Below are 223435 nucleotides of genomic sequence, written 5' to 3' on the forward strand. Positions count from 1 at the left end.
ATTGCTAAGCTGTAGAAAAAGTGTTCTGAGCATTTTTGATAGGCAGAGATCACAACTAAAAAAAGATTCAATATTTAGAAACTTTCATATTTAAGATTTTCCAATGAAAATTTCACCAGTAGGGTAACCCATCTGTCTGTTGGACATTTTAGATATTTTCATGGGACTAAAATTTTTTCATATATTCACGAACTTAAAAGGAGAGAAAATTCTAGGTCTCATTACTAAATATATTAAGCATTAAATGAGTCCTGTAGTATATGACCCTCCCCCATTTGAAAGAGCGGATTAAGAAGTTCTTTGGGGCTGGGTAAACAACTTGATGTGAACTCTAATGATCTAGATCTATGCCTGAGTTTACAATATGTGCTCTCTGAATTCCCAGAGGTGTAATGTAAGCTTCCCAAAGAGGAAGGAACTGGGGCTGTTTCTTAAAAGTTTTGTAAGTTATATATATAGTCACTTTCTAGCCTGTTTAAGCCTTGTGTTTATTTAGATTAGTCATATATAATCATTTCAGAATTCATCCTATAGAATACGCTAGTCTAATATTTACATGTACTTGATAATTTTGCCTTTTAGAATTTCAACATATATATATGTACACTAATACTTTGTCCATCACCTATGTTTTTCTTTTGTTGAAAAACACGATATATATATGTTGTAGGATTTTTATTTTATTTTTTAAGCTAATAGTTTGGAAGCTCTTACCATAAATATTCACTGTACAATCACATTGGCTTTGCCACCTGTTTAGGCAAAGTGGTTGTGCATATTAATAAGTGTTTTACATATTAATGATCTTTCTGAAGTGACTGGATCCCTGCCCTTCATTCCATGCGCTTCTCTGTTCCCACACCTTTCACATGACTAAGGATTAATGAAATCACCTCATCGTAATCGCGACCATAACTTCATCCAACAAGCACTCAGCTTTGGTTTTAGCACTTCATTAATGCTCACACCTTCTCTCTCTCTCCCCTAGTTGTAGCACAGTGAGGATTTCTGAATGTGTGTTACCATCCGAGGTAAGCTTTCATATGGGTTCGGCATATGAAGCTTATGCTGTCATAAGCCACACAGTGCCTGTGGAGTATGGCATGATTTTCACTATGCGATCCGATGAAAACAGGCCATTTAAAACATCTAACTTTGTAGTTTTTATTTGTATCTTAGTACCTTGAAATTAACAACCGGTACTTACTCAGCACAACCATCTCCTGTTGATGTGAATGTGGTAGAGCATGAGGTAAAGCATTTCAGCTGGATGAAAATGCGTGAAACCCAAGCATCCTGAGCTCCTTGCATCAGGGAATGGACATGTACATAAGTGGCATCATTTCTACCAATATGTGACTTGAAACCTTTTTTTAAAAGGAGAATGACTCTTCCAAATTTGCACTAAAGCAGTGTTAAGAATGTTCAAATGGCATGCTGCTTTTGTCTGGACGTGAATTTATTAGCAAGTAGTGAAGTACTTCTCTAAAGGACCATGAATTGTTGTGGTTTCATGGGTTCTCTTGTGAAGGGTGCTTTTATTTTTTAAATATAATTCAGAAATGTGAAAGGTAAGTGTGAACTATTGGCAGGTATTTCTCTGACCTGCAGAAGGTATTGGATGGGTTTTACTGTTTTTAACAAAATATTTCCAATTTGTTCCACTTTTGACAACGTGTAAGAAGCCAAGGTCCCCTTTTTCTCCAATGTGCTTGGGTCAGAGCTCTTTGTGCTTAATTCAAAAGAACGTTAACAGGCGGAAACATTTCCTCCCGCTGATTCATTACATGGCGCACATTTTTTTCTGCCACTTAATCTGTAGCAAATCCCCAAACCTCTCAAAGAGCAACAAGGACTTCCCACCCCGTTGGGAACTTAAACTAAGATTGAATAATAAATAGCAGGGAACAAAGGACTTCCACGGTCTGGCCAGAACTTGCTTTTCCTTCTAGATGTCGAGTGCTTTAAATTCTGAGTGTGCTAACCCCAGGAAAAGGCGTCGGAGTAGGGGCTGAATGAACCTTTGTCACTAACTGGAACGTACTTAGTCGCATTTCCGGGCAGCTAGTCCCCGAGCATTATTTCAGCGATTTTTTCACATAAGCGGTCTTGACTTTGCCTTTCTTCCTCTGCAGGTGGACTCTCCTTCTGCAGGCTCCTCTTGCAGGGGGTGCCTCCTAACATTATCGAGTCCTACATGCGAGACTTGCACTCGAGCAATCCCGAGGGCTGCTGAGGGCCGGGCGCTGCTGCTCGGCGCTCCGCTGCTTTGAAATCTGGTTGCAGTGAGAAAGCATTTTCTGTTTTGACACCAGGCACCCAAGTGTGGCCGTTGTTTTGGGGTTTTTTTCCTTCTAATGTTGAAGAAAGAAAATGTTTGCACGGATTGCTTGATTAAAAATTGTCAACAAAATCTCATTTGAAGTCAGCATTTTCATCATTATTGTCTGTGTTGTCACTGTACTTTACCAAAAAGCAAGCTATACGACAAGCAAAAGCAATTATTTTAGTTTAACTTAATATAAGGCTACAAATGCTTTTTTCCGGAGTGAACACACAGTGCAATACACCACTGTAGAATCTTGAGAACCATCTTTCTCTTGAGCCAAGAGGTTTTCTCAGCAAAGCAGAGCTGTGTGTTTCACTCAGCCCTGAGGAACAGCAGTGGATCGGTGCCTTCCCCCCGCTTGAATTCACTAGCAGACTTCTTAAAGTCAAACAAGTTTTCTCAACAGAAGGGGAAATGCATTCAACAAATGCTACAATAAATCCAAAGTGTTTATGATGAAATGACACAGCACTTGTTTTTGTATTTGGGCCTGTGTGCTCAGACAGAACCGAGGACAACAGGCCGGCAGCCAGCATGCTACCAAGCGCAGCCCTGACCTCCAGCGTGTCTCTGGCTTGGCATCCTGGCCAAACCCACCGGAGCTGCTGCCAGAACAGCCAGGCAAGCGACAGAGAGCTGCTGCAGCCTACAGAGCAGCTACAGATTTCGGGTTTGCTGATAGCATCCATTCAAATTGGTGGACACCTTCTTCAAAATCTAGAAGCTGAGAAACATTTCTGCAAACTCGTAATTTTCCAGCAGCTTCCTTCCCTCTTCTGGGTGTTGTAGAGGAAGTTTCCGTTAAGGGAGTGCAGTGGAAGTGTGAGTAAGGTACCACACCACACCTCACCTTCCCCCCTTTTGGTCTTTTAGCCTTTTGTTCTACAAGCTAAATACATTGTGACCTATAGGTGGGCCCACAACATCCTGGGACAGTATTTTATTTTTAAAAATATTTGTATTGCTTTTTAGAGAGAGGAAAGGAGGGGGGGAGAGAGAGACATTGGTGTGAGAGTGAAACATCGATCAGCTGCCTCCTGCACGCCCCCTACTGGGGACTGAGCCCACAACCTGGGCATGTGCCCTGACCAGGGACTGAACCGGCAACCTTTCTGTGTACGGGCCGATGCCCAACCAACTGATTCACAACGGCCAGGGCCTGGGACAACATTTTAAAATATCTGCTCTGCTTCCTTTCATTATGATAGCTGGGAAGCTATGATGGTTGTCATGCTCCTGGGTGGATGTACAGCTCCTGAAGGGAAGGAGTGGATGACCCAAGTAGTTGTACTGTGTTTGGGAACAGCAAGGGAAAACTCAAGTTCTTGTCCAAACTATGGTGGCCGCCTCATTTCCTGTTCTGATTGGTTGGTGCTCTTGCCTTACTGGTTGTTAAGAATATTGGCTATCACCCCATGCTCTCAGTAACTGAAATAACAATATATATTGCATACATTGTTATCTCTATGCAAAGCCCCATTTTAATCAGAAAATTCATTTCCACATCATCGACTAAGACATTTTACATAAAAGAAGTCTGGCTTATCTATAAAGACATGAAGACTATGCATCTGTATTGCAAACAAATAGACCCTATCTCTATGTGGCCAAACTGATCAGTGTGGCCCCTGTGGCCTGGTTGCTGGGTCAGAGGCCCAGCGCAGCAGCTGAGCTGGTTGCCTAAACACCCATTGACCAATCTCACCAAGTCATAGTCAAGTTTATTAGGCCATTTATAAGCATTGCCTAAAAGTGACTGTAAAGCATCCAGTTGTTACAAATGCTCTCTAGCTATATTTTGTACCAGATAAGGTTATTTTTCTACATGTGATCTCTGTCCTCATATTAAGGATACTTCCATACCACAAAGTCTCTACAAGGAAGAAAACATCTATTTTAAAGGTACAAAGAGCAAAAAATGCCAGAAGCTGTCATTGCTATTAGCTGCCTACAACTTAGTTCTTGTTTTCTTTAATTTCACTCTACTATAGAAAAGTTATACATCATAGGAATTTACCAAAAACTCGTTTGGGGAACTAAAGCTTCATTAAATTTTTGAAAGGATCTCCCTTACTTACTTACTTTAAAATAAAGCTTAATAGGTGTTTTTATGTAAATTAGTACAGAACTGGAGGGGGGGACCGCTAGTTCCAAGAAACACTGGGATAAAGTCATATGTTCTTAACCACTCACTCTTAAGTTGAATTCTGAAACATTCTGTTAAGTTCAGCAAATGAGTTGTTGAATGTCTGATGTGTGCATGTCACTGCGGTGGATTCAGCTAGGAACCCAATGAGGTATAAACCACTTCATGCGTTTAAGGAATTTATAACGCATAAGACTAACACACACAGGGAGAGACGTGAGCAGAGCAGCACGCAGGTGTAAGAGAGCTCTATAAGGCTTCAGAAGCTGAATAGTAAGGTTTATGTGTTATTTTCCATGTATGTATCACACTACAGTGTAGTACAGGACCTGCCACATGACTTTATTTTTGTAAACCAAATTAAATATGACTCTGAGCTCCCCACTAGCCAGGGAAATTGAGAAATTCTCTCTGTCCTGCTTGGAAGGTCCTGTCTCAGGTCCTGTCTCAGGTCCTGGGCCAACTGGAATCTTTCCTGGAGCCTAGAAAATGAAGAGAAGGAAAGCTTCTGCATTTGTCTCCCCTGGTGGCTGCAGAGATGCCTGTGGTCAGCCCAGTACGGTCCACTTCAACATGCTAGACAAGCGTGGGAACACTGGACAGTTCTGCCATTTAGTGCCAGCCCTGGACCTGGGCAAAGGGGACTTATGCAATTTCAAGAGTCTCATTCTGGCCCTTCTCCAGCCTTATCTCCCTGCATGAGGCAGGGAGGCCATACATCCAGGGGATGTGCCAACTTGGAACCCTTCCCACACTGCTCCTTCTCATAGATTGTACCCATTCTCACTGTCACTGCTTTTGTGGGCCTTTTCCCTGGGTTCAAACCCCTAAGAAGAACCATGTGGCCAGTATAGTATCCTGAGGCCCAAGGGGTGGACAGAGGTGCATGTTTGCCAGGAAGTTGGGGTGTGCGGATGTGACCAGAGCTTGTGCATAGGGCTGGGGCCTCTACACATGTGCACCTGAGACTCCGCATGGTGTGCAATGGAAGAAGGACCTGGGATTCTTGAAGACCAGGGAGACAGGAGACAGGCAGTGGACCACAATTTCTGAAGAATCTGGTAATTCTACATTCAAACTGGGTCTTCCAGGTCATTCAGAATACCACAGGATACAATTATTCTCTTAACCACCTGTTAGCTTGATTTATAGCTTCTAAATATTTACGTATATGAGTTAAAAAAAGTTGAAGGTCAGGCAGCCCCCAACCATCTCTGTTCCCATTCTTGAATCCTTTCCTCCCCGCTCCACCATCCCACATCGCTCACACCTCTCCATCACCACCACTTCCTCCGCCCCACTCACCAATCTCACATCTGACCCTTTATCTCCTGCCTCCCTTAAGTTCCCTGGAACAGAAAATTCTAGAAATGTAAGTTTGGCCTTGGAGTAGAATAAGGAATAATAATAATACCAGACAGTATTACCAATTGTCCCTATAATATTCATTGATTCTAAATTGAACTCTACATTTTTTTAATTTTCTTATCTCAGCCAGGCCACTGTATCATCCTTGCACCAAAGATTCAGGTGATTGCTACATGTAGATATTTATAAAATCCTTTGAATAAACTTTGATAACTTAGAATGGACCAGAGAGCCCAGCCAGCGTGGCTCAGAGGTTGAGCGTCGACCTAGGATCCAGGAGATCATGGTTCGATTCCTGGTCAGGGCACATGCCCGGGTTGCGGGCTCGATCCCCAGTGTGGGGTGTGCAGGAGGCAGCCGATCAATGACTCATCATTGATGTTTCTCTCTCTCCCTCTCCCTCCCTCTCTTTGAAATCAATAAAGATATATTAAAAAAAAAAAAAAATGGACCAGAGAAACAAGCCCATCCACGGAACGACCAGTTCTCCTGCTTCTAAGGGCTGTCATCACCCTCTCAAAGACACTTGAGCTCTCTCTGACCCCAAATGCGCTGACCCGCGCAGTCTCTGGCCTACCTCAATGTTTGTCTATCTGGAGTAGGCTACTAGGAAGAAAATACCAGGAAATCAGCAAGACAGTTAAACACTCCCAAAAGGGTCACTCAGAGTGTGGCTTGGGGCAACTGCCTGACTCGAGGCACTGAAAACAAAAACAAACCCAAACACACACACCTTGCACTCTAATGCATAATGGGCCATAACTTCTTTTTCTCCCGAGCAATGGTTTTAGAAAAAGCTTTCTGTTCTTTGTTGATAAGCACTTACAAACTACCCACAGCAAGAGATTCCCTCCATTTATTATTCTACTCTCACCTTCATCCTAGTCTTGGAGCCTAAGAAAACATCTTAAAGGCACTGTACACCAGTTTGGTTTCAATTTTTTTTTTTAAGTTAATGAAAAAAGAGAAAAAGAAAAAAAATAAAGAGGGGTTACCAGCCACAGTGTGGCAAGGAAAGGGACCAGTATTCAGATTTTGTAAGGCATCCCTCTTGGATGATTAGAACAAAGGGTAATTGGAAAGGAGCCATGTTGCAAAATAAATCAAAGCTGTTTTAAAGTCATGTGGTCATTTGGAAAATTCCAGGCACTCCAGAGACAAACAACGGATCCTCTTCAAGCTACGGGATACAATGGCACTGGCCTGTTCATCCCAGACCCCCTCCTGAGTGTCCACTGGAGGGCTATTGTCAAGTCAGCGGCAACCCTGCCCTGGGAGGTGCCACTGAGCTGGAGGCAGGTTGGAGAATAGTGGCGGCTGCCAGGCAGAGGCAGAGCCTCTGCGCGGTGTTATTTTCACGCGCTTCTTAAGGGCTCACAGCTGGGCTCAGTAAATGTTAGCGGCAGAAGTAGGGGCTCATCAGTGAGCTAAGCTGTTCCTGGGTCCTTCTGTGATCATCAAGTCCTTGCGGCAAGCAGGGACTCTGACCCAAAGCTGGCCTATAGTAGCTCCACTCCCTGAAGTTGAGAGAGTGACGGGAAACGGGCATGATGTGGCGGAAGGGGCTCCGTGAAGGCCAAGACCAAGCCGGAGCAGCACTGGCACGATTTTTTGTACCGAGCGAAGGGCAATCAAGAGCAGTGAGACAGAAATGAAGCCAGAAATAGCCTCACCAGACAAGGAACTACCGAAAGAGGAAACAGCAACGAGAGAGTCAACAATAAAAAGAGAACAGCACCTACTTGTGTGTCTTACAGGCTTTATCTCAGTTGCGGTTCCTCAACCCTGCTCACCACCCCTGCACGTCTATTTGCAGAAGAAAGGAAAACTGGGACAGGCGTGAGAGAAGCCTGAAGCCACTGCCACAACCCCTTATTTTTATTAAGATTTACCCACATGTTGTATTCTCCATAATATACAAGTTTATTTAATAGAAAACAATTTTTTCTTCCCAGATCTTCAAAAGGGTGTTGTTCCAAACATATTGTCAGGGAGTTAAAAGTATCCCAGTCTGGGAAGCACAGTAGCATGTTAAAAAAAAAATGTCATCAAGCACCGGTCGGCATGGCTCAGCAGTTGAGCATCAACCTAGGATCCAGGAGATCGCGGTTCGATTCCCGGTCAGGGCACATGCCCGGGTTTCGGGCTTGATCCCCAGTGGGGGGCGTGCAGGAGGCAGCCGATCAATGACTCTCTCATCATTGATGTTTCTCTCTCTCTCTCCCTCTCCCTTCCTCTCTGAAATCAATAAAGACATATTTTAAAAAAGCAAAAAAAACCTTCCTCAACAATGAAGGACAACGTCTTTACCAAGGAACAAGATCTTAATTCCACTGGATTTATTATGTAATCAATGAAAAAATATATATTAAAATACATATAAAATTAAGGTGTAAAAGTAAAATAAATCTTAAACATCTATCATCTATCTATCATCTACCTATCTATCTATCATCTATATCTATCATCTATCTATCATCTGTCTATCTATTTATCTATCTACCATCTGTCTATCTGTCTATCTATCTTATTCTTCATCCTGGAAAGAACAGTCTTAAAGCAAAATGGAGTCAAGCTGGTCTTTGTCATCCCTTAGTTGCCCCGAGTCCTCTCTCTCTTCTTCCCGCCCCCTCCTTTTCCACCTGGGGCTCGTGGGGCTTGCTCCGAGTGGTACCTCCGCCCAAGTCTTCTGTATGCTTGTTCCATGATACTCAAAATGTGGCCTGGTGACCGCCAGCAGTACACGGAGCTTGTCAGAATGGCCCTGCCTTGAAACAGGATCTCCAGGTGCTTCGTGTGCTGGTTCACACAGGAGGGTTGCAGTTCCAGACTTCTCTCTCGTTTCTTGCGTGGATATTTACATGGGGCCATGCTCTCTCAGCTGTCCCAAAGCAAAGACATTCTGTTTTCTTTTCTTTAAAATATATCTTTATTGATTTCAAACAGAGGAGGGGAGAGGGAGAGAGAGACAGAAACATCAATGATGAGAGAGTCATTGATCGGCTGCCTCCTGCACGCCCCCCACAGCAGATAAGAGCCCACAACCTGGGCATGTGCCCTGATGGGGAATCGAACCTTGATCTCCTGGATGACAGGTTGATGCTCAACCACAGAGCCACGCCCGGCCAGGAGGAAAGACATTCTGACAAAAATATCCCTCTAACATGCTTGCCAACACTTGTTATTTCCTGTCTTTTTGATGATGGCCATTTAACAGGTGTGAGGTGATAGCTCATTGTGGTTTTGATTTGCATTTCCCTAATAATTAGTGATGTTGAACATGTTTTCATGTGCCTGTTAGTCATCTGTATGCCTTTCTCAGAAAAGTGTCCATTCAGATCCTCTGCCTATTTTTTAAATCAGGTTGTTTTGTTGTTATTAAATTACATGAGCTCTTTATAAATTTTGGATATTAACCCCTTATTAGATATATCATTTGCAAATGTCTTCTCCCTTCAGGTTGGTTGCCTTTTTCTTTTGTTGATGGTTTCCTTTGGTATGAAGAAGTTTTTTAGTTTGATTTGGAGAGGATGTGAAGAAAAGGGAACCTGGATACACTCTTTGTGGGATTATAAATTGGTGCAGCCACAATGGAAAACAGTATGGAGGACCCTCAAAAAATTGATCCAGAAATTACTTTTCTGGGTATTTATGCAAGGAATATGAAAACACTGATTCAAAAAGATATATGGGCACAGCCGGGCGTGGCTCAGCGGTTGACTGTCGAGACCCAGGATCCAGGCGATCGGGATTCAATTTCCGGTCAGGGCACATGCCCGGGTTGCGGGTTCGACCCCCAGTCAGGTGCGTGCAGGAGGCACCAATGACTCTCTCATCATTGATGTTCCTATCTCTCTCTCCCTCTCCTTTCCTCTCTCTGAAATCAATAAAGATATATTTAAAAAAAAGAAAAGATATATGGGCCCCTACATTCATTGCAGCATTATAGATGTTAGCCAAAATATGGAGACAACCTAAGCATCATCCATCAACAGATGATGGATAAAGAAGATCCATCAACAGATGGTGGCATATATATCAATGGAATACTACTCAGCCATAAAAATGATGAGATATTGCCATTTACAACATGGATGTACCATAAGGGTATTGTGCTAAGTGAAATAAGTCAGACAGAGAAGAACAAAAACCATATGCTTTCACTAATATGTGGAATATAAAGCAAAAAGAAACAAACAAAACAAAACAAAAACTGTAATACAGGGTATAGTTAAATTTATTAACCTAGAAAAGGATTTTTCCTTGGATTATTCGCAGTACTAATAAATTAAAAAGCAGGTATCTCCAAGTTTACTGTCCATAAAACCAGCATAGTTAAAAGCTGGTCTCTGTCATTATGAGTCCTTTCCTGCATTTTTCAGCATCATTTTTCACATTAAAAATTAGCAGATGTATATTCAATGAATGTTTGGCCTGTAGACACCCTCATATGGCCCTAAGGCACGATTAGCCAAACTTTTTTCTGTGAAGGGCCAGACAATAAATACTCTAGGGTTTTGCAGGCCATATGGTCTCTACCACAAATATTTAAACTTCACCCTTGGAGCACAAAAGCAGCCATAAACAATATGTAAGGCATACTCATGGCACTGAAATATGAATTTCACATAATTTTGCATCACAAAAAAACTTTTGATTTTTTTCTCAATCATTTTAAAATGTGAAAACCAGCAACATAGTGCCTATAGCTAACAATATGGTATTGTGCACTTCAAAATTCATTAAGAAGGTAGACCTCAGCCCAGCTGGGTGACTTGCTTGGTTGGAGTGTCGTCCCATACACCAAAAAGATTGCGGGTTCGATTCCCCATCAGGGCACATACCTAAGTTATGGGTTTTGTCCCCGGTCAGGGCATATATGGGAGGCAATAAATGGATGTTTCTCTCTATAAAAAAAAGGTAGATCTCATCTTAGGTGTTCTTAAAACAACCACCATGAAACAAACAAAACAAAGGAAAACAAGGGAAGTTTGAGAGGTGTTGGGTGTGTCTGTTACCTAGACTGTGGTGATGTTATCGTGGATGTTTGCATATGTCGAAACTCATCAAACTGTACACATTAAATATGTGCAATTCTTTATATATTAATTATACCTTAATAAAGCTATTTTTAAAAAAAAAAGTAAAACCAGACTTAGCTTGTGGGCTGTGTGAAAGCAGGTGGTGGGCTGACCTATCTCTGGGGTGCTGTGTTGGATCCTACAGGACAAACTGCATCTGCTGACAGATGCTGCCCAACACAACTGTCTTGAGCTTGTTCTGTGCCTTAGAAAAGTACACACAGATCATACCATGAAGTGAAAAAACAGTCAAGTGGCAGGCTTATCTCAGTATAACCTGTTTGTGACAAGTCTTCCCTGCCTAAATGGGTGCATTGTGAGGTAAGGGCTGTGAACTATCATGTGTGGCAAGTGTGATGCGTCCCACATGCAGTGGGAGGACACTGCCTGGATCCCTGTCTTCTAGTCCCACGCAAGGGTGTGTATAAACCTACCCATTGTTATTGGTATTATGGTCAGGCAGGCATGACCAGAGCAGGACAATAGGCCAGGTAGGGAAGGTCGCCAGGGTGGAAAGCCCCAGGTGCCTAGCAACAGGCAAAACTATGAAAACAAGGACCTCACCCCCAGGGTGACCTTCCTTCCCTAGTATATGGCTGGTCACCCAGTTTAGCCCCCGACCTTTCATATCACTGGCCATGTGGTTTGGAACCCCCCACCCTGACTTTTCCTCCCCTGGCATGTTGCTAGTCATGAGGGTTAGACGCCCTTAGAGGGGGAATGATGGAGGGAGCTGGAGAATAGCCCTTAAGCATTAAGACCCCAGGACAATCAGGTTCTGACTTGAATCAAACACATCTAGGCCTCAGTTGTGTTTCAGCTCCAGGCCCAGGAGAGCAGCAAAACCAGACAAGCGATGCCATGGCTGACCTCAGGACCAGCAACACTGGATAATGACCCCTTGACCTGGCTCCCACCAATCAGTGGAGACCAGATCCCTGAAAGGACACACCTGGAGAGCTGATGAGTATTCTGCTGAGATCTTCCCTGGGACCTCCCCTAAAATCCCCACCCTTAAAAGCCCTTAGGACGGGGGAACCAGCAAGCCCCCTACCAGTGTTACCTTTGCCCTCCTCTCCCCTAGGGTCCAAGTCCCATTCTTTTGCCCACGTAGCTTGTTTCCAGAGCCCATTTCTGCTACTGTTCACTTACTATGCCTCTGTGACTCTCTAAATAAACTTTCTCTTACAGTTTGAGTCTTGGCTCTGAATTCTTTCTCAGCCAGAGCTGGAGCGGAGGTTGCTGAACCCAGGTCTGGTCACACTTCACCGGCCTGACACCTGGTGCCCTCTCACTGCCAAGTGTCACATGCTCTGAGGAACGGGATCGGGTTTCCAGCATTCAGCCCCATCGTTAGCGTTTCCAAGTTGTCATTTTTAGCTCCAACACCTTGGTCTCTGAACCCTGAAACCCCAGAACGGGTTCTCCAGAACGGATACACGGCAGGGACCCCCGTGCTGGGGGTGGGAAGAACCGTGCCTGTGTGTTTATGAAACAGGACCTCTTTTCAGACAGACAGATGGGCAGTCACGCCGGCGGCCCAGGGCCCGAGCTCGGGCTCTCCCAGCCCTGCCCCCGCGCCCCTCGGGCTCTGCAGACAGCGGGGTCCTGCCCCCGCGCCCCTCGGGCTCTGCAGACAGCGGGGTCCTGCCCCCGTGCCCCTCGGGCTCTGCAGGGAGCCGGGTCCTGCCCCCTCGCCCCCTTGGGCTCTGCAGACAGCGGGGTCCTGCCCCCGCGCCCCTCGGGCTCTGCAGACAGCGGGGTCCTGTCCCCTCGCCCCCTTGGGCTCTGCAGACAGCGGGGTCCTGCCCCCGCGCCCCTCGGGCTCTGCAGACAGCGGGGTCCTGCCCCCGCGCCCCCTTGGGCTCTGCAGACAGCGGGGTCCTGCCGCGTGGGGAGCCCAGGCGACAGCGAGTGCGCCCCGGGCATGGCACAGGAGAGGGGCCAGCCTCCCCCCCCCGCCCCGGCCGCAGCCTTCCCCCGGGGACGGGACGGGCCTTCCCGAGGAAGAGCTGGACCTTGAAACACGTGCATCCAGCCCTCGGAAGGCAGGGCCCTCGGCGCGCCAGTTACAAAGTTCCCGTCCGCGGGGCCCCGGGGGGACAAGGTGGCCCGTGGCAGCCGGCCCAACCCTTGCCGACACCCCGCCCGGCGGTCCCGCCCCCCTCCCGGCCCCCACCGGCCCCGCCCCCAGCCTGCTGCCCGGCCGCGGGGGGGCGGGGCGGGGCGGGGCCGGGGACCGGGGGCGGCCGGGCTGACCTCCGCCGCGGCCCCGCGAGCTCCTCCCTCCGCCTCTCCCGCCCTGGCGCCGGGCGCGGGCGCGGGCGCGGGCTGCGCTCGCTCGCAGCGGCGGGGCCCGCAGGCGGCCATGGCGGCGGGCGCCGGGGCCAGGCCGGGGCCGCGCTGGCTGCGGGCGCTGGCGGAGCCGCTGAGCGCGGCGCAGCTGCGGCGGCTGGAGGAGCATCGCTACAGCGCCGCGGGCGTCTCGGTGCTCGAGCCGCCGCTGCAGCTCTACTGGACCTGGCTGCTGCGGTGGATCCCGCTGTGGCTCGCCCCCAACTCCATCACGCTCCTGGGCCTCGCCGTCAACCTGCTCACCACGCTCGTGCTCATCGCCTACTGCCCCACGGCCACCGAGGAGGTAGGGCGCCCCCGCCCCGCCCCCGAAGGAGGGGCCCCGCTGCCGCCCCCAGGAGCCCCGCGTCCCCCGCCGGGCACCGCCCAGGCGTCCCGGGGCCCCGCAGCTCCAGGCGCCGGGGGAGCGGGTGACCCCCGCGTGGCTGAGCCTCCAGGGGCGGGGGAGGGGGCCACCACCACCACCCCGCGCCTCGTCCGCCCCGAGCCTTCCCGGGCGGCGGAGGGGCTGTCGCGCCGCCTCCCCGGGCCCGTGTCCCCCCCGAGCCTCCCGGGCGGCCGAGGGGCTGTCGCGCCGCCTCCCCGGGCCCGTGTCCCCCCCGAGCCTCCCGGGCGGCCGAGGGGCTGTCGCGCCGCCTCCCCGGGCCCGTGTCCCCCCCGAGCCTCCCCGGGCGGCCGAGGGGCCGTCGCGCCGCCTCCCCGGGCCCGTGTCCCCCCCGAGCCTCCCCGGGCGGCCGAGGGGCTGTCGCGCCGCCTCCCCGGGCCCGTGTCCCCCCCGAGCCTCCCCCGGCGGCCGAGGGGCTGTCGCGCCGCCTCCCCGGGCCCGTGTCCCCCCCGAGCCTCCCGGGCGGCCGAGGGGCTGTCGCGCCGCCTCCCCGGGCCCGTGTCCCCCCCGAGCCTCCCCGGGCGGCCGAGGGGCCGTCAAGGTCACCGCGAGCCGGGGGCCTGCCGCCTGGCAGCCGCGCCCCCCGATGCCGCGCGTGGGCCCCGCGAGCTGTGGGTCGCGCTACGCCCACCGGGGACTGAACCCCCCGTCCGCGCCGTGCCTGGCGCCGGGGCGTGCGGTCAGGTGGGGCGAGCCCGAGGTCCCCTTTGGACACTGAGCCGTCCGTTTCTCAAGGTTGTGCCAGTGAAAGTACCGGTAGCGCTGATCAGAGAGAAGTTACTCTTTGTAGAGGGAACAACTTCCTCTTCGCTTCATTGACTTTTTCGTGAAACACAGACTGAGGCGTCGGCCAGGTGACAATCCTTATCATCAGGACGCAGGAGTCCTGAAAGCCCATAGATTTTATTAGCTGTGAGCCTTTGACCTGTGTCCCAAAGAAGGAGAGTAAATAGTGTGGGCTCTGGACAGCTGCGCCTCGGAAGCACCCCTGGGCTGAGTGCGGAGGGCTTGGGAGGCGGAGGCGGTTCCCTCCTACCTGTCGCTTACCTGTCGCTTTTTAGATGGCCCGGGGGAGGCCACGCTGCACATTCTGTGGCACTGCTTTCTTGTCTTTGCCCTCCACATAGTGAACTCCCTTTATAATCATATTTGAATGCAGGTCCTAATGCGATTTGAGGTTGGATAATAAGAATACAGTGGAAATATCTCATGTCCTCCATATATCCGTTCATTTAAAAAATAATAATAATTGATGGAGCCTACATTTTAAACAGATCTTGCTGACTAATGGTTATGTTTATTATAGATGATTTCTTGGCAGACATTCCCGTTGTTATTCATTTCCACATTGTTTGAAAAAAGTAAGTTGCTTTAGTTTTTGGCTAGAATGGAAAGAGCCCTGGATTTGAAGAGGAAGACTTGGGTTCTGCTGTGGCTCTGCCAGGCCATGGAGAGAACGGCCGGTCTGTTTCCCAGGTGTGAAACGGAAAATCCCACCTGCCAAACCAATTTCACAAGGCCGCAGTGAGGACCAAATGATATATCACATGCAGATAAACATGAACAGTTGTAACTTGCTCAACAAATTAAAAATATTACTGTTATTTAAAAGGTCCTGAAAATATATAATAAAATTATGTTTTCTTGGGCCTGGATTTGGCTAACAGTATTTGTATGTTTCTGATATATTTGCCAGTTAGGTTGTGAGCTTTTCAATATTATTATTAATTTAAGAACCATTTGTTGGGCACTTAGAAAGAGCAGGGCATACAAACAAGTCCGAGAGAGTCTGTTTAGGGATATAAGGCGGTAGGGGAGTGAAGGAAGAGGTCAGAGTATAATTTATTAATTTTTAGGCTCAGCCTCATTTTAAAAAGGGAGGCACTTAAAAAAAAAACCAACCCAGGACGATCCAAAAAGGGAGGTAAGAATTAAGGTAAAGCCAAGAAGAGTTTCTAAAATGTGTGTCATTAGATCCTGCACGTTTCTTGGTGCTGAAGCAGTGACGAGAAACATCCTTACAGGACTCACTTTGCCTGTTTGAGGATTCTAGCAGCAGCGTGAAAGAAACATGCTGTTTTGCTTTCAGGTCACACAGCTAGGAAATGACAGGACCAGGCAGGATTCAGATCTAAGTCGGTCTGACACCGAAGCTTATATATTTTTTACATATACTACATACTACCATCTTCTTGTCTGGAGTTCCTCCTCCCTTTTTCTATATGGTGTATAGGAAAAAAACCTTTGTATCTTATACAATATTTATCATGTATGTAAAGTGCTTCCATACCCATTGTTGCATTTGTCAACCCAAGGAGATTGGCAAGTTTTTTCCTTCCTAGAATAGCCTTTCCACCATATTAGTACTCCTTCTGTCCATTCACCTTGAAGCAAGAGTAGGACTATGTATTTTCATTAAGAGGAAATTGAGGCCCAGAGGGTTGAGTGACTTTAACTTGGCTTGGAACCCGTTTTCTGATTCTTAGACTTTAAGAATTCTTTGTGCTTTTTCAGACTTGACAGGTTGCTTCCATAAAGGGTCAGCAAAAATACATAAGGCTTTTGGATTTAGAGGCTTAGGCTTATCTATCCATATAGAATATAATCCTACCCATAGAGGGTTACATGTATGTAATGCATACTACATATCTAAATTAATAAAATTTGCTCTGTTTCTTAACTACCGTGTTAATTTCTAGGACATGACTGGGGTATGAAGGGAAACGAATAGAAAAAAGTTAAATGATTGATATTAAGTTTCTACAGCAGTGCTCTGAATTGCATTTCACACCACCATTTCTGTTCCCGAACTTTCCACTCCGGCCAAATGGAACTACTTACTCTATAGGAGAGATTTCTCTCTTTCCTGTCCCTCTCTTTTCTCTTCCCCCTTCCTTTCTCCTGTCCCACTTCCATCTTTTAAAGCACAGCTCTAACACTGCCTCCCGATGAAACAATTTCTTCCCTCTCCAGAGTCAAATCAATCACTGGACCCTCTAAACACCAATAACAATAATAACTGATGTTTACCAGGCGTTGACTGTGTACCTGGCATTATTTTAAACTGCTTTTGTCTATTACCTCATTTATTCCTCTCAAGGACTTCTGAAAAGGTACTATTCTCCCATTTTACAGATGAGGAGACTGAAGGGCAGTTAACCTCTTCCAGGGTACATGGCTTTAAGTGGAGACCAGGATTCCACGCGGGGCTTTGCAGTCCTCCTGTAGAACCTCTGCATTTCGGTTACGTGTGTCTTTACGGAGCAGGACAACCTGCCAGATTTTAAACTCAGACAGCGAGTGCTCATTTGTACATCTGCACAGCACAGCGCCTTGCATAAAGCAGGGGCTTAGCGCACATACGTGCTGGGTTATCGGCCGCACGAATGCAGCAACAGAATGTAACTGGGAGCTCCTGCTTGCCCACCCTTACCCAGTTTTAGCGGGTCTTAAATACCTACCGGCTCTTTGGCCCCTGTAATTTTAACAAGCAAGAGTTGGGGTGAAGAGAGAGCACGAACTGCCTCCTCCACTTTGGTGAAGCCCTTCTGTCTGAACCCTGCTCTGTCCTTGGCCGCCATCCCTGGGCCGCCTGCCCCAAAGTAGAGTCACAGACTCCTGCGGTTCGAGGGACTTTGGGGCTTATTTAATGTGCTTCCTACATCTGCCTATGAGGAAACTCAGTGATTCGAAGGACTTAGCATCTTCTTCAAGCTCCAGCCTGGTAGTGTTTATCTGCCACCAAACCCTCATACACCTGTTCTTGACCGCTGCAAACTGGCTCCATTGTTTAAGTTGATTTGAGTAAATGTTTTTGCTTCATCTTTCCGGTCTGTGCATATAAATCCATGTCAGTGTCTCTCCTAAGAGTATGTTTAGAGCAGCCAGGTGCCTCGCATAGGGCTGGGTCAAAGGGCACTGAATAATTTCTTTCGTTTATGATAGAAAGTTGAACCAAAAAGCGAGTAAGTCAGAAAGACCTTAAGAAATGTTTTACTCCATCTTAATAATTCAGGTGATAGTTGCCTTTGTGCCATAAAGAGTTATTTGGTGGGGAAATAATAAGAAAAGACAATAACCTGTAGATTCCTATTCAGTTTTTGTGTAGGTTTGGTTTCTTTGAAATCTAGTGTATTTCCTTTTTTATCACCTACCTTCCTCTCTCTCTCTCTCGCTCTCTCTCTCTTTTTAACCAGCTCAATAACTTATCAAGCATCATTTATTAAGGGATTGGCCTCTTCTTCTAAAGCAAAATATAAACTCCAGCTTTCAGGAGATGGAAGTTCTAGAAGCAGGGCAGGGACTTGAGGGAGGCAAGCAGGCACGCAGGCCTCAGAGTTAAGCAGGCAGGTGCACCGCCCGAGAATAAACTGGTGCCACGCCCTGGTCCCAGCCCCGCGCAGGAGGAGCTTCTGCAGGTACCGTGGAAGCAGCTTTGATGGGAGGCCTGCCCCTTCCATCCCTGGGGCTTTCCTGTCCTTGATCCCCAAGGACTGAGCTGCTGCTCCTTTAGATTCTGGTTCACGTGTGGGTAAAAAGTGGCACTGTAGTGTCTGGAAAGAGCTTTAAATCACACTCCCTGTGTATCTGGCCTGGGCGGAAGGCTCTGGCCACTTGGGGTTTGTGAGGTTAAAAACCAGAACAGATGTTAGAGCACCCACTACCGTTGACATTGGTGGTAGGTCTGGCGGGGAGGGGGGATCCTCTTCACTCCCCTCTCCCTTCCCGGTGCCCTTAGCACGATGGGAGCCTGGCATTTTGAACAGCAGCTCTAGTAATTTCTAGAGGAAGGATATAAAAAAAGAACTATTCACACAAAATATAAAAAGCAGCCTACCTTCCAAAGTACAGACTTCTAATGTCATGAGAGAGCCCCCGGAGCCCTGAACGCAGCTTAGCCGGCACTGCTGGGCTGGCTTCCTCCCCCAGCTTGGACCCTGCCTGATTTCCTGAAAATGGGTGTGCTCTTCTCAAACGCTGGCCCCGAACCAGCGCTGAGGCCAAAGGTCCCTTCTGGAACCAGTGAGCCTGCGGGGCCTTCCTGAGAACGGCGGTCCCTCCCTGACACCCAGGGCCTCTGGGGCCTCCCTCTGTAAACAAGGACGCGCCCCACGCGGCGCAGGTGAACTTAGCGCTGTCACAGGCGCAGGCACGATATGGGTTCGACCAGGGTCAGGTTAGCAGCCTGTTAGCAACTGAATTTTCTCTTTAAAAAATCGCTGCACTAGGTACAAAGTCCTCCTTTTGACACAACACCAACATTACTTTTTTTTCTCTCACATATGCGAGATCTGTCTTAAGAGTTTTCTTCCTTCCTACCCGTTATAAGTGCACTTTCTATTTTTATGGAGAGTAGTCAGTTGACGGTTGGATCATTGAAATGTCCGTTACCAGCTGACCCAGTAGTTACTGGTTATGCAATATCTTTTGCATGTCTGTCAACTCATACCCAAGGTTATTTAAAGCCAAGAGGCCTCTATTAAGTGTAAAAATTCATATAAATGAGCATTGTATAGTTCTAGTATTTCTTAAATTTTAATTTTGGAAGATTCTGTTGTTGTTGTGTGTTACCTATACTGTTTCTTATTTACTACTTTTCTTTCATCAACTTTCAACCTACTCTTTTTTAAAGATGTTGATTCATTCTAAGTCTTTTAATAGCCATATTAAAATTTTCCAAAACACACTAAAATAAAGACATAAATATTAAAATGAAAAGTTTACCCACGAAGCACCTAAAATTGTCTTCTGTTACCAGATAGGGGACCTGGCCGTGAGCGGGTCTGCCTAGGGCCAGCTGGTAGTGGGTTCTTGACTTCCAGGAAGGACTTCACAGCATGAGTCGAGGTGACTATGAGGGTGTGTGTATTAAAGCTGCGGACAGTGAAACAAGGAAGGGCTTAGTATAGAAAAAGCAACAGGAGAGCCCAGGCGGGGCTGCTTTGGCTCACTGAGAAGCCAGAGAAAAGGGGGCCCTGCATACAGTTTCAGGGGGTTAGCCCGGGACAAGCTGCTGCTGCCCATTGCTCCCCCGGTTGCAAGTCACCTGGGGACCCTTAGAGTTCAGGAGATGCTCGCTGGAGAGGGAAGAAAGGTGTGGGCATGCTCCACAGAGGGAGAGCTGGAGTTGGATTCTTTCTTTTGAGGGCTTTATTCTCGTTTGCAGGCAGGACTCTTAGGAAAGGGAGGTCTCAGGGGAGGTTTTGGCAGAATATTCATCAGTTTTCCAGATGTACTCTTTCAGGGTAGCGATTTTTGCCGATTGGCCAGCACCAGGGCAGGGGGTCATTGGTCACTGCAGCTGGTCCTGGCTTTGCCTACCTGGTTTTGCTGCTTTTCTGGGCCTGGAGCTGAAATACAACTGGCTGCTATCTCTAGGGAGATGACCTTCTGTATCTGCTGTAAATTGCTCGACTGGTTTGCTCAGCTGTCTGTCTCGGTTTCCCCGTTCCACTTGCCAAGGAATTTTCCTAACTTCTTACTATCTTGCCTCACTTCTGTATGCCAGGTACTTTTCTAAGCCCCTTATATGTAATCACCTAAGCACCCCCTCTTCTCCCATGCTGTGCCCCACAAATTCAAGCTGCCCCGACCTTCCTGAACTATATGCTCTGTTTCTCCTCAACACAGCAAGATCACAGGGCACTGTCCAGGTTCCCCATTTCTGTACTGTGGTCTAGAAACTGCCTCTAGGCAATGAGCTGGAGCAGTCATAGGTTCACCTCGTTTGTTTCCCTTCTGCGGGGGTCACGTCCTGTATTTCCTGCAATGTCTGAAGACTGCTGTTCCATTTATTTTATTGCTTTTCTAGTTTTATAAGGTGGGAGAGGAAATCTAGTCCCCTGATACTCCATCGTGGATGAAGCAGGGTCTGTAACCTGTCTTTGTTTCTTAGAGCGAAGACTTACTTAATAATGTCAAATCCAGTGCCATATATGAATAGCATTGGACTAAGAATCAAAATCAGGTCCTAACCCTTGCTCAGCCATTTAACTTTGTGCTCCTCACAATATCGACTTCTGAGCCCCTCTACCCAGATGACTTAGAGCAGTTCATTTGATTTCTCAGTTTAATTTACATTTGTAGAAGGAAGATTAGGAATCTTCTTTATAACACACTGAGGTGATATAAACTGTGGACACAAGAAAATGCGTCGATTGGCTTCGATTGAGCCTTTTTCAAACAAGCTACCTTATTGTCTCTCATTGTTATTTCTTGGAACAAGCCTTTCTCACTTACACTCATTTTTAGGCACCATACTGGACATACCTGTTGTGTGCCCTTGGACTCTTTGCCTACCAGTCACTGGATGCCGTCGATGGGAAACAGGCCCGAAGGACAAACTCTTGCTCTCCTTTAGGGGAACTTTTTGACCATGGTTGTGACTCTCTTTCCACAGGTAAGTTAACTGTAGATGTGTTTGTTTTTTTAAAATAATAACAAACACTAAATGAAAGGAGCTACTGAATGGTTAATTTCTTTAGATAGGTGTACATATGGGAGCAATTTTGCACAGTGCATTTTAAAAGCATCTTCAATAATTTATTTTGTTTAGTGTACCTCACTATTATTATTATTATTTTAAATGTCTTTATTGATTTCAGGGAGAGTAAGGGAGAGGGAGAAAGAGAGATAGAAACATCAATGATGAGAGAGTCATTGATCGGCTGCCTCCTGCACGCCCCCAACTGGGGATTGAGCCCGCAACCCGGGCCTGTGCCCTGACCGGGAATCGAGCTGCGATCTGGATCCTAGGTCGGTGCTCAACCGCTGAGCCACGCCGGCCGGGCAAGGATACCTTATTTTAATGCCAAGATTATGTACCTTAAAACTCTGCAATGCTGAATAGTACATGGCAATTTTTTTCATTAATTATTTCTAATTCTTAATGGTTCTTAAACCTGTTTCTTTCAGTATTGATGGCCATCGGAGCTTCAATTGCTGTGCGTCTAGGAACTCATCCAGACTGGTTGTTTTTCTGCTCTTTTATTGGCATGTTCTTATTTTACTGTGCTCATTGGCAGACTTACGTTTCCGGGGTGTTGAGGTTTGGAAAGTAAGTATATATTTTGAGTTGTACATTTAAAAATGTAACCGAATCTATTTTCACAATCTGTTCTATAGGTCACTTATGTATAATAATGAGAACAAAGCTTCAGTCAGGAACTTAAATTATATTTTAATTTATTGGAGCATCCGTAAGTGTTATACCTGAATTTAAATCTTTGAGGTATTCTGCAGGTTATACATAGTTACATATTTGATAATAACTTTATTTTTTTCACCCCCTTCTCCAACTCACTAGCCCGAACTTATATTAGACAGGAGAAAGAGAAATAAGGGACCTGAATAACATGAAACAGGACTCATGATAGATGCTCAGTGAAAGTTAGTACCTTTCCCCCTTCTCTCCACAAAGCACCCTATATTGTGTTATTATGTTTTCCTTTTCCAGCTAACGTGGCTCTGTCTCCATGCAGCCTGGAGGCCACTGATCTTACTAATAGTGGATGCCATTGTTCATGTTTTCCTTTTATTTGTGGGTTAATGTTGCGTTCCTCCTAACTGCCCCCACCCACCCCGCCAATAGCTCAGGTGGGAAGTGTTTTCTTCCGTATCTGATTTTATTTTATCATCTAATCCCTGCATCCCCTTATATGTGCAGAGGAATTAGTATTCCTCTAGCATCTAAAGACTCCCGGGCATCCAGGGGGAGATGTAAAGTCGGTACAGATACAAAAATATGGAGCTCAGAGAAGATGTGGATTCATAGGTCACTAGCATATAGGTGATAGTCTTAAGCATAGACAGAATTGTTCAGAGTCTAAAAGGAGAAGAGAGGGAATTCTGGAAGCAGCGGCGCTTAAGATGTGGAGGAAGCAGCCGTCCAGGAAGGAGCCTGAGAACAGCTTCCAGCAGGTTAGGAGAATCAGGAAAGAGAATGGGAGAAATAAAACCATAGCAGAGCATTTAAGTAATGTAGAGAAGTTTTATGCAAGATAATCACTGAAACGTATCCTTTCGCTTCAGCAAATCGAAAGTCACTGTTGACCTTAAATAATTTTAGTAGAATGGGGCCGGAAATCAGATTAGAGTGGAGTAAGCAGCAGATAGGAAGACAGGAGGAAATTAGAAATGTAGACGACCTTTCAGTTAGCCTGTTTACGGAGCGAAGAAGAGAGGAGCCCATAGCTTCAGGGGATGCCAACGAGAGACTTGTAGTGGCGGGTTTCGTGGGTTTTTTGAAAGAAATTTAAGCATGTTTATATGTTAGGAGGAAAATATCTGTTCAAACAAACAAACAAAAAAACTATAGGGACTGTTTGTTAGTAACTTAATAGGAAAAACTGTTGAAATTTTCCCTGCTTCTTATGTTAAATTGACTTGAGAGGGTTTAAGAATTTGTCTTAAATTATCTGGTTGTTTTTATATAATTTTTTTCTGATTATGAGAGTAATGCATGATTGTTATAATTTAAACTTTACAGAAGTACTTAACGTAGAAAGTAAAAAGCCTTCTGCAATCTCAGTGGCAATTGCTGTTAGCAATTTTACATATGCTATACAAGGTTTTCTCCCTGCCCATGCACTAATGCCTGCCTTTATGGGAGCACATGTTGTTCTACAGGTTTTTTAACTTGTTAAGTGTAGTCAGCTGATAATTCAGTGATGGAACTAAAGGCAAAAATAAACTAAGCCTGCAGAGATTTTTACATCTTTGATATTTAATATATGGCTAACTAGCCTTTACATTCAGGAATTTTATCCACAAACATCTTTTCTATTCTTTGTTCTCCCCCTAGAGTGGATGTAAATGAAATTCAAGTGGGTTTAATGGCCGTCTTTGTGTTGTCTACATTTGGAGGAGCAGCAATGTGGGACTATACGGTAAAACGGAATGTTTAAATTTATAAAGTACTTTTAAAAAAATAAATTAAATAAATAAATTTATAAAGTACTTTTTAAATATTTAGGAAAAATAGTGCATCATTAATTTTCTTCAGAAATCCTTGGCATTGCATTTAATATTCACTCCGTTTCTTAACCTTCTCCCTTTGTTTTATAATTTTGTCCTCCTACGTACCTTAGAACATTTTTCCCTGTGCACGAATATACTACCACATGGCAGAAAACAACCCGTTTCCCTAATACAAAATCAAACACTAGTTGAATGACCTTTTCCAGGCCAAAATTCATCTCATAGAATAGATGTTTAGAAAAGTAAATTCAAGAAAATATTTTACATTTGAAACGTGTTCCTCAATATTAGGAAAGGAATGCTGCTAATTTGCATTTTTTATAATCTATTATGAGGTGAAGTTTCCCATATGAAGGAGTGTTTTTTGTTTTCTGCTTGGTCGGTAACCTCAGTATGTTGACCGAAGCTGACCCAGGAAGCCGCTGTCATAAATGCGTGCTTTGCATAGGAAGAAACTGGAAAGACGAACTATTCTGTCTCCACACCCCAAGTCCGCAACACTGGCGGATTCACCGCCTCATTCCCACAGCATTAAGAAGAAAAAGAAAGGTGATACCAGCAGCCAACAGCCAGCATTTATTCAACACTTACTATGTTCCTAAACATTCTACTATCATTGTTTCACCTGATCCTCAGACCAATCCTATAAAATAGAGATTAATCTGTTTTATAAATAAGTTTTAGAATGATCACGTAATTTGCCCAAGAACACATAGCTAGTGAGTACTGGAGCTAGGAATTAAGTAGACTGGTCCCAGACTCTATGTTTTTAGTCACGAAGCTATATTATACGTTCAGTGAAAATAGCATGAGATACAAAACTGAGCATACTCTTACCACAAGATCTCTTAGTATGTATTTAAATAAGTTGAAAACTTATATCCATAAGCTGTTTATAGCAGCTTTATTCATAATTGCCAACATTTGGAAGCAGCCAAGATGTCCTTCAGTAGGTGAATGGATACACTATGGAATATTAGTCAGTGTTGAAAAGAAAGAGCTATCAAGCTCTGAAAAGACATGGAGGAACCTTAAATGGATATTACTTAGTGGAAGAAGCCAGTCTGAAAAGGCTACATACTATATGATTCCAACTATGACATTCATGAAAAGGCAGAAGGACGGAAATAGTGAAAAGGTTAGTGGTTGTGAGAGGTTGGGGGAAGGAGGGATAAATAGGCAAAGCGCAGAGAATTTTTAGGGCAGTAAAACTCTTCTGTGTGATAGTGTGATGCTGGACACCTGTCACGCATTTGTCCAAACGCGTAGAATGTCCACCACCAAGAGTGAGCCCTGATGTAAACTGGGCTTTGAGTGATAACAATGTGTCAGTGGAGGTCCCTTGACTGTGACAAATGCACCACTCTAGTGGGGATGTTGATAATAAGGGGGATTGGAGGGGGGAGAGGGGCCTTTGGGGACTCTGTGTACTTTCTGTACAATTTTCTGTGAACCTAAAATTGCTCTGAAAAGTAATTCTATTAAAAATAGTAACAGGACATTTTTCTGTGGCATATAGTTTCAGAATTGCCAAGCACAGTTCATTTCCCTAGGCTCAGAAGTAGACTTTGAGCATATTTTATTTTCAAGTAGAGCTACATTCCCTGAGACACTCATGTTCCTTCTTACCATGTAAGAATAAATAACAGAATCAGGTATATGCTACTCTAGGCCTCTGGAGTATCCTAGAGGGATGCGGTGTGCCCTAGGTAGTGGCTGCTCTACTAGTACCCGTAAGCTGTGAACGCGGACCTAGAGGCAGGCATCTCTGGTCGTTAAGTCAGATGCGGTTGTCTTAAATTTGGAATTCTGATTTAGTGTTTTGTTTTTTAATCCTCATCTGAGGATATTTCTTCCATTGCTTTTCAGAGAGAGTGGAAGGGAGAGAGAGAGTTAGAGAGAGGGACACCAATGTGAGAGAGACATCGCTTGGCTGCCTCCCGCCCGGGGCCAGGGATCGAGCCTGCAGCCCAGGCGCGCACTCCTGGCCGAAATCGAACCTGGGACCCTTCAATCTGCAGGCCTGCGCTCTAGCCACTGAGCCAAACTGGCCAGGGCCTGATTTAGTTTTAATGGGGGAGAATTTAACTTCATCTTCAAACCATTTCATTCAATGTTTTGACAATACCATAGGAAGCAAGCACATCTGCTTGTTTTCACCAATGCGAATACTTTAGATGTAGATTTTCTAAATTTAGTCGTTAATCTGTAGTTTACACAAATTTTGGTACAGTATTTCAAAGTCTTATTTTCAAAACACAGTAGCCTACAGCTTTTGGCAATTTATTGTTACTGTTTTTTAAATCCTTTGCTGCCTTTGGAAGTTTTCTTGAACAGCAGTTGACCAACAGGTAAATATACTGCTAGAGATTTAATCCTGGATATTAACTACACAAAATTTTTGCATGCACACACACCATGATTGTCACATTCATGATGCAGATCACGGTGTCCCACTTTCGTGGGATGCTGCCTTCTAGAAGGACTATGTCCAAGTGACTTATCCTTTTTCATTCCTTTGGGTCAGATGAAGGTTTGTGAGATTGAATCTCATCACAATTATCTAAGTAGACTGAGCTGACTTTGGTGGATTCCCTTTTCACTTAATGAATAAAACCACTGAAAGAAAAGTTACCACTTCAGGCTACATTCTGGAAGTTAGGGTTTGATTATGAGAAAAACAATAACTTACTGTACAGGACCATATCATAATGTTTCTTTGCTTTTTAATAGAAAAAACATTGTGTTTTCTTAATGATGTTTCTTTCCTCTACCCCTGAAGATACCCATTCTAGAAGTAAAATTGAAGATCTTCCCAGTTCTTGGAGTTGTAGGTGGAGCAATATATTCCTGTTCAAATTATTTCCATGTCATCCTCCACGGTGGAGTTGGCAAGAACGGATCCACTATAGCAGTAAGACATTAATTTCATCATTTAGTTTTAATTTTATGCTAAATTTACTTATCACCAGCTACAGAGATACTAAAAATATGCTGAGGTTCAAGAATGGGGAAGGGAACTACATATCTTAAAGGATTCTTTTTAGGTACATAATACAAAAGCATTTCAAAAACAGTTTAGACTGATAATAAAGCATCTTTCCTCTGTCCACAACCTTTCTAAACAGACTTTTCTGGCATTTCATTTACTCACCCACTGTTCCATTACTGTACATAATTAAGAGTTGCCATTTGTGAAATTTCTTGTATTTTGTGCCTTACACTAATACGGAGAGGAGAGAAGGTGCAGAATGAGTTCCTGATCGAATGGCTAGAAAGCTGCCAGGGGTCACGGTTTCACATATGGGGTATTTATTACTAGAAAAATAAATTTTATTAAAATATATTTTTTAATACTATTTTATTTTAAAAGGTAAAATTTTTTAACAATTCTTTTTTTTAAAATATATCTTTATTGATTTCACAGAGAGGAAAGGAGAGGGAGAGAGAGAGAGATAGAAACATCAATGATGAGAGAGTCACTGATTGGCTGCAGCCCGAAACCCGGGCATGTGCCCCGACCGGGAATCGAACCCTGATCGCCTGGATCCTAGGTCAATGCTTAACCACTGAGCCACGCCCCACCGGGCTTTAACCTTAATTCTTAAAGTAGTTTTTTGTTTGTTTGTTTGTTTTTAACATATCTTTATTGATTTCAGAGAGAGGAAAGGAGGGCGAAGAGAGAGATAGAAACATCAATGCTGAGAGAGACATCGATCGGCTGCCTAGCCCGCAACCCGGGCATGTGCCCTGACTGGGAATTGAACCCCGATGTCCTGGATCCTAGGTCAATGCTCAACCGCTGAGCCCCGCCCAGCCGGGCTAACCTTAATTCTTAAATTGAGGGCATAGACCTTGTGCTTTGTGTTCTTTACACTTTGCTCATGCTGGAATACTTTTGTATTTATTCATATTTGTTTTTTAGAACTTCTTTAACACTTTATGTGGGAGTCAGAATTTCCTGCCAAATTTTTAAACTAATATAACACAATATCTATGTCTTTTAAAAAACATACTGTCGCCCGGCCGGGCGTGGCTCAGCAGTTGAGCGTCGACCTAGGATCCAGGTGATCGGGGTTCGATTCCTGGTCAGGGCACATGCCCGGGTTGTGGGCTCGATCAATGACTCTCTCATCATTGATGTTTCTATTTCCCTCTCTCCCTCTCCTTTCTTCTCTCTGAAATCAATATATTTTTAAAAAACCCCAAAAAACAAAAAAACGTACTGTCATCTTCAAGGTAGTTGAACATAAGGATATAAATACTCATTCCAGTGATACCATCTCTTATCGGAATGTTTCTGGACTGTCTTTTTAGAATTGCTTTAGGTTTGGCTCATTCTCTTTCATTTCTTTGGTGCTATAGTTCAAGTTTTCTGCCCCTTAAAGGGGGATTTTATTTTGAAAAAAGTCACTTGGAGCTAGGTCTAATAAGTAAGAGGAGTAATAAACATGAAATACAGCATATTTAGTTAAAAAAATTCTCATCCTCTTAAATGACTTATAAATTGGCTCTCAAGACAATTTCAAAGGAATCCACAAAATTCATAAATTATCAATCTTTATGAATACATTTTATATATGTAATTCAAAAGCAAAGTATAAAACTCGTTTAGATACAGGAGTTCTGATATATTTGGAAAAATTAATTTGTTGGTTTCTGAGGTGTTTTGTCTGTTGACCTCAGTACAGCTCTGCGCACAAGGTGCTTAGGAAGACTAGTTGCTTGACCACAGGTGATAAAATACAGAACCACCTGGAACACGAGTCCCACTAAAGAAAATATGATTTAGTAAGGCTCAGTGTCCACTTTAGAGAATATTTTACTAAGAAATAATGGGTGAATTGTTTGAAGGAAGACAAGAAATCAAATACTATGGCTAAAAGAAGTTGATTTAGAACTCTTAAACTGGTGGTTTTCCAACTTTTTTAGCAGCAGATTTTCTTGAAAAAAAATATACAGAGCCGTAATACAGATAAAAGCACTATTAGTCTAAATTTAGTATGATTTAATATTTATGATTTTTATAGTATTATTACTGTAATTTTATAGTAAGTTATAATTTATAACATGTAAATTTAAACAAGAATAAGCCTCTTTTAATGAACACATTTAAATTGGTGGTTATAGACTTAGTAAGTCTCAATACCAAATTTATTTCAGTATTTTGTTTAGGATAAGCAGTGCTGAAAGAATCTTGATTCACAAAGATAAAAATGTAACGGGTTGGATTTTATAATGTTACATCAGAGTGCATGTGCAGTCTAAATACGAAAAAAGGGGGGACAGTGTTGGTACTGAGAGACCAAGGCAGATATAGCTGGACAAAAATATGTTAACTTGGCAGTCCAGGTGTTAATGGCCTTTAGCATAAAGTAAAAGTTGGTATAGAATAAATTATATTGTTATTTTTTAGTGGTTAATTTAAAATCTATATGTACGTAAAATTGGAATCAAACATCTATAGCACTGAATCCTTGCAACCCTGGAGTTCTGTGAAAGTTCGAAAGGCACCGCTGAGGCCTTTCTACTCCTTTAGGCCATACAATACATCATACTGTTTTTTAGGTCTCTAGTTCCTGAAACAAAATAGATGTTCAGAAAATGCCAGGTAATACATACAACGTTAAAATGTGACACCGATTTCTGCTTTCTCCATTAGGGCACCAGTGTCCTGTCACCTGGACTCCACATAGGAATAATTATTATACCTGCAATAATGATCTATAAAAAGTCAGCAACTAATGTGTTTGAAAAGCATCCCTGTCTTTATACCCTAATGTTTGGATGTGTCTTTGCTAAAGTCTCACACAAATTGGTGGTAAGAAATTATTTTATGATTCCTCAAACACAGAGCTGGAAACGATTTCATACAGTGGGTGGGGGGTTGTTGTGTGGTGTTATCACAGTATTTAGTTACCTATTTGTGAATGAGTTAATGTTATATTCAGGGAGACAGACTCTTTACTGTATGGTAAGTCCATTTAATTTATTTGTTTAGCTATAATTATCAATTATAACTTTCTGACATCAAGAAATTTAAATATTGGAAACTGGAATAAGCTGCCCAATCAGTCATGAATTTGAGAAGTTTTAGATTCAGTATTTCCACATAAAATGTGAAATTAAATGGTCTCTCTATCCTTATTTAATTCTTAATGAATTAAAGTTATAATCAGTTCTGAAAGTAAAAGCTAAAACGTTTAAAATTTAATAGTGAAATTATTTTGTTTACTTTTTTATAGATAGCTCACATGACTAAAAGTGAACTGTATCTTCAAGACACTGCCTTTTTCGGCCCCGGTCTTTTATTTTTAGACCAGTACTTTAATAATTTTGTAGATGAATATGTTGTTCTGTGGATAGCAATGGTAAGTTCTTTTCTGCTAAGATTTTATTTTTAACAGATGTCAGATAACACTGCCTAAGAGTCAGTTCAGTGAAATATCAGGTAGTCTCACTATTAGTCTATACCATAAATGTTTCTGTAAAATTACTTCTCTTAAGCTGTGAATTGTTTTTTCACTGAGTGTAGAAATGGCCTACATATCTGGAGGTCTTGCTTCCAACAGCCCAAATCTTTAAAAATACAGCTGTGTACCTAAAAATAACTACACCTTTCTCCTCCCCCAAAATAGTACAAAGATGTCAAAAATCACTTCACTCTGCCAAAGGACTACAACACTTATTAGTGTCTGACTTTTACTTAATCAAGCTTGTTAGAATTATTCCAAACTTATAGCAGGTAACAGGTAGATTAGATGGAGTTAGTGTTAGCAAAGGTGAGTGCTTAGTGCATCAAGAACTGTGAGCTAATGTTGAGGAAATGAAACAGAACTAGACAGTATTACCAAGTATGGGATTCTGGGGCCGTTTTCTGGTAGAAGCAGCAAGCAACCCTATATATCGGTGTGGCCCTCAAGGATAGTGCATAATTTATATTCATGATGATGACTCTCATCAAGCAAAGGTGGTATTCTCATTGATTACATCCTGCTTAAGAAAGTGATATGGATAATACATATGTTCAAAATATTATTCAAAATGATTATATAGAATTATGGTACTTAAGAGAGAAGCTTTAGCCATCAAGGGAAAGAAAATCATTGCTGGTAACACCTTAATCACAAAAGTGGATAAAAGAAGAATTACTCATTTTTTTATTTTATTGAGACATCTTTATGGTGGTTTCAAACAATTCTGCTATATTTTCCCCTGCCTCTGGACTTCACTTGCCTTCACCAAATTTTTAGTGATATATAAACACATATTGAAGTGTGCTGAAAGAAACCCTGCAGTGAATCTTTTGATAGTTTGAATAAACTCACCCTATTTGTTAGACTTATGAAGTAGAAAAACTCTTATCTATTCTGTGCGGGGTACCGCTGGGGTACATCTCTGATCATCTTTTGTACTGGGTTCTGGAATAAATTAATAGTATCCATTCATGGTATGTTCAAAAGTTTTCCATTCTTCAAATGGTGGTAAGATCCCTGAAAAATTTTCAGGCAGTATTCTAAAAAGTGTTTGCAAATCAGACTTCTAATTTCCTTTAATTTGCTGTCTACTTTAAATACTTTTAGAGCTCTAAAACAGTACAAATTTAAGAAACGAGGTGATTATTCAAAATATCTGAAAACTCAATGTAGGGTTTCCTATAGTGAACTTAAATACCAAATGGAATTGTTTAACATAATTAAAATATCAGGTGTTAAAAACTCAAGTACCTATTTTGTAATGAGTGAGTTGGCCTGGTTACACTGATGGTGATTATGGTAAGGAAGTCAAATTCAGTTTTTCTTTTAAAAGTGTTTTGTTTGATGTGAACCAAACAAAACACTTGTTCCCTTTGGCATCCTTAGGGGAAAGGTTCTTGCTTCTGAGAGAAAAAGGTTACATGGAGCTTTTCAAGTGAATGATAGGGAGATTTTCCCCTCATGGGTAAGAATTCCCTCCACCAACAGAGCTGTGAGGCTCCTTTTTCTGAAAGGAAGCATTTGCCCTGGGTCTCTGAAAGTTTTTAAATAGTGTGCTTTCCTCAGTTTTTTATACAATACAGTTTTATATATGCCTCCCCTCAACTATGCTCTTTTCCAGGCCTTTTTGTCCCCTTTGGTCCTGCAGAACTTATATTTGAGGGATCCATACAAGGGACATCCACCTCACTTTCATAGGCCTTTCCTTTCTTACAACTAATCTCAAATAAGAAATGTATATGATAGAATGGTTTCATTATGACTGATAGCACCTTCTGGTAGAAATTTGTGGCTTAGTTGCATAGCAGATAATTGAAAGAATGTGTAGTCAAGACTTACATTCTGTTACTTTCCAGCTTTTGTATTTTAGTCTAGGCTTTTAACACTGTGTTTCAGATTCTATAATTGTGAAATACCTTGCATGTTCCAGAGGACTATATGAGGTCCAAATATGAAATATATTAAAGTACTCTAAAATGTAATATTTTCGGTGAAGATTTGAGATTGGGGAGGGGGGCAGGCAGAAAAATAACTGCTACTTCAGAAAAGATAGACTATAATCCATTTATATTTTCTTTTTTGCTTCTAAAGGTCATTTCTTCATTTGATATGATTATGTACTTTAGTGCTTTGTGCCTGCAAATTTCAAGACACCTTCATCTAAATATCTTCAAGATTTCATGTCATCAAGCACCTGAACAGGTTCACAAGCATATTGACTAATAGCCCAAGGAAAAAAGGAGAAGCAGTTAGGGGAACCTAGGAGTGAAGGAAATCCCCTTTTGCAGGAGGCTAGTATACTATCAAATAAGGTTATATTTGAATATAAAACATTAAGTCCTATAGATTCCATTATGTCTATTTCAGTTGTGAAGTCCTCATTGTGTATCAACATTTTTGACCACAGATATTACCAGAGTAATATAATCTATAAGTTAGAAATAAAACCAATTTTATTTTGAAATTTCCATTTTCTGGAGACAAGAAAGTGAACTACTGTAGTTTAAATAGCAGTCTCTTTGTCTCAGAAATTCTTACAGACACTCAGGATTTTCATTGCCAAATGATTACATAAAAATTCAGGACTTTTTTTTAAAGAATTTTAGCTATGTTGAGGATGCTTACTTTGATTGCTAAAAATTGACGAGTTCATAGTGCTGCATAAGTGCATGGATTGTAATACTCTGTCGAATGATGTATTATTTTTTATTAGACATTTTCAAAAGAGGCATGTTAATTGCTATCGTATAAAATGAAATACTTCCTTTAGTATACCAACTGGAATCTAAAAGGGCTACTGGAATTTTCTATAATTTGTATTAAGTAAAAGCAGTTTGTCTTACTAGTTCAGGAAAACAAATGAATCTTTACAGTGAGGGTAACTTGTTTCTAGATATTCTGAAATTGTCACAAAAATGTGGACATTAAACATCCCCTTTTATGAAAAATAAAATAGTACTTAAAGCACTGTTGACATATGAAAATTAGTAATTTATGAAAACACGGCAAAAATATCTTCCCTTTAGAATGTCATCTGAAGTTACTACAACTACACATTTCATTTGAGGTAAAAAGGGGATAAAATAAGTATCAGTTATTCAAAGACTAAGTACATTATGTATTGATTCTTATCTTTCTACTCTCACTTAAAAGTATTTATAGTGTTCATTATGAATACGAGAATTATCACAAAGCTCTTTGGTGATCCAAATCCTCAGATTCCCCTCTTCCCCTATTTTTAATTTTATCTCACAGTTCTAGACCATAAGCCATATGATGAAATTAAAAAATGGAGTAATGAACATGTACTATATGTTAAGCAAGAAAAAGACAATGAAAAAAGTTGATATTCCTTAAAAGGAAAAAATATATACTTATGTGAATTAAGGACACAGAAAACACTCCAGGGTACTTATTTTGTCTCTCTATCAATTGGTAAACTCAAATAAGGACCTTCTTAGACATTTGAATAGTACCTAAGATTTATATTTCAACATATACTTTGGCTTAAAAGGGAACTCCTCTACAAAATGCAAAAATTTAGGAAGTAAATTGTCCCCCTAATGTCAGGTATTTGTTAATAGTGGACTAAATTCTTCCTATATAAATTATCATAGTTAGAAAAGAGAATCACTATGGATTTGTTTTCGAAAACCTTAAAACTAAGATAAAAGTGAGTTATGGGGAGGAGGGGAGTTGTCGAATTTAAAATGTGGAAAAACAGGAGAAAAATCACTCCTCATAGTGGGCATATTTTGGAGGGAAGGGGACATATTTTTTTGTTTTGAATGATTCAATGAAAGGAATTAGAGCAAAAAATAGTAAGTTTAACTGACTTATTTAAAACAGATGCTGAAACAATTTGTCTCTATTAAATCAAGCGTTTCATATATTATTTTGTTTTTAAAATGCACATTTTAAAAGACAAGGTATAAGAACTGTTCAAGTTTGGAAATGAATGTAAATCAAGCTTCCATACATTTACTGAATATTGAAACTGAAAAAAAAATTAGGTAATTTATCCTTGAAGACAAATTTAAGTACTTAAAGCATTTGTAATTAGGTATGTTAATGATATACTTCTAATCAGTACCATAAGCATGTGCCAATGCTTATGGTACCGAATTTTGGACCAAGCCCAATTAAATGGCATTTTGATGTCTTTGTGGAAATGACATTCACAAGTCCATATTTTAAAATGGATTTATTATATTTTGTTCAATTATCTTAATGGTTTTTAGCAGTTTTATTCCACAACACAAATTTAAGTTGCTTTTAATAAATTTTATAAGTCAGTAGATTTTCTTTTGAAATCTTATCAGAATTGGCTGTGTAACTTAATGACTACATACAAAAAGATGTACATATAAAAATATATTTTATATTTTTTTCTTAAAGAACAATGTAACCTCCTATACTTGTGCTTTCTTCTTTTTGGGACTGATACAGATGCACTAAAGCCAAAATGTGAAGTTAAATAATCTTTATTGCTAAGTTAATTAACAAGTGTTAGAAAAATTCACTATTACTATTAAAAGGCAGAAAACTTGGTACATACAATTTAGGAATTGCTGCTACTCACAAAACTGTTTAAATTTTATTTGGAGGTTAACAGAAAGAGGAGGCTTGTGCTTAAGTTAATGATTAACATGGTGTAATATTGTAACCTAGAATTTTTAAACCATTCTAAAGACTTATATTCCTCTTAGCTAATGTTATAATTGTATCATATTACTTAGGTTCAAGTTCTTCCTTCAAAGAGTCATCAGAATAACATGGATTGAAGAGACTTTCGAACATTTGCCATCTCCTGCTGCTGCTGTTCATGAAAGAAGATACTTAACATTAGATAAGTGTAATACATATTTCAACAAATAAAATATTTCAGTGCTTATATTAATCCTTATTTTTCCAGTTTTAGTATAACTTACAGTGTCCATCATAATTTGTTTTTGCAACATAGCCATTTCTTTTTTAAGTTCATTTTGTGCACCAGTAAGTAGAGTATCATGATTCTTCTCCAAGTCCTCCATACTCTAAAACACAAAAGGCTAGTTCAGTTACAAACCACCACTTTTCATCTCAGGTTCTAAACTTGTACAATTAATTTTCAAAAGTAGGAACTTTAAAAAATTCAAATAGTGTACATTATTTATTGTGAATAAAAATATTCTAAGTAATACATCAAAATCTGAATACCCACTAAAGGATTAAAAAGTGTCAGACATGAATCAAAGAGTAGTATAGGAGGTACAACAGTAGTGTGCTTTGCTTGAAACAATGGATTAATGAACTGTTAAGGTTCCAATATCAAACATATTCAAAAAAAGACTGGAAGTTTACCTAGAATGATTTATGAACTTTCTATTTTCAGTTGAACTGAGAACTGTCACTAGTGCTAATATTATGTACGAATCTTATGCATAATATGTACATTTTTTGGTAAAATTCCCAATTTACCATTTTCTATTTTGAATAATTTCCACAAAAACATTAGAATCTGAAAGCAGAATACACTTAGTACTTAAATCAAAAACAATTCAAAATGAAAATTAGTTAAGAATTTTAAATGCATAAGCAAAATGTTTTTCCTTTAACTTGGGAAAAATTTATCTTCTACTTCCAACATAAATTCTTTTCTAAGAATATACTGTTACCAAATACAACAGACCTTTATGAACTGCTCATATAACTGTTTAATTGTTTTCAGTCTCTGGCTCTGAACAACTCTAGATTGTTGAAAAACCTTTTGTTGCTGTCGAAACAAATTCTACAAATGTAAAAGAAAAAATTATGTGATAACAATTTGAGTAAAATTTAGCAAAAAAATAAGCCTAAAGAGAATAGTTTTAAAATCAATACTCCAAAAATTTTTTTACTATTATAACAAAATTTAGATAATCTGTGTTCACCATAAATATACAACATAATAATCCTACACCGACTAGGAAATCTTTTTTCTTCCCAATTCTCACCCAAGGATAGTTTTTCCATTGCTTTTCAGAGAGAGTGGAAGGCAGAGAGACAGAAAAACATCAATGTAAGAGAGACAAATTGATTGGTTGCCTCCAGCACATGCCCCTCCCGCGTACTGGGGATTGAGCCCTTGGCCAGAATCAAATCCGGGACCCTTCAGTCCATGGGCCAACGCTCTAACTACTGAACAAAATCAACTAGGACTAGGAAATCTTAACAATACTCAGAATGTCTTAATTGTTGGTGCTTTCAATATCAACACAGATGGTCCTTTCAGTAATGTGGTCTTTCAGTTCCTTGGCCTACTCTCTACCAGTGATTTTGCCCTCCACCCTACGTTAGCCATTCTCTTGCATACTCACACCCTAGATTTTGTCATTACCAGTAACTCTACCTCTGTGGAGTATGAATAACAGCATACTACTCTGAACTCTTTTAAATAAACTTACCATATATGAAATATGAAATTTAATCCTCGAAGCAACTCTATGAGGTAGGTATTCTTGTTATCCCTTTCATAAATGAGGAAACTGGGGAAAAGAAAAATAATTTCTCCATAGTTCACAGCTAGCATTTGGTCAAACCAGAATGTGATTGTAAACAGTATGTTTCTAGAATCCAGGCTCTAACCATTACTCATAGTGTTTCTCCATATATCCCACTATTCAACCACTTCCTCTTTACTGTTCTAGCTCACTCTCTTTAGTATTACAGATTTAGTATTACAATAATCTATCAAAACCTAGAATCTTTTCACCCTACCTACTTTTCACTGTCCCCTACTCCAATGTCCTCTTTCCCAGTGTAAATTCTATGGTCAATCATAATAATTACTCCTTTGCATCTATACCCTGCTCCCTTCTCACTCTGTCACACTTATTTGGCTAAACCCCAACCCTGGAAAACACAACTCTAGCCACTCTGCCTACATTCCTGCAGATGGTCATAGTTGGAGAAAACCCCACAGTTACACTAACAGGTCTCACTTTAAACCATGATAACTAGCCTAAATTGGACCCTTAGTGCAGCTTGGCAGTTAGGTATCCTTAGTCTTTTCACTGGCCCACTCTCAGGAAAATATTTTAAACCTCCTCATCTGACCTCAAAAGGCAGCATATTTTCCACCCTCTGATGACCTTAATTATTTCACTAAAGAAATAGAAGCAATCCAAAGAGAACTTTCAGTCTCCCATCACCGTCTCTACCCACCCACCTTCATTTCTTAGTGCTCATATACTCTACCTTCTCTCCTGTTTTTAAGGATGAACTATTCCTACTAAGGCTAACTTCTTCACATGTACTACCCATTCTCAAGAATTTACCAACTGTCTGCCCTCTTCCCATTGTTTTTTATTTTTTCCGGAAGATTATTTCTATCAGCACACAAACATGTTGGTCTTTCATCATTCTTTTAAAAAAAAACCACGCCCTGGCTAGTGTAACTCAGTGGTTAGAGTGTTGGCCTGTGTACCAAAGGATTGAGGGTTCAATTCCCAGTCAAGGGCATGTACCTCAGTTGTAGGTTCGATCCCCAGCAGTGGTCCGGGCTCATGTGGGGGGGCAACCAATCTATGTGTCTCTCTCACATCAGTGCTCCTCTCTCTTCCCTTCCCTCTCTCCTTTCCTCTCTCTCTAAAAATCAGTGGAAAAAACATCCCCTGGAGAGGATTAACAAAACAATAAAACCCCACAACACTATTCTTTTTCTACTCAGGCTACCACCCCATTTTCCCCCAGTTTTATAGTCATTCCAGTTGGGTTTTTGCACCATTATTCCATCAAAATCACTGTTCAAGACTGATCAAAACCATTCTGATCCACACCAATGACCTTCACATTGCCAAATCTACCTTATTTGGCCTATAAGCAGCATATGAAATGGTTAATCCTGTTCTCTCCTTAAAAGGCTTTCTTCACTTTGTTTAGTGGTTTTCTTTCTATTAGGCCACTCATTCTCATTGTCTTAAACTCTAAACATCGAAGTCTACAGGCCCAGTTCTTAGACTTCTCTTTTACATTTATAATCACGCCCTTGTTGATTTCATCCAACCTCATGGCTTAAATGCTATCTTTATGTTGAGAATTCCCAACTTTGTATGTTCAACCCATATCTCTTTCCGGAACTTGACTCATACCAATGGCTTACCCTTGGTATGTTTCATATGCACCTTAAATTTAGCATTTCCAGAACTGAGCTGATCAATCCTTAAAATTATTTGATATAAATAACACCTTAGCTCTTAGATAAGAAATGTGTAATAATTTTATAAACAATGAAAGGATGAAATAAAAGGATAATGTAGTTATATATGTGGAGCTGATTTCCATCTCTCATAGAAATAGGCAGGTAACACAAGAGTAAACCATGTTTTGACCATAATGACTGGTTCAGTAATGGGCAAATGATCCAGATTGATCAGTGATGTTCCTCCAGAGGACTTTTCTGCCAGAGTTACTAGGGAAGACTCTCTTAGTCCTCTGGGGTTACTAAACTTGTCCTTAAGTCTGGGATTGCAAGACGCTATCTTGCTTACCACATTGAGAGAGCCTACTAAGCACTAGAGACAGAGCCAAGATGATGCTACGTGAGCCATCCTTGTCCACCCCATCCATCTATGCCAGAAGCTAAACTACCCCTGGACATTTTTTTATATAAACAAATAATCCTTTTTTACTTTGACAAATGTTTGTTACTTGGAACTGGAAGAATCCCAACCAATACAGGAAGCAAAGACCATTAGCTTTTATGAGTATGATATATGCCTATACTTTTCTGGTTTACCATTCAGCAGGACCAAAACACATAGCCAGCAATGGATAATGGAACCTGACCAAATTCTGTAAGTCTCCTACAAGGCTAGGCTCTCCATTCCTATTTGACACTTGGTTAAGTAGATTAGTTATAAAGCTAAACAGGATACTAACAGCTAGTTTTTCTTCTTGTTCCTCAGCTTTCTGCACATCTATCTCCCACTGCTGAAACAAAGTCAGAAACTGCTGAGAATATTCCTGGTTAAGCTTCTGCCTGTAAAACATAATAATGAATATTGTCATATTTCCTACCAGTATGAAAAAAACATTCAAAACAAAATTGACTTTACGTAATTTATACTATAATAAAATAAGGAAATAAAAGCACCTAACATTTCAGATATGAAACCAGTAAGTAAAATTATGATTCCAGAAGTATTTATTCTCCTAACCCCAACAGAAAAGTCCTCTCAACATGCTTTAGCTCTTGAAGACTAAGGAAATCTTATTGTATACATAAAACTTCCAGAAAACCCCATTTTACTGCCAAGAAGTTTATTTTTTATTTTCTCCTACTGAATATGGGTTCTGATATGATAGATTCAATGAAGTTATATTTTATCATATAAGATTTCCAAATAGACATATTTCACTTAATTTTTGCCCATTTTGGTACAATGATTTTATACAAAATAAGTTAACTTCAGCTTAAATATACAAATTATTTACAATATAAGATTGGTCTTTTTCTACACTGTTAAACAGTTGACCATCACAAGATTAGTGGTTTATATGACATTTTATTTAGCTAGTATATTTCTATAACATAGAAATTACCTTTAGAGCAAAGAAACCTCAACTTTTATTTAAAAAGGATTGATAAAGGTAATCTTTATTGATTTCTAGGAAATGTATTTCAAGTCTATGAGAGTGAAGCTATAGGACTAAAGAACGTAGAGAAAAATCAAGCCAAATATATTTTTTACTGGAGACTCCAATAAATATAGCATTTTTAAAATAATTTACATTAATGAATACTATGAAATGATAAAAATATTGTGTCAGTGAAAGAACCAACAGCCATACCTTTGATCTTGTTGGGTTTTCCAAATATGTTCAATTTTCTGGTTACTGGTTTTGAGAGAAGCCTTGGTATACATTGCTAGTCTTTTTCTCTTTGCAAGAAGAGCGTTGTTAATGTCAGCTATATGGAAAATACATATTCATTAAAATGTAATATTGAAGAATATTACATATTGTGTTCCCACACATTGAAATAAATAAATATGGGTAAAGTTGGTTCAACAGTTTCAGAAAGACATTTAAAATTAAATTTTAAAATAGGCATAATATCCAAAAGCAAGGTTATTTGCTTTTTTCTGAGAAACTTTTAGTTATTAGTATCCCAGTTCTGCTTTTCCTAGCTAGAGATTTTTTAACTTTATAGATGATTAAAAAGAGCTAATAAAAGGAAAAAATGGGTCTCAACGACAGGCTTTAATTTCCTCATGAAAAAACACAAAGGCAAAATTTTTCTAAATTTATTTTTACTCACCCCAACTGAAACAACACATTTAGATGAATTATTGTTAGAACTCATTATATGAAACACAAAAAACTATTTTTTAATCCAAAAAGGATAAAGATAGTTAAAGAATAAGGAAATTACTATTTTTTTAATCTTCACCCAAGGACACACTTAAAGAGAGGGAGAGAGAGAGGGGAGAGGGGAGGGGAGGGGAGGGGAGGGGAGGGGAGGGGAGGGGAGGGGAGGGGAGGGGAGGGGAGGGGAGGGGAGGGGAGGGGAGGGGAGGGGAGGGAGAGAGAGAGAGAGAGAGAGACAGAGAGAGAGAGAGAGAGAGAGACAGAGAGAGACAGAGACAGAGAGAGACAGAGAGAGACAGAGAGAGACAGAGAGAGACAGAAACATAATGTGTGAAACATCGATTGGTTGCCTTTCACATGCCCCCCAACCAGGGATCAAACCTGCAATCCAGGTATGTGCCCTGACCAGGAATCAAACCAGCAACCTATGGGTGCACAGGATGATGCTTAACCAATTTAGCCACTCTGGCCAGCAAGAAAATTATTTTTTTTAAAAATATAGTCAGTGATCATTTTAAGCATATAATTTACTAAGTCAGACAAAAACCAAGCATAGAAATATAACTTAAGTAAATATCTAGATAAATTCATTCAAGAACCTTTTGAATACTTTCATGAGCTCTTTATAGCACATTTTTATCCATAAGTACTGTATTTCAAAAAAATTTTTAATGTTTTTATTGATTTTAGAGAGAGGGAACGTGAAACATTGATGTGAGAGAGAAACATGGATTGGTTGCCTCCCATAAACACCCCAACCAGGGACAGAACCTGCAACCTGGGCATGTGCCCTGACTGGGAATTAAACTGGCAACCTTTTGGTGTGCAGGACAATGCTCAATCAACTAAGCCACACCAACCAGGGCTCAAAAAAATACTTTAAGTAATGCTTTTCTAAAAACATGCATATGGATTTACCATCAATAGTTATTTTTCAGTTATCATGATGGAGCTGATTATATAAATATTTTATATGTTCAATATCCAACAATAAATACATATAATCACAAATCAAGCATTTTGCCACCACCAAACAGAGCAGAGCTTTAAAAAAAGACTTAATGCCCGGCCGGGTATGGCTCAGCAGTTGAGCATTGACCTAGGATCTGGGCGATTGGGGTTCGATTCCCGGTCACGACCCCCAGCAGGGGGCATGCACGAGGCAGCCGATCAATGACTCTCTCATCATTGATGTTTCTCCCTCTCCTTTCCTCTGCAATTAATAAAGACATATTTAAATAAAAATAAAATAAAAATAAAGACTTAATTCTATGATGAATAAATCATATAAAGACAAATATTGACTTTTTGAATACTATGTCCCCTAACACAGTTAATATAATTGATATTTGACATACTATTTGAAGTTTATGAACTTTTTATCTGATTATACATCTCTTACTAGCTAGCAAAGCTGTTTTTAATTCTCAACTACATAGTTTACTAATATAAAAATAACAATAAAAAGTTATTTCAAAGGCTTCCGTTTACACTAACCCTGCTGAAGAAAAGAACTAAACAATGTCATAGAAAACTAAATTGAGAAAATGGAAAACTGACATACATACAGGTGTATGTGCATGTGTGTAGTCTGTGGAAGTCTGCAAAAGTCCAAAGAGAGGTAGAAAATTTTCCCATCCACTTTGTCCTAAAATTCCAATCCATTAAATTCACACATGCATAAAATAAAAGCACCATTCCAGTACTCATCATTGTTAGTACCATTTGCACTCTTCTCATCAACAACTGGAAAAGGTTAAGGAAAACTATGAAGCTGAATCAAACAAGAACAAGGCAGTAAATGACAGTTTTGAGTACACTGATTATTATACACGTTATTTGGTTTTAAACAATTTTCTTTAAATACAAGTATCTCCTAAAACGTACCTCCAAATTTTTCCAGCATATTTTGTACTTCACCCCTGTGAAGAAATTACATTTAAAAATTTTTCATTAAGGATCCATAAAATATCATGCTTGTTTTGGAAGAAATATCAGCCCCCCCCTCCAGTATTTTACATATAATACTCATTGGACAACCAAAGTAGACTTAAAGTACTTATCTAACAGGCAAAACTTATGTTGAGCACATTACCCCACATCTTCAACTACTGCAGAAGTCCTTTTCTTCCCAAGCTTATCAATTGCTGGAATCTTTGCTGCATTGACAATAAAAAATAAAAATATTTTTGAAATTAAGTATGCTATTTGGGTAATTTTTAATGAAGTAATATCTTAATCTTGAAGTCTTTTAGGCTTTTTGCAACATGAATTTTTAAAGCAGATATATAAACGTAATACTTTCTCTGCAGGTCAGGTGAAATTAAGTCAAGATCCAGGACTTTTTTTTTTTTTTGGTAAATATATCTTTATTGATTTCAGGGAGAGGAAAGGAGAGGGAGAGACAGAAACATCAACAATGAGGGAGTCACTGATCTGCTGCCTCATGCACCACTCCCCACCCCCACCCCCCCACACACACCCCAGGGATCCAGCCGGCAACCTGGGCATGTGCCCAGGAATAGAACTTTGATCTCCTGGATCCTAGGTCTATGCTCAACCTCTTAGCCACGCTGGCTGGGCCTTTTTTTTTTTTTTTAATTTAATTGTCATCTGAGGGTATGTTTTAATTGATTTGAGAGAGAAAGAAATATCGATGAGAGAGAAACACCAATCAGTTGCCTCCCCTACTCCCCAAGACTGGGGAATTGAACCCTCAACCTGTGGATATACCCAGACGGGGAATCAAACTGACCACCTTCTGGTGTATGGGAAGAAGCTCCAACCAACCCAGCCGCACCCGCCAGGACTCCAGGACCATTTTCAAGAAACAATTGTGCAAGTTTTCCTGTGTTAATGTCATAGTAAGCCATGTACTATTTATCAGACATTATGGGAATAATGACTGCAAAGGCTAGATATGCTATATAAGCTCCTCTAACTCCAAATGAGAAACATGAAGTACATTAAAATGCTTGACAAAGTATTACTATCATTTAAAATGCAGTAGGTTCAAAATAAATGAACCGTAGGCCATGGTCACTGCACAGTGTTAGATATACTGTACCGTCGGTAGCATCCTCCTCTGAACCACTCAGATCTTTCTTATCTTCTTTCTCAAAGTCATAGGCTCTTACAGCCTGATCCTCCATGGACGTCTTCCTATCCTCCAGCAATGTCTTCCTACCCTCCATTGACGTCTTCCCAGATTTCCCCATATGTTTTCTTCCAGAGGGCACCATATTTAGATGTTCTCTGACCTGTAAAAAATAAATCTCAAACGTGAATCCAAAGATACCATTTAAATAAACCGGTAAATTTCAAAATTAGAAATATCTTTGTTTGTTAATCCTCACACGAGGATATTTTTTTCATTGCTTTTTTAGAGAGAGTGGGAGGCAGGGAGGGCGCGGGGAGAGGGAAGCACCTTGTGAGAGTCTCGCCGAGTGGTCGGCTCCCTCCGGCGCCCCACCGGCCGGAATCTAACCTACAGCCGGGGTGCCTGCCCTTGGCCGGGAATCAACCCCACGACCCCTCGGGCGCGGCCAACGCTCTAACCACGGGGCTCGCCGGCCAGGGCAGAAACATCAGATTCTCTTCGTTAATAATATTTCCACGTTTTCCTTATTTTGATAAGATGAGAGCATCCACCTGGCTTGCAGGCGCGCTGCTGTGGAGTTCACAGCTGAGGGCTGGCAGAGCGGGCCTTTAGCCCGGCCTCTCCCATGGTCTGGCTAAACTGGGCAAACCTAGCTTTTGCACGTCAGAGAGAGAAACCACGGTCCACAGGATCCACCGGAGCGCGCCGTCAGGCCCGGCCCGGCCCAGCCCCCGCTTTCCGCGCGCCACGCCCGCGCCACCGCCCAGCTCCGTGGGTCGCTCCGCCCCAGTCGTCCCTTCGCGCCCAGTCGCCCCCTCGGCCCCAGTCTCCCCCTCAGCCCCGGTCTCCCCCTCGGCCCCAGTCACCCCCTCAGCCCCGGTCTCCCCCTCGGCCCCAGTCGCCCCCCTCGGCCCCAGTCTCCCCCTCGGCCCCAGTCGCCCTCCTAGCCCCTCAGCCCCGGTCTCCCCCTCGGCCCCAGTCGCCCTCTTGGCCCCTCAGTCCCGGTCTCCCCCTCGGCCCAGGTCGCCCCCTGAGTCATGGACGACCCCTCGGTCCCCGGGGCCTGGTCGTCCTCACACCCCCTCGGCCCCTGGGCTCCTGGTCGCCCCCTCGGTCCCGGTCACCCCCTCGGCCCCGGTCTTCCCCCCATTCAGTCCCTTGGCCCCAGTCGCGCCCTCGCCCTCTCAAGGCCTTGCTCTCATTTTCCTGTCAAAGGCCCCAGGTGGTCCCACTGAGAATGATTTACCTCAGATCAAGAGTAACCTCTGACTCAACTACGGCCCAGGACAAACTCCTACCCTCCTCACGCCTGAAAAACAACACCCCCACTGGCTCAGGGCCACAACTGCAGGTTTCTGACAGGTGTCCCCCGCACTCCAGCCTCCCCACCCCCAGCTCCTCACCTGAGGCGCCCGCTTCGATACCCCGACGCTCCTCTGAGGCAACTCAGAATTCGCGCGGGAGAAAAGCCGGCCTCCCCTTGCCCGCCAAGCAGCGTCGCTGATTGGCCGGCCGCGCGCGCATGCGTAGGGGGCCACGGGCTCCGCAGCCAGGTGTGGCGGATCCAACACCCTCTGCCGACCCAGAGCACCTTGCGGGCGCGGCCTGTGGCTGCCGTGCCCGAGGCCTGCTGCCGTCCAGGTTCTTTCTTCTTAAAAAAAATGTAGATGTTAAAATGTTATAACATTTGAAATATGCAAAAGCATATGAAAGTTATAAAACGTAATGAACCCAAAACCTGATTTGTGAAGTAAAATTTTACCAGAACCCAAGGAATCTCCTCAGGAAGCCCTTTCCCTCACATCCCCCGCTTTTCCGTCCAGAGACAGTTTTAAATTACCCTGGGTTTTGTGTAAACATTCGCCTCTCCCGTTTTGTAAGTTTTGTTGCCACACGTGTCCTTCACCGATCCTGCTCAGTTGGCTTTATTTTGGGGAGGTACCGAAAATTGTACCATAGTCTCTGTAGTATCCTGCCACTCACTTTTGTGCTTAAAATTGTGTCACAGAAAACCTGTATTATTACGTGTAGCTATGGCTTTTCCTTTTCCCTGCTGCATAATACTCCGCTGCGGCCCTCTTCTCGTCGCCGCGCCTGTGCGCGGGCGGGCGGGCGGGCGGGCGGCGGTTCCGGGGCTGCCGCCGCCGCGGGCCGTGCCCGGCGGGTCGGAGCCCTAACGCGTTACAGTCCCGGGGGGCCGCCGGGGCCCAGGTTTCCAATTTCTAACACACCCCCCCCCCCCAGCCGGGGGTCCCCTGGTTCAACATACTCGCCCTCTGGTGCGGTCAGATCTCTTCATTTTGCCATTCTAGCAGGAACAAGACATCGTGGGCCTTCTTTTCTATTTCTCCGGGCGCTGGTAAGCTTAAGACCTTGCTGTGCTCCTCAGGCACCTGCATTTCCCGTTCACTGAAACAGCTAGCTTGGCGTCTGCTGATTTTTTCGATGGGGCGGCTGGGTCCCAGTGATGTGCAGGCCTTTGCAGGTGCTGGCTGTTAACCCCCCGCCCCGAACCCGCCCACAGACAGGCAGCTTTACCCCGGGGCCGTCACAGGCAAAGGCCTTGAGGTTTTGTTTCTCACGGTCAGTCTCTGATCTTCGGTAACTAATAGGGAAAGTCTCACACTCCCCCCCCCCCAGGAGTATCCTGTGCATTCTTGAACTTTTGCTTTTCAAGTAAATTGTATTTATTTAAGATTTTAAATTGATTTTCAGAGAGAGAGGAAGGAGAGAGAGACGTGGATGCCAGCGTGAAGCATCGGTTGGCTGCCCCCGGCACCCCCCACCGGGGATTGAACCCCCAACCCGGGCATGTGCCCCGACTGGGGATGGAACCCACCACCGCCCAGTGCACACGATGACGCCCAGCACGGAGCCACACCGCTCAAGGCATCCAGTGAACTTTAGAATCCGTCGTCCGCGTTCCACGAACGAAACTCTGCTGCATTTTTTTATTGGAATTGCCTTGAATCGATAACTCAGTTCGGAGAGAACAAAGGTGGATTTTTGAATGGAAAATATAACAATTCTTCCGTATGTGAGAGTTACACCAAATATATATAAAATATTACAGGCATCCTGAGTCGTTAAGGAAGCGTCAAAAAAGACGTAAGAGATCAGCAGCTATGCAGTGAGAAGGAAAACTGCTCGCGCAGACCGGTTCAGGGCCCTGTGGACGCCGCTGCTCTCGGTCTCCAGGCCAGTCTCTCGCGTGTTGTCCCGTCTAAGTTTGCCCGTAACCGGCAAATGACGTTGATTTTATTAAAAATATAGTGAGGTGACGACTTTGCACATCAAACGTTTGTTTGTTCTCAACTTCCAAACAGGCCTTTAAATGGGGTGGGGGGGCTCTTTCCCTCCAAGTCCCCACGGGGGAGCCTAATAGCAGCTGCCAGTTCTCCCACACGGCCCCTCTTACCTGCTGGCCTCCCCACTGCACCCCGTCGGTTTCTTCCTTCTTCCCAGTGCCCTGGGCCCTCCCTCTGGGGTCACTCTCTCACTTTTCTCTGTAACCAACATGACGTTTTCACGCTTCTGTTGCATCCCCCCTGTAATTCCGCTCACGGACACAAAGGAGCCTCCTTCGAAAGGCTGAAAGGCACAAGATGATACGGACCTAGTTGATACTTTTGCAATCACAGTTAGAAAGGATCGACTCATAATTTGGAAAATTAATCTTCTAGGCAGGTGTCCCAAGCAGTCCTGTTACCGACCTCTCGGCCTCCCCTGTCCATTCACTGGACACTATGGCACCTGGCAGAGTCTTCTCAGCTGGACTCCTGCCCTCGGTTCCTTAATGTCGTCTAAAATGACCCGCCTCTGCACGCCATTCAAAGCCCCCCCACTTCCACGGCCACAGGGAAAGCTGGTCCACTTTCAGACATCCTATCCTCAAACCAGTACCTCCTACCTTTCCAGCTCCTTAGTCTCATCTGCTCCCACTATAACCGTTTGCCAGTCTCAAGACTGCCAACCCATTACCTTTTTTACTTTTCCTTTCTCCATGAGGCCCCTCCATACCTTGTCTTAGATTCAAATTCCATCATTTCAGGCAGTTTCTTGTAAATAACAGCCTGTGCTTTCATTGCATTTGGCAGAATGTTATTTCTGCAAACATCCAACGATCTTTCTCTGTGCCCACCGCTGCTCTGGTGTCTCTGGAGGAAATGACCCAAATGGAGCAAACTTATAGCACTTTAAATTTTTGAATTCCAGCCTCAATTGGGCCCTCAATGCTGCCCCAGGTTCTCCCATCTCCTATCCAACTCATTCTCCCAAGTTACCATGTTAAGCTTTTTTTACTCTTCTCAAGTTTCAACCCTGCCATCTCCCTTTATGCTTAATATTAGACCCTCTTCCTACTTTTTCTGAGGATGTAGTTCAGGCCAAAACTGCCACATCTTCCGCCATCAAACCTACAGCCTACCTGCCCACGTCTGAGTCCATTCTTTCCTCCTCTTAGACTAGGAGAGATGTCCCATGGCTTCTTGTCTTCCGAGAATCTTGCATGATCCAAGATTTCTCTCTATTTTTCTGCTCCGTCCCTCCCATTGACACTTACAGATGCTCAGATCTCTTACAACTTAAAAAATTCCTGAGTCTTAATTCCAAAAGCTACCATTCCCCTATGCCTTCCTCTTAGCAGTCAACGTTTCTAGAAGGAATTATCTAAGCTTGTCGCCTCAGTTTCCTCTTCTCCCATGTACTCTTCCAACTACTCTAAACCAACTTCGGCCCCTCCCGCCTTTTCAAAACGGTGCTCACTCTAAAGTGACCGGCGGCCTCCCTGCTGCTAAATCAAGTGGACATTCTCCGGTCCTCACCTCATGTGATTCTCAGCAAGAGTCACAACTGTTGACCCCTCATTTTTCTTCCCTCCCTCTGTTCCTTCGGCTTCTATAGCTACATGGTCTCATTGATTCTCTTAATGTTCTGGCAACTTCTCAGAATCTTTGCTAGCTCTTCCTCCCACCAATGGACTCAGGTGCTGGAGTTCCCCAGACTTTGGTTTTACTTCGTTTCCCTCATTTTGTATCCTTTCTCTAAATGTTTTCATATAAACACACAGCTTCAAATATCAGAGTTTCTAAAAGTGTGGATCTTGTATCAAGATCACTTGCAGAAGATGAAGTAGGGGAGTGCTACCAGTTAAAATGCAGGTTCTCAGGCCCAGCTCAAAGGCTACCAAATTAACTCTGTAAGTGGGGACTGGGAACCTGCATTTTAAATAAATTCTCCAGGTTATTCTCATACCACCTAAAGTTTGGAACCACTAACTTGCTGTGACACCAACAAGGACAGCTCAACATCTCCATCTGCTGACTTCCTAACAGCATTGCCTTATTTTCTTCTCACACGTTAGGAAACTTAAAAATGTGAACAACAGGAAGGAACTACGAACAAATGACAGGAGTGAATTATCTGCCCCGTGAGTTCTCAAGGTTGGGTTATGTCATCTCTTTTACTTTTCTAGTTCCAACAGAGAACTCAGCTAGGTTCAAGTTTCAAATTTGAATCTTCAACTAAATAAAAACACAAGAATTAGCCCTAGTTGGTTTGGCTCAGTGGTTAGAGCGTTGGCCCGCGGACTGAAGGATCCTGGGTTCAATTCTGGCCAAGGGCACATACCTTGGTTGCAGGCTGGATCCCCAGCCCTGGTTGGGACGAGTGCTGGAGGCCACCAATCCATGTGTCTCTCCCTCTCTGTCTCTCCCCCTTCCACTCTCTCTGAAAAGTAACGGAAAAAATATCCTCTGGTAAAGATTAAAAAAAAAAAATGCTAACACAAGAATTAGAATGACTATTTCATCACACAAAGTCTCTTAAAATGGAACAAGTTTAGCTTTTTTGAGGTTGGCTAATAAAAAGCACTCTACTTTCCACTACAATTTTGTTATTCTAGTTATAAAAGTAGTATTCAGTGTAAATCAATTTTTAGAAGATAAAAATTTTATGAAGAAAATGAATTCTCTCATAATTTCATTGCCAAGATATTTTATACAATTTTAAATGTGCAGTATTACCTTTCATTGTTTTTTTCTGTGCATATTTTCCCCCAAATAATTAAAATATATATTTTGACTTTTGTTCCTTAGTTTGCTACCAGCTCTGCAATTTCCTCGGCTTTTAATTGTGTATTACACTTCTTTTACCTAAGATACTCAACAAAAGCTTCTGGGTTTCGTTGACTGACCACACTCTCAGACTGCCTAGCTTTTCTCAGTGCCAATTCTTAGAAGACCACATTGTTACCTCTCCTCCATATATATCAAAACCCGTTTACTCGAATTACGTGGATTCCTGACAAAATGTTTTCTCATATTCTGTAGTAACCAGTGGTGCAGAATCTTGTTAAGGTTGTTTGAAAGCCTGAACATTCCATCCCTTATTTATTTCCTAAAGGACTCAAGATGCTATAGAAAACTTCTCAGTAGATGAGCTTTTGGTGATGGACCTTGAGGTATGAGTTTAAGAGACAGTCAGGAAGGAAAAGACAGGGCAAACAATAATAACAGCACCTGAAAGGATATAGAGGCATAAAAGTATGGTGTTTGGGAAAATGCAACGTGGCTGGCACAGTGTGTGGCCGTGGGCGAGATTGGCGGGGGAGGAAAAGCAGAAGGAAAACCAGAAAGATAACTTGGGACCAATAGTGGACCATAATAACCATAGCTGTGAACCAATTATAGAATATTGATTATGTGGCAGGTACTGCACTGATGCTTTACAAACATTTCTTTGAATCCTTTCAGTAATGAAATTTTATAAGGTTCACTGTATTCTAATCACCAGATTTGAATTTTCCAATTGCTTTCAAGCACAGCAGCTTCCCTTCAACTCGAGTAATTAATCCACAAGTTTGGTCTTCCACATGCCCCCAGTCTTTATTTTGTCAAGCTGGTGCTGCCACTTAATAGTGAGATCTCGGGCAAGGCCCTTAAACTAGTTAGGCCCCAATGGAAAAAGGGAGATGTGATGAGGAAATGAGATCATTAATATAAAGCATTTAGCACACAGAACGCGCTAAGACGTACCTATTATTAAGGCAACGGGAAGGAGAAATTAGTCTGACAAGACGCCCCTTCATCTCCCAACAACTGAGGCCTGTATTCCTGTCTCCATGAAGTCTCAGGTTTGCTTTAAAATATATCAACAAATAAAAGGATAGAGCAAACAAATGTGGCAAAATCTTGGTAACTGTTGAAAAGATGGGAAGTCATTGTGCTAGATTACTTTTTAAAGTTGTATACTTTTTTTTTTTTTTTTAAAGAAAGGACCATTGAGATTATCATGCAATTTCTCTTTTAGGTCCTGGTCATGGGAATTGCACTGACTTTCAAGCGTTGGGCCAACCTTGCGTTCCTGGGGTGGACTCACCTTGACCGTAAAGCATCGCTCCTTTGGGAAATAAAAGAATTGGGCTTGCTAGTGCTTTGTTTGGGATTCATGAGGGCGATGGCCTGTGGTTTTCCTTTCTTGTGGTAACTGAACCAGGCTTTGGTGTGGGGTTGCCTTGACCTCAAGGAATGAGTCAGTGTTTTCATTCTCTTTTCTACAATCTGGAGGAATTTTTATGGAGTTGGTGCTGTTTCTCTCTTAAGTGTTTTGACCCGAATTGTGATTACTCTTTCCTTTTAGATCCTTGATCTGTCAGTCATTAGGTGTATACTTTGTGGAATGTGTAGAAATAATCTTAAAAAAAAAAAAAAAAAGCTTTTGAAAAAAAGTAGGCGAAAAAATTTTTTTTTAATTAAAAAATGTGTCACTTAGCTAAATGCAGTGTAATCATTTTATCCTGACTACACTGAAAACTTCACCCCTGGCTGGATAATTAATGATCCTTTACAAAAATTTTCAACACTGCCATCATCACCACTGCCATTAACCAGGTGTATTACATATGCCATTTCCTTTAGACACCAGCATTGCCTCCCACATTTTAGAAAACTGAATCATAGCAAACAATGTCCAGGATTCAGGACTCAAACCCCAGAATTCTGACTGCAGAGAGTGGATGCTTCACCTGCTTGTGACATTGTCATGGGGAGTCAACATGGCCTGGAGGGGATGGGAGAAAAGCGATAGACAACCTGGGCTCCAATCCACCCTTGCCTATAACTGGCTGTCAGACCTTGGGCAAGTCACATAATCTTCATGACCCTGGTGCCCTCGATGATAAAATGCAGGGTATGGTCCAGGCAGTTTTGAAACTCTACCTGTGGGGCCTGCGAGTTTGGAGACACCACCGTGGGGTCAAGCAAGATGAGCAGCTTTCCTTCTTCTGTATGACGTACTGGCCTTCAATAGAATTTCATTTGCACTAAAATGATTCTGAGGCTTTAACGATTTTGAAACCACTTGTCTACTCATCAACTTCTGAGGTTTCTCTGTCCTTAATGATTCTATAGAATCATTAGATGAATGAGTCTATCAATATTCTATGAATGAGTCTATGAATATTCTATGATTCTGTGACCGATCCCATTATCTATTAAACTCCTAATTAAATGTGAACTATATTCACAAAACCACAGACGTCTCCTTCCCACCCAGTCATTTCTTTACCTTTCTAGAATAAATTCTTTACTTTTGAAATGATCTCCAGATACTCACTAAATTTTTTACCATATGATAAATCCCATTTAGAATTTATTTCCCCCCTACAAAATGACATTCTCCAGTATGTTATAATACATCCATGGCCTTACACTACTTTTCACTTATTTTCAGTAGTGTTCAGAGCAGACTCTCACACACTGTATAAGCATTCAAGTGACTCTTGAATCTGGATTACAATAAACTCACTCCTCAAAGATTTAAAAATCAAAGCATCAGACAAAATGTAAGTTGTTATGAGACTAGTTTTTGAAATACATAACTCTTACAGCACTAACACAATATTTACATCACAAGTTCTTTTTACAAAATATGTGTGCCATTTTGAAAGAATACTGTTGAGATCCTGATCTAAAATACCTGTCAGAGTTCGAAAAGGACTCATGGAATCTGGTCTCCAGAAATCTAATGCATAATGACATAAATAAAATATGGCTGAATGTCAGGGCTTACCCATACATAAAAATACTAATTCTCTATCCCAATGGTCAGCAAACAATGGCCTGTGGGCCAAATCCAGCTGGGGGCCTGTTTTTGTACAGCTGTAAGCTAAACATGGTATTGACATTTTTAAAGTTTAAAAAAATATTTTAAACTAACTAAACTAAACAGCAAAGAAGAAAATGTAAGAGACACAGATATGACCTGCAAGTATTTACTATGTGGCTTTTTACAGAAAAAGTTTGCTGATCCCTGCATTATATGAAACCAATTGGAATATACTGATGGGCGTAATAAAAGACAACACTGTAAGGTGCCAGTACCATCAGCAGGACTCATTTCTAAAATGAGGCACTTCTGTTTGAATATGTACACTTCCAAAACATAATTACATCTGAAAAGTAGCTCTGCTACTTTAACTCTAGCCCTTTATAATTCCACATGAAATCACAGTATTCTTAGGGGCTAAAATAACAAGGACAAAGTATTCCAGATGTCAGTCTTTGAACTTGTCAGTAATTATCAGTCAGCGAAGACCACTTAACAGTCTTAAAACATTAATAAAATTCATAATTTAGATATTGCCAATAGGTGGTATTGCTGCATTATTTAAATAACATCTATAAAAACATGTTTAGACATCCCAATTCTTCAGAAGCAATAACAACTAGTTAACTTAGTAGCTACTTATTTTAAAAACGAGAAATGGAAAAAAGGAGAACAAAAGACCACAAATGTAAAACCACAGCAAAAGGCTTTGGAATGCAAAGACAGGTCCCTCGGCCACCGCAAGCGGCCTGGGCTTCTGTTGGAGCGAGATGGCCATGGTCGCGTGGGAACTTGGAGCTGTCTCCTTCCAGTCAGCGGGCCTCTTCGTTAAAGAACGCCAGGTCTGTGAGCAAATGCTTTCAGAGTAAAACCAGTTCAGAACTTGCTCAACACGCATTTTCACAATTCCCGGTCAACAGGCTCCACTCTGCCACGAAACAAGCACTGCGCTGGCTGCCTCCCCCTCCGGGCCCAGCGGCTAAGCATCGCCTCCTGAAGGCGTCCTGCGACTGAAGCTTCCAAACGCTCAGTGAGTGCTGAGGTAGGTGACTTTCCAAGGAAGGTCTTCTACACCCGGATTCGATCAGGACTCGCTTCTTTCTGTATCCTCCTTCTGGGAAATATCTTCCTCTTAAGGGCAATTAACTAAATGATGAAAGACAGAAGCTAAATTTTAATTTCCATTCTGACAAACTTTGAAGTTTCTGAGAGTCATATGACCTTAACCATGTCCACAGTCTTACACATAAAAACAGACAGCAAACAAGTCTCGGTATTCTTCCCCCAAAACAAAATCAATCGCTGCTTTTGTTTGGCTTTGGACAGTTAATATACCTGGATATGTGCCTACAAGATACTTAACCCATAAGGATTAAAATTATTTTGGTCCAAGCTTCACTTTTTAAAGACCAACAGCGACAGATTTTTACAGTGATTACCAAGCAGTCATTTTCAAGATGCCTGTCAAGTCTTTCTATTGAAGGAAACTGGCTCTGCTTAGCCATTAAGACTCTGTCTCTAGGCTTAAAAATGATGAGATGCAAGATAGAATTCTTTAAAAAAAAATTAAAAACCTACATTAAAATCCTGTCACCATTTCTCCCTATAAACAGAGCAACAGTCATTTGAAAATACAGGCAATACCCAATTTATGAACGGGTTGCAAGGCAAGAAGTTCATTTGTAATTTACTAGCTAAGAATCTGGGCCCTGGTCCATGTGGCTCAGTTGGGTAAGCGTCATCCAGTGCACCAAAAAATTGCTGGTTCAATTCCCGGTCAGGGCACATGCCTGGGTTGTGGGCTCGATCCCCTGTAGGGGGTGTGCAGGAGGCAGCCGATCGATGTTCTACTCTCACATCAATGTTTCTCTTTCTCTCCCCTCTCCCTTCCTCTCCCTCTAAAAATCAATTAAATATTTTTTAAAAATAAATAAATAATTTAAAAAAGAATTTGGATAAATATTTCTTTCTCACCGAAACAGTTTATTCATGATATATCTAAAATAGAAACTTGACCACCATTAAAATAAAGTTCTGGTGAAAAAAAGAAATGTGTTTTTATGGTTTCAATTTGGGATTCTACTGTCTACCCCTCATCTCAAGGAGAAGGCAGGGCTGTGCCCAAGAGCAAAGCCCCAGGGTCTGAATGATGAGCTGGGATTCTGGGGCAGAGGAAGAGGCAGCACTGGGTGGTCTGTCTGCGGGCATGGCAGAGGTCAAGGAATTTGGTTCAAGGGGATAAAGAGGAGAGGAGATTCATTCTTTTCTTCCCTTCCCCCTCCTCCTGCCCCTCTGGTTCCGTTCTCGGCTGGTATAAACGACACAGATGAAAGGTGGCCCCCTGTTCCTTTTCACTGCCACCAGCTGCTCCTTTCACCCACGGTCACTCCTACCCCACCGCAGGCGAGCACAGCAGGCTCACAAGTTCCTCACTGGACTCCTGTTCTAAAAGCAGGTGCAGTCTTTTTGAGATTTTTTTTCTTTAAGATTTTTACCTGCCAGGAACAATGGCAACAAATATCAAAAACAAGATTTATATTCCCTGGGGAGCAGTCCTGCTCGCCTGCCCAATTCTCCGCTTCCTCAATGTCCCCCTCTGCGGCAGGAAGCCCAGGCACTGTTTATCCTAAAGCTCAGTACTTCATCTCCTCCTTCTCAAGGTAAGAAAATATTTTCAGCGTAAGTTTCCCATAAGTCACAGCTGAAAAAAGCTCCACTAAGTCACCTGGAAAGGAGGCTGAGACTAGGCTCACTTGCCCTGCACAAGTCAGGTCGTCCAGACACCGCTCCCTTCCCTCTTCAATCCTTTCTCTTCAGAGCATTTCACACCTGGGCCTAATAAGGATTCTCTTGCCCCTTTCTCTTTACATCAGAAATTTGCCCCCTACTCCTGGAACCTCACCTGAAGGAAGTTGTGCCTATGTGGAAAAGTCTCAGCAACTCAAAAAAAATTTAAGTGGGAAAAATAAAGATAAGATACTTCAGTCACTTTTAGTAAGATTATAAGAAAGAAAGAAAACTTGAAGACCCATTTTCAAAAACAGTATCAGATGAGGATTCTAGGTGGTTTTTGGTTAAAAGTACTGAGAGCTTTTCAGCTTTAGCTTGAAGTCTGCAAGTTAATCTATTGAGGCCCAGGTAATGGATCTAGAAGACAGATGAAGGCTATTATGTGTGACGCCTGAATATTATGAAATGTATTTGACATAGTGACACATAAGCTATAAACCAACAGAAGAAATTCAAATTTTCTTGTGACTTTACATAATTTTCTAAAAGAATCAGATACTGATATATCAGAAAATACTGTTTGATCCCTACATAAAATATGTAAAACTTACCTGTTCAGCAAAAAAAGAGAATACAGTAAACATGATCAATGTTGCTAGTACGCAATGAGTCCAAAACTTCAATTTATCTCGATATGCTCTCCTGTTCAGAGAGAGAAGAAAGCAATTGTGTAGCTCTGTGCATGGTTTCACAATATTACTTAGAGTTATTTATATACCAGTTTAGCAAAGACAACCATGTGACACTGAAAAACATTGTTTGGAGGCAATTCTAAAATGTTACCACAATACTCATTTCCAACCTGAGTTCCAATTTTTCATTATATTTGAATTAGTAAAAGTTATTCAGGCAGAGAAGAAACTTCTAAAGAAAATTACTTCTGGCATTTAAACAAAAGCATACTTTCATTCATTTTTAATTATTCATTCATATTCACTTTTTCACTCAGTCACTCAATAAATACTTCCTGTGGCTACAGAGAGATGGACAAGATGAATTTCCTACTCTCAAGTGTTTATAAGCCTGGGAAGTCATTGACATGCAGACAACTAACCATCACACAAGATGGAGAGAAATATGTATTATCCAAAGCAAAGTCTTGTGGGAAAACTTAGAGAAATGAAGAAAGCATCTCAGAGGTAGGGACATTTCATTTAAGCCTTGAAGGCGGGGAGGGAAAGCCGAGTCCCATAGAACTGAATGCAGCCAGGCACCGTGGAATCAGGGAGAGCTACGCCAGGGGCCCGACAGCAGGTGGGCACGAACTTCGGTTTGTCTGGAAAATCATGTAATGGGGTTTGAACATTACTCCAGTGGAAAAGTGGATGAAACAGGGGGTGTGTGAAAACTGTGACCATTTGAAGGATGATGTCACCAGCAGATGACCAAACACAGGCAGTCACCTTAGTCCAGGCATGAGAAAGGAGCGAGGGGCAGTGAGAGTGGAAAGAAACAAGCCACAGAAGAAATATTCTGAGAGTACAATCAACTGGACTTGGAGACAGAATCCTGGGGTATATAAAGAGAGGCAATATAGCAGTTTCCTTATCTGTAAGTTGAAAATAAATAATTTATTATGAAGTTTAAATAAATAAGGCTTGGAAGATATGCTAATAACTACCAAATTCAGGTCTCTGTGCTGATTCTCAGTCACAGCTGTCTGGCAGTAGATGACTCTACCTCACGTCACATATTCATAGTGGTGCTCTCTCCCACTCACTTGTTCCTGCTGTATGTCCTACGTCTGTTGATCATAACAAGCTTCAGTCAGTTCTAATGTCTACAGCGTCATTCAGAATCTGTGTAATTTAAAGAGCGAAGAAGCCATAGACTGTAACACAGCTGATGAATTGCCCAGGAACTAGAGAGTCCTATAATAGCTGGAGGTAAACCAAGCTTCCCTCAGCCACCCATCCACTAAGCACCTACTATGTGCTAAGAAGGCACCATGGACTCAGACACAAGACACCACCTCTGCCCCTGAAGAGGGCTCAAAGACTACCAGCAGAGAGAAAAACACCAGACACTGCTACCCTCAACAAAGGGGAACAAGAAGAAAGCCAATCCGGAAACCAGGGGAAGATGACAGGGGACTCAAGAGCACTGTGTCCCGAAAGGAAAGAGGAGAAGGGAAGTTTCTAGCAAGCAGGGCAGTGTCGGTGGGTCAGCAGTAAGAGGTGGTGCAGAAGCGGGAGGAGGAGGGAGCCCAGACCAGGGAGCCGCAAAGAGCACCCTCTGCCTGATTCTTCCATCTGTACAGCTCAGAAGCCCAAGCTCTCTCAAGCTGCTCTCAGCCCACTCCTTTCTTATGTGATTGAGCTCCTGAAGGTGACTTCAGTCACAGACTGCACCTGGGGAGTGTTGAACACTTGAAACCATCCAAGTTCTTTCTCCTCTGAACTAAAGAAAAGAGAAAATGGGGAGAAGCCATTCCAGTCATTTCTGGAAGACAAGAGCCATTATTTAGTAATAGCTTCTCCTTATCAAAAGAAAAATATATAGATATTATCAATACACGTGCTAATTGTCTCACCAAACTCCAAGACACTAAAGAATTCTAACTTCTTCTCTCAAATCTCCCCTAATTCTGCCCACTGCTTTCTCTTTACTCCCTGGACTATGTCCTCGGTTCACACCTTGACTGTGTTTCAGGACAACTGAAGTGCTTACTACTTGTCTCCCTGCCTCCAGCTCCCAGACAACACTAGTCACTCCAAACAACTTCCTCACCAGTCCCACCCCCACACTACCGTGAGTTATCTTTCCAAATCATGAAGTCTGATCAAGACAAACACCTAAAAAAACCTCTCCTGGGGAGCGCCATTCTCTAAAGAAAGAAGTCTAACTCAGACACAGCCCTTCACAACCTCCCCTGGCGGCTCAAGAGCCCTCTTGCTCAGCTCTGTGCCTCCATCCCTAGTACCCAGCGTGGGGCGGGCGGCCAGGGACGGGGTTCAACATCTCCCTACACTGAAGGATAAGATTATCTTTAAGTGCTAGAAACTGAAAATAAAAGATGAAGGAAACATTATGAAGCAACTTTGAAACGGAGTGGACTGTGTGGGGGTGGGGGAGCGGCGGGTGAGATGGGAAACAGGAGGGGAATCAGGCTGGACTTGCCACTCATCAGCTACTTCACCCTGAGCAAGTCACTCAGCTTCTACTACGACATTCTCATCTGTGATGTGGCTATAGTGGTACCTTTAGTTGTAAAGACTAAAGTAAATATATTGCCAGCACAGTGTCTGCCATGTAGCAGGTGCTCAAGAAGCAAGGTAGCTACTCTGATGGCCGTGATGACAATGACCAAGGCTCAGCAGATAAGCTCAGCCAGTGAGAGCTTAGTAAAAGGTGTATTTCAACAATTAAGCTCAATAAAAACTATAAGTGTATTTTACAGAGCAAACAACACATTAAAGAAATGTCATCACTCTGAAACAAAATACACACACACATATACGAACCATGAGCACTTACCACTCCTGCAGCTCATGCATATGAAGAAAACGGTTCCGATACTCTCTTGGCAACTCAAACTGGGATGGGACAGGGAACATGGATTCATAGAAGTCCCTGAGGACAGCTTTCACTGTCTGGGCATCTTTATGATTATGATCAATGTTGTCATTCAGGCAAACAAACTTCCTGAGAATAACAGAGACCCAAGGTTACTGGGTATCATAAGGATGATCCTGACCTCACAAAACAAGAAAATGGGGATTCCAAAAATATTTTAAATGGATTTATGTCCCAAGATGTTACATTTACTGATGTGATTCTCTGAGGCAGTGATATTCTGTAAAATTTTTCTTTGGATAGTCCTCACCTGTAAAAGAGCTAGGAAAGATAATCTTAAGAGTGCCTTCTAACTATGGAATAAGTGAATGATTTCCACTTAGCATGTCCCCAATTAACTGTTCAATAAATGTAGTTTACTGACCAGGTCATTATGTTAGCAGCCAGGGAAAAATTACAGTACCTAAAACCAAGTTCTCTGAATTGATAGTTATATTACTAAGTATACTTAAGTACAAAATTCAGATAGCCTTATAGTTATAGATTCTATGAGTTCGATGATTTCTTAGTATTTCCCCAACCAAGCTGTAAAATGCTAGAGGTCTGGCAAAAGGCAGATTACAGTGTGCTCCCCTACTGTTTTGCCTTCAAAGTGAGTCACTAAACCAAGGGTCCATTAAAACAGTAGGTAAGGATAACACCATTTTTGGAGTACACTTGCTAAAAAAAACAAAAAACCCCACAAAACCAAACCAAAAACCCCCACCAAACTTAAATCTAATAAAGACCTCAAATCCAACTTCCCATTTAAGTCAAAAGACTGATTTTCCACTCCTGACATGAGCCCCCATAAAAGTAAAACAAAACATGTAAGAGTTAAAAACAATAAAATCTGTTCAGGGTCACAGGAGCTACCTGGGCCTGGCAGACACTGCCGGAAGATCCAGCTTGCCATGTGTCTGTTTAGTAAAACCCTGTCCTTTATGTACCACGGAGGTCTATGAATTCTCTCACCCAACAACTTTCAAACTGGAACAAAGACATAAAAATATGGGATACAACTAAAACCTGTGAATTCTCACATGGTGTACAGATCACTAATGACTGAGAGGGGACATCAACAGAATGAGGAAGGCAAAAACACACTGAAATTGATTTTCAGAGTTAAAATTATTTTTAAAAATTAGAGCAAGACATTCAAGACAGAGGGAACAGCATGTGCAAAGGGAGCTACAGGCTTTGTGATTATTATGGCTTATTGTTTACTTGGCCAATGGGAAATATTTGTTATATGTAGAAAATAAGGTATTTTTCTCAATTACTAAATACACTAAATAAGCACTACAGATATTTTCATTTTTCTCAAAATTCTAATTTCTGCTCCCCCAAACAAGAATGAGATTTTTGGAAAAACTACCATGGCTTTAAAATGTCTAGAATTTTTATATCTCTAATCAGTTACCATTAAAATCATAATTTAAATGAGGTATAAAACTGAAGACTTTCAAAAGCATTTAAAAGACTCAGATAAAAAAAATATTTAATTTTATATGACAGGGTCCTTTTTTTGCAGAAAACTGATGAAATACCTATTTCCCACTGAAGTTCAAAACTCGAAAATGCAGATTTTAACCCATTTTATCAAACTATTTAAGGCAACTGTTAGGGGGCCAGGCTAGAATTTCAAGGCTATGTAAACCTGAACATCTGTTCATCCCCAAAGAATGGCTGCAGTTTACTGGATAAATTTTCACATTTATGGCAACACATTTATTTTTCCACAGAAACTAATATGAACTTTAATTTGAATTGCAAAGATACATCTAACCACCAAAACAACTTCTCTGGAAGCACATTTTTAGAAATGCTATGAGTCCCAGCTGTCTGGTCTTACCGCCCCCACGATACCGTCCACCCCTTAGCCTCACTGAACAGTTCATGTCACTGGGCTTTTAAAAGTTCGTGCCAGTCCCACTGAATGGGGGAACCCTGTCTCAACTCGCAACTCCTCTTAGTTCAAAAGCTACCTCCCCATCAGGTATTTCCATCTACTCCCAAAAGAAGTAAGTCACTCCCTTCTCTCTAGTCCTACTGCCTTTTTTTTCATGTTTATTTGTATGACTAAAGATAATTTTTAAAGTTATGGAAATTCTCTGTACTTTCTCAATTTTGCTGAACTAAAAGTGCTCTAAAAAATAAAGTTTATTGCCCAGCCAGTGTGGCTCAGTGGTTGAGCACTGACCTATGATCCAGGAGATCATGGTTTGATTCCTGGTCAGGTCACATGCCTGGGTTGTGGACTTGACCCCCAGTAGGGGGCATGCAGGAGGCAGCCGATCAATGACTCTCTCATCATTGATGCTTCTCTCTCTCCCCCTTCCTCTCTCTGAAATCAATAAAGACATTTATAAATAAATAAATAAATAAATAAATAAATAAATAAATAAATAAATAAATAAATAAAATAAAGTTTCTTTCTCTGACTGGCTTATTCCACTTAGCATAATACCCTTTAGGTCCATCCATGCTATGGCAAAAGGTAAGATTTCCTTCTTTTTTATGGCCGAGTAGTATTCCATTGTGTAAATGTATCACAGCTTTTTTATATATATATATCTTTATTGATTTCAGAGAGAGTAAGAGAGAGAGAGAAACATCAACGATGAGTCATTGACAGCTGCCTCCCGCACGCCCCCTGTTGGGGATGGAGCCCGAAACCCAGGCATGTGCCCTAACCAGGAATCAAACCGTGACCTTCTGGATCCTAGGCTGATGCTTAACTGCTGAGCCACGCCCGGCAGGGCTCACAGCTTTTTTATCCACTCACCTACTGATGGACACTAGGGCTGATTCCAGATCTTAGCTATTGTAAGTAGTGCTGCAATGAACATACGGCTGCATATATTCTTTCGAATCAGTGTTTTGGGTGTCTTCAGATATATTCTCAGAAGTGAAATTGCTCGCTCATGAGGCAAGAACAGGTGTGTGTGGGGAGGGGGATTGGGGGGCTGGGTAAAAGAGGTGAAGGGATTAAGAAAAAACACCTCATAGACACAGACAACAGTATGGTGATGACCAGAGGGAAAGGAGGTAGGAGCAGGTAGGAGAGGGCAAAAGGAGGGTACGTGGTGACAGAAGGAGACCAGACGTGGGGTGGTGAACACACAATACACTCTGCAGGTGAAGTGTTATAAAACTGTACACTTGAAACCTATGTAATTTTATTAATCAATGTAATGCCAATAAATTCAATAAAATATATTTTAAAATAAATAAAATAGAAAAAAAAGTTTATTAATTTAAAAAAAAAGTGGTACCTGGGGTTTTTTCTTATATCATCCAATTGGCCAACCACATGAGAAACATTGGTACGAATCATTTTAAAAGCAATTTCTTCTTCTCCCATGATTTCAAACCTAATTACCAAATATATTTAAAGAGTGTAAATATTTATACAGATAGGACAGATCTTCAATAAGAAAAACATTTTATAAAGCTTTAACAGACTCAGCATCCTCAGAATGAGTTCATCTTTGATTATTACTAAAAAAACCAATCTCACATAAATTTTAAAAAGATGCTTAATAAACTACTGTAAAACTATGAAAATACCAGACTCTTACAATTATTCTTAAACTAAACAAAGAGAAAATTGTACGTCTACTTACCTATATTTGTTTTTGTCCTTATACGCTTTGTGAATTTTATCAGTTACTGGTTTACAGTTGGTTACTAGACTTTTAGTGACGGGTGGCTGTGAGAAAAGACAGACATTACAACAGGGGACAAGACTTAGAGTGAAGCAAGGGAAGCGTTCAGCTCGGGTGCAAAATTTAAGAGGGCACTCAAAGACTAAGTAATCAGGATATTTTAAAATTCTCATCTGAGGACTTTTCCATTGCTTTTCAGAGAGAGTGGGGGGGGGGGGGGGAGAGAAACATCGATGTGGAAAGACGCATCGATTGGTTGCCTCCTGCAGGCGACCCAACCCGGGGCCGGGGATCGAGCCTACAACCAAGATATGTGCCCTTGGCCGGAACTGAACCTAGGAGCCTTCAGTCCACAGGCCGACACTCTAGCCACTGAGCTAAACTGGCTAGGGCTAAAGTCAAATTGGCACACTATGGCCTGCTGGCTAACTGCCCATTTTGTAAATAAAGTTTTAAGTGGCACGTATTACGCTAAACTAACCAGCACATGATTGGCAATACCTATAGTTTGTCTATGTATTCTGTTAGCTCCTGTGCTGACCTGTCTGACAGCTGCTGCTTGTCACACTCATGAGCAGGCCTTAATGGGGATCTCTGAGAGCTGGAGTGAGGGACACAGTGTCTGGCGTGCACAATGATTGCTAAATGAATGATTTCCTTCTGTCAGGAACCAGATTTTTAACTAATTTATTACTCTTCTCTATATTCATTTATGAATGTCTTACCTGCTGTTAAGTATAAATTATTTATGCCCGGCAGGTGTGGCTCGGTTCACTGAGTGTTGTCCCACGCACCTAGAGGTCATGGGTTCGATTCCCGGTCAGGGCATGTGCCTGGGTTGCAAGCTCAATCCCTGGTAGGGGGCATGTAGGAGGCAGCCAATTGATGTTTTTGTTATCAATGTTTCCATCTCTCTTTCCCTCTCCTTTCCTCTCTCTCTTAAAAATCAATAAAAACATTAAAAAATTCTTTTTAATTATTTATATATGGCTTGAACATCTGCAAGATGGTAAATTTTTAAATAACATTTTATTCTAATTATGAAACTGAAAGCTGCTCATTATACAAAATATGGAAAATATCAGTATGAAAAAAGAAATTTAAAACCACCTATGATTTAACCCACTGTCATTTCCACTACTTTTTGTAGTGTGTTTTATAAAGTGTGTGTGAAGGTATTTGGGAGTTTTCCACACTTTAAATCATACTGTATATATGGTACTATTTCCCCACCTAATTTTATTTTGTAAATATTTTTCCATAGAGCAGTAAATATTACTGTACCCATCACATTAATGGCTATATTATACCTTGTTCCATCAATTCTAAATGCACATTTTCCCCCACTTCTCTGAAACAAAGATGCATCTTATAATCAACATTTTTCTAATCATTTCAACCAAGTGGCACTCTGATATCATTGTGTGCAAATCATCCACAGCCCTACTAGTAAGCTCAAGAAAGTGCCAGCATGGAAGGAACTTCGCTTTGATGAAAGGCAGTATTCTACTTGATGAATACTTCCGTGGTTAATGTTTAACTTCCGGACTGTCTCCCACGCCAATACTTTGGAGCTATCTTCTGCCATCCTTGTGAAAAGGAGTCTGCTTATAGAATATAAACAACTAATTCCAATACTAGCTTAAAATCCATTAGGGAGGAGAAAAGATATTCCAAAGCAAGGTATAAAACATTCTGGATAACCTGTGCTACTACTTCCCAACAAAGTCATATAGAACCTGCTTATAGTTTTTGAAATGCCATACAGAAATGATGTAAATAACACCCAACAAAGATATACTTTCTGTTTTACATCAAAGAACCCATGTCACTTACCAGATTGGGGTCATAGTATGCTTCCTGGGTTGTTGGAATGTTGCTCAGCCGAGTGATATTAGCAGGCAGCATTTTTGAGCAATTTATTAACATGTGCTCCAGACCTGTTAAATCCTAACAAAACAAAATAAAAGGATAAACCTTCTATGCACAAGTAATTATTGTAGTTTAAAAATAAAAACTATAAATAAATAAATAAATACTACATAAAAGTCTCCAAAATTTTTTAAAATTCTATCTTCAAAGAGAGTTTGACTATGATTCTTAAGATAAAGAGAGCAGAATGAGACAATATGAACACAAATATTTCATCTTTGTTTCAAAGGGGAACATCCTGAACTGTGAGGCACCATTTTACATAGAATGGGCCAAGGCATGAACAGATGGGCTGTCCTGTAGTTAGTTAGGCTCCTCCTGGCACTCTATTAGAGTTTATACTCCTGGGACTAGAAGAGGCCATGGCAGAGGGGACTAGCTGAGATATTAGTCAGTCACACTGGAAGGCCCTGAATGAACCTGTCACAAGAATCTTATGTGCAGATATGGTCTGGCTCTTTTCCACACAAAACAATAGCAATCCCCACTGCAAGCCTTAAAAAGGAATCTCAGAAAATATGAACTTCAAGCTTGGTTTTAATTCTGGCACTAAACATGGACTACTTGTGAACACCCTTGTAAACTATTAAAAATTACTTTTACTTGCATTACACTGAAATATGTAGGGCGGGGGAGAGAAAGTATAGAAAGTATCGAAATTAAGTTTCGCTTTAAAATGACACAAAGTTTAAGGAAAAAAATATAACACCTGCAAACTTAGAGGCAGGTCATGAATTCTGGTAGCCAGTGTTCGGATTTCTCTGTCAGATAAGACACCAGATTGGTCGGTATCAACTTCATCAAAAACTTGAGATATATTCAGTGGCTGAACTGCACTCATGAGATAGTAAAAATAAGAAAAGGCAAACTGCATATCCTCCGAGTGGCGCACTTTGTGAAATGACGTCTTGTCAAATTCTTCAGGGAACCTGTACAAATATAACATGTAATAAGCGTGGGATATTTAACATACCTACATTCCCTAACGTTTGGAGTTAGTATCTTTTTCCTTCCCACTTATTTAGATGATACCTTCAACCTATTAGTCATCAAATATTAGAGCCATAAATTTAGCACAGCAAAGATGTAAATTTCTTTTTTTCCCTTTTTTCATTTTTGCTATTATTTATTTTTATTGAATTTATGGGGGTGATATTGGCTAATAAAATTATACAGGTTTCAGGTGCACAATTCTATGACCCACCACCTGTATACTGTACTGTGTGCTCCCCATCCCGTGTCAGGTCTCCTTCCATCACCATTCACCCCCCCCCCCCCCCCCCCCGTCCTCTCCTAGTACCCCCACCTCCCTTTCCCTCTGGCAATCACCATACCATTGTCTCTGTCTACAAGTTTTTTTGTTTTTTTTTTTTTTTGCTTAATCCCTTCACCTTTTTCACCCAGCCCAGTAACACAGCCCCCCTTTGATAGCTGTCAATCTGTTCTCTGTATCTATGAGCCTGTTTCTATTGTTTATTAGCTTATTTTATTCATTAGATTCCACATATGAGTGAAATCCTATGGTACTTGTCTTTCTCTGACTGCTTATTTCACTTAGCATAATGCTCTCTGGGGTCCATCTATGCTGCTGCAATGGGTAAAGATGTAAATTTCCAGCAGCCTGGGCTCTGAGCACATGCAAGCAGCCCAAACACAGCCAGACTTACATATCTTGCAATTCCTGCATAACTATTCGGTCAATCATGTGAGGCATGTGTGCAGGGACTTTCCTAGACGTGAATCCAAACTTGCTGTTTAGAATTTTATTTACGTATCGGAGGGAATCTGCGAATGTATCTTTTAGTTGTCTCCCAGTGTGTTTGCTATCAGTAAAGTAGGCCAATTGCGTCTTCAGAGACTCTTCTTCCTGAAAAGAGGATTCCGAGTAAGAGAGCATTATATTTAGTGCACAAGCTTACTTGGTTAACAGGAGATAAAGGTGTCATCTTATAGAATGTGATAACTAGTCACTAACAGTTCATGAGGACCAACGAAACGAAGACCCTAAGAGCAAGACTAACTGGATTTCAGTGAAAGTATCACCAGCACTGAGAACAACACTGTGTGAAGGTCTATTTATAGGGTAGTCGTCAAGGACTGGTCATTGAGCAGATTTCACAGCCAATTCAATGCAACATTTAGAAAACTTATTTATATATAAATTTGATAGTACTTTTGATATCTATTTCAATGGGTGATTTCAAAGCAGCAAGTACTTGAGTTTTGAACACAAGGATAAGAATACAAAGCTGGTTTCACCACACAATCGTGTTGATATTATAAAGTGTAAAGAAACCTATCAGAGCCAGTGAGAGGCAACACTGAATGAGCAAAGAACATGAACACACTTTACGGAAGATAAAATATTTTTGTTTCTCAAACAGATAAAAATGTAGAGATTGATAACTGGTGTTGGTTAGCCTGTGGAGAAACAAGCAGTCTTGCATTCTGTCTGTGGAAGTAAGAAGTGGCACAACACATCAGAGGAACATACTGAAATTTGTATGTACCAGACCCTTTAAGACCGCAGTTCTACCTAGAGAAATAGTAACTTCCTCAAGAGTACAAGAATATTTATTGCAACACTACACAGTGTAATTCCACTGTTGCAAAACAGAAATTACACAGTTTATATGTTTGCATCACCTACAGAAAAATAATGGAAGGACACTCACCAAACTACAAGAGTATCTCAAGTAGGGCAATTAGGAAGGAAGGAGGGAGACCTTTCCCTTTTTTACTATCATTTTTTTGCAAGGCTTACAATTTTTACCACCAGCCTATAGTGCTTTTGCAATTAAAAAAAAAGGGGGGTGGGGGTGGGGAGAGTGAGCAAATAAACCTCGATAAGAACTCTGCAGTCCCTCACTCAACAATCGGTCAATGCCTACTGCGCCAGGTAGGAGTCCTCCTGGAGACAACGACAGGAGTAAGACACAGTTCCCCTCTTCCTCTTTTCTTCCTGCCTGACATCCTCTCGCAGCTATGCTCTGTTCACAGCCCAGCCTAGACCACAGGATTTTTCTTATTCGATCAACTCTGACCCACCCTTCGCAGGTAAGCTCACAGGTACTTCCTCAAGGACGCCTTCCCTATACTGCTAGGCAAAGTTAAGGAACTGTCCCTTTGGACTCCTTACCCACACCTCAAGAGACACTTGTCATATGACTGCAACTACTTGCCCACACACCTGTCTCCCAACTTGCTCTCTGAGTCTCTACTAGCAGCACCTGTGTTCTGATCATGTTGCGTTCCCTAGCAGTCAGCAGAGCAACGGCGCTTGGGGGACATGCAAATGCCGCCCAGCTCGTGAGGCCGCCGTGGTATGGGATGGAGAGCACTCCAGCTCGGAGGCCTGGCTCACGCTGACTTGCTGCTGCAACTGATGCTGGGGAAGCTAATGAACTTCTCCGCACCTTGGCTTTGTTCATCAGTAAAGCTGGGAAAATAGCAGACCTGACTCGTGCAATGTATGCAAAAGCATTTCTTGAAATCACAACACGGCAAATAAAGAGAAGACACAATCCTAGTTGTACACTTACTCGGGATATGCCCCTGGCTGAATCCCTTGCTCATTCACACTGAGCTATCACGTGGGGATAACAATAGTAGAAATCCTTACGAGCTCTTTTTATTGATAGGGTTATTGAGATAATTAAAGTGAAACCACGTAAGAAAAGCATTTAATCCAGTGGCTGGCACAGGGACATGCTGAATAAATGACAGCTATTATGAAATCATTACCCCTGGCAAGGCTGTCTGTTGCTCCTGAGCATGGGAAGGAATAAGGCTGAGTGTAACTTACATCAAGAAGATCTTGGAAATACTTTTTTTTCTCCCACGGCAAAAAGCCCAGGTAACCGTCTGTGTGATATTGCAGTTTTCTTCCAGGTAATACTTCATTAACATCTATGTGACTTTCAGCATTGTCCTCCACTTTGTTTCGGTCTTGTTCTTTCCCTATGATTTCCTTTTCTCTTGGCACCTGGTTTTTTGGTGGAACAAGCAGAGATGAGAGCTTTTCTTTGGACACACTTCCTCCTCCTACTTTTTGGGTCTGAGTTGCAGATCGAAAGCTTGGTTTGGTTTCCAAGTCGGGAAGTGGAGTCTGATGCTGGTAGAGGCCATTCGCTTGTATGGTCTCTGCTGGAAAAGTCCACCTATATAATCTCTCCAACGCTCCTAAGCTGTTTGTCAAGGCGCTTTTGCGAACCTGTTTTGCCAGTGGGGCCTCCACGCTTTCATTTTTTTCATCTGCTACGACAGCCTGGTTTATTTTTACTTCAGCGTCCTGTGAGTTCATCAGAAACGATTTCAGCAGGGCTGACTTGGACAGGTTGTATCCTTTCACTGTGATGTCTCCACGCTCTAGCTGCAAATCTAAGTTACTGAGACGCAACTGGGCCTCTTTGGGAAGGAGTGAAATATTCACCAGGGGAATTCTCACTTCCTCCTGCGCTCTCCCTGTTGTGTTATCATCACGTCTCTTGAACTTTGGGAAGCGCTTTTCTTCGGGAATATCCTCAAATGGGATCTCCACCTCTGGAAGGGGCGTTACGGGGCTAACCAAAGTTTGGTAAGACCTCTGGGTGGTAGAGTTCAGTTTCGGTTCCTCTCTTGTGTCAACCTCGACAGCTATCTGGATTTTGAACTCCTCATTATTTCTGTTCTGAAGTGTGAGGTTGAAGTATACTGTGGTTGCATTCATTCCACTGTGCATTATGAGGTGGATGGTTTTCCACTTATTGGCTATGGAAGCATGTCGAATTATGGGGTTGTCACTATAGGCTCCTTCAACTCCCCTTTTGGCTATTTCTGCAAAGCTGAAATAAGGCAGGCATTCACCTTTTGGAATAACATAGTGAGTCTGGTTTGGGAGAAGAGTTACTTTATATAATTCATGAAAATGATCTAGAGGAAAAAACACAAACATGACTTTTTAAAAACCAGCCATTTTTCCCACCTTTCCTTTCATTCTTAGGGGCTGAGCTTTCACTTTCTGACAGTGACTCTAAACGGGCTTCAAAATCATGGGAAATTCTAACACAGGAGCTACTGGTACGGGGCTTGTTTTACTCGGTGAAGCCGCCACAGTCATCAACATGGAGTGACGCTGAGTCTGACTCACTACCGAGAGGGGGCACCATTCTGATGGCAAATTCCAATGATCGACTTCCACCTTTCTGTCCATGTGAACAAATACAACTGTCTGCCAAAACCACCTCTGTTAATGAGCTACCTACAAGATCCAGTATCAGAACTGTCCTTATATAATAAATTATTGCTCTTATTTCCAAATTAAGCCATCACCACATAAAGTCAACTAAGCTAAATCAGCTTAGTAAAAAAAAAGAAAGAAATGAGACTGGAATGACAAAAGAAGAGACGCAGCTTTAGTATTCACTGTTCTCTAAAGATCTGTGTCCTCTTATTTTTAACTTACTAGGATGGACACAGGGCTGGGAAAGGGATACGCAGAGAATAATTACTTTAAATCACAACAATGAGCCCAAATGCTCTCTACCCGCCAAGGACTTTTACCCCCTTATTCTCAATAGATGGTAATGACAATAAATGTACCTTGCCCACAGTCGCCAGCATCAAACCCGCAGGACAAGACATTACAGGCCTGGTCACAGAACTTGTCGGCGAGCCAGGAGTTGGCACACCCCTGATTACAGTAAGAGACACTGTTGATTCCTCCTCCAAACTGCCAGGGCTGCACAGCTCCCAAACCCCCGGTGCCCCCGCCTGCTGCGCCGTAGCGACTCCCTGCACTGTTTCCTGTAGAGAGAGGAGGAAAACAGAACCTTGAAAAAAAGACAGCTCCTTATTTCTTCACAGGGTTTTCAAGACTGACACATGAGTCTCAGTTCACCCTGTTCCCTAGCAGAATAGTTCATGCAGCTAAGAAGAAAATAAACAGAAGAGGGGGCATCACCCAACAGTGGGCTGGGCACTTACTAACTGTGGCCCCTGGAAGCACGGACCTGGCACCGTCTCAAGGGGGCATGTGTAGGCGTGGATGGAGGGGCATGGGACAGGGAGAGATTATTCCAAACAGTGATGGTCAGAACTACCCAAATATGTCCTAAAGGAGGTGCTACCCTCACTGTCAAGTGTGAATGTCCTATCAGGGGCTGAGCTACTGGACTCCACAGACCCACTCTGCACATCTGCGTTCTCACTGGATTTTTCAAAAGTGCCTCTGAAAGATCTGAGTGAAACACAGCTTGAAGTCTTGTTTCCTCCAATACTGGACACTTTTCCAAGTCTGCTTCCTCACATGGACCTCGGGATGCTATCTGTGCAAACACGCTCTCCCTCTCAGGCAGCTAGGGAATTAAGGTGGGTAATGAATGTTTCCCACATTTAAATTCTTTATAAACTGAAAGGCAATAAATAAAAGTAAAAAAAATGTTACCGACTAGGCCAAATATAAGCATGTAGGAAAGGAAGAAGAGATGCTGAGGAGAAAAGACACGTATTTCTTTTGCATATTTGTCACTTGACAACCTACAGACATCTGCTGCTGGAACCCACCAGCTGGGAGCTCCTATGAGAGCCAGTCAGAGTTGTTCTTGCTCTTGAGCTTACATAATGAAGGGTAGTCCTGTTTTTCACATTTTCCATAATAAGAAAAGGCATTTTCAAGTGCACGGCGAATGTGGGAAAATGCCCTCAACACTGGATAATATATGAATCCAGTGGGTCACAGGAGGACATTCGTCATCACCTCCAGAGAGTCTATGGATTACTGATTATTTTAATACATGAAAATGTTTAATTCACTGTGTGTTCAGTAATGATTAGGAATGAAAATCTTCCATATACAGCAGAAAATCACACTTGAGCACATCCCTACCCGAGCAATCGCCACCATCCCAATCGCAGGCTGAGTTATTGCAAGCCTTGTCACAATAGCCATCCTTAATCCAGGAACCCGGGCAGCCCTCGGCACAGTTCGGCACAGGCCATGTCAAATAAACCTACAAAAACAAAACAAAACAGAGAACACCAAATAGTTTCTGTTTCCTCTCAAATTAGAATTCTTAAAAAATAAAAATTAAGCCTCTAGGAAAGGTGAATATTTTCCACAGGCTGACTGCATTCATGGGGCATATTTTGCTTTAAGTTTTTCTGCACCTGAAGTCACTTCCCAAGTTCTGCTCTTCTGACGATTCTTACTGAGCACATTTACTCTGCCCATTACTTGAGGAAAGAGACAAGGACTCGTTGTGGCCTAGTTTCTCACACTGTGATCTTATAATACATTTTGAAATAAAACAGCAACATGTCAGACTTAACTGCGAGTACAAATGCATGTCAAAGTAGGTGGAAGGTATTCCACAAGAGTCACTGCTCTTCTGTGACTATTACTAACTCCTGAGTGTATCTGTGCCTAACCTTGTATCATGGCTGAGAAAAAGAGCAGATGAACTCTAAATGTCCTTCTCTGCCAACCTAATTTCTGTGACAAACTAACCAGCTCAGCAATCTGAGCTCCAAGCTCACCCGATTTCACAATGAGTGACACAGTACGTGGTGATTTCTTCAGCTAAAATCATTAAAAAGATAGGCTCCGCTTTTAAAGTCTGCCTGCCACTGCACATCCCATCTGTGTGGACTCTAATGAACTTCTAGCTGTTCTTCAATGTTCATCTCAATTCAAATGGGGGTTGTTCCCTGTTCCTGTCCATTTCACCCTCCTGTGCGCCCACTGCTCAGCACCAGGGCACACCTGCCAGCATGGAAATCACTGTATAGTCACTGATTTTGTGTGTCTTCCCTGTCAAGCCACAGCTCAACTTTGCAGCTCTACAAGCTAACACAGGGGAGACCACTGAACAGGGGCACAGGACAGTAAGCACACAGGGGTGGGCACAGGACAGTGAGCACACTGGGGTGGCATAAACCGCAACAGAAAAAGGAGCCGGGTGCATTTAGCACTTACAGTTGCGGAGTTTTATCACAACCTGTGTTGGTAAGTCTCCAGTTTATCAAGGAATCCTTCTAACAACACTACTGGGTATTCCTATTTTCCCCACTAGGTGTCAGACTGGAAACACAAAGGTCAGGTCAGTGTCCAGGACCGTCCTAAATAACAGGTTGGCTCCTGGGTCTGTGCTCATAACCACTTCTCCATCCTGCCTCTCAAAGCCAGAGTGAGACCATCTTCGATGAAACTTTATCCACCTCTAAGCAGAAAACTGAAGTGCCTTTCTATGTTGGTCGCTTTGCTGACACTGTAACTGCTTTTGTTTCATAGTGATTTTGCTTTTCTGGCTGTGGTTGTAGTAGAACATTTAGAGGGTCAGGAAAAAAGAGTGGGTCCTGGGTGTCCAAGAATGTAGGCAAGCGAAAAATGACTGGGTAGTTTTCTTTCTCCCAAACAGTTAACTCCTCTGAGCTCAGCACTCAAAATGCTTATTTGATCAAATCTGAGCAGAGCAGTATATACAATGATTCCTGACTTCCCACTGATGACTTCCAAGTGACTCCCAAGGTATCCCTTCCTCTTAGGGACTCACCTTCTGACCTTTGGAGTGACTATAAAAGTCATCTGGCCAGACATCCTTCCCAAACATGACATCATCATTCAGGTAAATAAACTTCTGGGACAGCCCCTCGATGCGATGGATGTGACTTTCAATCGCTGGTGAACTAAAGGTAGGCAAGTGGCTCAAATTTCGAAAAACATCCTTTTAAAAGAAAAACAAACAAACAAAAAACAAGAGAGAAAGAAGGTGGATGAGTGTTTTTTGTTTCCGTTTTGGTTTTGGAAGGAAGGCAGGCAACTGGAAGAATTAAAGGAAGGTAGAAATGGATGTGAGGAGGGTGAAGGGTATGAAGTCAGGGAAAAGGGAAAGAGAGGGGAAGAAAACCCCAGCCTGGTGATACAGGGGAAGCCGGGTACCTGATGAGTTACTATGGTCACCCGAGGATTATCAAGGTTCAGCCAAGACGGAATCTGCCCATTGGTGACGATGAAAATGTTCCGAACCCACGGCGCGTGCCTCTCAATAGATCGCAGCGAGTACCTCAGCTCCTCGTTGTCCTCAAAGCGGCTGGCGGAGACGTCTTCATCCTGCTTAGCCTGGGGGACGTCGGTGCGTGAAGGCGGGGCGGGACCTGCCCTGAGGTCCCCTCCCCTCCTCTCTGCCTGCCCTCTGCTCAGGGTGCTCTGCAGACCAGTGAGACCCAGTCTTACTTCAAACATTATGAAAACTGCAGAAAGACTCAGCGGAGTTACACCACCACAGATACACAGCATTTCTTTAACGCACTTTTCAGAAAAGTTTCTTGCACCCGATTCTAGGTCACTTCAGTTACTATTAACCAATGGCAGTGACTGCGGACTAGATAAGTTCAGATCAACTCAAGTCCTCTTCCTTCTTCTAACACGGCGAGTTAAAGTTCTCTAACCGCCTAAAGGGATTCGGGTTTTGGAAGAATCTCTGCATCCCTTACCTGGCTGATGGCACTCAGATCCCACAGTAAATACGCAGGACTTATGGTCAGTTCTTTCCCCTCAATGGTCATGTTCTTCTTAGTCTGTTTATTCAATTCTTGGAAATCTCTGGGGTTGTTCAGTTTTAGGAGAGCTACACTGGCCTCTGAGTACAGGTGCAACTGTAAGATAACAACAGGGTTACTTAACAGTGGAAAAGTGGAGCCCTAAATGAGGAACGCCCTGAAATTCCCTGTTTGATCTTTAAACTCTAAGTATATATATAAAACATAGACTATCTACTATATATAGTATACATATAAATACATATTATATATATTAAAAGATTAAAAGTTTCATATGTGTGTATATATTACACATATATAATATATATATTTCACATGTATTTCCTATATATTTCATATATATATATGAAATAGCAAGCCAATATGACCAAAAAAGAAAACCTAAACAGGCCAGACACTTTTCCCAAATGAATGGGACGGACCAGAAATTAAGAACAAGACGGAGTGGCAGGGGCCGTGGTGACGGGGCCATCTCAGGCCCCGTTTGAAAGCTGCAGTCACTACCTAATGCCACCCAGCACTTCCAGATCTCCCAAGAGGCCATGAAATCTCCCAATTTCCTCTTTTAAAATTATTTAAAATTTTCAAATTACAGTTGACACTCAATAGAAATCTCCCAGTTTTCAATGCTGGCTCAAATGCTTCTGATTGTCATACATTCCAACACAACACATTCGGTCACCAGTTTGTGACCCTTGTTCTAGAATATGACCAATCTGCTTACTCTGGGGAAAAGCCCTGCAATGTAACCTCACTGGAATTGGTGGGTAGCACATCTGCTAGCAGGGCATCCACGTGGCTTTTGTGCCCCACACCTAAGACGAGTGTCTTTGGCAGAGCTGACATACTTTCAAAAGCACGTTTGGAGGCAAAGCGTTTGAAATAATCATCAAATCTAAGAGGGAACGTCATAAGAGCAACACGTTTTCTAAGCAGGCTTCCCCACCTCCACCTCCACACTACCCTTGATCTGTTTATGTTCTAAGCCTTTATCACACAATTTCCTATGAAAAGGGTCTTTCACAACTTAAGAAGGTGGGGAGAGGACTGAAAACCACTAATTGAGGACAGCAAAATCCTTCTGCTGAACTGTCTTCTAATAGAGCCCAAGGACTTCTTTTCTAATTTAGAAAACAGAAGCAAACACAAATTATGATGGGTTCAGACTAAGCTCTTGTATTTGTGACATGACTATACTTAGCTCACCTTTCAAAGGTTCCTGAGTTTATGTAGGCCCAAAAACTAGAGGTTAGAGATAGAATTTTATTTGTATCTTTTCCTCTTTTTATTACGTAGGCCATTAACTCTTACTGGAAACTGTGTGTGTGTGTGTGTGTGTGAGTGTGTGTGTGTACGTGCTTGCATGTGTATTGTCTTCCTAACTAATTACTTTCTTCACCTTGGCAGTGCCTAGCATACACTAAGTACTCACTGAAGGTCAGCTCTCACTGCTGCCACCATCCTGCCTCAGTGTGGGGGGCAGATGGGATGCAGGCCAGGCAGAGAGAACATTCTTCTATCTGGGTCTCACTACCCACCCGAGGCATCTGCTGCTCCTTCTCTACCTCCCACCATGGCTCCCACAGCACCTCTGGGGCTCCCTAGAGTGTAAAAATCACTACCCTACAATAAATAGATATAGCACTTTTGTATGCTAATTTAAAATTTATTGGAAACATATCCTTATCTTAATCTCTTCTTCCAAACTGCTTTCGTCCTGGAAAATTACTTTGAAATTTCACTGACATTTTCCTAAGGTAACTACACAATAATTGGAAGAGAGATGAAAAGTGAAGAGCATAAGGGAATATTTATTTGTGCATTAAAAAGATTTCCTGCCACTGTAACCAACCAAGTTTTGAATAGTGAGAAAGAGTGGGAAGAAAGTATCGTGTGTTAGCCACCAGGTGGCTCTCCAATCTTGGACACCTTAATGACTTTTCTGGAAAAGAGACAGCAGGTGGTAAGGAAAGGTGGTTGTAATGAGTGCCAAAGGCTGGAGTTCTCAGCTTGTGCAACTGCAGGCAACTGCCTCCATTTATAGCTTCTTCCTTGAAATTATAAGTTTACTGAAATTCTTTAATTCATCTGTTTCTCAAAGAAAGAACAACTAGACACCTACCTGCCAACCCACAAAGGACGTGTTAGCATGACTGAGAAATAAAGCTCTGCTAGCTTTAAGCCACTGACACTTCTGGATGTTTGTTATTGTGGCATTATCAAGAATGATGTGATTCATACACTAATATGATAGGACATGGTTAGGGGACAAACAAGCCAGCTAATACACCTGAAAAACAAGTTAGCTCCTCCTAGAGATTTGACAACTCAAACCTACTGGGTCTTAATATGTCTTGGCGGTTTTCTAAAACTTAAGTCAATTCTAAAGTTGCTTGTTTAATCTACTTACGTATGTATTTTAGAAATAAAACCAAAAGAAAGGGTGCCATGCTCTAAGAGAGCAGGTAGATAAGAGAGTTGCAGGGAAATCACTAAAAGAAGGGGCATTGATATGATATTGCTACAATTTATTTTGAGTCCAGCCAGGCATAGCTCAGCAGTTGAGCATCGACCTAGGATCCAGGAGATCGTGGTTCGATTCCAGGTCAGGGCACATGCCCAGGTTGTGGGCTCGATTCCCAGTCGGGGGCATGAAGGAGGCAGCTGATCAATGACTCCTCTCTCATCGTTGATGCTTCTATCTCTCTCTCTCTCCCTCTCCCTTCCTCTCTCTGAAATCAATAAAGATATATTTTAAAAAAACAAAACAAAACAAAACACAATTTATTTTGACCTTGGACATGCCCTGAACAGAGGTCTGCAAGTGCAAAGTCCAGACAGGACAGTATGCTGTTCCCACACTGCCCACACTGTCCTTCCTGCTGAAACAAATGACTCAGTCAACCCTCAAGGATCCCGTGAAGCCTCTTTCTCTCTGAAAATGTACCCCATGTCTCTGATCCACACAGACCTCTCCTGTCTCTACATTCCAAGTCTCTACTATTCTTCTCTATACCTAACCCTGTCCTGTCTTGTTTTGCTACTTGAACACTTAATTTGCAAACATACTGCCTCAAAAAGAGATTATAACTAGCTTGAAGACAGACCCATGTCCTCCACTTCTTTTGCACACCAACTCAGCAACCACTATCAGGGAATTAAACCAAATGCGAGAATGCACTCAAGAGCTTTGGGAAGATTTTCCAACTGCTCTAACATGTTAAAGAAGTGAACAAAAACAAAAAAAAACACCCACAATAAATGACATGTCTAAAAACACAGAATGATTTAGAGCTGAAAATAAAGACAAATAAACAATCTTTCTCAAAAGGTGAATTCCGTGTCCACCACATGCAAAAAACTCTACAGATAAATTAGGGGTAATCAGATCATAAAAGAACTCACTCACCTAAAGGAATCTCGAAGATTGTTTGATTTATAAGACTATAGTCCACAGCAAAGTTTTTATGAATTCAAATCTGTTATCTGGCAAAAGAAACCACTTTCTTCAAGCCCCACCTCCCCTCCTGGGGGTGTGGGGGTGAAGATTCTGGTTTTGCTCTAAACAGAATAATAAAGCCCAAGTGATGCTGCATGAACACGACCACGGTGCGATAAACCTAGTGATTCCTGTGAACAATGATACTGCTGACCATTTCCCTTTATCGTCCAAGATACCGTATGTGCTGGGTGGTTCAGTCACAGCCTTTCTTCCTGCACCTCTTCAACAAGCATTTCCTGAGTGGCCCCCTACGTGCCAGGCCCCAAAATAACCACTAGGGGTGCAAAGGTGAATAGGCAGCACCTGTCCTGAGGCGCTCACAGCCCAGGAAGGGGTCTCTGGGGCAGAACAGAACAGAGCTCTAGATGGCAAAGGCCTCCTGGAGGAGCTGGGGGGGCAAAATGGTTCCGCTGCTCAGGCCCTAAGTCCGATGTCTAACGGCCCTTTTCTCACACATGCCACAGAGCACCTCCAAGGAAATGCACCCCAGGCTGAGCTGTTTCCTTCCTTAAAAAGCTGGCTTCTCCCACTAAAGCTCCCAATGTGGTTAATGCCATCACTCCTGTTTGCTCTAAAAACATCTACTTCCCCTTTTGTTTTTCCTTCCCTCTCCCCCAGCTAATAAGTCACCAGGTCATTTTTGGGGCTCTCTCAGATGTTTCTGGAACCATTCTCAGAACTGCACCACCGACAAGGCACTTGCTGAACCCAAATGTCTTGCTGGGTTTGGGCAGCAGTGGCTGAACTGGTTTTCCTGCCTCCAAACTAGTCAAGTCTAATCTCTATCTGTTACCCCTTCCCCTGCTGTGTTTCTTAGAAAGGGGTCCTCCTCCTAAAGATGCTCCCTGCCTCCAAAGTTAAGTCCAGGCCCCCTACCAGGAGATCTGTCTCAGTATGACCTCCATCTATCTTCCCAGTCCGAACACCAGCAAAAGCCCAGCCTGGGCTCTGGCCCCAGGAACAACTGTCCCAATTCTCTGCAAACACCATGGATTTGCAAGCCTCCAGCCTTTTGCTCAGGCTGTTCCCTGGTATTGGAATGGTCTTTCCTATTCCCTTTTCTGCTGAGAGAATGGCTGCTCCATTCAGGGCCCAGGTAAAATGCTTCCTATTCTGCAAAGCCTCCCTTGCCCACAGTGCACCTAAAGCCCAGGTGTTCTCAGCACTTTCTATAAACACATTTGGAAGTGATCAAACCTAAAAGTTATTTAAGTGCCTTTATTCACTCAGTTATCCTTAGCACAGTCCCGGGCACCCAGCAGGCATTTGATAAACACTCCCTAAATGGACTAGGAACCCAATGATAGAAAACTTCATTCTGAGGGTACTCATAATAAAACCAGGAAGCAGAACCCAAAGAAAGAGAGTCACTTGAAACACTGGGCTACAGTGCTGACACAGACCTTCTGTTCTTACTCTTTCTCATTTTCTCTCTAGGCCCCCAAAAGTCCGAATCCCTGAAGTTGATCACAGGTGTTGTCATGAACACGACCTGCACAGAATGCTATGGATAATTAACTTGACCCTCCAGAGGGGTGCTGGCTCCACACAGACAAGTCTGGGAATCCCAATAAATCTCCAAATGGGCGAATGAACAGCGGAGGGTGGTATCATGCACGGGGGCTCCTGGTGCTTCCTGTCCGATCAAGCTGCCGCCCGGCCCTACCTCCACCTGCATCCGCTACTCCACACCACCCAAAAGGAGCCTGCTGAGGGGTCGGCCGCTGCTTGGACTGACATCCTTCAGCCACGCACACCCATCCGCCGGCAGACCCACTGGTGAGGCAGCAGGCAAAGAGGCGTGGGCTAGTCAACCCTGAGCGGAAAACAGAGAAGTGTCACTGTTTCCTTTAGGAATTTATTATAGTTGAAATGATATAAATAGAATCAAGAATGCCATTCCTTCTGCATAAGGAATTTGAGCTGATAATCAAAAGTACAGATATGCCCGTGTCTGTAATTCTAGAACCAATAGCTAGGAAGCCAAGAAGCCAAATAAACATGGCCGAAATCAATGTTAATCTATGGTGTGTGTTTTTGTTGTTCTTGTTTTAAATATATCTTTACTGACTTCAGAGAGAGTTGAAACATCAATGATGAGAAAGTCGTCATTGATCAGCTGCCTCCTACACGCCTCCCGCTGGAGAATTGAGCCCAAAGCCAGGCATGTGCCCTGACTGGGAATCCGACCGGGAATCGAACCACAATCTCTTGGATCCTAAGTTGATGCTCAACCACTGAGCCACGCCCAGCCGGGCTAATCTATGGTTTTTATCTACCCAAATAAGTACCAAAAACAACTCAGGGGAAGGAGGAACATAATATCTATTTTAAAATAAGTGCAGATTAAAAAATAATTCAACCCTAATCTAGCTAGGCACTACCATATGTCCAGGTACCATAAAAAAAGTTATGGAGGAAAATATGAAAGAAACCCCCACATAAATATTATTCATATCAAAATCATTTATGAAGATAGTACGATGTATCTTAAAACAGTTAAACAACACTTATTGGGGAAAAGAAACAAGCTGGGGGTAAGAATATAAAAAATATGGTCAAGCCCGGCCGGGTGTGGCTCAGTGGTTAAGCGTCGGCCCAGGAACCACGCAGTCACGGTTCAACACAGTTCAGTTCCTGGTGACGGGACATTTCTGGGTTGCGGGCTCAGTCCCCAGCAGGGAGCGTAGAGGCAGCCACACGATGATGTTTCTCTCTCATCGATGTTTCTAGCTCTATCCCTCTCCCTTCTCTCTCTAAAAATCAATAAAAGCATATTAAAAAAAAATTGGTCAAGACAGGTACTACATAAGAACCTAATCACTGCTCTCCCCCACCACCTCCAGCTCCATCCTTCACCTCCAAATTGTTCAATGACATTAACAGGAACAAGAAATAAGAATCAATACGCTAAACAAAGCGGCAGAGCTTAAAGAACATTTCTTGGTAATATCAAGAAAACAAATTCTGAGCCAAGAACTTCATGCCCTCTGTTCTAAGAGAAGAGACACCCACGTTTTACACCCTGGAATATTTCTGACAGACAGCAGGCATCTTGACATAAGGTCAAGTGGAAAGTACACCCACGTTGACTATGCCCTAAATCAACGAACAAACGGCTCTAAAAACATAAATGTTAATGAAAAGGCATGTCACAGGACGGCCTCCCGAGTCGATTCTAACAAATGGCATCACTGGTCAAGTGTGAGGAGTTAATAAGTATAAATCTCGAATACATTAATGGCTCATTTAACTACTTAATGAAGGGAGGTGTCACATTATGAAATGTTCCAAATATCTGAAGCACGCTCCCGTTGAGTGAATACAGCACCTGGCACCTAGTAGAAGCTCATTTGTTAAACAAATGATCCTGCTTCTACCTGAGAGATCAGCAAACCAAATAAGACTTACGATTTTCCCCAAATTAAGAGTAAGGACTGAGGGTCTCCTATAAACAAAGGGCTGTCTTCATGATAACATACTGTGGCAGAAGAAAGACCCTCTTTGGTTCTTATGACTGTCAGCTACCCTAGGAACGAAATGGACCAAAAGAGGAGAGTCCTGAGTTAAATGAGATGCTTTTTACTGGGTGCTCTATTGTCTAGGCTCTTACCAGTTTGATTTTAGAAGAGAGATTTTCTGGCAATTTTGCTTTTAGTTGATTTGTTTCCTTGAATGTTGGTGGAAACCCACTCAGGAAGGCCAAATCTTGTAGTAGCACTAGGCCAGGGACTTCTTTATCTGTTGTCTAAAATAAGCGGGGGGAAAAACACAACTCACTTTCCGTATCACAAGGCTGGTGAAATCTTACAGCTGAGAAAACCAGCAAAGATCTATTGTATCATAAAAGCTTCAAAGTAAGAATTAAGATCACTTAAATCACCATTCATTAATACTAGCTAGCTAGCTAGCCTAAGAGAAAAGGTAAACATTAAAAAGCCTCTCAAAGTAAAACAGCTTTATTATTCATACTTGTATTCTAGTCTACTGTAAGAACAAAATTAATTTAAAATAACATACCAAATAGCCCCTCCAAACTGTCTGTTTGCTGTTTCCCTTAAACATTTCAGCATGGGCATCTTCAACTACAATAAAGAATACAATAAACAAGCCTATGTTTAATGAATACTTAACTATAATGTCTGGCAGGACACTGTACGAAACATTTGGAGAGCTGTTAAAATAGCATGATACATGGTCTCAAAAAAAGGTAGTTAGGGGGGACAAGACCCATCCCACAAAAGGGGAACAATGTAATGCAGTGCGTAATTATTACTAAATTTTGCAATACTTAAGGAGAGATTCATACGGGCAGCAGAGATGTGGACATGATAATCTGACAGAGATCCCAACTGTAGGAGCAAACAAAAGGGGGCTCCTGAAAGCCAGGCCAGCGGTATTTAGATGAACAGTAGGGACATACTGTAGAATTTCGAGTTTCTCAAGAGTCACAACGGATTCAGGGAGTGCTGAACAGAGCAGATTAAGGGAGGGGGGAATGACACAGCCCTAGTGGGAGAGATCTGTAACGTGATGGGGACAAATGAGATCAGCAAATGTGCTGCCAACACTCGGGATCATGGAAAACAGGAGAGAGGTCAGAGGGTGTAATTCTGATCTTCAAAATGGGCACAGAAAGCCGGTTCAGCAAATTACCACCTGGCAAGATGGATGTCAATCCTGGATAAGTCTCAAATGTGCCACACAAATACAGCTGGTGAGCACTGAAGAAGAAAAAAAAAAGCCTCTGCAATATACTGTTTATCTTTAAAGGAAAAACTGTGGGTATGGATTCATTATGAGTAAGTTTATCAAGGGCATACCTCTCTCTGTCTGTCTCTCACCACTGATATGGTGGGTTCTACATATAGACACTGTATACGTATTTCCACGTAACCTCAGCAAGTTTGCTACCAACATCTCATGCCATTTTTATGGATGTTACGGAAATATACTGGCTAGATCTCACATTGGGTGGGTTGTAACCAATTCTGACTGCAGAGTGTGAAATTATCAAACCACAATCAACCTGGAGACAGGTCTTAGAGGTTTTGCCATAGGTTCTATTTTGCTCAACAATCCATTAAGGTTTGGAAGTACAGAAGATGTGCTTGTGAAATATGTGAATTTCCATAAAGCCGACAGAAAAGCTATCATCCTAGGTAACAGGCTAAGGGTTCCCCCAGTTCTTACTATTTGGAACAATGAGTCCAATCAAGCAAAATAAAATCTCCTGCAAACAAAGGTAAGATCTTTAACCTGGCACCAAAAAAACATCCACACAATCATAAATTAAAAGAGGTATTGGAACATTAGCACATAAAAGCTTTTTTAAAAAGACTTGGGCCTGGTCAGGCATGGCTCAGCAATTGAGCATCGACCTAGGATCCAGGAGATCAAGGTTCGATTCCCGGTCAGGGCACATGCCTGGGCTTCGGGGTCGATTCCCAGTAGGGGGTGTGCAGGAGGCAGCCAATCTATGACAACTCTCATCATTGATGTTTCTATCTCTCTCTCTCTCTCCCTCTCCCTCCCTTTCTCTGAAATCACTAAAGATATATTTAAAAAAAAAAAAAGACTTGGGAGTTTTAGCTGACAGTGACTTCAGTATGAGTCATCAATGTGCTATGGCCATACAGAATTTCCATTCCTATTTTGTGCTGTTGAATAGAAGAGCACTTAGAATAAAAGTTCCAGCCACAGTGGCCTCCCTGCTCTTCTTCAAACAGGGCACACACCTCTGCCTCAGAGCCTTTGCACTGGCAACTCCACTTACCTGATTCACTCCCTGCGCATCTTCAAATTTTCACTCAAAAATCACCTTCTTGGTGAGTCTGCCCTATCACCTAATTTCCCCTGCTCAACTTTTCACAACATGTATCCTCTGCAAACAATATAATTTATTTATAGGTTGTGTTTATTGTCTATCTCTTTCTACCAAAATGTAGACTCGGTGAGGGCAGATATTTTTGCCCACCTGCTCACTGCTACATCTTCAGCACTGAGAACAACCACTACCTGGCACACAGTATGCACTCAATAAACATCCGTTAAATGAACAGTTTGCAGACTGAGCCACACTGAAATAGAATGTTCAATTCCAGCTGACACACTCTGGAAGTAACAGATACTAAAGCTCATTCTGAGAAGGGCAAACTAGGGCACAGGCCAGCAACTAGGGCACAGGCCAGCCCCTACGACACAGCTAAAGAAACAAGAATGCAAAGAAATGTCATGCGGAAAAAGGATCACAATAGTTCTACAGGATCCGAGGGTTACAAGTTAACCAGTGTGAGAAAGCCATGAAGCTCTTTGTAATTCCTAGTAAAAGGCAATGTAGTCCAGAGGTATCATGAACTGTCACAGAGGAAATTCACCTCCTACACATGAAAGGGGATAAGCATGACCCTCTGCTGAGGAGACCCAGGGCCAGGCCACAGGGCTGGATTGTGTGACCACTGAAGACTGCCCAAAAGACAGAGTCTAGGACACAGTGAGGAGCAAAAATGAGACACTTGAGAAGAAAAAGAAAAGTCCATAGATCTTGGTGACTAACTAGAGAAAAGTTAAGTGAGATAAATGCAACATCAAATATGGCTACAAATTGTTTAATCTCAATCAGGGGTTGCCAGTCCATAGTCAAATTCTAGCCTCTGCCCTGTTTGGATGGCCCCAAGCTAAGAACAGTTTCTACATTTTAAAAAGGTTAAATGATGAACTCTTATATAAATACCTACACAACCATGAGTCATGTTGGCTCTGGCCCACAAAACCTAAAATACTTACTATCTGGTCCTTTAAGAAAGGATCTGGTGATCCCTGACCGGGATAACTGAGGGTGGTAAAGAGTGTGTTTGTGGCCCACTAAGTGTAAACTCCATGAAGGCAGGAATGTGTCTTTTTTGTTCTCTGCTGTTTCCCTGTAACCCAGAACCACCACCAACTGCAGAAAACAACCTTGCTGAGTAGTTAAGTGGTTAAAAAAAAAAGGCTTCAGGGTAACTGAGAGACAAGGGAGTGAGGTAAATGTGAGAGCATCAGGTTAAAGGTCCTGACCTTAAGCACAGAAAGCAAGTGATCACACAGAGTAAAACACAGGCAATCCCTCTTGAGGTTAGGGCTGATACACAATGGCAGCTCTTTTGCTTCTCTTTCCGTTTCTTTAAAACTGGATTTCTTTAAAACTGCATCATTTCTGTCCCATTGAGAATTTTTAAATTCAAACACCTAATGATAACATGACTTTAAAGTACCCACAAGAAGACCTTACCATTCTTAGTACTATCGAAAACGACAACTGAAACATTAGTCGAAGGGTTTTTTGGTTTTGCAACATTGAATATGTCGCTGGCAGAATGAAAAGAAGGGTAGAGAGATGGTAGGTCCTTCAGTGTGACGTTGGTCGGCAGGGCAGGGTCCAGGACAAGCATTGGCACCTTAATGCAGTGTGTCAGCAAACATTCTAGCTGCTTCTCACTGGAAAAAGACACCAACATGCTCAGAGCAACATTCCTGAAAAATCAATCAATGCTAAAACGCTGTCGGTACTACTAAATTTTCCAGACATTTGTCTAATAACCTATTAAAAGTCATATTTTAATAAATAAGGAATTTTATCTCAAGGATATAAAACTTATTTGTTAGCAAGTATGATATATAAAATCATTAAACAAGTGTAAATCTAAAGATAGAGCTTTCAAATTTCTATTAACAAAATATAATTGCCACCAAAATTTACTAACTCAAAATGGCACTAAAAAAAGGCATTTCTTTACTGTCATTTTAAAGATTATTCATGCCCTAATCGGCTTTGCTCAGTGGTTAGAGCATCGGCCTGCAGACTGAAGGGTCCTGGGTTCGATTCTGGCCAAGGGCACATTCCGTAGAAATCTGTGAGTTTGTTCTTTTCATTTTCCTCTCAACCCTTCTGGAATGTTGCATCACTACTTTAAATAATTTAAAAGGCATTTAAAAATAATGGTATTAACAGCAGAATATACAAATAAATATAAATAATTAACATAAACAGACAATTCAGGAGGTACTTCTGGATCTCAAAATTGCTCAGGATCATTTTTCTGAGTAACTCCTTTATTTTAAGTCTAGTGGTTAAGTGGGTAAGTGATCGTTAACAGAGATTTCCACTTCTCAGCAAGACAGTCTTGTTTTAAGGATCTAAGTCAGGCATGATTCAAATCAAGACAGGTAGTAAGTCTGTTTTTGTCATTCCCTGCCCAGTCCTCAAATATAACACATACAACGTTGACAGCTTTTAAAGGTAAGGAAATATATATTAAGTATATAATTTTAAAATGGACATAAATGAAAACACGGTGTATAAGTTAGAGTTTAAGTGGACCAAGAGAACAGTACACCAAGGATTAATGGGAATGACAGAGAAGAAAAACCTTTCTAACCCTTCCAAGAAGTGATAAGCTTTGGTTAGTTTGCTACAACCCAAATAACCAGAGTTCTTAATCAACCACGTTTTTGGTACTGCAACATTTCCCATCTAATGAATTCATATAATTTGGTGTCAAAAACTAGCCGAAGAGGTACTGAACAGGAGCAGAAGAGTTAATACAAAATACTGTGTTCCCAACAAAAACATGTGAGAACCTGGAAGTCTCACCTCAGCCCTTCCATTTGTATTCCTGAGAGGAGAATCGGACTGCTTACCTCTTCTTAGTTGGTTCCGTTGTGTTCCTCCCAAGGGTTTCTCTAATGAAAGCAAATACATTTCATTACACATGCATGGACTAGTGCCAGCTCTACACGTAAGATTTCACTTCCAACATCCATCTTCTTGGTTACCCCAGTGGAGCTAACCAGCAGGTTAGTAACATTAACAGAGCTGGCACTTGTAACATTTAAGGTACATTATACATTATTTATTTCAGTGAAATCTGATCAACAAATATTATCATGTACCTTCCACAGTAACCACGACAGTTGACTTAAAATATAAGCTTTTACGATTTACTAGTAAAACGTGGTACCAGGCAGTAAAACCGTTTTCATGCACTGGGAAGGCCTTACATTGTTCTGACACTGGGAGAAAGAGACTGTTTGTTGCAGTATAACCTGGCCAATGACCTGCAACTGGGGTGCACCCAGAACATTCACAAAGTGAATGGAGAAGTTCTCAGTAAACACTCCTGAGGAGCCAGAGGGGAAGTCACATCAGCCAGGTCCCTTGCAGTGAAGGCTCTAAGAAGCCCACTGCACCTTTCCCAGATAAAGTAAATGATCGAAATTCCATATTAAAAAAACATTACCAAAGTTTCTAGTTCTATAGTGTCCTAACTGAAATATCAATTAGGGAATATACTTTGTGCTGCCTTTATTAAATGGAAAAAAAAGTCAAATCTGTAGGCCTGTTTTATTTTTCAAGGGATTAACCCATCTTACTGTATAGCTATTTTACGTAATAAAACTTTACTTCTTGAGGATTCCTGGGACTCAGGCTGAGTGAGCAGGAAGCTAGAGCTCCTCCACCTTTAGGCTCCTCCACCTTTAGGCTCCTCCACCTTCAGGCTCCTCAGAGACCAAGGCCATCGCTGGAACACCACGGTCTAAAATGGCCATCTAACGAAGTGAGGCCAGGACCTCACCAAAGTGGCCGAGTCCTCTTTAGGAACCAAGAAACAGGGGTGGGACACATGGCTGTCAAGATGTTGCAATGGCATGGATCTGAGAGGCAGTTTTGCTTGGGTAGCTCTGTGAAGGTCACCTCGCCCTCTGAGCTATACTGTTCCCGGCACCTGTAGAACCTTTTGTGCTTTGTGTTTCGAGTCTCGCTTTTACCTCATTGCTCTCTGCTCCTCTTCCATCTGCTCCCGGACTTGCTGCAGTTCCTTCAGGAGTTCGAGGTCGGTGCCATTCACCCAGGTGTACACCACGTCGATCGGCATGGGCAGGCAGAGCCTAGGGGAGATCCACAAGTCCTCCAGCTCACATGCACTTTCCCAATATACTTGGGAATGAAAGTATGAAGGGTTTCAACTTAGAGGCTATGAACACACTAACGAGGAGGTAATTCCGCCATGGGATACATCACAGAACTGCAAGTTTCAAACTGGAGCCGAGAGCTAATATATGCTGAGAACCTTGTTTATGCAGTTTGTGTACTTGACGCCATTCGTACCAATCATCCTCACGACCACCTTGCATAGAGGCTGCTATCGCTCCACATGTAAGATTGGGGGGCATCGCACATGCTCACAGTAAACTGCTAAGTTCTCAGTTTAGCAAAAGTTGGTACACAAATGCAGCCAAACATAGAAAAAAATTAGAAGCTTAAAATGACCCAAAAGAGAGTTATCGAGCAGTCCAGAATGAAGACAGCTCTGTACAGTGCTGCAGCCCTCCTGCTCCTTGCGGCCCCCAAGCCCTAGAATGTTCCTCCCCTAAATGTAAGCTCCAAGAAGGCAGGAAACTTCTGTTTTATTCTCTGAAGTATCCAACCGATGAGAAGAGTGCCTGGCATATAGTGCAGTATGTACTTGCTGAATGAGTCAGTGATTTCTGTGAGACACTAGCACAAAACTTCCCAAACCTGCTCGGGTTTTCCTTATTATCTTATCCTCAGATAAGGAGTCAGGCATACTTTTAATTCTTTGTTGTTGTTCTTTTGTTCTTTGTTTGTGGGGGTTTTTTTGGCTTTTAACTCCTGAGTATACTGTCTAAGCTCATCTTAGTGTTTTTTTTTCAGGCTGTACCCGTTAAAAGCTTTCTTCCCCTTTCTTTCATCAACTTACCCAAATCCTACCCATCTTTCAGGGTCTGCTCTGGACCTACGACACAGTTTACAGTCACATAGGACATATACTTTGGATGGTTCTGTGTCCAATTTGGCCTTTTTCAAGTAATTGTATGGTACAGTTTTTTTCCCCTTTTCTGTTATTTTTTTTTTAGGCCCAGGACCAAAGTTTACCCTCCTTTTGTCTTCCTCACAGGCCAGGCACAGGTTAAGGCCCATAGCAGTACAAAGGGCTCCAACGCCCAACCAAAACGCCATGTCTCTGCCTGTGGCTACAATCATATCATGCAGTGCAGGGTTAATTATCTCATGGAAAAATAAATGCGGTTTGGTGGGTAAATCTCTCTTATGATAAAAGGATGAAAAACAGAAGTGACAGCCACTTTTAGCTTAAAAGAAGCAGGTAAGATTACTCATTGAATAAGTATTTATTGAGCATCTAGTATGTGCTAGGCACTGTTCTAGATGCTGGGGATCCAGCAGTAAACAAATAAAAACTCCAATCTGTGCTTTCATGGAGCTTACATTCTAGAAGTAAAGACGGGAAATAAACCAAATATAGTCGGATGATGTTAAGTGTTATTATGGAGAAAACAAAGCAGGAAATGGGGAAACAATGTGTGCCTATGAGGGAGGTCCATGCCAAACGGAGAAATCGGCAACAGCCTCACTGTAAGGTGGCTGCCTCACTGTAAGGTGGCGTTTCAGCAAAGATGTGATGTGAAGAGCAAGCTCTGTGGGTAAATGGGGGGAAGAATGGTCCAGAGAAAGGGAACACCCTGTGCAAATGCCCTGGGGCAGACATCTATCTGGCAAGGTCAGAGGCCAGTGTGGCAGAGATGATGGGAACAAGGGGAAGAACAGTAGAGGAGGTGGGGCTGACCAGGTACCAGGGGACCCAGAGCTTCCTGGGGAAAATGAGGAGCCTCCTCACACTCAGGCACAGGTGAGCGCTAGCATCTATCATCCTTCTAGAGGTTCACCACTGCCTGCAAAGTAAAATCTAAACTCTGACACAATCTGCACCCTGTGCTCCAGGCACTCCAGCTGTGTGCCCTTACCACAGGATAAGACGTGGCCGGCTTTCGTGCCTTTGAAAGTGCTTCCCCTCTGCCTAGAATATCCTTTCTTTCGTGCTTCTTTCGACCACTTCCTCCCCAATCGCCCTCTTCCCACTCCTCCCAGGGAAGGTACTGCTTAGCGCGCAGCTCCCGCTGTGCTTTGTACACTAAGGAATCCTTAGCACAGTGTGGGATGTTTTCTATGCATGTCTAACTTCCACTAGATGGAGTCTCTCCAGGGCTGAAACGTTATCAGGCATTCTGTGCCCTGCCTCATTATTTCCTCTTTCCTTTATCTTCAGGCTCTCCCCTCCTCCTACCACAGTGGTGTGTAAAAGCTTTCTCATGTAGGTTTTTTCTGCATTTATCTATATCGATGGTTCTCAAATGTTAAAGGTATCACACTTACCTGTAGGATGTGCAGAACAGATTACTGGGTTCCATCCCCAGAATTTCTAACTCTTTCTGTCTGGACTGGGGCCCCAGAATGTGCATTTCTAACAAGCTCCCAGGTATTGCCAATGATGCTGGTCTGAAAATTCACTTTGAAAACTGCTGGTTTAAATGTAGGTTATAGTTCACATTTTTAAGTTAAAAATAAAAGCTTCCCCCACTAAGATGTCAGTTCCATATGAGTTCAATGAGTTCCTTTGATTCACCATTACATGCCTAGGAACAGTGCCTGGTACCTGACTGGGGTTTAATATATACTTGTTAACTAACTATTAGTTCATTCCCTCAGCATATACACTGGTCTTTTCCATTTTAAAAAATGCCTCCCATTACCTTCATGTAGATTACTCAAGGTCATCTCACTCTCAACTTCTCAGGCGCATAGACTGAAAATTAATTTTAAAAAAACTGCTTAAGTGAGCCCGGCCGGGTGTGGCTCAGCGGTTAAGCGTCGACCTAGGATCCAGGCGATTGGGGTTCGATTCCCGGTCAGGGCACATGCCCAGGTTGCGGGCTGCAGCCGATCAATGACTCTCTCATCATTGATGTTTCTGTCTCTCTCTCCCTCTCCTTTCCTCTCTCTGACATCAATAAAGATATATTTTTAAAAAAAACACACAAAAAAAACTGCTTAAGTGATATAATTTTAAAAAAGAAAAAGAATTGCCCATTCCAAAGCTTTCCTGTAAAAATTAATATCTGCTATTAAAGATTTTTTAATAGAATCAAGAGATAACCACACATGTTGGATTGAGGAAAACAATGTTAAGTACATAAAGCATTTACGTACTGGTTTTTCTAATAAGGCTGTGTTGTAAGATCAATTTAATTCTTTGGTATTAAACTAACAAACCTAAGGAGACCATGTGATCTGCTCTGGGTCAGTGAGTCAACTGTTTCCCCATTAGACATGGTCACAGTACATGTGAGTCTTTCGTTCTAACCATGAGACCACTATCTTGGTTTCCAGATGAGAAGGAAGTCTTTGGCTTACTTACACTGAAGACTGTATAAGTCACCTATGACTCAAAACCAAAGCTGTGGTGAGAGTCACACAACTTTTATTTTAACCCGTTTAGCTTAAATGAATAAAAAGGGACTTGGTCCTATATTCTATAAAGTAGGTAAGAAAACTTAGAACTTAAACAGTACCTCAGGACCAAAGAGTTGGGAGAGATTTTATACGTAATCTAATACCTACAATTTAGAGAAGAAAAAAATTGAGCCCCAAATTGATGTAATGTCTCACAATTAGTAGCAGTATATAATGTATATATTTGCCTGTTACTGACATATAGAATGGGATTTTTTTTTCCCCCAGTCAGGGCAAACAACATTAAAAAGACTTATAGAGAAAGTAGCAAAACAATGAAACTTCCTATAAACATTACGGTATTCTAAAATATATTAGAATATGTGATACGCTATATATGATCAATTTACCTGTCATCATCAAAATTAGGCAATTTTGAAATATCCCTGCATAAAAATCAAACAATATTTTAATGCAATCGAAAAGTAGGAAAATAAATATATAACACACACTCACACAAAAAAAATTCTTCAGAAAGAGAACACGAGTGTTTGCTTAAAACTGCTGACCTCGGTATTTGGACTTTCTAAGCTAGTTTTCCTTTTAAAGGTTGGGAAGCCCTCAGGGCAGGGATTTATATAGCTGTACCATCTACACCTGGCATGGCATAAGGCACAGTAGGTTGACCAGGTACTCAATGAATGGTTGAGTAAGAAAAAAGACAACCCATGTGAACTTTCCTCAGAAAACTCAGTGTTACTAAAACGAAAATTGGAAAAGCAAGGAAATTGTATTTCATTAAGAATTCATTAGTGCAATAGTCCTCAAAGTGTGGTCATCAGACCAGTAGCTTCTGTATCATCAGTGGACATGTTACAAATGAAAATTCTCTGAACCCCTCTGAGCCCTACAGACTCAAGACACCTCTGGGGGTGGGGAGAAACTTTCTCCAGCTTTCCATGGGATCCTGGTGCATCCTAAAGTTTGAGAACTGCTACATTAAGGAAATGGCTCTCAAACTTTAGTCTCCAGACCCTTCACACTCTAAAAAATTATTAAATCTCCCAAAAAACTTTTGTTTATAGGTTGTAACTATATGCACACCTGCCATATTTAAAAGTAAAAGATGTTTTAAAATATTAATCCATTTTAAAACAACATAAACCACTTCATATGTTAACTATTTGTACGAATAACTTAAAAAAAAATATGTGTCTTTGTTGATTTCGGAGAGAGAAAGGGAGAGGGGGAGAGAGACAGAAACATCAATGATGAGAGAGTCATTGATTGGCTGCTTCCTGCACCCCACCCCCCCACTGGGGACTGTGCCCATAACCCAGGCATGTGCCCTGAACGGGAATCAAACAGCAATCTCCAGGTCAATGCTCAACTGCTGAGCAATGCCGGCCGGGCATGAATAATTTTTTTAATGAAAATAACAATATTTCCCAAAACAAACAAATTGAGAAGAGAGGCACTGTTTTACATTTCTGCAAATCTCTTTAGTGATTTAGCAGAAGCAAGCAAGCACCTCAAATCTCCTGTATTCAGTCTACCTCCCTTATGCTGTTTTGGTTGAAGTGTATGAAAAAAACCCAGGCTGACACAGCTATGAAGTTGGAAAGGGGAGTATTTCAATAGCCTTTTCAGATAATAGTGGATATTCTTCTTTGCTACTACACCAAGTGGTAGTTTCTTGAAAATTAGTTGCAATGTGGAATCTGAAACATATTAATGAATTTTTTGTGCTTTTCATTAAAATGCACTGGTCTTTCTTGCACTCTGAATGGCTCTTTCGCCCATCCAAGAGTCTGTAACATCAATGTATTGGTCATCTACAGAATAATAGCATACTGAGTTACACAGATCTGCTGAATGGTGACACATTTCCTTAATTTTCTTATATTAACAAATGTGATTTTTTGGATAATGCCACAAATCTAATCAGAGAAGCCTACAATATTATGAAGGTGATAAGCTCACAGTGGTGGAAACAAGTTTCCCAAAATTCTAATTTTCACTTGAAAGCCTGAGATTTGTCATTGGCAACAAATACTATGACTTGTTTTCCTTCGAGAGAGAGGATCACTTTGTTCACTGTCAAGATAACCCCTGCCAGATAACCAAGTCTGGGTGATATACCAGAATTTGTCCTTTCAAGTTTTAAAGTGTTCCCTGAAACAAAAGAGCTAGTTCAGGCTGGAACTCAGTCACCACGTGGCTTTTCCCCAAGACAACCCCCATGCAGTCGGGTGCTTTAGGTCTGCTTCCCCTTTCCTTGCGCACACCCTAAAGAAACGGTTACTCAAAGGGTCAAGTTATAATCAAACTAGTCATCTTTTACTGTTTCATCCTGAACATTTTTAAGTGAAACTAGCTTTTCCTTCCCCCTGCAAATGTGCAGTGGGGTGAAGAATACAATGACTCACGCTGAGTCGTAGCAATGTTACCCACACCACTTTCATACCATCGGTGCTAACATCAGTAAAAAAGCAAGTAACACTTTAGTATGGTTATACCAGACCCCTAGAGTCTTTGAAAACTGTTGTGTCAAGAGATCCTAAGAGAAAGAGCTAGAGTTTCCCTACTTCACTTGTTTCTTGGCTATAAACTACCTCCCCCTACTAGACTACAAAACTCTTTACGGCAGATAGTCATATCTCAGGGTCTAAAACAGAGTAAGACTCAAAGAACTCATCTTCGTTGAAGGAGCAAATTCAGGCTGTTACTCATTTAAGGACCACAGAGTAAAGAGTAAAGCTTTAGGTCAACTCAAGAAATCCCACAAGCCCCCTTCATTGAGATGGTGAGGACTACAGTGGTGCATACATCTAATTAGCATAGTTTGTTTGTTTTTGTTAATCATCGCCCAAGGATATTTTTTCCATTGAGAGAGTGGGAGATAGGGAGGGGGAAAGAGAAACATTGATGTGAGAGGGCCACATCGATTGGATGCCTCCTGCCTGGGCCCCAACCAGGGCAGGGGAGCAAGCCTGCAACCCAGGTACGTGCCCTTGTCCAGGAATCAAACCGCAGACCTTTCAGAGCGTGGGCCGACGCTCTAACCACTGAGCCACACGGGCAAGGGCAGCACAGTATGTGTAAAACTGCTCCCTTGACAGGAATCACTAGGCACTCACAACAAGTGCACAGAGGCACAAGGAAGTGCCTCTAAGCTCGCTCGGGACAAGGGCTCCGGAGCAATCAGTGCTGTAGCCTAGAGGTTCTTGGAAAACTGTCCAAGTGTGACAATTAACACCAATTATTACTTGTAGTTTCATCAGCTTTCTGGTTCAGTGAGTTTTCTGGTGTGTCAATTGACACTAATATCACTTACAGCGTCATTAGATTTTCTGGTTCAGTGAGAGTATTGGGAAGGATTTATGAGATCTATCCTCGAGGGGGAATGACAGTCAGGATCTCTGGTTACAGCCTCTGACATGCAGACCAAGGTCTTTCGTGACGGTAACCGCCCTGGTGGCTACCCCACATTTCTTTTGGCCCCTCTTGCTCCTCTCCTGCACTGACTCGCTCTGCGCCATTACAAGGAAAAGGAGGGTCAACAGATACTGAATAAAGTGAATAAGCGGTAAAGGAGAGGGCTTCGTTTTTTAGAGGAGGAAGGATCACCAAAAGAGTCCAAAACAAAAATTCAGTAGCAGCTGTTCCTCTGGGGGAGGGGAAATCCAGAAGGGAACAGAAAGGCTTTACTTCTTACTTTTCGGTATTGCTTGAACTGTTTTCACCAGACATCAGTGTTTTTATGATATAAAACAATATAAGTCATAGCTTTATAGACAAACACCAAAAAGAGCCTGTGTGATTCATGTTCGCTACGAGAAGGGAAGGAAGACACTGGAAAAGACTGCTTCCCCTCAGGTATGTTTTGTGAGGGGGGAAAACTCCGGGGGAAAGGAAGGCTGAAGGCAGCATTCACGAATGGCTGCACCACGAAGCTTGGCCTTAAGGAGCCAAAGACCCAGACTGGGAGGTTGTTTGCTCCTTCCCACAGCAAGGCTGCAGATGCGGTGACCACAGGGGCAGGTGGGGGTCCAGCCCTGGTGGCTACCATGGGAATGGCCCTGGTTAACAGAGTAATGTCAACCAAAGGATACCGGCCAGGGCTCAGAACAGCTGCAGAGTAGCCACTCAGTTTCCTCATCCTTCAGGGAATGAATTACCTTTACCTCAGGGATCTGGGGCCGGGTAAAACGAGATCATGTAACGAAGTACTGAGCCAACTGCAAGGCAGGATTACTCTTTGGGAGTCAGACTTTCCATCCAAAAAATGTGAGGATGGACTACAAGGTTCCTTCCGACGGGAGTAGCCTTGAGTAAGTTAAACCATATCCACAACCTGGAAAGACCCCTTCGACTGTTCCACTTAAAGCATGGGTGATTTTATGACTCATCATTTAAGTCAAAACAAACTACTCTCCAAAACTGATCTTTTCTCACCGATTCTGAAAGGACTTTCCAGCAATATTGTCTCTGTAGGAATCAAACAAAACGTGGTATTGATCCCGGCTCCATTCCAGAACCACCTAGGAGAAAAAAGGAAAAAAATGTTTTTTAAAAAAATCCTCACCCTGAGGAAAAGTCTCATTGATTATTTAGAGAAAGGGGAAGCGGGGGAGAGAGAGAGAAACGTGGATCAGCTGCCTCCCATACTCGCCCCAATCAGGGATCAAACCCACACCTAGGTATGTGCCCTGACCGGAAATCTACCCTGCGACCTTTTGGTGCATGGGACAGTCCAACCAACTGAGCCACATCTGCCAGGGCAGGAAACAATGTGTTTTTGTTTGTTTGTTTTTACTGATTTCAGAGAGGGAGAGGGAGAGAAACATCAATGATGAGAGAGTCATTGATCGGCTGCCTCCTGCACACCCCGCACTGGGGATCGAGCCCGCAACCCGGGCATGTGCCCCGACCAGGAATTGAACCTTGATCTCCTGGTTCATGGGTTGATGCTCAATCTCTGGGCCGCGCCGGCCGGGCACAAAACAATGTTTTATTTGCATCAAATACTAAGAGTTTACAACTTTCATTGCATTAAGAATTGCTAAAGAAGGAGGTAAAGCAATCCAAATCCACCCGTTACTCAGTGCCGCCATATGCCAGGTACTGTGCTCGCCCCAGAGGAGTAAGCTACCATATATGAGTAGTTACGTATGAGAATCCAAGAGATTTAAAAGGGTGCAATATGAGAACTGGGTCTAGAAGATTGGGGTCACCAGGTGGGAGAAAGGGGCAGTGCCGGAAGAGCACGTTCTAAGGCTGAGCGCGGCATGGGCGAGCAGTTTGAGGGCAACCACGCAGCTGGTTGTGGCCGGAGCCCAGGCAAGTAGTAACCGGGGAGAAGAGCAGCAGGGAAAGGACGCTGGGCCCTAACTGGTGGGCCTGGCCCAGGAGAAGCAGGGGCACTGAGAATTTTAAGGCGGCTGCGTGATCCATCCAAAATGCGGGAAAGGCTCTGTTCTGAACCCAGAACGGCTCAACACAAGAGACTGACAAGACATGGGGACGATGACCTTTCCACCTAGAGTTTTCAGCTGATGACCTTGCTAAGTATTTCTGAAGAAAACAGAAGTCTTTAGATAGGCGCCCCCTCATGTCTGCTTCCCAAATCGAGAAGCCTACCCACACACGTGCCCCATTTTCCTCGCCCCCTTGACAGCAGGGGAGGTGTCTCGCCCCCCAGACGGTCCACCTCTGCCCATGTGCTCTGGGCCTCATCCGCTCATCTTCTTAGGACCCTGCCTCCTTTCTCTTGTCCTCTCGGTGGGCTTTTTACCATCAGCATAGAAACATGTCCCAGTGTCTTGGGAAAGCCTTCCCTTCACTCTGCCCTACGCCAACTTATTGAGCTCAAACAGAGGTGATTCTCCATCAATATCCCTGCACCCAGAAGGTGGGGGGGAGGCAGGAAAGTTAGAAGAGAGAACAAAGGCCTCAAGCTCTGCCCCTTCTCTTTTCCATCTTGGCTGAATACGGCAGATGTGACCGTAACTGACCACCTGTTCCCCTGCCTCCACCTCCCCAATTTCCTATAAATGAGAAGACCAGAAAGAAAGAAGAAAGCAAGCCCTGGCCAGTTTTGCTCAGTGGTTAGAGCGCCAGCCCGAGGGCTGAAGGGTCCCAGGTTCGATTCCGGCCAAGGGCATGTACCTCGATTGCAGGCTTGATCCCTGGCCCTGGTTGCCGAGCGAGCAGAAGGCAGCCCATCAATGTGTCTCTCTCACATCAATGTTTCTTTCTTTCTCTCTCTCTCTCCCCTGCCTTCCACTCTCTCTGAAAAGCAATGGAAAAAATATCCTTGGGTGAGGCTTAAAAAAAAGAGAGAAACTGCTACCTGGAGAGCAGGGACAACGACAAGCTGCGTTGGCAGTCACCCAGCATCAGGAGCCTACGACCACACTATCCTCCCTCTTGCCCACATCGAACAGAAACCTTCCACCCAGTCCCCATCGGGGCATCCTATTCTCCAGTTCGCCCACTCTCACTTCTCGAGTGCGTACTATCACTTTAACAATTTACTGTGTTTTGCTGAACCCTTCTGTCACGCTCGCCTTTCCTGGGCTGTGATAAGAACCTGGACCCCGATATTGGGCTGAGGTCTCCCTTGGCCAACCCAGGTGACACCCGGCATCAGGGGGAAAACAGGACAGGCACACTTCACAGAGGGCTGAGAAATGCTGACATGCTGTGTGTTGACACGACATGCCTTCCTTCATCAGATAAATTAATCTCACCATCTCTAAACCACTTTGATGGATTAAAAAGAATAACAGGAACAGAAAGGGTCTTTATCTAACACATTTAGAAACGTTCCTGCTGGTCGAGAATTCTGCACACTGAGATCTCGGGACGGGGGCTGGGCTGTGACTCGGGACGTAGGTTTTCATCTCAGCTCTGTCACTTTGATGAGAGATCTGGTGCAAGTTATTCAGTCTCTTTGGGCTGTTTCTTTATCTATAAAATGAAGGGGGGCTCCGACCAAACTGTCTTTGAAATCCCTCCCAGTCCTAAAAGCACAGTATATGACTAGCGGAGGTGCAGAGCCATGTGGCTGACGCTATGCATGGTGTGGTCTCTTCTCTGTGCCCACATGTGAGCCCCATAGGACACCACATCTCTTCCTATCTTCAGCCTCCTCTGGGTCTCCTGTCCCCAGGTCTAACCCCATCAACATTTAAACTTGGTTTTCTTCCATCATAACCATTTCCCTTTTCTGCTTAAATCAGTTCTCAACTACCTTGGAAATCTTGCCAACCTCTTTCTGAAGTGAATGAGTGATGTGCTATATGAGGGACCAAAAAGGAGGCTTGTACATCAAATAAAATTCGTATAAGGGTGAGTGTCAGCTCATTTCCTTTATAGTACCCTGGATGGAAGAGCAATTATGAAATTTTTTATTCTGGAGTAAGCCATAAAAATACAAATGCCTTCCAAACAACAAAGAAACCAAATAAGACAAATGTGTAATTAGATCTTGTTTCCAGACATTATTAGCAACAAACAAAAGACCAGAGGAGGGGTCAGAGAAACACTTACACAGTAAGTCTCTTTTCCTCCGCAAGGCCTTCCCTAGTCTTCAGCCCAATCTGAATGCTTCCTTCTCAGAGCTCTGAGCAACTTTCATCTATATCACTTTCTTGGAAATCAGCTACCCATCGCCTTGGAACGTTTCCTGCATCACTTAGCTTTTTTATCGTTTACCTTTCACCCCGAGTTAGCATCTTGTCAGACCAATCAAGTTATAAACTGCTTGAGTCTATTAATCATCCACTCATACCAAGAACGATAAACTGTGTACACTGTCGTCTTCTTAATACATGTCTGGTTATGGCAGAAGTGATGAGAAGACTGGGCTGGCGAATTTGGGACATCTCCTGGGAGAAACTCCAGTTCTCCTACCAGAGGCTGTGTAACCTTGGGTACAAATGTTCAGGCCTCAACTTCCTCCACTATGAACTTAGTACAAAGTCTGTTTCATCCAGTTGCTGTGCTGCAGCGGGACAGTGACTCTCATGTCACATGAGTGAGTAAGGCATGCCGAGCATACCAGGAGTCATGGTAAACCAAGCAGATCTTCCTAAACCATCGTTTTAGCACTGGAAAGGCACTTAAAATATTATACTGGCAGTAATTCAAGTCTTTATGAAACAATATGGAAAACAGATGTGATTTTTACAGATAAACTGTTGACTTTCAAAAAACTCCCACTTGCCATTTTGGACTACTCCCCACCCCCACCTGCAGGTGTGCACACACACACACAAACACACACACCTCCTCTCTACACTAGTCGCCTCAGAGCATTTACTTTTCTCTGCTACAAAGGGGACTTTCTTGGTAAAATTTAAAACACAATGAGCTAAAATACTGTTGACTAAAATACTACATGAGCTCCGAAATACTTTCTAAACAATGTTATTAATTGTAAAAATCACCTAAAGGTAGTTTACTGTACTAGTTTAAAATGTTTATCACTTTTAAGACTCCATGTAATAATCACGACACTCCATGCTCAAGGTATTCAAATCAACTGCTCGGCAGTTTTTACAAAAGGGCAGCCAAAGTCAGTCTCAATGTGCTGATGACAGAGGAGAAGGGGAAGGGGTGGGTACACACGTTCACCAACACCATCATGCCGAGCACTCCTCCCCACTGAGCCCCAGTAACAAGGGGCCAACCATGAGGCATGCCTCACTTTCCAAAGAGAAGCTCCAGGCTGCACAGCAGTGTGTGACAGGGCTGGGGTTTGAATCAGCACTACTCCCGAGCTCATGCTCCTGTTTAGCTTCATCCAGGTTCTCCCAGCTTCACCAGGCTGCCTCCTCGGACACTTATTGACACAGAGCTCACTCTGTCAAATACACAACTAGGAAGGTGGTCACGCAACCAGTTCTGAAACTGGTACACTATCATTCTTAATTCAGTGACCCAGAACTATTTCCCTAGCATGATTCTAAATGACCACAATCACATAATGTGTATTTTCCCCTCAGTGTTTTTAGACTAAGAGTCCTTTAACTTGTTTGCGTACACGAGTGCTAAAATTTTCAGATGATAAGCTCTTAAAAATTATTAAACTGTTACATACTTTTATTGAAAATCTTTATGATTCCAGACAGGATCAAATACAAACCTGTGGCAGAATAATACCAATGGAGATGCAAGCCCCATAATCCTTGTACCAGAGGAATTCCCCAGATGAGGAAAGGAGGAAGGTAATCATTAAGAAGAGAACAGGTATATAGTGCAAAGACCGTAAGATTTACAATCAGAAGACATGAGTTTAAATCTGGCACTTGTCAATAATAAATCTAGACACTTCTCTATTCTCAATTTCTTTTTCTGTAGAATGAGGATATTAATGCCACCTATTTCACAAGACTGTTTTGCTGAGAAAATAAGATGTTTAAGTCATACAGGGCTGTATAATGCTTACATGCAAACTGTTCACACGTCTTTTTTTAGTATGATGCTTCTTTTTTTAAAAAAAAATGTTTTTATTGATTTTAGAGAGAGAGGGAGGGAGAAATAGAAACATTAATCGGCTGTATCCTGCACGTCCCCTACTGGGGATCAAGCCCACAACTCAGGCATGTGCCCTGACCTGGAATCGAACCAATGACCTCCTGGTGCCTGGGACAATGCTCAATCCACTGAGCCACACAGGCCAGGCCACACGTCTCTTAAAGACAGCATTTACAATGCCGCAATATAACTTACCGGCTTAAAGATGTGTCTACACCTGTGAGCAACTCAAAGCCAGGAGCTTGACCTCTTTTAATTTTTATTCCCAGATCCTTGCACAGTGCCTGGCACAAAAATCAAATGAATATTCTAGAATGAATGAATATGGCTACTAGTTTTACATGGCAAACAGCTTAGAACAGCTTACCACTCCACAGTTTCCCTCCAGAACTTTCTGCTTTTGGATCCATTCCCAGATAGTCAAGATAAAGACTAAAGGGCTAGAGTTATAAAGAGACAACCGCAGGCCTAGGCACACATGTGCTCTCTCTAAAAGTACATGTCACTTTCTCAATTTTTGAAAGCAATCTCACATGCTACCCTGTAAAATTTCAGATGCTGGGACTCTCTAACCTCAAGCAGTACGAACTCTAACACTAAGAGAGCTTTTCACACATTGATAATCATTGGAAGTTTATATAATTCCTAGATTATAAAGGTTCTTCATAGTTTCTGAAAACAAAAATTTAGTTTGCATTAAAAGGTACTAAGAGAGACCAAGATGTGTATCTTAAAGATATTCTAAGCTTTATCTTTTCTACTAATCCTCCTCCTCCACAGCAATCAGGAAGCCCTATCTGCTCACCACCAGAAGCATTTTCTAATCACATCTAAGCACACTCATTTTCTTTTCCTGTCTTAGCCCATAGGTTATAAACAACAGAAATTTATATCTCACCATTCTGGCGGCTGGGAAGACGAAGATCAAGGCACCGGCAGATCCGGTGTCTAGTAAGAGCCAGTTTCTAGGTTCACAGCCGGCTGTCCTCTCCTTTGTCACCTTGCATGGTGGAAGGGGCCCGGGAGCTCTCTGGGTTTTCTTTCATAAGAGCGCTGACCCCATTCATGACCTAACCATCTCCCAAAGGCCTTACCTCCTAACACCATCACACTGGGGACAGATGAAAAGACTCGCCCAAAGTCAAGCAATAAATCAGCAAGAGAGAATGCCAGTTTCCAAAAGCAAATACACCTTTCTTTCAGGTCTTTGCACAATTATAAAAATCAGTATCGAAGGCCTGCTGATTCTGATGCATTGCATCCATGTGGTAATTTTACCTGGATTCCTACTACCTCTTACAGACTCCTGCTACCATTCCCTTCCTCCTGCAATTCGTCTTCCACATGACCTCTAGAGCAATCGTCTAAACATAGATCTGAATCATCACTCTCTTGCCTAAATTCATTGGAATGATCCCCATGTCCTTCAGGACGAGTGGAAATGTCTTAGTCTCAGTAGGTGAGTCCTACACTGGCCACTGCCTGCCTCTCCAGCTTCGATCCTGGGTATGCTGCGGCCCTTCGGAACTATTTTTGTTCCTAGAAGGTGACAGATCTCCTGCACCCATACCTTTACACCTATGGCATCCTTCACTTTAAAAAGGAGGGGGGGATCCCCTTTCTTCCCTCGGCCACCTCCTTCAAGATCAAGCCCAGATGTGAGCCTGTCTGAGAAACTGCCCCAACACCCACGCCTATGTCTTCAACTTAATTGGTCAAAATGAATTTTAAGTTTGTCTATTTCCTTGTGCATCTCCCTGTCCAGAGAGTGAATTCCTCAAGAGCAGAAAGAAACTGAACCATCTGTGTCTCTGGTAAGCAGCAGAGTTGCTGGCCCAGAGCAAACACCTCCACAAATCTCCACCAAAGAAATACCTTCTGGATTTTGGTAAAGAAGCTTTATCCAATTTGGATAAATTAATCAGAGACAGAAATGAAGTTAATGGAATGAAGTAATGAAGGGGGGAAAGCAAGGTATGTCAAGGGGTAAAGAAAACTAGAACCACCTTAAAAGAAGAAACGAAAACATTTTTATTGATTGATTTGAGAGAGAGAGAGAGAGAAACATCAATTTGTTGTTCCACTGATTTGTGCATTCATTGGTTGATTCTTGCATGTGCCCTGACCCGAGAGAGAACCCCTAACCTAGGTGTATTGGGACAATGCTTTAATCAACTGAACTACCCGGCCAGGGGAAGCAAAAACGACTTTAGGATGCAATGTTAAAGTGCGCAATATGGTTTTTAGTCTGATTGTAGAATTCAGTTGCTCTCCCTGCGCAACTGTGACTTAATCTATAACATTTTTGAAAGATCACATTTTTCCTGCTTAATTTAGTGCACGTATGAATCACACATGGGCCGACTAATCACCTGCTAAAGATACTGCATGCGGGTCATAAGACTGGAACATGCAATCTAAAGAACAGGAAGAACTTTTTCAAAAGACGTATTGTGAATATGTAACCTCTTACAGCTACACTTGTTTTTTACATTTTAGAAGGAACTGGAATAACATATGGTATTATTCCATGCAGGCTGTATTAATAATGTACTTACTCCCTCTGCTTCTACATCTACCATAATAAAGCACAGCCAGGTAAAGAAACCACTGTGAACTTTTCTGCTCTATCTCTAAGGAAAGATTAATATACTCTTCAATGTGACCTTGGCTGCAGCCCAAAAGGAAGGACTCCTGCTGCTGCCCTCATAAGCATCACAGCCAAGGGAAGAACTGTCCTGGGACAGGACAGCCAGCGTGGCATTTAATTAGCATTTACTGAAAAACCTGCCCCAGGCACCATGCAAGGTGTCTTATGTACATTAGGCATCTCATTTAAACCATCTTTCTTCACGAGGCTCAATCACAATCAGTGAGTAAAAATGAATTTTTATAAGTATTTATCCAACAAATATTCACAGAGCACCTATAGTTGGGTCTGGGTAAGTAAACGAACTTGTCTATCTTGTTCATATTTGTATCCCAAGAAGTCAGCAGAGTGTCTGGCATATCATGGAACATAAAGGCCAGGTTATCTTGCACCCCAAGTCTCTAAAATCTGTCCACTTCTCCTAAGTGGCCTTCTACCAGCCTAGCCCAAGGCTCCCAACTAACTGCCCTGCAGATATTCTTGTTTCCTCTAATTTAGGGTTTCTCAACTTTGGCACTATTGACATTTAGGGCCGGATAACTCTATGTTGGGACTGGGAGGGTCGGATGCATCGCAGGATGTTCAGCAGCAACCCTGGCCTCCACCCCCTACATGCCAGTACACAATAACCTTGAATGTATCCCACTGTTCTCAGGAGAAGCACCCAAACCCTGCACACCTATTCTGCCAAGTACTGGAAGCAGGGCACAACCATACCAGTCTCTCCTACATCCACACTTTCTCTTGCTCTCCAGCCACATGGGCTTCTCTCATGTACCTCAACTTTAAGACTCTGTCACGGTTCTCAGGGCCTGAGCACTATTAGCATTTGGGGCTGGATGTTTGCTGCTGTGGGGGCTGTCCTGTGCATTGCAGGAGGTTTAACGGAATCTCTGGCCTCCACCCACTAACAGCCAGTAGCACCAATCCCACCCCACACCCCAAACATGACAACCTGAAATGTCTCCAAATATTGCCAAATGCCTCTGGGGGGCAAAACAGCTCCCAGCTGAGAACCTTCAGTAGCCCTGCCCTCCTCTGTCCACTGCCTCAGTAATTCTGACCCTTCCAAGTTGAACTCAAACTGTATCAAGAATGCCTCCCCTGTCCTGGCTGGTTTTCCCAGTGGTTAGAACAACGGCCCTCGGACTGAAAGGTCCCAGGTTCGACTGCAGCCAAGGGCACGTACCTTGGTTGCAGGCTCAATCCCTGGCCCCGGTCGGGGGCACACGTGCAGGAGGCAACCAACTGATGTGTCCCTCTCGCATCAATGTTTTTATCTCTATGTCTCTCCCTTCTACTCTCTCTGAAAAGCAATGGAAAAAATATCCTCAGGTGAAGATTAAAAAATAAAAAAGCCTCCCCTACCCAGCACCAGACAAGCTGGGCTCTCACTGCAGGTCTCTCCACAACACTCTCCTTCTCTGCAGCATTCCTCACAACTGTTCATTAGGTAGCAGTCAATGGCTGAATGCACAACCAGAATATAAACTCCTTTTCTGCGGGAACCTGTCTGCTCTATTCACTACTCTGGGCCCAGGGGCCTGGCACAACACTCAAACAAAAATGTACCAACTGTATAAATGACTCAGGCGCTCTGCTGGGCACAGGGATTCCAAGATAAGGAAGGTAACGTATCTGCTCGGCATGCTGAGTACGTAAATGGCGAATGAGTTTCATCGTGAAGAAGCTGTGCATGTAGAAATAAAAGTTCCACCCAAAGCATCAAAATACCAGATACCACGTTCCAAAAAGAAGTGTGGGAACCAAGACATCAAGTTCCCTGAGGGGGCTGAGAACTCATCCAAATCACAGCACTAACGTCCAGAAGAGGGTTTTTGGAAATTGCTGCTGCCATTCCGTAAATTCTGCTCTACCTCATCTGAAGAAGAGGTGGAAATCTACTTCCCATCACTTTAAGCCCAGGAAAAAGACTCCGTGGCACAACCAAGACAGCCCACTACAGGTCCCTGCGGTGGGATGAATGCCACATCTGCCTCACACCTGAGAAATAGGAAGGGCTGGCTGGCTACCTGCCTGAGGACAAGGAGAGGTTGTTGCTATGTGGAATCAGCTCACAGTCCCCCACCCTAAGCTGACTAGGATCAGGATCTTGGCATAATAAATATTTCAAGCTCAAGGAATTGGAGAAACAGTAGGCGCAGGAAGGACTTTCTGACCTTCCCCTGAAGCAGATCATACACCTTCTGTGAGAGGTGCCTTCTCTGTACCTGGAGGAAAGGCCCTTTTCTCCTAAGACAGAGGGATGCTGAGAGGAATTCTGAATGAGCAGACCTGTGTTTCCACAGCTTACTAAACTCAGCTCAGATCCTTTCTGTCCTGTCGTAACTCCACTTCTCATCAAACTTAGCATTAAAACACTCAGGTTTAAGCGCTTCTTTGGGTCTTCATTTCCTTAAGAAGGCTCCCATGTCATGTAAAACTTAAGTTAATAACTGTGTATGTTTTTCTTTGTTAATCTGTCTTTTGATACAGAGGCCTGGTGGCGAGGCCACTGGAGATCGGGGAATCACAGATGTCTGGACAAGAGTCTGAAACATGACATCCTCATGAGAGGACATGGCCAAGGAACAAAGCCTGTGGAATCCCAGCATTTAAGACAGAAGGCACGGCGAGTGCACACGGAGAAGAGGGAGGGTGTCTCTGTGAAGAAAGCGGGAGTGAGAATTTCTAAATGCATAAAGTGTCCGGTGCTGCAAAAAGGTCAGGTGAAGTTTCTTCTTACAATTCACTAAATTTCATTAGCAAGATCAACAAATTAAGACCTCGAGAGTACATCAAACCAAATACAACTGTCCACCTACCACACTAAGTTAAAGATGTATATGAATCACTATTGAAAGATTTATGAGGGCACACTTGAGCTGTGTTTCACGAAACTCCATATTAATATGCCCACCAAAGAATACAAGTTTCACAGATACCTGTATTTAATTAACAAGATATTACAAATGGAAACAATCCACTACAACAAGGTAAAGGGCTAACAGCTATCACAGTCACAAAGCCAATATTAAGGACAGGGTGAGGAAATGGTTTTGACTCAAGCCAATGTCTAGAACATCGGTTCCCCTGACCCTTCTTTTGATAACAGCCTCGTGATTTCCCTCTGGGGAACCCATCTCAAGTCCTGTGGTTCACTCGAGACTGACAACCCTACTCACAACCCTAGGTCTGGGGATGATCCAGGTGGATAATAGAAGGGCACCATTCCCTGGCTAGGAAGGCGACCTGGGCCCAGCTGGCACTACGAGAAGTAGAAGCTCTCTTTTTTTTTTTAAATATATTTTTATTGATTTTAGAGATAGGAAGGGAGGGGGGGGGAAGAGAGAGAGAGAGAAACATCAATGATGAGACAGTCATTGATCAGCTGCCTCCTGCACACCGCCCGCTGGGGATAGAACCTGCAACCGGGGCATGTGCCCTGAACAGGAATCAAACTGTGATCTCCTGGATCCTAGGTCAACGCTCTAGCGCTGAGCCACGCCGGCTGAGTGAGAAGTTCTCTTTTTGCTGGGGCTTACTAAAACGGTAGATAAGAATCTGGAGTTGCTGGCAGCAATCTTTGCTTTCATATGGGAAGAGCTTGCCTGAGAGCTAAACCAAAAGAAGGGAAGAACAGGGACAGAAAAAGATTCCTGATAACATCATTTGGGCACCGCAATCCAACCCTGCCAAAGTTTCACCCTATAATTTTTCAAATACACCAGTCAAAAAATGACCTTTTCTTTTAAGCCACTTCTGGGTTGGGATTCTGTCACAACCAAGTGCTGCCGACTAATACCAGCAGCAATTTTAAACCACTAATAATTAAAAAAGAAAAAGCTCCAGTCTCCTTGTAAAAGTCAGCTTCCTCTAGGATGCTTCAACCCATAATTTTCTTCCCTTCCTCTGATTTTCTAAGCGATTATTCAATTACCTACTCCCTCTACTGTTACTCAGTCCTCCTGGTCTCATCTCAACTATACAAAGGTGGTTACGGATGAGCTAAATTTCTTTGTACCTTTGACAGCACCTTCCACCCGACAAAGTACAATCAGACCAATCATGTGTGAGAAAGAAAAGGTAACTACAGATGGTCTGCATCCAAGAAGAAAACATACCTTTATTGGAAATGAGTTTGAAGTGATGTTGGTTAAGGTCATCTCCACCCATTCATTCATTTGCATGCTACGGGACACAGCAGGGAGTAAGACAAGGTCCCTGCTTTAACAGCTGGGCTGCGTATCTCTCCCAAACCCCTCCAAAGAGAGAGGCCATTTAATCGTATCTAAGGGCCACTGGCATTTTCTCTGCAGCGAAGTCCATCACCTTATAGTTCATGCTTTCTCAAGTGAAGAACCCAATAAATACATATTCACAGAATGTTAAAGCTAAAAAGGGGGCCTTAGAAATCTAGTCCAGAAGTTTTAAAACATTACTTTTAACAATGAGAGTTTTCCCCATCCTCAAAAGAAACCTACACAAAACAGGTAAGAGTGGTAGCCCCAACCTAGGAGGCACCTGGAGTAACACAGTTTGGGAACCACTGAGGATCAGAGTTTACGGTGGAGCCGGAGCCAGGCCAGAGGCTGCCTCCCAACTCTGGCCAGGCCTATTCCAACTTTGCCTATTTGCTGCCTTTGGCAAAGAACACACTCAAAATGTATCTGTTCAGTGAGTGCACTCCTCAAATACAAACATGGTAACTAATTTCTTTCTTGAAACTGGGCCAGTATGAGAAACTGGTCACCAAAGTTGAGCACAACTTGAACTGGACCCAGTTTTCAATCTTCCTGTTCACTGAACAGGAATCTATCTACCTGCGGTAGGAGGCAGGTGAGCAAAAGGAGCCAGGGAGGCCAGGAACAGATACTACCCACTATGGCAGATTCTGCCTGAACCTATCTGACTTCCTCACGGAAATTTAATTTTTGAATGTCTGTTCCCATAATAGTGCACATATGAAGGACGTATTTTATACACACACACACACACATCAGGCACACAGACACACACATTCACACCCTGCAGTGGTCTACAATGCTCTATCCACAATCCTGAAATCCAAAAAGCTCTCAAGAGTGACGATCTTTTCGGTGTCTTATTGGCAGCAAAACTTGACCTGGCCTGAACTTATTTGGTGGCAAAACTTGGCCTAAACTGACTGCAAGTTATTTATAGTCTTTATTTTCCTCGCTCAGTGTAAACAGTCATGTGTTCCACTGTAAAAGATACCGATGTTTAATTGTAAGGTCATCCAGTAGTTCCAGAAGTTTCAGACAAGGGATTGTAGATTTGTATATAAATAACGTATATCAGTAACTCAACCAAGTAATGATGGCCCTGAAATAATAAATTTTTACTTCAAAAGCATGTTTTAAAGTCTATACAATTCAACTAACAAAGGACAAATATTTAAAATCAAGACTTTCTAAGCTAAAAAGAATCTTAAGAGCACAGTTAAGCTAGTGCCCTCATTTGTAGATGAGGACAGGGCATGTAACTTCCCCAAGGCAACCAGTTTGCAACAGACAAGTTCCCACCCGCTACCTCATCCCCAAGGCAAGGAACTTCAGTGCACTTAGACTCCACTTTGAGGGTCCTCCCTGTGGATTTGGACCCAGCTCTGCTTTTTCTTGATTAGAGTTCCCAAGGGTTCTCCAGAAAATACTTGGTTGAACTTAAGGGGAAAATAAAAAAAAATTTTTTTTAATATTTCCCTCCCTCAATTCTACTTTTCTGTCTCAAAGTGTGGATGAATGTACAGCCAATACCACTTATTCTAAGAGGGAAGGAAAAAAAAATTATGAATTCACAGTAAACAATGATAAATAAAAGGATAGTCCTTTTATCTATTACAATTAGTGGAATTACTAACAGGTTGGTAATATTAACTGTATGATGACAGTATTCTTATTTCAAAATAAGGAGTAAAAACATAAAACAGCTGATGATAATAATAGTAGCAGTAGTAACTACCATTTAATTAGAGTCTATTACGTGCCAGTCACTGTATGTGGAACTCTACATACAGGTCTTATTTAGTTCTTACTATCAAAGCTGCAAGGAAGAGATTCTTGCCTCCATTTTAAAGATGAGGAAGCTGAGGTTCACAGAGGTTATGAATCCTTTCCAAGATCATACAAAGGGCAGATGGGCTGTTCGAGAGGCCATGAAGAGATGTGCTTAAGAGTATAGCTCTGGAGCCATATACACTGCCTTGGTGTGAAGCCAACTCTGCCATGAACTGGCTAGATTAACTTGTGCAAGTGCATTAGTTTCATCACCTGTAAAATGGGTGTAATAACAGTACCCATCTCACAGGGGTGATATAAGGATTAAACAAGTGAATGTATGTAAAGCAGTTAAGAGAGGGCCTGGAACCTGGTAAACCCTATGTATTAACTATTATCAAGATCATGAATCCTGGCACCAGCATTCAAATACAGACTTACCTAATCTGACAGTTCTTTTCCACTATGCTGTAGAAATTAACAACAATATTAGTGGGTCACCTCCCAGGCCACCTGTTGACGTCCTTTGCCTCTCATTTCTTTTGTCTGTTCCAAATTTTAAAATCTGTGGTCATGTCAAGAATGACAAAAGTCTTTCTTTTGGTAAATAAATAACCAGACATTGAATATATAAAATAAAAAATTCCAACAACTAATGCTTTAAGCCACCTTCATACTTGTAGGACTTTAATAAACAGCTAATTTATTTACTCAGGGCCCCCCAAAAATCTTATCAGCAGTAAGACACAACTAGGCATTCACTATATTACGTTGCAACACAGGAAACAAAAGATAGAACAGCAGGTGGTATATTAGTTACATATTCTGCACTTACAAGTCTAGGGCACTTTCTCACTCTTACTTATAAAATTGATTTTTATTAGCCCCTAGACCAAGAACTATCAAAAGTGTACACTTGGAAATCATGCCATATCTGTCATGCATTCATTCAACAAATATTTGGACTGCATACTCTGGCAGTACTTGGCACAGTGCTTGTGCCAGGTTTACAGCAATTAAACAGAGAGCAGACAGCACCCTCTCTTATGTAGCTCACAATCTAGTATCGGTACCGACTTCAAGCAACTGTATAGCGTGGCATTTCTAAAAACCATGTGTGTTCATTTTAAAACCCTTTCCAACCTCCTACCAAATATGTATGTATATATGTATATGGACAGATCTCTAATGACTTGAAAACACAACTTTTCTCCTAGTTGCTACAGACACATTTTAAAAAATGGTGTTCTCTAAAATCACAGACATGAACGCTTCCAGTTCTGACTTACTCATGGTTTACAGTACGCCTGTTTATGATAAAGAATACCGTATGAGACCATCAACAATGACATAACTATCCACCTAAACCAAAGGGTGGTTTCAGTCATGAAGATGTTTAAACTGCATATCCAGAAGGGTACAAAAATCTAGTAAACCTGTGTGTTTCCACCTCCCAAACCTGTTGCTTGGATCCTCTGAGGAATTTACGGTGTCACCCAACTTAACTTTATTGCACATTAACTAAGAGCAGATTCAGGAAGGCAGGGCTTGTGTGATCTGGAATCTAAATCATTAGCCTATCCCATGACTCAAGGGCTTGTGCTGGCTCCCAAGAGGTTAGGTGCTGGAGTCCAAAATCAGTAAGGTGTCCCAGTCAGGTGAAGGGGCCCTAGCCTCAGGTGATCTGGGGACCCGGAACTGCGGAGCTGCCAGATCTCTCACATCAGTGTGTGCACATCTGCCCGCAGGGCTCACTGATGATGTATAGCTGTCCCAAATGGCAGAGAAAAAATGCCAAAAAAAAAAAAAAAAAAAAAAAAAAAAGTCCCGTTGCACACCTTAAGTCCTTTCAATCTGGGGCCAGCACACTCTCCCCGCTGCAGATTCACGTGCAAACACACGTGCCCCTGGACAAAGTCTTGAGATCCAGGAAAAAACTACATGAAGAAAGACTAAAGTGCTTTTGTCAAAGGTCAAAAGGTTAGAAGGGTGACAGCCACCCTCGGAAAAAAACTGCAGGGGGGCAAGGGGTGAGAATTTAGGAACGGGAAGGCACCAGCTCCGGGTCCCGGGAGGGGGCTGGGCGGAGCACGAGGCCTGAGGGGGAGGCGGCCGGCTCGGGGGCCCTGAGAAAGGCCCCCGGTGGGAAAGGGCATCAGCAGGACGCGCGCCGGGCGCCCACTCCCCGCACGCCGTCGGGGGCACCGCGGCTCAGCCCCGATGCTGAAAGCCGATCCGCGTCCTCGCGCCTGCGGGGCAAGGGCGGCGCCGGACCTGTCGCCCGAGCGGCAGGAGGCTGGGGGCGCCGGGGCCGAGCGCCCGGGGCTGCGCGGGGGCGGCGGGGTGGCGCGGGGACCTTGGGGTGGGGCGGGGGGCGCAGGGGGGCTCGGGCTCCGCGCCGTTACTCACCTCTCCGAATTGGAAGGCGGAGACGATGGTGACCACGACGCCCACGAAACAGACGTAGAGCCCATACCTGTGGGACAGGCAGGTATAGGTCTGTCTCTGCAGGAGCTTGAGCAGCATCACCCCGGCCGCCGCCACGCCACGCCCGGCGGAGCCCGAGCCCGAGCCGCCGCCTCAACGAGCCGCCATTCAGCGGCCCCCTCCGGGCCGCCCCGCTCAGATCACGACCTCCGGCCGCCGCGCATGGCTGCTCCGGGGTACAGACGACCGCTCGGCTCGGCGCCGCGGCCGCCGCTTCCGGGAGCCGGAGCCCACGCCCTCGGCGCGGCGGAGGCGGACCGGCAGCGGGCGAGGCGGCCAGCGCCGCCCCAGTCTGGCCGGGCGAGCGGCGGCCCGAGCGGCGGCACAGGCGGGGCCGCCAGCGCCCCCTGGAGGGCGGAGGCGCGGAGGGCGGGCGAGCGCCCTTCTCGTCTGCGCGTGCGCTGCGGCGCCCCGCGGGGCCAGAGACCCTGAAGCGACGTGGGGTGGGCAGCGAGGGGCGGGGGCAGGTTCCCCCGAGGCTGGGCCTGCGGGGCGCCGTAAGGCCGGGAATACTGCGGCGCGCCCCCCTTTCTTCATTTACAGTCACTGGGAAATGACGGTTCCTGGGGCTCCTTTTCCCCTCTGGCTCTCTAACCCTATTGCTTGAAAAAGAAAGCTTTTGGGCCACGTGTGCCAAAAACAAAATTAATTCATTTATTAATTAAATAAGTATTTAGTGTCCCGTGCCTAGCATAGTGCTGTCGGATATTCAAAAATTAACTAGCCCGCCCGGCGTGGCTCAGAGGTTGAGCGTCGGTTTAGGATCCAGGAGATCCCCGTTGGATTCCCCGGCAGGTCAGGGCACGTGCCGGGGTTGCGGGCTCTACGCCCAGCAGGGGGCGTCCAGGAGGCAGCCCATCAACCACTCTCTCATTGATGTTTCTATCTCTCCCTCCCTCTCTGAAATCAATAAAGATATATATTTTTTAATTAGCTAGATCTGGCCACCGTTCCCAGAGAGTCTAGTTCCAAGGTCTTTTCAAACATGATGATAACAGATATAAACCAACCGATCCTTCAACAGGGCTCTTAAGAGGCCAACATTTACCTAGTATGTCCTGTGGGCTGGGTCATCCAAGCCTCACAGCCACCTCCTGAGGTAGATAACATTATTATAGGCATTCTACAGATGAAGCAGCTAAGATACAAAGAGGCTGAATAACTGTCTAATATCACCCAACCAGTAAATGACAGAACTGAGATTTGAACAGGGCTGGGATTAGCAGGAGATGAGCCCTGCAAATGCAAGGTCAGGTTCTGTCTTTGTTCAAAATTTTTAAATATTTTGTCCTTTCACAGTAAGATGAAAACTGCAGCATAATAAAAACTTCTCTGATTCAAAAAAGGTTAATCTTTTGCTAGGGCATAAAAAAGAGCACTTTAAACATAAATCACACATGATAAACTGTGGACTAAGACAAGTTTTATTTGATCAGCAAGTTTTTGTGGGGGTTTTTTTTTGGCTGGCAAGAGTAATGATATAAAAGTTGTTTATTTCTGTTCTTTAATCAGTAAGTTCTTAAAAATATTTTTAAATTGTGAGATTTCACTGACAAATCCTAATCCTAATTTCCAGTTGCTTCTTTATTTATTTTTATTGATTTTAGAGAGAGAGAAACATCAATCCGTTCCACTTATTTACGCATTCATTGGTTGATTCTTGTGTGTACCCTGACCAGGGAATTGGACCTGCAACCCTGGCATGTCCGGACAACAAGCCAACCAACTGAAGTACCAGGCCAGGGCCAGTGTCTTTTGAATAAATGGAAAAATCTAGCCATGCTGTGGCCACATTTCCATAAGGCCATAGTCAGCTGTAGCTAAATAGGGACTGTCTGCCCACTTTGTATGACATGGGCTCACCGTGATTCATTTCACTGTTTCAGCTTCCCATCCTTGAGATTAGGATCAGTTTACACTTATCATGCTTGCACTGTAATTTACTTTACAGGTGAGAAATATTTCTTTACACACACTTTATCAAAAGTGGCCAATGAAAGGCAGAGAGAGCCACAGGATTCAAGTAAAAAGGGGAGAGGGTTTTGCATGTATGTAGAAATGAAGGTATTCTTGTCTGTGTTTGTGACACCCAGCCTGAGTCACCCAATTCCATGGCCTGCCTCAATGACATTATCTACCTGGTACTTGAGTATGTGATGCCCTAATTAAAGCAACAGTTAACACTGTTGAGTAACAGTTTCAATTTTGTTGAGATTAAAACCAAGGCAAGATATACATAGGTGCATAACCCTTGGACACAGGCAATGGTGCAGTGAATGCAGCGAAGGGCTGGGGGAGGGGGTGTGAAGGGGGTCAATGGGGAGATATCTGTAATACTTTCAACAGTAAAAATAAATTTAATAAAACACACAAAAATGCAACACCACCAAGGCAAGATTGGTAGAGCAAGGTTTATTCTTTCTTCCCCCATCCTTCTGCACTTCTCAGTTCCGCACTCCTAGAGGTGAATCCTGGGATGAGCAGAAGCTTGTCAGGATCGGTTAGGATGCTGCAAGAGGCCCCGGAATGTTACCAGCCCATTAAGACAAAGAGGCAAACTGCAGTGCACCCTCCTGCCTTCAGGCAGCAGTGGGGGTTTAGACAGCACCACCCAACGGAATAAAACCAGAGGGCTTACGTCTCAGGGGGTTTGCCATGACTGTATTTCATTTCAAGACACACTTTTTTCCTTCCAATATTTTATTCACACTCCTGGTCTGTGTTGCCAGCTCTCAGCCCAGAAGATGAGGAATGTACCTGACTGGCGAGGTTGAGAGGAACTGAGCAGGTGGCCCAGAGATGGGGGTTCTGGGACTCTATCTCCCAGGCCTGGGAGACTCAGCACCCGGGGCCTGGGCCAGGGCCAGGGCCTGGAAGGTCTGTCTCGCTCAGGGATGACATATGGCTGCCCACTTGCTCCCAGAAGTAAAACAACATTCTCCACTTCACTTTAACAGAATGTATAAAAGCTGACTCTTTGATTTCCATCTGTGTGTACCTTCAACAGCTTTCTCAATTGGTTTGAGACTCAGAAGTTGAATAGAAATGCTTCTCTTGGGCCCTAAAACATCAACCATCTTTGCTCGGCCTTGATGAAAAATGAACAACCAAAGTAAACAATCCTGCACAAAAAAAGAACCTCCTGTCCCAGGCCTACAGAACATATGTTGTATATAGAGATGGTGTTCTTGGAAGGCCTCGCCGTGAGCTGATAAGAAAACTGAACCTAAACAAAGAGCTTTAACTAGCAGATTAAGCAAAGTTGAAATAACTCCTGATAAATCTATATTTAGCCAAGTCCTTGCTTTATTCAAAGTAAAAAGAAAGAGTGTCCACATTGTGAAATGCTTTGGCTTTTCAGCTTTAGGCTTGAAAAACGTGCTTGTTGCCAGGAAACATATTTTGGTTTTGTCCCTCCCTCTTTTCAGGATACACACTGTGTATTCATAAAACAAGCCTGCTGCAAGTGACCTCATCCCTTTCTGTCTTTATTCTAAAACAAAGAAAGCCAGGACAGCTTTTACTTGTTTCAAAAATAGTAAATAAAACAGAATAGTTAAGAAATTTGGTTGCTTCTGATAGAATGCCAAGAGCCAAAACATAACATGGCTCACTCTTTATTTTTTTGTATTTCAAATACATCATGCATGTATAACAAATATACATATTTTTACATAAGTGTGACCATACTTTACTCAATTCATTTGCTATTTATCTGAGGGGTTTTTTTGGTATGTTTCATCCACAGAATATAGGCATCATAGAGGCAGGAGACTTGTCCGTCTTATTCATAACTTGTTCATATTAGCATTGTCCTTGACTCTAGTAACCAATTGATTAAAAAAATGTATTATCTTAATATATGGTGATGGGAGAAGATATGAGTTTGGGTGGTGGGCACACAGAGCGATATACAAATCTTGTAACATAGAAACCCACACCTGAAACCTATATGTTTATATTAACCATTGTCACCCCAATAAATTTAATAAAGTGCTAAAAATGCATTATATGAATGAATATCTTTTACACTGATAAAAGTACTAAATATAGAGTTGGCAACTACTGAAATTTTGGTGAATTGAATTATAATGTGCTATTAAAGAAAATGACCTGGAGAACAACCCTAAATTTTGAGGTAGAACTCGCTTTGAAAACTGTCTGGACCTGGATCGAATATTTTGGTTTGGGGGATTTCCAGAAGCATCCTCAAGTCATCTAGGTTTGAAAATCTATGTTGTTGTTATTGTTATTTAGTCTCTGTTTGCTTCATTTTGTGCATTACTACCCTGTATCTCCTCAATTTTCTTCTAAATATTTTTTTCGCTTACTCTTTGGCTCATTCTATTTTCCTGTGTTTTATTTTTATTTTTATTTCATTGATTGGTGCCTTTATCTTTGTAACTTCCTTTCCTCTTAGTCTCTAAATTTGTTCCATTTTTCTTGAACTAGTTTCTCAAATTTAACACTGAACTCAGTTTGTTGCCTTTATTGTTTTTAGTAAATGTTTCAAAACTATAAACTTCCCTCTAAATACTAACTTTATTGCATCTCCTAAATGTTGGAGTGTGATGCAGGTGACATAGGGAGTCCCAACTCTGCTGGAGGTGTCTGGTCTGGGCACACGGTGTCCACATCAAGGGAACTATGGTAAGGCGGTTCCAGGCCTAGGGCAGGGTGGTAAGTGTGCTCTCTGGGCGTGCAGGGCTGGGGCACAGTGCCACCGACGGTCTCACCTGCCAGAGCACGGATCCACCACGCAGCAGGGGGAAGAAAAAGCAAAACCTATCCCTCTATCGCCCTCTACTGGCAAAGCCTAGTACCATTCTCACTACAAAGGAGAAACGCTTGGGCGTCCAGTCTATTGTCACAGAGCAGGGTCTGAAAGCCGTGAATTTGGAACTAAGAGGCAAAATTGATAACTTACACATCTGCGAAACTAGGTTTTCTGATGAAAATTAGATTCTCCTAATGAGATAAATTTACAGGTTTTCATCTGGAAGTGAGTGACATGGGGCAAAGGGCACCAATTTTAGCGAGTGAGTTGATGCAAGTATATAGTTCTGAAGCCAGTGGCAGAGTCAGCAGCTCCCTTGGCAGCTTGGTTCAGCTGAGGTTTTGGGAGCCCTTCCTACAAATTAAACCTAAAGTCTCTTTGTTCAGTCCTCCTAATGGTTTATGTATGAACCAATTGAATCTGTTTCTGCTTAAATCGGTGAGTGGCTTCATTAATCTACAAATAATTAATTAAAGCATGGTAAGAGAACATAGTTTACATGATATTGACTCTTTGGAATTCATTGAGGCTTCCTTTTTTGCCTAGTTTTTGTGAATGTTTCGGGTATGCTCAAAAAGAATATATAGTTTCCATCTCTCTCTCTCCTGCTCCTAGTTTCAAGCCATCCATTTTACAAGAGGCTTCACATATTTCCCAGGGTCAATATCAAGCTCACCATAAATACTTTGCAGAATCTACCTATTTGCAAAAGCTAACTCTTACCTCTATGCTTGAAAGTTGGATGAGTTTCCTGATCTCCAAGCCTTTGGAACTTCATGATCTCGGTGATTTTTTAAAATTGATTTTTAGTTTTCTGCTCCTTAGAGCCAAAACAGTGAGCAATCATCATATATACTGCCTGGCCGGGCATGGCTCAGCCTAGGATCCAGGTGATCGGGGTTCAATTCCTGGTCAGGGCACATGCCCGGGTTGCAGGCCCAATCCCCAGTCGGGGGCGTGCAGGAGGCAGCCAATCAATGTCTCTCATCATTGATGTTTCTATCTCTCTCTCCCTTCCTCTCTCTGAAATCAATAAAGATATATTTTTTAAAAAAAGATTAAAAATATATATATATATACTGACAACCCAGCTGATCATCCAACTCATTGCAATGTTAAGTGCATAATTAAGTAAAGAGACTTTTGCATCTTGCACAGACCTCCTCCTAGGAGAGTGCCAAGGGCACTCTGTTATTTTACTATAATAATGTTTTGGCAATATTTTAAATTTATAATAGTCACTGTAGCCAATCTTAAGGAAACAGTATAAATCTAAGTAATGCCAACTAATCTAGTAAGACATCAAAGTCCAGAGTAAGTTTACTGAAAATACAAATGTCATAGTAAAAGGCTAATATAACTGGCGCCTCTGACTTTTCAGGCTAAAAGAGTGAGGAAATGACTATGTTAAGAATCTGTAGAGGATACCAAGGGAAAGGGTTAGTAAACATAAGAGTTAGTGTGAATAGAGGGAAACTCATGAAAAGACAGATTTCCTTTTGTCTTTTCTTTTGTCAACAAGTACAAACTAGTCACAGGGTTCTCTCAGTGGTTCCACTATGAGGAACATGTGAAACAAACAAAAAAATTCTAAAAGCTGCATTCTAAGTTTCCTTGCAATCTGGGCAGCTCTATTCCTTCCTAGAACTGATACACCTTTTGAGTTCTTTTTTCCCCCATGTTTTAAGTTATCTTTATTGCTAAAAGTATTACAAATGTTCGATTGATCCCCTCCACTTGGCATCCCCCCCCTCCAGGCCTTCACCACACTATTGTCTGTGTCCAAAGGTTATGCATACATGCACATAGGTTAATATCTACCCCCCCACTGACCCATCCACCCCTGCCTTCCCTCTGAGACTCGTTGGTCTGTTCCATGCTTCTGTGTCTCTGGATCTATTTTGTTCATCAGTTTATTTTGCTCATTAGATTCCACATATGAGTAAGATCATGTGATACTTGTCTTTCTCTGACTGGCTTATTTCACTTAGCATAATACTCTCCAGGTCCCACCATGTTGTCTCAAAGAGTAAGGGATCCTTCTTTTTTACAGATGCATAATAGTCCATGGTGTAAATGTCCCAGAAGATGCTTGATATGACTTCAACTTTTTTGAACTTGTAGAGACCTGTTTTGTGTCTTAACACGTGGTCTATCTTTGAGAATGTCCCATGTGCACTGAAGGAAAATGTATGTTCTGCAGCTTTGGTGTGAAATGTTCTGTAAATGTCAGTTAAATCCATCTGATCTAGTGTGTCATTTAGAGTCACTGTTTCCTTGTTGGCTTTTTGTCTGGAGGATCTATCCAGTGAAATCAATGGGGTGTTAAAATCTCGTACTGTGGCTGCATTGTTGTCGATCTCTCCCTTAAAGTCCTGCAGAAGTTTTGTTTTTTTTTCTTCAGAGAAAGACAAGTGTGAGTCTTTTGTTCTGACATGGGTGGGTCCCTTGTAGACAGCATATATTTGGGTCTTGTTTTCCTATCCATTCAGCTACCCTATGCCTTTCGAATAGAGCATTTAATTCATTTACATTTAAGGTTATTCTTGATAGGTACTTATCTATTGCTATGTTTTTTCTTTATGCTTTTCTATTTCAACTTATTACAGCAATCCCTTTAACATTTCTTGCAATGCTGGTTTGGTGGGGATAAGTTCCTCTAGCCTTTTTTTGTCTGGGAAGCTCTTTATTTCACCATCTATTTTGAATGATAGCCTTGCTGGATAGAGTATTCTTGGTTTCAGGTCTTTGTATTTCATTACCTTGAATACTTCATGCCATTCCCTTCTGGCCTGTTGAGTTTCTGATGAGAAATCAGTTGACAGCCTTATGGGAGCTCCTTTGTAGATAACAGATTGCTTTTCTCTTGCTGCCTTTAATATTTTCTCTGTTTTGAATTTTTGGCATTTCAATTATGATGTGTCTGGGTGTGGACCTCTTTGGGTTCTTCTTCCTTGCGACTCTCTGTGCCTCCTGAACTTTTATGACTTTTTTCTTTACCAGGTTCGGGAAATTTTCTGCCATTATTTCTTCAAAGAGGTTCTCTAAACCTTGCTTACTTTCTACATTTTCTGGTACTCATATGATGCAAATATTGTTACATTTCACGTTGTTCCACAGCTCCCTTAAACTGTCCTCCTGTTTTTTAATTGTTTTTTCTTTTTGGTTCTTTGACTGAGTGATTTTTTCTACCCTGTGTTCTAATTCACTGATCCAGTCCTCAGCTTCCCCTAATCTGCTGTTTATTCCTTCCAATGTATTTTTTATTTTTACTGTGTCATTCTTAATTCCCTTCATGGTTTCCATTTCTTTTCTTATGCTGTTGAGAATCCATACAATCAGTATTCTGAACTCTGTATCTGATAGATTGCTTATCTCCATTTCATTTAGCTCTTCTGGAGAATTCTTTCATTCTTTCATTTGGGGCTTTACTATCTCCCCATTTTGGCTGCCTGTTTGGATTTGTTTCTGTGTATTAGGTAGATCTGCTAGGACTCCCATTCTTTTGGATGGTCTCTGGTGCAGGCCAACATCAGATGCTATTTGTGACTGGCCTTGAGAACCCTGTTTGAAGATTTCAGCAACCCACAGCTCGTGGCTTCCTCTGCTGGGGTGAGTGCATTTGGAAAGGACCAAATTGCCCACCAAGGCCTGCTTTCCCAAGCCCTGGGTCTAGAAGCAAATCAGGAAAAGACTCAAAGCACCCAGAGGCTGATTGCTATTCAGTCTCTTAATGGGCCTCAGGCTGGAGAAACTCCACAAGGTGGGTGGGTTGTTGTTTTTCAGTCTCTTAATGAGCTTCAGGCTGTAGAAACTCCAGAGGGTAGGGTCAGAGGTTTTCCAACAGGGTGGGGCAATTCCTTCCCCCCTCACCCCACCCCACCCCCAACCCCCCCAGCAAAAGCTGCTTGGAAGGTAAACGTCTGCCTGAGAAAGATTCTTCTGCTGTATGGGGGGAGGGATGACTCAGCACAGGAATACAAATAGCTGCCCTCTGTGCTCTATCCCCAGAGCCAGCACCCCTGGACACTCCCCACACAGCTCCAGTCCACTCTTCTCCACCTCTGCCGGAGCCCAAGGTGAGTGGCTGCAAACTTTGTACGTTGGCTCCTTAAGAGGGTGCCTGCATTTCCAGCTGTCTCTCACTAGCAGATAGAAACGCAGCTGCTTTTCACAGCCAGATGTTATATGGGCACCTTTCTCAGTTCTGGTGTTGTGAGCTGGAAAGCCCAGCTTGGGGTTTAGGCCCCAGAGTTCTCCCCACACAGCTGTGGGAACCCCACAGCTGAGATATCCCTCCAGACCTTCAGGTACTGCCTGTGGGAGCCCAGCCAGCCCTCTCTCACCTCTGTACCTCCTACCAGTGTGTGTTCTCCACTTTACATCCTTGGTTATGAGGGTGCTCTCCAGTTAGTCTTCAGTTGATTATTCGGGATGGTTTTTCTATATTTTAGTTGTAATTCCAGTTTGGCCCTGGGAGAGTGTCAGTGTAACTTCCACTTAATCCGCAGCCATCCACCATTTGAGTTCTTAACTTAAAGCAGTAGCACTACAATTGTACTTGAGATGAGATAGAACTACTTTTACTAATGTTTCCCATCTCACTTCATATTGATCTAGATTCAATAGGTAAAGTCATTATTTTTGGCTTTATTTTTACTTCACAATATACAGAAGCACTGCTAATTAATTTGGGGAATTTTCCTCTAGATAAGCTAATGCTTTTATATTGATACATTTCTCAAATATTAAATAAACAAAGTCATGGGTCAATGACTCAGTGTCCGTTGAGCAATCATGCAATGTATTTGCTTCTATTAAATTCTTTTCCAATTTCCTTCAATTTCTCTAAAATTTTTAAAAACCAACTTTATTGAGGTGTGATTTAGATGCCATAAAATTGAAACATTTTAGGGTAACAATTATTTTAGAAAATGTATAGAATTAACCATCACCATAATCCACAATTAGAATTTAAAATATTTCCATTATCCTAAAAGTTCTTTTATACCTGTTTGCTGTTAATCCCCACTCCCACTTCCAGTTCTAGGCAACCACAGATCTGCTGCTGTCTCTCTAAATTTGTCTTTTCTAGACATTTCTAGAAAATGGAATGGAATCATACAATGTCTAGAATATTTAGTCTCTTGTGTCTGGCTTCTATCACTTAGCATGATACTCTGAGGTTCATTCATGTTGTAGCATGTGTCAGTAGTTCATTCCTTTTCATTGCTGAGTATCATTCCATTTTATGCTTATCACATTTTGTTTATCCATTCACTGGTTGATAGATATTTGAATTGTTTCCAGTTTGGGGCTGTTATGTATAATGCTGCTCTGAGAGATCATATACATATCTTTAGTAGATGTATGTTTTTATTTCTTTTGGGTAAATATGGAGGAATGAAATTGCTGGGTTGTATGGTGGTCCAGTCCACATAGACTAAGACCTATGCCCTTTGCTCTTCTCTTTCTAATTTTAATTTCATAGCAAATTATAGTATCTTTAAGGAAATGTCTAAAGGGCAATGAGATATTTAACAATGTCTTTAAGGAAACAGTGTTATCAGAACCTGGTGAGAGCCAGAGCTGTGGAAGGGGCTGCCTGATAGGTGTTGCAGCAGTGGATTGGAAATGCAGCCACCATGAGAAAGGGTGTAGCTAGGCAGAGAGGGAGCAGGGAAGAAAGTACCCCAGACTTCATCTGTTTCCACCCCTTGATCTCCTCCTGTTGGTTGGGGCCAGAGACTAGGAACTGCTGGGTAAAGCCATCTATGGGGTCACCAAAGGGGGTGGGAATGAATCTCAGAGCCAATGAAGAATAGTCAACATAAAACCCTATTGTTCCTTCACATTCAGTGTCTAAAACAGGTCATATCTTAGTCCCTAAGTCATCTCCCTGTTTTAACTTCTGTGTCTCTGTCAGTGGTACCTTACTCCCCTAGTTGCCCAAGCTGGAGCCTCAGAAAATACTCCAACTCTCAGTCAGTGATCTGCTCTCTTCATAAATTTTCTATTCCATATTTGGCATTAGCCATCTCATGGGGTTGGGCTTGATGGCTGTTTAAGATCCTCTATAAATGTGATATTCCATGGTCTTATGGTACTCAACATTGCATCATGATTTTATTGAAATTCTCAAGGTGTGTACTTGTCACTTGAACAAGACTGCAAGCATTTTTAGGGCAGGGTCTGTTCCTCCTCTTCAAATCCCCTTTGTGCCCATCAGTGTTCTTTTAGGTTAGGGCCTCAGCAAATGTTTGTAAAGTGAATAAATGAATGATTCAGACATGGGCCCAGAGCTTGCTTTAAGTCCCTTGTCCAAATTACAGATTTTGATGGCATATAGCCAATATGTTTCACCACTAAGTGGCAGCACCCACAATGATAATTTCCAAAGATGGCCCAATTCCAGCAATCACATCACTGAGGCCTCACTCGTTATAGTAACAACAATATAAGAACAGAACCTGTTACTCAAATTGTTCTCTTTCTGGTAAAGAAGTACCAGTGAATTACTTTCTCTGCAGATAATTCCTAATAAATATGGTCAAAGAACAAAAGTTCATTTTTCTGTATGGTGTGAAGCAGGATACTTTTTTTCTGGTATATTATTCCAACATGTTTTGCAGAAAGGACTTTCCTTTTCCCACTGAATTATTTGACACCTTTTCAAAAACCAACTGACCTTATATTTGTGGGTCTATTTCTGGATTATCTTCTGTTCCATTGAATTATATGTTTTTCCTAACATTTAAATCACACTGCCTTGATAGATACTATAGTTTCATAGAAAATCTTGAAATTAGATAATGTGAGTCTTCCAACTTTCCTTTTCTTTTAAAAATGTTTTGGCTGTTTAGATCCTTTGCTTTTCCATAAACTTTACATAATAGCTTATTGATTTCTAAAAAAAAAGGCCTTTGGCCCAGCCAGAGTGGCTCAGTGGTTGAGCACTGACCTAGGATCCAGATCCAGGTCCGATTCCATCAGGGCACATGCCCAGATTTCGGGCTCGATCCCCAGCAGGGAGTGTGCAGGAAGCAGCCGATCGATGTCTCTCTCTCATCATTGATGTTTTTATCTCTCCCTCTCCCTCCCTCTCTCTGAAATCAGTAAAGATATTTTTTAAAAGAAGTCCTTTGGTGGGGTGGGAGGGAGGTGGAGGAGGTCAATAAGGGGGAGAGAGGAAGTCATCTGTAATACTTTCAATAATAAAGATAAATTAAAATAAATTTTTTACAAAAGGCCTTTGGGATTTTGGTTGAGATTTCATTATATCCGTAGGTGAACTTGGAGAGAATGACATCTTGACACTAAGTGAACCTTTCAATTCATATATATGTTCTATTTCTCCGTTTATACAAACTTTTTGTTTCGAGTTACACATTTTACAATTTTCCTCCTATCCATTTTTGTGGGGGAAAGGGGTACCTCAAATCTTACTTTTTTTTCTATAGTAATTATTATTCCTGAAGATAGACACATAGTAACTTAAAAAATACATGTTGAAAGAATGATGCTTGGGGTTTCCTAGACATAAAGGTTTAGGGTGGTATATGTAACCTTGATTAATCAATTAATTATTCAAACATTGACCTTTCATTAAGTATTTTACTTGACCTACAGGGAGAACATAGAGAATAGTCTCTGGAATCAATCCTTGCAGATTTGATACCTGGTCTCCTCTTACTATCTCTAAACCTCAGTTTCTTTATTTGTCAAATGGCTATAATAATAACCTGTCTTATAAAGCTGCTGTAAAGATTAAATGAGATAATTCACAAAAAGATCATAGCATTATGATGAGGTTAAAATTTTAAATATCATAGCCCACAATTGTAGGACCTTTGTGTTTACTTATTTATAATTGATCCAAACATTTTCAGTAAACTCCACCCCACCTTGTTGGAGGGAGAAGGGAAGTGGTAAAGTGGGATATCTCAGAGTTAAACTTGCCAGGTAAAGGTATCTTAGTGTCTACTGGTTAAAATTGTCTCTTGTACCCTGGCTGGTTTGGCCTAGTGGTTAGACCGTCAGCCTGTGGACTGAAGGGTCCCAGTTCGGTTATGGCCAAGGGCACATACCTTGGTTGCAGGCTCGATCCCTGGCCCTGGCCTGGGCATGTGCGAGAGGCAACCAATTGATGTGTCTCTCTCACATCAATGTTTCTCTCTCTCTCTCCCTTCCACTCTCTCTCTGAAAAGCAATGGAAAAAGTATCCTTGAGTGAGAATTAAAAAAAAAGGGCCCTAGCTGTTTTTGGCTCAGTGGTTAAGGGAAAGCATGTGGGAGGCAACCAATCGATGTGTCTCACATCAATGTTTCTTTCCCTTCCACTCTCTCTGAAAAGCAATGGAAAAATTATCCTTGGGTGAAGATTAAAAAAAAAAAAAGAAAGACCGAACTACAGCCCTGGCCAGCATGGCTCAGTTGGTTGAGTATCAGCCCATGCACCAAAATGGCACCAGTTTGACTCTGGCTGGGGCACGTGACCAGTTGCAGGCTCAGTCTCCAGTAGGGGTGTGCAGGAGGCAGGTGATCGATGTTTTTCTCTCTCTTTCTCCCTCTCACTTTTTCTCTCTCTAAAATCAATAAAAACATATTTTTAAAAAGACTCAACTATAGCCCGGCAGGCGTGGCTCAGCAGTTGAGCATCTATGATCCAGGAGATCGCAGTTAGATTCCTGGTCAGGGCCCATGCCCAGGTTTTGGGCTCAACCTCCAGTAGGGGGCGTGGAGGAGGCAGCCGATCAATGACTCATCATTGGTTTCTCTCTCTCTCCCTCTTCCTTCCTCTCTCAGAAATCAATAGAGACACACAAAAAGACTCAACTACAACAGGAGGGCTGGTACAACCTATGCAAGGGATATTCCTGGAACGCCTAACTCAGGTTATTAGGATAGTTTAAGGTCCCTTAAACTGGGATATCACACACAACAACATTTGCATCACGGGGGTACCAGAAGAAGAGAGAGAGCAAGGGATTGAGAACCTATTTGAAGAAATAATAACTGAAAACTTTCTTAACCTGGTGAAGGAAAAGACAAACAAGTCCAAGAAGTGCAGATCCCAAACAAGATGAATCCAAAGAGGCCCACACCAAGATACAACATAATTAAAATGACAAAGGTTAAAAACAAAATTTTTTTTTTCTTAATATCTTTATTGATTTCACAGAGAGGAAGGGAGAGAGAAAGAGAGATAGAAACATCAATGATGAGAGGGTCATTGATCAACTGCCCCCCACTGGGGATCGAGCCTGCAACCCAGGCATGTGCCCTGACTGGAATCAAACCTTGATCTCCTGGATCCTGGGTCGATGCTCAACCGCTGAGCCACGCCCGGCCGGGCCAAAGAGAGAATCTTAAAAGCAGCAAGAGAAAGACAAGGAAGCACCCATAAAACTCAGCTGAGCCCTAGCTGTTTTTGCTCAGTGGTTAGAGCATCAGCCTGTGGACTGAAGGATCCCAGGTTCAATTTCCGCCAAGGTTATGTACCTTGGTTTCAGGCTTGAACCAAAATCCGGCCCCAATTGGGGTGAATGCCGGAGGCAACCAATCAATGTGTTTCTCTCTCTGTCTCTCTCTCCCTTCCACTGTCTCTGAAAAGTAATGGAAGAAACTTAAAAAAAAAACACCCCAAAACAGTAAAGCTTCTAGTAAATAAGAGTTTGTCCTGCCCTATGGGTAGGTCAAAAGAGGTTATCTCTGATAACCTCTTATTATGGGCAAGGCCCCTAATTCAAGTTCTTCTAGATAGTTAAGGGAGGCAGAAGTTTCTCTTGAGCCTGCAGCTAAACTTGCCTTTAGCTCAACGTAATCTGTAAGCTGCATACCACAGAGGCACATCTTGGGGTTGCTCATTCTGAACCCTCGCAAGATTATGAAACCTAGATTACGGTCATTGAGACTGAGACTCTGTCACCACAGAACCATGTCTGTTTGGAAATCACCTCTGTGGTTTTAGTTTCTTCTTTTATACAAAGGATAAAACCAGATGACCTCTAAGGAACTTATCTTAAGATCTATGCTTTTTCCTAAAGTACTGAGATGTGAGATGGTTTATTGTCCAGAAATGTGTCACTGAGCTATTACTCCGGGGTCACATGTTAATCCTTTGCTGGAAACGGAATACATCACGTGACTATTACACAGCCCTCCTTTTCTTTAAGGGTAGGGTTATTAAAGTAAGCCAGAATGCTAGGCCAAGTCTAAGTACAGTTACGGAAATTACATGACTGAGACTGGGAAACAAAAAATTCCTGCAAAGGAAACACATGTTTCCTTCTACTTTTCTCCTTCTCACCCCCTTCTTGCTCTGTGACCTTATTTAATCACTCACTTCCTCTGCTAGAGCCTTCAAATTCTCTCTCAGGTAGGATTCCGCCCTGACCCACAAATGTGAGCATTTTGCATTCTTGTAAGACCCTCCACCTATCATCTTGGAATAGAAGTCTCGACCTACTGCTTTCACTCCTCAGTGCAATGCAACTTTTATTTATACCACTCTACTGCAGTTTCTTATAAAGATTGTGAGTGCCTACTTCTCTGCCCGCACCAGCCTCTTATTCTTGATTTCACTGCAGCATTTACTCCTGCAGTGTTCTCACATATTTTAACGGTGTCCATTAAGTGGTGTCCATCCCTGTCCATCGACACCTTCCAAGGTCCATCCCTGTCCATCAGTTTCCAACTATCTAGCAGTTGTCTCCAACTAGGCATACTATACACCTTATACGAGTCATTAAATTGTTGTATATCTAAAAACAAATTCATAGTCCTCCGCACTTCTGCTGTTCCTGGCTCAATTAATGATTAATATGCACTGAGCTTCTCAAGCAGGAAATCAACTCCATCTCATTAATTCTTCTCTTCTTCCACTCATATAATTGGCCACCATATCCCTGTACTTCATCCACATTCTGCTGCTTTAGGCTAGGTCATTAGCATTCCTTTTTTTAAAAAATGTTTATAAGATTTTATTTGAGCCAAACTGAGGACCTATCCTGTGGACCAAGATCTCAGATGCTTGTCGTTAACATGTCTTAAAAGAACCTGTGGTAGGCGGTGGGAAATGTCACCGGGTGTTAGTCCCATGGGGTCAAACCAGACTTGGGTTCGGCAACCTCGGTACTTGGGCTCTGGCTAGGAAAGAATTCAGAGCCAAGGCCCAAACTGTAAGAGAACATTTATTTGGTAAATCACAGAGGTAGAAAAAGTAATTCCTAGAAGAAATGAGTTTAGGAAACAAGATATACAGGTAAATGAAGGGCCCTAGGAGCTTAGGAGTGAGGAAGCTAATGCTAACCATGCCTGGGGTGGGAGGTGGGGGGAGAAGGGAAAGAGGAAGGGAAAGGCATGGGTATGCTCCCAGGAGGGAGGGCACTCTGGGACCTTGGTCCTTAGGTTTTAAGGGAAAGTTCCAGGGGAAGATCTTAATAGAATGTTCAGGAGTTTTCCAGGTGCATCGTTTCAGGGTTGTGGTCTCCAATGATTGACTGGTTGGCACAAGGGCTGGGGTCATTACCCAGTGCAGCTGGCTCTGAGGTTAGCTGTGGCTGGTTTCGTTGCTTTTCTGGGCCTGGAGCTGAAAAACAACTGAGACCTATATGATATCTCTAGGGAGGAAAGGTCAAGGGGTCCGCTGGTCACATGGTTTGCTAGGGGAGGAAAGGCCACCCTGGAGGCAAGGTCCCACCCTACAATTGTCCTTTGCTAGGCACTTGGAATTTTCCACCCTGATGACCTTCTGTACCTAGCCCATCGTCTTTGCTCTGCTCAAGTCTGTCTGTCTACCACAGACCCACCCATCATCAATCCCCACTATCTCTAGTCCACTCCCCCCCACATACACAAGGCCTGCTGGAGTTTTAACCACAGAGAATAAATCTGATAAGCTTTCACCTCCTTGAAGTTTGCTTTCAGATTACATCCAATCTCCTTAGCATATTGATGCAATGCCTTTCACAATGCCATAGCCATGATTTCTCCAGCCTTATCTGCATGTGGTGCAGTCACACTGGACCACTTTTCATTTCCTAAGCAAACCGAGTTCATTTGAACACCATGACCTTAATGAAATTAAGGCCCTGGATGTTCTCTTTATATATGCTTAATCACAAAGCACAATGCCTGACAAATTGTACATCCTCAATCAATGTTTGTTGAATGAATTAACCATGAATCCTAGATGGCTGGTTCTTCAATAAGACATTATTAATTGATTAAGTAAGTAAAAGAATTATGAAAAAATGCTTCCTTCAAATAATTACTCTTGGGGTGTAAACACACAATACAATATACAGATGATGTATTATAGACTTACAGCCCTGAAACCCATAAAATTTTATTAACCAACATCACCCTGATAAATTCAATTTTAAAACATTACTTTTTTTTTTAGACAGGGGAGGAAAATAACTTCCAGCTGACCCACAGTTTCTTTCATTATCCTGCCCATTTTCAAATCTTACCCAATTCATGTGAAAAGAAGAACAACTGACAAAACCCTTTCCTCCCTTTCTGTAATATCTTTACTATGCAGGGAAATAAACTCATGAGATTACTCTAAACCTGAGCACCATACTTTCATTTCCCCATAGATAATGACCACTACAGAATGAGCTGTAACCCATAAGAAAACCCTATGAAGGATGGTTGAAATATATAGAGATTTAAGGTTAGCTAAGCTGAGAAAGTCAGATCATAAAAGTTCCTATATTTACAAGTTAATTTAGAAACTATTCATAAGGGGAAGGGAGAAAAAACTGACCTATTAAAATTTACAAGAAATTCTCACTCTCATTGCATAATGGAAATTCCCAAATTTCTCATATGTGTTCTCTTCCTCATCTCTGGTAGCATAAAAACATCTGCCAAAAAATATTATGAAGCATTTAGTGTCATTGCCCAAACTTATAATAACTTGTGACAATCAGGTTAGCCTCACAAACAGGGATCACTCCCATAAAGGGCTCTGGTTTCTCTCCCTTTAGCGGAAATTTCTATTTTTATTTATTATTATTTTTTAAATTATATTTTTATTGATTTTAGAGAGAGAGGAAGGGACAGGGAGAGATAGAAATATCCAATCAGCTGCCTCCTGCATGCCCCCTACTGGGGATCAAGCCTGCAACCCAGGCATGGGTCCTGACCGGGAATATGAACTGGGGACCTCTTGGTTCATGGGTCAACGTTCAACCACTGAGCCATACCGGCTGGGCTAAGTAACAGAAATTTCTAAACCTTTGCTGCTGTGTCTCTCTGATTTCTTTTTGTTGTTGTTGTTGTATTTTTAAAAAATGTTTCTTTATCTTTATTGTTGAGACCATTAGATATCCCCTTTTTAATTCCACTGATCCCCTCCACCCCACATCCATCCCACCCCCAGGCCCTCTCCATACCAATGTCCATGTCCATGGGCTATGCCCATAAATGTACAAGTTCCCTGATTAATCTCTCCCCACCCCCTCCCCCCTCCCCTCCTTCCCTCTGAGATCCCTCAGTCTGTTCCATGCTTCTATGTCTCTGGATCCATTTTGCTCATCAGTTTATTTTGTTTATTATATTCCACATATAAGTGAGATCATGTGGTGCTTGTCTTTCTCTGACTGGCTTATTTCACTTAGCATAATACTTTCTAGTTCCCTCCGTGCTGTGCCAAAGGCTAAAAGGTTGTTCCTTTTTACAGCCGCATAGTATTCCATCTCTGATTTCTGTACTCAGTGACATGGGGTTAACGGTGCCTCTTCTGAGAGGCTAATATGTTTATGGTGTGTACAATTTATAAAGACCAGGTTTTCTAGGTAATAGTATTAAACTACTATCAAGCATTCATCTGTACAGTTTTTCCCTAAATATTTATTTATTTATTTATTTATTTATTTATTTATTTATTTATTTATTTTAAAAAAATATATCTTTATTGATTTCAGAGAGAGGAAGGGAGAGGGAGAGAGAGAGAGAGAAACATCAATGATGAGAGAGTCATTGATCGGCTGCAGCCCGCAACCCGGGCATGTGCCCTGACCAGGAATCGAACCCTGATCACCTGGATCCTAGGTGGATGCTTAACTGCTGAGCCACGCCTGACCGGGCTTCCCTAAATATTTATTAACTATTTATTTTGTGCTAGTGATTGGCACTGGAGATACAAATGTAGGCGGTTTAGTCCTGCTCACAAAAAGTTTAGAGTCTAGTAGGTAGGCTGACAGGTCAGCACTGTGAAATACGTAACAGAGATAGCCCAGGATGCTTTGGGATGGAGTGAAGGAGATGTCAGATCTTGGGGGTGTTCGGGAAGACTTCCTGAAAAAGGTCATTGTGAGGCGAATACATTCAGTGAATGGTTACCGAGCACCTACCTGAAGCCCTGTTCCAAGCATGGGACTATAGCCGCGAGGAAAGCAAAGCCCTGCCCTTGAGGAGCTTACATTCTAGAATATCCTGAAGAGAGCCTGACAGGTAAACAATGAAAAAGGAAACGAGCGATTCCTCTGTGCAAGCTAATTAGGTACAAGTGAGGACAGCTCAGGCACCAGAAAAACCTGGCTCGCTGTGTGATCTCTGTCTTAGTCAAAACATGTTGAGAGTATGTTGAAATTTCCTGCCTGTGTGAACAGAAGGGACCTTTCTCCATACCTGGGAACAGGGCCCAGAATACATTCACACACACACACACACACACACACACACACACACACACACACACGGTGGGCCTTTCACATGGTCACAGATACCCCATATCATGACATCCATGTTATGACAATGTCCCTTTGCTAGAAGCAGCAATATACAGGGAAGAGATTCTACCTAATCCTTACACCCAAGAGCATATTTTAAGTTTATTTCTGAGCATAAAAGGGAGACTAGAACTTATACACACTACTTTTTATTTTATTTTGGTGTTTGTTACTGGGTCTGGTGTTTATTGCAGGTGGACATAAGGGCACCGAGATTCATAGAGGAGGGGGGCAGGCTGTGGGCTCTGTGCTCAGAGCCCTGTGGAGGGAGAGTCAGGAGGGACAGGTTAGGATGTGTCTGCCAGATGGTGGAGGACCTGGCCTGACCTCAGAGGAGCTGCGAGGCCCCAACCCAGCTCCCCTTCACCCCCATTCTTCAGGATGACAGCTCCACAGTTGCTAGGTGATTTCATGAAGATTGAGTCCTGGTCCAGCCTGGAAAAGGCATCCACAGTGGTACACCTTACTTTTTAAAAAGACGGAACACATTAGTGTGTGTGCCGGTTTTTGTTTTTTCAGAACAATGGCTACACACATTCACTCAGGTCAATTCACGTAATTGTTTCGAAGAACTCTTAGAAGGAGAAGGTTGCTGACATGCCACTTGGGTGCAGGAATCCCTGTGACCCTGCCACTCACTGATAAATATACTATTTTGATTTAATTCTAAGTGTATTGAATTGCAATAGTCTTTCATTCACTTTAGTTCCCTTGTATGTGTTTGTTGTGCATAGCAGTGTTTATTACATCTGCCTGACCCTCTCTGTGAATCTAGAAATACCACATGTCAGTTTGCTTTAGATGAGTTAGATAAGGTGGGAGAGTCGAGTTAAGCAGACTTAGGTTGACAGACTCCATCCATTACATGGCTTCCAAGGTAACCATGGGCATTGACGTCCAGCCCGCTGATTGGGCAAGAGAGAAGGTGAAGAAGGGACCCCCACTTTCTCACCACCCATACTGGAAAGTGACTTCCATCTTCCATTGGTAAGAACTAGTCCTACGATGCCACCAGGGGGAAATGAAGTCCCTGCATGAGAAATCCATTCCCAGCAAGAACTACACAACAGAAAAAGAGCAGGAATCTTTCATTCTAGGTGAGCATCTAATCACTTCTGCCACAGCGTATGCTTTGTTTCTACAATATAATTTAGAAAGGGTGATGACTTAGCACAGTGATAGGTGGTCTACTAGACTTAGTGAGGTGATCACATTGTAAGGTATATAAATGTCAAATCAGTATGTTGTACACCTGAAACTAATATGTTACTGCCTGCCAACTATACTTTAACACAATAAAATAAAATTGAAGTAAACTAAAAAAAACACAACAATATGTTTATCATAAGGTGGCTAATGAAGTGAGATTTTAAACATAAGAACTTAGCATTGAGTTTGTAGAGAATAAATCACTGCAACTTTTAAAAGTAAACTCATTTTGGAATAATTTTAGATTTGTAGAAAAGTTGCAAAGATAGCATAGAAATGGAGTCAGGCCCAGCTGGCGTGGCTCAGTGGTTGACTGTCAACCCATAAACCAGGAGATGGCGGTTCGATTCCTGGTCAGGGCACATGCCCGGGTTGCAGGCTTGATCCCCACTTGGGGGCGTGCAGGCGGCAGCCGATCAATGACTCTCTCATCATTGATATTTCTATCTCTCTCTCCTTCTCCCTTCCTCTCTCTCTAAAATCAATAAAAACATATTAAAGAAAAAAGAAATGGAGTCAGATATATGACCCAGAGATTCATAACGTTAACATCTTACACAACCATAGTATATTTGTCAAAACTAACAAATCAAAATTGACACATTACCATGAACTAAAACTTTATTCCAACTTCACTAGTTTTTCCACTAAGATCATTTTTCTGCTCCAGGACCCATCCGGGTTACCATATCGCATTTAGTCATCATGTCCCCTCTGACCCCTCTGGAATGAGACAGTTTCTCAGTCTGTCCTTGTTCTCCATAACTTTGACACTTTTGAAGGTCCTAGTCAGGTATTTTTATAGAATAGCCCTCAATTGGGCTGTTTCTTGCTTTTTTATGATTTAACTATAAGTATTGATTTTGGATAAAGTATCACAGAAGTGAAGTTCCTTCTCAGCACATCATTTTTTGATGTTATACCAACACCAGTATAGGAAATGTCCAAACCTGTAGAAAATTTTTATAAGAGTTTATTTGAGTCAAACTGATGACATGTTCTGGGGAGCAAGAGCCCAGATGCTCCAGAAACAACAGTTTTACAGCTTCTTTCATGCACTTGAAATTAAGAAGGGAATGTAAGGAAGCGGGGTGGAGGTGGAAGAAAGCGAGGCTGGGGTTGGGCCACAGGATAAATAAGATTATGTGCTCTCTTGAGGGTGGTTATAGCTTATTTCAAAAGCATGTTAAACTAGATGCACAGAAACAATGGACAGGGCTTGCTTAAGGCAAAGATAAACCTCTTATGAAAAAGTTATAGCCTAGGGCGTAACTACCCACCAGGACCTGCCCAGTTGGGAATTTATGGTCAGATCACCCTATGAGACTGCTTTCCAGAGAATCTCCTTTTTGTCCACATCAACATATGGAATATTAATTTATTACTGGTGATGTTAACTTGATCATCTGGTTAAAGTGGTGTCTGCCAGATTTCTCCTCTGTAAAGATATTTTATTTCCCTTTCCCTTTCCTTTTCCCTTCAGAAGCAAGTCACTAAGTTCAGTCCACATTCAAGGAGGGGGTGGGGTAGACTGCAACTCTTAGAATGGAGAAATAATTGAGGTTTTTACTGCCTGCGAATAAAAATATATAGAATTAGTAAAGATGGTGAGGAAATGGAATTATCCAGGCTAATTTTTATACTCTTACCTGGTATTAAAGAGATGAGTAATGACAGGTGACTGAGCTGCTGCACTGTGAAATTTAAAGAGTTGCTTTTGCAAGAAACACAGCAATTTAGCCCTGGCCAACTAACTCAGTTGGTTGGAGCACCATCCCAGTATGCTAAGGTTGTGGGTCCAATCACTGGTCATGGCACATAAAAAAAAATAAAGAAAGAAAAACCCCATGGCCATTTAAATAATAAAAGAAGTGTGCCTGGCCAGTGTGCCTCAGTGGTTGAGCATCCACCATGCACCGAGGTCACGGGTTTGATTCCTGGTCAGGGCATATACCCAGGTTTAGGGTTTGATCCCCAGAAGGGGATGTGCAGGAGGCAGCTGATTGATTTTGATGTTTCTCTCTCATCAATGTTTCTCTGTCTCTCCCTCTCTCCCTTCCTCTCTCTCTCTAAAATCAATAACAAAAAGTGTTTAAATGATCAAAGAAGTGGACCTAATGCAGTGCCTCAGCTTCTGCTTCTAACTATGTTGGACTAAGAAATTGATCAGCAGAAAAAACTGGGGAAATATGTCAGAGATATTTTGGGTTTCAGATATTCCAGGCCACTGCAATAAAGTAAATATTGTGATGAGGCGAATCACATGAAGAAGTTTTTGGTTTCCCAGTACATATAAAAGGTATGTTTCCACTATACTGTAGTCTGTTAAGTGTGCAATAGCATTATATCTAAAACACAATGAACATAGCTTAATTGAAAAATACTTTATTACTGAAAAATGCTGTCCATCGTCAGAGCCTTTGTCGAGTAGTAATCTTTTAGCAGGTGGAGGTGGATCTGGGCAAAGTAAACTGAAAACCTTCTGGAAAGAATTCACCACCCTAGATGCCATTAAGGATATTTGTGATTCGTAGGAAGAAGTGAAAATATCAACATTAACACCAATTTGGGAGAAGTGGGTTCCGATCCTCAGGAATGACTTTGAGGGGTTCAAGACTTCAATGGATGAAGTAACCGCAGATGTGAAAATAGCAAGAAAAAAAAAAAAAGAAAATAGCAAGAGAACGAAAATTGGAAGTGGAGCCTTGAAGATGTGACGAAATTGCTGCCATCCCGTGATAAAATTAGAGGAGGAGGAGTTGTTTCTTATGGATGAACAAAGAAAGTGGTATCTTTTTGTTTTCTTTTTTTCCTTTGTTGTTGTTTTTTTTTAATATGTCTTTATTGATTTCAGAGAGAGGAAAGGAGAGGGGGAGAGAGATATGGAAACATCAGTGATAAGGGAGTCATTGATCGGCTGCCTCCTGCACGCCCCCGACTGGGGATCGAGCCCACAACCCGAGCATGTGCCCTGACCAGGAATCGAACCCTGATCTCCTGGATCCTAGGTTGATTCTCAAGCCCTGAGCCAGGCTGGCTGAGCCTTTCTTTTCTTTGTTAGAGAGTTTATTTAGAAATTTACAGAGGTAGCCCTAGCCGGTTTTGCTCAGTGGTTAGAGCGTCAGCCTTTGGACTGAAGGGTCCTGGGTTCAGTTCCAACCACGGGCACCTACCTCGGTTGCAGACTTGGCCCGGGCACGGCACGTGCGGGAGGCAATCAATCGATGTGTCTCTTTCACACTGATGTTTGTCTCTCTCTCTTTCTCTCTCCCTTCCACTCTCTCTGAAAAGCAATGGAAAAAATATCTTTAGGTGAGGATTAGGAAAAAAAGAAAACGAAATTTACAGAGGTAGTAGGAGTGAGCCAGCAGGGCTGGGCAGGCTCAGGAAAGAGGTTACAGAAGCAGAAGAGGGGCCCTGGGGGCTTAGGAGAGGGAAAGGCAAGGGTAACATGCGGGGCGGGAGCAGAGGAGGGCGGGACAGCACGGATGTGCCCCAGACACGGTGGCTTCGTGTCAAGAAACCACCAGCAAGTCGCTTCCTATTCCTGGTGAAGATGCTGTGAGGATTGTTGAAATGCCAACAAAGGGTTTAGAATATGACAGAAACTTTGTTGATAAAGCAGCAGCAAGTTGTTTTTTGTTTTTTTTTAAAATGTATCTTTATTGATTTCAGAGAGAAGAGGAGGGAGAGAGAGAGACAGAAACATCAGTGATGAGAGAGTCATTGATCAGCTGCCTCCTGCAAGCCCCCAGCTGGGAATCGAGCCCGCAACCCGGGCATGTGCGCTGACCTGGAATCGAACCCCGATCTCCTGGATCCTAAGTAGATGCTCAACCGCTGAGCCATGCCCGGCCAGGCTTGCTTTTTTTTTTTTTTTTTTTTTTTAAAGCAGCAAGTTTTAAGAGGACTGACTCCAAGAGGTTCACTATGGATAAAACACTGTCAAGCAGCATCGCATGCTACAGAGAAATTGTTAATGAAAGGAAGAGCCAGTCCATGCTGCAGACTTCACTGTTGTCTTATTTTAAGAAATTGCCACAGCCACCCCAACCTTCAGCAACTACCACCCTGATCAGTCAGTAGCCATCAACACTAAGTGTTCTCAATTGTTTATACTGTTATATAATATTGTGTAAGTTTTCAAATTGCATAAATATACCCATGCATAAATATATATGCAAAAATACAAAAATAAAAGATAATGACATATATATATATATATATATATATATTTTAAATATATCTTTATTGATTTCCGAGAGAGGAAAGGAGATGGAGAGAGAGAGAGATGGAACCATCAATGATGAGAGTCATTGATCGGCTGCAGCCCGCAGCCCAGGCATGTGCCCTGACAGGGAATCGAACGCCCATTGCCTGGATCCTAGGTCGATGCTCAACTGCTGAGCCACACCCGGCCGGGTGACATATATCTTAAGGTGTTTCCTTCTGTAATTCCGGAGTTTGAGGAATTAGAAGGATGAGACAATTCCTCACAATGGTTACAGTTACAGGCTTTTGCCAGATAGATCTGGATTCAAGTTCTGCACCTTTATTCATTAGTTGCATGGCCTGGAGCTTATTTCTTCATCCATAAAAAGGAGATGATACCTAAACTTTGGTGTGAGGGTTATTTAGATCAGGAATTACACTGCCTTTCAATAGATGGTGGGCCCCAAGTAAGAGCGACTTTATCCTCAAAAGGACAGTCCGTCAAGAGACCCTTACTTTGAGTCAGTGTGACTTTGACAGGGTCAGAAATCAATTCAAGGGGAGGAAAAGTATTTAGATTCTCAGCTGGGTCTCTGTTAACAAAAAACAGATTAGCAAGAGAAAAAAAGAGGTAAACATATGGGGGGAAACCAACGGAGTGGAGTTTGTAGGTTCCTCTGGTGCCAACATCTCTGGGCTAAGAGTCTAGAGCAGTCTCCAGGTAAGGAGATATATATCCTGCCTTTAGACAGAAAGGACGGTAGAGAGAGCCCTTCCTGCTCTTGCTGCTGCTTAATTGCCTTCGGCTCAAAGTAATTCTTATGTCAACGTTGGCATACTTTGGGGTGATATATCCTGGTTTCCTTCACCAGTGTGGTTGTTTTCTAGAACTTTAAAGTTTCGTACAATATAAGCTTTACTATTCCAAGGAAAGGGTGTTAATAAGGTCTACGGTACGGAAAGCTTTTAGGAGAAGCAGCACTGTGCTTCTCAGGGCTGCTTGACACCATATGTACATATATATAGTTATAGTTATCTGTTTTATTTTAATATGTTTTTACTGATTTTAGAGAGAGAGGAAGGGGAAGGGAGAGAAACATCATTGGCTGCCTCCCACTGGGGATCCAGCCGAAATCTGGACATGTGCCCTGAGCGGGAATTGAACCAGTGACATCTCCTTACAGGGGGTGATGCTCAACCAACTAAGCCACACAGGCCAGGGCTAGCTATCTGTCTGTTTTCAGTACATACGTGTATACATGCTTATTTTAGACAACAAAATACCTATTGCCATTAGTCAGACAATTCTTGTAATTGTGTAAAAAGCAGACTGGATTGCTTAAGGGAATTATGCAAGCAACAGAAAGCTAAGACGATTGGGTGAATCCCATTTGATGTCATAATACCTCTGCCTCAGGGAGGGTTTTTCAAACCAGATGAATCTAGCAGAGCAGCAAAGGAGGGGTGGGGGTGGGGGGAGACCAGGGAAGAGTGGTTTTCAAAACTCACAAACCTAGCCCTAGCCGGCTTGACTCAGTGGTTAGAGCGCTGGCCTGCAGATGGAAGGGTCTTGGGTCCGATTCCAGTCTAGAGCTTGTACCTTGGTTGCGGGCTCCATCGGCAACCAATCCACGTGAGTCTCTGTTTCTCTCTCTCCCGCACACTCTCTCTGGAAAGCAATGGAAAACACATACACACGCAAACCTAGATAGAGATGTGAAGCGAGTCACCACGGAGTCATTATGGATGATAGCTTTTGTGATTTTTATTTTCATTTTTCAATTACAGCCAACATCCCATATTATTTTGTATTAGTTGCAGGTGAACAGCATAGCGGTTAGACATTTAATTATAAAGTGATCCCCACCGATTATTCCTGTTCCCATTGGGCACCGTGATACATAGTTATTATTAGCTCTTGTGATTTTTTCCCCTCTTTTTTCTATTTTATTTCCTTCTTGTTGATTCTTCTGCAGCGCTTGTGATTTTTTAAAAGCCTTAATTTAAAGCTTCTGGCGTATTCAATATGGTGCTCACCCCCCCCCCCCACCTCCCCAGCTACAATGATCTCCTGAAACAGGAGTCTGTTTATATTCCTACACTCGCCTCTCTACCAAAAACCAAACCAGACCAAGACCAAAACCAAAACACACCCCAACGACGACTCTCAGCAGGGCTCTGGTGCCACGGCCTCTTTGTCCACTTGCGGTTGTCTGTCCACACTTATTCGAGTGACTTTTTAGACCCAGGAACACAAGCAGTTTCACAGTCTGCACCTGCTGCTGTTTCCTTGGCCTGCAATGCTAGTCACCGTTCTTTGCGTGGAGAATGAACACTTACTTTCGAAAACTCGAATACCTGTCAGGAAACCTTCCCTGGTTCTTCATCCGAGCACCGGCCCCCGCCTCTCAGCTCTGTGCATATTTCTATTTTACTTTTTTAAGTCATCACCGCTCTATGTAAGATTCCATACAGTTTCGTTTTATTTTGAACATCTGTTCTCTACACCCCATAGAACTAATCTTTGTATCCTGTCCCTTAGCAGGGTGCGGCCCCCAAGAAACGTTTATGCAGCTGAAAGGAGCCCACGCTCGGTTGCCAACGACCCAGCGGCCTCCACCACATACCCTGGGCCCAGAATCCCCAAACTACACCTCAAAATCACCATGCTCGTAAGTGCCTCCAGGACACAAATCCCTTTTGCAGGGCTTGAGATGTGTTAGGTCACCGTGACTCACCTTCCTTCGGTCACGGCCCCGAGCAATGCTCCAGGTCTGCCCTGGCTTGAGGCACAGCTGCGGGAGGCAGGGGGGCCGTCCAGCCGGCCTGGAGCCCGGCCCCACCAGACCCCTGCCTGCCCCTACCCCCTCTAGGCTTTCAGGTGGACCCGTCCAGGTGCGTGTCACTTCTGAGCCGCGTGGCCCCGCAGAGCCCTCGGGGACCCCTAGCTCGGCCCCAGCAGCAGCAGCCGCGCGCGCGGCAGCGGGACGGCGTGGGCGGGGCGGGGTGGGTGTCAGCGCGGGGCCGCCCTCTCCCCGCCGAGGCGCAGGGGCAGCCCCTGGGAGGGGAAGCCCTGGGTGCTGGAGGCCTGGCACCCCGGAAATCCCGCGGGAAGCAGGGGCGGGGAGGGAGATCAGTTTCTCCGGAGTTGTGCAACCGCGGGGCCGGGAGCCGGACGTTTCCGCTCGCGCCCCGCGCGCCCCCGCGCAGCCCACCCCGCCGACCCCACCCCGTCCGAACCAAAAGCGAAAGGAGCCGCGGGGCCCCCTCCCCGCGCGGCGTGGCGTCCGCAGGGAGGTCGCCGCGCGCTTCCAGTTCGGCGGGGCCGCCACTTTGTGACTTCACCGGTTTCGCAACAAGCCGGGGCCACTCGCGCCCCACCCGCCCGGCCGCCCGGCCACCCAGCCGCCGGCGCCCGCAGCCTCCCGGCCCCTCCGCGCCTCGCCTCGCCTCGCCTCGCCTCCCTCGGCGGCTCCTCCCGCCTCCGCCGAGCCCCGCGTCCCGCCCGGGCGCCCGCACGTGGCGCCCCGCCCCCCGCAGCCCCGGGCGCAGCGCACTCCCGCGGCGATGCCCTGCTTCCTGAAGGGAATGGCCTTCGTGCCCTTCCTCCTGGTGACCTGGTCGTCGGCCGCCTTCATCATCTCCTACGTGGTGGCGGTGCTCTCGGGGCACGTGAACCCCTTCCTCCCCTACATCAGGTGAGCGCGGGAGCGCGGCGGCCAGGGCGGCGGGGGCCGGCGGGCACTGGGGGGCCTGGGGGGCCTGGGGGGCCTGCAGGCGGGACGGCGGCCACGGGCGGGCGAGTCCGAGGCGGGGGCGCGCCCCGAGGGCCCCTGCGCGCCGAGCAGTGGCAGCAGGGGGGTTCGGTTCGACAGAACCGCACAGAACTTTCCGACCGGGGGCGGGGCGGCGTGTTCTCCGGCAGTGCCGATGCCCCTTGGTCGGGGTGCAGGCCGGGGTGCAGGCCGGGGTGCAGGTGTGAGCCAGAGCAGCTCGCGTTATTTCACTTCTGCTTCCCAGCATCCTCGGGAGGGGATCGCGGGTTCACTTTTTCAAGAAAGGAAACGCTTCAGGAGGTGTTGAAACGCCGGCCGTGGACGCTGGTGTCACCGCTGGGAGCTGGGACGCGGCGCGGGCAGAATCCCCCCGGGTAGCCCAGGCCCGGAGCAGCCTCCGCTCCCTCCGGGAGAGCTCGGGCCCACGCAGGACCCCTGGGGGTTCTGTGCCCCCAAAGTCGGAGCCCTCGAGCTGCGAGCAACTTGTGACAACTCTTGTGCTGTCGCTGTGCCGTTTCACTTTTCACGAGTGTTGGTCTCCACCTTTTGGGGGTCAGTTCATCTCATCACGGCCCAGGACTCATGTCCTGATGCCCTTCGTGTGGTTCCCAGCTCTGTGCTGGGACCTCCCGACCTGCACTCTCAGTAAGTGGCATCTGTCACTGCCAGAGAAGCGTCTCCCCGAGGTGCTGTCCCACCCCCGGCCTGCAAGTTCTGTGGGGTCCCGTGGAACCGAACCCCCCGCCGCCACTGCTCAGCGCTCAGGGACTCCAGCTCTGTGCCTTGTCCGTAGCAGTGATTATTAGAACGATTCGTCTTTACCCAGGTGGTGCGGCGCCCCTGAGTCTGTTGGCTGGTGAGGGGACAGTAAAGTTGGTGACGTGGAGTTTGTGGAGATGACACAGATGTAAGGCCTCTGCCCCTGCGGCCCTCCTGCCTAGTGCGCGTATTCTGCAGTGTTTTCTGTGGGTGTGGAAGGGGGAGTGAAGGTGAGGCGAGAGGAGAGGAGAGTTTAGAGGAGCGCTGAGGGGAGCATTGTGGAGACGGCAAATCCGCGGTCATGGTGGTTTTGTTCATACAGAAAGAGGCGTCGCGTGCATCGGGCAACCTTTCCTGTCCGGCCTTGGGCTCCTTCAGGGACCCAGGTTTGGTGTCTCATCTCAGTCCCAAGCGCCACTGTCTCGCTCCTCTTGGTCCTGAGGCAGGATGGATCTCCTTAGACTTGTGCTAAAAGCTTCTCTCCCTGCCCGGCTGGGGCTCAGCGGTTGAGCATTTGCCTAGGATCCAGGAGATCGGGGTTCGCTTCCCGGTCAGGGCACATGCCCGGGTTGTGAGCTCCATCCCCAGTTGGGGGCTTGTAGGAGGCAGCTGATCAATGACGACTCTCTCTGAAATCATTAAAGATACACTAAAAAAAAAAAAGCTTCTCTCACTGCAGTGTTTTGTTTAGTTTCTCTAATTTCTTAATAAGAATTTATTTGAGCCCGTCCAGGCATGGCTCAGCAGTTGAGCATCAACCTAGGATCCAGGAGATCGGGGTTCGCTTCCCGGTCAGGGCCCATGCCCGGGTTATGGGCTCTATTCCCAGTCAGGGGCGTGCAGGAGGCAGCTGATCAATGACTCTCTCTCATCATTGATGTTTCTATCTCTCTCCCTCTCCTTTCCTCTCTCTGAAGTCAATAAAGATATATTTTTTAAAAATAAATAAATAAATAAATAAAAAGAATTTATTTGAGCCCTAGCCAGCTTGGCTCAGTGGTTAGGGCATCAGTCTGAGGACTGAAGGGTCCCGGGTACTATTCCAGCCAAGGTCCGTACCTAGGTTGCAGGCTTGAACCCAGGCCCTGGTTAGGGCATGTGTGGGAAGGCAACCAATCCATGTGTCTTTCTCTCACCCACTCTCTCTGAAAAGCAGTGGAAAAAAGATCCCCAGGTAAGGATTAAAAAAGAAAGAAAAAAATTTTTATGTGAGTCCAACTGAAGACACGTGCCAGGGAGCAAGATCCCAAACGCTCTCCTCCCTGCAGTGCATTTTATTGAGAAAAGAGTAGCTGTGTTTGTCTAGGATCTGAAGGTCAGGGACAGATAATATTTGATAGGCTTTGTCCAGGCAGCCACAGGCAGGGTTTAAGCCTTTGTAATGTTAAGGTGTCTGACACAGTTGTGATTAATATCACCTACAAGGTGAACTTGAAAGGGAAGGCGTTCAGGAATGGGGAAATGAGCTGACAAGATGAACCCCTTGTGAAATGCTCATATCACACGCATGCCAGGGAACAGGTTTTAAATTTAACAAGGAAAGGAAGCCTTTAGGAAAGGTGGAATTATCAGAGAAAAAGGCGTGTGATTGCTCCCTTGTTTCCAGGAGTCATCAGCCTACATACAAACAGCTAACGTGTGGATTGCTTGCCCACATGTGCCTGGGCACTTGGTTGTCCTCGCTCTCTGCCTGTAAGAGCGGCTGGAGCGCTGGATTGCCTCTATCCCTCTTAAAAAAACCAAGTCATTGAGGAAAGGGCAAGATGTACCTAAGAGCTAGATATCGGGGCCCAATGATTGTGCCAGGTTGATCAGTTTTGCCCAGCATCTTCTATATCTCATCTCTGCTGCCAGTACCTCTTACTCTGCCTTAATCCTGCTCCCTCCACTTCCTCTAACCACACTGGCTCCTTCCCTGGGCCTTAAGTGTGCCAGGCCTCCCCCATACCCAGTCTTACCTATTCACCATTGCACCTATCCATCCCCTGCTAACCAACTGTGTGGTTTACTTATGTTGATTTCCTGTCTTCCCTCTGGAGTGTAAGATTCACGAAGGTTTTCATTATTTTTTGAATTAGTATTTCTCACACACTCACTATGGGTATTGCTATTCTTGTCCCTAGGGCAGGGCAGATGGTTTTAGGGAAGGTGTGATCAGGTCATTGGTGGTTGGGATATACAGACAGATATTCCTTGATTTGTGTTATGTCCTGATAAACCCATGTTAAGTTGAATATATCGACGTAAAGAACATTCAAACCTGTAGAGAATTTTTCTTTTTAAAAAATTTTTATTATTGTTTTTCTTACGTTGTAGAGAATTTTTATAAGAGTTTACTTGAGCCAAACTAATGACATGTGCCCGGGGCAAGATCTCACTGCTTCTGAGTAACAGTTTTGCAGCTTCTTTTATGCATTTGAGATTGAGAGAACATTAGGAAGAGTAGTTGGAGATTGGAGGAAGTAACTCGGGGATTGGATTGCAGGACAGTGAACAAGATCATGTGCTCTCCTAAGGGTTGATACCCCCTTCAAGGGGTCTTGCTTCTGGTATTTCAAAGGTGTGCTAACTTGGATGCACAAGAACAATGGGCAGAGCTGGTTTAAAACCTCTCACTAAAGAAGTTCTATGCCTGGGGCGTAACCACCCACCATGACCTGCCCATTTTGGAATTTATGATTAGATCACCCAGTGAGGTTACTTTCCATAGAACCTCCCCGCTTATTTTGGTCCAAAATATCTAAAGTTGAAACTGCATTTAGTACACCTAACCTACTGAACAAGGTAGCTTAGCCTAGCCTACCTTAAACATGCTCAGAACACATACATTAGTGAATAGTTGGGCAAAATCACATAATAAAATGTCTATTTTATGATAAAGTGTTGAATATCTCATGTAATGTGTTGAATACTGTACTGAAAGTGGAAAACAGAATGGTCGTATGGGAACTCTCCATTGACCGTTAACACAGCTGAAAGCACACTGGGCCTGAAGAATGTTTGAAGCACTGAACTAAAACAAAGAATGCTGGCAACGCAGTACACTGCGGAGTGCTGGTTGCTTACCTTTGGGGCTGTGTGCCTGACTGGGAGCTGGGGCCCACTGCCACTGTCCAGCGTCACCAGACTATCGTACCGAACATTACTAGCCTGGGAAAAGATAAAAATTCACAATTTGAATTATGGTTCCTGTTGAATGCCTATTGCTTTCGAACCATAGCAATGTAAAAAAATGCAAGTAGAACCATCATAAGTTGGGGACCATGTGTATTTAAGATGGGTCTCCTTTTACGTGATGACGTTCAGCCAATCGGATGTTCTGATGTTTTGTTTTTTTAACAATGTTGAACACTGAGTAAGAGCCATTGCTTTTTAATTAGGAGCCAGAACCCACGGAGGACCAATATCCAGTGTGACATTCAAACTAAGTTTCCTTATCAGATATTGTCTTATTACATTGTTATTCTTCAATATGTTGGATAATTGGGCAAATCACTCTTAAACATATAGAAAGACGGTCAAGTAAAAATTCAAATTAAAACTCACTGATGCAATTTTTCATCCACTAGATTGGCAGAAACCCAAATGTTTGACACACTCTGTTGGTGAGACTTTGGGAAAACAGGCTTTCATATGTTGCTAGTGGGAATGTAAATTGATTCAATCTCTAGAGAGGGACTTTGGCATTACCTATCAAAATGACAAAAACATATATCTAGCCCCTCTGGCGTGGCTCAGCAGTTGAGCATCGACCTATGATCCAGGAGATCACAGTTCGATTCCTGGTCAGGGCACATGCACGGGTTTTGGGCTCAATCCCCAGTAGGGGCCTTGCAAGAAGCAGCCAGTCAATGACTCTCATCATTGTTGATATTTCTATTTCTCTCCCCTTCTCACTTCCTTTCCCTGAAATCAACAATAATATATATATATATATATATATATATATATATATATATATATATATATATACACAAAGTTACTCACAGCATTGCTTTTCATAACAAAAGGTTGGCAACCATACAAACATCCATGAGGAGAAGGACTGGCTAAATAAATATACTTTATCCAAAGACGATCTCAAACAAAATCTATACATAGAATACTCTTTAAATGAATGCATTGATATGGAAAAATCTCTGATATATTGTTACTTGGAAAAAGCAAGATGCGGAACAAAATATGCTACCAAGTAGTGAAGGAGGTGGGTGGGGCTTGAGGGGTAAAGGAGGGTAATATGCATTTATATTTGCTTACATAAAGAAACTTATGAAAGTGGTTTATCTGTGTATTATGGCCAGAGTAGGTCATGGTCAAGGAGACCTTCGCAGGTGAGAAATAAGGTGGAAATAAGACCTTTTTTACTTTAAAAATATTAATCTTGTTACTTTGAGATGATTGTCAATTTACATGAAGTTGTAAAAAATACAGAAAGATCCCATGTATCTTTTACCCAGTTTATCTCAAAGCTAACGTCTTGCAAACCTGGAATCCCTTTTGGTATGTAGTTAACTTTTAACCAAATGGATGGGTTTCTGGTCAGAAAATTAAATTAGAAACATGGGATTCAAACAGTTACTAAACTTTTTTTTAAAATATATCTTTATTGATTTCAGAGAGAGGAAAGGAGAGGGAGAGAGAGAGATAGAAACATCAATGATGAGTCATTGATCGAGTCCGCAACCCGGGCATGTGCCCTGACCGGGAATCGAACCCCGATCGCCTGGATCCCAGGTTGACGCTCAACCGCTGAGCCACGCCTGGCTGGGCCTAAATTTTTTTTTTTTATTGTTCTCACCCGAGGATATTTTTTCCATTGCTTTTCAGAGAGAGTAGAAGGGAGAGAGAGAGAGAAACCTTGACATGAGAGAGATACAGTGATTGGTTGCCTCCTGCATGCACCCCGACCAGGTCTGGGGATCCAGCCTGCAACTAGGTATGTGCCCTTGGCTGGAATTAAACCCAGGACCCTTCAATCTGAAGGCGGACATTCTAACCCTGAGCCAAACCGGCTAGGGCTAGGGCACAGCTGCTAAATTTAACAAGTTGGAACAGCACAGTGTGATGTTTCTGGATTATGAGACCATTAATGTGAGGATGTCAAAACCAAGGACAAACAAAAGTCAATGTGGAAGGATTAGTTTAGATTTTCACAAGGTTACACTCACATTCTTGAGCACCATCTGGTTAATTTGTTATAGTTTCTCCTATTTCCTCTGTGACCAAATCCCTCAGGCTATCTTGGATCACCAGTTACTTATTAACTCCTCTTAGCTGATAAGCTACTCTCTTTTACATCTTCTTTGGCTTGTGTCTCATGCTTCCTGAATGTTTTGTGGCCCTTTAAAGTTTTGCCAATTCTGCATCCTGGTTGCATCCTTTATTAGCCTAGTCTCACTTTTTGTCAAGTGCTGTTTGCTGGATGAGTGTGGTCTTTGGTCCTTCCCATTGTTCCCCCTCATGACCACAAACCCTGCTTGGTGATTGGTGGCAGAAAACTGGGTCACCTAAAATTAAGCCACTAAAAGGGGGACCAAAGTGACATAGTAGACAATGTAAAAGAGGTTAGTCATTTAGTTAACAATCACAGAATTTAGGTTATAATCATAAAGTACTGATTCTCATAGTGTACAAAATTCATTTTAATGAATACTTCTTACAATGAACAAAACAAAATGAAAAGACACATTTCTTAAAATGAACAAAAATCCTAAAATGATTCATTCAGGTGCTGATTTTTTAAGGGAGGAGCACATGATTTTCCAATACTGTTTTATGATTGCGTGATCCAAAGTCCTTGATATCATATTTGTCTTTTTAATTTATTTTTATTTTTTAAAAAATATGTCTATTGATTTCAGAAAGAGGAAGGGAGTGGGGGAGAGAGAGAGAGAGAAACATCAATGATGAGAGAGGCGTCATTGATCGGCTGCCTCCTGCACGCCCCCTGCTGGGGATCAAGCCCACAACTCGGGCATGTGCCCTGACCAGGAGTCGAACCGCGATCTCCTGGATCCTAAATCGACGCTCAACTGCTGAGCCATGCCCGGCCAGGCCACATTTATCTTTTGAAGGATGATAGGAAGAAGTCATTTTTGCAGAAATGTTTTCACTTCAGTTTTCCCAATGATCATTCTTAATCTGTATATAAGGATATTGATCATGTTTATTGTCTGTCTCTCACGCAAAAGTTCTATGAGGGTAGAGAGTTAGGGTCTGTTCACGGCTGCATCCCCAGCCTTTATTTTATTTTAATTTTTTTGGTTAATCCTCACCTGAGGATATTTTTTTCCACTGGAGATTGAACCTGCAACCTAGATACATGCCCTTGACTGGGAATTGAACCTGGGACCCTTTGGTGCTCTGGCTGATGTTCTAACCACTGAGCAACATCAGCAGGGTGTCCCCAGCACTTATGACAGTGCCAGACAAATAGGAGGTGTTTAGTAAATATCGACTGAATGCTAAGATAACTCACAACATAAGGGCCTGTTTTATTGATCTCGTCAGCTGCTCTTCAATTGCTAACTGATTCTGCCAGCGTTCACTGTTGATTAACTTGGTTGTGGTTCCAGCTCTCCTCCAACACCATTTCTACTGGCTTCATGAAATTCTCCTTATTTTACAAGGGTAGGGACTTTGGCACCAATTTGACTACTTACTTATCAACTCCTCCCCGACGATAAGCCACTTTCTTTTATACCCTCTGCTTTGGCTGGGTCTCATGCTTCCAGAACATTCTGAGACCCTTGACTTTTAAAGTCTTGCCAGTTCTGCATCCTGGTTGCTTTTGAGTAGCCTGGCCTCACTTCTTGTCAAGTGCTGTTTGCTGGATGAATGTGGCCTTTGGTCCCTCTCATTGTTCCTCCTCATGACCACAAGCCCGGTGCAGTGATTGGTGGCAGAAAACTGGGTCACCTAGTGAATATTCACCATGTTGAGTATTTACAACATTTGGAACCACACTGAGAGGCAGTAGAGTGTGTTGGATACAGGAGCAACTTCAGAGCAGGCAGCTGTGGTGAAAACACACGTCTGCCATCTGCCCCAGCTGTGGGACTTTGGACAAGTTACTTTACCTCTCTCTGCTTCCCTGTGGGTTAATAATAGCACCTCCCCCATGAAGTAACACATGAGCCCCCCTAGAACTCATTGACACCCTGGTCCAAGGACATAATGAATTCTCCGTAAGCAATTGCTATTAGTATTACCAAGGGACAAGTCCACATTGGTCTGGATAGATGCTAGTGTTAAGTAGGGAAAGGACATTTGGTTGAGGGCTGATTTTTATAAGTGATGGGTGTAGTTGTGCCCATAAAAGAAACTTTCTTAACCAACCTCAACTTAATGAATTTGGTGGTTTAACTGATAACCTCATTCTCTGAAACATATACTGACTCGAGCCCGTGGGCCCTGAAAACCTCTCCCGGCGGTGGCCGCTTTGAGCCGCTTGCTCGCGTCTTCGGCCTCTTTCTTTGTCCCCTTATCAAATGCCAGCTGCGCTTGTTCCCAAAAGTGTTTATGCCAAGTTGTACTGTTTTTATCATAACGGTGTGCTTTAACTCAATACACGTAAACTGTTGGCCTGTAAGTGCAAAAAGAGAATTGTAGTTTCTAAGAAAACTCGATAAGAATGTTTTGGGGAAAGATTCAAAAGAGACAAGTCAAAAAATTGCAGTCTGTTTAATAGTGTTTATGACATATGTAAAGATTTACAGAAACTGTTAAAAAAAAAAAAATCACACAACAGCCAGAAGGATATGGCACTCAAATGGCTTTAAAAGTGTCTAAGATTTTTCTCCACTTTAAAGAAACCAAAACGAAATGAAACAATTCCGGGTAGGCGTGGTTTATGTATCAGAAAGACATATGTTGGATTTGTACTCATGTAACAGCCTTGGCCTACGTCAGCAAGTAGGCAAGGGGATTTGCATTTCTGTTTGTGGTGTGTACGTTTCCATATAATTTTTGATGACTTCCTGCCTAAACTAACTTTTTGATTACCAGCTACATTGAATTTCAGGCAGTGGTGACCTTTGCTTTCCTGTTCAACCGAAACAGTGGGGTCTGGGATAATAAAGACTCAGAGAACAAGGTCTGTGCATAGAGCCACACATCCTGGCATGATGCTAACGACACTTCGGTCCTTACAGTGCAGTGATTATTACCTCCTAGTGTTTCTAAGCTACGATGTCACGAGGATGAAAAGGCAGGCATGCCATTTATAACACTTAGCTGAGAAAAGTACCATTCTTTTAAATGATGATTTATAGTTTACTATATTCTAGAAGAAAACATGACCCAAATTATTTAATTCTAATAAAAGCATAAGGACAGTATTGAGGATCCCAATCTTTTACAGCTTGAAAATTAATTGAGGTGATGGATGCAGCATTCGGCTTCTGAGCCAACAGTCGATATGTAATTTCTCCTCTGTTCAATTAAAAAAAAATGCTTTTATTGACTTCAGAGAGGAAGGGAGAAGGAGAGAGAGTTCGAAACATCAGTGATGAGAGTCATTGATCGGCTGCCTCCTGCTCGCCCCCTACTGGAGATTGAGCCCTCAACCCGGGCATGTGCCCTGATGGGGAATCGAACCGTAATCTCCTGGTTCATGGGTTGACACTCAACTACTGAGCCACACCGGCCAGGCTCCTCTGTTCAATTTTAATTTTCTATGGTCACTTGATTACATGACAGTTTCTCCCCACTAACTTAAATAGAATTGTGAACATTTTTCTTCTGTTACTCCTATTTTTAAGAAGGCATTAGAATGTTGCTCAAAAGTCTCAACTGATGAGAGCTGACAGCTTTTAAATATAATGGCTCAAATTCAACTTTATAGAAAAGAGCGGTCACTTGATGGTCCTCTTTACCTGACAGCGATCGCCTTTCACCCCATCAAGAACGTGCATGGTAGAGTTACCGCATGCCGAGGACAGCCTTCTAACGGCTTGGGGAGGCATGGCTGATGCCCGGTTGGCTGTAAATATACAACACTGTAAACTCATATGGAAATACGTTGTCATAACAAGCAGTGGAACAGAGCGCAGCAGAGAAGAGTTCCCAAGCTGTGCCCATTGAAATGAGACCGCTCTCGATGCCTGGCGTGGCTTCCCCATTAACTATCTATGTGGCCTTAAGCAAGTTACTTTTCTAATAGTAAGTACTTTCCTTATAATATTGTGAAGACCAAATACAATGTGCCTGGCCGAGTGCAAGCACTGAGGAAATGTTCACTGCTTTTCTTTTGTAAGATTCGCAGCTGTGGTCCAAGCAGGATGGTTTCTAGATACTCTTCCCTCAGAAAACTTCTCGAGTTTGACGTAACGCCTCCCTCTTCGTTACCACCCTGGGCCCAGCCGTTGTCATCTCTTGACAAATTCTTACTCCAGTTGAACTAAAGTATATTTCTACACCATCCTCCGTGTATCTATGGCATTATGCTGGGATTCGTGTGTAACATAGATGTAATAAACAGTTCATCATGGCTGTTCGGAGGCCAAAAAACAAAAAAAGTAAAATAAAGGGTGGTGCCGCAGGCTTGCCCGTTTATCATCCAGCCAAGTTACCCAGGCCCCAGCTGGCTCAGTAGTTTGACGGCGCTTCCTAACGGTCTCCCTGCCTCTCTGTAGTCTTTTTGTAACATCCCTCAAGCACGTCAACTTCGTATCACTTCCCTGCTCGCCGCCCTCAACAGCTGCCCATCAGGCTTAGGATGACACTCGGAGTCCTCACCACGACACCACCACCCAAGCGGCTGTCTGTGACCCCCGTTCGCACACACGTGTCCCCGCTCACTTCCCTCCCGCCACCACTTCCTCGCAGTTCCTGTAATATATCCCCACCTGAAGGCCTTTCACTTTGCTCTTCTCTGCTTGTAATTTTCCCGGCCCGATATTCACTCCATTCAGATCTCTGTTCAGGTACCCTTCCCAGAACACCGTCTCAGTGGGCGGCTCACCGGTCACCCTCTGTCTCCCGATCCAGCTTTTCTCTTCTGCACAGCGTGACTCACTACTTTTATTGCCCCCCCACCAGAGTATAAGTTCCACCAACTTCATTCTCCACGGCTACAAAGCTGCCCGTTAGCGTAGAAAGCAATCGGTAGCTATGTGTGATCAATGGGTCCTTGAATTTTGTGTTAGGTATTAAGTTTCTTGAAGATAGCAAATTATTTTTTCATCTTTGTAGCCCCATTAACTGGCACAGTTCCCGACACTCAGGTAGTGCTTAACAATTTTTTAAAAAAATGTTGTGTGAGTGAACTGAGAGGAATCTCGGACTGATAGAGGGAAAGCTGCATGTGGGTGGTGTGAGGAGAGAGCAAATTGTACTTATGAGTAGGAAATTCTTTTTACATCTAAAAATAGTTGATATATTTGTTCCTTTACGTGATATATTTAATTATTGTGAAGATAAAGGAAGTAATGGTCTCCTTTTCTAGTGGAGTATTAAGTGTTTTTAGGTTCTAAGTCCTGATTAATCTCCTAAGCAATGGGCCTAGGATTTTAGGTCAACCAAAAACCTCAGTCTGGGCTTGCAGATAATTTTGCATCTTGTCATTTCAGTCCCCTCATAAATCATGACTCCAGGCTTTGCAGTAATGGAATCCCAGCTGTCCAATGATTAAAAGAACAGCATCTGACCAGGCTTGTATTGTCATACATGTTTTCTTTGTATTTCTTTTCACCCCTTTGAGCGTCGAGTGACTGTACACTGGCTTAACATCAGAAATTAGTTTGAAGAACGATGTTAGACAAATAACTTGGAATTTTTCATGATGAACTTCACTTGTAGAAATATAAATAATGGAAATATAGAAGAAAACTGATTTCTTAAGCACAAAGTACCCTAGAAACTACTGTGTACACATGATACCCTCAACAGCTGCTAAGACACATGCAAACGAACAGTTGGTTCCTATCCCCATTTTAATTTTCGGGAAGTGCCTCATTTGCAAGCTGACAAGTGAGGAGGTGGATGGGACTGAGGCAGGGCTGGAACCATATTGCATAAGCCACGTGGTACAGAATCAGTGGTGGGAGTTGGGAAGGGTGAGAGACTACTTCTGCTGGATCAGGGGGCAGCTGATTTTGCCTCTCATTCATTCTTCATTTTCTCTTATTTATTTTTTAAATATGTTTTTATTGATTTTAGAGAGAGAAGAAGGGAGAGGGAGAGAGAGAAAGAAACATCGATGAGATAGATACATCATTGACCGGCTGCCTCCTGACACCCCCTGGGTAGGAAGGTAGGCCCATTGATATTCATGCATTAATTGTGGGTGTTGTAGACTCAGGAGTTCTGAAAGGAAATCGGATTTACCATGACAGTGAATATTTGTTAAAGATGTTTACAATTAAATGATGACATTTGAGAAGCTATGAAATCTTGCCTACTTGACACCTTCCTGGTGATCCCTTTATTATCGGTGGGGACCGGACTCATAGCAGGTCTGCCTCCAGCCTGCCAGTAGTGTGAAGGTTCTTGACTATGTGCAGGGAAGATTTCACAATGCGAGTCCAGGTGAATTTGAGGGTGTGTTTTTAAAGCTGGGGACAGTGAAATGAAGGAAGGGCTTAAGGTAAAAGAAGCAACCAGAGAGAGCCTAGGAAGGGCTGCTTTGGTCCTCTAGAAATGAGTCACATTGAAAGAAGTGAGCCAAGGTGGGGCTGCTGTTAGCTCACTGGAAAGTCAGAGAAAAAGGGGACCTTGGAGACAGGTTCAGGGGGTTAGCCCAAAACAAGCTACCACTGCCTGCTACTCCCCTGGTTGTAAGTATTGTGGGGACCCTTAGAGTTTAGAAAGAAAGCAGAGATGCGAGGCATGGGCACGCTCTAGCAAGAGCATGCTGTGGGTCCCTTGTCTTTAGGCTTTTTTTTTTTTTTCAGAGTGAGGAAGGGAGAGGGAGAGAAAGTTAGAAACATCAATGATGAGAGACAATCCTTGATCAGCTGCCTCCTGCACGCCCCCTACTGGGGATCAAGCCCAAAACCCGGGCATGTGCCCTGACTGGGAATCAAACCATGACCTCCTGGTTCATGGGTTGACATTCAACCACTGAGCTACACCGGCCTGTTGTCTTGAGGCTTTTTATCTTTCTTTGTCTCAGGTCCCAGCTTGCCATTCATCTGTCCCTTTAGGATCCAAACTGCTGTCACCGTGGACACCCCCATCCCGTCCCCCAGGAAGATAATGAGGTTCTTGGCAGTCATCTGGGTGGGCTGCAGCTTCTTGGCGATGTCCAGGGCCTGGGCTGCCTGACGGCTCCAGAAGGCTGGGTCTTCCTCCTCAACTGGAGGATGCCCAGGGAGAGCCATAGCCTCAGGCCCAGCAGCAGCAGCAGCAGCACCCAGGCTCCCTGCATGCCTATGGGATGGCAGGAAGGTGGCAGAGCTGGGACTCCAGAGGGACTGGGACCCTGGTGAGGCTGGAACTTGGGCAAGGCTGAGACACCAGAGTACCAGCTGCAGTACAAGCTCTACTCTTCAAGTGTCGAGTGTTTACAAAGGCTTCTGCTTTCCGCACACACAGGCTTCCTGTGGAATTCTTCAAACACTTTGAAGTGTGTCTTTTCAATGAGATGGATCTTTCAATACTTAAATTTCAGGAATGATTTAATACGTGGGAACACTCAAGATGGGCACGAGTTGTTTTATGTTGGAAACTCTTTTGTCATCAGTTTTCAACTGTTGCTTTACGCAGGCAGCTTGAAAATGTAAAAATTTAAACCTTGGCATTGATCAATAGAAAACAGAACCTATCGCCTACACCTTTCTTCCCTCTCAGGCGAGGATCTCCTAAATGCTAAGGGTCTCAAAAGGACTTGCAACCAGGGAGAAATGGGCAGCAGCAGCTCATCCCAGGCCAGCCCCCTGAACCTGTCTCCAAGGCCCCCTTTTGTCTGACTTTCCAGGGAGCTAACAGCAGACCTGCCTTTGCTCACTTTTTCCCCCATAACATTTCTAGAGAGCCAAAGCAGCTCCGCCTATGCTCTCCCCTGTTGTTTTTTTTGGTTTTTGTCCTAAGCCTTTCCTAGTTTCACCAGCCTCAGCTTTAATAAACATACTCTCAAAATCACCTGGGGAAAAAAAAGAAAAAGAAAACAGAACTACCAAAGACTACTTTCTAACTCATTTAATTACCAAATTGGTAGACTGCACCTGAAATATGTTTTCTAGAAATAATTTTCTTGTTAAAATAATTTATCACAATATAGCCCCTCAATACACTGCTTCCATAAAGTACTCATAGATATCAATCATATTGCTCAGCTTTTCATCATTATATTTCCAGCCCTGTAAAATTGTGTGTAAATCCAATTGTTGAAAAAATTTAATGTGTTTATGTGTATTTAATATCCCAATGGTAGATTTTTCCAGTGTCATTTCAGACCATTTCCCCCCCAAAATAGTCACATTCAATTCTTCACCTCGAGTGGACACATATCAAGTTTATTGAGCTCGATTATTTTTGAAATACCACCACCATCCACTTTAAGCTTTTCCTAGCTTTTTACAATAAAAAAAGGTAGAAAAAAAATGAATTTTAGTTATCTTTCAGAGCCAAAATTAAAACACTTTAGAACAAAATGAGGCCAAATCTTTGCAATTCCAAGTGACTAGACACCCAAAAGAAACACACTATAAAACCTGCCGATTTTATGCCTGCCCAGAGGTCTGAACTGAATTCCTTTTTATTTTTATTTTTTATTGATTTCAGAGAGAGGGAGAGGGAGATAGAAACATCAATGAGAGTCATTGACCGGCTGCCTCCTGCACGCCCCCTACTAGGGATCGAGCCTACAACCCAGGCACTGCCCTGACCGGGAATTGAACCGTGACCTCCTTGTTCATAGGCCGACGTTCAACCAGTGAGCCACGCCTGGCTGGGCCTGAATTCTTTTTTAATAATTTGGATATTTCTTCTCTTTCTCAGTGACACAGGAACAACACCTCCAGAGAGTGGTATTTTTGGATTTATGATAAACTTCTCTGCATTTCTTGGTAAGTACACAAAAATTATTATAAATAAATGAAAAGTTCACAATCTCATGTGCTGTGTATAATTTTTATTGTCATTTTTAAACATACTTAATTTTTTTTAGGACAGTTTTAGGCTCACAGCAAAATTAATCCAAAGGTAGAGATACCCTACATAGCCCCGTCCCCCTACCCCCAGCCCCCAGCCTTCCCCATTATCAACACACCCCACCAGAGTGGTACCTTGTTGATGAACCTACGCTGACACCTCATTGTCATCCAAAGTCCATAGTTTACATCAGAGCTCATTCTTGGTGTGTGTCATTTTTAAAATGTATAGCCTTTGCAACTGGAATTTTGTTCTACTTTGAGAAACAAATATGATTTGAAATCCACAGCTATTTATGGCCTCGTAGACCTGTTCCTCAATTTACCTGTCAACTGACCACAAGATTATGAAGTGGATTTTGAATGTAATTTGATTTTTTAAAATTGTGATTTATATACAGTACATTTGTGTAAGCCAAAGACACTTAGTGTGTAAGCTAATGTTTCTCAACGTATGTTCTGAAGGCAACTTCCATGAAAATCATGTGGGGGGCTGGTTCAGATGCAGGTTCAGGGCTACACCACACAGATCTACTCAACAGAATCTCTGGGAGTGGGGCCCAAGAACACACACTGGGAACCAGCAGTGTAGGGGACTTGGATACTCCCTAAAGCTTTTGAACCATTGACTAAAGTGTAGTCTTACCTGGTGGAGAGAGGGGAAAGGGGAAGTAGGGAAGTTTGTCTCCAACTCAGGCATGATTTTTCTTTTCAGTTCCTCAGGTGCCCCTGAGATGCAGTTGATAGGATGTAACCCTCTCATGAGCCAATTAATGTAATAACCGAAAAGCTCTGTCTACTATGGAGTGGTCCTGGACTGTAGATGTAATGTAGAGGTCTCTCTCTCTTAGTCCTTTCATACACCCACTCTGTGGAACAGTCAGGTGTTTCCAGGGGCCTGTCGTGTAACCAGCACTCTGTCCCTCTCTACTGGTACAGGTGGGAAGGGACAGAGGTGCTGGAAACTCTACCTAGTGACTTGGCACCTTTGGAACTTGTTCATCCTTGGTAGAGAGAAAGTTTCACCCCATCACCCATCTGTGGTCTTCTCCTCCCAAGGTTTTGGAGGTGAGCAAGGGGAAGTAGACATAGTCCATCAATCCGAGCACCCTCTTACATCATCCTTGCCCGATTAAAAAGACAAAGAGACTATTTTGTCAGCAGCAAGCAATCAATATGGTTTTTGCTTTTAGGCAAGGCAGAATCCGACACGAATGTTTTTGTTTAAATGTCTATGATAAATGATTAGCTTTTAACCTGCTTTTAAAGTTCAGCACAAATATTATGGCCATCACACTATTTCAATACATAGAAATCTACTTTATTCTTTTAACCCATGCATGATATTGCTCTTATGGATGTATTGTAATTTATTTAATCAGTCGATAGACCTATTTGTGCTGACATGGCAAGATCTCTGTGGTACATTTTTAAGTGAAAAAAAGGAAGTCACAGAACAGTACGTGCATGATAGCATTTATGGGAAAAAGATAACAGCCAAGAAGGCGTATGGGTGTGTCCCCATCACACTGGGGAGAGAGCAAGGTGGGGTAAGGAAGTACAGGGCTGGGTGAATGGGGAGGCTGTGACAATTAGGAAAGTGAAAATACAAACTTTATAAAAAGCAATGTAGCCCTGGCCAGTGTTGCTCAGTGGTAGAGTGTCAGCCCTTGCACCGAGGGGTCTCTGGTTCGATTCCTGGACAACGGCACATACCTGGGTGGCAGACTCGACCCCTGCCCCCGTTGGGGCATGTGCAGGAGGCAACCAATTGATGCCTCTCACATCGATCTCTCTCTCCCTCCCTGTCTCCCACTCTCTTAAAAATCAATGGAAAAAATATCCTCAGGTGACGGTTAACCAAAAAAAAAAGAAAGAAAGAAAAAGAGAAAAACAATACAAAGCTGTTTCTGTGTTTTCCATTCTAAACGGTCAAATAATAAAAATTCCCTACTGCTCCTTTCTCAGGTGCAGCCACAATGTACACAAGATACAAAATAGTGGAAAAGCAGAATCAAACCAGCTACTTCAGCACTCCCGTTTTCAACTTGGTGTCCTTAGTTCTGGGATTGGTGGGGTGTATCGGAATGGGCATCGTCGCCAATTTTCAGGTACGCCCTGACATCTTTTCGGTTATTAGGGGGGAGACGGAGAATGTGTGTCTGGAGAAGCAAGAACACAAGAGCCATGCTCGTGCCAGTATAGCTGTCACGTAGTTGATGAGTTTATCAAAATGGGGGTAATTTGCTGTTTAGAAACAAATGCCATTTGGAAGTCAGACCTGCCTGGTACTGGGGGGCAATAGGGTGCGTGCGTGATGGGGAGGAGAGAGTGTGCTTTGCACGATGCCGTGGGCCTTGCAATGCTCCCTGTCCTCACTGATGAGGTTGACGTGCTGGGAGAGCTCCTTCAGCCACTGTGGTGATTTCACTAAGCATGAAAATATCTGTGTATGAGTGTGTGTGTGTGTGTAGTGTGTGTATGTACTGATTCTACGGTTTGAACCTCTGGTGTTCAATTCAAACAACGGCATCTGATCTCTTCCTTTCACAATAAGATATAGGTAGGTGTAAGTGAAATAATTTGCTCAGGGTTCCTTAGCTAATTAGTTGCTGAGCCAAAATGTGGCCCTGGCGGAGCCAGTTAACTTACATGACAACTGAGCCGGCTCGATGTAGTCTTATTGTGTCAAGTGTCTGGAAAAAACCCTGCCCGTTTCATTCTAATTGGTGGATCCCTGTTCCTCCCGAGGTCTCTTTCAAGAAAGCATGGGACCTACTAATCTATGGAGACAATGTTTAATATTTTAAAAATATTCGTTGTGTTTAAAATTAGTTCTAATTATAATAGTAGGGTTGCTGCAAGGATTGCATGAGATAACGCACAGTAACCAGCAGTCTGTCCTTGGCGGTCATCGCGGGTGCGTCACTATAGGCTGACACCGGAGCCGTCCTGCTCTCTCCGTCACTGTTGTCACCTGTGACAGCAGAAAGGAAGTTACTCCAGGACGACTTCTTGTTCGGCCCAGGGGTCAGCTGGAGGCTAATGTCCATGTCCACACACCGAAGCAGCAGCCGGGGGTGCTGCACCCTCGTGTTGATCTGGAGGGTAATAAATAAGCTCAGGCCTCCACCCACGCCATCCGCTTTCCGCCCGTTCGCTAACGTCTGCTCCTTCAGGAAGGATGACCGTTGTCACAGTCCTCTGTCTGACCTCTCACCTGCCCCACGCAGGCCTCACGGAGCCACCATTTCTGCACCGCACTTGGGGATGCCATCTGTCAGTGGAGGGAGGGGACATTATAATGAAGTGCTCTGGGGAAGGCAGGGCTGTGTCGTGGGGTTGAGGGGAAGGCCCCTTCCTTATGTTACAGGGTAGCCTCAGGACAGCCCACGAGTCCAGGATATTCTCTCAGTGAGTTTCTGCTTTGGGATGTTACAAATCTGTAATTATTAGTGACCTTGTTCACGTGGGAAGCTGGGAAGGTGGGAACCAAATGTGTGGCCTCCCTGAAGCAGGGGTGTAGGCCTTCGCAGAAAGCATTCTGTGAACTAAACTTGCTTCTGGCTCCATTTCACTTTCCTACCTCCCCTTTTTTTTAGAAAGAAAAAAATAGTTTAATGTTCAACTGGCCAATACGGAAGCAGGGAGCTTGTGCTCTAAACAATCTGAATCCCCGATGGCCTATAGGTTATAGATTATATGGGGCAAAATCGTAAGACACTTTGCGTTAGGGGTTCAGGTCATGCTGGAGCTGATTGGTCACTTCAGGTCTTGAGGACAGTTCTGAGGTCTGTTCTGGTGTCCCTCTGTCTGGTTTCATGAGGAAAGTAGCCAGGGGATCTGTTCCACCTTAGGGCTCAGGAACTGAAACATAACTTAGGTCAAGATGTTATCTTTAACCTGCCAGAGGTCCTGACTATGTGGGCTTCTGCTGCCCGAGGGGTTGCTGATTATTAGGGGAAAGGCTAGGTCTCTACAGTGTAGAGCAGTGATTTTCAACCTTTTTCATCTCAAAAAATATATTTTTTGCTGATCTGACCAAAAAAAAAAAGTATAATTTTGGTTCATTCACACCAGATGGCTCTTGTTGTGTTGGCTGTTGTCGTGGTTTTTTTTTAATTTGACTATCGGAGGGCAGAGAGGTCAGTGCCCCTGACTAAATAGTCTGGTATTGCATGCATGTTTTAAAAATTCTTGTGGCTCACCAGTGGAAAATCACTGGTGCAGAGAGAGAGAGAGGGGAGGAGAGGAGAGAGCGAGCTCGCTTTCCCACCCTCATTGCCCGCTGCGTGGAAATCAGACACACCACGCGCAACGCAGGTTGCCCATGCCATTCCCCGCACGGTAGACTCTGAGGCATTCCCACGTTTTCTGACTGGATGCATTGATTTTCAGAACGTGCACTGAACATTTTCTGTGACATACTTCTGAAAACAATCAGCGCTTTAACTCATGTAATTCTAATTGCAACCTTAGAAGATGGGTGGTATGATTTCCCTCCTCAGGGAGGCGGAGGCCCAGGAAAGGGAAATGGTGGGAGGGCGCAGGCAGGCGTGGCCCTGGCACCCAGCAGCTCGCGGGAGCCTGCGGGAAAGGTAACCTCCGGCTGCAGGAGGCCTCTGGGAGGAAGAAGCCCGTCAGCATCGTCACCATCGCAGAGCTCCAGCCTCGCCAGGCGGTGGGGAAAAAGGGAGGGAGGCCTGGGACGATGCCCTTGGCCTAGGAGAGTGCGGCTAGGAAGGGTTCAGCGCGGGATCTGCACGCTGACACCCCGATCCCTCTGCTCTCCAAGCCCCGCAACGTCGCAAGTGACACACCTGTCGACGCTTAAACCACAAAGGGCAGGCTTTTGGAAGAAAGCCTAGGTGGTGAGAGAACCGAGCTCTTGGTTCTCTTGAAGGCTTCCGTGATGCCATTACAGTTTTACAAGCACCAGAAACAGAATCGGTAACTTTCCCGAGAGCAGGGTGTTTGCCTTGTCCCTGGTCCCATAAACCCGTCTTTGCAGCTTCCTTGCCTGATACCGCGTAACCACTCTCGGACCCGTTACCCTGAGGAGGAGGAGAGAGGCCAGGGCAGGGGCGCCGGCGCGGGCTCCTGGGTGGGGAGAGAACCGCGCTGGCGGGAGTGGCGGGGAGCCCGCTCCGTCCCGAGCTGGCAGGCGGGTGGCGGCCCTGTGCCGCTTCGGCCTCGGCTGCGCTTTTCCTCGGGAAGTTGCCTTTTGGGAAAGTCAGGTTTTCCAAGGCTTATCTCTCTCCATATTCTAGTTTCCTCTTTTTTACTCTCTTTTCCATTAACAAGGGAGTTTTGATAAAGATCTAAAAAGGGCATGGGGACAGCCCGGGTGGCTCAGCGGTTGAGCAGGAGCCCAGGGTCAGGGCGCAGGCCCGGTTTCAGGCTCCGCCCCACGGGGCGTGCAGGAGGCGGCCCATCAGCGACTCTCATCATTGAGGTTTCTCTCTCCCTCTCCCTGAAACCAACAAAAATAAATAAATAAATAACAAAAAGGGCACCAGGTTTTCATTTTATCTTCTGTCCAAGATCCATGTTTGATCTAAGAGTAATTTCCTTTCAAAAGGCGTCTTGGGTGGGGGGCATGTGCTCCTCGTGACAGCACAGCCCCCGCTGTGCCCAGGGCCTTTGCTGCGCCACCGGCAGGTTGATGCGGGTTGATGCGGGCCCGTGCAGTTTGCGGATTGACATCCTAAAGGCTGTGTCGACTTGGGCAAATCCCCTGCCGTGCCTGTGGGAGGGGAGAAGTATGTAAAATCTGAATGTTGACTTAGCATGGAAAAAAAGAGAGTGGAAAGAGCCAGGATTCTCAGAAGATTATTCCCAGAAATGGCTGAGCAGTCAATGCCTTGCGTGTTGTTTATTTTTCCTTCGTCAAAGGTGCCCAACATTAAGGGGGTGAAAAGGGTTTGTTTTTCTTAATTGTGGGTTGTTTTTTTTTTTACTTTTTGCTGTTGTTTAATATTGTTTTCCCCTCAGTTTTACTGAGATATCACTGACATATAACAATGTATTCGTCCAAGGTATGTAACATAGTGACTTGGTATATGTATAGATCCTGAAATGATTACTGCAGTAAGTTTAGTTAACATTCACCACTTCTCATAGTTACAATTTTTTTCTTGTGATGAGCACTTTTAAGATTTACTTTCAAGGAAAAAAAAAAGATTTGCTCTCTTAGCAACTTTCAAAACTACACTTTTGTTCAACTTAGTCACTATGCCGTACATTATATATAACTGAAAAATTTTTACCTTTTAACAAAGTTTTTACCTTTTGACTCCCTTTACCCATTTCTTCCGCTCCTCAACTCCCCATCTCTGGCAACCACCAGTCTGTTTTCTGTATCTATGAGTTCAGTTTTGTTTGTTTTTTAAGATTTTACATATAAGTGAGATCATACAGTATTTGTCTTTTTTTGACCGATTTCACTTAGCATAATGCCTTCAGATCCATCCATGTTGTCATAAATGGCAAGGTTTTTTTCCTTTTTTATGGCTGAATAATATTCCACTGTGGGGAAGGCTTTTCTCTTGGCAATCTTGTGTAAGCAGCCACATTTTCCAAAGGTGGGGTGGGTACATCTGTGACAACAGATGGCTTGGGATAGCCCAGAGGAACTGAGTGCTTGGACCACGGAGTGGGTAGACACGCGTGGAGTAACACATGTGTGTGACTCTCCCCCTAGGAGCTGGCAGTCCCTGTGGTCCACGATGGCGGTGCCCTCCTGGCTTTTGTCTGTGGTGTGGTGTACACGCTCCTGCAATCCATCATCTCTTACAAGTCGTGTCCGCAGTGGAACAGCCTCTCCACGTGCCGTGTGCGGATGACCATCTCCTTCATTTCCTGCGCAGCCGTCATCCCCAGTATCCTTTCTCATGTGTCACTGTCCTTACAAGCTTGATACCCTCCCCCACCCGCCCCCCTGCCCAGCAAAAAAGCATGAAAAAAGCAAAGATTCACGGCCAAAGTTTCCATATACTTCTGAAGAACCATCGGGAGAAAAGTGTAAGTCATTGAGACTAGGTCCCGACGTGGTCAGGGTAGATCAAAAGAATGTTCAGGAAAGAGAATGGCTTGAGAGGGGAGTGGAAAAATGTCGGGAAACGTCAGTCTCCGTTTACTTTCCTTCCACCAGGGTCGGTTTCACCAGCCATGGGAAAATATTTATTTTTCCTTGGAGTACTTGGCTAAAGACGCCAAATATTGATATTGTACTTAAAGGAATAGCCTTGAGACGTCCCAAGAGGTCAGACTCCCCCCCCCCGCCCTGCCTGTAGGTGATTAGTTTGACTTCATTTAATCATTCACATTAAGAGGTTTTTAAAAGCTCTATATTATTTATTTCTAAGTCATTTAAAATGCATGTAGCCTTTTCTTTTTATTAGTGATTTCTATTTTCAAAATTTTATTTCATTTTCTAATTCAACGTGAAAGGAAAATATGAATTTATCAGGTTTGTATGTTCTGATTTAGAGGAAGTGAAAGTTCTCTCTCTCTGTATTTAACAAAGAACATGAGAAAGCTGTGGTCTTCAAGGGGTAGAAATTTCCCCATCTTTCGAAATACCATCTGCACTCCTGTCAGAGAAAGCTGCAAACTCATGAAAAATAGTGGTTACTGACACATTACAGGAAAATGGAAACTACTCTATTAGCCATGTTGTCGGCCTGGGTTGGACTGTGGTATCGAGTGGGCAAGCTTGAGTGATAGCATCCCCTGTGCTTCTGATATCGAGCTTGGCGTTGCTCATTTGGGATGGAAGCTACACACAATGTGAAGGCTGCACATGGTCTTGGGTTTTGTTTTGTTTTGTTTTCATCTTAGGGAAAGAAATGACAACATCTGTAAGCACAGAGGAAATAAATCCTAGTATTGAGAAAGTTAATGACAAAGTATGTACCCTGGTTCCTAAGATAGTTCCTTCTCAGGTTTCTTGTCCTGTTTATGGGTTGGAGACAGTCATGCTTTTGCTTCCAATATATTTCCTTTAGACCTTATTTAGCCTGTTTCAGTTGTAAAATTCAGAGCAGAAGTGTTTATATTGTTAAATGCAAAGTATCTTGGTGTGGGAAACTTTTTCTTGCTCCCAACTCTGGAGGCAGACCCCTAAATATTAAAATCAGGGAAAGTTTTAGCACAACAAGCATTTCAGGCCTTAAAGTTTTGCATAGTAAGAGTTCCTGTTTCTGGAGGGTTCTTAAGAGCCATGCCAAGGGGTTGCAGCCCCACCCGAAGCAAGGCATGTCCCTGTATCACCTTAACTCGAACAAACTCATCCATATGGAAATGTGTTTGGCTTAAACATTAGCATGGAATTAAATTTACTTACAAATATTTCAGAGCATCTTTAAAGTGTCTTTGTTGCTCCTTACAGCAATATTTCAGTGAAATGGCCTCATTTAACTACTGATGAAAGTGAGGCACTTTAGAATCAGGCTTCTAGGCCCTTCCTGGTAAACTATCCGTCTTATACTGGCATCTGTATCATTGCCTTCACAAAATGACTAATAGCACCAAGTCCAGGTTCCTTTGCTTGAAACATGTGCTCTGAGACTCCCCCAGAGTGGGCTGTTTCCTGCCCCCTGCTTTTGCCCCCTGCCCTTCTCCTGGATGAATTCCATCCCCTCCACCTGGTCTTGCCAGCCAGTATGGTAGCCACAGGCCACGTGTGGCTATTATGCACTTGAAATGTAGGCAGTCTGCGTTGAGACGGGCCATGATGTAAAACACACACCAGATTTCAAAGACTTAAGAAAAAAATGTGAACTATCTCATTAATAATTCTTTATATTATTACATGTTGAAGTGGGAATATTTTTTTTACCTATTGTATTAAAGGAGCTATAATATTAAAATTAATTAAAATGTGATTGTTAGTGGTGAAATGGCACCAGAATGTTACTGGCAATTGGACCTCAGTTCAGCATCCTTAGTACTTGAGTTCTGGCTAATAAAGAATTCGGAGCCGAGAAACAAATACAAGCAAAGGTTTGTTTAGAAACTCACAGACAGAAGCGAGCCATGGAAGAGTGAGCCAGCTGGGCTGCGTGGGCTCAGGAAACAAGTTACAGAGGATAAAGCAGGGCTCTTGGAGATGAGGAAAGAGAAAGGCAGAGAGAGAAGGCACCCGGGGGAAGAGGAACGGGAAAGGCTTGGGGGTGTTTCCCAGACAGTTTGCACTGGGGAAAGAAGGGGGCGGGAAAGGTGCAGATGTGCTCAGGAAAGGGGGGGCGGGGAGTGGGAAAGAGGGAGAAAGAAAGAGAGAGACAGCCCGGCAGGGTGTGGTTCAACAATTGAGCATCAACCTGGGATCTAGGGGATCGAGGTTCTATTCCCCGCCCTGGCATGTGCCTGGGTCGTGGGCTCGATCCCAAGTCGGGGGTGTGCAGGAGGCATCTGATCAACGATGGCTCTCTCATCATTGATGTTTCAACTCTCTCCCTCTCCCTTCCTTTCTCTGAAATCAATAATGATATATTAAAAAAAGAGAGAGAGAGAGAGAGAGCGCACCAGGTCTTCCATCCTGAGGGTTTTTATCCCCTTTCTAAAGGCAGGGATCTCAATAGAACATTCATCAGCTTTTCCAGGTGTGTCCTTTCAAGGTCCTGGTTGCTAGGTGCCAGGGCAGGAGGCCATTAGCCATTGAAGTTGGTCCTGATGTCATCCATGGTGTTGCCACTCCTGGCCTTGCTGCTTTTCTGGGCCTGGAGCTGAAACACAACTGAGGCCTAGATGTTATCTCTAGTTTGACCAAAGCTCTGTCTCTGTGGTCAACAGGCCCGAGGCTCTGCTTCCAAAATCACTTGATTGGGGTCAGAACCTCATCATCCTGAGGGTTTGACGCTTAAGGGAGCGGTTGTGCAAGGGAGTCATGAGGCCTTTCTCGGGCCCCTTGTTCTTCCTCTAAGCGGGGGAGGGTCCTACCGCATGACTGTCGAGACATGAAAGGTCACCCTGGGGACGAGTCCTTGTTTGCCCAGCTTTGCCCGTTGCTAGGCACCCGGGGCTTCCCGCCCTGGTCACATTCCATACCTGGCCTCGCTCCCCTCTGCTCATGCCTGCCCGACTGCCTCCCACACAGCTGCTGGAAACAGCATCAGCCTGCGGCTGGCGTGTTTCTGTGTGACAGCTTTGCTCTGGAGGGCTCCTCAAACTTCACAGCTTAGAATAAGTTCAATGCCGGAAGGCCTCCCTGACACCCCAGCCTCTTTCCACTCTGAATTAATACTCCTTCCCCTGCCTCCTCGCAGCGCCCCACCCCTGTCTCTCACGTGGCTCAGTCCTGCGCTTCCTTCGACAAGCCTGTGATGTTTCTGGGAGCTGAGGCCAAGGCCGGGTGGCCAGGGTTCCCCCGCCTCTCCCTTCTCCCCCTGTAGCATGGTACCTGGTACCCAGAACGTGGAACTAAAAAACAAATAAATGAAAAAAATAAAGAGGCTTTAAAACTATTAGAAACGGAAGTATGATCATAAAAGGGTCAGAATCTGCTCTGCTTTCTTTTATTTTGCAAAACTGTTTGAGATGATAAGAAGCTGTTATAACCTGTTTCCGTTGCAGAAATGTTGGTATTAAGATTTTTTTATTGTGTTAAAGTCCACATAACATAAAATTCACCATCTGGACCATTTTTAAGTGTATAGTTCAGTGGTATTAAATACATGTTGTGCAACCATCATCACCATTCATTCCATTATTTTTTCATCTTGTAACAAAATCTATACTTGTTAAAAAATAACTCCCTATTTTCCCCTTCCCTCAGCATCTAAAACCACTATTCTACTGTCTGTATGATCTGGGCTACTCTGAGTACCTCATATAAGAGGAATCACATAGTCCTCGTGTTTTTTGTAACCTGCTTGTTATGCTTAGCTTCACGTCCTCAGGGTTCAGCCACGTTGCAGCATTTTGCAGAATTGCCTTCCTTTTCAAGGCTGAGTAATATTCCATTGTACGGCTAGACCACGTTTTGCTTATCCATTGATCTCTCAACGGACACTGGGTTTTAGCTGTTGTGAGTATTGCTACTATGAGCACAGATATACAAATATCTCTTTGAAATTGCTGGGTCATATGGAAATTCTATTTTTAATTTTTTGAGGAGACTTTGTACTGTTTTCCACAGTGGCTGCCCCATTTTACAGTCCCACCAACAGTGCAGAAGGGTTCCAGTGTCTCCATCTCCTCACCAACACTCAATTTTTGTTTTTCAATAGTAGTCATCCTAATGGGTGTGAGGTGAAATATTTTAACACTGTGTAATTATATTAAAATAGTAATCTAGTCTTAACTTTGATGGACCTATTTTCTTCAGTACTTTCCTTAACAGTTTCCTTTTTTTTAGTGATTACCTGTGCTTCACTAATTTCCATAACCAAGCTGGAGTGGAATCCCAAAGAAAAGGTAAAATTCAAGTAGTTTTCCATGTGGTTGCCAAGCCGGGTGATGTGAGTGCGGCTGGGTGAAGCCTTCTTAGGAAGGATCACTGCCATTTCTTAGGACACGTTGCAAAATAGGAAGCAAATGATTAACTTACTGTTCAACTATTTGGCAATTTGTGGGTCAGAAGTAGCTATTGGGGTAATCCCAGATGGTTCCTGGGATTAGTTTCAAAATTCTGAATTCCTGATTCTCTCTTAAACAGTTCATCTATGATTAGTAAAAGGGGTCGGGCATTTAAGGGTCGGGGACCAATGTGGATGACGGTGTATGGAAGCCAGGCGAAGCATGAGTCCAGCTTCGGTGTGAGTGGATGGCTCGTTTCAGGGGAGAGTGACACATAAATAGGGTCAGGTATAAATTTTCCTGGACTGGTTTGTTCAGGGACTTAGGAGGTGGCCATAGAGGCTCATGCCTGAGTTAGGTGACCAGAGTTAGGAGCCCAGAGTTAGGTGACTGGAGGTCGGGACAGCATGGCCAGAGGAAGGTTCTGGCGCGGGATGGGAGCCTGCAGGAGACGAGGGAGAGACGGAAGGTGCTGAGGGAGAGAATGATTCAGACAAATTAAAAAAAAGTGCTTCCTGAAAGTGAGTCATCACAGCAGAGCAGCCTCAGGTGTACTTTATTGTTCAACCACTTGGGGGAGACTTTGCCCCACAAATCAGACAAAAATCAGCTGCCGGGCCGGATTCATCAAAGCATATCCCCAGACAGTTGAAAATCTTTTTTCATTTCATATTTAATCTTAAAAATGTGAAAAGTACCTGGTTTTCTGTTCACTCCATAAATTACCATGCCACTCTTGGATTGCCTTCTGCTCCCAATACCAAGAAATGAAAGAAAATCCTTTGCATGAATTCACTCAATGGAGAGCATTTAGGCGCTGCCTCGGACGGATGGGTGCTGCCTCGGACGGGTGGGTGCTGCCGTAGAGCTTTCCTTGTGCAGTCCTGCGTCTTAACTGACTGGGTAGGGGGGTGAGAACTGGAATGTCCTTGTCTCATTGTAGGTAGCAAGGACGTTAGAGCTTGGCCCGCACTCACACATGGATAGCGGAGGAATCTGGACTGCCGGTTCAGCATACTTTCATTAGTATTGTGCTAAAGAAGTTTCTGCCAGAAATTTATAAGCCGCCTTTATTGTCCTGGGATGATAAGGGGATGGGGCAGATCCCCTGGTTCTGTCGCCAAAAGGAGGCAACTTCTGTTCTCTGCCCCCTTAGTGTGGGGTGGTCAGGTTCTCCCCAGTGTGACCTGGGTGAGGAGAGGGGTGGGTGGTATTGCCCATGGGGGGGGGTAAGCGGAGGTGCCCGAGAGTTGACCTGCCTCAGTTAATCTTTGAAAATGAAAACTGGATCACAGAAAACACCTGTCTCCGTAGAACTGACTTGTAATCCAGCACATTTATTTACACTTGTAATCTATAGCAGAAAGCAAAGGAGAAAAAAAGCAAAGAAACAAAACAGGTCCGTTTGAAGCCAGGCCTGGGAGCCCGCAGGCCTCATTCGGCAGGTGCGTGACGGAAAGATGACGTTAGGTTTCACTCAGACGGTGCTTAAAAATGCTTTTAACGTTTTTCCAGCCCTTAAAAATCAGGAGATCTCCCTCTCGCTCTCTTTCTCTGCCCCTCTCACACTTTTGATTTTACTTTTTTTTAAAAAAGATTTTTAATAGATTTTTAGAGAGAGAGGAAGGGTGGAGGAGAAATGTGAGAGCGACACACAGTGACTGGCCGCGTCCCGCGATCCGAACAGCACCCTCCCGGTGCCCAGAGCGATGCCCGCGCGGCCCAGCGCACCCGCAAGGGCTCTTTCTACCTTTTTAAAGCAACACTCGTGTCGCATTTTCCCATTCGGTGAAAATGGAATTAAGCTGATAAGCATGGGCTCCCCACTTCCCTCTCTTTCTGCAACTCTCAGTTTCATTTATTTTTATTAATCTCCTGGCCTCCGTAGGCAGCTGACCTTGGGACCCCAGTTAAAGCCATGCTTGTTCTTTCTGTCCATTCCCTCCTTCTTGCCCCAGTAAGACAGCCGGTGAGGATGTCACAGCAGCATTTGATTTCTAGCTGTGTTTACATATAACGTCAAGCAGAACTATTTTCTGGACACTTTCTGTAGCTGCGGGAACACACAGCCCAGTGGTGACAGTGAGCCAGTCTCCGTTAGGTGCATGCGCTCCACCTTTGGAAACACTGCGCGAAGCTGAATGCCTTTCAACGGGGGGAGTCCCAGCCTCCAGCGAGCCAGTCCTGGAAAGCTCTGTCTTCTGCTGAGTCCACATTTGCATTCCGGGCTTAGCCATCCTATGGCTCTACTTCTGCTTTTGAAACTATGTAGACAAGTCTTTTTTTTTTTTTTCCAACCGTCACCTGAGGATATTTTTTCCATTATTTTTCAGAGAGAGTGGAAGGGAGAGAGAGAGAAACGTCAGTGTGAGATTGGTTGCCTCCCTCACAAGCCCTGACTGGGGCTGGGGAATCGAGCCTGCAGCTGAGGTGGGTGCTTTTGGCTAGAATCGAACCCAGGAACCTTCAGTCTGTGGGCCGGTGCTCTAACCACTGAGCAAACCCTGGCTAGGGCTTTAGACAAGTCTTAAAGCTAGTGTGCAAGAGCCAGAAAGCACTTCTGGAATAATTGCACCCACATTCTCATGAGGCTCACCTGCACGGCCTTGCCTGCTGTATTTCCTCAAGGGGTCGATTGATTCTCCCTGGACAGCTCTGTCCTCCGCTCGGACCTGATTATTATTTCAGTACATCCTCTAAAGTGGATCGATTTAGGCTAAATTTCTCTCTCTCTCTGATTGCTGTTAGGATTATGCATATCACGTGGTGAGTGCAATCTGTGAATGGACAGTGGCCTTCGGTTTTATTTTTTACTTCCTAACGTTCATCCATGATTTCCAGGTAGGTATTTATCAATTTCAATGTCATAAATTGCTGACAGGATTGGAAAAATCCATAGAAAATTTCTTGCACAAAGAAATAAGAGCACGATTTTTCTTTCTTTTTAATAGTCTGTGTTTGGAAAAATATATGTATTGTGCAGCTTAGTTTATGCCCAAAGGCAAGCAGCTTCAACCAACCAGTGAAGTTTCCATGTATTCTCTGCCGTTCGATGTTTATAGTTATACATCCTGGTTATTTTTTCTTCAGGAGGTCTCACTTACTGGTTCCACATAGTAGAAACTATGTCTTTTTATTTTATTTATTTTTATTGTTAACGCTATTACAGATATCCCCCATTTCCACCGTCTTTGCCCACCTCCACCTGTCCCCCACCCCAGAAATAAGTATTTTTATTTATTTGAATTTTTTATTTGTTTATTTTAGAGAGAGAGAAGGGGGCGGGGAAGAGAGAAAGAAACATCAATGTGTTGTTCCACTTATTTATGCATTCATTCATTGATTCTTGTATGTGTCCTGACCGGGGATCAGACCCACAACCTGGGTGTGTTGGGACAATGCCCTAACCAACTGAGCTACCCACCCCAGGGCCATATGTCTTTTAAAAACAATAAAAGTAGGTTGTTGAAAAGTGTTCCCAAGGCAGAGAGGAGGTGGGACCCTATCAGGTTTGGCTATAGGTAAAAAATACATTTTGGAACAAGTGAATTGGGATTAGCTTCAAGAATATAGGAGCCAAGAAAAGTCTTGAAGACCCAACTCAAGCCCGGTACAAATCGCAGTGAGGTCACGTCTCGGGGGCTGCAGGGCTTTGGGGAGCTGCATAGCTGGTCCTGGAATTGTTGACCTTCTTTTCAACCTTCCTTTTTTTTTTTTTTTTTTTTTTGCTAGAGCGTCACCCTAAGGATATCCACAGAACTCAATAATGACATTTGAAGAAAGACGAACAATATCTTACTCGTTGGAAGTCGCGGACAGTTTCTAGAAGCGGCCCAGGGGACAGGCAGGGTTTGAATGCCGGCCCGCCGCAGGCAGGCATCTGTGGCACGCCCAGGACTTGAATTCCACTAAGAGTTCCCTATAGTTGTACTGTTTCCAAAGGTATGTTTTCCTAGCGAATGTAGAGCACTTATGATGTAGCAATGTTTTTATACTTTTCTAAACTGACACTTTTTTATATTCACAAATTCATTACATAAAAGATAAGGTATTACGGAAAATGGAGAGCTCTTATTTTTCTACAGATTCTGTTTTGTCATTTCTTTGTGTGTGAGTGATTTCTGGAAATACACTAAATGAGGAATTTATTAACATGTAAAATCGGGATATTTTGAGAATAAATGATAATTTTATATCGTGAGGGTGTTTGTACAATTCAATTTATAGTGATCATCAAGATTTAGTTAATATATTAACTCTAACTATGGGACTCTGACTTTTAGATGAACTAAATTAGCAAAATGCTTTTTAAAAATATGTATACATCTTTATTGATTTCAGAGGGAGGAAGGGAGAGGGAGAGAGAGATAGAAACATCAGTGATGAGAGTCATTGATCGGCTGCCTCCTGCACGCCCCCCAACCGGGGATCGAGCCCTCAACCCAGGCATGTGCCCTGACCAGGAATCTAACCATGATCTCCTGGATCCTAGGTCGACGCTCAACCCCTGAGCCACACCGGCTGGGCAGCAAAATGCTTTTATTAAAAAGCCTTAATGCCTCCCTACACATGAACTCTAGGTAAACGTGCCCACCTCAGCTTTGAACTTCCACCCTGCTCAGCCGCCCTGCTCACAGGAGCCGGAGGTTTTCCCTTTGCCGCTGATGGGCAGTCCGTAGTGGGCATAATTTTAGGTGGGATGGATTCGGCAAGGCGGGCTGGAAATCACAAACCTCCCAGCAACAGAGTGATGTGGAGGCGAGCAGCAAACAGGAACCCCCCAGGTTGCAGGCTGAGCCTTGAGGGAAAGCGAGTCCCTGGGAGCATTCGTGGGAGGCAGGATTACGGAAAGGAAACTTGACTTAGTGCCAAGCCTCAGCCAAGCCCACCTAGGAAAATCATTAGCAAGCCCATTTATGAACCCTCCTGGATTGTCACTGGCATAAGTGGATATCCCGTCAGACTCAGAAGCTGAGACTCACATCTAGGGGTCCAGCCTGTGCCCGTGAACACGTTGGAGAGAACACAGGGCCCAGAGGGAGAGGAGAGGGGAGGCCCCTGGGGCAGGTTATCTGCGGCTCCTTTAAGGCCTGTGGCTGGGTGTTTGCCCACCACGCAGAACAGACCGTGAGTCAGGGCCTTTGCTAAGTGACACCTACAACTCTGCCTGTTTGCCCAAATCACGAATGACAAATGAAAAGCAAGTCGTCCCAGCGGAAGTGCTTCTTGCAACGTGAAGGCTGATTGCACCTGAAAGTTAAAGAGGAGGAACAGCCCTTCCCGGGCTCTCCGCGTGCGAACCCCCCTCTGGCCGAGTGGGTGGAAACCGTGAGGGCAGGTGCCCAGGGCAGAGCAGCCCACCCGGCGGCGTTGAGGGGCTGGGAGCGCGCCCACGGTGGCTCCTCCATGGACCGCTTGTGGGGTGAGTGCAGAGTGAGGCCCAGCACTGTTCAGCCTCCTCTGCGATGACACTGTGTCCCCTAAGTGCTCAGCAGTGGGAACCCGATAGCCATTTCCGGGTCTCTTGTGACTTGTTGCGACGGGTCCCCCGTCGCGCTGGACCTGCAAGGCTGACCGAGCGGCGTGGAGCGCTGCCGTTCTGAGCGGGAGGAGGGACGCCGACCACCGTTCCCGGAGCTGTGGGCGAAGGAGCCCTGGTTGGTCCCCCTGGGACCAGATGCCAGCGCCTGTCATGCACGGCCTCTCCTTTCCACCTCTCCCCGGGAGTGCACTGGGAGCTCCTTGAGGGCAGAGTACGTGCCTTAATCTTTATCTTTGTAACTCCAGCATTTAAGCGGGTACCTCCTGCCACACAGCAGGTGCCTAATAAATGCTCACTGAGTGCATGAAGGAATGCGTGAACAAGTAAAGGAATGGCTGGGGATATTTGTAGTGCTGCCTGTTGAGATGAGCTCCGATTCACTAGTTGAGTGAAGAACCGGTAGTTGTCCACTGTTGCTTTGTGTGCTGTAAACATTTCCCTCTTCGGGCCTCACCGTCCTGTGACAACTCTCTTTGCCTGGCCCGGCCACCTGAGAAGGCCAGTCTCGCTCCAGACAATCCGTGCTGATTTCATACAACCTCTATAGCTGGTCCGATCCACACTTGGGTATTATTTCTCATTTCCAAGAACTTGCATTTTCTTGGACCTCGTGGCTGAAAGAGTAAAATAAAATGAAGTATTTCTTTTAGTGCTTTGTGTCTCTGTTAAATTATATTACGTTGCCTCTGGGTACAACGATGATGTGTATTTATCAGGGAAACAATTCTAGCTCTACTGGGTTTTATAAAGGTTTAGTTTAAACCTTATGTTTTCTTAATTCATATAGCTTTGCATGTGAGCACAATGGTTCATCTTTGTAGAGATTCATTTTATTATTTTATTGTGCTTTTTTATTTTTTAAAAATATGTCTTTGTTGATTTGAGAGAAGAAGGAAGAGGGAGAGAGAGATAGAAACAGCAATGATGAGAAAGTCATTGATCGGCTGCCTCCTGCACGCCCCCCACTAGGGATTGAGCCCGCAACCCGGGCCTGTGGCCTGACCGGGAATCGAACCGTGATCTCCTGGATCCCGAGCCACACTGGCCGGGTGTGTTTTTTTTTTTTTTTAATTGCAGTTGGCATTCAATATTATTTTATATTAGTTTCAGATGTACAGCATCGTGGTTGGACAGTTATATAACTTACGAAGGGATCTCTCCAGTCATTCCAGTACGCACCTGGCACCTTTGTAGAGATTCTTGAACATTAGTTTCAGGAATTCGCATCAGTCAAGACTCTCAGAGTTGAAATATAACCAAGTTCCTCAGAGGAAGAGGGGCATCTATTCATTCAAGTAGCAGAAGTACAGGGATGGAGCTGGCTCTAGGGATGGCTGGATTCAAAAGTGCCACCAGGACTCCCTTTATTCTCTCTGGTCAGCTCTGCTTTTCCCTCTGTCAGTATCATTCTCAGGCAGGCTCCTGGGAACCCCAGGCCAGGACCTGTCCAGTGGAGAGGAGGACTTCTCAGTATTTCCAACAATAGCCAGTGGGTTGAAACTCGTTGCCTGTGATCGGCTGGCTTGGGTCTCATGTCCACCTTTGGAGAAGAAAGGGGTCAGCACCTGCCCCAGCTACCAGGCTGATGGTGGGCGAAAGTTGTTTCTCAGAAGAAAGGATTGGGAAATGGACAAACATAAAGCAAGATTCTACCGCGGATTTAAAGTTCCCCCGGGCCTGCTCCCCGCCTGACCCCCATATGCCAGAAAAGCCAACCTAACTTCTTTCAGAGGAACCAAATTATACTTGCCGACAACCTTTCCAGGTTAAAAAGAAAGAAAATGTAAGCCATGCAGGTAATAAACATGCTTTCGGTTGACTTCGAAGTGATGTCTGTGCTTTTTCAAGCCTCTTGTGTTCTTACTTAACCTCTGGGAGCTCGGTCAGGCCGCTCATGATCACTGTTTCAGACGCGGAAGGCAGAGAAGTTCAGTGACCTGCAAGGGCGTCTACTGCCAGATGGCTGCAGATTCTAGCTGGGAACTAGTTTTCCCGATTTCTAATTAAGTGGGTCTTTTTTTCCCCTTAACACACAAAGGATTCCACAGAAATTGCATTTCATAAACCAAATTAAGGACATCCGTGGTGTGCTGTGTGTGGGTTTCCTAACATCCCTCACATGTGGCATTATCCCACGTTCCCATTTTTTACACAGTTGGAGACATGCTGGTCTGGTGTTTGGGCCTGGAATGAAGAAGGAGGGGTGGGCAGGTGATAAGTAGTGTCCCATTCGCTCCCGCCCCTGGATTCTGGCGATCGGTGAGCCCAGCTGTCTCCCCACACACATACTCTTGATCTGACTCTGAGTGCCCTGCATTCTCAAGGCCAGAGAGTCATGAATCTGTGTCCTGCCTGTTGCACAAGAGAGCAACCACAGCCTCGGCCCTGGAGGACAGGCTTCGGACTCTCCTGGGTCACCCCTAGCAGACTCATCTTCTAAAACGAAGGGCATGGACACAGGCCTGGGGGATCGGGTGCAGGGTGGAGGGGATCCATGGGGGAAAAAAGTATTACATCTGTAATACTTTCAACAATAAAGATATATTTCTAAAATAATAATAATAATAATAAAATGAAGGACAGCAGGATGCCAAACTCATATTGGGGCTGGGTTGACAGTGACCTCCAAAACTCAATGCTTGGAAAATGCTGAGGGAGATACCAACAATATGCAAATACAGTGAACTCCTGTTATCTGGACTCACTGTGCTGGGGTGGAAAGAAAATTTCTAGGTAAGTGCGGACTCAACTGCTCCTGCTTACCCCACTCTCCGAATCATTTGTTCTTATTTATTTTAATATGTCTTTATTGATTTCAGAGAGAGGAAGGGAGAGAGAGAGAGAGAAACATCAGTGATGAGAGAGTCATTGATCAGCTGCCTCCTGCATGCCCCCCACTGGGGATTGAGCCCGCACCTGGGGCATGTGCCCTGACCAGGAATCCCACCGCAGTCTCTTGGATCCTAGGTCCGATGCTCTACTGCTGAGCCACGCCGGCCAGGCCATTTGTTCTTTAAAAATTTCAAATCAGTAATATTCACATGATTCAAAAAATCAAAAGCAGTATAAAAAGGGATTCTCTGCAAAAGCCTTTGTATTTTTTTCTACCCACATTCACTCAACTCACTCCTCTCCTTGCAGGTCCCCACATTTTATGGAAATACAAGCAGAAACACATATTTTGAAATGTTTCCCTTTTAACTTCTACCCCCAAAGCAGCATGCTGTACTTTCGAGCCTTCCTTTTTTGCCTAAGCACTGGATCTGAGAGATGTTTCCTTGTCAACACATAGAGCTTTCTGACTTCCTACTTCTGTTTCACACCTGTCCTGGATTCCACGTAGGGCTTTGCCCCCATGTACTGAACAAGTCCTGGATTTGATGAACAATCTTGTGGTTTCCAGACTTTGGCAATTACAAGTGGATGACATTGCACATACACCATTGAGCACACGTGCAAGGAAATCTGTGGGAGAAGTTGCCGTAAGAGGGGCTGCTGGGAACCGTATCTCTCATCTGACCAACACTGTCTTCACCTTGCCTTTAGAATCTTTTTACTCGAGTGTTTTTCACTTGAAAGTCTTTCCAACTCTTTCACACTTTCTTCTAAACTGAGGATGCCGACTATAAGTTCACTTTTCCTTGGTGACTCATTGACTCATCCCCAGGCCCAGATGTGGGTTCTGCGGCAGACTGTGGACAGAGGCCAGCTGACTGGTCATTGTTCGGCGGACACTTCCTCTCATCCTCCCGTAAACACCTTGGGCAGGGGAGCAAGGCTGTCCGCCGCCCTTTTGCAGACAACAGAGCCCTCCTGTCTCCTGCCTCCGCCCCGGCTCCTTTCCATGGTCAAGAGTGTCCCCAGCCCTCGTGGGCTTTTCGCAGTGCTGTCCTGCTTTTGTCACTGCCTTTTCTCATCTTGTTCCACTTTCTCTTTTGCGTATCTCTTTGAAAGGCTGCCACGTCACTTACACCTCCTTTCTGAGAACATTGTGCTTTTATAGACATCAGTCATCAATCATGATATTCCCTTCCCCTTTTCATTATAGAACACCTAGGGGAACCTATAGAACACCTGGGGGGACATATAGAACACCTGGGGGAACCTACAGAACACCTGGGGGAATCTATAGAACACCTGGGGGCACCTATAGAACACCTGGGGTCACCTACAGAACACCTGGGGGAACCTACAGAACACCTGGGGGAACCTATAGAACACCTGGGGGAACCTAAAGAACACCTGGGGCACCTATAGAACACCTAGGGGAACCTACAGAACACCTGGGGGAACCTACAGAACACCTGGGGGAACCTACAGAACACCTGGGGGAATCTATAGAACACCTGGGGGAACCCACAAGGCCACTTGGCCCTCCCTGATCTTATAGGTTGGTGGTCTGTGCTGAATGACCCAGTGAGTGGGGGACACCACCAATTCAGGGTACACAAAAAGAGAAAGGAAACTCTAGCTTTGAGAAACCTAGAATATTTAGAATCCATAGGCTTTAATTTTGCTTCAATGTACCTTTTATGTAATTTTAAAAAATTAAATAAACTTGACCCTTTGGAGCAGTTTTAGGTTTGTGGAAAAACAGAGTGAAAAGTATGGAATTCCCTCTCATCCCCTGCCCCCCCCCCCACATTCACAGCCTCCCCAAATACCCTCGTCTCCCACCAGGGTGGTGCATTTGCCATAACTGACGAACTCACATTGACACATCACCAAACCCCGTAGCCCACAGCTCACATTAGGGCTCACCCTTGGTGGTGTACATGCTACAGACTTGGGCGAATACGTAATAGCAGGCACCCACTATTATAGTATCGTACAGAGTAGTTTCACTGCCCTAAAATCCTTTTGTTGCTTAGAAAAAGAACATATTATTTGCATTGCCTTTTTCCCCCAGCACCAGGAATTTAGGGCCTTGGGCTTAACCACCAAGGACATTTGTCTGCCCTCGTGTATTACCTCAGGTTCTGTTAACACTGAGTATCTACCACACTGAAGGCACATTACCATAGCCCATTTTACTAAAAATTAAGGAAGTTAAGGTGCCAAGTACCAAGTGACGGGGCTCAGACCAAACCCAGAGCTGTGACCCCTGCAGTCAACCTTTCCTAATGGGACAGTGGGATTATGAACCATCATAGTGTGATTATGAATTACTTTGTCAGCTTTTCTGGGGTCACATAATACAAGGCACTGAGGAGTGAAATTCCTAAACCGGTAAGTTGAGAAAATTGGGTGAAATGTTTGGGTTGTTGCTTCAGAAGGGCAGGTCCTGGTTGAACTCTGTGCATCTAAGACTTGGGGCAGGGCGTCGGCGGTGGGTGGCAAGAGTAGAAACATGATAGAGAGGACTGGCAGGGCACCCCCAGCCTTTGGTGGCAGTTTGAGACTAGCCCCCTGGCACCCACTCATGACCCTGGAGGAGGAACACTGAGTGTCCAAGACCCCCCTGGGCAGTGAGGCCGTGGGGCAGGGCGATTTCAGTACAGTTAAGGCTCCGGTTTCTTGGGACTCAACTCTTAGTGTCTTTTGCTTCTGGTTGGTGCAGTGAGACAGACTCAGGGCTGTTTTCTGTTTGGAAAGGAAGATCTGCTCTCCGCTCCTCAAGGGGGAAGTCACAGTGGGACCCAGAGGAAAGGCCATTCGGCTGCTCCAGGATGGGCGAGGTCCACACTGCAGACATCTGGGCCTGGTGTGGGACCCCCAGCACGGCACAGAGTTAGCGGAGCCTCCGGCAGCAGCAGGAAGCGTGGGCAGCCCCGGGCCTCAGTCTCCCTCCCAGCTCCGCTCAGCGGGCTCGCGGTAGCAGGAGGGATCGGGATGCCTGGAAGGCGCCTTTCCCCTCCTCGATCCATCGATCCTTTTGCTCCGGGCCAGCCCGAGGAGCCAGTTGCGGGCACCACCCAGACGCCTGATTTAAGGCGAAGAGGGACGTGTTTAGAGCTGGCCAGTTGGTTTGACGGCCGCTAACGCGGGTATTAAAGTGGACGCTGCACCCGGTTCAGTCTGTCATTTCCTCTTAATACTTGAAAAGCCACGGCTGTGTTTGCAAGTCCCCTCAAGAGGCTCTGGTGTGTGAGTTTGTTGTTCCGCTTGATGGCACTTGGAACCGTGAGAGCCACCTTGTAACCGACGCTGGGAAAATCCCGGCTCTGGCCGCGGGATGGAGAAGGTACGCGCTGAGGGTTATTAAGTAATTACCCGGGTGTTGACATGCGGCGCAGGGGGCAAGCCGAGGCCCTGGCAAGCGAGGGGAGAGACCAGGAAGGGCTTGGGGTCACGCGGCTTGTAAACCAGGGAGAAGGCTGCCATGGTCCCTGACCTTGGGCTCGGGGCGAACCGGGGATGCTCCGACTCGGCTAACAGGCCTTGGGGACGCGTCCTTGTTCTGGCGACCCGATGGCTGAGCCTACCATGGCCCAGCTCAGCCTCAGATACTCAGAAGTCCGCTAGTTGCTGGAATGGACACCCCGGCGACTTGGGAGGCGAGGTGGAGAAAGTGGGGATTGAGAAAACCCAGAACCAACTGGCCGTGTTGGCCTCCTACCTGAGGTTGGTCTGGCGGCAGAACAGGGCAGGTTTTCTAAAACAATAAATTGCTCTGAGGCGAATGCACTTACGCGCTTCAGGGAGGGAGGGTGTTCTCAGTCTGGTGGTACCTTCGCCAGTGTTCCCCAAACGTCCACCATCCGTGTGTCTCCCTTGGACTTGCTGCCGCACTATGTGCTGCAGTTTACTTACTGCTTTTCAGTGACTCAGTGTCAAACTTAAAATAGTTTTAAAGAAAAACCGTTTCTCCCACTGCGCCTCCTCCTGGGCTGCCTAGCTGGGGATGGTGTGACCATCCACTGGGCCACCCGGGGCAGGAGCTGGCGGGTCATGCCGTAGACTCCCCTCCCCCATCGCATGCTATATAAACGTCGTCTCCTGCGCACAGAGTGAACAGATAATTATCATCCAAACTGGGCATTTAGGGGAATGAAAGGGGCGCTATTCATAAGTGTCCCTGCTGTAAACTGAGTTTGTCTGAAGCAAATGGGGACGTGTGGTCAGCCCTAGACGGGGTCTTCGATCCTCTGCCTCCTCCCCATTCCCAGCATCACTACCTTAGGCCTTCATAATTTGCTTGGACTAGTGCAGTAGCTTACGATTGTTTCCTTGATTTCAGTCCTGGTCGTTTCCAATACATCGTACACACTTCACATACATATTTGATACATCCCCTGCTTACTTAATATCTTTCAGGGGCTCCCCATGACTTCAAGATACATTTTAGATTCCTTAGTGTGGCTTAGGAGGCCTTTCGCAGATCTGGCTCCTTTTTTTCCTTCCAGCCTGTGAGCTCATTCATTCATTCATTCAACTTTTTTTAAATATATCTTTATTGATTTCAGAGAGAGGAGGGGAGAGGGAGAGAGAGGCAGAAACATCAATGATGAGAGAGTCATTGATCGGCTGCCTCCTGCACACCCCTGACTAGAGATCGAGCCTGCAACCTGGGCATGTGCCCTGACCGGTAATCGAACCCTGATCGCCTGGATCCTAGGTCGACGCTCAACCGCTGAGCCACGCCCGGCTGGGCCATTCAACGTTTATTGAGAGTTACTCTGGGTTGACACAATGCTGGGCTCTGGACCGTAACAATAAATACGATGTGTTCCTGCCCTCAAGTATTTACAGTGGAGCAGGGAAACAGCAAGAACACACTACAGTAAACACGTCATGGGGAACCACCGCACTCCGATCGCGCTCCTCAAAGTGGTCCAGGGGCCGGTGGCATGAGCACCACTTAGGAGCTTGACAGAAATGCAGAATCTTAGGGCCCCGCCCCAGACTCGCTAACCGGAATCTGCATTTTAACAAGGGCCTAGGGAATTGGAGTGCAGGTTAGTTTGCAAAGCCCTGGCCTCTGGATCATGCCAGTTGATACACTCAGTTCAGATCCTCAGGGGTGGCCGTGCCTGGAGGGATAGAGCCTGCTGAATGGAAGGGAGACAGGAAAAGGCACAGTGAAGGGAGTTACATGTGCTGTGGCACAGAGGCAGGAGAGAATATGCTGTTTGATGGGAATTATAAGTTGTTCAGTATTTGGGGAGCGTGGGATGCAGGCGGGGGACTCACCTATCTAGAGATACCCTTATTCAAGGAAAACATTGGATCAATTTCTTCTTTGAGCCCAGTGTGGAAACAGTGATTTAGAACCAATACTTTCATTCACAGGGACAGACCGCAGCACAGTGGTTACTGGGGCTGGAGGGAGAGGAGAAGGGGGGTTATTGTTTAACGGGTGCGGAGTTTCTGTGCGGAGTGATGAAAAAGTTCTGGAAGCGGAGAGGGGAGATGGTTGCACACATTGCAACTGTATTTCATGCCACTGAATTGTACACTTTAACTGGGTGGAAGTGGCAATTATTATTATGTGTATTTTACCACATTTTTTTTTTTTTTTTTTTTTTAAGAATGAGTTCTTTGGGGTCAAAGAAGACTTGATTTCAAGTCCCAGCTCTGCCACTTCCTGGCAGACCAGAGCTTTTGCACTTAACTCCCCGAGCAAGTCAGGCAGCTTCTGGGAAGCTCGGTGTCTTTATCTGTAGAATGGGAATCACGATGGTGCCTCCTCACAGGGTTGTCCTGAGGATTCGCTGGAGCAATGCTTGTAAAGTACCCGGGAACCTGATGGGTTACCCTCATGCCCGGGGAGGCTTGAAAAGCTCGACCTTAACACAATGCCCGGCGCAACCAGAGTCAGCCTTGCGCTATTGTGACCCTCCCGCCTCCTCTCTGACAGCAGCAGAGGCTCTCAACTCGGGCTGCACGTTTGAATCCCATGGAGAGCTTGTAAAACCCCTCCGCCCGCAGCAATTAAGTCAATTTCAGGAAATGGGGCGGAAGTACCATGATTCTAGGTGGTTCCCACGCGCAGCCGAGGCTGAGGATCTCTGCGCTGTAGTCCTGGTTCACAAATCTCCGTGTGCATCGGAATCACCCGGAGGGCTTGCTCAAACTCTTCTCAGGCCCCCCCGGAGTCTCAGGTTCAGTAGGTTCAGAACAGCACCCACTCTATTGCTTTATTCCATCTTCCATCTAGTGGCTCTTTCATTTTCTTTGCAGTCTACATTGGTCTGCCCACTACCTGACCTCTTCCAGACCCATTACTCTACTGCAAGATTTCTTTTTTTAAAATATGTTTTTATCAATTTTTTAAGAGAGAGGAAGGGAGAGAGAGAAAGAGAAACGTCAATGATGAGAGTCATTGATTGGCTGCTTCCTGCATGCCCCCTACTGGGGATCTAGCCTGCAACCCGGGCATGGCCCTGACCGGGAGTTGAACCCGTGACCTCTTGGTGCATGGGATGATGCTGAACCACTGAGCCACACCAGCTGGGCTCTACTGCAGTATCTCATGAAAACATTTGCCAACAGTCTTCTTTAGGCCGATGGCCTCAAAATTCTCCAACCTATTCTGAAGACAGTTCACTATGTCTCAACATTCTTCTTTGAGTTCAGAGACACTACTCCTTGGGTTTTCCTCATTTCTCATTCCTTCTCCCTCCTCCAGTTGGAAATAGAGGTATTCTCATGTGGGACTCCTTGGGTCCCTAAATTTACCCCTTAAAAAGAACACAGTCTTAACAGTAAGACAGACATGGGTTCCTGTCTTGTACTTGGGGCAATTCAGTCAAGCTCAATCTCACTTTCCTCACTGGTGAGTCACGGGTGATGAATAATACATTCCTGACACACAACACTCAACTATTAGCTACTATAGTGTTTCACCTTTAAGAACAAGGTAACACCTCGACCTTGAAGAGAACTCCAGGAGCGGTGGGACTAAGCCATGGGATGCAGGAGGCAGAACCAGGGATATAAAAAACACAGCTCAGAGGAACAAAGCCAGGATTTACCAAGAGCCAAGAAAATGGTTTCAACCAAGGGTTTTCTAGGAGGCATGGGCAGACAGGGAGGTGACAGATGGGGTCTGGCGAAGGGAACTGACCAAGATCCCTGTGACTGCATTAAAATGTGAGCTTATGGGCTGGCCTGTGCACAAGGAGGGTATTATTAACAGATGGGCTACGGAATGGCCCCAGAGGAAACCCACAAGGGGGTTCGACCCCATCAGTGTGAAATTCAGTCCCTCTGGCAAGACACAAAGTGCTAAAGAACCTACTACAATTTGCACCATTTACTACAGACATGTGCAAAACATGACCGCAAGTGTTACACAGAGCTCTGGTTACAAGATAAGGTCTCTGCGTGCCATTTCCCGTCGATGACGCTGTTCAAGCAGGGCTGCTCACATGCTGAAATCTGAAACTCCTTGGGTGAAGAATCCCTCTTCAGGCTGGACCAGATGTTGCTTGTGTAGCTCCCAGAGCCCAGAAAGATGAGTTAATCCTTGAAGGAACTTATTCTGAACTTGCATCAAACTCAGAGGCTTTGATCCAACAGCCGTGGCAATAAAAACAAGGCTATCAGAAGAGCTGTGGGTGGTAGTCCTGTCTCCGAGAAAGGGCAGGGCCGCTGGCCAGTGGCTGCCGTCCAGAAGGCCTCCAGATGCACGGGGAGCCTTGCAGAGGGCCTCAGCACGATGTTATGAAAACCCTGCACTTGAAACACACGCAGCCCTAAACAAGAACGTCCTCCCCCTGTGAAAACCCTGCAGAAGTATCACCCTCTCCAAGACGCTTCCCTGAGTGTCCCAGGTCTCACAGACCCCACTACCTTCTGCCTCCTTCAACCTGCATCATCCACAGCACGGCGCTTGCCACCTGTTAATATGTATATTTCTTTAGCTATAGGGTAAGTTCCTAGAGTCCAAAACCAAGGATGTTTTATAGTTTTTGTATCTCTGAATGCGTAGCCCTCTAAGAAGCATTGTGTGAGTCATTTCTTCATCCCTAAACTCTAGCACAGTACCTGGTACATAGCAAACAGCAAGGGAATAGGTGCTTATTTTTTTTAATGTTTTTTACTTTTTTTTTTTTTTTTTTAGAGAGAAAAGAAGGGAGAGAGGGAGAGAGAGAGAGACAGAAACATTATCAATGAGAGAGAAACATCAATTGGCTGCCTCTTGCACACTCCCTACTGGGAGTCAAGCCCAAAACCTGGGCATGTGCCCTGACCGGGAATTGAACATGTGACCCCTTGGAGCATGGGACAACACTCAGCCAACTGAGCCACACCGGCTGGGTGGTGCTTATTAAGTGAATGAAATTATTGGCTGATGGCTGGATTGAGCTGGCATGAAAAAATGTAAGGGAAGATGTAACAGGTACCCCTTGCTTTGTTTGCCCAGCACCTCCCCCTCCTACTTCCTGAAGCTTCCTCTCCTGTGGCCCCACCTCCGTGGTTCCCATGGGGGCTACCACATTGTTTCATGACTGCTCCTGCAAGACACTTGACCTGTCTTGAACTGCTTCAATGAGTCCTTTGCTGGGATTTTTTTTTTACTTGGAACCAGAGAGAATGTTAAGATAGTCTCTCTCTAGTGGCCAAAGCTAGATAGATACACTGGTAAATTTGGGAGCTACTGAACCCCTATTTTTCACCCCCTGGAGAACACTGATCACTACCTAGAATGAAGGATGAAACTAAGGGAGAGACTGGCTGGAGGTACTGAGACAAGAAGAACCAGAGAGCCCTGGATGGTCCTCGCTTCCTGGTTTCAGGTGTTCCCAGGCCCCAGGCACATTCTTGCCCAAGGTTTCGAGTACATCACATTATCTCTTATAATAACCCCTTCTTTGGCTTAAATAAGTTTGAGTTAGGTCTCTTGTCACTTGTAACCTCACAAGTTCATTTCTATATGACATAAAAAGGCCTGCTTTTTGGTAGACATGCAGTAAAAAAGAATGGATGCGTGAAATCTCATTATGCAAAGTTATGAAGCTTGACCAAGTAATTTTTCAAAACGCCCCACCCTTATTTGTTCTATTTTCATTTTATTTTTTAAAAAATATATCTTTATTGATTTCAGAGAGAGGAAGGGAGAGGGAGAGAGATAGAAACATCAATGATGAGAGAGTCGTCATTGATCAGCTGCCTCCTGCACGCCCCCGACTGGGGATCGAGCCCTCAACCCAGGCATGTGCCCTGACTGGGAATCGAACCTCAATTTCCTTGGTCCTAGGTCAATGCTCAACCGCTGAGCCACGCCCGGCCAGGCCTTATCTGTGGTTTTAATAAACACCTCTTTGATGTCCCTCCCAGAGCTAGCCCAGTACTGATTATAGAGAAGGCACAAGATGCGCATGGACGTTTCTGGTAGGCTGATTCCTCATTTTTCATTTTCAATGACTTTTTATCCATGTGTGCGTTTGTTGAAAATCTCAGATGCTTGGGGCTGCAATGCATCTGTGCAGGATGGAAACCATTTGTAAGGATGCCCTGAAGTGCACGTAGAGCGAGTGACAGGCTCTGGCCGTCAGTCACAGACGGAACACCAAAGGATGGTCTCCAAGAGCAGGGTGATGGGAAGAAGCCTGCGAGCAGCTCCGTGGTGGAGAGGATGGTGGTAGAGACACTGGTGCCCACATTTACTGAACATCAAATCCAGGCACAGGGCCAGTGCACATGAGGAAATTTATGGGAGCAATGCGTGGCTTGTTTGATGTTGCATGACCAGCTCAGCATTTCTGTTTACCATGTTTGTAGAGCTGGTCTTTAGCATTAGATGTTTCTCCAGACAGGCTGGTCTACTTACTGCCACCCAAATAGGCCATGTGGGTTTTATCCCTGACACATTTGTTCACAATGCTCACAAAATTCCTGGTGCCAGACACCGTTCCCTCCCTTCCTTCCTTTCCTTCCTTTCATATCAGACCCATTTGCCAGGTCCGGCTAGCCTGCCTTCTCCAGCAATGACTGCTCTGTCTAATCGACCGCACTTGGAATTTCATTATTCATTTGAAGAATGGCAAGTGCATGCCATATAACCTTGTGCCCACACTGCCCATTCCCATGGAAAGTACCACTAATTGATACTGGTGCTCTTTCCCGCCAAGGCTGGCCAGAAGCTCAGGATTCTCAGCACAGCCCCGAGGCAGCCACAAAACGCTCACTGGAGCTGGCAAGTGACATGAAACCTGTTGCTGTCTCTGATCCATTTCCTTTATTTGAAGTTTCTGGGTGTGCCTGTCTTCTTTCTCCAGCAGGGCCATTAAGTCCTTGAGGGCAGGGACCATAATCATAATAAAAATAATCATAACAACAATCATATCAGGAATTATAACAGCAACAATAATAGCAGCAGCAAATGTTTATTGAATACTTATATGTGCCAGCACTGTGCTAACCATTTTACATGTATTTTCTAATTTAATCTTCAACACAATTCTTTGAAGGCGGTATTAGTGTTATCTCTATTTACTAGATAGTGAGTCTTAGTCTTTCATTTACTACATTGACTTTTAAAATAAAAAGTTTATATATTTAGGGTGTAAACACGATTTGATATACATATACATGGTGAAATTATTATATTCAAGCTAATTAATGTATCTTCTCTCATAGTTACTATTTTTGTTGTGATGAGAGCACCTAAAACTTACTCTCTTAGTAAATTTTCAGTATTCGATACAGTATGATTAACTATATTCATCCTACATAATTGCAACTTTGTACCTTTTCACCAACATCTCCCCACCTCCCTGCCCCTTGGTAACCACCATTCCACTATTTGCTTCTATGTGTTCAACTTTTTAAGATTCCACATGTAAGTGAGATCTTGCAGGGGTTTTTTTTCTTTCTATGCCTGGCTTCTTTCACTTAACATAATGTCTTCTGGGTTCATCCATGTTGTTGTAAATGGCAGGGTCTCCTTCCTTTTTGAGGCTGAATAATATTCCATGTATATATGTAAAGTGTTGATCAATTCATCTATCAATGGACAGGTACGTTGTTTCCTCATCTTGAGTCTTAAATATGACAAATAGCATGTCCAAATATACCTAGCCAGATGTGGCAGACTCAGAACTTGACCTCCAAACCTTTGCTCTTACTCAATGTGGTATAAATCTTGCCCTTCTGAGTATCATTCAACTAGCACAGAGCTGTTTGCATATAAAGTACTTGTTGAATTAAGGCTTTTTATAAAACAATAAAGTTCTTCAGAAGAGACAGAGAGAAATTGAATTGAAAATACCAGAAGCAAATTCTTCTTCTCAAAGGGTTGGAACATGCTTGACAGGGGTCTACCTCCGTTTCTCAGTGTCTTTGGCTGAAGGCAATGCCATTTCCCATTCCCCAAGGAAACACATTTTATGGAGGTACCATTTAATCACTGGCACCTCCCTGGGACTCAGTTTCCAAATTTGTACAATGATTCATCAAGATTCTATTAGCTCTTTCCCAGTGTGTTCTCTGGAATCCTGGCTCTGCAAGAAGTTCGGATAAAAAGTGGTTCTATTTTCAAGTACTATCGGAAGACACCTAACCTATATTAAAGGCTCTGAGGAGGCCAGCAAGAAAGACCCTGATTATTTAACATTTACTGAATGCTTGTTTAACCCAGAATTTCCTACTCTCCTTTGGTCTCACGTAATAACTGCTAATATCTCTCAGAACTAATACCTACGCTTAGGTTAAAAAAGCTATCGACTAAATATTTTCTAAGGATACTTTCTAACATTCTGTATAAAGTAATATTAATAATTCTATAAGATAAGTGTAACGACTATAAAATGCCCCTGTTGCATAAAAGGTGGAATCACTATTTTAAATTTCTGAGATTTTCTTGTCAGAATAATTGAGAGGGGGTAAAGACCACTTAGGGTTTACCAGTGCATGCAGCCCTGTGAGTTTCCTGAAATGGACGATAGGGGGCACTGGTGGACTGCAGTAGGGCCGTCTCTCCACAAACTGGCCCAGAAAGGGCAAACCCACGTTGTAGCAACCAAAGCGATTTTTTTCCAACTGAATGGAAAGCTACTGAGAGCCAGCTCCTCTTTCTTTTGGATCTCTTTCTCCCTCTTCCTCCTTTGAAGAAAAAATGGGGGAGAATCAGGATAGGTAACATAGCCCTTTCGCCCTTGACCTTTATAGGTAGAAAATCATCTACAGCAACTCTTTCAACTGCTTGTCATTGGCTGTATCCACTTGGGGGCAGCTACATTTGACAGTAGAAATTCTTATTGGACTAACCTCAGAGCCTAGGCATTGAAAAGGGAATTCTTCTTTCCTTCATCCGTTCTCTCATTCTGAAAGGAAAAAAAAATTGTACTGGTAAAGAAAAGAACAAAATGCATCAAGAGATGTTATTTTTAATTTATATTTTTCTCTGAACTTCGGGTGTACAACTTACACAATCAGACTTTCTAACGACGTGGTAGGCCATAAAAGGCGTGGGGAAAAAAGGACTGTACATAAGTGTTTTTTTTAAATCTTCACCTGAGGATATTTTTTCCATTGTTTTTCAGAGGCAGTGGGGGAGAGAGAGAGAGAAAGAGAGAGAGAGACATCAATGTGAGAGAGACGCATCCCGCATGTGCCCCACCAGGGATCAAGCCTGCAACTGAGGTCCGTGCCCTTGGCCAGAATCAAACCCAGGACCCTTCAGTCTGTAGGCCGATGCTTTAACCACAGGGCCAAACCAGCCAGGGCAACTGTACATAAGTTTTTCTCACTTGTCACTTCTTTGACATTTTCCTGGGAAGAAGCAGGCAGACCTCCCTATTCAAGTCAACTCAAGAGCTGGAGTGACTGCTTCTAAGCTGACACTGTGATTTTTTTCCCTGCACCCTCCCTCATTCACTTCTCCCTGCCTCACACCGACCCCAACCCCATGCTGCCCCTATTCAGAACATCCCATTAGGAAAGAAATATTACATAGACTAAAATGTTTTTCTTCAAGAGTAAGTATAAACAAGATTCAGGAGTATAACCCACAGAAACTAACAGAGAAATCATTCTCCTCCAACAGAAATTCTCTACACTGCAGGTTCAGAGGGACTTTGAGCTTGGAAGGTCCTCGGCATTCACCTCGTCTCATCCTTTCACTGAGTCCCCAGGCCACCCAGGGCGGCATCAGCCTGGCCCATGCCTGAGCTCCTAGCTGCCTGCGCATTCCATTGACTCGCATAGAAGCTCATTCAGTCGAGATATCAGGTGTTCATCTCCACAGACAGCAAGAAGCACAAGCAACATTCACATCCCCCCGCACCCCCCGTGACTGCACTCCACGTGGAGCATCTGGTTTTGACAACCTCCTTCTTGTCCCACTGAGAAGAGCAGAAAAAGTGGAAAGTGAGAGGGGGCTGCTGGGCCAGCAAGCAAAGCCCAACTCTGCCTGATTTCTGATCCATCTCGCCCACTCACCTCTCTCAGAAACATAGAAATTAAGCAGTTTAAGCTTTTTGTAAAGTTCCTAGTGCTGAACCACAGAGTCACAGAAGAGGGAAAGAGTCCTGAGAAAAGGAGGAAATGCGTATACAGGGGCAGGCATAAGTAGGTTTACAGCTGTATGTAAAACATGGTTTATTCTTATATTGTTATTTATTAATTATTGTATTATTTATTTGTATTATGTAAACCTACTTGCGCCCACCCTTGTACATTGAACACCTCCCATATTATTGTATCTTTCTTTTTTTTCAACCTCACAGTCACTCTCAGAGGTAGGATAAGATTGTTTGTGGAAATGGACCCAAATCTCTGAACTAGTGAGCTAGGATTGAATGCAGGTCTGTTTTCACTGCTCATAACCATATACCACTGCTTTTTATTCTTCCTGTTTTCTACTGTGGCAATACTCAATCCATATCCTTTATGTGTGAAAGATTTTTTCCTATACTTTCTTCAAATTTCCACAGATAACAATATTCTCCAGCCATGGTTGTGTCTGCCTTTCACAATCATTAGAGTGAGAAAGTTCTTCCTGGCATTTAAATTAAATCCCCCAGATGCAATGACAGCCACAGACCTGCCCCCGGGGAACATGGGAAATGGCCACACCACTGCAGCTGGCAGCAGCTTTCCAGCCCTGCTTCCAAACTGCTATGAAAAGAATTGTCCATTCAGAACGTGTGCTCACCGTCATGAAGCCTCCACCCACCTGGACACTCCACTCTGGACCCCTTCTCCAGGGATCCTGGAACATCACTCAGAATCAAGCCCATTATCCAGATTATAATCATGATGGGTCAAGGCTTTTCTTTCACCCCCATTCCTGAGCCAAGCTCTGATCGGATCCCTTTTTCAAAGTATATTCTAGGGCTAATATTTTATGTGATCAGATATAGGGCCTATCTACATCTGAGCTGTCAGGAATCAGAAAACAACATTTATTACATGGGGAATTTGGGCACCTTTTTTGATTCTTTACAAACAGAAAAATGTACTTTTTAAATTTTTTTAAAAAAATAAATGTAGCCTGGGAATCCCTTTACAAAAATGTATGTGTGTAGGGAATGATAGAAAACCAGAACACAGCAATACAACAACTTGCATTTAAGAGCAAGTGAAGGTTTTCAGAAAAATGTAATGAATTTGGAGCTAAAAGATCTGGGTGTGAGTCTTATTACAGCCCCTTACTAGCTATGTGATCTTTGGCACATTACCTAACCTCTTTTTCTTACATTCCATTTTCTTCTCTGTGGAATGCAAATAAGAATCCATAACTCATAGGGCTGTTGGAAGGGTTCCTGCAAAGTGTTCCATAAAAATTTTAAAGATACTGCTATCAGCACTATTGCTATTGCTGCAGCACTGAAAAAATGCCTACCTCTGAGTTGAGAGGATAACCTCCAACCTTGCTCCTTTCGGGCACACTTTTATTCTGGGTGTTTACTATGTGCCAGGCTTTGCATATTTGAAACTTCATGTGTATTAGCTCATTCCTAATCCTAGAAGGTTGATGCTGTCTTTATTACCCTCATTTTTCAGCTGAGTCTGAGAAGTGAAGCAAACGACCAATAGCTATGCGCTAATAAGTGATTGAACCTATGCAGTCTAATTCCAGAATCTATGCTCCTAAGCACTAGGTCATGTTGGAGGCGAGTAACAGAAATTCAAAATAACAGTAGCTTAAAACAGAAGTTTGTTTCTCTCTTATGTAGAAGTCCAGAGGTTTGATATTTCAAGACTAGACATGAGGCTCGGTTCCACACAGCGCACAGGGCTCCAGGACCCTTCTCTATTTTAGTGCTACCAATACGTAGTCTCATTCCCAGCATCCAAAATAGATGCTAGAGCTTCAGCCATTATATCTGTATATCATGCAGCAGGATGGAGGAAGGGGCATGACAGAAAGGGGCTAAAACACATGCTAGTTGTTTATTGTGGACTGCTCCTGAATGCGGCCATACAGCATTTGTGTCTACATCCCATTGAGCATAGTAGGAGGGGAGTGGGAAGTGTAGTCATTATTCTGGATGGCTTTTTGACCAGTTAAAAATTGGAGGATTTTATTACTGAAGGAAGGGGAGAGGTAGTCAGAGGCTAGAGGAGGAGGAGTGGGAGATGAGCTGGAGAGGTTGTCAGGGCTGGGTGATGAGAACTTGCCAAGACACTACAGTTCACCATTCTAACTTGGGTTCATCTCCCATTTCAGCGGGTACCAAGGGAAGGCAGAACTGTTCCCTAAAATCAAAGAGTATGGCCATCGACTGGCCCTCTGAAACCTTGTAACAGGCACTCCTGGAATACAACGCAGGTGTCCACCTTGGTGTTGGACTTGAGGCTGGTTCCAGTCTGAGACTCATTAGCTCATGAAGCTAAAACAGGGGCTGAAGGGGGCCTTCTGAGTCACTTCCCTAGAGAGCCCAGAGAGAGGATATGGGGTGGTAGGACCCCAGGACAGACCACAGGCTCTGAGTGGCCTTTGGCTGGCTTCTCTGAACCTCCAGAGAGGGCCTGGATGCCACACACTGGAAAGTAACTCCATGGTTTCCAAAGACCTATGCTATTTTGCTTGAAACACACGATTAGATTGTTATGCTGGTTGCTCTGCTCCCTATTTTGCCAACAAGGAAAATGCAGCCAGCATCCCCCCATGATGCTCAGTAGAATGAGGGAAGTTTTTGAACATGTCTTTTCACGAGTGCCGAGTGATTTATATGTTCTAATAACTCTGAGAAACACCATACTCAGGGTGCTGAGTGATATGGGAGGGTCACATCTAGGGTGGCAGATGAATCATGAGAATGTAAACACCATGATGATTTATATTATGTCTTTCATCATCATCATTGTATCACTACCTGGCACATTGTAGATGATAAATATTCAGTGAAAGAATGAATGGGGACTTAGGTATCCAGCCTTCCTGGATCCTATTTCCTCTAGTGCATGGAATAATCCTAGAATGGGCTCACATTTCTATATGCTCAGAGCCAACAAGGTAGGAGATCCATACTATTAAAATCTTTATTTTAGAGAGAGAAACAGGTTAAATGACTCACCCAAGGTGACACCAATAAAAAGCACCTGAACCAGGGTTCAAACTCAGGCTCTTAAATATTATCTCTTGTTTCTCTAATAGAGAATATTCATTCCATGCCAGTAGGTTAACCATAGCTCACATTGTTCCCCATGAAACAGAAAGTCTATTCCATGGGTATTTACTATAACAGTTAATACACAGGTAAGAGCCCTGTCACTTGACACCAGTGCTGTAGAAAAGTTCCACTCTGCTTCATAGATGATCTGCTCACCTTGCCAGACTAGATTGGCAGAGAGGAACATATATGGACCTTGAATATTGATTTGTGAGCACACATCTGTTTTTGTTCGTGGAGAAGGCGGCAATCGGGGTGAGCTCTCAGAAGCAGACATTCTTGACATGGAATTCTCCCCCTGTCTGAAGTTTTATCATCTCTTCAGCTGGAGAGCAGGCTGTCAGTATAGACAGTGGCCTGTTGGACCCAGAAGGTTCCTGGACTCTTCTGTCCTTTCAGAAGAGCCATTGTTTCTTCAGGGCCTTTCGCTGAAGTTGAACCTTAAGGAGATGTGAGATTGTGTGGTGGAGAGACGACATCAAAGAACCACAAGGAGACATGGAAGAGTAAAACCCCTGTGGGGAACAGTAAAACCCCTCTTTTTTCCAGAAACTAATTCAAGGTCCCCCTTTTCTGATCTGCCTTCTCAGGGGCCCACTGCTCCTCTGCTTACTTTGTATTCACTATTCCAGCTCTGGCAGGTGTGGAGGAGGAGAATGGTTTCCATTGCTTTCCTTTGCTGGCATTCTTCTATCATAATACACACAGATTGCACAGGCAAACGGTGCCTCATAGCACGTTTGGCATTAGTAGCCTTCATGTGTTGTCTCACAAGTTCTTCATTTGTCTTAGGTACAGGAAAGCTGGCCCCTGCACTGCCTGACCACTATTACCCCCGGGAAGGTAGGCCTATGGGTGGTCAATTAGTGGGTTTCATGAGGACTTCGCTTTTTCACTCAGCTACTTTACCTGAAGAAGTGTTGAAGACAGGTATGCATGCTCCTCAGAGATAAGCAACTGTGACTGGGTTTGGTGATCCACCCCAGCACCCTAAGTGATGAGAATAGTTATTGATTCATTGACTGACTCAACCTAGATCCCTGACATTTGGTGGGAGTGAAGCTTTTTCAAAGAACGGGGTATGAAAGAAAAATAGTGGAGGTGGGGGTGTGAATACAGAGGGTCTTGGCAGTAAGTGTCTGTGAAGAGGTGTTCATGATCTGCCTCCATATTTCTTCTCTAACTCAGTACAAATGTTGTGATTGTTTTCTTGGTTACAGAAGAAATATGATGACTTATGATTCAACACCTCCATGATTTCTTAGGCTTTTGCCATTTATATCATACTTTGAAGTTATACTGCTCGTCTTCTGAGATATCTGCTCATACCACTTGAAAAGCACTTTGCATTACATACAACCTCATCACCCCAGCAGTATCCCTTCATATCCCCAACCCCCCACATGCCACACTCTTGTTCTCCCAAGTTATAACTCTGGAGGTCTGCATCTTGCCTTCCTGTGATATCACAGAATATGATAGTGGCAAGCAACAGATGGTTAAAGACATGAGCCAGAGGGGACTGTGTACACTCCAAGGCCTCTGGGGTAGACTAACCTGAATAAGGTATATCTATGCGTAAGAACTGGATCTTCAAGACTGTGGGAACCCAGGTGGACTTTCCCCTTCATGAAGTTTCCTCTGCACCCATCTTGGAGGGAGATGAGGCCTTGGAGCACTAGCAGAGCTTCCCACCTTCACACTGCCCATTATGGCTCCAGGTTTCCTTCCATCTAAGAGAGGGAAAGGAGGCTGCAATGGATATCTGGTATTGAGCTCCCAGCCAATGTTGTCCTATGGGGCACTCGAGTTGGATTTAATTTAATATAGAAAAATATAGAAATATCCAGAGTGTTGTGTAAGAATTCTTAATGTTAACAATATCTGATAGAAAAGGTCAACCTCAAATTTGCAAAGAAATTAAAATATACATGACTTATTTCCCATTAGATCGGCAAAAGAACTTTAAGAAGCTCACACTTGATGGTGAGGAGGGTGCAGTGAAATGGGTGCTTACATACTTTCATTAGATATACAAATTGGTACAACCATTTTGGCTCAAAATTTGGTAATTATTAAGAGTCTTAAACTTTGACCCAGTAATTCTCCTTACACTAATCTATTATAAGGAATTAACAGAAACTTGGATAAAAATTTATACACAAAGATGTTCATGTTAGCAAATTAATCAAACCTAAGGAGGGGGTGGTGGGAAGCTCTGATCTGTAGCTGATTGGTTAGGAGCCCAGGCGACACCCTGGACTTGGGATTGGCCTCTAAAGGTGGTGGTACTGAACCCTTAACCTGTGAAATCTGATACCATCTCTAGTTTGATAATGTCAGAGTTGAGTTGAATTGTAGGCCATTTAGATGGTGCCACAGATTGCCTTGCCTGGTGACTTCCACTCCCACATCTGGTGTCAGGAGTGTGAGTGTGGCAGTGATGTGAGAGTAAAGGGGAGACACACAGGAGAGAGAGCGAGTTTTTCTTACTCATAGGGCCTGGTGCAGACCACAGCCCACCTTGGCCTCCATAGAGCATGCAGGGGTAATAAGCCACTGTTGTTGTGAGTCTCCGAGCTTGGGGTTTTGTTAATACAGCAAACCTCACTAAGAAAAATTCCTTTCTTACTTTACTTTTTTACTGAAAAATACGGGCTTCGGTGACTCATAAGTTGCTGAACTCTAAGCCCTGCTGTCTCCATCTCACAGCTTCTCTCTTTCTAACGCCCCTTCAATTATAAGGTGGAATGTTACAAAATCAGCCCTATGAAAACCAGTTCACAGATCCAAAGGCTGTCCCGGTCCTTTTATAAAGGCCATGTCCCCATTTTCTGAGGGTGAACCGGGGTAGCCACCAATTTCGACCTGAGGACAGGTGAAAAAGGGAGCTCACCTCTTCTTCAGTAAGAGGTGGTTTTCGCACTGGCAGAGAATGAAGGGCATGATTCATAAATCACCAGCCAGCATAGGACCCTTGTCATTTTGAACTAAAAGTAGGATTACCTCATCCAAAACCTGGTCAGGCACGTTCATAAACCACATAGAGAGGGAGCTGATCATTTCTACACAATAAAACTATTTCTGCAAAGAAAATGTAGCTTTCTTTCTTATTTGTTATATATCACTGAATCTTCCTTATGAGCCCCATCTTGCTGAGTAACAAGGACGCTCACATATAAGTATCTCAGTATTCTCTCCGTGTCTTGGCCTCCAGGTGGCCTGTTGGCACCTGGGTTTGCTTACTGTGTCGCTGTAGAGGTGGGCAGGTGGGAACTAGGATGTGTGTTCTAGTCCCATGCTGCTCCTTGGATCTTCACCATCTCTGAAGAGATTATTTCCCTGTGTCCCTGGACACTCTTTGCTCTACTGGCACTTTCTGCTGACATCTGTGACCAGAATACTCCAGGTCTTCTGTTTCTCAGCTCAGTTATAGCCTGGGGGCCTCTGAGTAGCCCAGCTTTCTGGGGCTGTATATTTCTTTAAAGTATGAGGGATCCCCACTTGATTCCCAGCTCAGGTGGTCTGCCCTGCGGGCCCTACTTTGGCAACCCTCTGCTGAGCTTGCCAGAAGCACCATCGGCGACCTTCTGTGCCCTTCACTGGGCCCTTGAGGGAACTTCTGGACACTCCCTATGCCACACGGGAGCCAAGGGCAGCTGGGCTTCCCCAGACCCCGTGAGGCAGCCCGGGGTGGGAGAGGGGACACTCTGTTTCATTCCCGTTGCTGCCCTTGTGCGTAAGAGGACGTATGTGAGCTAGACTTCCTGCCCTTGGCTTTGGCTGAAGGTCATGGAAGGAAGTGGGCCATAGCCAAAGGGTTGGGAGTGAGGGTTCCGAGGGCTCCTCAAGCTGGAAGGAGATTCTCTCCTGCTTCTCCGAGAGCCTGGGCCATGTTTGGGAGCATATTTCCCATCTGGTTTTCATTTCCCCAGCACAGAATGTGGGAGGCCAGGATCACACAACGCTTCCTTCTTATTCCCAAGATGCCTCTGAACTCCCTTCCTTGAATTTTTTGTTTTTGTCCACGCAGAATTACTTGAATGGCTCCCAGTGCACACCGTGCTGTTTCATGCTTCTGAGCCTTTGCCTGTGCTGCTGTTCCAACACCCATTTCTCCTGCAAAAACTTTTACTCACCCCCTAGGACACTAGCCTGGACTGTTCCCTAAAGATGCTCACTCCCTCTTGGCACTTTGTATGATGAGCTTCACGAAGCAGGCTGTCGTGTCTGTCTTCATGGTGAGAATATATGGTACTTTGGGCGAAGGGGTCCCAGCTGAGGCATCTTTGTTTTCCTGATGCAAGCACAGAAAAAGTGCTCAAAGAATGTTGGTTTAGAAAATTATACCTCGGGTATAGGGTGGGATGGTATCTGTCTGTAGAATTTCTTACAACTGTGTATGAATCGAACCCTAAAATAAAAATATTTCATTTAAAAAAATCCATAATGAACAAGGCCAATTATTATTTAAAGCTCCTCGGCCACCCCAGTAGAAGACCAGAGCCCAAGGTAAGTTCAAGGCTTTTATGAAGTTGCCAGTTCTAAATGGGGGAAGGAGGGGTTTGGATGCTTCAAACTGTTCGTCGTCGGGTGTCCTGGACCCCACTTGCTCTCAGAAATATCAAGTCCTGAGAAGCTTTGAGGGGGTTGAGGCACCTGCTAGCACAAACAAATCGTATCAATTGTACAAAGGCGCCCCTCCAGGCAGATGAGTGGGGAAAGGGGCCTCCTGCAGGCCTTGCGGGTAGACAGCATCTGCGTGTGCAGTGAGAGTGTGACGTGCCTTCCCCGGGGCGCTTGTGCCCAGGCACACCGGCTAAGAGGGGTGTGCAGGCCGGAGTTCAGACCCCCTCTCCCCTCAGCCTGCGCTCATGGAAAAGCCTAACCTGGACACAGCAGCCCAGCCCGAGCAATTTCCCAGGTCCGCCCTCTCACCCCAAGGGCCAGTGGCCATGTGTCCATCCGCTCGGGGCATCTGCTCATGTTGAAACATTACTCATGGGTGTAGCAAACACTTAGCATGTTCTGTTAATTTTCTTAAAGAAATCAATGCACGTGTGGCTCATGCTCCACAAAAATTCATTTTCCTTCAGTGAATATCCCTTCCTTTTGGGTTTGCTCCTGGCGAAAGTTCTTGTCAGATACAGTCCTCTGTGGAGGCCTCTTTGTTCCTTGGGGAGGGAAAGTGAGGGTCCGGGTACAAGTCTGGCCCCTTTGTGAGCGGCCCTGCAGGACTTAGCTAATCAGGGAGAAACACGCAGCGCAACAGCCTGTCAAAGCCTCTTCTCACCTCGGTACCTGTAAGCGTATTTGCATCTGTTGTTGCCTTGGGTTTCTTTTCCACAAGCCCGTGAGCTCCTTGCGGGTAGATACCTTGAACTCACACCTGCTTGCTGGCTGATTTCCTGGGGTCTGATGCTCTCACTCTCAGGGGGGACAGACACACACCTGCTCCAGGGACGTGCAGCAGAAGGTGGTGGTTCACTGGGGAAGCTTCTGTGCCCAGGCGCAGCAGAACTCATGGGTGCCCTGGGCTGCCACCATCCCCAGAGGGATGCGTGTGTGACCGGCCAGAGCCGGATGCATGCCAGAGACCGCTCCAGGAGGAGGACCCTGCCCTGAGCTGCCCTGCAGGTTTACAGAAAAGGGATGGCGGAGAACATCTGGCATACTGCAATACTGGGAATTTCTGGTTGAGCGCGAGGTCTTGTTCAAAGATGGAACAGACCCTCAGAGATCGGCTTCTGGGGTCAGCCTGTTCCTTCTTCGAGTTAACACAGACTTGCTCAGCCAGCCTCTTGCTAAGCTACCAAGAGGATGGCTGGGACTTGTCTCTTCTCTGGCACCAAGCAGGTAATTGGACACTCAGTGAGTGCTGGGTGTATGGAACTATTCTCACGAGGAAGGAACATATTTATTTCATTTAAATGTGCTCTCCTCCCACACGCTAGCCCTTAGGGGTAGATGAACTTGGGGGATACTTTCTGTGCCTGCCCACTTTATAGGGAAGGGAGTGAGCAGACAGCCTCGATGGGTTCTTTTGGCATCTAGATCCCTAGAATGGGAATCAAAGAACCTTCTCTCTCCTGCTGGGTTGAAGAGGCAGCCGCTGCAGAAGCACAGGTATAGAGGAGCTGGGTGGGCACAGCTTTCTGCCCTGCGCCACAGTGTGGGCAGAGTAGCCTCTCTCGTGCCCAGGAGCATTCTGGGAGAGGTCTGGTTAGGGATGGCAATCATCAGGGCCTGTGGCAGTCACGCGCTCACTGCTGAGTGCTCTTTTGGAGGTTAATGTCTGAAATCAGGGCTGTTCCAAGGGGAAAAACAATCCAGAGTCCATCAGAAAGTTGGGTTTCTTATGAGCCCTGAAGGCGCCAGCATCCTTGAAGTTCTACATCTGCTGTTCTGGGCTTACCAAGGAGCAGGATGAGTCTCCTGCTGCAACTGAAGGGGCAGAGTTTGGGGTAAGAGCCTGTATCACGAGATGGCTGGCTTCCACAGTCACGGCCACTGGTGGCAGGTCTCGGGGGTGGTGGTGAGGGGGTTGCATCTTTTGGAGTCAGAGATGTAAGGGCTCCGGCGGCGTGAGGGATTCTCACCACTGTGGGGCTGGAGAATCCCCTCCTGAGGAGGAAGGAGATGCATTTCCTCCCATGGGCAGTAGGAGGCGCTGCAGCTTTAGAAGGCAGAGGATGTGGTTCTGCATTGGACAAGCCTTGGTTACCCCTCCTTCAAACCGAAGAGACTCTCAGGGCGGGATGATCTGCGACCTCCGGGTGACGCTCGCACCCATGAACTTGCCAGGCCAATGATGAGGACACCGAGCCTTCTCTGCGGAGGGGCAATGTAGCTCATCCACTACCACTGCTACTGCTACTGCTGCTGGCAATGCTCTGGGCACTCTGCTAAAAGCTGCATAAGGGTTTTTTTCACTTGACCCTCAAAATAACCCCATGAGCTAAGTAGTAACTCAGGAATCTGAAGCTTAGGGAGGCTACGCGATTTATTCAAGATGAAACAGCTTGGAACGGTATAGCCTGGATCAGAACCCAGCTCACTTGGACTCTAGAGGCCACAGTCTCAACATTACTGTTTTACATATGCCTCCAACGTCTCAACAGCAATAATCTATTGCAGCTGCAATATCTTCCTTCAGAAAGTGCCACGTGGCAGGGCCTGTGCTGATCCTGTCCCCCACTGTGGTTCCAAGGCCGAGGCCAGTGCTTGGCCCAGCTGGTCCTAGATACACAGCTGTGGACTAGAAACAGGGATGTGCCTGTAGCGGAGAAGCAGCAGTGTGTCCCCGGCCTCTTTCCTGGAGTGAGCTCTGAGTCACCTTCCTATACCAGATCCAGGGAAGGAGGCCATGGACCATCGGGCTGTTTGTGCTTTTAGTATTTCGAATTCAAAACAAGCATTGTTTTAGGATCAGAATGAATTATCCTGACATTCTATCACATCTTATCAGACTCTTCTTTATTCAAAATGTTGTTGGTACTATTACCTAATAAACTGGAGCAAGCCATGAATTCCACTGGTCTACAGAGACTGCGGTTGGGTTCCCAGTACCAAAATGATTTTGATTATTGAGTTGGCATATACCTACACATTCCTAAATCAGTGGTTGGCAGCAGCAGGATTCTGAGAGGAAAAGAAAAAACAGCGAGCGCGCACACTTGCGCGCGCACACACACACACACACACACACCTCCCCCGAGCAGCTTCAAAGCCTCTTACATGTTAATGGATTCCTTATGGATTACATGTCTGTAATTGTGAAAGAGCACGAAGAGCTAGAAAGAACCTTATTTTTTTAAACAAAAAAAGATTTTTTTTTAAAATATTCTTTTCAAAAGTCAATTTTTTCAGGAGAGAGTAGGAAAAAAACCCCGAACATGATGGAACTCTTAAAAATGTGTTTCGGCAACACAATAGGAAACCAGAATGAATGTAGGCAAGGCAACCACACGAGGCAATCACGGAGTGAGTTCATCTGCACCCCGGCAGCCAGCGGAGAGGGCGAGAGCAACCGACACGAGGGAGAACGCCAGCTCATAGTAACAGGGCTGGGCGCGGGGGTGCCGTAGGGGAGGAACATTCTAGAATTCAAAACAACAGACTATTCATATCACATTCCTAAAATCCGTATCATGAAACCTGTTTATATTATCCTTAAATGAATCGTTCAACGTTCAAATTTCAGTGTCCTGGCCAACGACCCACCAACCATTTCCTTGTTCGTAACATTTTCTTTTCTTGGTCCCTTGAAAAAATAACGAATGAGTTTCTCCATTTATAAAGCTGCTCTGAAATGTCTTCTGACGTCACAGAGGCTCGGAGGTCATCTTGGGACACTGGATGTCATGGGTGGAGGGGGGGCTTGGGCCAGGGACCAGGAGGTTTGGTGATTGTGAGGCAACTTCTGATCTCATTAGCTGATGGTTGACTGACATTTTGGAACAAGATTTTGCAAGAGACTGGGGAAAGGAATAGAAAGAGCATGGGAAGGAAGCACTTAGGAGACCGAGAAGGCAGGAATGAGCCGAGTGCTCTCAGATTCGAGGAGGATTTTATTATTGGACGCAGGCTGCGGGGAGCTTTCCACCAGGATCTCGAGGCCTGGCTGAGGGGCCTAGGTTTTCTTATCAGCTTTGTGCTAACCTTACCAAGCAAGCTGGCTCTGTAAGAGGGTGTAAGTGAACTTCTCATTTACAAGTGAGGCAGCCAGGTACACAGCATAGCACAAGGGGCAGTCCTCCCTAAAGATGACATTTCAGAAAAAAACAAAAGGAAGCATAGCTCAACACGCTTGGAAATGATTTCTCAGAGAAGCGACATAAGCTAAAAAGAACTAGTTTTTGTGAAAACTTTATCTAGGTTCCTGGTGCTAGATCGGTAATAGTTTATTATGGGAAGTGAAGGACTTTGGGGGGATGTTAAATTTTCCTCAGTAGTTCTATCAGAGGCAGAATGTCAGCTGGGTTGCACAGGATCTGTCTGAATATGTAATTTCTCATTGCAAACAGTAATTTCACTTTGAAAGCTCTCAGGAAACCCCTCTTTCCAAAATGTGTGGAAGGGTGGGGGGGAAAAAAGGGCTTTATAGTCAAGTAGACCTACTTTTCAACCCCCTTGTACTACTTCCTGGCTGTGGGGGACTTGGGGAAGTTACTTAACTTCTCTGAATCTCCACTTAATAATGAAGATAAAAACACAACTTCTGTGAATAGCAACTAAGATCATATATGAGAAAGCCCAGCATTGGGCTGGGCACATACTAGGTCTCCAATAAATATTAGTTTCATTTCTTTTCAATGCCTTCCTTTTCTCCCATGTTCCCACCACCTCCTGCACTCTGGTTCTTGAAATCTTTTAACCAGTGACAGAGCCTTTCCTTGCACAATAAAAAAAATAATAATGATAATTAGCATAACAGCATAAATAGCACAACATCACTGAGCACTTACTATACGTTCCATCTTATTTGACCCTCAAAATAATCTGATGAAATAGGTATCATTATTGAGTCCATTTTATAGAAGAAGAAAAACAAATCTAAATAGGGTTAAATACTGCTTCAATGATCTGTTGATGCCAAAACTCAGTGGCATGAAGCAACAATCATGTTTTTTGTTTGTTTGTTTTTTTAATATATCTTTACTGATTTCAGAGAGAGGAGAGGAGAGGGAGAGAGAGAGACAGAAACATCAATGATGAGAGAGTCATTGATCGAGCCCGCAACCCAGGCATGTGCCCTGACCGGGAATCGAACCCCGATCGCCTGGATCCTAGGTCGATGCTCAACCGCTGAGCCACGCCCGGCCGGGCAACAACAACCATGTTATTATATCTCACAGTTCTGAGTGGACTGGGTTCAGCTGGGTGGTTCTTCTGCTCCCTGTGATGTGTCTGTGGCTGTGTTTGCTGGGAGGTTCGTCTGGGCTGAGCAAGATGAATTGCTCTTGTGACTGGTGCTGGGTGCTGGATGTCAGTGGGGAGCACAGCTGGGACTGTCCACCAGGGTATATATATCCGAGCTCCTCCACTGCCTCTCCTGGGATGGCAGCTGGACTCCACAGAGGAGTGTTCCCACAGGAAGGAAACGGAACCTTCCAGTTCTCTTAAGGCCTGGGCTCAGAAGTCTCAGTGCTTTGGTTCTGCCACGATGCATTGTCCAAAGCAGTTTCAGGCCCAGAAAGAGTTAAGGGGAAACAAGTTTCATGCCTCAGTGAGGGCAGGAATGGATGACAGCCTTGGTTGGAGTATCTATCACAAACACTTTGCCCACATTCATGGAGCTAGTGCGTGTGAGTCAAGATTCCAACACATCAGTCTGACTTCAAAATCCACGTGCTTAGCCACTAGGTCATATACCTACACATGACCATACACAATTAAAATATTAATGTCTATGGAAAACACAATAAGCACAGTATAATTTCAGAGGAGAGATCAGTATAAAATAAAGAACTCTAGAGACCCTAGACTGAAAAATCACCTCTTTTTGTGCCCCTCCTCCCAATGTAATGTAGAATAAATGCTGTTTTTTGAAATGTCACAAGGGTTACATATGATAAGGTTAAAATGAATTCTTTCTAGATTTTTCCATTTTAATATTCTGGGTACATCCATTAAAGCTGAGATGTTTTTTCTCTGTGTATATATGTGTGCGTGTGCATGCACGTGTGTGTGTGTGTGTGTGTGTGTGTGTGTGAGGCGCCCCCACTGACAAGTGCTCTAAGCACACAGTCAGCCTGCCTATTGGGTAGTTCCCACCTGCGTGGCAGAGGTCACAGAGGCCTGGATTCAGCAGGAGAAGCTCTAGGGAGAGGCAGAATTTAGCCTGGCTCTGAACTCTCATGAGGATTTGAATCAGGGAAAGAGAGAGAGAGGAGGAAGGGAAAATATGAACGAGACATGGAGCTGGGAATGAGCAGAGTGGTAGCTCGGGGGATGGAGGATGGGACCCGGCTGAAGTAAAGGCCCAGATTTGGAAACGGGAGGGCTGAGTAGTAATTTCCTTGATGATTGGAGCTAAATTGGCTCCTCATTGTCAGAGGTGTCCCGGAGGAGCACTGAGAACCCGATTACAAAGAATGAAGAGCCTCATGACACCCAGGCCCAGCTGTGTAAACTCTGTTTTAGACTTGGCCTTGCCGGAGGCAGATGCCTGGAGAGCCCTGTTGGGGGCTGGGTGGGAAGGATGCTGCTCCAGGATCACCCGACGGCCAATCCAGGGACATCCAGGCTTACCCCACCGTCTGACTAGTTTCATTTGGAGAGGGACTGACCAGCATAAAGCAAAGCCAGTCATTACAACCTTCTTATAGTGCTTTCTGGAGACTTTATTAACCTAAATCTCTCTTATCTTGCCCCTCTATCAGGACTTCCTGGTGATGGCAAGGACATGGGGACTCTTGGGAGCCATTCTGAGCAAACACAATCTTCAGATTATTTCCCAAGTAAGGTGGCTTCCATCACTTTCATTTGCAAACCCTTTTCTTTTTCTTCCCATTTGAAAGAAAACCAGTATGACTTGTAATTTTTTTCATGTAAATTACAAATATTTAGAGTCCCTGTCAAGGGAATGAAATAAAAGCAGATGTTTTCCCTTATGCTGAACCCAAATAATATCACATTAGAAAACAGAGTATTTTCAAGTCTTGTTAAAAAATATTTCAAGGAAATAAACATTTGTTTGATGCAAACAAGAACAGAATGCAGCATTTTTAGTATTAACATAGAATTCATTGCTAAGGGGTCTGAGGCCCAGAAAGACTGAGTGACTTGTGTAAGGTCACAGGGGGAGTTTACAGCCAAGTCAGAATCTGAACTTGGTTCTCTCAGGTCCCAGCCTATGTGCTTTCTTGAGACTCTGGGGTAGATTTGAGGCAGGATAGTAAGAGGCTAGGGAGGTTCCTTGACAAGTGGAATAAGGAAAACTGAGATAATATAATTAAACAAGGCCAAACAATTAGCTGGCTGAGCAACTGACAGCCAGCTAATGAATCACAAAGTTTTTTCTTCCCTAACCAAGGATATCTAGGAGCAAATGGTTTATGTATTCCAGGCCATCCCGGGACAGAACGGCCTCAGTCCTGGTCCCTCTTCAATGACGTTCTTGATGACGTCCTTTAAAAATGAAACTAACCAGCCCTGGCCATTGTGGCTCAGTTGGTTGGGTGTTGTCCCGTGCACAGAGAGGTCTCAGGTTTGATTCCCAGTCAAGGGCACATGCCTTGGTTTCAGGCTTGATCCCTAGTAGGGGGAGTGCAGGAGCCAGGTGATCAATGTTTCTCTCTCACATTGATGTTTCTCTCTCTCCCTTCCTCTCTCTCTAAAATCAATAAAAGCATCAAAAATAAAAGTATCCAGAAACTAACCCCTGACCCCTCTATGTGCACATTTTGATGAATCCACATATTGAAGGACACACCTGAAAAGCTAATGAATATTCTGTTAAGACTCTCCCCTGAGACGTCCCCTAGGATTCCGGCAGGCTAAAGAGAGATAAAAAGCTTCAAGACAAAGGAGCCAGGGTGCCTCTCGCAAGAGCACGCCCATGCCTCGTATCTTTGCTGTTTTTCTCCTAAACATTAGGGGACCCTATGAGACTTGCAACCTCGGGAGCAGTGGGCAGTGGCAGGTCAACCTGTGCTAACCCTCTGAACCCGTCTCCAAGGCCCCTTTTCTCTGGCTTCCCTCTCCTGTTGCTTATTGCCTCTTCAGCCCTCCTTTGTTTCACTGCCCCAGCTTTAAGAAACATCCTCTCAAAAGCCACCTGGACTTGTGCTGTGAAATCTTTCCTACATGAAGTCAAGAACACACACTAAGCTAGGGTCCTAGGCAGGCCCACCCCAGGCCCGGACCCCATCCCGTAACTGACTCATTGCAAAGACGGCCACATTTCTTCATGCGTCCTGTAGCTACACCCTTTGACTTATGGCTTAGTATTTCCTCTCTTCTCAAAGGTAGACCATTTCCCCACCTTTTGAATCTGGGCTGTTTGTTTATTGCATCCATTTTATAGGTGATAGAAAGAGCTCAGAGAATAACAATGATAGTTGCTACCATACACGAGTATTGACCACTGCCCCACACCAGGCACTTTCCCAAGCACTCTCTGAGTTAATTTGCACAACAGAAAATGAAGACATAAGAAGCTGAAGTGACTGGTTCACAGTCACATAGGTAGTAAGTGGTAGAATGAGGCCTGGAACCAAGACTGTCTGGTATCAATGTCCATGATCTTAACCATTACATTATGCTGACCAGTTGGATTCCTGCTCTTACTCTCCCCACTAAAATATGATGCATATTACATCAAAACTTTGCTGGCATGAGATAGGACCTCAGGAAGCAAAAATTGCTTTGTCTACAGACAAATTCTGTGTTTTCAGCAGATGTATGTAGATAATAATAGTTACTTGAGTGTTTATTATGAGTACTGCACCTGTACACCTGACATCCAAGTAAAACACCCAGCATAATGCTGGCCCTTAGTAGGTCCTCAATTATAGTCGGCAAGAAGTAAGCAGCAAATATACAAGGCAAGAAAGAATCTAGAAATTATTGAGAAGTAGGGACTGCTAGTAGCAATATTGCTATATCTGTATTGGGACAAAAACATGTTTGTATTTTGCGAGGCTGGGTTTGCTTTATTTAAATATAGAAATAGCAAGTATCTACATAACCTTTACAAACCTGTTCGAAAGAGGGCAACTGGTGCAGAATTATATTTTAGCCACACAATTATTTTTGTAATATAATTTCCCCATCTGTTTAAGCCATCCTGTTGCAAGGCATGGACACACTCCTTGAGAATAAAAAACAGACTTGAAGAATTTTCAGTTTCACATAAATTCTATTAAAGAAGAATAAAGCAGTGAAATCACAAAATTTCTCCCTTCTCTTGCACCATATGGGATTCTTTGAGGTTTAATAATATTATAAATAAAGCAGCTATGAGATGAAATACAAAACAGTGAACAACAACTTAGAAACATTTTGAAGAAATAAGTATTATATCCCAGTGCTGCCAGGCTTTCAACATAAAAGTAAGATAGAAAACAGAGCAAGAAGTCTCATTTGTTCTATCAAGGAGGCATAAATATTGGCTCTGCATTCAGCCAACCTCTTGCAGCTGTACACCAACTCACAACTACTAAAAAGATTCTTAAATTCCCAGGGAAACAAAAATCAATTTCAGCCATATAAGTCTGTACATAAATCTATTGTGCTTTATTCCAAGTATTTTCTCATCAAGGAGTTTGGAACAAAACAATTTCTGAAAGAGAACGTCTCCAGTTCACCCATTCCACTATTATAAATATTTGAATGACTTCCAGTAACTTTGCTTAGAAAATCTCAGTGTCTGTATATAACACGCCAATGACAGCTCAGCAGTGTGTCAATACATTTTGTTATTTGGCAAGACAACCACTAATAGCAATAAAATGGAATTCTGATCACCACTTTCATATATTATATTTCACTTCTGTCAAAACACAGGGATGGTTACTCTTGCCTCCTTGGCAAGGTAGCCATTTCTGGGCTTATATTAAAAATCTATTTTATCTATTAAAGCTTAGAATGACCTAAGTGATTACTATATGAATCCCAAATCAATATGTGTAGTCAGCTCTTGAAAGAATTCCAATTACTGTAGCCCTTGTTCATATTTTAGATGGAAAATAAAGTTATTGGGTTGTTTTCCTTAAGGCTCATTTTATATATTCTGTTTGTTGGAACTATGATTGCTGGCATAATAACTATTGTTCACATAGTTCGAATAAAGAAATGGGTTGATATAAATTTTCTGGGTTTGTAAGAATCTGTACTGGCCAAGAGAAACATACATATTGGCTAAAGTTTGGAGATATAGATCAGAATGGAGACGCACTTCTCAGACTTTAGTGTGCATTAGAATCTCCTGGAGAGCTGGTTAAAATAGATTCCTCGGTCCCACAACCAGGATTCTGATTCAGCAGGTCTGGGTAGGGATCAGGACTTTGATTCCCAACAGGTTCCCAGGTAATGCTGGTGCTGTCAGTTCAAGGGCCATCTTTTGAGCAGCAGTGGAATAAAATGGAGTGATCAATAGCAAAGGCTAAGATCGTGCCTTTGCCACTTACAGACTTGTCGATTTGGGGTAATTTACTTAGCCTATTTGTAAGCCTCAGTCTCCTTGATGGGGGTTTGTAAGGATTAGTTAAGTCTGTATGGCACTTGGCATAGTGCTGGACAGATACCTGGCAAGTGCTCAATAAATGACAGCCATGGTTATCAGAAATGATGTGTTCTCCTTTTCCAGGGTTGAATGTGTCAGGATTCTGCTTCATATCCTAGTGTATTTGCAAATTATTTGTTAAGTATGTGTAGATAAGGAGTTCTCCGATTAGCACCTATTTGGGACTTGAATTGCTCAGGTGGGCCCTAAAACACTTAAATATTTTGACCCTTGGGCCTTCCAACTAAACACCACACGAAAACTTTGATTCTCTGTCCTTTGGGTCATTTTTCATTTCAATTGCTTTAAGTTCACAACTCCACAGTTATGTCTCCTTATGAAAGATCTTTTTAAGAACATCAGTTTAGTTTCAAACTCAAACTCAAGTCTTTGGAGACTAATATCCTTTCTCTCCATATTTTACTATGAAGAGGTCTGGTGTTCTGCCAACGCAACATATTAATAAATTTAAGCCTGAGATTTTCATTGTCATGTGAACGTTGAAATTGGCTCTCAAGTACACCAAGCAGCCAATTCAGCAGGATACGTGTATTGGATTCACAAGGAACACGCCTGTGACAAAATTACTTTAAAATCCCTGATTTTGTGGTTTGCTTTTAATTTGTTAAAAAGGCATGATCCACCAGTTACAAGAATCTCAGCCAGTTCAGGCTAAATTACTTTTGAGAAATATATGATCTCACTTTAGTCAGATGTCAATAAATTATTTTGCCTTGCATTCAATCATTTATTCAGTTGTTCATTTAACACTAAGTCCCATTTCTGTGGTAGGTGATGGTCTAAACTCTGGGGAAAACACTTGCCCCAACTTCCCAGACTTTACAGTCTAGTGAGAAAGGTAAAAAGCACAGTTATTAGAACCTCATTTTCGCAGGCTGATAAATCTCTAGTCTTTACCAGTTAACAAGCTGTAGAAAGTAAGCTCATTATTTGTGTTCATACCCAATGACTCAGGAATCTGTCAATAATCACCGAAAGCCTCAGACACATCCACAGCTCTGGACGACATCTTCTAGGAGTGGGATTGTCCAGAGCTTCTAACCAAAGGACCACTTTACATTTCCTATGATTTTATTTGTAAAATAAATTTAGAGAAATCAAATCAAGTCAACTTTATAGTTCATAACTAGGTATTACATGAACTCTCAATTAAAAAAGAAAACCCAACAGAAAATCACATGATTGAAGATAGAGGAACAATCTGTTCATCAGAGCTGATTTCTTTGGCTCTTCAGAAGATACAGGGATTTAAATTCACATGACCTGTTATGGGCTGAGTGTTTGTGCCACCACCCTCAACCCCCCTTACCCTCACTGAATCCATAAGGCCTAACCCCTAATGAGATGGTATTTGGAGACGGGGTCTTGGGAGATAATGAGGGTTAGAAGTCATGAGGGTGGGACTTTATGATGGCATTAGTGTCCTTAGAAGAGACACCAGAGAGCTTGCTCTCTCCCCACCATGTGAAGACACAGCCAGAAGGTGGCCGTCTGCCAGATAGGAAGTGGGCCCTCACAAGAAACGGAATCGGCTGCCACCTTGATACGGGCTCCCCAGCCTCCAGGACTGCGAGAACAAATTTCTGTTGTTTAAGCCACCCAGTTCTATGGTATTTTGTATGGCAGCCTGAGTGGACTAAGCCATCACCTTAGAAAGATGTCATGGATTTTTATAATACTGTGGGAATTTGTATAAAAACGTATCTCTTATTATCCCCAAGCAGGGCCCCTCAGCCCCAGGCTGCCTGCACACAATTTTCTCTCTCTTGCCCCTAGTACGCATTCCAAGTTGTGCTATTTTCTTTCCCCAAAATGCCCTCCCCAAATCTTCCACTTTCTGGCTCAGAGACTCATCTCTAAGAAATCTTTTGTGATTAGTCCCTAGTCTGTTTCCAAAAAAAAATTCCTTCATTGCAATGTTTGTTTTTCTGTACACTTATTTACATCTCTCTTGCGTCCTTTAGCTGGTTCAAGGTTGTAGGTCATATCTCCTCCACTAGACCTTGAGGCAAGCTTGGGGTCTAGATTTTCCAAATCTTTTGTGTCCTTCTTTGGCCCTTTTAGAGGGTTGTACAAATAAGACAGGGGTGCAATTTACTGAATGAAAGTTGAACTAGATGCTGAGAGCCAGCGGATGTTCTGAGGCAAATGAATCAAGTAATGCAAGTAAGTACAACCAAACTTTGGCTCCTGAGCCTGCAGGTCGGCGTGGGAGAGAGTCGTTCTGGATAAGTGAGTTTAATAGATGGCTGAAGATTTATCCTTTTAAACACCAAGAGTTTTAATTATCTTGGATGGAAACATTTCCAGTATGTTAATGGTCCCTGCCTTCTAAAATAGTGCAGTCTGAACCTAATCCAGCGTGATGACTGGGGCCTGTCATTAGAGGTAGTATTGTGCTAGGACACAGAGAGGCCCTCAGGCCCCGAGGAGGTATGCAGAACTGTTTGTCCCTACTCTAAATGGCTGCAGATTGCTGTGTTTTTATTGTTACTGGGTTTTTGTTTTTTGTTTTTTTTAGCTTCTCAGGGCCTCCCCTGCTGCTGGACTGTCCCTCTCACGGTTGCCTGTGTGACTAATTATGCCTTTTCGACTCCCTGTTCCTCATTTTCGGCTTCTCATCTGAAATGAGTTTGGAAATCACATGCCCAAGCTCCCTGTGGTTGTTGTCAAGATGATTATTGTTGGACACGTGTGTAAATGGAGAGAAAGGCTCTGTGGGAGGCTTGCCAGGGTCTCCACGGCTAAAGTGTGCAAGAGAAAAACACGCATATGTTGTGAGCCCCCAGATCAGCTGCTCTGAAGACTTTCTAATTGACTTACTATTCTTACTCTCTGGGTCTGAAAAATGGAACTTGCTGGGAGTATTTTTTTTTCAGATAAGTTAGGAATTCAGTCATAAATGTACAAGTAACTATCAAGAGGTAACGAAGTATAAGACACATGCTAGGTGCTATGGGATGGGCCTCTACTATGGATACTCTATGTCTGGCTTGCTCACTGTTTTCTGTACTGTACTAGCACATAGTAGGTACTCAATAAATGTGTTGAATCAGTGAAATGAACTTTATAATCTGAGCAGAGATAAGATATTGATACATACACACCCAAACAAGTTTACAATGTAAACTGTACTAAGAATCATAACAGAAATACAAATAAAGTATGTACAAGGACCAAAAGGCTATCTTTGGTCCTGCTGGAAAATCCAGAAGGACTTCATGGAAGAGGTAGTAGTTTTGACTTGAAGGATGGGGCTTGAAGGATGGGGCTATATTTCAATCAGCAAGAAGTTAGGGAAGCAAGAAGAGAGAAAATGCCACAGACAAAGACCAGATGCTACAATGGGCGGGGTGTATTTGGGAGACAATTAGTACATTTTGAGTACATGTAGCAGAGCAGAAGGAGATTACATTATAACATTATATTGGGGTCAGAGACTTGAATTTCAGGCTAAAGAATTTGGACTTTGTTTATTAGGTGATGGGGAGGAACTGAGGGTTTTTGACTGGGAGGTAACATGCTTAGAGCTGCATTTTAGAAATCTTGGTAGATGTTGGAATTTAGGAGTTGAAGGGAAACAGGGCTGGAGGTAATTCCAAGGGAATGGGTAGGAGGCAACATGGGCCTGAACTAGGATGCTGGCAGTGAGGGTGGCAGAGAGGGAATGAGCGTCAGAGATGCTGCAGAGGTAGAATCAGAGGGTTTGGCAATTTGTTTGTTGCCAGGAGTGAAGGGAAGGACACGTTGGGTATAACTCCAAGTGGTGACCTTTCTGGAACTCAGAGTCCAGAAGAACAGGTTTAAAGAGATGGAGATGTGTTTGATTTGGGATATGCTGAGGTGTGAGAATGAATCGTTGATAGCTCTGCTATAAAAAGCATGGGAAACTGCCCTGAAAAACACCAACAGGGATAAACAAATACAAAATGAGTGCTTATGTGGACTCGGCCGACAAAAAGGAGTTAAAGGGCCCTCGCAGGTTAGGCTCAGTGGTTAGAGCGTCGGCCTTGGGACTGAAGCGTCCCCCGGCTTGATTGCAGCCAAGAGCATGTACCTCGGTTGCAGGCTCCATCCCCAGCCCGGTTGGGGTGCGAGCGGGAGGCAACCAATAGATGTGTCTCTCTCTCCCTTCCACTTTCTCTGAAAAACATCCTCTGGTGGGGATTCAAAAAGGAGTTAAAGGGCCCACATCTTATTCTTAGGCCCTTCTTGACATGACTATGTTAAATACTGTTCAGTCTTTTCTTTCAAAGAGCTCTCAAGGGCAACTTTAAAAAAAAAAAAAAAAAAAAAAGCCTTTTACTTGTTTTTCCCGACAGAGCCCTCTAGCAAAGACGGGGGAATTAATGCTCTGAGAAGGTTGAGCATGACTGGAGTGGCTCATGGTCCTCCCTGCAACAACAGGACAGCGAGTGAGCAAGGAAATGAACAAAGTAAGAAAACTTGCCCCAGACAAAAGCTGGATCTCATCTTCTACCACCAGAAATAAGGCATTTTCAGATTAGGAGGCAGCTCCCCCGTAGAATGTTAGGATACTCACTTGGATTTTATAGAATGGATGAGTAGGATTTTGACGTGGAAACAAGATAAAAAGGTACATTTTAGGAAAAGGAAACTGCGTATAACCCTGGCACAAAAGAACGATACGGTGCGGAGCCACTTGGCTGGAGTATTGTGGAGAGAGTCTGGGGAAGAGACATTGCAATTAGGGAACCAGACAGAGGTGTAGTTTGGGAGGTGGGTTGGGGCCAGGGCTCTGGGCCTCATATGCAACACTGAAGAGTTTACACTTAGCCAGTGTTGGGAGCCATCTCAGAGGTCCATTGGGAAGCAGAACAATCAGATATGTTTAAGCGAACTCTCTGGTGGGTCTATGAGGGAATCACTTGAGAACTGGGCAGTAGAGGCAGAGATAAAGATGCTACTGAAGTGCTGCTGAAAGCAAACGAGGACCTGAGCACATGAAGTTATGAACCAAGGCTGTGCTTAGCCTATACCAGGCACCTACTGTGCGCCGATTGATAGGCTGCTTGGGTTGACACAGCTTCTGGCCCATCAAAATTGGATGGACCTCCTCTTAGATCCCAATCAGCTTTAGCAGTAGGTCACCAGGCCAGAGGCCCTGAAGTGTAAAAGGTTCTAGAATATTAATACTGTAGTCAGAAGCCAAGGTTAGTCTTTGGCTTGGGGTACAGTGTTAATACAGTAGACACCGGGAAGCAAAATACCAGCAGAGTCTGGTGGACCTGCTTCCTTCCAGCACACAGAGCACCCCAAAGCATAGTCATTACGGAAAGAAACAAGTCAGGTCCCGGGGAACATGAGTAGCTTCTAAAAAGTCTAAGGGAAAACAGTAAGAATCCTCCACCGAAGAGACTGTGCTTCTGTTTTTTCAATACAGTGAATATGTGCTGTCCTGTAAGACTGCTCTGTCCACCATGGCAGACACCAGCCACAGGGGGCTGCTGAGCATCTGAAATGTGACTAGTCCATCTGTGATTTGCATGAGTGCAAAACACAAGATCTCAAAGCCTTAGTAAGAAAAAGAATGTAAACTATTTCATTAATACTTTCTGTATTGGTTATAATATTAAAATGATAATATTTTAGATATATTGGATTAAATTAAATGTATTATTAAAATAAATTCACTTTTAAAATTTGACTACTAGGAAATTTAAAATAATTTATGTAGCGTATATTATCCTTCTGCTGGACAGAACTACTATGAAAAGTTGTGTTATTTTCTATTGCAAAAGTAAAATTGTTCTGTCCCCCCTGATTTGTCCTACCTTTTTCTTGTAGGGAAGTTGCCAACATGTGCACTTAGAACAAATTCAAAATGTAATAAATAGATTAATGTGTTCTTGCCTGCTGTCCAGAATTGTTTGTCTGCCTTCCGATGTTTCCATGGAGATTAGTGTAACTGCAGGCTTGTTCTGTACAGTTGGCATATTATGACATTATTTAAATGAAAATTTTTAAAGGGTTCATTATTTGGGGCCATTGAAAGACAAGAGGATGGGAGGCCACAAGGTTCATATGAATCGCTTTCATATCAGGGCAAGTGGTCTGACATGTTCAAATAGCCTCCCAAAAGAAGGGGTTACTGCAAAATACTCCTCTCCTGCAAAGAGCTTGGAGCTAATATCTCTATTAGAACATTGATTAGCAATCGCAAATTCTCAAAAACCAGAGTTCTTGAAGGATCACTTTTTTTTTTTTTAATTCTCACCCAGGGGTATTTTTTCCATTGCTTTTCAGAAAGAATGGAAGGGGTGGGGGAAGAGAGAGGGAGAGAGAAACATCAATGTGAGAGAGACACATCGATTGGTTGCCTCCTGCATATATGTGCCCCAGGGCCGGGGACCAAGCCTGCAACTGAGTTACCTGCCCTTGGCCTAAATCGAATCCGGGACCCTTCAGTCTGCAGGCTGAAGCTCTAACTACTGAGCCAAACCGGCAGGACTGAAGGATCATTTTGCTTTCACATTGGTGAACAGCAAGCAACTGTTCACAAAGGACATTCCCGGATCCACCTGCAGGGCCTCCTTTGTTTTCTTGTGGGCTAGTGGATATTGTAACATTTGACCCTAATAATGACCTTTAGTGTAATTGGCCCTAGTTCTGCAGACCCTTCCTGCTTCACACCAACAACCCCCTACGATTCTACAATTGCGGCGTGTGGTGGTGCTTCACAGAAGGCGAAAAAGCCCCGAGCACTCCCCACCAAATGGAACCGATCGTCCAATGAAGAGAGACGTAAGGAAGGATCTGAGACATGGTGTATTTTACTATGTTTTGCAAGGCTCTTTGCATTTGGAAGCAAGCAAGTTTGTTTTAAATAAAAGTGGTCTCTCCTCTTTAAAAAATAAAAGAACTAAAAGCAGAATCTTATTCAGTTTTGGAAGTGTGAGCAAAAAAATGTCCCCCCCGAAAGTTAAATGATGACTACGAAATCCACAGGGGAGAAGGGGAACCTGGGCCGCCTGCCACGCGGAGGGTCTGTGTGCTTCACGACAGCTGGCAGCAGCTGAGCTATGTATAGCGCTCGCCAGGCAGCGAACCTTGAGGACAGAACAGGCAGTTCTTACGTACCTGTCACCAGCCCCTGTACAGCCGAGCGAGATGGAACTGAGAGATTCTCCTGTCAAGTCTTTAATATCCGTAAAACAAAAATGACTTCATCTGTGCAATTAGTGAACAAGCTGTTCCCACTGTCTAACAGCTCCAGGAGGAGAAACTTATTTTGACTTTCATTTGTCCCATTTTTCCTGCGTACTGAATGTTGCAACCTTCTGTCAACTCAGATCTCTTGGCCTAACAATTACAGCCAGCATTGAAACACTCTGCCCTGAAATTATTAGTCCAAATAAAAGGAGGGAGAAATAAATTAGACTCAGCCCTCCCACCCCCATGTCACACCCCCTCCTGCCCCTCAGAAGGTCTGTGGTCAGGATCTCAGAATTCCTTCATCCATAAAATCAAACTACATTTTGTTTAATAAATTAACTTTACAGAGTTGTGTTTTGCAACAGCCATCATTGCTCTCTTTTCCTGTTGGGGCAGTGTATTCCATAAAGTTTAAGACAATTAAATTCTCCCACTTACAGGGAAGAAAGCCTAAGAGATCTCTTTCTTTCCCATTCAGTTTCAATTATCTGAAGGCAGAAGGTGGAAGAAAGTCATGGGCTTCTAGAAACATGTGGATGGGATGAGGCCAGTGTATACGAAAAACACACTGTGACTGGAGTAGAAGAAAATTTTCAACTATTAACATATTATGATCCAGCAAAAGCAGAAGATGGACTTTGTGTCTTCACTTTGACTCAATGGTGAGGCCAAATAGGCAGATCCGTGGATCTTTTCCATCAAAATCTGAAAAGAAATATCCCCCAAACTTTTCAAGCATACCATTCTCCCAGGCCTTATCGATCTTGCTAGTAACAAGCCCTAGGAATCTGGGGACTGTCAGCAAAACTGCTTAAGTGATGCCACTTCTTCTAGGACTTAAGAATCCAGACTCATTATTCCAAAGTGAGAAATAGATGTAGAATTAGGGCCATTCACGGGGAAACGCAGTAGTAAGAAGCCACCCACACTGTGGCTTAGCAGCTGGCACTCTTACGGTCACCATAACCCACTTTAATTTGGGGAGGATATGTTACCTAAAAAAAGTCATTTTCACTTTCCAAAGTGTTTCCATTTAATTCCACATCTGATTTTGAAAAGTAAAAAAGGTTTTTTACCTCTTAGTGTAGATATGTGTAATTCCACTCTTGTCATGTCATTCCATTTATGAATGTGTTAGCACAGAATTAATATTTTTATAGTGAAAAGTCACAATTTTGCTATTGAGTGCCACACGTTGGGCTTTGACTTGTCTTTCTTCTGAGCTAATCAATGGGTGTGAGGACTCCCACCGGGACACTGCAGGAAATACAGAATTTCCCTTACTTCAAATTCAAATTCTTGAATTTGCATGTCATTCCTGCTCAGGGCCATGTCAATTGTCTCTGTGTCATTCCAGTCTTAGTGTGTGTGCTGCGGAAGCGACTCTGTCATTCCATTTTTCAAAGGGCAAATGTGCTAATAGGGATGAAAGAAAGAACAGCAGCTGCGGGGGATTATGGGGGACACCCAAACACCCACTAAGGGCTGATTCAGTTATTAGTCGTGAGATATATTTACTTTATCTTTGTACAGGGGGAGCTGATATTTTTTTAGCACTTAGCATGGTAGCATGGAAATGACAAAATTAATTCCAACACTAGCAAATTCTTATTCTTTCTAGTCTTCAGACCATAAATTGCAGAGCCAGACCAGAGCCAGGTAAAATTATCAGCCAGACACAAAGTGGCTGATGAGGCATTTCCTCTGAGGACAAGGTAGGTCACTGGAATAGATCGCTGTTTGATGGGCGCACAACTCTTAGAGATTCGGCTCATGAAGTTACCAGTGGATTAAGTCAACCAGAGGCACCTTCAGTTTGATGCAGTTCTGCTCTTAGGATCTTTTCCCCCGTCCTAAACATTTTAGAAATGATACGAAGGAATTTTAACCACACCAAGATGGAAACAGAAGAGAATATTTTGGAGGAGAGAATTGATAATGTTCTTGGCATGCTGGGGAAATGATGAGAATTAAAAGGAAAATAGTTTATTGAGGGCAATGTTGGGAGAAAACAAGACCTCATTTGTTCAAAGATAGTTGCTGAATATCTACTAGGTGCCATGCTCAGTGGTATGCTTAACTTCCAGGAGCATACCTTCTAATTAAACGTAAGGATCTAAAGTTGAAGCACTGAACTTCTACTTTGGGTTATGATGGAGTAATAGGAACCACGTTTACCCTCCCCCCCTTAAACAACTTAAAAACTGGTTAAAATCTATGAAACAAATTTTCAGACATTGGAAAATAGTGCAGGACAGACATCTCTGAAAATTGATGGGGGTGGGGGGAATCTGATGAACGCCCCAGCTTACTGCCTGGTGAGTTTTTAGGCCACTGCACAGGGAAGGGGAAGCCAGCGGAGCTTGGTGATCTTCCTGAGTTGAGGAGACAGAGTTTGGAGTACAGCCATGCCAAGCCAGCCGGGCCTCATGGGGCAGAGCACCGGAGAGAAGAAAGCTGCAGTGAGAAGGAGCTCCAATATCACAGAGGGTCCCCTGAAGTCTTTAGCTGAGCAATAATCAGTGCATGGGTTTGAGGGAACTATCAAGACAGAAGAAGCAGCCACTGGGAAGGAGCCGATAGAGCAATCCTTGGAGCACAAAAGAGCTGGGAATCATTTATATTCCTACCAGCCAGAGAAGAAAGACTTCCTAACACACAAGGAACTACGGAGAGCCTTCAAAAGAGCATTGCCACAGTAGCGGGGTCAAATTAGCCCTAGATTAAAGGCTCTTCGGCACTCACCAAACAAAGCTTAAGAGCAAGCCTCAAACACATCAAACTCTTTCCAAGTAATTTAACTGCATCCTATTGCAAAACCCCCAAATATTGGAAGCATTACAAACATATCCAGCACCCCCTCAAATGTTAAACAGTCTGACAGTAAATTAAAAATTACTGCTGAAACTAATAAAAATAATATTGAACATAGACTGTAATTGAAAAATAAAATTTAGAGAAGAAACAAGATTGCAGCGTAGGTAATAGCTGCACCCACCGCCTCCCGCAACCACATCAAAATCACAACTAAAACACAGAACCACCGTCACTCAGAGCCTCCTGACACCTGGCTGCACAGAAGCCCCACAACCAGGGACCTGAAGAGGCACCGAGAGCGGGAGGAGGGCGGAGACGCGGGCGGGTCGGGGCTGGATCGGAGACGTGGCCACGAGCCCACCCCCGGTGCCGCGGGGTAAACCCGGGAGGACATCTCAGTGCAGAGGTTTCCCGGAGGAGGGAGGGGTCCCAGCCCCACAGCAGCCCCCAGCCCAGGGCTCCAGGGCCGGGAAGAGACGTCCCCACAACTCCGGGCTGTGAAACCAGCGGGGACTGTCCCTGAGGGTCGCGGAGGCTGCGGGAGCCCCAGCAGCTCCTCCTAAGGGCCTGGCACAGACTCACTCGGACGCTCCCTCTGAGCCCAGCGCCGGGCAGCGGCCTGAAAGGACCCGGGACACTCGGGGAGGAACTAACCTGCCTGAGATCCGGGCGAGAGGTGGAGGGGCGGCTTCCTCCCAGGCAGAAGGGCTGGCAGAGGCCACGGCTCCTGTGGCGAGTCCTCCCCGCACACAGCCGGCAGGCAGGCGCCATGTTTGAGTCGCCAGCACCTGACTCACCTTTGGCCCCGCCCCGTGATTCCCGGAGGCCCCGCCCCTCCCCACCTGCAGCTCATCCAGGCCCTTTCCAGGGGCTTTTCTGTGCAAGTGGCCCCTCGAGCCTCATGCTTAGGACTTTCCTAAAATCTCTCAAACAAGCAGCAGCGGGCCCCATACAGCTTGATAAGTGGCCCCAGGCCTGGCACTAGCGGCAGCTGCATTGGTGCATAGCTTGGCCTCTCCTGGGCTCCTCCAAGCCCAGCACAAGTAGCAGCCAACTACAGTTTGCTGTGTAGCTCATGCTGGGGGGCCCTGGGCAAGGCACTGGCACAGGCTGACTGTGCACCTCCCGGGAGGCCCCAGAGACAGTGCACCTGGTGGTCAGACTCGACCACACTGGATTACAACCCTACCACATCCACGAGTGACACTCAAGGGGAGCACTTGGTGAACACCAAAGCTCCACTAAAGTAAGTCCTGCTTCATAGGGGTGTCTCCAGCACAGCAGCTCTTTGGCTGTAATTGCAGCGGGTCTTCACAGATGATTGGCCTGAGGGTCAGTTCCTCCGAGGGACGCCAACAGCAACCAAGGCTCAACTACAACAGGACAGTGCACACAGCTCACATAAGGGAGCACCTAGAGGGCCCAGCTCAGGTGACTGGGGAGGCTGAGCCACTGGGCCCTACAGGACACCTACTACACAAAGCCACTCTATAAATTCCAGGAGACATAGCAGCTCTACCTAATACATAGAAACAAACACCTGGAAGTAGCCAAAATGTGGAGGCAAAGAAACATGTCACAAAGGAAAGAACAGAAGAAATCTCTAGGAGAGGAACTAAACGAAATAGAACCAAGCAAGCTACTAGATACACAGTTCAGAATTATGGTTATAAGGATGCTCAAAGATATTAGCAAGACTATTACGAAAACAAGTGAGACCATTGATGACTTAATAAAGTACCAATCAGAAATGAAGGCTACACGAACTGAAATGAAGAATAATTTACAGGGAATCAACAGTAGAGTAGAGGATGCTGAGAATCAAATCAGCAATTTGGAACATGAGGGAACAAAAAACACCCAACCAGAAGAGCAAAAAGAAAAAAGAATCCAGAAATATGAAAATGGTATAAGGAGTCTCTGGGGCAACTTCAAGTGGCCCAACACTTGTATTATTGGGGTGCCAGAGAAGAAGAAAGAGAGCAAGGAATTGAAAACCTATTTGAAAAAAAATGACAGAAAACTTCCCCTACCTGGTGAAAGAACTAGACTTACAAGTCCAGGAAGCACAGAGGGTCCCAAACAAGAGGAACCCAAAGAGACCCACAGCCAGACACATCATAATTAAAACGCCAAAGGTTAAAGACAAAGAGAGAATCTTAAAAGCAGCAAGAGAAAAGCAGTTAGTTACCTACAAGGGATCCCCCATACGACTGTCAGCTGATTTTTCAACAGAAAGTTTGCAGGCCAGAAGGGACTGGCAAGAAATATTCAAAATGATGAAAAACATGGAACTACAACCAAGATTGCTCTACCCAGCAAAGCTGTCATTCAGAACTGAGCTTCTCAGATAAGAAAAAGCTAAAGGAGTACATCACCACCAGACCAGCACTACAGGAAAAGTTGAAGAGTCTTCTCTAAGAAGAAGCTAATGAACAAAAGAATCTGACAAACTAAATAGATCCAGAGACACTGACGCAGGCAACAGATGATCCTATTTCAGAGGAAAGAGGGAAGGGGAATGGAAGGTGGGAAGAGATTAACCAAAGAAGTTATATGCATATATACATAACCCATGGACACAGACAATGGGATGAAGGCCTGGGGAAGGGTGAAAGCGAGGTGGAGGGGATCAATTGGGGGGAAAAATGGGACACCTGTAATACTTTCAACAATAAAGATAAATTAAAAAAAGAAAAAAAATTTAAAAAATTGCCAGGCATGCACAGAAGCAGGAACACCAGATCCAAAATGAGGAGAAAAATCTATAGAAACAGTCTCAGAAATGACATAGATGATGAAATTAGTAGACAAAGACATTGAAACAACTATTATAAATATATCCCATGTGTTCAAGGGGTTAGAAGAAAGCATGAGCGTGGCAAGGAGAGAAGTGGATGATATCTGAAAAGACTCAAGTCAAACCTTGACAGCTGAAAAATGAACGGAATGGGGCTGGGATTAACAGATTAGACATGAGAAAAAGAAAAGGTTAGTGAATTTGAAGACCACACTAGAAACTATCCCAAAATGAAACACAATTAATAGTGAGCTATGGAACAACTCCCAGCAGCCTAACGTATGTGTAACTGGAATTCCAGAAAGTGAGGAGAGACAAGTGGAGACAAGAAATATTTAAAGAAAAAATTGCTGACATTTTTATTTATTCAACAAATCTGCTGTGTACCTGGAGCTGGGACTATGATGGTAAGAAGTACAAACACCCTCCCAGTAGCCCAAAGGTGGAAGCAACTCAAATGCACATCCGTGGCTGAATGGGTGAGCAAGATGCAGTGCGCCCATACAATGGCATCTTAGCCTCGCAAAGGAAGGATGTTCTGGTAAGGCTACCACGACGTGGATGGACCTTGAAGATATAGATAAGCCAGCCACAAAAGGACAAATGCTGGGTGACTCTACCTGTTGGAGGTATCTAGAGCAGTCAGATTCACAGATACAGAAAATAGAATGGTAGTTACCGCCGGCTGGGAGGAGAGGGAGCCGGGAATGAGTGTTTAATGGGTTGAGAGCTTCAGTTGAGGAGGGTGAAAAGTTCTGGAAGACAGTGGTGTTGATTGCACAATGTGAATGTACCTAATGCCACTGCACCGTACACTTTAAAATGGTTAAAATGTTAAATTTTGTGTTATGTATATTTTACCACAATGAAATGATTAAAATCATGCCAGAGCCTAAGAACCGAACGAGGGAATATTGTTCCCATGAGATCCTCCCTAGAAGGGGAGACAGAAGAGCAAACAAGTAAACACGGTTGCAATGGAGTTTAACAACCAGCACCACGGGCTGGGTACTGCTCTAAGTGCCCAGGACAAAGGCTTGTTTATATAATGAATGACTGCTGGGTGCTTGCTATGTTCAGGTCCTGTTGGAGGTGTCAAGGCGACGGCAAGGAACGGAGCAGACAGGAGTCCCCACCGTTGTGTAGCTTGCATTTTTATCAGGGGAGACAAACTATATTGTATGCCAGAGAGTGGTAAGTGCTTGAAAAAAGGTTAAGCAAGGAGGGGCAGGTAACTGGGTGAGTTTGTTTTGTTGAGTTCTAGGATTAACAGTTTGATTATATGTTTATACCTGCAGTTTAGTTTGGTTGGATATAAAACGTTTAGCTTGCATTTTCTTTCTTTGGGTGTCTTAAATATGTTATGCTTTTGTCTTTCAGAATAAACTATCACTGTCAAAAATTTTGATGACAATCTTATGCTATTTCATTTAGAAGTGACTTGTTTGATTTTTATTAGATGCCCAAAGGATTTTTCTTATTGTCCAATAGGCATAGTAAAATAAGTCTTGAGATCAGCTGTTCTGGGTTTACTTTTCAGATATGTAGTGTGCCTTCTCAATATATAATTTTAATATGCAATCTTTTTATTTTAGGAAAGTTTTCTTAAATTGTACTTTTTGTACTTTGTTACATTGTATGGTTTGCTTTTCTTCTTTATGGACTCCTATTATATGTAGAATCTTCCTTGGTTTTATTTACATATATAAACTTCCCCTCAAATCCTCTACATTTTTGCTAGTGCTTGGTATAGTCAGCCTTTCAAATTTTAGCTGTTCTACTAGGTATGTAGTAGTATCTGGTTCTGGTTTTAATTTGCATTTTCTTAACGACTAATGATGCTGTGCATCTTTTTGGATGCTTGTCATGTGTATACCTTTTCTGAAGTATCTGATCAAATCTTTTGCCCATCTTTTTTTCTTTCTTTGAGTTTTGAGAGTTCTTTATATACTTCAGAGATAAGTCCTTTATCAGACGTATAATTTGCAAACATTTTCTCCCAGTCTCTGGCGAGTCTTTTCATTATCTTGACAGTATCTTTTGAAGAAAAGTTTTTAATATTGGTGTTGCTTTATTAATTTGATTTTTATGGCTCACACTTTTAGTATTGCATCTAAGAAATCCCTGCCTAATCTAAGGTCACAAAATTTTTTTCGTTGTTCTTTTTCTAGAATTCTTAGTCTTAGGTTTTACACTTACGTTTATGACACATTTTAAGTCAAATTTATGTAACACTTAAAGTATGGATTAAAGTTTATTTTTTTAATGTATGAATATCTGATTGTTCCATCACCATCTGTTGTAATGCTGCTCTTTCTCCACTAAACTGCCTTTACATTTTTGTTGAAAATTAGCACCAAGTATATCTTGGTTTAATTCTGGATTCTACATTTTGTCCCATTGATATATTTGTCTATTTTGACACTAATACCATACTTTAATTACTGTAGCTTATAATAACTCTTGAAATCAAGTAGGTTTAGCCTTCCAACTTTGTTCTTTTTCAGAGTTGTTTTGGCTATTTTAGCTAGGTTCCTTTAATTTCTATATGAATTTTAGAATCAGTTGGTCAATTTCTATTTAAAATTTCTGGAATTTTTATTGAATTGTGTTTAAACTATACAAAAATTTGACAAGAGTTGACATCTTAACAAGATAGAGTCTTTCCCCATTGCCTTGAGAAGTATAACTAATGGGAAGTTCCAGTTGAGAGAGAAAATATAGCCCTTGATTTGGGGAGAAATCGTTTATTTACTGAAAGAATTTTAGAAACTGGCTAACAAGTAGATGGCTTTAGTGGCCATACTTTTGTTTATTAATCAACAAGAAAGGTAAAAGGGAATGTTTTGAAAAGACACCTTGGCACTGCTGCAGCAGCTGTTGAAGGAAAGAATTAAACTGTGGGAATTTAAGTTCTTCAGGACTCCTGGAAATCAAGCTTGTTTTTGTGAAGAACTTGATCAGAAACAAAAGTTTCATTGGACATGATGTTGTCTGGGCACTTTTCAAGAGCACATGGACACAATTTACTCTCTAACAGGAGCCACGTTCTGGGTCAGATATAAAAGTTTCTCCAAAAGACTCTGTGGGTTATATGTAAAAAGAAACATTTAAACGTTGTATTATAATTGCAACAGACTATAAAGATATAGATTTAGTCATTGTTTATCCTTTGGTCATTCTTGGAAGATTTTAAAAAACTCAACATTTTAATGAAAATGTTCTGGAAATCTTGAGTGCAGCTTACCGTCCAACTCGTCTTTATATCCAAGAAGAAAATTATACATTTTAAATGAAAGTAAGTTCAGGCCAGTTTGGTATTTTAGAAGCAGCTGTCTATAGCTGATGCTGATGGCGGTGCCCTACGACATATCCTCCGGGCCCACCTTGGATTCCAGCCACCGCTGTGATAGAGTCCCACTCAATCTGACTCACCTTTTGGTGACAGCTACCCATCTCCAGTAAGTGCCCCACTTATCCACTTTGTGACAGTGTCCTTTCCAAGGCCATGGGAGGCCCTAGGCCTATGTGCAAGTATGTTGCATAAATGCAGAGGAGTAATGCCTTCAACCAGTGGGTCCAGGGTGGGTGGACAGGGGGTC

At 43.7% G+C, this 223435-nt stretch overlaps 4 protein-coding genes and 1 non-coding gene across 7 annotated transcripts; 2 read left to right on the plus strand and 3 right to left on the minus strand.

The window, feature by feature from the left end:
- The first annotated feature begins 13277 nt into the window (after nucleotides 1-13277).
- Nucleotides 13278-35018, plus strand: CHPT1 (choline phosphotransferase 1). The gene is made up of 9 exons (XM_087814855.1): nucleotides 13278-13565; nucleotides 20916-21063; nucleotides 21579-21720; nucleotides 23467-23551; nucleotides 26425-26556; nucleotides 29305-29463; nucleotides 29888-30013; nucleotides 32210-32320; nucleotides 34858-35018. The coding sequence occupies exons 1-9, from the start codon at nucleotides 13293-13295 to the stop codon at nucleotides 34900-34902; spliced, it is 1221 nt and encodes a 406-aa protein (XP_087670981.1). The 5' UTR covers nucleotides 13278-13292; the 3' UTR covers nucleotides 34903-35018.
- Nucleotides 34942-43644, minus strand: SYCP3 (synaptonemal complex protein 3). Its single transcript, XM_087813800.1, has 7 exons — nucleotides 43518-43644; nucleotides 42546-42609; nucleotides 42338-42372; nucleotides 39932-40049; nucleotides 39020-39119; nucleotides 35790-35888; nucleotides 34942-35154 (listed from the first exon to the last, which is right to left on the minus strand). The coding sequence occupies exons 1-7, from the start codon at nucleotides 43642-43644 to the stop codon at nucleotides 34942-34944; spliced, it is 756 nt and encodes a 251-aa protein (XP_087669926.1).
- An 8749-nt stretch (nucleotides 43645-52393) lies between these two features.
- On the minus strand, nucleotides 52394-111840 carry GNPTAB (N-acetylglucosamine-1-phosphate transferase subunits alpha and beta). 3 transcript variants are annotated; one of them, XM_087814856.1, is made up of 21 exons: nucleotides 111574-111840; nucleotides 95410-95495; nucleotides 87450-87569; nucleotides 86322-86363; nucleotides 84913-85118; nucleotides 81663-81727; nucleotides 81256-81390; nucleotides 74075-74236; nucleotides 73521-73700; nucleotides 73135-73305; nucleotides 71469-71592; nucleotides 70184-70387; nucleotides 68409-69514; nucleotides 66271-66470; nucleotides 65313-65532; nucleotides 64508-64621; nucleotides 62630-62715; nucleotides 62279-62377; nucleotides 58923-59090; nucleotides 55997-56087; nucleotides 52394-53801 (listed from the first exon to the last, which is right to left on the minus strand). In XM_087814856.1, exons 1-21 carry the CDS (start codon nucleotides 111688-111690, stop codon nucleotides 53724-53726), a joined length of 3774 nt encoding a protein of 1257 aa, XP_087670982.1. In that variant the 5' UTR covers nucleotides 111691-111840; the 3' UTR covers nucleotides 52394-53723. The 3 variants fall into 3 exon arrangements, with proteins under 3 accessions (XP_087670982.1, XP_087670983.1, XP_016078693.2); XM_087814857.1 differs by lacking the exon at nucleotides 95410-95495 and having other exon boundaries at nucleotides 111574-111699; XM_016223207.2 differs by lacking the exons at nucleotides 86322-86363; nucleotides 87450-87569; nucleotides 95410-95495; nucleotides 111574-111840 and adding an exon at nucleotides 86275-86314.
- A 28307-nt stretch (nucleotides 111841-140147) lies between these two features.
- On the plus strand, nucleotides 140148-171075 carry DRAM1 (DNA damage regulated autophagy modulator 1). Its single transcript, XM_087813979.1, has 7 exons — nucleotides 140148-140290; nucleotides 155069-155136; nucleotides 157189-157331; nucleotides 161924-162101; nucleotides 166580-166638; nucleotides 169489-169581; nucleotides 170473-171075. Exons 1-7 carry the CDS (start codon nucleotides 140160-140162, stop codon nucleotides 170515-170517), a joined length of 717 nt encoding a protein of 238 aa, XP_087670105.1. The 5' UTR covers nucleotides 140148-140159; the 3' UTR covers nucleotides 170518-171075.
- A 44422-nt stretch (nucleotides 171076-215497) lies between these two features.
- Nucleotides 215498-215599, minus strand: LOC148093930 (U6 spliceosomal RNA). The gene has a single exon (XR_015714111.1). It is a non-coding gene; the product is annotated as a U6 spliceosomal RNA (small nuclear RNA).
- Between the last annotated feature and the right edge of the window lie 7836 nt (nucleotides 215600-223435).

Source organism: Miniopterus natalensis, chromosome 2, assembly GCF_054644295.1.
Source record: "Miniopterus natalensis isolate mMinNat1 chromosome 2, mMinNat1.hap1, whole genome shotgun sequence".
Lineage (NCBI taxonomy): Eukaryota > Metazoa > Chordata > Mammalia > Chiroptera > Miniopteridae > Miniopterus > Miniopterus natalensis.

What these genes read in the sequence shown, in the direction of transcription:
- CHPT1 (XM_087814855.1), top strand. Translation starts at nt 13,293, where the DNA reads ATGGCGGCGGGCGCCGGGGCCAGGCCGGGGCCGCGCTGGCTGCGGGCG. An exon ending in GCCCCACGGCCACCGAGGAG is followed by an intron (nt 13,566 to 20,915) that starts GTAGGGCGCCCC and finishes ACTCATTTTTAG; the next exon opens with GCACCATACTGGACATACCT. An exon ending in AGAACGGATCCACTATAGCA is followed by an intron (nt 26,557 to 29,304) that starts GTAAGACATTAA and finishes TTTCTCCATTAG; the next exon opens with GGCACCAGTGTCCTGTCACC.
- SYCP3 (XM_087813800.1), bottom strand. Translation starts at nt 43,644, where the DNA reads ATGGAGGGTAGGAAGACATTGCTGGAGGATAGGAAGACGTCCATGGAG. An exon ending in AGAGGAGGATGCTACCGACG is followed by an intron (nt 42,610 to 43,517) that starts GTACAGTATATC and finishes TTGTCAATGCAG; the next exon opens with CAAAGATTCCAGCAATTGAT. An exon ending in AACAAGAAGAAAAACTAGCT is followed by an intron (nt 35,889 to 39,019) that starts GTTAGTATCCTG and finishes TTACATTTGTAG; the next exon opens with AATTTGTTTCGACAGCAACA.
- DRAM1 (XM_087813979.1), top strand. Translation starts at nt 140,160, where the DNA reads ATGCCCTGCTTCCTGAAGGGAATGGCCTTCGTGCCCTTCCTCCTGGTG. An exon ending in CCCTTCCTCCCCTACATCAG is followed by an intron (nt 140,291 to 155,068) that starts GTGAGCGCGGGA and finishes TCTCTTTCTCAG; the next exon opens with TGACACAGGAACAACACCTC. An exon ending in AAACTTCTCTGCATTTCTTG is followed by an intron (nt 155,137 to 157,188) that starts GTAAGTACACAA and finishes CTCCTTTCTCAG; the next exon opens with GTGCAGCCACAATGTACACA.
- GNPTAB (XM_087814856.1), bottom strand. Translation starts at nt 111,690, where the DNA reads ATGCTGCTCAAGCTCCTGCAGAGACAGACCTATACCTGCCTGTCCCAC. An exon ending in GGATGGTGGCGATTGCTCGG is followed by an intron (nt 70,388 to 71,468) that starts GTAGGGATGTGC and finishes CTCTCTCTACAG; the next exon opens with GAAACAGTGCAGGGAGTCGC. An exon ending in ATGCATGAGCTGCAGGAGTG is followed by an intron (nt 56,088 to 58,922) that starts GTAAGTGCTCAT and finishes CTCTCTGAACAG; the next exon opens with GAGAGCATATCGAGATAAAT.